This window comes from Vicugna pacos, chromosome 20 (genome assembly GCF_048564905.1).
Source record: "Vicugna pacos chromosome 20, VicPac4, whole genome shotgun sequence".
Classification (NCBI taxonomy): domain Eukaryota; kingdom Metazoa; phylum Chordata; class Mammalia; order Artiodactyla; family Camelidae; genus Vicugna; species Vicugna pacos.
The window spans coordinates 17,302,392-17,546,420 of NC_133006.1; the positions used below are offsets into that span (position 1 = coordinate 17,302,392).

General features: G+C 46.5%; 2 protein-coding genes, 1 long non-coding RNA gene and 1 pseudogene across 11 annotated transcripts; 2 read left to right on the forward strand and 2 right to left on the reverse strand.

The window, feature by feature from the left end:
• Positions 1 to 65,093: 65,093 nt before the first annotated feature.
• Positions 65,094 to 86,178, reverse strand: LOC102525019 (large ribosomal subunit protein eL42-like; annotated as a pseudogene).
• On the forward strand, positions 86,112 to 114,067 carry MOCS1 (molybdenum cofactor synthesis 1). 4 transcript variants are annotated; one of them, XM_072945077.1, is made up of 12 exons: positions 86,112 to 86,299; positions 92,576 to 92,702; positions 93,846 to 94,013; positions 106,248 to 106,412; positions 107,716 to 107,777; positions 108,058 to 108,169; positions 108,570 to 108,682; positions 109,150 to 109,260; positions 110,092 to 110,212; positions 110,633 to 110,680; positions 112,530 to 112,618; positions 113,999 to 114,067. In XM_072945077.1, the coding sequence occupies exons 1-12, from the start codon at positions 86,177 to 86,179 to the stop codon at positions 114,044 to 114,046; spliced, it is 1,287 nt and encodes a 428-aa protein (XP_072801178.1). In that variant the 5' UTR covers positions 86,112 to 86,176; the 3' UTR covers positions 114,047 to 114,067. The 4 variants fall into 4 exon arrangements, with proteins under 4 accessions (XP_072801178.1, XP_015092963.2, XP_006202095.2 ...); XM_015237477.3 differs by having other exon boundaries at positions 112,530 to 114,067; XM_006202033.3 differs by lacking the exon at positions 113,999 to 114,067 and having other exon boundaries at positions 110,633 to 110,695; positions 112,530 to 112,768.
• Positions 114,068 to 114,625: 558 nt separating this feature from the next.
• Positions 114,626 to 242,553, reverse strand: DAAM2 (dishevelled associated activator of morphogenesis 2). 6 transcript variants are annotated; one of them, XM_072945063.1, is made up of 25 exons: positions 242,443 to 242,553; positions 159,051 to 159,276; positions 153,620 to 153,709; positions 150,568 to 150,642; positions 150,059 to 150,153; positions 147,190 to 147,523; positions 145,898 to 146,008; positions 144,583 to 144,686; positions 143,456 to 143,522; positions 142,309 to 142,426; positions 140,164 to 140,302; positions 137,559 to 137,617; positions 137,181 to 137,365; positions 136,143 to 136,442; positions 131,954 to 132,061; positions 128,505 to 128,611; positions 127,258 to 127,342; positions 125,510 to 125,616; positions 125,321 to 125,409; positions 121,241 to 121,409; positions 120,948 to 121,055; positions 119,970 to 120,030; positions 119,019 to 119,150; positions 117,786 to 117,956; positions 114,626 to 117,568 (listed from the first exon to the last, which is right to left on the reverse strand). In XM_072945063.1, the coding sequence occupies exons 2-25, from the start codon at positions 159,216 to 159,218 to the stop codon at positions 117,344 to 117,346; spliced, it is 3,207 nt and encodes a 1,068-aa protein (XP_072801164.1). In that variant the 5' UTR covers positions 159,219 to 159,276; positions 242,443 to 242,553; the 3' UTR covers positions 114,626 to 117,343. The 6 variants fall into 6 exon arrangements, with proteins under 6 accessions (XP_072801164.1, XP_072801160.1, XP_072801161.1 ...); XM_072945059.1 differs by lacking the exon at positions 242,443 to 242,553 and adding an exon at positions 219,171 to 219,357; XM_072945060.1 differs by lacking the exon at positions 242,443 to 242,553 and adding an exon at positions 218,464 to 218,611.
• Positions 115,732 to 120,210, forward strand: LOC140687702 (uncharacterized). Its single transcript, XR_012062163.1, has 2 exons — positions 115,732 to 115,813; positions 119,148 to 120,210. It is a non-coding gene; the product is annotated as an uncharacterized lncRNA (long non-coding RNA).
• Positions 242,554 to 244,029: the final 1,476 nt, after the last annotated feature.

A 244,029-nucleotide genomic window follows, 5' to 3' on the forward strand; every position in this document is an offset into this window, starting at 1 on the left:
AAAATGACATAAGTAACCCACAGAACACTAAATCAATCATTTAGACTACATTCAGTTTCAAGTGTTTCTGGAGAATATAGGTCCTTGTCTCATGCAGGAAAGAATTCAAGAGCAAAACATAGTAAGGTGAAAGTGGACTTATTCAGGGAAATACACATTCCATAAAAAGAGACTGCCTGTCTCAGAAGGCAAGAGAGGCAGCCCTGAGGTGTGGAGGTGGTTGGTTTTTACGAGCTGGGTAATTTCATATGCTAACAAGTGGGGGGATTATTCCAACTGTTTTGAGGGAAGGGTGGGGATTTCCAGGAATTGGACCTGTCCACTTTTTGGCCTTTAATGGTTATCCTAGGAACTGTCATGGCACCTAGAGGTGGGTCATTTAACATGCTAATGTATTGCAGTGAGCTTATAGTGAGGCTCAAGGTCTACTGGAAGTTGAATCTTCCACCATCTTGGGCTTAGTTGGTTTCACCCAGTTTATGTCGTATCCTCAATTGCTATGTCATCCTTTTAATGGTTGTGCCCTCTGCCCCCTTCTCTCTTGTCTCACAAGTACACGTGAAATAGTTATAAAATGACCAGATACTAGGCCGAAAAGCGAGTTTCAACAAACCTCAAGACATTATCCTGTCTTGGTCTGGTTTTGCCAGAAATTGGAGCCTGGGGGAACACAGGTATAGGTGACTTGGGAGATGATCCCTCAGTCTAGGAGTCAGGAGACAAGAAAAGCAAAGGCAGCATTATTTAGCTGGTTACTACTCTGGACGCCTGGGGCCTGACCCTCCTGGGTCCTCTGAGGAACCCTGGAGAATGTGCTGCAGGTGTGACTCTGCAGGATGGAGGCAAGAGCCTGTGCCCATGACCTCTCATCCCCTATTGATTGAGAGTTGCCTCCAGAGTATAAATTCCCCCACTTCTGAGTTCCCTGCATGCAGGTTGAATGAGACCCTGGCTTTCAGAGAAAGCCCTGGAATAAAGAGGTTGGTGAGCCCTTGAGATAGGACACAACTCTTCACAGGTGCACTGAAATCCGGCATGCTAAGGGGATGGAGGTGGGCCACCAAAACTCTGCTGCCTATAGGTGACCTTCTCTGACAAATAGAATTTTGTTATCTTCTTTGACTTCAGCATAATTACCCCTATGTTTAGAACTTAGGAAATGCTGAGATTCTTGGTCTCAGAACAAATAATAATGCAAGTTACTAGAAATGAATGATGGCAAATGTAAACAAAACCTGTGGAATATGGAAATTTTTAAAGAGAAACCTAAGCCATCTTTAACATTTTCTATGTTGAACAAATATCAAACTTACTGTTCTACTTTTTTGATTCTGTATATATAAATTATATAAAATATCATATATACGATAGCAGAACCTAATGACATGAAATACGAAACAGGGACAAGACCAAACATTGATTCCCTGGAAAGGCCAAGGAGACAGACAAACCTGGTAAGAGTGTGGTGGGCTCTGGTGCCCACCCATGTCCCTTGGATCTTAACATATCAGTGGGCACAGGCTGCTATCTAACTGCCAGTGTACCATCTTTGAGGGTTCTTTCCAAGTCACAGAAGACCCCTGTGTCTTTGCATAGGACAGGTCCCAAAGTGCTAGGCAATTAACACATCCTCGGGGCAGACTTTAACCAATGACTAAGTGGAATTAGTATGTAAATACCCGGTGCTCTTGCCCCTCAGTTGGGATACCTTGAGAATTCCTTATTTTCCAATAATACCCAGTGTTTTTAAGTCTTAATAACACAACATATATTGGCTGCCTTCTCTTGTCTCACTTCTCCACTCACTGCTGGTATTTCTCAGATGTATTTGTACTCAACTTCTTGTCTTCGGGTCTGCTTTTGGAAAAACTCAAACTAAAATTGTCAAAAAGATGCTCCAAGTAAACAATATTTGGACTTAGGAAATTGAGTGTAATTGCAGGCACAGAATAAGAATGTTATGAAGCACTTTGTGTCAATAATTTTGAAAACTTGGATGACATGAACATACCTCTAGAAAAAGAGCTTACCATAATGAAATCAAGAAATGACTCCTCTAAATAGCTCTATTGTGAGAAACCAGGCCCAGACTATTTCACAACTAAGTTGTTCTCAGTTAATACCAATCCTACAAAGTCTACCAGAGAGAAGAGAAAGGGGCATTTTCTCAGCTCATTTCAAAACCCAAATAACTTTAGTTATTAAACTAAATCAAAGCAGCACAAGAAATTTCTGAAGCTGGTATTCAATCTTAAAGGACTAGCTAATCAGACCTAGCAATATGTACAGATATAAAAACACTATACCAGACTTTTTTCCAGGAATGTAAGTTTGGTTAAGTTGGCATATCAGTCAAGGTCCAATCAGGAAAAATCCCCTTTGCTTGAAATACTCAGAGTGGTTCCTAATACACCCAATTTTTGCACACATGGGTCATAGAAGACCAGAGAAGCTAAACAGGGAAGGTGAAGCAACAGATCAACAAGGGTATACATGTTAGGTTGACTATTCTAGAACTCCAAGTAAACAGAATCCTATCTGGAAGAAATCATATCAGTTTCCTGGGACAAGAGGAAGCTTTCCCAGGCAGTAGAAATATTCGATATCTTGCTTGGGGAAGTGGTTAGGTGGATAGAAACATGTCAAAACTCAAACTCAAAATATGACAATATATGCAATAAATACACTTTATTGTATATACTTAATGAAGGCTTAAAAAAGAATGACACGTCTCAAGTTGAAAAATAAAAACCTCCAACTAGTCACAGTGGACCCACTAATTCATTTCCTTGCAACCCCAATATCCCACTCTTTGGTAAACTCCCAAATTGCTCATCTATTCACTTTTTTCTTACGTGGATTCATAATATACTCAAAGTATTTCTGGTAGTCTTGCAAGCTTTTATATAAATGAGCTACTATAATCCTTCTATAATTCACTCACTGTGAGACATACATGTATGTTGCTGTAGTTTACTCATCTTTTTTTTACCAAATTATTCCAGTGAGTAGATTATGGTTGCTTCATACTTTCTCCTGTTTGTGGTCTTTGGGTTCCGATACTTTTATGGCTAGTGTTTTGAACATTCTTGGACACTTGCTGTAGAATGTTTCCTAGAGTAAATACCTGGGAGTGGGTTTGAGTGCATATATTTAACTTTGGTAAATATCTTTGAGGTTACAGCACCAATTTTTTTTTTACCAGCACAATATATACTTCCCTTCATTCCACATCCTTGATACTGGCAAAAAATGTTAAATCAGTCAAAACTACAATAGTATATAGTTCAAGCATTTTCATGATCACTTCCTTGATTATATGTAAAAATGTGTTTATCCTTTTTTTTTCTGGCAAAGTTTCATTGATTGTATCTTTTTAACCATTTCATTTCAGGTTCTGATTTCTAGAAGTTCTTTACTTATTCTGGGTACTAATTCTGTATTGGTTATATCTCAAATCTCCCCAACTGCATTTTCTTCTCACTTATGTTCTTTGGACAGAAATGAATATTCTTTTCTTAGATAATACTTAGCATATTTAAGAAACTCATTCTTAAAGTCATAAAGATATCCTATATTTTCTTAAAGCTCTGTCTCCCACTTCAGTATTAGCCTCACACCATTCACAAATCAATTACAGAAAAATTACGTATCTTTTTCTAATAGAAAACCTATTGATTAGTACATCCTTTCTCCACTGGCCAGCAATATAGCTGTCAGCGTTAGGTTGCCATGTACTCATGGGCTCATGTTTAAATTCTGTTCTATTGGTCTATCTGCCCATCCCTGCCCAATACTGTCGTTCTATACCTTCATAAAACTGACAACTTGTGTAATTAGAGTAGATGGATTTGGGAGTTGGTGCACTTCTCATATTGAGACTTTGGCCTTCCCTGACTATTGTAGCTTTGCCCAACAGGCAAATGAGATTCTAAAGCTTCTGCTTTCCAGCTTAAATTGAGGCAGTGCCACATCTCAGGAGAGAGTGGTGAAGATTAATGCCACTTATTTAAAAAGAACAAATCTAAAGGAGACAGGGATAATGGCGCCCATTACACACATTTAATTCACCAATTTGTGGCTGCACAACCCACAGTCTGGAGTAAGTTTGCTAGGCCTACTAGTGGTAGTAGGCCCCATCACAGCTGCAGTGACATCAGAAATCTTTGCTAGTACTGATTAACTTGGCCTCAGATACATAGTTTGTAGCCATTAATATGGCAAATATGTTCTTAGAATCAAAGTGGCTCACATTTACAAGGAATAGACATCATGAATTCGATTTTGCTCCAGGGCTGTGTGAACTCTTTCACATTCTGTGATAAAGTTTGAGATTAGGACCATCTAAATGTACTGAAGGGCATATCCAGTCTACTGATGATACGACTGGGTGAGCAGTGACACATCGGAGGTTTTGGAAAGGCAGGGGCTTGCAGGGGGAAAGGAGGCAAGGGATCTGAGAAAAATCGACTGACTTGCATGGGGCTGATACTTTAGGTATCAAAAATCAAGTGATCTAAACCAGAATTATTTCCTCTTCTCTCCCCACTCTTGATTTTTCACTCCAATTTCAACCTCTCCCATAGCTAATCACTCTAAAGTGTGTTAAATATCTGAAAAATCTGCATTTATCCTTGGGTGATATAAAATGTTACATGTATTTTTCATTTACATAAATGATATTGTGCTGTAGACCTTTCCTTTTCCATGTAACGCTCCAAGATTATTGGTGGTGTTTATACTACATGCAGTTCGTGGTTTCTAACTCCTCTAATTTTATTTTTCATTTCCTGTAATGAACATCTAGGTTCTCTGCCAACTTTTCTTAGCACTAAAATGAATATTCTAGAATACTTAGGAATCTGTGAGAATACTCTGGGCTATATCCAAGAATGTCACTATCAGGTTACATTTCTTCCTCTATCTGATTTCTTACAGTAGAGAGGAAAAATTGGAGCTCTATGCTAAGCTGACAATTAAACATTGAACTTTGTACCCTATTAACAGCACAAATTTTCTAAGCATCTATGAAAGGCTAATAAAAATTGATTCTACACCAGGCCAGAAAACCTTAAATTTCAAAAGGCAGAAATTACATTGTGACAAGAAAATTCTCATGCTCTTCCAACTTAAAATGGTCTGCTTCATAACTACCAGATCAAAGAATACATCAAATACCTAGAGGTAAATGCATAACCTTAAATAATTTTTAAAATCACATGTTTATTTATTGAAGTATAGTCAGTTTACAATGTTGTGTCAATTTCTGGTGTACAGCATAATGTCTTAGTCATACATATACGTACATATATTCCTTCTCATATTCTTATTCATTATAGGTTACTACAAGATATTGTGAGTAGAGTTCCCTGTGCTATACAGTAAAAACTTGTTTATCTATTTTATATATAGTAATTAGTATCTGTAAATCCCAAACTCCCAATTTATCCCTCCACTCATGCTTCCCCCGCTGGTAACCATAAGTTTGTTTTCTATGTCTGTGAGTCTGTTTCTGTCTTGTAAATAAATTCATTTGTCTTTTTTTGGATTCCACATATGAGTGATAATATGGTATTTTCTTTCTTTCTGGCTTACTTCACTTAGAATGACTGTCTCCATCTCCATCCGTGTTACTGCAGATGGCATTTTATTTCTTATAGCTGAGTAGTATTCCATTGTATAAATATACCACAACTTCTTTATCCAATTTCTGATGGATATTTAGGTTGTTTCCAAAAACACGTTCCTTTTAAAGACATTACAGAACATTCAGGTATAACTGTAGCTTTAGCCAAATTTCATAAAAAAAAATTTTCTGTTTGTGATCACTAAAGAAAAAATAACAAAAGCAGAAATTAATGTATTAAAACACAGAGCTGATACAAATGCTAGAGCTGGCCCTTTCTAGGTACTGGGATGGAAGGGGAATAGTCTTTTTTGGTTATGGAGCAGACAGGTGATGTGACGGGGTGTAAGTAAGGAGACCTGGCCATTAACTGGTCACTTAGCTTTGAACAGACTTTTTCTCTCTTCAGTTTAAGCTTACCCCCTCTAAGTTCAAAGAAGATTGGAAAGAAAGGGAGGGGAAGGTTTGACTACATAAAGCTTAAGTAAATCCTAGCAGTAATTTTGACTTGGAAGCAAATAAGCTGGTGCATCTGAGCTCAGGGATGTCAAGAGACCTGTGTAATGGATTTACCTTGGTTGATACCGGTTCCTCTCCTACTCCCCACCTTTGAGCATGGACCAGAGGAAGTTACCTTTGTACCTTTCCCCAGAGGGATGGAAGTAGGTGTCCATGGGCAGTATTGTCTTAAGCTGAAGGAAGTCATGTCACCCATGACAGCTAGAGCTCATGTCCCAGGGTCCTGCATGGAGTATTGTCTTAAGTCAAGCATCTCTTCTGACTGCCAATTTTAAGCATGACCATGCTGTCATCCATGAACTTCCCGAAACATTGAATGAGATGAGGAATAATAGATGTGGTTTCAGCATGCACTCAGTTCATCACCTTGAACTTGACATATGATTACTGCTACAAATATTTTCTTCCTTTCTAATACCTGCAGTATTTCCTAGGACAATATTACAAGGGTGAGAAGTAGCAGTGATAGTAGTAATGCCATTTTTCTAACTAAATTGGATGCTTCTAATAGCTCATTAAATGTGATGTTTGCTCTAAGCCTTTGGAGATTCCTCTGTATTAAGGAAAAGACATTTCCTTTTACCCCTAGCTTGACAAAATTCACTGATAGTTTGTAAATGCTTTCTTGAAATTTGAGATGTGTTTTTTCTCTAACATGTTAATGAGTATTGATCAAGCCTTACATTTCTGAAATGAATTCTACTTTGTCCCTATATATTTTAATACACTGCTGTATCTGATTTTTCCAATATTTTAAGGCTCCTTGCATCTGTTAATGATGTTGACATATAGCTTGCTTTTCTCATTCTGTCTATGATAACAAAATTATGCTAGCTTCATAAAATGAATTCAGCAGTCTTCAACTTTGCCATTTTCTTTTATGTGATGTATCCTCATTTTTTATCAGTCAGGGTCTGAACATGGAAAACAAAGAATTCCAAGTATTTACTACACAATAAATACTGAATTTAATCCAGGTAATGAGTTACCCTGAAGATGGAGGTGCTGGGAGCCAAGCAGGGGATGAGATCGTGAAAAAAACAAGAAATGAAGAGCTGTAGGGATGCACTACTGCCCCTGAGCTGGGGAAACAGAGCAGGGGAAACAGCCTGGGGAAACCTGGGGTGGGGCACCTGGAGAAGCAGAAACCAAGGTGGTCCTGAGTCTGAGTTGCTGCCGGAGATGAAAAAAGAATACCCTGGACTCTCTCCCCATCCTCCAACCCCACCTCAGGCCTTTTGCTAGGCCAAAAGCAGCCAGGAGCCAGCTGGAAAGGAGGAGCCTGGGAAATGCAGGCTACAAGTTCAAGGTCAGCCCGCTGCAGGACCCTGAGTAGAACAGAGAGGCAAAGACAGAACAGAACTGGGAGCAAGTATCACACACATTGGCTCCAGGGTTGTGCTGTCGAAGCACTGCTGCTGTGGGTGTTCTTGAATGTCTCCTGGAACATGGGTTTCAGAGATTCTTTATGGTGTGTATCCAGGAGTCATTGGGTGTGTGGACCTTACATTTTACTAGAGACCACTAAAGCCCTTGTGTTTCTCATTCCCAGCTACGTGTAAAGTCTCAGCACTCCGGGTCCCTGGCAACATGGTTTCAGGGATCTTCTGTTGGCTCCTCCAGACTCTCCTCCTTTCTCCAGCCCCCTCTATGCTCCCAGAGGCTGAGCTGAAAGGACTTCATTACCCAGGTTCCCAGGTCCCCAAGCCCTCTGGTCTCTGGAGCACTGGTGAAAGATCTGAAGGAAGATTGACTCCTCCTTCCCCTGGTCCCTCTGAGTGAGAATAACAGCTTCTCCCCTTGGTCACAGCATGACCCAATGTGCTCCCCCTACACACAACGTGCCAATGCCCCTGGGAAGAATCCTCTTGCAAATAAACCCTCCTTGTATTCTAAACTGACAGAGCCATTTGTCTCCTGCTGGCACTAAGACTGATACAGCCAGGTAGTCTTTACCTTAACGACTGTGCGTCTAGTGCTTCTGTATCTTACATGCCACGAGTTTTAGCATTACCATCTTCGTGTGTGCTGCTCATTTCTGGTTATGTGAACTCCATTCACAACATGCTATTGAGAAGGTTTTCTTTCTTACTCATTAATAGGTGTTCATTATATAATCAAAATACTAGTCTTTTTTAGTTTATAGGGAGCAAATATTTTCTCTCGATTGAGTCTTTCCCTCTGAGATCTCCTTAATTCTTCATGGTAAAAATTAGTCGATATTCTTGTATGCTTTTTACATACCAAAGGATTCCTTCTACCTTACCTCAAGTCATAACTTTGGAAGACAACATAGAATAAGCTGGCTTTTACATCTGCATCTTTAATGTCTGCAATTGATAAACATCTTGCATATGACAGGGTCCATACTCATTTACTCCCATATGAATAACTGCATGTCCCAGACCCCTGTATTGTCACTTCTGTCTCCTTAAGTGTATTCTGGGTTCTTTTTTTTGTTCTTAGTCTTCGTTACTACACTTTCTAAGTCTTCCATGAAACACATCTCTACTTGTTTTTCTCCAGCCATGCATTAGCTGTTCTTGTCGCTTTGCTTTTCCATATAAATTTGAACTAATTTGTCAGTTACTGTGAGAAACAAAACTTTTGGAGTTTAACTATGAATATATTTACTTTGGCATTCTGCTTAGATTCTTGGAACTTCTAGGAGCTATGGTTTTATATTTTTAAAAAGTTGTCAGCCTTTTTTCTCTACTTGTTTTTCTTTATTGAATTATAGTCAGTTTACAGTGTTGTGTCAATTTCTGGTGTACAGCATAGTGTTTGTCATACATGTACATATGTATTCCTTTTCATACCCTTTTTCATTCTAGGTTGCTACAAGGTACTGAATATAGTTCCCTGTGCTATATAGTAGAAACTTGTTCATTTATATGTAGTAGTTGATATCTGCAAGTCTCGAACTCTCTTCCCTACTTTTTTTTTAATATATAAACATTTTTATTGAGTTATAGTCATTTTACAATGTTGTGTCAAATTCCAGTGTAGAGCACAATTTTTCAGTTATACATGAACATACATACATTCATTGTCACATTCTCTTTTACTGTGAGCCACCACAAGATCCTGTATATATTTCCCTATGCTACACAGTACAATCTTGTTTATTCCACATTTGAAATCCCAGTCCCTTCCTGTTCCCAATCCCTCTGGCAACCACAACTTTGTATTCTATGTCTATGAGTCTGTTTCTGTTTTGTATTTTTGATTGTTTTTTGTTTTTTGTTTTTAGATTCCACATATAAGCAATCTCATATGGTATTTTTCTTTCTCTTTCTGGCTTACTTCACTTATAATGACATTCTCCAGTAACATCCATGTTGCTGCAAATGACGTTTTGTTGTCAGTTTTTATGGCTAAATAGTATTCCATTGTATAGATATACCATATCTTCTTTATCCTACTTGTTTTTAATACATACTTTAAAGCAGTTTTAGGTTCAGAGCAAAACTGAGGAGAAAGTGCTTCCCCTACCATTCTATCTTGAAATACTTCTGCCCTACTTTCACCCTTCTCCCTCTGGGACCTCAGTAATGTTCAACTGTGAGATACTGCTCTACAGCTCTTGGATGCTGAGTTTTTCCTTTTTGTATTTCAGTTTGAATCATTTGGATATTAAACTGTCTTCAAGTTCATGGATTCTGCAGCTGGATCTAGTCCTCCTATAAGACATTTGAAGACAAATCTTTTTCAGATCATATCTTTTGCTAGCTTCTCCACTTCTAAACTTTAAGATTCCATTTCTCTGCTGAAATTCATCTATGCAAGCATGTTGTCTACCCTTTCCACTAAATCTTTTACCATAGAATCATAGATAAAGTGACTGTCTATTATTCCAGCATCTGAGGTATCCCTGAATTGGTACTGCTGACTATTTCATCCCTTTGCAATCAGTTGCCTTTTTCCCATTTTCACCACGTTTGAATGCCAGCTCTTGTGAACAGTAGATAAACTTTTCACCTGGAAATGGGCTGTGAGGCCATTGGCTGTATATGTGGAGGGGTGGGGCAGTGAGTCAGTCTAGGCAGATGTTGAGTTGGGTTTGGGGTTTTCTTGGTGCTGTTGTAATTTTCATCGCTTCCTGTTTCTCCAGTGAAGTCTGCTTCTGCCTTGTGTTTATGGTGCCAGACATTTTCCTCAGTGTTCCTGCCCATCCTCAGCTCTCAGCTGATCCTGTGCCACAGACAGGGTCTCTCCCTGACCTGGCCCTGCCCCAGCAGTAGACTTTGTGCTAGGCTTATGATGGGGGCAGAGGTATCCTCTGTTCTCTCTGTCCAGCCTTAGCCCCAGGCTGGCTCTGTGTCCCTGGACATCTGGAATGGGGGTTTCTAAGCAACTCTGCCCCATCCCATGGCATTCACACACCCTCTGGTCTTAGCAGGAAAATACATTCTCCCCCTCCCGCAGTAGCAGCAGGAGCAGCAGCAGCCCTCTGTATCAGTGTAGGAATGGGGGCAGGCTACAGGTTGTCCACACTTCCCTCTCCCAAAAGCGGTGGCTTTTACCTCTAGCCCTGCAATGGGGAAGAGGGAATACCTGTCTGCCTACAAAGGCAGATGGGTTTTGCTTCTCTTGCTCCAAAAGCTTTGGGTCTTCACTAGGCTCGGGATTCTGGAATTAAATTGTTCTCATTTGCCTCATGGCAATGTGATCATACTGCAGGCATTAGTGGAGCGTTATATCAATGATTCTCACATCTTGGTGGGATCAGAATCACCCGGGAATCTTGGTGAAAATATGAAGTCCAGACACTTTTCCACTTCAATGAGTCTGGGCCTTTGTGGTTTACTAGCATTTCAGGGAATTATGATAATGAGAATTTGGGAACCTCTGTATTATAGCATCATAATTACTAAGACTTATCTGTGGTGAACAGGGATGACAGAGGTCGAAGGGGTTGTGCAATCTATCTAGCACATTAGAAAGGGAGGCAATAGTGATCACCAGGATTTGAGAAGTTGGTGGTTAATGGCCAGAGTAGCCCTGAAGGAAGAAAATGGAAGCTCAGTTCAGCTAACTGCAAACCATGGCTCTAGGAGATGAGAGCTCCTTCAAATGACATCGAAGTGCACATGAAGTTGAGAATCGGGCACAGTATGTGATCAGGACAATAGCAGAGGTACAGGGATGTTAAATTCTCACCCTGGCAAGCTCGTACACTAACACTGGGCCCTGATTAAAGAGGAGATACTGATACCGGGACATCTGGACAGGTGGATTTCGGATCCTTGAACCACCCAGTTCCCCAGAATCCTCTGGGCCTTTCCCTTTGCCTCCAGATAATGCAGAAGCCTCACCTGACACTTACACCAGCTGCCCCAAAGGGAAGCCACCATCCCTTACCGAGTTCTCACACCTGAGCCAGTTCTTTCCTTTGAGAAAGAACCTGTAGTACCATGGCAAGTACACAACAGTAATGATTGTCCCAAAGTTCACCCCAAAAGGAACCTATGGTCACTCATCTGAGTATACACTGGGAAAAGGAAAATACTAAACTCTTTCAGAAGTGGTTAGATAAAGGGTTGGACATATTAGTGTTGTGAAGGGTGGGAAAATGCTTATGAATTTCCAATTAGACATATTTTATGCCAACAGCCCACTACTTAATGCTACCAATAGAATGTCATCATCTTCTGCCTACCAAGGAGTAGAGATAGGAGACAGGGGCTTCAAAAGTATTGGTGAAACTCCAGTTCTTGGTGAATGGTTTGTACACACTTAATCTTTGTGTCATAAATATTTCATAAAACGATGATTAGAGCAGGTCAAAAATTGGGTAAGCAAGATTGGATGGGATATCAATTGGGTTTTTAGTCAGGAGGATTCTAAGACTCCAGTGGTTGGGGGAATATAGAGAATTGGCAAGAGGTCACAACGTTTGGAATTGTGACTTGTTGAAGTTTTAAGAAAACAGAGCTCAAAACTTCAAGGTCCTCAGAAGTGATCAGTTCAGAGGATAGTATCCTTTACTAAAATAAAGAGCGAGGTAATAGTTCCATTCTCTTGGATCATTCAGGTAGAAATGGACATTGGCAATTAGGCTGAACGGAAGCCTAGTGGAGGAGGGGGACCTGCAGATACGGAAGTACAAGGCAGTTGGTGATTGAGCCTATCCCATGTCTTTGTTTCAGATTCAGTTTTGAGGGGAGCTCAAGTGCAGACGGATGCACAGGTAGTTTATTGGGAACATAGCACAACTGAAAGGTAGTGACACTGAACAAGGGCTGATGGCCCAACGCATGTAGAAACCAATACTATAGTATCGACTTCTGAGAAAAGAAAAAGGTTATTGCAAGGTTGACTGGCAAGGAGATGGGCAGGGCTCAAATCTGTCTCCTTGATCCATAATTTGGGCCAATTTTAAGGGGTTAGGGGAATTTCATACTTGGCTTGAGCTACTTGGGCTGCTGAAAGCTGGATTTTTCTTGCTGCAGAACATCTTGCTTTGTAAAGGGCTCTGGTGGCAACATGACTATTGCTTGGGTTCCATAGAATTAAGATTCTTGGTTCCAGAATCATCCTGGGGAGATGGGTTCCTGTCTTTCATATGTGCAGTACTGTCTCTGTTGATTAACCAAACCTTGAGTTACTTACAATCTGTCTTAAGGAAGCAAAACCGGTTTAAGCTGGTCAGTGTTTTACATACTGTTTCAGTATGGGGAATTGAGAGACAATATAAGGATTTGAGCTGGTCACCACTACAGCTGTTTGCTTGCTCCATCTGTGGGATCTTCAGGAAGGGTCTCAGAAGAAATAGGGAAGCCTTACTCAGGAGGCTTCATTGCCCCTTTCAATCAAGTTCCACCAGGTGTAACTCCATGGCTTTCTGTGTTACACATGTAAGTGCTGAGCAGATTCCCACAGGCGTCTATGTAGCAGTGTCACAAGCTCCAGGACAGGATGGCGGGTGGGCGAGATGATGTTGGGTTGCTCTTGGGTGGAACTGGGTCCCAGTAGCAATGGCTTAAAGGTGAGGCAAGGTCAAAGAGTTTGTAATGCAGAAACATCTCCAAGTCCACCCCCAGGGGCATATTTAGAAGTATATACAGTTGAGCACCTGGGGAACACCAACTCTTAAAGGGACAGGTGGAACAAGGTGCCTGGAGGAAGACTTCAAGGGTTAATAATAAAGGGAAAAAGAGTTGCCACAAAATCCGAGAGGTGTTTTCAAGGAGGAGAACTTAGAAAAATGATACCAAATACAGCAAATCAAACAAAGTACATTGCAACCAATAAACTTGGCGGGAATTCATTAACTACAGTCTACTTCCTGGAATGAAAAGTCACAACATACTAACCAGTAAATGGACTGTGACCTGGGTAGTTAAGTGAGACTAGTATATATACTTATTGTCATTTAAATGCTATATTAATGCAGTGTGTATTTTTAAACATTCTCAAATGAATATCAGGAAGTAGTTGTCTTTAATACAAAACCCTTCTTCACTAGAAATGAAAACATTAATTTGTCAGTGATACGAATAAAAGTGCTCTATTTTCAAAAGTTTTTAACACTCTGTGATACAGCATTTTGAAGACCTAAGCTTAGTTTGTTTTGATTCTTCCTTTTAAGGGTTGTCACAGCGGAGGAAGATATCTTAAAGATGGGTAGCTCCAAATGAAGGAACTACACTGTTGGCTCTGGTTTAAATTGTGAAACACTATTTAGTTCCATCTACCAATTATGTGAAACTTTGTTTTTGAGATTCTTCTGTGTAACTCCCATCTTCTCTGATGTCAGTCAGTTGTTGCAAACTAATTGGAAGGTGTTGTATTTCTACACTTCTAACCAATTAGCCCAAACCTGCTGAAATTGTTTGAAAACAGAACCTTTTAATCTGTTTAAAACTCTTCCAAATTTTAGTATGCAGACACAAGAGATTTTAGACACTTTTTTCGAGAACAAGTATCTCAACACTGTAAACATGTCAAAACGTACTTTTACAATACTCTGTCCGTCTTTTTTCAAAAGCAGTTTGTCCTTTTATCATTACTACAAGTTCACTTTTACCTATAAGAGCATCCTTTTGTCAAGGTCAGATGTGGGACACAGGAAGTTTTGAGGAGACAAATGCATAACTCTAAATTTTCTTTTGCAATAGAGAGTGATGGATTTTTCATATCACAGACATTTCTTACTGCAAAGTATCATAGTCAACCATGGTTTAAAAGTCTTGTTTTCCTGAAATTAGTCCCATCAGTGACACCTTAGCACTACATACTGTTTTCACCTTCCTCCTGGCAACTCTCTGTGAATGATGCAATGGATGAATTGCACATGGCGTGTGATATCTGTAAATTTATATCAATTGTGGTTACGCCTATATTTTCCATGAAGGAGTCATTTCATGTTGAAGGTGGCTCACAAAAGTAATCTTAGGTGTGTATCATTTTTGAAATAGAATCTGACATACCACAACCTGACACATATTCAAAACATTTATACTTTCATCCAACTGTATAGCAACCTCCCACACTATATAATTTGTTCTAAACCTGTGTCTTCAAATCTTTAGTATTTTCCATGCATCTGCCAATAGTATTTGGTGATAAAGGAATACATTTGCTTTTTATTTCTGGTGTATTCTAGCAATTTCTATCATAGTTGGAACAGCCAAATGTTTCCCCAGAGGTACATGGATTTTTAACCATTCACTCCTAAACATCTATTGCTAAATTTAGTGAAATCTTGCAGAGTATTGGGATAATTGTAACTTTACAGAACACTGACAGAACTGTAGTTTTCTCGATAAGTTCTGTATGCTTCCTGTGAATTTATCAGGTTAGCGAGAGTTCAAAATAACATGTCAAGTCGCTGTATACACTTAGGAAAGGGGATTTTTCTGTTAATGATAAACGTCACATCACCCTAATTGTCTTGAAATTTCCTATTTAAAATCTCTTGGTAGGCTTACTGGACTGCTTATTGCATCTCATAACATGCTACTGAAGAAACACAGTAGGAGTGGAAATTACCAGCTTCTCCACTCTTACTCTCAGATGCTAGTATTGGTTTCTTCAATCTGTAGTTTCACTGTAGCGGTCTAAGTCACTCTCCGCCTGTGTTGTTGAGGATTAGTTTAGTTAGAACTAAATACTGTCCATCAGTCCTCTCAGGGAAGCACATTGCTGAGTAAAGGCAGAGCCCCAGTCAGCATCTCCAGGTTGGACAGCTCCCCCTCTCTCCATGTCTCATGTGTCCCAGCTGCCCCCTGACCATCTAATGCACAGATGAGCAGGGGTCAACCTGTGTGCCCAGTGTCCTTACCCAAACTCACCAACATTAGTGTGAGTCTCTGTACCCCAGGAGTCTTTACTGGGACAGACTGAAGGTACAGCCACCTCAATTTGGAGTCTGCTGGAATAATGAATAAACACGTCAAAAAGCTGATCTGTGGGGAGGTTAGTTGTACCTAGGAAACACATTTGACAGACTTTTAAAATTAGCTTAGTGCTCCTGTCTCTCTGATCTATGGGGAAGGAGCCACTGGAAGAAAAATTGAAGGTGCTGGAGGAGGGATAATCAATAGAGTACATCAGAGAGGGAGAACCTGGGATTTAGAAAACGTGAAAGAATTAAGCTATCTCAGCAGAGGCCACCTCCTGATAAATTGATAGGGTCGTGGGAAATCCTAAGTAACTTTGGGGATGAAGGTAGGGAGCTGAAGGACTACAGAAGCTGCTGGTGTCAGGGATGTGTGCTGAAAGGAAGGAACAATATAAGTTTTGTGAAAGAAACAAGTTTTCAATAGCAGCAGTATGTAAAGAGTTTCTTACTTACAGAATAGTAGTCACCTTGTCATTTTAAGAGCTAACTGGCCTATGAAAACTAAAGCCATGGTTGGAGTAGCCCAGGGGTCCTGTAGCTAAAAGATATGGCAGAGTAAGGCTCTGGACTCCAGAGTGCCCTAAGTGCCCAAATACAGGACAACAAATACAGACGTCTAGAGTTGAAGAAAAACTATCCAACATCTACTGATTGGTTACATTATACTTACATTTAACATCATCAGACATTCTTGAAATACTGCTTTTTCTAGTCACATATGGCACTTAATTCACTCGTTGTATGTAGCTTGAACATTAGCATCATCACTGGCGACATGCCGAGTCATCTAAGTTTCCCAGAGCTTGTGTGCTTGGACATATAACAGACAAGAATCTGACACAGCTCCGGGAAACTTGATCCCAAGCCCCGAGAACCATTCACATGGTGAAATACCGGTCTTTTCACGTATTCTTCAGATGATGAGGGATTTGTTTCCTCCAGTGTAACTTACTCTTCTTTTTACAGTGATCTGAAAGACTACAGTGACATCTAAAATTTGATTGTAGGGACACAGGGCATACCCCAAGGAGAGAGTAATGAGATAGTGTTGCTGTGTGTGCACGTGTGTGTATACACTGCACACTGCCTTTGCCAGTCCTATCAGAGACCTCTAGCAGTCCTGAACCAGCATTGACTGGGGACTTTTCTGATTAATGTGTCTTCTCCACAAGGCACTTTGTATTTAACTAAGACTGCTCCAAAATGTGAGTTATTATACATTCAGTTACTATAAAGCTCAAAGTCATTTTCAAGTCTCATAATTTGACTCCATCTTTTCAAGGAATGAATTTTTTTAGGCAAAATTCTGATATCCAGGTATATGTTCTTCCTCACCCCCAGTCCTGGCAGCTACTACATGTCGCATGGCTAACTTTTAGCAAATAGTCATTAGTGTAAGATGGTCCAATGATGAATGTGAGTGTTCCGTGTCCTCCCCCTCCCTCCTCTCTGCCATCCCTCAAGCCCCTGGGATCCTCATTCAGATGCGAGTAATCAGGAAGATGTGAGAATCAGGGAAGCTGTGTTTGTCATAGAGTAACTTTGCTGCCAGGAGACAAATGGTTTCAGAAGTTAAAAAGGGACAAACTACTGGGATGAGTGAGAGTGAGTCTGCTTAGAGGCTAAACAGTTGAGGGAGGTGCTGTTTCCTGTGGGGGCTGGTGAAGGGGACCAGTGGGGGAGAATGTTGAAGGTGTCTCACTGAACAAAAGACTTCAGGTCACTCTGAGATTTTACTCAGTTTTAAGGCAAAGTACACGTCCTGACTGTTTAGACCTGGTTGCTTTTGAAGAGACTCCAGGTTCCTCTAGGACCTGGGTTACCTCTGGGGCTGTGCTGTCACCACCTGACAGCGCTGTGTGCTTGACGTGAATTCCTGTAATCCTCTACAACTCTGAGGCAGGTTTGCAGATGAGAAATCTGAGGTTCTGCAGGTAACTTGCTCCTAATCCTACCTGCAAATAGCAGCTCATAAGAGGCACACCCGGGGTTGTAAAGAAGAGACTCCTCAACCCTTTATCTGAAGATTAGTCTCTGCCAGTTTAACAGGAGAAAAGCACACAAACTTAAATTTTTTCCATATGCATAGAGGTCATCATAAATGAAGACCAAAGAGGTGGATAGGAGTGGGACCTTGTATATCATCTTAAAGAATGATAAATTGTGGAGACAGGACAAAGTGATAAGGGGCTTGGGTTGAGGGCCATAAATTATGGGACAGTGATTAGGAAACACATGGGGGACAATAACGGAAAACAGAGGCTATTTTAAGAATAGCGACTTGATTTGGAAAGCCAGCAGACCGAGAAGATGGTGGACTAGTCTCAAAGAACCATTTAAGTTAGGATGCAGGCTTCTTTTATTATAAAAGGGGAGGAGGTAAAGTCAGATATTTCCTGGTTCTTGTCAGGCTCTGGAGGGGATGTGTTAATTTTTTCCTTCCTGCAGTCATTCACAGGTGGGCCCAGTCATGATGTTTCCAGTGAGCTCAACAAAGGTATTTTAGCTTAACACTCAAGTATAGGAGGCAGTGTTCGCAGAGATGGGCCATTATGTATACTTTAAGGTATAGGCAACATCCCTTTAGTGATTAAGTTGTAGCAGAAGCAATAGAATTCAAAATTTAAAGAAAAAGAAATAGATCCAATATGGAGTCAGATTTGTTCTTCCCTATTTCAGTTCCCCATTGTCAATGATTCATTCCACAATCCTGTGAGGAAAGGGGTGAAGGCCTCTTTGTCTACTTCCTGCTGAACAGAGGTGATGAAGAGGTGATTATGGAATGGAATTGATCAGCCTTGGACAGAGAATATTTCTTAGAATCTTTAGTCAATAGTACAATCTTCTTTCCTTTATCTACAACTGTTTTGAACCTGATGAAACCCCTTAGCCCTTTGTCTAAGTTGTAATTGAACTTGGGGTTTTGGTTCCAGTTCCAAATACATATCTATTAATTTTAACTTTCTGACTGTGCTATAATTACACTTGGTTCTGGTGCTATTTGGACAAAATTAAACAAATAGGTTGGCCCTTCTCTAGCTACGTTGAAGTTTTAATCTCAATGCTTTCTTAAAAGAATAACTCTAAGTCTTAGGGTTCACAAACCCATTGCTCCCCAGCCATCTCAGGAATTGGGTTTTTTTTCTGATGCCAGTGGTACTTTCATTTGAGTATGCTGAATCCACGGTTCTACCCAGCTGACTTGGCAGACGAACGCATAATAAACAATACTACGTGTGGTCCTGTCCACCGTGCAGTCAGCTGATGTACAGGCCCTGTCTACCATAAAATATTTCAAAGGCTGAATTTAAGCCTGCTCCTAGGAGCTACTCTGATCCGTAGCAGGGCAACCGGCAAGGCCTTATCCCAAGTTAAATTAGCCTGATGTATTTTAGCAATGCTCCTTTTTAATACATGATTCATTTTCTCGGATTTTCCCTGTTGATTGTGGTCTAATTTCCAATTAATTTGCAATGCTTTAGAAACTTGTTGGGTTATGCTAGAGACAAAAGCAGGCTCATTATCACTTTGAAGTGTGTTAGGCTTTCCAAATCGGGGGAGTAATTTGCTTAAGGAGAGTTTTAACCATTTCAGAGGCTTTTTCTGTCCAGGTGGGCTGTTTCCACCCATTCTGAATGTGTCCACAAATACTAGCAGGTATCTGAAATTCCCTACAGCTCGAGGCATTTGCGTAAAGTCTATTTGCCATTCCTCAGTGGGGCGGGTTGCTCTGTGTTGAGTCCGCATCTGAAGAGGTCTAACAGCAGTCTTTGGGTTGTTTTTGCCACACATGATGCAATTCTGAGCGACTGGCTGGATGGTCTTTTGGAGGTTAGGCCCCTTTATGTATTTTGAATCCATTGTAAGGTGGCATCTCTCCCATAATGGGTGTTTTTTGTAGCAAATAGTCCACGTATTGGAGTAAAAGTCCTTCATCCAACATTAAGTTGCTAAGGTCCCTAGGCAGCATTTCCCCAAACAAGGTAGGGGAATTCTTAAATCCTTAAGGCAGGACGTCCAACGATATGTGTGGACTACCTGAGTCTCTGGGTCTTGCCGTTCAAAAGCAAACAGCTGCTGTGATTCTCCTCCAAAAGGAACGCAGAGAACAACATCCTGCAGAGAACAACATCTTTCAAGCCCAAAGCTAAGAACCAGCAATATCCTCACATAATAGTTGTGAGCAGCATGGATGGGTTAGGCACCACAGAGGCAAATCTTGGACTACTTCAGTAATAGCCCTCAAGTCTAGGACAAAGCGATACTCTGCTGAGTTTGGCTGTTTGACTGGGAGAATGGCAGTGTTGTACAGGGACCTCCAGGGTTTAATCTGTCCTGTTTTCACAAACTTTTCAAGATCCTACTTTCAACTTCTTTTTTTGTTGTTGTTTTCTTTTAAGGTTTATACTTTATTTTTAAAATTTTAACCTTTTTTTGTAGTATAGTCAGTGCATGATGTTGTGTCAGTTTCTGATGTACAGAATGTTTCAGTCATACATATACTCCTTCTCATATTCTTTTTCATTATATGTTACTACAAGATATCAAATATAGTTCCCTGTGCTATACAGTAGAAACTTGTTTATCTATTTTATATATAGTGGTTAGTGTTTGCAAATCTCGAACTCCCAATTTATCCCTTCCCACCCCATTTCTCCCCTGGTAATCATTAGTTTATTCTCTATGTCTGAGTCTGTTTCTGTTTTGCAAATAAGTTCATTTGTGTCTTTTTGAGATTCTGCATATAAGTGACATCATATGGTATTTGTCTTTCTTTCTGGCTTTCTTCACTTATAATGACAATCTCCAGATCCATCCATGTTGCTGCAAATGGCATTTTATTCTTTTTTATGGCTGAGTAGTATTCCACTGTATATATACACCATAACTTCTTTATCCAGTCAGTGGACATTAGGTTGTTTCCATGTCATGACTATTGTAAATAGTGCTGCTGTGAACACTGGAGTGTATGTGTCTTTTTGAATTAGTTTTCTCCAGTTGTATGCCCAGGAATGGGAATCCTGGATCATAAAGTCTGTTTTTAGTTTTTTAAGGAAACTCTCTTTGTCCTGCATGATAACTGCACCAATTTACATTTCCACCAGCAGTGTAGGAGGGTTCCCTTTTCTCCACAGACTCTCCAGCATTTATTATCTGTAGACTTTTTAGTGATGGCCATTCTGACTGGTGTGAGGTGATACCTCTTTGTAGTTTTGATTTGGATTTCTCTAATAATTAGCAGTGTTGAGCATCTTTTCATGTGCCTGTTGGCCATCTAGATGTCTTTTTTGGATAAATGTCCATTTAGATCTTCTGCCCATTTTTGACTGGGTTGCTTGTTTTGTTTTTTGATATTAAGCTACATGAGCTATTTATATATTTTGGAAATTAGTCCCTTGCCAGTCACACCATTTGCAAATATTTTCCCATTCTGTAGTTGTCTTTTCATTTTGTTGATGGTATACTTAGCTGTGCAAAAGCTTTTAAGTTTAATTAGGTCCCATTTGTTTATTTTTGCTTTTTCTCCATTACTCTAGAAGCTGGTTTGAAAAAAATATATATTGCTATGATTTATGTCAGAGTGTTCTGACTATGTTTTCCTCAAGGAGTTTTATAGTATCTGGTCTTACATTTAGGTCTTCAATCCATTTTGAGTTTATTTTTGTATATGGTGTTAGAGAATGTTCCAATTTCATTCTTTTACATATAGATGTCCAGTTTTCCCAGCACCACCAGAATTTTCTTCTCAGTATATGGGCCTCTTGCCTCCTTGGTTAAGTTTATATCTATATATTTTATTTTTTATGATGTTGTAAATTACCTTTTTCATTCTGTTCATTATTAGTATAAAGAAATACACTGACTTTTGGTGTCTTTTGTATCCTGAAGCTTTACTAAACTCATCTGTTCTAATGTTTCTGTGTGGAATCTTTAGGGTTTTCTGCATAAAAGATCATGTTTACTAAGATACTAAATTACTAAGATAAAAGGCATTCAAATTGGAAGTAGTAAATTTATTTTTTTTCTTCTCTAATTACTCTAAGACTTCTGGCACAATGTTAAATGGAAGTGGCAAAAGAAGGCATCCTTGTTGTGGCCCTGATCTTAACTGTGAAAGACTAAAAGCTTTTCCTTAATGATGCTAGCTGAACTTTGGTTTATGCCTTTATTATATTGAGTTTCCTTTTATTTCAGGTTTGAGTGTTTTTATCATGAAAGGGTATTGAATTTTCAACTCCTTCTGCATCAGTTGAAATGTGATGTCCTTCATTCTATTAATGTAGCATATTGATTTTCATATGCTGAACCATCTTTGAACTCCAGGAATAAATCCCACTTGGTCTTGGTGTATAGTTCTTTTAATGTGCTGTTTAATTGTTGACTAGTATTTTGTTAAGAATTTTTATGTCAATATTCATCATTAATATTGGTTTGTAGTTTTTTCTTGTCTTCATATGCTTTTGGTATCAGGTAGTGCTGGCCTCATAAATAAGTATGAACATGTTTCCTCCTCTTTTTTTTTTTTAAGAAGAGTTTGTGGAGTATTGGTGTTAATACTTCAAGTGTCTGGTAGAACTCACCAGAGAAGCCATCAGATCCTGGGCTTTTCTTTGGGAGTTTTTTGATTACTGATTCAGTCTGTTTACAAGTTGTAGGTCTGTTCAGATTTTCTACATGATTTGGTTTTGGTGGTTGTGTTTCTGGGAATTTGTCTATTTCAGTTAGATTATCCAATTTTTGATGCAAAAGTGCTTGTAAGATTAAGAACAATTGTATAAGACTAAAAACAATTGTATAAGAATAAAAATTATAATGTTTCCTCTTTTATTTGATTTTAGTTATTTGAGTCTTTTTAGTCAATCTAGTTTGTCAGTCTTTTTAAAGAACCAACTCATAGTTTTTTCTTTATTCTATTTTCTATTTTGTTTATGTCTAACTTTTATTTTCTTCTTTATGCTAACTTTAAGTTTAGTTTCTACTTTTTATAGTTCTTTAAGATGAAAAAGTTAGGTTGCTTAAAAGTGTTCACAGCTATAAATTTTCCTCATAATATTCCTTTCACTGCACCTCATAACTTTTGGTATTTCTTGTTTTCACTTGTCTCAAGATATGTTCTAACTTGTGATTTCTTCTTTGAACTATTGAGATCATGTCTAATTTCCATGCATTTGTGGATTTTCAAGTCATCTTTTTCCATTTTCTAGTTTCATTCCATTCTGATTAGAAAAGATACTTTGATTTCAATCCTTTTTCTTAATCCTTGTTTTGTGGCCTTACAGTCCATCATGTTCGATGTTCCATGTGAACTTGAGGCAAATGTATGTTCTTTTGGGTGGAATATTTTGTATTTATCTATTAGGAACAATTGACTTATGCTGTTCAAGTTCTCTTTTCTTATTGGTCATCTTTCTTACTATTGAAAGTGAGATACTGAAGTCTTCTATTATTCTACAGCACTATTTCTTCCTTTAATTCTGTCAATGTTTACTTCACATTTAGGAGCTCTGATGTTTGGTGCATGTATTAATAATGTTAGTGAATTGACCCTCTTAGTAATAGTGTCCTTTACATTGTAAGTTTTTCATCTCATCTGTTTTATCTGACAATGCTATAGCCATCCCTGCTCTTCCGTTACTACTTGCATGAAATGTTTTCTCATCCCTTCAGTTTGAAACCACTCACCTTAAATAGTCTACAGATTATTTCTCCGGCAAAAAAAAAAAAAAATGAGTTTACTTGGGATCAGCAAATAATTACAATTTAGGGTTTGCAACCACGGCAAGCTATGTGCAAGTTCCACACAGCAAGGAGAGGATAACTCTTTTATAGAGGGGGGAAAGGAAGTTAGAAGGGCTATAGTAAACAGTCCATCCAGGAATTGAATTTAAAATACAGTGGCTTTTCATCAGAATTGTAATAGTCTCTCATTGGCTGAGATCTCGCCAATCCTGTTGGGCTCTACCCTCATAGAGCATGAGAGCTCCCCCTTCTGGCCTCAAAACTCTTTTAATTGAGGTTTCTGTTTATTAATTTTTACATTATATATGATTTTAGAACTAAAGTGAGTCTCAGGTTCCACATGTTCAAAACTTGAAAGTTACCACTGTTTTAAGAGAAAAGCTGAACAGACTGAGAAATCAAAAACTCTTGAATCCATAAGAGAGGGTAAGACACAGGGTGAATTGCTGCCCCCAGGATTGGAGAGACAGACAGGTAAATACATGTAGTCATAGTTTATCAGGACCAAGACTCTCAAGCAGGAACTGTGGGAACCAGTGCTGAGTGGGAAAGCCTGAACTATGACTGACAGATTGCTAGCGGCTTACTGTGGACAAATCACTAAAAACCCCATAAATTTCATATTTGTCCACATATTTACCTTTATTAGAGCACTCTATATTTTCATATGGCTTTGAATTACAGTCTAGCTTCCTTTCCTTTCAACCTGAAGGTATTCCTCTTACTGTTTCAATAAGGCATCTCTAGGGATCATGAACTCCCTCAGCTCTTGTTTATCTGAAAAGTATTTATTCCTCACTGTTGAGGACATATTTGCCAGATACAATACTCTTAACAGTTTTTCCTTTCCACTCTTTGAATATGTCATCCTATTGCTTTCTGGCCTGTAAGGTTTCTGCGGAGAAGTCTGCTGATAGTTGTTTTAGGGGCTCTTTTCATGTGATCAGTCACTTCTCTTTCAGGAGTCTTTGACTTCAGGCAGTTTGATTATAACATCTCAGTGTATGTCTGTTTATCTTACTTGGAGTTTGAGCTTCCTGTATTTGTATATCCATTTCTTTCCTCAAATTTGGGAAGTTGTAGGCCATTATTACTACAAATAAGCTCTGTACCTTTTCTCGTTTCCTTCTGGAGTTCCCATAATGCATTATATTGGCCCATCTGATACTGTTCTGCAGGACCCACAGGTTCTACTCACTTTGAGGAGCAAAAAGAACAACTGGAAGTCACTTGAGGTTACTGATTCTTCTGTCTGTTCAGTCTGGTGCTGAATCTCTAGTTACAGTCTAGCTCTGCTAAAGTGATAAGACAAAGAGGTTTCTTTCTGAGGCAAAGAGCTGCTTACAAATCCCCCCAAACCCCTCCCATCAGATATCATTCCATTTCTATGGAATTAGGGATGAAGGGTTCATCTTTAACTTCTTCATGCTGAGAAAAGACATCCACATCTTACAGTGAAAGATACGGACATGGGGTTGAAGCATCTCTTTGCTGACAGTTTTAGTTACCCACTTATATATATGGGCAGAACAAGCTACAATCATTTTGCCCACAAAGATATGGATTATTATGAGCAATAGTATTAAACCTATTTTCTCAAGGCCAGTTCTTGGAATTGTGCTGGCCATAAATTCAGTACTGCTCAAGAGGGAGCAGCTTATGTCATGGCTGCAGTCTGGTCTTGTAGTTAGCTTATGTAGTTAGCTTTTTCCCTCTGGTGGCAAAGTATCTGTAAAATGACTCAGGAGTGTACATCAAATACTGAATATAACTCTGTTGTCCTAATCTTTAACTGTTTGAACCTGTTCTTTTGTGACTTAGGAAAGCCTGGAAGACTCGAGCTTTTCTACAAACAAGGGGCAAGGGACATGGAGGGGCCTTTGTATTTGGAGGAAGGGGGACCCCACTGGGTTGTTGGGTTCCAATATTAGTTTTAAAATAGGTTTTACTATAGTAATCAAGACAGTGAGGTATTGGCACAAAAACTGACATAAAGATCAGTGGAATAGAGAGCCCAGAAATAAACCCATAAACTTCTGGTCAATTAATCTTAGACAAAGGAGGGGAAAATATACAATGAAGAAAAGGCAATCTCTTCAGCAAATGGTGTTGGGAAGGCTGGACAGCTGCATGTAAATCAATGAAGTTAGAACACTCTCTCATACCATACACAAAAATAAACTCAAAATAGCTTTAAACACAAGATACTATAAACCTCTTAGAAGAAAACATTCTCTGACATAAATCTTAGCAATGTTCTAGGGCAGTCTACCCAGGCAATAGAAATAAAAACAAAAATAAATTAAGCTTATAAGCTTCTGCAGAGCAGGAAACTATAAAAATGAAAAGACAACCTGTGGAATGGGAGAAAGTATATGCAAATGAAGCAACTGACAAGTGCTTAATTTCCAGAATATACAAACAGCTCATACAACTCAATAACAAAAATCAAACCCTAATCGAGAAATGGGCAGAAGACCTAAACATGTCTCCAGTGAAGACAAGCAAATGGCTAACAGGCACATGAAAAAAATGCTCAATATCGCTAATTATGAGAAATGCAAATCAAAACTACAATGAGGTGTCACCTCACACTAGTCAGAACGGCCATTATTAAAAAGTCCACAAACAATAAATGCTGGAGAGTGTGTGGAGAAAAGGGAACACTCTTACGCTGTTGGTGGGAATGTAGTTTGGTTAAGCAGTTACAGAAAACAGTATGGAGATTCCTTAAACTAAAAATAGACTTACCATATGATCCAGCAATCCCTCTCCTGGGCACATATCCAGAGGAAACCCTAAGTTGAAAAGATACACACTCCCCAATGTTCACAGTAGCACTATTTACAATAGCCAAGACATGGAAGCAACCTAAGTGTTCATTGACAGATGACAGGATAAGGATAAAGAAGTTGTAGTATACATATGCAATGGAATACTGCTCAGCCATAAAAAAAGAATAAAACAATGTCATTTGCAGCAACATGTATGCTTCTGGAGATTGTCATTCTAAGTGAAGAAAGCCAGAAAGAAAACTACCATATGATACTACTTATATATAGAATCTAAAATGACACAAAAGAACTTATTTACAAAATAGACTTACAGACATAGAAAACAAGTTTATGGTTACCAGGGGAAAAGGGAAGGGTGTTGGAGAGATAAATTGGGAGTTTGGGATTTGCAGATACTACTCTATATAAAATAAACAAGGTCCTACTGTGTAGCACAGGGAATTACATTCACTATCCTGTAATAGCCTGTAATGAAAAGGAATATATATGTATAACGAAATTACTATGCTGTACACCAGAAATTAACATGATTGTACTGTAAACAGACTAAAAAAAGATAGAGGAAAAGGAAAAGGTTTTTCCTAAACCTGTGTCTAAATTGGAGATCTTAGATGTTACACAAGAATGTGGAACAAGAGAACCAGCATGGAGAAGAGAATCCCGGATTATTGGTCCAGAAAGACTCTGGCAGGAAAAAGGTGGCATACTTTAGGGCTTTAACGAGAGTGGTTAATAAAGGGGACTATCTAAAGAGGTAGAGGTAGGGTTAAGGACACTAACAAAGCGTGAAGCACCAAGGGAATATAGACAGAGGATTGTTGCACCACCAGCACCTGGAGGACTATGGCAAGAAAGTTGTTACCAGAGCCTTATCTAGTGACCATGGGAGCAAGGTGGCCCAATAAGAGTTGCAGCTTTTGGTAGAGAAACTTGGCTGCCACCAAAGATGGCCTGACAGGAAGCATGGGGAGTACACAGTGCAACTTGATTCCTCTCACCCTCTGACCTCCTGTTAGGTGCCTCCCATGGGCTGAATCCTCTGGAAGTCAGAAGGAAAGTGTGGAAGGTAACAGATGTGCCCCTTCCAAGGACCACCGTGCTGCCCAGGTGCAGAGAGCCATTCACTCATGGTCCAGCCTGCCCCATAGTAGCCCCGATGCAGTGACTGAGGGGGAGGTAGGTCCACTTCATGTGCCCTGCAGGGACGACACAGCCGGCAAAACTCCAGAAGTCCCCGCCAGGCTGACCAGAGGTTCACTGGGGCTGAATTTGCAGTCTGATTTCTGTTTAGTTCAACTCCCTCACCTCCCTCACATGGGTGCTCATACCTAGTGAACATCTTGTATCCGAAACTCCGTTTCTGTGGCTTTCTAGATAAATCCATTTGCAGCAGCAAGGCAGATGGGTGCTGCCCTCCCCAAAGGCCAGCTTCCTGTGTGCAAAGCAAAACAGGATAGCACCCGAGGGGAAAACACAAAATAACCCATAAATCACCAGTAAATTGACACTTACCTCCCGTTTCTGTGTTCTTACTGCTCTATCCCCTCCCTTAAAGTGTCGAGTGAGTTTGGTGCCCTTTGAGGGAGCCTGAGTGTCTGGGACATGTGAAGGGACCCTGGAGCTGTAAAAATAAGGTGTGCTTACATCCCATCACACATTCCCCACCAGGTGTGTGAGAATCTGCCTTTGCATGGTTGACACAGTCCCCAGGGGCCTGTGTGCGGGTCAGCCCTGCGTGCAACCCTGCCCCGTGTGCTGTCAAGGAAAACTCCACTGCGGTGCCAAGTGATGCAGCTCTAAGTGAGGTGATTAAGCAGTTCAGTGACAGCATTCTCCCAGGGAGAGGAGGCAGCTTCTGAAGACATGCCTGAGTAGGATCAGGTTCCCAGAGAAGGGAGCTGGCTGACGGCTCACAGAGCTGGCACATGCCTCTTGTCCTGGGAGCAGAGCAGGCTGTACTCAGACCTGAGGGCTGAAAACAAGAAACACCAAAACTTACGAAGTGCAATGAGAGGAAAGGCTGGTGGTTTATTATATGTATGTATTACCTATTGCTGGGCAGTGAATTACTCTAAAAGTTGGTAGATCAACATTATAGCAGTTTCTGTGGATTAGGAATCCGAGGCGGCTAAGCGGGTAGTTCTGGCTCAGGGCAGCTCAGGAGGTTGCCGTCATCTGAAGGCTTGACTGGTGCTGGAGGATCTGCTCCCGAGATGGCCGGCATGCACTTCTGGCCAGGGCGGCCAACCCATCCCGGCTTTCCCAGGACTGTTCATGTGTTGCCCGTGGCTGCTGTGGCCTTCTGCAGTGGAAGAGTTGGATAGTTCGCACAGACCAGATGGCCCTCAGATCCTAAAATGTTTAGAAGTTGGTGCTTTACAGAAAACTTGCCAACCCTTGACATAGGTCTACGGTGAGAATCAACTCCAGAGGAGACAGGAAGATTTTCAAGTCCCCATATTTGCAGCAGAGAGTGTGCCTGAGTGACTAGAAGCCTCCTAGTGCCCCTCAGGACCAGGCTTAGCCCATTCCCTTGGGTGCTAGTGCCAGACTCTGAGTCTCAGGTTGTCTCCTGGCTAGGGGTCCGAAGGCCCTGCAGCCTGGATATCATAAATACATGTTACAGTGCACTTTAAACAGGTGCTGCTGAGTGTGGCATATCTGTGAGAAACCCGTTTAAGTCAGGTGGCCTTGGTGGCCCGCCCACATCCCTTGGCTTTTACCACTTCAGTGTACGCAAGCCCGACTTGCAGCTGCACCTGTGAGTCTTCACCTGAGGGCTTTCTCTGGCTGTTGAAATGTGGCGCACGGCAGCCTTGAAGGGGCAGGGAATTAACGGCTCGGGGAGCAGCCCTCAGCCAACAACTAACAGGAGACGATGTGTGAACTCCCGGCTACCGGAGGTGCACCTGCTCTCCGGAGGCCCCACAGGGGTGATGAGCTTGGGTAACATATTCATTGACTGACGTCCTTTCTTTGTCTCACTTCTCCCCTGCCTTTTATCAGTGTTTTCCTGGGCTCACCTCCCAAGTAACTTCCTCTCATCTTTCTCTTTGGGCTCCTTCTGTCAGAACCCAACCTAAGATGCTGGGCGCTTTTAACTTGAGGTGGACTGAGAAAGTCTTAGACTTGGCCTGGACAGTCGAATCCAGTGTCTGATTCTGCCACTTAGTTGTGTGACTTTGGTTTAAAAGTGGACTGATTTTGCTCAATTCTGTCTGTAAAGTAGGAATGCCACATTCTGGTATCCCAACTCACTGGCTGAGCAGACTAGTCAGAATTCCCCAAGAGTTCCGATGCGAATCCCCTGCGTCTGGACCCCTACGTGGAGTCCTCTGCCGGTGTGCCTCTTGGATTCAAGACACCAGGGGGCTCGAGAGGTTCTCTGGGTGCCCAGGCCTGGGGCAACTCCATATGCCAAATCTATCACCAGTTTTCCCTGTGTGATGATGCCAAGTCTCCTGGTGTTCTTCCTTAGAAGAAACAGGGAGGGGCATTCCAGGGTATTTTAGAACACAGTAGATACCTGTAAAAGCCAGTGGCACAGGAAATATCTGGTATACCTAGCATATAATGTACTTTGAATTATTGAGTTGTGGGGATCTTAATTTCACTGTCAGCCAATCCACAATACATACTAATTTTATTCTGATCAATGCTGATCTAATGTTGCTCCATGACTTGAAGTCTGTGGGTAGAACCACATAATGTCATCTTGGCACTAGGATTAACATCCCATCCCAGGGGCTGGGGTGAGGGCTACAAGGGAAGCAGGGTGGAGGGTAATGGTCTGTCTTAGTAGGAAATGTCACAGCTAATTAGGGAGGCTGACTAGTACCTTCAAATGTACATGGATAAAGTAATAGTCCAGAGTAGATGGGAAATAGTCCAAGAAGGATTTCTGGAGGCAAAGAATGTTAAGCAAGGCTGAGAGAGAGAGGGATGGAACTGAGGGAGAAAGATAGGCTGGTGGAAACAGGAGTCTGGCCAAAGGGCTTTTGAAGAAGCAAGAATTGTTGTGAGGAGTGACAGAGGGGGAATAATCAGCTTTGCTAAATGTATACCTCTCAGGACCTGAGAGTAAATTGTGTAGAATAACAAGGACTTTACCATTTGTCCCCAGAAATGTATATGGACCCAGGTATATGTGACCAGGGTCCCGTGGTGAGTCTTTAGCACCCATGCCCTCATGTGGCCCATTTGAGAGGAGTCCATGGTAAAGCTCTGTGGAGCTTAGCCCAGGGTGACCGAATCACCAAGCATCGGGAAGCTGGCCAAGTTACAAATTTCAGGGTAAGACTGTAAGCTTCCTCAAAGAAGGCAGGACTGTCTTATTTATCCTTATTCCCTGGTGACAAGCAAAATGCTTTGGTAAATGTGATACATGTTTGTGCTCAGAAAATGCATGTTTGAACAAGTAAAGGAGCTCCTGGGGGCTGTCTGGGCCATTGGAGGTGAACCTGGGGGGCTGGGCTCCGTGAATGTCAGGGTCCTTGGAGGAAAGAAGTAATGACAACTATGACATTTGGAGCACTAGGCAGAGTTCACGGAAGTGCTCGGCTCAGGGAACTACTTTGGAAGCTGCCAGGGGGAGGAGGGAGGCAGCCAAGTTCGGCAAAGGGGGATAGGTCTGCTCCGTCTCCCTGTTGATGCTCCTTTCTCTCCAGCCTGCCCACCCATAGGTGTCCACCTCCTTTGGTTCTCATCAGTCCATCTGCCTCATCTGTGAAAGGAGCCTTCAGCTCAGAATGGCTTTGGGTCCACAGGGTACCCTGGCTATATAGATCAGGTTACTGGCATGTCCCTGGCCCTTGTGTTCAGTCTAAGTCAGTGCTTCCCATCCTTTTACACATCAAGAAACTCACCGAAAATGATCATTGTACTGAGGTCACTGAAGGTCACTGGCCTGAGCCCCACCCAGCTGTCCCAGGGGCTGAGGGAAGCTCTACTCGGTTCCCTGGTAACCCATTCTAGGCCTCCATCAGAACCCATCCCTCTAAACAGACTTCATCTCCAGGGGCTCCCATAATGCCCCCTTTTCCATGGGAAAAACTAGAGGAAAGGCCACTACTTTCCCAGGCCCGACCTTGATGAGATAACATTAAAGCTCAGTCATTCAACAAAGGTATTAGGTGCCTTTAATAAGCGAGGTGCTGTGCAGGGTCTGGAGGTGAACCGACGAAGCAGATGGAAGACTCCTGGCCTCACAGCAGCTCAACAGGCAGTCACGATGTAATGTGAAAGATAGTGGAAAAGGAGCTTGCAGGGGGGCTGCACGGGGGTGAGGGTGGGGGTTTAGAGAGTTTGAAGAGTCAGGTGTACATGGAAAAAAACACACTCTCTGGAGTTTGTTCTAAACCAGAGGTCAACAAATTTTTCTGAAAGGGCCAGACAGTTGGTCTCATCACAAATATTCACCGTTGCTATTGTAGCTTGAATGTGGCCATAGACAATACATAAAAGAATTGCTTTCAGTGAAACTTAACAAAAACAGGGAGCAGTAGTGACTGCATTCAGACTGAGGGTCAGGGTTTAACACCGCTCTAAACAAAGGAGGAACAAATGCTCTATCAATCCCCTTTGATTTAGAAACAACTAGGAGAAGGTAGTTTGCTGGAGAACTTTCAAATTCATTTTTCCAAACTTGGATTAGATAAAGCTTCTGTGAGTCACTCATCTAAGAATGTGGTGTCAAACCCAATTCTGTGAACCTGATGCACAGTGAGGCCAAGCAAACTGAAGTGTCAGAGCTTGGAGCAGAGAAAGATTTATTGCAAAGACTACGTGAGGAGGACAGGCGGCTTGTGCTCAAAAGACCCGAACTCCTCGATGGGTTTCAGGGAAGAAGTTTTTATATGGATTTCAGGGAAGAAGTTTTTATACGCAAAAACTTGCAAGGATGGCTGTAGGGCGTGTCACCCTCCTCTGATTGGTTGGTGGGGAGGTAACAGGGTGGTGGTCCAGGAATCTCAGTCATCAGCCTTCTGGTTTCAACCAGTCTGGGGTCCAGTGCTTTTGCTCAGCCTGAAGTTACCATCCTCCACCTGGGTGAGGGCCCTAAGTCCTATAGAAGAACTCAGAGATCAGTACCAAATTGTTACGCACATCCGCCAAGGAGGAACCAGGCCCAGGCCCCATGCTGCACTATTGTTTCCTCACTCTCTTAATTAGTTACTATTTGAATCTGCTTTTTGGAATGTAGGGAAGGTCTAGGAGGCTAAAAGCTCTTTCCTACAAACAAAAAATGGGAGAAGTAGAAGGGTTTTCATGCCAGGGAAGGCCTCACAGGGTCCTGCTCGATGTCAAGTGGAGACCGTGGCAGATGGCTCTGTTTCAGCAGGAGCATCAGTACCTCTCTTCTTTGGAAAGGCAACATAAGTACCATATGGGGTGAAGGGTGAGCATCCATTGAACTTCACCTAGAAGGAGGAAGGAGGGGAGGATACTCATGGGAGATGGTAACAGATGGGGTCCAAGGGAAAATGAAGAAATTCCTGGGATGGTGCTGGCTGAGGATTTGAAGGATTTTCATTCATTTTGTTTCCAACTCTGCAGGGATGTAACCCCTCATCCTGTACCTCCCACTTTTCAGCAAAGAATGGATAATCAGTGAATTAGAGACAGCTGGTTTCCACCAAATAGTCCATGTGCTCCTCAACATTCCCAGCCTCCCCTGCAATTAGGGGTTCTTTCTGGCCAATGGGATATGAGTGGACATGACATGTGTAAACTTCTGATATGCTATATTATGCTGTAGTAGCAGACATCGCTAAAATCTCAGGGTCTCCAAACAACCAAAGCTCATTTTTCGCTCATGTAAAATCTACTCTGGGGTGGCTCTCCAGAATAGCTCTCTTCCATATGACATTGGACCTCCACATCAACACTTGCTTCCACTATTTCTGAGGTTGAAGGGGAACAGAGAGGTGGTGAATCCGCCATGGGTACTTAAATGCTTCTACCCGAAGTGACACCCATCACATTTCATTGGCTAGACCATGTCTCATGGACACACTTCAAGGGGGTGGGGAAGTAAATGTGCCCTTAAAGGATATCAGTCAGTAGTGGTAATACCTGCTACACACTGCCTGATACAGAAAATGAGTGAGACTTAAAGGAGGAGGAGAAATTGGCCAAGAAGAGAAGGGTGGGAGAAAGAGGGAAAAGTGTTCTGTTAAAATGCAAAGGTCTGCATGAATTCAAGGAATGAGACATTCTGTGTGGGTGGGGAACGCTGGATAGGGTAGGAATATTCACCATGCATCTGAACACTTGTACAAGATATTTTAAGGCAAAACTCCCTTCTGATGGAGCTTATACCCAAGGCGAGGCGTTGGAAATGAGGGGTACTTATGATCTTTGTTCCACATTTTCAGGGTCCAGCCTGTCATTGCGTCCTTGTTGGCACCTGCTACAGAAAAGATGGAGAGCCTAGCTTGAGAAAGTTCAGGACGCTCAAACCCCTGACTTTTCTGTTGGCAAGAGTGAGGAATTTCCAATATTTCTCTCCAAGATCTACTTAGATAATTTACTAGGTCCCTGAACTGACTGGACCCTGTTAAGGATTTATTTGAAACTCTCAACACCCCCTCAATGAGGAACAGCTAGGTAGTGGTCCTCAGGACCTTATCCCAGTGAGGTAGATAGTAGCCATGGCTATTTTCATTACCTGCACCAGTTTTACAATAGGAAGGAACGGACTGAGGTTTTAACAGCAGGAATCATTACTTTCCACCCACGTGTGATTTTGGTTCAGAAAAATAGAGGCCAGTGTTAAAATGATTTAAATTCTGACAACTAGAATACCACGAGCTCTCCCAGTGTTATCATCCCAGTCTCCTGATATCTGATTGTATTTAGTGGAGCCCTGAAATAATTTGTAGGTAGGGCTCCATCTGAAATGAAGGCAATCGAATATTCAAGATCTTATAAGACCATCCTCCAGACTAAAGTAGTGGTGACTCCCTTAATCAGTTTTCCTAGCTCTGAATCCCCTCCTCTACCCTGCAGGGCTGGTAGGGCAGGTGTACCATAGTACTTGTTAAAATTCGCAGGGCAAGAATAGAGTGAACGCTTAGGATTTGTCCACTGTGGTAGGTTATTAATCAGAACATTATAGATATGAAACTTTAGTTCACAGGAACAACTGTGAAGTCAGGCAGTGGGGCATGATCGAGGGTGTAAATGTGTGTATGAGGGGATGGAAGGGTGTTGGAGGTCTTTTTCCCTCTAGACTCCTAGCTCCCAGAGGGTAGAAACAGTCATTTATCTTCCTACTCCTAGTGCTTGGCATTACAAGAACTCAAGTGACTGAGTGAACTCTTACAGCATAACTGATTTCCTGTCTGTTGCTTCTGATCATAAATAGAGCTAGTCAAAAATGAATGAGCCTACTGAAAGGGCTTTTCCTGACTGAACTTCACTTTCCTTCCCCCTCCCTGCTTTGGTCCACCTTGTGCCAATGACCTGAATTCTCCAGATCTAGCCTTTCTGACCTCACTGGGGAGAGGAGTTAGAGCTGTGACTAAGTCCACCAGAACACCATAGTCTATTAAAAGCATCAGTTCATCAAAGTCCATGATGTTAATTTGCCAGGAAAGAGTCCCACTGGATTAAACTTTTAATTGGTATGAAATGCAGCTCAGAAAACAGGGGTCTGGGGGAAATTTTATTCTGCCGCCTGACAGTAATTAACCAACCTCCTCCAGAGTTACTACCCCCAGGAGTATCAGAGTTGTTAAATTACCAGGCAAGGGGAAATTCTATTATCCAGAAGCCCAACCCTTACATATTCCCAGTTCTCTCCTCCACTCCTTCCCTGTCTTTCTCTGAAGGAAGTTGTAAATGAGCTATCTCTGACCCAGAGCTTCCAAAGGCTGTCAGGGACACCCCAGCCCCGCCACTGAACTATGCCTAACAAATCGCCATCCCTTTGGGTGCTAGATCATCTCCAATTTATTTTCAGCGTCAAATATGTGGGAATTCTTTAGCCACTGACATTCTAGGATTTCAACATTTTCCTTTGCCTTCTCTACAAATCAGGATTATGGGGCAGTGGTGCAGTCATACCTTGATATCTATGGGGAGATGGGTTCCAGGACCCCCATGGATACCAACACCCCGTGGATGCCCAAGCCTGTTACATAAAATGACATGGTGTTTGCATATAACCTATGCACATCCTCTTTAAGTCATCTCTAGGTTACTCATAATACCTAATACAAAGTAAATGCTATACAAGTAGTTGTAAATACAGGGTAAAAACTATGTAAATAGATGCCAGCACACAGCAAATGCAAGTCTGCTTTTTAGAACTTCCAGGGATTTTTTTTCAAATATTTTCAGTCCAAAGTTGGTTGAATCTGTGGATGCAAACCCTACATATCTGGAGGGCCAACTGTATATTCGTAGAGTACAATAAAAATAACAGTAATATAAAGTCAACAGGGGAAGGCAAATTATAGCATTCTTCCTACAATGAAATAAAAATAAAAATGTACACATTAATATAAATATAAAAGTAAAAAAAGAATGATCTGTGGATACATGTGATCATGTGGGTGAATCTGAAAAATACTAGATTCAGTGAAAGAAGCCAGACACAAGAGAGAAATTGTTTCCATATTTATGAAGTTCAAGGACGGGCAAAAACTAATCTAATGTGAAAGAAATCAGAATACGGTTTGCCTATGAGAGGTAGGGATAGGTGTTGACTACTAAAAGGGCGCATGAGGGAACTTTCTTAGGTGATGAAAATGGTTTATATTTTGAGTAGGTGATAGTTCAGCAGGTAGTTCAGCATTTGTCAGAATTCACTTGGCTGTACACTTGAGATATCATCTGACCAATAAAATAAAATTAGGCTTGAAGGGAAGAAATACACATACCCCTTTAACAAATTCTCACGAGTAGAATTTGTTATTAGACAAGTGTATAAAAGCAGTCATTGTAGTGCTTATAATAGGAAAACGTACACAGAAATACAATTTAAATACCTGGCAGTGTGATTAAATCATGGCAGCTCCATACAATAGAATGTTCTACCACCATGAAAAAAATCATGTTGAAATGTACTTTGACATGTGAAAATACAAAATGTAATGAATTAAAAACAGTGCAATCTCACTTTTGCAAATATTAAATCTAAGAGTGGCTTTTCTGGGTCGGTTTTATTACAGGCAACATTTTTGTTTTTCTGAGTTCTGTAGAGTATGTAGCAGAAGATGTGTCTTTAATCAGTGTTCATTAGTTTAAAAATACCTAATTGTTATGCATTTTTAATTAGACTTGGAGGTCATCCACCACAGTGCCTAGTGCCTAGATGGCCAACGTTCAGAACCTGTTCTTTCTCCATTTCTTTTCCTTCCATCCAGGCTCTCAATCTTGGGTTCTTCTCTCTGGACTAAACCCAGAAGTCCTGTATTTCCTTCTCATTAACACACAGCCACCGTTTAGTCCAGAAGGGAATGCTTTTGTACTTTCTTCAGGGTGTGAACTTTGAGTCTCCTACCAGGTCTAGTCTGCTGCCACACTCCCGGACCTGTGCACTCCGTCTTCCATGAAAGTGCAGAGTTACCTGGTTGAAGTCTGTTTACCTTTTTAAGGGCCAGCCTGGTGGGGCCTTGCTCCCACTGGCAGGACCTGGCCTCAGGTTCTGTGTGAGGTGCCCACGCACTGGTCACATTCGGATTCTTCCCCGCCTCAGATTGTGGCCGCGGCTCCACACTGCACCACCCCGCTCTTCTCCTTCCAGCACTTCCTCTGGGCTCACAGCCCAGCACTTCTCTTTCCCTGTCTTCTACTCTAGGTTTTCCGATCCCGAGATTCTCAGCTCCAGGTGCCTGTGTATCTCCATACTTTCTGCAAAGGGGTTGTATACTAAGTGGAATAGTGCCCCCCTCCAAATGTCAAAGTCCCAGCCCCCAGAACCTGAGACTCTGGGGAGATTCTCCAAAAACTCTAAGCTCATTTGATTTATAACTGATAATCTGACCTTACAGGTCAGGTGAGGCTTCAATAAGAGTGAATGTGAAAGTGTTTTGTGAACTTTAAAACACTAATAAATATCAGCTAGGATTTCCCTAGCTGTATAGGATCAGCCTGGACGCAAGAGCATAGTTCCCCACAGCTCAGCCTCTGTCCCGCACCTGCACTGCCCTTTCTCTGCCCCCTTCATCTCCGTGACATGGTCTCCCCCTTCTCCAGCCCCTTTCCCACCCCCATCAGGACTGACAGCATCTCCTCCAGTCTCCCCTCCCAAGCTGGCTGTCAGCCCAGCCTGAGGGATTAGAGGCTCCAGGAAGATGCTGCCCTGTGGGAGGAAGGGGAATTGAGAGCACAGTGTCCCCAGACACAGAGGGAACTAGTGCTCAGAAGCATCTTTTCCTGTAAAATCAAATTGCATCTTCCCTGCTGCTCTGGCAAATGAAGTTTAAATATTTAACAAGAATGTCGGCACCATTTGGGTGGCTGTGGGTCCCCCACAGATGAGACCTCAGGGGGAGGAAAACTGCCTCTAGCCTGCACGTTCCATGACCTGGTCAGAGCAGGCCTGCGCCTCTTCCTTGCACACCCCACGGAACCATCTGGCCTGGGCTGGGCTGCCGCTCAGCCACCTTGCCACCCAGAGCCTGAATGGGGCTACCTGCCATCAGGTGGCTGGGAGTCAGGTGTCAAACTCCTCCCTTAAATCAGAGGTGTCATTCAGCTCAGCCCTGTGTGTAGTGGGTTCTGGAGAAAGATGCTAATACGGTTGCTCACCAGCCATGAAAAAGGGCTGCCTGTGCCCTGGGGTGGGAGTCCGCATTCCCTAAAAGGCCAAGAGGCTTTTCACTCTCTCTCTACTTTCTCTGACAGACCATGGATGATCGCAGGCCCCCAATACATGACTTTTCCAAAGAAATATATCAATAGAGTAATAAAATATTAAACTGTAAAATCTATGAAATGTATTTATAATGATAAACTGTATTTATAAACATATTTTAAAGTTATAAACGTCAGTCAAGATTCCAACCGAAACAGATGGCCCACTTGCATTAGAAGTCGCATAAAGAGGAAGGCTGATATGTAAGTGGGCTCTTTGCAGGAGGAGGACGAGGTATCAGACTCACAAAGAATAATGCGCTGCCCTATGGCAATAACAGTGGAGCTGTTGCCACCCCTCAGCCTGCTGGAATGAGGCATGGAACCCTGAAAAGGAGAGGCATATCCTACCGGCTGCCTGGGGAAATGTCCTGCGAACAAAGTTATTGAATGCCACTGCAGAGAGACTCTTTGCTTCCAAGAAACTCTGCTTAGAAAGGGAGGCAGTTACCAAAGGCAGTGCAGTATGATGACACTTTGTAGATGTTTCTAGTAAATAGCTAAGAGGGTCATCAAACCTCTCTCGTGGGAAGGGGGTTAGGAAGAAGAGGACATGACTGGCAACTTTACAGAGGACAGCTGGACTGGATTTGGAGAGATAAAGGCATTACCCAGGTCAGGTGGGGAAGGGAGTCTTAGGTGAGGGAGAAGTGGTTGGGGTTGGCTACATGGCATTTCTTGGGAATGGCTGGAGCTCTGACATGGCTGCAAAGGTTTCAGGAAATCAGAAGATGCCTCATTCAATGATACACAACCAAAACTTACCTTCCCCTCCTCCATACCCACTTCAGTGAGAAACGGGGCATTTGGTGAGGGGAGCTACTGGTAAAGCTGTTGTGTGGTTACACACCCATGCAGCTGATGGCAAACCCAAAAAGTCTGAGTTAACGGCTTCAGGTTAGTGTTTAGACCTCTGCAACCCTCCTCCCACTTCCTTCCTGGGGTCTCTCAAGCCAGGAGGATAGTCAGATATGAAAAGGCAGAAGGTTTGTGCAGGAAGAGAGTGAGCAGTCTTGAGGGTCTAAAGACAGTAGACCACATCCTCTCTGTAGTTCTTGCCTGTGCTCAGATGCATGAGTTCCCATCCCTGGTCCCTACAGGTGGGATAAAGGTCCTACATTCCCTTCCTATTGATCCCCACTCTTAGGCTGCCTCTCCCATGCCAGGGGCTTATAGCATCTAAGAATCAATCCTAGGGAAGGAAAAAATACCAATCCCTAATATATACATCTCCAAGGTACCTACTTACCTGATTCCCTCTAAATATTTTCACCTGTCTTATGAACATCTTTTAACAAGGTAGCATCTGACAAAACCACCCATGTTAAAGGGGAAGGTCACTAATCTACCAGCATCTACTCTTCCTAGTAATGCAGATAGTTCTTTAAATTATTAAGATGGAACATGGAACTGACAAGCTTTGAAAGGGTTGAGGGGAGAAGATGGAAAAATGTTTGGTTGTGGGATGCTGAATTAGGGAAGGTTTTGCAGCCTAGGGGTTCTAGATAAGTAAGAAGGATCACCCAACAGAGGCTTGAATTCATAAAGTGGTTACTTGCCTGTTTGTGTCTTGGTTTCGTTCTTATCAGGCTAGAACTGATAGGTTTCATTGGAAACCCTCCTGGGGCAGAACCTCTGATGGTGAGTCTGTACTCCATCTAGGCTGCTTGGGGAATTCAGTTAAAACTGCCTAAGAAGAGGCATGGTCTTGATAACTATGGGTTGGGCATAGAGGAAATTGACAGGAAGATGGTTCCCCGACAAGCCCTGTGTTTCTTTACCTTGAGGGTGGCCGGGAAAGTGGAAGGAAGGTACAGATGGAAGGTCAGAAGGACCGGCCCAGACCTTGAATGGGATGGCTTGACCATGGAAGTCATCCTGGCCTGGGTCACTGAACCCTGTGAGCCTTAACTTCCCCATCTGAAGTTGCATGGGGAACACCTGACGCTCTCACACAAGGTTCAGCAGGTACAGAGAAACTTTGCAACTGTGCTGAAGGATGAGCTGTCACCAGAGCTAGCAAGGTGCTGAACTAGCCAGTGTTAGCTCCTTCCCCCGAGATTAGTACTGGAAAAACCGAAGCAGGAAACACCAACAAGGGAGGAAAGTGAGAAAACCCTGCGGGGTAGAAAGTAGGTTCTTCTTGGGGGTGGGGGAGTGTGTGTACACAAAGAGGGGGAAAAGCCCTTACAGTCCTGATCTTGGCTTTTTTTTGTAACTTGGAGCAAAAAATATCCCATGCTGAAGGTCCCACCAGGGCTGCAGAAAATAGGAGACCGACTGACCTCAGGCAGTTGCTTCTGGCAAAGTTCACTGTCTTTACTCCCAGGATGGGGGAATTGTAAGATCTCCTCATTCTGCTGCTTTTGTCTGAGGAGAAAGGTAGTAAGTCAAGAAGTCAGAAAATAAGCAAATAAACCCAAAGAAATTTAAAATATGATTTAAATGATAGAAATGAATAAAATAGAAAACAAACCTTCAATAAGAGAAGCCAACAAAGACAAATTGTTGAAATTAGTAACACACTATACACCTCTGAATATGACTGATAATCAAGACTCAAATAATATAAATAAAATGGCTGCCCTGTGTTGCTCCCATAGGCTTGAGGGGCAAGGGGAGCTGGTGTGAACATGATCATATTTCCTGCTGCTCCCTGAGGAACAGTGTTAACCAGGAGCCTGTGTCTTCACCAGAGTCTGTCTCCTGCCAAAGCTAAGGCAGGCTAATTTACTAGCTTACATGGAGGGTAAAAATCTCAGACCCTTCAGTTCATGATAGTTATCTGAAAATCTCATGATAAAGTATGTAATATCCTAGAGCCACTTATGATAGAAATTCTTAAATAGGGAATCATTAAAAGCATTCATTTTAAAGATAGAAATAAAACAAGAATTTTCACTATTTAATTCAACATTGTATTGACAGTTCTAGCCAGTGCAATGATGAGAAAAATACAGGCATATGGACTGGAAAGGAGCAAATAAAACAGTCATTGATTATAGAAGGTAATTTATGTATAGATTCCTTCAAATTTATTAGAAATAATATGTATTAAGTCTGAGTATAAGAGTAGTATATATATATATATTCAAATTTGGTTGTATTTCTAGATACTAGCAGGAAATAAGTAGAAAATGTAGTTGAAGAGTAGATACTGTTTACAACACTATCAGAGAATACAGAGTATTTAATAATAAATCTAACAAAATAAGTAACACCTCTATAGGGAAAATAAACCTTAAGACATATTTTTAAAGATTTAAACAAGTGGAGAATTTAAAAATATTTCAACAAATGCAAAGTTGTAGCATGTTTATTTATTGAAAGCTTAATGATGGGGGAGGGTATAGCTCAAGTGGTAGAGCACATGCTTAGCATGCACAAGGTCCTGGGTTCAATCCCCACTACGGCCTTTGAATAAATAAATAAATAAACCTAATTACCTACCCCCTGCAAAAAAAATATATATATATATTATATATAAATTTAAAATGAAAGAAAGCTTAATGATGGAGTTTTTATAAAACTCAGTAAGATGATTTTACATTTTATATGGGATGGTAAATGGCCAAAAATACTCTCCCCAAAAGAGAGGAGAGAGTCTGTACCAGACATAATCACTATATATGATGCTATATTAATTTAAATAGGTGGTACTGACAAAATAGACAAATAGAATAGGGAACCCCAGAAACATACCACAACAACAGGATGTCATTTATGGGTGAAAAAAATGAGTTTTCAACAAATATCCCTGGAAAATTGTAACCATAGGGAGTAAAGTCAAATTGAACTTCATCTCACACAACTCTCAGACAAACACACGCACATCCAATAACTTCACGTGAATTAAAGGGTTCATTTATATTTCCTGAGGATTTTAAAGTTTTATTTTTTGAAAACAAGAGTTAGAAAATTTTTCTTAATATGGAAAAAGCATTAACCATGAAAGAAACTGAGAAACCAGACTGTTAATATGAAGAATTTCTCATCCATAAAGTGAAGACAAACTACAGAGATCTCTGCAATAAATACTTGTATGTATATGTATTTCTGCAATATATAATTATAAAAGACTAGTATGCAGAATATAAAAAGTCCTATAAGTACATAAGCAGCAGGTAGCAAAGACATAAATGGGCAGTTCACAGAAGATTAAGCATGGCCAATAAAACAAGACAGTCATCAGTGATCAAAAAAGTGCAACTCAAGATCACCATGAGATATGATTTTATACCTGTTCAACTGGAAAAAAAAATCTTGAAGTCTCACAATACTGAGTTGGAAAAGCTGTGCCTCCACCAGATTTCTTATCACACAAGTAGAAGTGTAATTTGGTACAATCACTTTGGAAGATAGCACTAATAAGTGCCACAATGTGCAAAATTCTTTGCATACATGTATGCAAATAATACATAGATACATGGGAGAGGAACTGCAGGTTGTGAAGTTTGTGGCATCATCTCCTAAAGCTGAATATTCAGACTCTTTCCTGAATATATCTAGTTCTCCCCTTTTCTGTGGAAATGAACATCCCGGCCGCTTGTGACTGGGTGGGTCCATGGGTCTAGTTTTGGCCAGTGAGTTCTAAGCGGAAGTGATATGTATCACTTCCATGCCAGAGCACAGAAACGCTGAGGCCAGATCTTTCAGGGCTCTCTTCTTTGCCTCTGGCAGGCCTCCTGTCAACATTTGAAGTGGTGACAGTTTTGTCAGCCTGGTTCCTTGAGTGAGTATGATGAACAGAGCCTTCCTTCTTGACTACAAAGGACATTTAGCATGAGTGAGAAATAGTCCTTTGTAGTTTTAAGGCTGAGATTTTAAAGGCCGTTTGTTACTGCAGCATATTATAGCTTATTCTGACTAACACAGAGACAACAGGAGACATGTAAGACTGTTCACAGCATTGTTATTCACAGTGGCCTTGGAAGCAATCCAAATGCCTGTCCCCTGAAGGAGAATGAATAAATTACAGTATATTACTGTGGGAGGTTATTCAGCAGCAAGAACAGAATGACTGCTGTGACCTATTACAATATACATGAACCTTAACTATGTAAATAAAGTGGAAAAAAATCCCAAAGATAATTTTTAAATATAGCATATATAATTACCTAAGATGACATTGTTATAAAATTAAAAACGCTAAAATGCAAACGAATATTCTTTATACCTATAAAGATAATAAAATTGTTCAAAAAGGAAAAGCATAAAAGTAATAAACACAGGATTCAGGATGGAGGTTACTGGAGGCAGGAAGAGCAGGGGCATGGGATGGATAAAACTGCATTGTTAGATGTAGGTTACTGTCAAGATCTTAATTTGGAAGGAGTGGAGGCTATAAGTATTAGTAAAAATAGCTAAGTGTCACATTATTCATGGATTCATGATGAATGCTTTATAAACCAAGATTATAGTTAATCCATAATCCAATTCTATGTACATGAGATTTTTTAAAAAGCACGATGAAGGAGCTGGTTCTGTTGTAATTATCTCCATGAAAAGAGGGCTACGTATGTGGAGGGATTCTCAGACATCCAGAGGTTGAGTTAAAATAGGCACGTGCACCATCCACCAGCATTAAGCCCTGAGAGTAGTGTGACCTAAAGCCAGGGAATCGTTCTATTTTTTATTTCTTTTTATAGGATCTCAATCAGCCTGAGAGCTCATATATCCTATTCCTTTCCCTATAAGGCTGAGTTGAATACCACAGTTACAGGCTGAGTGGGAGATAATTTCTGCATGAAACAAAACCAGTGAACAAATGTCATGGTTACTGATCTGTTGAGCATCCTCCTCCTTTGTCCTGTTCCTTTACCAGGCATTGTTCCTGAGACTGGAAATAGGACGGTACAAAAGAGAACCCTGGAAGGCAGAGAAATCATAGTTTTCTGGGAGTTGTGGGCAAGTAAACTGGTGCTGAATAAAGTCCCTAATCCAGACTGTTGATGGGAGAAAGAGATGACATCCAAGCTAAGACCTAAGGTGCAAGTCGGATCTATCCAGATAAAGGGTTGGGATGGTAGGGATTGAGGGTAGAAGATAGAGGAGGGAGAGCATATTTCGGGCAGAAAGCGGCACAGTAGTCCCCCTTTATCCACAGAAGATACCTTCCAAGACCCCCAGTGGATGCCTAAATCCACAGGTAGTACCAAACCCTATATATACTCTATGCTTCTCTCTAAACATACAGGCCTATGATAAATCGTAATTTCTAAACCAGGCATAGCAATACATTAACAATAATAATAAAATAGAACCATTAGGTACTGTAACAAAAGTTATGTGAAGGTGATACCGTGACAGTCGGTCCCATAACCCAGATGGCTAAGTGAGTAGTGGGTGGGTGATGTATACAGCATGCATATGCGGGACAAGGGGGTGATTCACATGCCAAGCAGGACAGAGCAGGATGGCGTGAGTTTTCATCACATGACTCGGAATGGCTGCAATTTAAAACCTATGGATTGTTTCTTTCATGAAGTTTTCATTTAATACATTTTTGGACCACAGTTGACAGCAGGTAACTGAAATTGTCGAAAAGCCAAAACCATGGATGTGGGGAGACGTCTGTATGTGTAAACCTTCAAGTGAAGGAGGTTTGAATGACCATAAATTTCAGTCTGGCTGGACTGAAAAGAGCCACAGGGAAGAGGGCTGGAGGAAATGTGAGGACAGATCATGCAGGATCTTGTAGGAGTTTGGACTTGGGCCTGAGGGCAATTAATCACACTAGAGTGTGCTAATCAGGGGAGCAATAGCAGATTTGCATGCTAGAAAAGTGGCTCTGTGCTGCTGTGTGCAGAACGGATTATAGGGGCGTATGGCAGGGAGATCGTTTCGAGGGTGTATCAGGCTTCCCACGGGAAACAATACGTACGGCACACTGACAGGATTTTACTGAAGAAGAGTTAATGAAGGGCTATTTATGGAGGTGTGGGCAGATTAAGACAACCCAGAAAGGGGGGAGCAGCCACCGTGAGAGCCGTTACCACATCAGTCCCGTAAGGTCAAGGGGAGGGAGTCAGAGCCATGGGAGAGGGGCCACCTACCAGAAGCTGTGGCTGTAGAAGAGTACCACCATTGCCCAGGTAACACTCAGCAGGTGGGGAGAGGGAGAGGAGGCCTCTCCCCTGTGACCTCAGCCGCTGTTTCCCACTGCCCTAACCTAACCAGAAGACAGATGGTATGGAAACCTCCTGGGTGACACAGTCTGTGGGGGTCAGCCTCCTGGGGCACAGAGAAGGAAGTGGAGGGCCAAATGAAGGCAAGTTTGCAGAGGAAGCTCTAGTGGTTGATCCCAGCATTGTGGTAGCCTAAGACAGGCATGGCCCAGGAGACAAAGAGAAATGAGATGACTTGAAAGAGATTAAGTCTATATAAAAATAGACTTGCAGTCAATAGAGGAATGGGCATAACAGCACTACAGACGTGGACTTGGAAAGAAGGGACCTCCTTTCCCCACTCCATGAGGGAGCACGAGGACAGAGGAATGTTTCCTCCCCTTAGCATCAGCTCACTGCTCTGTAGGAGCGGAATGGCTGATGCCATAGGTCAGAATCTGACATCCACAGGGCTGTTGACTAGTGGGCAGGGTCACTGCCTCAGTGCTCTTACGTGGCATGGTTTCCCTTCATTCTCCTTCACACCCAGGAACCTCCTAAGACAGGCTGGCCAACCTTATCAGTGGGTGGAATTGGTCAGCTGAGCCAGGGCCCCTGTCGTTCTCAGGTCCTATATTCCATCCAGTGATTCTGGGCGTGTGTATCTGCTTTACAGTCCTGATCTCTCCTCTAAGGGTTAAGTTCTAGACTTGCGAGTTGGAGGAGGAAGAATCTTAGGAAATTGGGGTTCCGATCCGGGCCACATTCTGCAGTCCACCACTACCAGCAACCAGGATTCTAGCTTGATCTCTGATGAGCTGTCTCTGGTGTTTACCTTCCAGCTGTCTCTGAGAATTTAGAAAAATGAGTGACACCCCCGAAGCCCCCATTACATTGTCCACACATGCTGTTGGGATACCAGTCACATGGGCTTCTGAGTGAACCTGTCTGAAGTTCACCAGCACATGTCCACTAATGTCCTGCACAGCAGGGAGGACTTTTAGACGGTAGTCAGTCAGGAAGTTGTCTTTTTGCTAAAGAGAAACACAATATAGAGACACCATCACTGGTGGATGTCACTCATTTCACAAAGTGTATATATATATATTTTAAGAGAAGTAAATTGTATTCCAAATCACAGGGATTTGCAGTAGCAAATTGTGGATAGCTAGAACTATGAAAACATAGCTGATTAAAGCTGAGCAGTACGTGTATGTATCTTGTACGTGTGGGTGTGTGTAAATAATCACTTGTATGAGCAAAGTTCACCTCATGCCTCTCTCCTGCACTATAACAGAGGATCTAACACAGATCAGTATGGGGTATAGGATCCTCAGAGGAGGGTCAGCAAATACAGCAACCAAGGTGGGAAAGGGGCAGGGACCTGGACAGGATTCATCAATTTGCTATGACAGGATCAGCAATACTGGGTTCATGCCATGCATCTGTAGCTTGAAATAATGTTTGTAAACCAAGCTTAATGTAACAGCCTACCAGCCACTTTAAATTTATTCACGCCTACTTGTTCCAAAAAAAAAAGATTGTACATAATATGAAATATTTGCAATTTGTAAAACCATTCTCTTGTCTTTATATGAAGTCTAAAGTTCAAGAGCCCCTTTGAGTGTTATAGACAATTAAAGGGGCTTAGTTCAGATATCTGAGCACCAACATGTTCTCTGTAATTGAAGATAATGCTTATTTCTATCCGAGAGCATCACATTTAAATATGCAGGAGAAGCTGAGCTATAAACATAGGGGATTAGTTACAAGAAGCAGGCAATCCCAGTCTCTTTGTCTCAGCTTCTGTTTGTGGAACTCCAATGAAGATTCGAGGGCAAGTCATGTTTATTTTGGATGTGATCCGAGGAAACAAGGGTTGGAGAGTGGGAAAGTGAGCAAAGGAAGGGGAGCAGCAGTGTGTAACTTGCCACTGCAAGCTCTGACGCTTAATCCCATTGAGGAATTCTGGGAACTGTTGCAGGAAACACACCTCAGAGTTATCCCACGCAGGAGGTGAGGAGGCTCACACCAGATCTTGTCCATCCTTAGTTGAGAGCTGTGTGTGTAGATTAAGGTATTTGAGGAGAGGAGGTCTTCAGGCAGAGAAGCAGTTGCCCGGAGATGGAAGTTGGGCCAGTGTGCGCTGTAATGAACAGGGCTGAAGGAATCTAGACAGGACACCAACAGCTTCTGCTTGATACCCAACCAGATACCTGTGGTCTCCCCACCATCATTCAGAGAGCCTGGTTGGAGTGGGTGTCCTGAATGAGAGGGGAGGGCACTAGTGATTGTATGGGACCAGACCATCAGGAAAGTGCTGTCTGTTGGGTATCCTGACATGAATGCCCCCAAGGACTGTGACATGGGGCCATGGAATTGACTGCAGAATGCTCCTAAGCACTTCCCTTATGTCCAGAATTGTGAGGACCCAGAAGAAACGGATGGGTCTGTCTTCATAAAGAGGAGACAGTTTGCAGGGCCCCAGACATTCTGGCTTACGGTGTGGTCTCCTGTGGCCGTGTCTGACAGTTCAGATCCGGCTCTCTGTTTTCACAGGGGATTTCACATCACTGGAGGGACTTTCCCACCCTCTTGACAGCATCCCTAACATCCCCCCAAGTAACTCTCAATCTACGACGATTGCAGGGAATAACCATTTGCCCCAGTATTCATCACCGTCTCCCCAATTTCCCAAAGATCGAACCCAGTTTGGAGGAGCTGTTCCTTTAGGCTGTTCTCACTTATCTAAACCACAAGCAAGTACCCAAGAATTATTATGTAAAGCAGTGCTTTTCAGTGGTGGCTCTGAGAACCACTAAACCAACCACTAGAGGAAGTTGTTTAAAAAGTGGCTTTCTGGACTCCATCCTATACCCTCTGAATCTGAGCCCGAGAGCAGGGTATCTGCACCTTTTAAGAAGCAACCTAGGTGATTCTAATACATGACCTATTCCTATGGTTCTCAAATTTTGCGAGACACATTAGAATTACCTGGGGAGTGTCTATCCACCCCGCCTCCTACTCTCCAACCACCTCCCACACCCCCAGTGCTCAGGCCACACACAAGAGCAATTCAGTCAAAATCCAGGAGTGAGGTCTGGCATCCAGATGGTTTAAAACTCCCCAGGTAATTGCAGTGTGCATCCAAGTTTGAGAGCCAGTGACCCTACCTGTAGCTAATAGAGATGATACTATTAAACAGTTGACTGAGAAACTGGAAGCCCTAATCTTTAAAGTGTTTTTAAAAATTGGCCTTAGACGTCTTCTCTAAGACTCTCAATTTAGTCCCAAAGTGGGACTAAATGTCTGTCACAGATCTGTTTGTATATCCACTACCTTCTTAGTGTTTTGTCCCTCTGCTCCCAAAAGAATAAAGTGCTGGTGGGCCCCATTTACTTGTGTCCAGGACCATGGCCCTCAACCCCAGAATGCATAAGCAAGAGGCGAAATGTTGCTTCAGAGTTCTGGTACAAGATAGGTCACCAGAAGTTTGGAAAGACCAGAAAGACCGTGGCCTTTTATTTGTTATCTGTTGCTATGTAACAATACTTGAAAATTTAGCAGAGTAAAAGAATAAACATTATCTCACATGACTTCTAAGGGCCAGGAATTCAAGAGTGGCTTAGTTTGGTAGTTTGGGCTCAGGAGGTTACAGTCAAGCTGTCGACTAGGGCATCATGCACCTGGGGCTGCAGGATCTGCTCCCAGGCTCACTCACTGGGGTGTTCCTCCCTGGCTGTTGGAACAGGGGCCACATGGGCCTCTCCACAGGGTTCCCTGAATGTTCAAAACACATGGCAACTGGCTTCTCCCATAGCAGGTGATCCAAGAGGGAGAGGGGACCCCAAATGGGAGCTGCAGTGTCTTGTCTAACCTGGTTTTTAAGTGGCATGTCATCACTTCTGCTGCATGCTCTTAATCACACAGAACAACCCGATACAAGGTGGGAGGAGACCACACAAGAACTCAGCTACGACTAGGTGAGAATCATCGCAGGCCATCTTGGAAGCTGGCTACCAGGCCTTCTTGGACCACCTACCTAGTGTTTGCAAAAAGTATCAGGAGGAGGAGGCCCAAGTGCAGCTAACAATCAACAAATAGTGCTTTTCAGTTCAGCTCCTGTTCCTTGTGCTCCTCTAAGGAACACTGTGAGCTGGAGGAGTGACTGGCATTCGAGAGCCCCATGGAAAATGCCCTCTCATACTATTAAACTCCTCCCCCTGCACTCATCACAGCAGATCAAGTGAGCACTTTCACAGAACTGGGGAACCAGTCACTGTATGAGAAGGTGTGGGCTCCGGCACATGGCTGGTTCAGGATCTTAAATGAGTTTGGATCTTTTCATGGCCTGCTTTTGAAATGTCTTTCCTAGGGTCAGGGGAGACTGACTCTGGGACATTAAATTGAGGATGAGTCTGCACATGTAATGAGTCTCTGCTGGCTAACCTCACTCCAAATGGGGAGGGCAGGGCTCCCGCGTGGGCCAGAGCAAATGCAATTCTAAACAAGCCCTTTAATCTTGGATGGGTGGAATGGCTTTTGCTATCACAACTCCTCCTCCTCCCTCCTCTCGAAAAACTCATTCTCATGTGCTTCTCAGGAAGTTTTTTTGTTTCTCCAAGGGAACTGATGCTGCAGGAAAACTGGTAGAAGAGAGGGATTTTGATGCTGCCTTTGGGGCAGTAAAATCATCGAAGACCTGGGGGATCCAAAGGCTGAAGAAAGACGACGTTAGAGAGGGCGGGACAGAGTCTGACGTATTGCATTGGGCTTTCGGAGCATAAGCTAGGGACAGGTTCTGCAGCTATTCAAGTGGGACTTCTGCAAGGCTTGGAAAGAAGCAGGTGGTAAAGCTCGTTGAGTTCACTGGGCTTCTACTATGTTAAAAAATCATTTGTATCGGGATAAACTAGACTGTGCTGTCATAACACAATCCCTACATTTTGGTGGCACAAAGATGTATTTTTCTTTCACATTTTATATTCATAACAGATTAACATGGATATTAGGTTCATCATAGTCACTCAGGGACCCAGGCTGGTGAAGCATCCAAAATTTTGTACTTGACAGGTCATACTGGCAGGAGCTCTCTAGAGAGTGGCTCACACCTGATAGGAAAAGCTCAGCCACAAACAGACACACATAATTTCCAGCCATTACTACTCATGACTCATTGGCCAAATTAGTCATAACACCTCGTCCAACCACAAGGAACCAGGAAATGAGTCCTTTTCTGTGCCTGGAAGGGGGAAGATGGGTATTTGGTGAACAGTGTGATTGATGACCGTACTGGCATCCCAGTGAAGCTGAAACCCAGATCTTTTCTCTTTTTGCTTTCTTGTCCACCCAAATTCCCCCAGGTAGCTCTTCGTCTGTGTTAGCAGCGGCAGCTAGCGACGGCCATGTGGGCCTAGGGACTGTGATAAGCACTGTGCTCTGGAGACGTCACTCTTGTTTAGGAAATGTTATTGGAGCTAAATGGCGTGGGTCTAGGATTGGTGCTGTGACATCCATATGTCCTATTACCCTTTGGAACTTTGGAAAAGTGGAACAGATAAGTGTTGAAGTTGGAATTAATTCAACAGTGCAGGTGCTGAAATAATTCCATTCAGTTGGGTGGGAGACATCCCGGACCCCTGCTGTTGGAGGAGGGCCCACTCGACCGAGGCTGCTGGGTGCCAGGTATTTGAGTGTGAAGTCAAGGTCACAGCAGGAAAGAGAAGGCAACTCCAGTGGTTCAAAGGGAAAGGACATAATTAAAGGACTGTCAGAGAAATGGACAGAACTAAGGGAATCAACAGGGTGGTTGAGTCACCCAAGGCTGGTGACAGTAGGAACCTGGCAATACCCTTGAATAAGAAAGGAGAGGAAAAAGCACTGTCTCAGCCCAGTGAGAGCTAGAACTGGGGAGAAGGGGCTTCTGGACAGGAAGTGCACAGCCACTGCTGGGAAACATGTCCCAAAGCCGGGAGGAAGGTGAAAGAAATACTCCAGCCTCTCTCTTCCCACCTGCCAGTCTCCTATCAGTGACTCTCATTGGCTAACGCTGATAAGAAGCCAGCAAGCAAGGAAGATTTAGTGATGCAGGTCCCAGGGACCAGCCTCCCAGGACAGGGAGAAGGATCTGAGAACGGTGTTGGGGGTGGAGTGGAGTAAACAGAATCAACACAGTGAGGCTGTCTCTAGCTGGGATTGGGATGAATTAGAAAATTACAGTGAGACTCTGGTCTCTAATTTCTCTGAGACTTTAATTTCCCCCAGGGAAGAGAGATTTGGTCTTCTCCATGGCAACAAAGAAAGGGAGAGTTTGTTGCTAGAACTTAAATATCTCCGAGGGAATTTAATAAAGGGTGGGGATTCATATGGTTTCAAATTGGGGCAGTTTTTATATGGTGGCCCTTGTATGTTTGCTAATTAGGTGTTTACTGCTCTAGTGAACCAGATTTTTCTATAAGGCTAGGAATTATTTGGTTGGGAAATACAACAGGGGGTTAACATTTGGTGAGTCTATGATCTTGGGCTAAACATCTTATGCTATCAATTTGAGAAGTTTCTAGAGTCAGCAGAAGAACTGTCCATTTCTCTGGTCCCAGGAGTTTATCAAAATCAGTGGTCAATGTGAGGGGGTTACCTTGGAAATTTCCCTTGATGATTGCTGGTCCCCCCACTGAAGGAGGTTGTCTCATTCCTGGTTGACCATAGATGTGAGTGAGAATCATAACCTTGAGCTTACACAGCCAGCAGAACCCAAAGGGGGTAAATGTAGAGGAAACACTTCCACCAGTCAACCCACTCCTGCCTAATCCTACTTACCACCCAGGGAGGACTTGTTACCTAGCCAGATTGTTGAGATATTGAACTGCTCTCATTAATTAGTTGGGGCAGAGCTAGGCCTCCTGGGGGGTTCCTGACTCAGGGCACTGATTCTGTCGGTTGGAGTAAGAGCCCTCTGTGAAGCTCTGTGATCTTGACTGGTGGGTGACTTCAGCAAATTCCTTCCTGCCTGCAGTTTGAAGCTCAGCTCTCTTTTCCTAAGTACATTGGTTACTGATCTATGACTTTAGCATTTACAGGGTGGGTAGCAAGTCCTGCTTAAACCTCAAACCCAAGCCTTGTGCATCATTCAGGGCTCTGTGTGGAGGGAGGGACACATGTCCTTGTCCTAGCTAGTAGTAGAAGCACTTTGAGTTTAATTCTTCCTCTACTTTTTGCAAATGTGTCCTTTGGGTACCTGGGGAGCTGAGGAGTAGACATCCATTATTTCTGGCTCAGCCACCTTCCCTCGACCCCCCCCCCCAACTATCATTTTCCTTTAGTAAAGGCATTTTCCTTTTGAAGAATTCTCTCCTACCGCAATTATGCATTTTAAGTGGGAAGTTGTCGATCATAGACCATGAATGGTCACATGACCCAAGATAGACCAGTCAGGGCACCTAGTTCCTTGACAACAATAATGCTGCCCTGCTTTGATCATGCACCCATCTTCCACAAGGGTCATTCCTTCTTCTTGTTGTTCAACTAAATCTTGGTTGAGGAAAGCCTTTTTGGTAGTGAAGTTGGCAAGAGATGAGCATAAAGTAGTCAGGATTCCTTTCCTCCACCAGCAGGAGAAAGTCAGTCTTCCATAGGAGAGAATGAATTTGATACTTAAAGCAACAGAGAAGAGCAGTGAGAATGTTCCAGAGAGATCACGTAATACCTACTTTCCATCTTCCTCAGCTGCACCTACACCCTCCCTGAAGTCAATAACATTGCCTCTCAGTCTAGGGTAGACTTAATTGGATTTCTGTCACAACCAAGAATCCTTACTGACCTAGTAGGGGATTGTTAAGGGAGGAGGTGTGGGCATTTCTGGGTCTCTGGCCATCCTACCACCTCCAATCTACATCCTTAACAGAATAAAGTAGATAAAGTAATGGCACAAAAGCAGCAGTGATCAAATCTCCTAAGTGGGTCAGGGGATGCTTCCCATAGAAGCAGTTCAGGGACTGCTAATGCACAGGTTTCAGAACAAGAAGCTCCCTAAACTCTGCGTGGAGCTAGTTAAGTAAAATAGAGATGAGTGAAAGTAAGGAAATCCTGCAGCATAGGGAGGATCTCACAAGCCATGCTATAGATTTGAACTTTTTCCCACAAGCCATGGGGAGCCTGGGGTAGCTGTCATCCAAGACCCCTGACTTCTATACTCAAATCAAAGCAATTGATCTGCTCAGATCGGCACTTCTTGTTTTGGGTGACAGAGGAGATTAGATGTTAAAAATAACTGCTACAGTTCTAGAAGCAGAACCTGAGGCCACTACATTGTCCCTAGAAGTCTGAGGCAAGAAGAATGGGACAGAGCTACTCACTGGTGTTCTTGGACCAAGTTACTCTGCCTCCTTGATCCTCCATCTTCTCATCTGTGAAAGGACACTTTCCATTGAGCCTGTTGTTCGCAAAGAAACCTTTGCAGACTCATGTGCTGACCGACACTGCCATCTAGTGGGAACATTTGGAAATCATCTTGCAGGGACACACCCTCATCCTCACCTGGTCCCTCAGCAATTATCTATTTAAATTCAGGATCTTTGCCCCTAATCTTCCCCCTTCCCTGCACATGAACATAGTTCCCTATATGGAAATAAGGCTCTACAATATTTTCAAATTATGTGACTGACAAGGACTTAATTTCTAGAATATACAAACAGCTCATACAATTTAATAACAAAAAACAAACAATCCAATCCAAAAATGAGCGGAAGACCTAAACAAGCAACTCTCCAATGAAGACATACAAATGGCCAACAGGCGCATGAAAACATGCTCAATATTGCTAATTATCAGATAAATGAAAATCAAAACTACAATGAGGTATCACCTCACACCAGTCAGAATGGCCTTCAAAAGTTCTCAAATGATAAATGCTGGAGAGGGTGTGGAGAAAAGAGAACCCTCCTGCACTGCTGGTGGAAATGAGTTTGTTGCAGCCATTATGGAAAACAGTATGGCGATTCCTCAAACTAAAAATAGACTTATGATATGATTCAGCACTCCCACTCCTGGGCATATATCCAGAGGGAACCCTAACTCAAAAAGATACATGCACTCCAAAGTTCATAGCAGCACTATTTACAACAGCTAAGACATGAAAAGAACTTAAATGTCCATTGACAGATAACTGAATAAAGAAATTGTGGTATATTTATACAATGAAATACTACTCAGCCATAAAAAAGAATAAAACAATGCCATTTGCAGCAACGTGGGTGGATCTGGAGATTGTCATTCTAAGTGAAGTAAGCCAGAAAGAGAAAGAAAAATACCATATGATATCACTTATGTGGAATCTTAAAAAATTACACAAATTTATTTCCAAAACAAAAACAGACTCACAGACATAGAAAACAAACTTATGGTTACCAGGAGGGAAAGGGGGTGGGGAGAAATAAATTGGGAGTTCAAGATTTGCAAATACTAACTACTATATATAAAATAGAATAAACCATAAATTTCTTCTGTATAGCACAGGGGACTATTCAATATCTTGTAGTAACCTATAACAAAAAAGAACATGAAAACAAATATATGTATGTACATGTATGACTGAAACACTATGCTGTACACCAGAAATTGACACAACATTGTAAACTGACTACACTTCAGTAAATTAATTGACTGATTAAATTAATTAAAATAACTAAATAAAGTTATGGAGCTCTACAGCTTTCGAGCTATGCTCCCTTACCATCCCCGACAGCCTTCATCGTTAACAGCGCCCAGAATGGCAATACTATCAGAACTTGGTGTTTCTCTGGGTCCTTCACTGGCTATTTTGAAAGACCCCCAGCCCCCTCATATTCCTTCTCGATGATGTTAGAAATTGTCGATGCCAGTTGACACTTCCAGTAAGCTTGGTAACAGCAATATCTGCCATATTTGCTTTCTTTTTTTAAAAGTTTAAAAAAAAAACCCTCTAGCTCACTGAGCTGAGTCCTTCTGCGGTTCATTCATGACTGTCGCCCCCCCTCACATGCTCCATGAGCTACCAAAGCCCATGTGAGATGTTAGGGGCCCTGGTTTCTATGCTGAAAGGGCCACCATCACCAGATAGCCCATAATGCCTGGCCTACTGGTGTCATTGTGAAGCACGTGGTCTGTGCCAAAGTTGCTATCACCAGGACAACATCCCTCCCCCGTGTCTCCTCACCACCAGCCGTTGCTGTCGATGGCACTCTTACACGCATCCTATGAAGACATCAGAAGACAAGGTTTCGGCTCTGTAGTCCAGATTTTGACAAAATATTTCTCATGGAGAAAACTACCCCTACTTCTAATTCTTCTTGCTTATTTCTGTACCCCAGTTTCTGCTTGCTTCTTTTTTCAGCACGGGGGCCAAAATAGCAATACCCTGGGGCATTAGCAGCCTTGGGCACATTTCTACCTAAGCATGTTGTGATGCTTCCATTTCCCAAAACTTGAATCTGGAACATGGCCAGGCCTGACACTGAGCAGGAGAACAGCTGGAGAGCCATGCCTTCGTGTCTGTCTGTTTCTCATCTTGGGAAGAGGGCAGGCAATGCAGGATCCTCTGATTGGGACTCCTAGCACCACCCTTGATGGGTTTCTAGAACCAGGAAATTCCTTGAACATCATCCACTTCAGCCTGGACCCCAGTCACGGGAGGCAAGAGAAGAGTTAGCAGAAGGGAGAAAGAGAGAAAGACAAAGAGGGTACAAACAAAATGCCATGAAAAAAAAGTGTCCACATTTTCAGGTCATTTATTGGCCTCTTAATATGACTCCCTGCCTCCTTTCGTGTAATATGGAATTGAAATCCTCGAAATTGACTTGGACTCTGTTCAATTCTGCCAGCAGTGAAACAGACACACAAAACAAAACCACCCTGCCCTCTAGATGAAGCATTTTGCAAAGTCACTGCTGTTGGCATAAATCCCAGGAATTATGTTTATTGTCTCCTGTCAGCTCAAGACTTCACCCTGCTTTCCTGGAGGCTGAGCTGGTTTTCTCTACCCATCACTTGGGAAAGAACGTGAAGGGTGGGGAGAGTTGAAAGGCTTTCCAGAGGTGGAACTGAACTGGCCCAAGAGGAGGCAAATGGACCAGGTACACAGGGCAGACAGCCTATCTTCTAGCTTTTCTCATGCATCACGGCCCCTGGGCTGAACCCTGCTCAGTTTGTTCAGCAGGCTCTCGCTGCATGTCCATCGTGCGCCAGAGTCTGTGTCGGGTGCAAGGAATCTACCACTTGGCAGAGAGTGTCATGTTTATGAGGAAATACCCGGAAGACTAATCTGGGTGCAATATGCAAGACTATAGGATCAACGAAGGAGGAAGCTATTCAGTAGTGAGGGCAGAAGTCGCCTGAAACAGCAGAAATTGGAAAGGCAAAATCAAAGAGATGCCCTGCAGAGGCATTTAGAACTGGTATGTGTCCGGAATCTTACAGTGTTAGAAGTTGAGGAGAATTTGGGGACCATCTAGTGGAACCGACTCCTTGTGCCAGTGAGGTAGCTGACTCTTGATTGTGACAGCAGTTTCTGGGCAAGATCAGGCAAGTTTTTCTACCTCCAACTCCAGTGGCCTGACTTGCACTGTCCCAGATTCCTATAAGATTAAGGGAGGAGCCTGTGTGGCAATGAACAGAAGGAATCATTGACTGTAAGACATGAAAAGAGCATAAGAATATGAGGTTCTTGTTGCGGCATTTGGAAGACACAGGGAACCAGAATAAAAGTGTGCACCCTGCAGAGCCTAGACATTGGGGCTCCTCATTCACTGATGGATGGAGTGTCTAGGATTTGCTAAACTCTATACTGAGCACAGAATGTTGGAAAAAAAAAAGTAGTTCCTGTTCTGAAAACTTATAATTACTCAATGCATTCCCATTTTCTCCAGACTACCCAACTCCAACACTCCTTTTGTGACTAAAGTGCCTTTCTTCCATTCCTCCCTCTGCACACAACTTACTGATCCCCAACCACCCCCACCACCTATCACCAAGTTCACCCAGCCTTCTGACCTCTCACTTTCAGATCTGCCTTGGACTCCATGGCCAGATGGGGCTGGGTGAGCTGATGGAGAGGAAGAGAGGTGGGAAATGGAGACCAGGGGCCAGCTCAGCTTGGTAGGGCCTAGGGGACCACGTGAGTTTCTACTTCAAATGTGATGGGAAGTCGTAGGAGAGGGGTATTGGGGTAGGGGAGTGACATCATCACTAGAGAAGAACAGCGTCAGGCAGGTGCTGTTACAGGAACCCTGGGGAGGAGCATGACATTGGCCAATACTCGGAGGGCGGCCATTGTTGGAAGTGCTGAGATGCGCTCAGGTGCAGGACAGAGATTGTAAGTGGAACTGACAGGCTTTGCTGATGAGTTGAATGTGATTCATAAGGGAAAGGTGATGAGACAGACTCGAGAATGACTCCAAGACGAAGAGAATTGTCACTTTATGAGATGGGAGATTGCCAGGGAAGGAGTAGGTGGGCAGAGGGTGAAGAGGGAATCAAAAGTTGTTTCTGGGGGTGGGTATAGCTCAGTGGTAAAGTGTGTGATTAGCAGCCCCAGTATCTCTGTTAAAAAAATTAATAAATAAACCTAATTGCCTCCCCCACAACACACACAAATTTTTTTTAAAAAAGGTAGGAAGAGAAATGCAGGTTCCTCCTAAAAGAACAAAAGTTGTTTCTTTCACATGTTTGAGATGCCTGTTAGATATCCAAGCAGAGATATTAAGCAGGCAGTTTGATAGATGATATAAATAGGAGGTCATCAGCTTAACAGTGATGTTTAAAGCCAAGATGCTGGGTGAGATCATCTAAGGCATGGCAGTAAATAGAGAAGGGGCCCAAGGCCAGGCCTCGAGGATACCCGGATCACTCCAAGGTCTGGAAGAGGGGAGGAACCATGCAGCCAACAAAGGAGACTGAGGCAAAGTAGCCAGAGGGATAGAAGCAAAACCCAATGAACACCACGTCCTGGAAATAAGGGAGAAGATGTCAGAAAGACCCTTTTGTTTTCTCCACACCCGCTTAGCAGCCACTAAGATCATATACCCACCCACGGGCTGGGCAACTTGCTTACCCCACACGTTTGTCTTTTTCCTCCCCAAGTGAGCTCTCCTCTTAGTCCTCCCCAGGTAGCTTTTTCCACTGGGTCCTATAACATTTCTCCCACTTTCCCCATCCTCTATGCCTTCACATCCCAAAACAGCCTCCTTCTTCATTAGGAAGGAGAACGATAACCTGCTTTCCTTCACTTCTGTCTTTTTCTGTCGGAGGAACAGAGCGGTACCTCCTAATTCTCTTCTCTGGGCCTTCCTGCACTTGCCACCTTGATTCTCAGTCTCCCAGTTACTAAAATCCGGGGCAGATCATTAGCTGCTCAACCTGCCCTCAACTGGCTGCGCAGTCCCAGCCTCAGAAACAGAGGTACTGTGGACAGTCTCCTCTGTCTCCTTCTGTCTAAATTTACCTTCTACCTGGCGGTCACAGTGTTTCCCTGTTCAAAAACCTTCAGACATTCCTTCAGGAGAAAGTCCACATTGATTACAGGGCATTCAGGTGAGGCCCCACTGCAATCTGACTCCCCTGTCCTCCATCCCAGCCTCACCTCCTGCGGTACACAAATGCCCTGTTATATAAAGTGAACATAGTCCTTATCACAACACCATGTATTTCTTAATCACAGGCCAAGTTAATCCCTATGCCTGGATTCTACAAGGGAGACTTCAAGATGCTAACTCAAACATCATCACCTTTGATGTTTTCCGGACTATCTCCTCCCACAAAAAGCTCAGGCTCACTGGGTCCTGGAAAGGGGTGGGCAGAGTGGCTTTCAAATACAGTGAATTTTCCCCATTACACAATTATATAATTTCATCTCCATAAATACAGAAAATAAAATTTATACTGAAACAAATTCCACCATAACCACGAAGGGCCTTAGGGTGTTCCCAAGCTCACAGCCTTACCTGGAGAGAATCCAAAGCCACACACACCTGGCCTGGTATTTGCTTTCCTGTGGTTCCCTCAGAACTTCTCTCCCAGGCAAATCCTGTTCTGGTTCTACAACCTTCCCTGGGCTTCTCATATTCCAAAACCAAGTACTGCAAAAAAAAAAACAAACCCAGTGCTTTGACCAAAACACATAGTTCTCAGGAGTGTGAAACCGAGGCATTCTAATGGAAGTCTCGGAAGAACAGACTGAAGAACCTGAGTGTGGGACAAGAGGAAAGGAAATTAAGAAAATAACTGCTAAGAATATATCTTTAAATTGAAAGAGCTCATCAAGTATAAAGCAGAAAAAAATTCTAAAATATACAAACCTAGGTATATACTAGTGATATTTCTGTATCTCAAGGATAATGAGAAAATTTCAAAATATTTTTTACAAATAAACAAGAATAAAAAGACATTAAACCCCATCAGCAATTCTGGGTATAAAAGGACAATGGAACAATATCCTCAAAAATCGGAGGGAAAATGGCTGGGTACAGAACTCTAGGTGCAAAAAGCCAAGTCAAACTTGAGGAGAAATAAAGATAGTGCACAAGTCCGGGTTCTGTAAGAGGCATACCAGGACAGAGTTGTGCAAGAAATGTAGTAGGGCAAACACCGAAAGAGACAAAGGAGCCTGAGAGGGTGGGTGAGCTGTCAGACTGCAATGCTAATCCAACCACAGGTAAAGGGGACCATGGTAGGAGCTGAGTCCCTCCCAGGACCAGCAAAGGAAGCTGAATAATTACGAGAAGAAAGTGCCTGTAACCTCAGTGCCTGGCCCAGTCCCCTTCAAGTGGCACAGATTAAGTACTGCACTTCCTTCTATGAAGGGTTCAGTCTGCTTGGGATTCTGCTACAAATGAAGGCTAAATAGTCATAATCTTGTTAATAAGTTGATTGGGTTTCAGTTTTCAGAATCTGTAGAAAGTACAAAAGAAGTCATTTTGGTTAAAAGAACAAAAATGGGATAAATCTTGACAAAATGAAAAGGAAAATGCAAGTCAGAAGGGGGAAAGAGAAGGGAGGTGGGAAGAAATACAAGCTCACTCATTCTCTCACCTTTCATAGGTTTGTCTAAATATGAATAGTCAAGAATATTTTATTACTTAAAATGATACAGAGACAACTACCAGAAGTAAAGTCAGAAACTCAAGTGGTTCTTTGTGGGAAATAAGACTGGGGAGAAAGATTCTAATTTGTTTTATACTACATGTCTTCCTCAACTTACGGTGGGGTTACATCCTGATAAACCAGTCGTAAATGGAAAATATCGTAAGTCGAAAATGCATGTAATACACCTAAACTACTTAACATCAGAGCTTAGCATAACCTACCTTAAGTGTGCTCAGAACACTTACATTAACCTACAGTTGGGCAAAATCATCTAACACAAAGCCTGTTTTATAATAAAGTGACACACAAGTTCTATATAAATTTCACTGAAGATAATACAGTCCAAATAAGCACATGCTAAGTGAGCAGCAGGTCACCGTAACCCCTGTTATCTTCTAATGAGTTACGTTGCTGGCATCAGAAGAAAGAAGGAAAAATTGGTCTTTACAGCCGAGCGGGCGTTCCCGCCCTGAGGAGCTCTGGTTCATGTATGATGCAGACACAGGCTGCACGTGAGGGAGGGCCCCAGACGGGCAGGGGGAATGCTGTGCTTAAATGTTCTTGTCCTGCCTCAAAACATAAACTTTATTCCATTGCTTGGTTTTGGTCTTTTACCACAGTCATATATCTTCTTTGGAGAAATGTCTAGTCAAGTATTTTGCCCAGTTTTGAATTGGGTTGTTTGTTTTTTGCTGATTCATTTTTACGATGACCACTTTAAACTCTTTGTCAGGTACTTTTAACACCTCTGTCATGTTGGTATTACATCTATCAACTCTTTTTCCATTCAGTTTGAGAACTTCTTAGTTCTTGGTATAATAAATGGTTTTTCTTAATGGAACTTGGTCATTTGGGTTATTATGTTAGAAGACTCCGCATCTTAAACCTGTTCCAGCTGGCTTGCTCTGGTAGGGGAAGGGGAGTGTCACCTTGCTACTACCAGATGGAGGTGGAAGTCCAGGTTTTCCATTTGGCCTCCAGCAGTATCTGCGAGGGAGGGCTTCTTCTTACTGCTGGGAAGGGGTGGGAGTTCTGCACCCACCACCATGTAGCCCTGATTGGAGGGTTAGAAGTTCCTCGTTGAGTACTCCCTACACGACCTCCACTGACATGGGGGTGGAAGGCGGTCTCTTTACCACTAGGCAGTGGTGAAATCCGCAACTGTCCACTACACCTTCTCTGACACTAGCATGGCCCTGGGAGGGGATTTTGATGCCTCCTTACAGCCTGGCAAGTCTCCCTACTCAGCCTCTGCTACCCGGGGGGTGGGGGGGCAGTTTTTTTCTGTGGTGTTGGCTGCTGTAGAGCAGCTACTGTCTATTTTAATTTTTGTTAGGCTGCCCCTTTCCTGGTTCTGCAGCCAGAGAAGGGATGCTATTATTGGGACTTCTTTTGTCTGCACCTGTTAGCTTTTTGGTTTCTGAAATAGTCAGCTTCAAATCTGGGATCTATGAGGCAAAAAGAAAACTCAACAAACTGACTCATTTGTGGTTTCTAGCTGTCTGCCTTCTCTAAACTTTTCAGAGTCTTCTTATGTTTGTTTTATGTTTCATGTTCAGGATTCTTGGTTGTACTTTGAGTATGGAATGGGCAAAAGTATATTTATTCCATCATCTACTCCACCAGAAGTCTAAATTACTAGTTAATTTTAAAAATTGTTACGTATGTTCAGATTTTCAATTTTTTCTTTTGGTTGATTTCTTTAAATTATGTTTTTCTAGAACATTGTCTACTTTGTTTCCACATTTATTGGCATAAAATTGTTCACAGATTCTTTCATTTTAAAGCTCACTGATACATCTACAGTTACGTTTCTTTTCATTCACCATTTATTCGGTCATTTGTTTCTCTCTCTGCTCCACCTCCCCTCCCAAAGCCCCACCCCAACCCTCCAATTTGTTTGACAAAGGTTTGTGATAGATGTCTTTTCAGAAGGTCAGATTTAGGATTGGTGATGCTCTACTATATATTTTCTGTTTCATGAGTGACTTTGCTCTTGCTGCAGTACTACTGCATAACAAACCAAGACTCAGCATTTAAACAACAGGCATTTATTTCCTCCTAAAGGATATGTGGGTCAACTACATCAGCTGGGCTAGGCTGAATCCAGGCTCTGGGCTCCAAGTTGCGGGTTGTGTTCAGCTTACCCTCCTTGGACCAGCAGCTCTCTCAGGTGTGCTCTTCTCACTGGGAATGGCAGACATACCAGAAACCAGACTAAATCACACAAACATATTTAAGTCCTCTGTGCCTATAAAATTTACTAACATTTCATGAATAAAGTAAGTTGATGGCAAGGCCCCTTCCCAATGAGGCAAGGAGGTGTGCTCCGCCTGATAGTACCCTCCCACAGTAGGTAATCCAGTTACAGGAGAGGGAAGAACTGAGACCAGTAATCCAATCTACCACAATTAATTGCTGATCTTTATCTTTTTTTTTATTATTATCCTCTACTTAATTACTTTGAACTATATTCTTATTTCTTGAGTTGGATGATTAACTCATACATTGTTAGACTTCTTTGAGCATATAAGGATGTAAATTTCTCTGAAGGCACTGCTTTAGCTATACCATGTGAGTTTTGAAATGTAGATGTTCATTATTGTTCAGTTGAAATATTTTTAATGTCCCTTACAATATTTTCTTTGACCCAAAAACTACTTAACAGTGTAGTTTTTAAATTTCCAAATATATTTTTATATTATCTTTTTGTTACTGCTTTCTAACTTAATTGTACTGTAGTCAGATAATGTAATATGTATGATATTGATTCTTTTATTGTTTGTAGAAATCTGATGTGTAAACTAATATATAGCTAACTTTCATAAACATTCCATTTATGTTTGAGTAAAATTTATATTTCTTAATTTGAGGTATAGGGTTCAATATATGCTCATTATATCACAATTGTTATATCATTAACAGCTTCTAAACATTTATTAATTTTTCATTTGCTTGCTTTGTCAAAACTAAAATATATGAAAAAAAACCCTTGTATTGATTTGACATATTTTATTATTGGTCTCTCAATTTTTGTATTGTATATTTTGAGGTTATGTTTTAGGAGTACAATGTTTAGAACATCATATCTTCCTTATGAATTGAAAATTTACCATTATGGAGTGACCCTCCTTAAAGCAAAAAGTATTTTTAGAGTCTTTGTCTCATTTTCAGTTAGCTATACCAGCTTTGTTTTGGCAGTATTTGCCTGGTGTTATGTTTTTCAGTTCTTTTGCATGTGACCTTTCTATTCTTTTATGTTTGAAGTATGTGTCTTATGAACAGCCTAGAACTAATTTTTTTAAAAGATCATCTAATTAGACAATCTGATTTTTTAAATAATTTTAGGTCCCTCATTGTAGTTATTGAATATTTGAATATTTTATTTGTTTCTAAAATCTTTCTTTGTACTCCCAAATTTTATCAACTGTGAGACACATTTCCCTCCAACATTTGAACATCTTTGAAATTAGAGTACTTCTGTAATTGATGTTGTTTGTAATTAGCAACTGTCTTCCACCTTAGTAGTGTGCAAAATTTAGCTGTATTTTACAAGGGATGTCATCTTACATTCTTATGAAATAAGACAGTTACTCTCTTTTTCTTAAGTTTCTTTCCTCTACCCCCACATCCCTTTCCTATCTTTATTGACTTGATTAAGGTTTTTAAAATTTCCTTTTTTTTTAACTTCTATTTGTTTGGAGGTTACACATTCTACATTTACCATTTTAGTGATTACTCTTAAAATGATAATGCACGTACATGAAATAAATTCTAAAACTAATCAGTGTCTTAGGCTGGATTCTTCCAAAAGCTGCCCTTAGAACAAGAGCTTGAGTACAGGCATTTGGAAAATGAGGTCAGGAAGCACAAACAAGGGAAGGGGGAAGTGAGACAGGGGAAAAGAGAAAAGCCAACGTGGGGAATGGTCATGAGCAGGTCACTGTTGTGGGTCACAGGGCCTCAGATCCTCTGAACAACCAAGTGGAACTGGTTTCAGAATTGCTCCACCAAGAGATAAGAAGGTTGGGGCATTTATCTACTGTCTCTTCCATCGGTTGAAAGTTATCCCTGGAAGTGTTAACGCTCCTGCACTCCCAGATGACGCCTGCTTAAGTCAGAGAAAGTTCTGTGGTGCAGGAGAAAGACATCAGGCGTAGAAGAGAGACATATGTGCTTGATCAACACCTGGCAGCCTGTTAAACTGTCTACCACATCTGTAAGGGAACTTAGGTGGGCAGGGAGAATATGGGTTGGGTACCATCAACAGTGTCTACTACAATCAATATTCCTCAACCCCTCCTGCTCTTCGCTAAACCCTGAACTTGTTCATTCCCATCACTTATCCTACTTTGCATGCTCATCAGTATATAGCTTATGTATATAGTTTTTGTATTCCCCCCAAATACTTATTTTTTATTATTTTAAACAAGCAATGATCACTTAGATTTACCTGTATGTTTACCAGCTTCCTTGCTTGCCATTCCTTCTTAATCCTCACTTCTTTCTTTTTGAATTAGTTTCTTTCTTCCTTTAGGGTAAGTTTTTTTTCACCATCTGAATTTTTTTGGTTCATAGGTTTTAAATTATGAGTTTGGATATTGAGATTGAAAAGTACACCACATTATGCAAATCTATTTCATTCCTGAGTTTCAGATAGCAAAAAGCAGGAGTTTTCATAGAGAAGGATCTATGCAGTTCAGCGGTTTTTCCAGTAGTTTTTTTCAACCTGTAAATGAATTTAGTCTTTGTCTTTCTGAAAATGACTTTTGTTTTCCCCATTCCTGAATGATTGCTTGACTGAGTATAAAATTGTAGATTCATTATTTCTTCTCAGTGTTTCAAAGATAGTATTTGTGTCATTGATTAAAAAATCTGCTATTTGTCTATTTATCATTCTGTTTTGGTACTATGTCATTTTTCTGTTCTTTTTTTTTTAACATAAGATTTTATTATCTTCATAACAGAGCAAAGGATGAAGCTTATGGTTGGATTTCTTGGCCCTTTCTCTTCTTAAATCCTCCCAGCTCAAACTGTTTGCATCTCTTAATAGCCAGAATTCTGTTAGATCTGCAGTCTTGGTACAATCTCTTTTGTAGTTTTAGCTTTTTCCTGGAAAATCAGCTTAGTCTGCCCACCGCAGCCACTCTGCTTCCTATCAAAATGCCACTTTCTCTGGGCATGTGGATAATCCCTGCCCTTCTTGTACTGTGCTACTTTGTGGGGTTGGTGCTTGCCACACATCTTACAGGAAGCCCTGCAGGTTTTAGGAACGTTCACCAAGTTTGTAGGAGCACAATTGGCACAAAAAGCCGTGGTGGTTTTGAGACGTTCTCTCTGTCTTTGTTGTTCTTCTGCACTTCAGTGTGTCTCAGAGTGCATCTATTTTTATTTATGCCGTTCAGGATTGTTGTAATCATAAAGCCAGTCAAAGACAATAGATAAGCATTCTGCCTGGATTCTGCCAAAACCTTGTGGTCCTGTTACCAGGAAAAGGAAAATAAGAATTACCTTGGTTCTTTGCCACCCGAAAGAAAAGATTTTTGACGAGACAGGAAAAAGCCTGATAAGTAAAATTTTATTAGTGAAATAAACAAAATAGTGGAAGATAGTACATTCCCAAGAATTGGCAGCGGGCCAATCCAAGAGAGGTAAAATGACGCCGCTCTCTCCCTCCTGTTTTTATATCCTGGTTTCGTAATTGATTGATTAACTGATTGATTCCCTAAGCTCTGGTCAATTGACAGCTCAGGTTCCCTGTGCTCTAGTTAACTGACAGCGCAGGTTCCTTGTGTTCTGGATTGTTCCCTTCCCCTTCCTGAACCCCTGCCCAGTGTTCATTTCTATCTAAACTACAACAGCCCAAAGACAGGGGAAAAAAAATAGAGTTCAGCCAGACAGTAATGAGGTGAGTGAACAAAATCAGCTGCAATCTGGTTGTAGGTTAAAGACTTCAGATGATCAGATCAGGTCATCAGAACGGAAAGAGGTTACAAAAAGCGTCATGTGATTATATAATTAGAAGAGGAGGTACCAACTCTGCCTGAAGGGTATAGACTTGGGCTCTCCCATCATTTCGAGATTACTAAAACTGGACTTAGTATGTCAATCTGTGATGTAGGAAGAACCACATTGGATGTAGGCAGCTGCAGGTCTGGCATCCCTGTACCAAATGTGTCTGTTTAGTAAGCAACTCCAGTTGCCTCAGGTGACAATTATTGTTGTCATGAATTGTTGGCTCAGGAATCTAAAATTATAGTAAAGCTTAGTGGGTTGTGTCTTTTAACCCCAGAAATGTGAAATTATGAGGTATATCAAACCCATGGCAGTAATCATTTTGTGTTACAATCAAGATAATCACTGTGTTTGGCATTTAAAATTCTTGTAAAATATACTTTAATATACCAAATTCAATTATATGACAAGTTGGCCTGTGATTCCAAATTAAATGCTTGATTCAAAATTGAATGGTATAAAAAGAAGTGACTTAGTTTATAAGCAGTGATAGAGTGGTTAAGAGAACTTACATTAAAAAGTCGCTTAATAACGTGGGAAGGGTTAGTTTATTGAGTCATAAGTTTGTTGAGTTTAGACATTCCAAGGTCTTAAAGAAAATTGAATATATTAAATGTATATTATTTGAAATATTTAAAGGTAATGAGTCCAATTCAAGTTTACTTAAGGGAATTTGATTTTGTTTAACATTAAGTAATCAGTCCAATTTATATTAAAGTTTCCCTGAAAATTATTTTGATTTAATATAAAATTTAAAGGATTTAAAATAATACAATAATATTTATAAGATGAATTTAGGGGCTTAAGAAAATTAGGCATTTAAGTCTATAATTTCAATAAATAAAATTTGAAAAATCAAACCCAAATAAGTGAATATAAACTATACAAAAGCTGCCCTTGAATATCAAAAATATCACATAGGAAGTGAATCTAAGGATTCATGTTCCTTATCAGTGTGACCTCATGCTTATTCTCTCTAGTATCACTTTCTGAAATTCCTATTGGGTATAAATTGGACCTTTTTACTCTTTCATGCCTCTCATTTTTTTTCTTTATCCAGAATGTATCACAGAGGTATAACTTTGTAAGTTATCTCTTCCAATATAGAATTTTGTTTTCATCTGGATCCAATATATGGTTTAATCTATCCATTTGGGAGTATTTCTTCAGTTCAGTGACTTTATTTCTAATTTAATGTCAGCATGTAACCTTGTTCCTCAGAGTAAAACTGCTTCGAACTATTCTCAAAGTTCTTCCAACTCCCAGTAACACACACAAGCATGCATGTGCTCTGCTGTCTTTGCTGGAGGTTGGCTGGAGGCCCGGGATTGCACTGCTTCACATTCCACAAGCCAAGATATCTGCACCAAGTCACTCCTCTGCCTCCAGACAGAGGACCTGATTGCCCAGATAGCATCAGAGGATGAACAATTCAACCCTCATGGGTTAGCTATCCATGGAGTGGGATTTGAGCAGTAGGAAATGGGAAACAGGAGGGAGCTGGGCAGATAAATTCTCCTTCCCTTTTCCCTTCCAGTTAGAGGTGGTGTTTCCAATTAGAGCTGGCCTGTGACTTACATAATTCAGAATCCCAGCAAGGGAACAGATGGCCCACTGAAATTAGGATTACTTGGGGAGGTTTTGTATATACTGGGGCTATTGATAAAGGTGTGGGTAGACTGTACTGCACAGAAATCATGAAGAATAGGAGTACAAGATTAGGATCAGTCAAGCTGTTATCATCTCTATTTCTGAACTGGTAAGGACAGGGTCAGGTAGAGCAGACTGCCTTGAGAACAGTGACCTTCACAGAGGTACAGCCAGCCAGATATGACTTTGTAGAAAAAGAGGCAGGAGGGGAGAAAGAAAAAACCCAAACTCCTGAGCTTATTCTCTTCTTACATTTTAATCTCCTGCCATGGATCATACTGGCTGAACCCATCAGAATGCCAAGGCCAAGAAAGCCACTGATGTAGCCACACAGGCCAGCCTGCTGAAACAGAGAGCAGATGGAAAAAAAGAAGGGCAGAGAGTTAATGAATTAGGATAAATAGGAGATAACAAGCATGTGCACTTTTGCCCATCCTTCTGTCTCTTTCCTTCTCTTTTGGTACATGGATGTGATGGCTGGAGCAGTCCTGGCCATTTTGCAACCTTGAGGCAACCTTGAAGATGGAAGCAACTTTCTAAGGATGGTAGAGCAGAAATATAGAAGAGGCCTTCTGACTACATAGTGAAGTAGCTCCATCAGCCCTTAAATGCTTGCCCAGACTTCTTTTATATGAGAAAAATACACATTTTAAGTCCTCTTTTTCAGATTTCTTATATTTTTAGCTGTATGAGGTCTCACTGATGTACATTCCCACTATCTGAATTTATGTCTTCATTTCCCACCCCTGTCCCCCCTCCACCAGACTATTGTCATTTCTTCCTAGTTGGCAGATTGCCTTTTGTTCTTCCCACTTCAGTCTCTGAGAAACATCATTCTGGCAATAAGGCAAACAGTTCATACATCGGGGGTCCCCAACAGTGGTTCTTTATCAGGGAAGGAACTTGGTGTCTAAGGGTCAGGGGTTAGAGGAGACTCATTTTTCACTGTATTCTGTTTTACGGTTTGGATCTTGTATTGTATATACACATTACCTAAGATAATTAAAAACAAGTTCTCTGAAAAAATTAGAAGGCTAATTAAAAATACTCCATCATGTCACCGTCCTCCACAGGATTTTCAGAAGGGCATTTGGAGTCCGGCTTCTCCACATAGACTTCTCCTGGTGGTCATATCTTACCAATGTGAAGATGAGCACCTTTCACACTGTAATACCTCTGAAGCTGACTGATTCTTGCAATTGCTCTTATCCATGTGGCAGCTGTGATGTGGTTGTCATTGCCTGCCTGCACAAGCTTAGATGTTAGCCCACATTAAAATCATCCTTGAATGGTTTGTTGACTTAAATGTAGAGGATTTGCAGTTGACCAACATGCCACAAAAAATATGAGTCCTGGGTGGTTCTCTGAAAAACCTTTATTTGGCATCGTTTAGTAAGATCAGTTAAGTGCCAGCATCAAAACATATATAGGATGAGCATCAGCAGCTTGGAAGAAAATCCCAGAGACAACATTGGAGCTCTCTTAAGAATATTACCAAAGATCCTCATTCCCCAGAGGATGATAGAGTGTGGGAAAACTGACATCAATTTTCCTTGAAAATAATTCCGAAGACTTGGATTCTGTGGGAACAACTTAGGGATTCCTTAACCAGTTTTTAAAAATTTAAGTCAGATTTGTCGAGATATAACTGACATATCATAAAATGCACCCTTTTTAGGTATACAGTTCTGTGAACTGATAAAAATTTTTAATGTCATGTATCCACCACTGAAATCAAGAGATAAATATTTTTTTAAGTTTCCTCATGCCCCTTTGTATTTGATCCCCAACGCACACTCCTAGCCTTTGGTAACCACTGGTCTGTTATCTGTGTCTTTCATTTTCTCTTTTCTATTATGGCTTCTTTCACTTGGCACCATGTTTTTGCATTGATCAGCAGTTCATTTCTTTTTATTGTTGAGTAATGTTCCATTGTGTGAACATGGCTATACCATGGTTTGTTTATCCATTCACAGTAGAAGAACATTTGGATTGTGAATAAAACTGTACATAGTTAGGAATAGGTTTTTGTATGGTTATACAGTTTTATTTCTCATGGATAAATACTTAGAAGTAGGATTGCTGGGTCATTTAGGTCTATATTTCACTTTATAACAAACTGCTGAACTGTCTTCCAGAGTGTCTGCACCATTCTACATGCCCATCATCAATGAATGAAACTTCATTTTACAATCTTACCAGAGCCTGATATGATCAGCTTTTTAAAAGTATAGTCATTCTAATAGTTTGTAGAAGTATCTCATTGTGGTTTTAACTTGCATTTTCCCAATGATGTTGGGCATCTTTTTGTGGCCTTATTTGCTATTTATGTATCTCCTTTGATGAAATGTCTGTTCAAATCATTTTTAGTTTGGTTATATTCTTACTCAGTTATGAGAGTTCTTTACATATTCTAGGTATTCTTTATCAGGTATGTTTTGCAAATATTATCACAAGTCTGTGGCCTGTCTTTTCATTTTCTTGACTGTGTCTTTCCAAGAGCAGAATTTTTAATTTTCATGAAGTCCCACTTCCATTTTGAAGTAATTTTTTTTCCTTTTATGGCTCATGCTTTTTGCATCCTAAGACATCTTTGCCAAACTCAAAATAACAAAGACTTTTTCCTATTTTCCTGTAGAAGTTTTATAGGCTTTAGGTTTTTATAATTAGCTCTATAATCATTTTAAGTTAACTTCTGTATATGGTGCAAGATATAGGTTAATGTCCAATTGTTCCAGTACCATTTGAAAAACTCTATTTAATTGCCTTTCAAGCTCTATTGAAAATCAATTGAACATATACTTGTGAGTCTACTTGTCTACTTTCTGTTCCATTCCACTGATCTATTTGTCTATCCTTTGGTCAGTTCTACACTATCTTGATGGCTGTAGCTTTATAGTAAATCTTTAAATCAAATAGTGTAAGTCCTCCAATTTTATTCTTGTTTATCAAAATTGTTTTGGTTATTCTTGTCACTTTGGTCTTCTTTATATATTTTAGAATCAGCTTTTCCATTTCAACAATAACAACAACAAAAATGCCCAGAAAACTTTGGGATTAGGAGATTGTGTTGAAGGTATAGATCAATTTGAGGAGAAATGATATCCTAATAATATTGAGTCTCAATACATGAAAAAAGTATTTCCATTTATTTAGGTCTTCTTTCCTTTCTCTAAGCAATTTTTATAGTTTTAAGCATAAATTTTGTATCTTTTATCTCTGAATATTTCATGGATTTTCTTGGTGGTATTATAAGTTGCATTTCTTTTTAAATTTCATGGTTCATTGGTAGAATATAAAAATAAAATTGATTTTTGTATATTCATCTTGTATCCTCCAAACAGAATATATACACTACTTTTATTTTAGATTCTTTGGGATTTTCTATACAGAGAATCATCTTGTCTGCAGATAGAAACAGTTTTATTTCTTCCTTTACAATTGTTACCCCTTTTCTTTTTTTCTTGCCTTATTGCACTGTCTAGATACTTCAGTGTAATGTTGAATAGGAATAGTTCTTTTTCTTCCTATGTATACACACGGTTGACATATGATAAATCTAAGTATAAAAGAACTCTTTCAATAAATACACAGTAAAAAATCAACATAGTAAGAGAGCATTTTGTCATGGTTTAATAGGCATCTTTTTTCTTTTGCAGTGGCACCTAAAATAATGGTGTATATTATCAAAGATGGTGTTAGATACAATGAAATTTTGCAATAATTGGGGGAGCCACATTGCATATTTCTAGACTATGATGTGAATAATGCCCTGGAGTTGCACAATGTGGAGACCCTGATTTAAGGTTACATGTGCCTGGGGCTTCATAGTTGATACTGTTACCACTGGTATCATTTCATTTAACTGAGCACAGGGTGTTCAGCTTAAGCCTGAGTCAGTTGTGCTACTTGAGATCTTATAAGTCTAGAGGTTGATGAGCCAGAGACATCTATTAGAGGCGGACCATGATATATTTGATCAAAAACTGAAGGATCTGATACTTTTTTAACCTTATTTGCAAGCTGACAAGTTAGCCTGATACAGTTAGATGGTTGCTCCCAGAAGACACAGAATGCCTGGGTAGAAACAAGGGACTTTATTACTCATAGCACAGCAGGCAGCATAAGCTTCACACTTGCATTGGTTCTCTTTGCCCACCAGGTGCCACAGGGCTGAGCCTAGGGGGATGCTGAGCACGTAACAGATTTGTGTCACACCCAAGAAGCCCCAAACTTAAGAAACCCCAGTTTTTAAAGAGGCTGCAAGTGAATGTATCTAACCTTTGCCCCAGAGTGAAACATTATCTTTCTTTTCCTGGACATCAAACAAATGTGCCCCACCTTCTCTGAGCTCATCTGAACATTCGGTCCTGAACCACTCCATTGTGTCTTAATCTATCAGCTCCCTTCCAAATTCCCTCCATCCCTCTTCCATCACTTCAAGCACTCTGTTACACTCAGCTCAAATCTTGCCCAGTTGTCCGCACAGGGACCTGGTAAACCTCCAACTTTGGATCAAGTCCATACTCTTACCACTAGCCTGCTGCGGACAACCATAAAACCAAGAGGCACAAAGCCACTACAGATGTCTCTGCTCCACACACGTCAGGATCCCACCTCAGCACAGCATACCTTGACAAATGTTTCAACAGTTGTTTCTCACATTTTCCTCCAAAACGAACGATGATGGACATTTGTTGATGGACTTCCCAGCATCTGTTCCCCCTTTTCCTCCCCAAAGCACCCAGATTTTCCTTTGAGGAAGTGCCCCTCCCCCATTCTCAATGATGCTGTTTTGGTGGATTTGACCCCATTCCCATTTCTAGGGGTCAATTCCAATGGGCTGCTGCTAATCAGCTCCCCTGTTTCTCTGGCCATGGTGATGGGTTCGTCACGGATGAGCCCACCACCTGATTTGGGCCCTTGAGACACCAGGAGACAATTGTAGGGGCTTCTAGGAAATCAGCATCCTCTCTCTTCCATAGGCGCCCTGGAGAGGACCACCTACCTCCGGGTGTTGCAGTGAGGATTCAATGTCTATAACTGCTGGCACGTGAAGGGCAGGGGGAATAAGAGAACCGTAGGGGCCAGATGGACTCTGGAGCCTCTGAGCCAGACTGTGCCTGCACCCAGGTCTCCCTTAGACTGTCAAGTGGCATCAGGCACTTAATCTCCTCCTTGTTTTCTTAAAGTCAGTTTGTGCCTAGCTTTCTATTATTGCACCCTAACTCATGCCCCATTCTAAAATTTTACCTCTCCTCTCCAATCCTCCCTTTCACTCCACTGCCAGCAAATGATCTCGCCTCCTGGCACAAGGAGGAAACAGGCCAACCAGCAGGAATGCCGTTAGCATGTTTCCCTGGCACCTGCAAGTGTTTCTGAATCTGAACATTTCTTCTTCTTTCCTTCTAGACTTTCCCCCTCCGCCTTCTGAGAAACTCAGCTTTTCCTGTTTCTTTGCCTCCTTTCTTTTTACTCATTCTATCCATTCACCTTTCCTTTTTTGGGTCGAGTGCTTCCCAAAGTGAGACAATCATAACCTTCTCCAAGCCCACCTCCACACATCTCTGCCTCTCTTCCTCCCTTCTCTGCCAGCTTTCTTAGGGGGAAGAATGTGCGACCACAAAGACTTCAGCTGGGGGCATGCTGAAATGAGGGTCCTTGGAACATTCCAGAGGTTCCATCCAGTAGGCAGGTTTGCCTCGGAGGAGGGCTCACCGCGGATGCCTGGGTGGGATATGTCGATCAGGGAATCCCTGGCATCTGCTGTGAGGGAAGGCAGTGGAGCTGGTGGCTCCCACAGCAAGTGTGAGGCCTGAGAACAGAAGATGGCTAAGGTGGTGCCTTGGGGAATGTGGATGCTTAAGGGGGAAGCGGCACAACAAAGGCATCTTTAAATGAGGCTGTGACAGGAAAATTAGTGGTAAGAGGAAAATAGGACAGAAGGTGGTTCCAGAAGCCAATGTTGCCAAATACAGATTCATGTGCCTAATGTACCATGAGGCCAAACAAACTGAAACGTCAGAGTTTGGAGCAGAGAAAGGTTTATTGCAGGGCCAAGAAAGGAGGATGGGGTGGCTCATGCCCAGGAAAGCCCCGAACTCCCCGAAGGGTTTCAGCAAAGCATATTTAAAGGCCAGGTAAGGGAGGGCGTGTTGCAGGTACAGGATCAGCTGTGTACAATTCTCTGATTGATGCAGAGGTAACAGGGCAGTCAACACTATCAATCCCAAGGCGCCAGGAGGTCTGGGGGCCATGTGCTCACAATCATCAAGTAGTTTATTTCTTCCCTTTGGTAGTTTTTAGCATCTGAAAAACTCAGGAAATATACATGATATACTATCATCAGGGAGGAGCTACAGCAGAGGATATGGGGGAGGGGTCTGTCCCTGGAAGGCCTTACAGGGTCCTGCTCGATTACACCAGGAGAGAGGTGTGCTCCAAGGAGGAAACCGTGGTCATGGGCTACCAAGGGGCCAAGTACAATAGGGCAGAATCATTGGACTTGGCAATATCTGGAGTTTCAAAGTGGCAGGGACAGAGCCAGCTTTCAGTGGGGTGGGAGAGGAAAGGAGAGGCAAGTAAGAGGAGCAGAGAACAACTAGAAATGATTCTTTTTTTTCCTTTCTGACTGTTTTCTTTTAGAATTCTCCCGAAACAGACCCTGAACACGTACTTGGGTGCAGCTCATCTGTTGGGGAGGTGAACCCCGAAAGCCCTGGAGTAGGGCAAGGGAGACCAGGCAGTGCAGGGATTGCTAACAGGCGAGACGGTCTTACACAACTGCAGTGCGGTCCTTCTGGGGGTCCCCCCAGGACTCATGTGAACCAGGCCTCAGAATGGTTCCCCTGCCTCCCATGCCCTTTTGTGGGGGAGGTCACACTTGCCAAGCAAGCTCCTGTGTGGCTCCAGGTGGAAAAGCGGCTGTGCTGGGGCTGAAAAGCACAGCTCGTGTGAACCCCGGGGGGCCCGAGGAGCTTGGGTCGGGGCGTCATTCCAGTGTTGGCCACCCAGACCCCCACACACCCCTTCACCAAGTTCCATGGCTAAGGTACTAGAAGGGGGCGTTCTGAAGTGTAATTAAAGGCTGGCATGAGATAGAAATTGTAGGCTACAAGGTCAGAGAGAAGTGCAGGGTCAGCAGGTTACTCCTCCAGGGAGTGGGAGAGGCCTGATGGGGTTGTAGTTCAAACCTTGTTCTCTTCTCGGAATCGGGACAGGAATTGGGAGAGGTGCAGATGTCATCATGTGCTTTGCCCTTTGACCCTTTGCTGCAGAAGCTGGGGAGGGACACACTCAACCCCTCCTTACGCCATCAGCCTGCATTTTCCCTCTACGACTGAGCTCTATAGACTAGATTAAAACAGAACCCAGGGACTTGACCTTCCCTTCCCTGCATGCGCCTGCACTGTAACTGATCACGCACCATGTGCTCGAAACTGGGGGAAGGACCTGCCCTGAAGGTGAGCCGTGAACCAAGGGCAAGCTGTGGGGCTGTGACAGCACAGTCTGGAAGTAAGCAGGGAAGTAAGAAGAACCAGCAGGCGACTGACTACTCCCCCCATCCCCGACTCTCATCCCTTCCCCAGAAAGTCCGGGGAGAAGAAGAACAAGGTGTGATGGGGAAAGAGTGAAACAGGGATAGCTGGGAAAGGCTGGCAGTGCTTAAAGCTGAGCTAACGCTCGGGGAGCCGTGAGCCCCATGAGCAGTCCCCAGGTGCGCAGTTCGGTCTCCCTTCTGTTGTGTTGTAGACACAGAGCTGTGAGGGGCGTCCTTGCCTCCTGAGGACACACCCTTGGGGGAGGGGGAAAGAGCCCAAGGATGAGAAGCCAGATGACCAAGGGGTGATCTCTTAGGAAGAGTGAGTCCTGTAGTGGCTAGAGGACATCAGCTGAATGACTGGACGCTTGCCATCTTGAGTGACATCCCCCTTGGTATCTTGGTCACCAGCCCCCTCCCATGTGGTCCTTCTCCAGTCTCAAAAAATGGCCCTGTGGGTCACCACGCTCGAGGAAGAAGCATGCATATTTGTTTCTCATTCCACATTCTGAGGCCCCAGAAGGGGAAGCAGCAGCACATTGCTGGGTTCGCTGGGGACCTGTTCCAGGAGTGGAGTGGAAGGTGAGGCCACCTAAGGTCTGTGGTTAGTGTCAGAGATAAAACGTTCTCCTTACTGTCAGACTCCCACCCAGGACTGAGATGGCCCTGCTTGCTGATCCAGCCGCCTACCATCTGCCCCCGCAACTGCTCCCTGACCCTCCAGTGGAAGCCCCTCTCCTGCTGACCTTTATGGAAGGAGTAGCCAGGTCTGTGTGCCTGGGTGGGGCCTCTGGCAGATTTTCTAGCCTCTCCAGGCTTCCAGTGTCACCTCCTTCTGCTTTCTAAACTCTGCCTGCCTATGTGAAGAAACCCAAACCACAGCTCTGAGAAATTTTCCTTGATTAACGAGCAAATTGAGACAGGGATGTGGGAATGTATGTTTGGAGAAAAGCAAGTTCATTGTCCCTTTTCCCCACCCATTGGTGCCCACCCCCTGAGAACTTGAAGAGTTTTACCCTCCCTATGAGCTCATTTGAGGCCCCTGTATTATTTTTTATATTTTCTCTGGTCTGTGCATCCCACGTGGGAAGTGCTGGTTGTTTGTTACCACTGCAGGGGTGTGATTGCAGGACTCCTCCCCTCCAGGCCGACCAGCACTGCCTGGGTGTGGGCTGCGTGTTTCAGGGATGTCATGAGGGGTCTGGTGGCTCCTGACGGGGGTGTGATGACGGCCCAAAAGACAGACAGCAGGTAGACAGATGGATGTCAGAGGTAGACTTCAGTGGCTGAAAGGCCCCGCCTAGAGGCACTTACTTACGGGATAGAGATAGAAGCCAGCAATCAGCTCCAGTCACAGAAGGTGACAATCCTGAGATGTCCAAGGTGCCAGGCATGCCTCTAAGCCAAGCCCTCTGTACTGACTCATCCAATCTTCACACACCCCAGGGGAGTTCATACTACTGTCCCCTTCTAATTATGAAGAGATGGAAGCATAGAAGGATTCCTCACTTGCTCAAAGTCACACAGCTGCCAGCTGAGTGGAACAGGGTCTGACCCCAGGCATCCTTCCTCCACAGCCCAAGCCCATAACCACTCTACAGACTGCCTTTCCACCTTGGGAGGGTGGCCATCGCCCTGGCCTACACACAAAGCCTTACCAGGAGTAAGGGGCCTCTCAGATCATCTGGAAGAGTAAATCATTCCCTTCCAAGTCCCAGCCTTACACGTACCAGGCCAGGCTAGCCCTTGCACGTGTGTAATCTGTGCCTGTGCGGGGACCTCCTCCCCCCAGGCCAAGTGTGCCTTCTCTTTCTGGGGATGATAAAGTGTAAAATGTGATTGCTGGGGACACTGTGCAGATAGGCTACCATCCTCAGGCTCCGTGGGGTAGTACAGGCTGGTCCAAGGATACTTTCCTGCAGGCAGAACACCTGGAATAGGACAAGGCTCGACTCTCCCCCAGACACCTTCTAGAGCTGAACCCACAAGCCCTTAGGCCACTGTAGGACTCACTGTGCACCAGGCTAGAGTCCTGTCTCATTCTAGAAAGGAATCGGCACAGACCTATGTGGAGTCAGTTTATTGTCACTAAGGAAGTTGATTTTGAGTTTTCTGTAAAAGTATTATTTCTTAATAAATGTTTTATAAATGTTAACGTGAGGACTGGCAGCCAGACCTCCCTGCTGCCAAGCCAGGGCTCTTCCCCGTTCAGCACCTGCCTTGTTCACAGAGGCTTGCCCCTCCCTGACTGCTGCAGGAAGGGAACATGTTACACAGTATCCTTGGCCCAGCCAATCTCGGCCGTGTCCCAAAAGAGCAGGAAGACCTGAGATATTTCCAGAAATGTCAGCCTTTGATTTTCCTTGTTTCATTTCTCTACCTTGATCATTATCCCAACTTAATTTAAACAGCAATCACATAATCCAGACAGTGGAACTTGATTGTGCTTGCAGAGGAATCAGGCTTGAGTAAGTGGACTTGATTGTTTTAGAGGAGTTAGAGGCTATTGTTCAAAGGAAGAACCAAGAGTGAGTTGCTTTTCTTTTCAATGAATAGACTGTGACATGATGAACTCCACCTCTGCAGGTATGAGTTACAGTCACGTGCAGTAGCATCTCTGCCTCCCCAGGCTGGTAAGAAGTAAAGCAGAGTCGGGGGGGTAGATGTCCAGACCTCTCTCTCTTGTCCTGCTCATCGCTCCCCTACCAATGTTTTCCTTGGATGGAAACCAGGCAGAAGCCTGAGGGCAAGAGAGTGCATGGAATCAATCTCTTAGAGTTGGGCAAAGAGAGGTGGAAAATGACCCCACGTAAGGGTGGGGTAAATGGAGAACAAACAACCCAGAATTCCACCTGTACAGATATCAAAGGGCATTCCTTTCCTGTAAGGGGACCAGGCAGTAGCTTTAAAGAAATAGTAACTGACAGGATGAATTCACACACTGTTAATTATCCATTGCTGTGTAACAAGTTACCCCCAACGTAGTGGCTTAAAGCAAACATTATCTCACACAGCCCCTGAGGATCAGGACCCTGGTGGTGGCCAGCGGGATGGTTCAGGCTCTAGTATCCCATGAGACTGCAGTCAAGATACCCACAAGAGCTGCAGTTATATGAAGCTTCAACTAGGGGTGGGGGGCCCACATCCAAGATGTCTCACTCACCTGACTGTTGGCTGGAGGCCTCAGTCCCTCACTGGCTGTGCCCAGGAGGTTTCTGTTCCTGGTCTTGGGGGCCTCTCTGAAGAGCTGCTCACAACATGGCAGCTGGCTTATTTCAGGGTGAGTGATGAGAGGACAAGGAGGAGGCCACACTGCATTTTGTGAACCACCCTCAGAGGCCTCATACCATCACATTTGCCACATTCCATTTGTTAGCGGTCCTAAATTCAGCTCACATTTAAGGGGAGGGAAACTAGGCTCCACCTTTCAAAGAGGAGTATTTAAGAATTTATGGACCAATTTTAAAGCACCACTCAGAAGGAGATTAAGAGGAGAAATCATTCAGAGGGATTTCAAAATAGGGATGAAGTGTCAGTCTACAAAAAGCCAGAAGAAGGTTCTCAATGCCCTCCCATGCTGTGAGTGTCTCAGGGCTCCCTGGTTCTGTTGGGCCACATCCTTCTTGGTAATCCCTGTGCCTTCTGCATCTTCCCAACTCATTGTTACACCTACCCACCCCACTTTCTGTTATTGCTCTTGGCTACTCATTCTTGAAAAAAAGTTCAGCTAATTTGATGGCTTATAATGGACCCAGAAATCCTTTATGGTGGTTACCTAATTCTAATAAAAGCTCTCCTGGAAGCTTAATGAACCTGAAGGAATTACTTTCTCTAATCTCTTTTATGTGGGAAAGGATAGTTTTGGTGACACTTGTAAGGCACTCCTTGCTCCCAATGTCATGAAAACAATAGAGCACTTGCTTCATCATTATATGATTTAATCCCAACAGTATTGAGGAGTAGTTTGTGATTTCTAACTGATGAGGAACTTGAACCGGTAGAAAGTGACTGAATGGGAGAGGTTAGACTTGAAGTGTGGGGCTGGTTCCTGGTGTGGGGCTCCTGCCTTGAACCTGGTCTGCTAGGGAGGACCCCTGAAACCATCATCCCACCACTACCCCGTTAACAAGACAGGTAGCCCACCAGGAGCCAAGGGAACTGACACACGTTTATTTTATGGGTTTTTTTATGGTTTAGGGAAGATGATGTGATCAGAGAGTGATTATAAAGCATCATTACGATGCCTCTGGGTCTGCAGAAGATGAGGGGTATATATTAAGGCAGACATTCTCAAACTTTTTGTCGGGAACACTTCATACTCTTAAAAGTACCAAAGACCCTATAAAATTTTTGCTTATGTGGATTATGGCTACTTAATATCTATTTATGATATCAATTTGTTTAATTTGTATTTATCATATTAGAAATTAAAACTGAGAGATATAAAAAAATATATAACTCATTTAAAAATAGCAAAGTTGATATATTAGTACTTTCATTAAAATAACTCTATTTTCCAAAATAATTAGGGAGAAAAAGTGGCATCGTGTTGCATTTTTGCAAATCTTTGCTGGGCTTAGTAGAAGGCACCTGGATTCTCATCTCTGCTCTTGCATTCAATCTGTTTTGAAATCACAGTCGGATAGGCTGTGTAAAATTCCTTCATTCAGTCATAGGAGCATGAGAGTGGAAAAGGCAGATGATATCTTAGTAGCATTAGGAAAACAGTTGCCCTTGGAAATCCACACTTTGAGAACCACTGAATTAAAGGCTTATTACAAACTCTCTTCCTCCTAATTTTGCTGATGATAGATTCTAAACAAGTGAACATTATAGTCAGCACTTCATGACTCTGGGACTAGAGTGACATGTGCAGACACATGAAGCCACCATGGCTGGTTTCAGTATGCAGTGCCAGTGGCAGGGATGAATAAAAGGGAAATGGAAAAGCCTGGATGATACCTTAGAGCACAAAGGGACGTTTGTTCCCCTGGCAAGAATGTTTACTGTTCACCAATATATGCTTTCCCCTCTGGGAGGGCTAAGCATCTCTCCCCTTTGGCCAGTGACTTGCTTGGAGCAGAGTGACGGGTGGCATTTCCAGGGAGAGGTGCTAAGAGCCAATTTTGGTCTTTTGCACACTCCTTCCCTGTGGTAACCACCAGTATTCTATGTGGATAGCAGCTGCCCCATCAGCCTGGGGCTCAGAGTGAGGATAACACTGATGAAAAACAATCCGCAGCTAACACTTGCTGGATGTGTAACACAAATGGGAAGCATCTGTGGTTTTCAGCCATTGAGATATTGAGACTGTTATAACAGCACAAACTAGCCCATCCTGACTGATACAGCCACCTCACTAGAAAGGCAAGTCAAAGATACAGAATGCACCATTTAGCGCACATTTATGCGGAGCTTGCTGTGCATTCAACACCGCACTAGGTGCTGTGATTACAGATGGCTCAGATTTGGCACCAGCCCTCAAAGGGTTTATATTGCAGAAGGCATATAAACAAACTGTCACTCTGTTGAAATTACCACTATTAACAAGGGGGAATCTAGGGCGCTGTGGGAGGGAGAAGTCCTTGAATCCTTTATCAGTCATGGAACCAGCAAGAGACAGCACACTTCGGTGAGATTTTTGAAAGGGACCATTTTTGAGGTGGGGACAGAGTTAGAGTGGCCAACAGGGATGTTGAGGTATCCATGACCACCCACAGAGTGGGGGTCCAACCCCACCCCAGCCTGAAGGGACAATGGTTAGATATCGTGTGGCTGGACTCATGGTAGAAGGGCCATATGACACCAGCAATAGTTGCTGAAAAGCAGTCATTGCCAGACCACAGCAAAATGGGCAGGGAGCAGGAGGAATAAATACTCTGACTTCTCTCTCTTCTGCTCTCTGATCTCCTGTCTGTGCCTCCTACTAGGCAGATCCACCTGAAACCAGAGACAAGGGTGCCTGGGTGATGCCACCCAAGCAGTTTGTAGACGCCAACATCCTAGTCCTCAGAGCAGGGTGGGGAGGGTCAGGGAGAGTCTGGAAAAGCAAATGGAGAACATTCAGAACAAGGTCCCAAAAAAGAGAAGTTATAGTAATTGTTGAAACAATATTTTCTTAAAGTTTTTATTTCATTGCTTAATTAAAATGCCTTAATTTGCAAAGAGCATCCATAGCTACTGATGAAATGGGGAGGGATTCGAATGAATATAGAGGGCTGGATACTTGAGGTTTCGATTATGAGAGAGAGGCAATGGGCATGTGGCCAGAAATCCCAACCTGGGTTTTTTTTAAAGACTTAATTTTTTAAGAGAAGTTTTAGGTTCACAGAAAAATTAAAACAGTACAGAGATTTCCCATGTAATCCCTGCCCCTCCCCGCAAATGCACAACCTTCTCTACTATCAATATCCCCCACCAAAGTGGTACATGTGTTACAACAAATGAACCTACACTGACGCATCATAATCACCCAAAGTCCCGTAGTTTACAGTAGTGTTCATTCTGGGTGTTGTATATGCTACGTGTTAGGACAAATGTATAATGACATGTACCATCATTATGGTATTAAAGAATAGTCAGACTGCCCTAAAAATCCTCTATGCTCCACCTATTCATTCCTCCCCACTAAGCCCTAGCAACCATTGATCTTTTTACTGTCATAATTTTGTCTTTTCCACAATGTCAGATAATTGGAATCTTGTAGTATGTGGCCTTTTCAGATTGGCTTCTTTCACTTAATAATATACATTTAAGGGTCCTCTGTCTTTTCGTGGCTCGATAGCTCATTTCTTTTTAGCACTGAGATAATATTGCATTGTCTAGATGTATCCCAGTTTATTAACCCATTTGCCTACTGAAGGACATCTTGGTTGCTTCCAAGTTTTGTCCCGGATCCTTTTGTGGGGGCTGGAGGATGGAAGACAGATGGGGAGAGAATGGGTGGGGAGGATAAGGAGAGGGGTATCTTCCAGCCAGCCAGAGACCAGACCATTAGAGGTAAATTGTAAGGTGAAAGTTGCATATTTTTCTAACCTAGCCTCAGAAGTCACCCAGCGTCACTTCTGCTGTATTCTATCCATCTGTTGGTTACAAGCCAGTTACAAACCCACTGAGATGCAAGCAGAGGAGAATTAATTCCACTTCCTGATGGGAAAAGTAAGGTTCTAGAATGACACAGAGCAATATAGCAGCCACCAGCTACACATGGCTGTTTACATTTAAATTAACTAAAATTGAATAAAATTAGAAATGCAGTTCCTCAGTCACACTAGCCACATTTCAAGTGCTCACTGGCCAAATGAAGACTTAGACTATTTCCATCATTGCAGAAGCTTCTGTTGGACAGCCCTGCTCTGGAATTACATGTGAGATAACAGATTTTGTTGTGCCTATCTTTCAAAAATACAATTTGCCACTGGGACTTAGACAAACCAAATTGTATTTGGGAAGATGGACTGAAATGGCACAGTGGCTCATGTGATGTTGTACACAAGGGTTGGCAATAATTGCTGCTGAGAATAATTCTGAAGAGGAGAGAACTTGTGTCAAGGCTCTCAAATGTCTTAAGAGAGAAGATGCATAGCTCCAGGGGCTTCCAGTAGGGCTAATGGGAGGATATCACAGAAGGGTAATTTCGAGACCAGTAATCATTTTCTTTCTTGTGTCATGGGCCTCTTTAAGCATGTGATGAAAGCTACCTCTCCCTAGAAAAAAAAATGCACATAAATAGAATCATCCTTCCAATTTCAGGGGTCTGTAGGTTCCCCGCAAATCCATCCATGGAGTCCCCAGATCAGAGCTGCACTCTAGGCTGTGAGCTCCTGAAAGTATTTCCTTATCCATGGCCATTAGCAGGTGTGCGGCACTTAATCACAATGTGTAGACAGAAAGAGCCACAATTTTGCTCAACACAAGTAAACGTTTTTTAATAGTCAAGGAGTCATTTAAGTGGAACAGGCAATGTCAGGAAATCAGAAAGTTTCCCAGCAGAAGTGTCTATGTAGATTGATAACCATCTAGATTTCAGCTTAGACTCTAAACTGAATGAGCTGTAAGGTCTTGGCCAGCCCTGGAATTCCAAGTTTCTATAAAAAGTGACACTAAGGCCCAAGCACAGGAACAATCATGTACAATTCAGATGAAGAGGGTGGAATCTAGAAAAGCTTCATGTGACTGGTGGCATTTTAGATGAGCTCAAAGAGTGGGGATATGATATGAGGGCACGAGATTGTCTCTAGGGGCTCATTTACAAGATTTAGTATCTTGCAAGTTCATTGCCTCTAGTGACTTGGCTTCTGACCAACTGATGGATACTTTTCTCCATATCCTACCATCCTTCTCTCTTCTCCTGTCTTCTGTCCCTCACCCCCAGAAGGATCCACAAGGAAACACTCACCTGGATTATCCAGGGTCTCTAAGTGCAATGGCAAGGGTCCTTAGAAGAAGGATGCAGAGGGAGATTTAACACAGATGAGAAGCAGGCCATAGGATGGAAGCAGAGTCACAGAGAAAAGACGCTATGCTGCTGGCTCTGAAGACAGAGAAAAGGACCCTGAGCCCAGTAATGCAGCTTTGGCTGCTAGAAAAGGCAAAGGAAACACTCTTCCTTAGAGCCTGCTAGGGAAGGGTGCCTGTCAACGTCTTAATTTTAGCCCCAAACAACTCACTTCAGACTCTGGCCTCTAGAACTGTAAGAGAACACAATTTGTTTTAAGTCACCAAGTTTGTGGCAGTTTGTTAACAACAGTCATAAGAACTAACAGAGCTGGGGACAGAGCTGATTAAGAATCAGTGCATAAACTCAGAATCTCTGCTTCCTCCAAATTCTTGAGATTTACTTCTGGATCAAGTTCACTGTGTCAGATGGCTTCTTCCCTGAGGTTGAGTCCTTTTCTGGAAGCTCTTCAGGACTCATATCCCCACACACAAAAAATGGGTTCATCCCCACCCCCACACCCAGTTCCCCTGACAAATCCAGGCATCAAACTTAGCAGTGGACAGAGCTTGAACTGTCCTCCATGGGTCCTCGGGCCCTTTGCAGGTAGACTTCTGTTTGGCTTGTCCTACCGTTTCAAATGTACCCAGACACACCCTCACTCCCTGCAATGTATTGTCTGAACTTTGAAACATACCAGCTGCCAAGTGTGTCTTAGGAGATAAGGATACAGTTTCTGGTCTTGAAGAATTAATAGACTAGTGTAAAGGACAAGATAGCTGATTATAACTGATTTGTACAAATACAATGGGACTGTCAAAAGAGATGGGTTGATTTTAGCTTGGTTCAGACTCAAGGTGAGTTTCCTATGACATTATTCAGTGTTTGGTTCTTGCAATTCCATAGTGATAGAGTTTTAGACACAACAGATAGGCCTATTGGAGCATAAGGGTTCTTAGTACATAGATTCATTACTGAGTGTGCATTCCAAGCAAAATCTTAGACCATAGATCTTTGTTTTTGAGAGAGAGAAAGGGACCCAACCCCCCTCCCCCAATTCCTGATATATATGGAATCTTGACTTTAGGAATCAGATTGTCCTGGGTTTAAACCCCAGTTTTGCCACCCAACAACCATGTGACTTGGGGATAATTTCCTAATCTAAGCCTCAGTTTCCTAAATTGCAAAATTGACATTCTAATAAGTGCAGGATTATTGTATGTATTAAGTGAGGCCTAGCAAGGTGTTTGTGTAGAAAGCATTCCAAAGATGATATCCATTCATTCTATGACTTCTTTAAATACATTTATCTATGACTTTATATAAATTCCTTTTTTTAAAATACAGAGGCCAGGATTGTTAATGTTCTGTAGGGGCACAATCGGAGAAGCGTTATCGCTTTTGTGTGTGTGTGTGTTTTACTCACTATATTTTTTTAAATTGAAGTACAGGTGACTTGCAATGTTGTGTTTCAGGTGTACAGCAAAGTGTTTCAGATATATATGTGTGTGTGTGTATATGTGTGTGTGTGTGTGTGTGTGTGTATATATATATATATATATATATATATATATATATATAAATCTATTCTTTTTCAGGTCTTCTCCAGTATAGGTTATTACAAGATATTGAATATAGTTCCCTGTGCTGTAAGGGAGGTCCCTGTTGGTTATCTATTTTATATATGTTACTCCCAAGCTCCAAATTTATCCCTCCCCCCTCTTTCTCCTTTGGTAAACATAAGTTTGTTTTCTGTGTCTGGCATCTATTTCTGTTTTGTAAACAAGTTCATTTACATCATTTTTTTAGACTCCACATATAAGCAGTATCGGATGGTATCTGTCTTTTGGAGAAGTGTATTTTGAAGGAAATAGCCGACTATCCTATAACCAGGGCCCAGACTACCATGAAGGAAGTGAAATAAGTCGTAAACATGCAGGGTCAGATCTTGTTTTCATATAAAATGTTGATACTTTGTTCATTATGGGCTTTTTCTTTTTCCCCTGATTTTGACTTTTACATATATTGCATTAAACTATTATTTACCTTGATAACCTACTTTTTTGGCACCACTTTAAATTTTTCGTTCACCTGCCCTACAGTACTCATGTCGTGGTATGACTGGCACAAAGCTCAGAGCTGCCGGAGAAGCCTGTAGGGAAAGACCCAGGATCTCTGACTCAGTTTGAACTTGTCTTATTCAAACCCTAGAACACTTGACCGGCTCAGGAAAGGAGCAGAGGAAATGGACTGCAACTCCCAGAAGCCCGCGCGGCACGGCGCCCTCGCCGATTGGCTGCACGAGCCTCGCCCCCGCCCCGCCCCGCCCCGCCCCGCCCGCGCTGACCCTAGGCGGCGAGTCCCGGGGCAGCGTACTCTCGAAGCCGGGTACCCAGTGGAGTCTGGCGTGGCTAGCAGGCTCCATGGCGGCGCCGCTAGTGTCCCGGATGCTGCGGCGGGTCCTCAGCTCCAGAGTCCGGAGCTGCAGCTCAGGGGCTCCAGTGACGCAGCCACGCCCCGGGGAGCCCTCCCAACCTGCCGTGGAGGTGAGCCCACCCGCAGACACACTTTCCTGGGGAGGGGGTGGCCTGGCAAACTGCACCGTATGCCCAGAAGCACCCCAGCCCATCCGCGGCAGCCGCTTCTGGGGCGGACCCCCTCACCCCCCACCCCACCCCCGGCGCTCATGTAGGGGTAGGGATAGGAGTGGAATGATGTTCTCTAGAGAGACTGCCCAGTCTCCCCCTATATCCCAAGAAGGGGTGGCGGGGTTGGGGCGTTCCTTGGGGTCTGGCTTAAAAACCTCCCTGCCCACCCAGCCATGCAACCCCCTTCCAGGTCTGAGTGACTTCCAGAGACAGGAGAGCAGGCAGGCAGGACTTGGTCCAATGAGATGTCATGAGTACCCGTCTCAGCCCTACCTCCCACCCGGCCTCTTCCTTAAGCATTTTCCTCCCTGTCCCCCAGAGGAGGTTGTATGGGATTGGGTGTTTTGTGGCGCCCCACTTCATAGTGTGACACTGACTAAAAATGTCACCTTTATGCTGCCAATAGTTGTCACTTTGTAATCACAGGGCTGTGTGACCCGTCCTTCAGTGACTCTGTTTCATCTTCGTTCCCTGGGGAGGGTTCAGCCTCGTTCTAGAGCTGGATAGAGCCCAGGACTGGGCTCCTCCAGGATAGGAATTCAACTATCTCTTTAGGGTTGGAATAGCCCCCCTCAGTCCTTGACAGCACCCCTCAGAGGGATTCACAGCATAACAGGCTTTTGCCCAGGTAATCATTTTGGGAGAAGCATCTCTTTGCATTTGGTGAAACCTCTTTTCCCACCATTCCTTTCCCACCCCCTGGCACAAGGCTTCAAGTCCTGGGATTTATCAGATCGTACACCAGCTGTTGGTTATTCAGGGGGAGGGTCTCAGCCTCACTTGCTTTCCTAGAATCTGACCCCCTCCCCACCCTACCACCCCTCCGGGATCCTCAGATAAGCAGATACTGTTGCTGGAAGGTGGAGAAGTTTGTCAGTATCTTTGAACTCTAAACTTCACGAAGCAAAGATTCCTGAGAGATCTTTAAAGAATTCACGAAAAGGGAAGTTTCTTCTCCCTCCTGCCCCTAATTGGTTTTATACCTTTCATCCTGTGCTAACGGACTTCATTTGTGGTCTCCCTTGATCCTCACAATAAACCAGGTGAAGTTAGTAGAGTGTATTTTCAGGGGAGGGTGCTCATCAAGTTAACCTCCCTGGAGTCCAGAGCTGTGAAATGAGGGAGCAGGAACTCAAACTCTAGGGCCTGAGCTCCTGCTGCTTCTCTGCAGAGAACATAAGGGGAGAGGCTGCTCCTACCCTTTCCTTTACCCTGTGAGGGGAGGCATAATTAGCGGGTAAGAATGTGGACTCAAGCAGAATGCCTGGGTTTGAGTCTCAGTCCTCCCACTTCTTAGCTGTGTGAACCTCAGCAAGTCCCTTTACCCCCTGTATATATATTTGGCTGTTTGAAACAGAACTAGTGAGGGTGCACACAACAGATCACTGGACAGGGAGCCCCAAGCTTTCACCCTCTCTCTTCCTCCAGCTTTACCTGGCTCCTGGGGCCATCACCTCCCCTCACTTCTTCTCTTCAAACCCAGCTGGGGGGGTCCAGCCCATGTGTATGCGGTGGGGTAGGGCACAGAGTGTCTTTAATAGGATCTCAGAGGTGAGACAAGTCTGGAGATGTGTGTGTTCAGCTTGCCGGTTGGCAGGAGCAGGGAGGGGGGCATCTGGAACCCCTGTCCCTGCTTCCCTTCCTGCAGCGTGCCTGTTCCCCACACCCCACACAGGGCTCTGGAGTCCTGGTTTGGAATGGGGGGTGCTTGGAGAGACAGAGGGGGAAGCCACTGCATGTTGTCTGTGTGTCAGGGTGTGGGTGTGAGATGTGGAGTGGAGGCTCGCTGTATAGAAGGGGGGCCTTGGGCTTGGTCCAAGGACAGACTGAGGTGCTTCTATAGGTGGGAAGGGGAGGCAGCAGTGTGCAGGGAGTTGGGGAGGGGAAATGTAACTCCTTGCCGGCCGGATTGGGGTAGCCAGGCCAGTCTTCTCCGGTTGGAAGCACTGCACCCTCCTTCCTCCCTCAGCCTCCGTGCAGGCTTTGGTGGGATGACAAGGGACTGGCCTCAGGTCCTGGGCCTACTCTTTGGGGCAGAGGAAAGGATGACTCTGGTGCCAGAGGCACTCAGCTGTTCAGGGGGCCAGAAGGAACAAACGTCGGAGAGAGGGGTGTGCAGGAAGGGACGGGGTAAACGGGGACGGCAGGGCCTGTCCTGGGGCAGCACACAGGAAGGAGAGGGGACCTTTCAGGGGGCTGTCTGGACTTCCAACTTGCCCAGCTTCTCAGTCTTTGTTGCAGTGAAGTGTGACTGTCCTTGCCGGAGCCACAGGTGTAAAGACCTCACACTTAGAGTGGGGGTGGAGGGAAGAGGAGGCCAAGGCCTGGGGCAGTTTGCTAGGTCCCTTCATTTAATAGGTTAATTTTGAGGCACCCCTGGTATATATCATCCCAAATAGCAGGTAAATCAGGGTCACTGATATTTGGATTTGGCCTGTGTTCTTTTTTCCTGAATAACACAGCTACTCTACTGTCTACATTCTGAAGCTCTTTTTGGGGGGTGGAGGGCTTTATCATTCAAATCAAACACCCAGGTTAAGGAGTACTTGGGGTGGCAGACACAATATAGTCAGTAGCAGCTGGTAGGCTGCCTAGTGCCTGGTTACTGGCACTGGTATCTGTGCTCCTGGGAAAGCTCAGACCCCACTTGTCTTGCTTTGGGTGATGTGACAGCAGGTCTGAAACCCCAGCCTTGGGCCCTCTGCCCGTAAATAGGTCCTTGCAAGACCAGGGAAGCTAGCAAGAGTGGGAAAACTAGTCATGGCACACACAGTGAATGCCCCTCCGTGAATATGGGATGAGTGGATATTTGTAAGTAGGAATCATAGTTTAAAAAATGGGAGGAGTCATGTATTGAACACCTACTGCGTGCCAGGAACACCTCCTGTTGAGTTTGGTAGGATAATTGTCCATACTTTATGGACGAGGAAGCTAAAGCTTAAAGAATGGTAGGCAACTAGCTCTTACACCTAGGTGGTAACAGAGCCAGGCTTGTAATTCAGGTTTACCTGCTCCAAGGCCTATGCTCAGAACCATAGCCACCGGCCCAGATCAGAATGGCACTGGATCCTGGTGCGGCTGGGCCAGCGGCTCTCAGCCAGGGCTGCAGAGTAGAACAGGGGTGCTACAGACAAACCCAGGGCCCCCTCTCAGAGCAGCTGAGTCAGGATCTTTGGGCTCCAGCCTCACTGCTACTTAGAAGCTCTTCAGGTGATTCTGATGTACAACTGAAGTTGAGGTTAAACCATTTTGATGGTAGATACCAGCTTAGAACTGAGTGGCTACCCAGTGTAACTGGGTTTTACACACACCACCTTTCTGTCTGGGTTGGGGGCCTTCCTGTTTGTTCACTGACATGGTGGTTTGACACCTGCTACAGACACTGGGCTAGTGAGGCAGGCAGGAGGGCTTCCCACACAGAAGAAACAGCCCGGTCCAGGCTGGGGCCCTGGGAACTTGAGCAGCTAAGGATGTTCTACTACTTCTGACATGTCGTGGCCCGTCCTGGCCCGTCCTGGCCCCTCCTGGCCCCTCCTGGCCAAGAGGCATTGCTGTCTAATCTGCCCAGTAATTCCCCTGGATTCCGGGCTCCTTTGACTGGTGCTCATATTTTTCCTCCAGGGTTCTTAAAGGAGAAGGAAAAAAATGGAAGAATTAAAGTAAATGAAAGTGGGACATGCAGTGTTAGAGGAGAGAGGAGGCAGAGATAAGGCTTATTAGTACCCGAGTGATGAGTCTGAAATCCTGGCAGTGTGGGGGTGGGGCAGAGAGTCTGTGTGTTTAGGAGACTGGGTCTGGTACTGGCTGTACAGTCTGAATTAATCTAGAAAAGTTACCTCCAGGTCTCCAAAGTGAAATCTGGCCCGCCCCTCCTGTGGCCAGAGCAGAGTGCCTAATTCCATTCTGGATTGCCCCATTCCACTGCTCTCTCTCCAGTTTCTGCTGAGTCATACCCCATGATCCTCTCACTTGCTCTCAATTCCTAAATTTATTTTGGCTCCTCCCTCACCCAGCCGCCTCCCCAGCCATGTTAAGATTAGGGTGAGATGGGTGTCTTGGCAAGTGAGGAGGTGGAGTCTGGGGTGACTGATGAATGAATTGTGAATAGCTGTTGATGGCCAAGTGTCTGAGCTCCTGGACCCTGGTGGCCAATGAGGGTGGGACTCTTCACTCTGGAGTGTCCCCTGTCCCACCTCCAAGGGCACAAGTGGAAAGTCAGTGGGGTGAGTAGGGAAGGAGGAACACTTGTGATTATTTCAGACTGCAGTTCAGAGAAGTGACTGCTGCTTTCTTGTCACAGGAGTGGGAACAGGGTTTCTTGGAGTGAGCAGAGTAAGGTCAGTTTTATGGACCCAGGAAAATGATGAAGCACCCCCCATGCTCTGTCTCTAATATCCCTTCTATCTCCTGAGTCAGTCAGTGGCTCTTGACTTTGGTGGTACCTTAGAATCACCTGGAGAGATGAAAAACCTAAGTTCTCAGAGATCCAAATTTGGTCTCCAAAGGGATTTTTTTTTTCTTCATCTTCCCAGATGGTTCTAATGTGTAGCTGGGGCTGAGGAGGTAAGGAAGTAAATGTTTCTTCTTCCTGGACCTCAGGAGTGCCCAAGTCCTTTGTTCTTAGTTCACAAGATCACGGTAATCCTGGCTTCCTGTCTGGCCCCTCCTTTATAGCAAGATAACCTTAGCCGCTCACTGTGTTCCTAATTTGCAGCTAGGAAAGCGGGCCTGGACGAGTTTAGGGGACTTTCCCAGTATGTTGGGGCACACCTGGCCCAGAAACCAGGGGTCTTACCCCCAAGCCAGTTCCCTGTCCATAGACGTCACAGATGACCACCACGGTCATGATTTCTTTGTTCTAAAGATTCTAGAGAAGTGACTTCTCCGTGCCCTGGGTACCATCCCACATACCTCCTTGGACACATCCTCAGGGTGCAACTTGGGAAAGAATTTAGAACTTGGAATCAGAAGACCTGACTTTGAATCCCGATTCTGCCAGAGGTGTTCCTGGACCCCATCCAAGTGTTGGTTATAATAATCCCTTACAGAGAACATTCTTTGGAAACTTGAAGATACCTTGCAAATGTTACTTTTGTGGAACAGTTGTCTCATCAGCATCTGTCATGACTGTGCTCTCAAGAGCTGTGCTCTCAAGGAGGGAGAGAGTACAGACTCGCTCAGACTTAGGAAAGAGTGAGGTTGGCTCCCTCGTTTCCCTCCCCAGGATGAGTTTGGGCCTTGCAGGGAATCTCCTGCAGTCTTCTCCCCCTTATCCCTTATACCCCAACCAGTGGGTCCTTAATCCTTTCCTCTGGCAGTGGGTAGGTGAAGGATAAGGACTGAAGTAATTTGGGCATGGGCTTAGCAGGGTGGCCATCCTGGGACATCCATTCTCCCTTCCTGGGAGCTGGGGGAACCCATTCCCTCTGCAGGTCTCCCTGGTTGGGCTGTCCTTGCCCCAAGGCTTCTGCAGGAGGGGGGCCATCCCCATGAGTATACCCTCGCTAGCTGGGTACGGCCCCCAGCTACTCCTGGTGGCTTGGTCTGTTGGGTCCTCCTGAGCAGTAGGAAGGCCCTAGGGAGCACCCCCCAGCCCCGAGGTGGGGACAGCTTGTCTGATGCCCCTCCCCCACAGTGAGTGACTTTGTTTTGGGCTCCAGGTAAGGAATGGGAGGCCTGGGTTGGAGAAGAGGCTGCTGTGTCCCTCTCAGCTCCCTGCTGCCTCCCTCCTCCTCCTCTGGACGTGCTCATCAGGCAGCACATTTGCCAGGTGCCGAGCGGCAACGTGCCATCCTGATGACCAGTCCAAGAAATGATGGAGATGCTTGTACCCGGATAGGCTTTCTTTGAGGTGGGGTGGGCAGTAGATGGTGACAGGGGAGGAGGTGGAGGCTGGATGTCCTTCCTGCTGTCTCGCTGCCCAGCTGAAATCCCTACTGAGGTCCTGCACCCAGGGCTGATTGTGGGGCCTTGCCAGGGCAGGTCCTTCCCTGCAGGCCGTTCTTCCGGTCTGTGAGTGAGGGAGAGTCCCAGACCCCCAGACCTGCAGAGCCCAAATGGATGGAAGGGTCAGAGTGTGTGCAGATGTCAGAGATGAGGGCGGGGTCAAGTCCCCGAGTGGGCTCTCCCTAGCCCAGGAGCAGAGCCCACAGTCCCCTGCCCCTGTCGTTGCAGGAGCCATCCAGGCGGAGGCAGTTCCTGAGGGAGCATGCAGCCCCCTTCTCTGCCTTCCTCACCGACAGCTTCGGCCGGCGACACAGCTACCTGCGCATCTCCCTCACCGAGAAGTGCAACCTCAGATGTGAGTCGCCCTCCTGGGCCCTCTCTGAGCTCCTGTCCCTCTGCTCATGTAGCTCCTGAAACTGCCCCACATCCAGGAATCCTTCTCAGTCCTCCCCATTCCTCTTTCTAGAAAACTCCACCAACCCCTCTTCCTTGCTTTGCCAGGTAGGGGTTCAGGGGCTAGGGGTCAAGGGTAAGTTTTATGATCCTGGAAGCTGGGTTCTACCAGGGATTAGACTGGAACAGAATTGCTGTTGGGTTTAAGATTAAGGTTGGCCCTGAGTCTCTTGCTATTCCAGGGCTCTTTTTCCCTCCCTCCCTCCCTTTCACTGTAGCTCACGATAAGAAATATATTTACTGCATGGCCCAGTAAGTACATGTGTGTAGTAAATGTTTAACCAAACATTTCTTGTGTGCAGTACTGATGTTCTGATATTCTTACCTAATCTATCCAAAAAGACCGGTTTTGGACCCTTCACTAATTTGACTAAATGGCCCTTTAACAGATCCTGGCTGCTGGAACTGATGTTAGGAGGTGGGGCCCCACTCACCTCATTTCTCCCCTTCTGCTACCTCACCCTGAACAGGGAGTGCCTCAGTTTTCCAGTCTGTAAATCAGGACGGAGGATAACCTGATAGAGAGAGACTGGATATGAGAACACTTGTGGCTACAGAGGAGAGCGGCTTTTACCAGGCCAGGGAGAACATCCCAGCCTCCTTCCCCTCACAACATTCACAGAGAGGACTGCTTGTCAGTCCAGATGAAATGAAGGTGGATGAGCAGTGGCAGAAGGAAGGGGCCCAGGGCCCTGGCCTCCCAGGCGGATCCGGGCCAGCTGCCCCTCCCTGAGGGGACCAGCATCTTGGCCTGCCCCTACATCGAGTCAGGCCATGCTGTCTGCCTAGTTTATCATCTTGAACCTATACCCCCAGCTCCTGGGCTGAGGGATATGAAAGCCAGATGGGGAAGGGACATTAAATTTTATAGAAGAGAAAGGTGAGGCCCAGAGGGAATCTGGCCAAGGGTTTGTGTCCCCTCAGACTTGGCAGGGTCTCTCCTCATGGCTGGGATGGGGTTCAGAGAAACTTGTGGCCTGGTGGGGGAGTTGGGGCCTAACACTGCAGTCATGTCCCACCTCCACGTCCCCTCCCTTCCCCTTAGGTCAATACTGCATGCCCGAGGAAGGTGTCCCACTGACCCCCAAGGCTGACCTGCTGACCACTGAGGAGATCCTGACCCTCGCACGGCTCTTTGTGAAGGAAGGCGTAGATAAGATCCGGCTCACGGGTGGAGAGCCGCTCATCCGGCCAGACGTGGTGAACATTGTGGGTGAGTTGGACTACGGTTGTCACCACTTCTCCCAGCTCCTGCCTCGTCCCACTGGACTCCAATGATAATATGAATATTGACAGCTAGCATTCCTGTAGGGCATTGTGCTCACTTAGTCCTGCTACCCTCTGAGACAGGTACCGTTATTATTCCCATTTTGTTAAGAAATGCGGCACAGAGTTCAATAACTTGCCAAAAGTCACAAAGCTAAGTGCCAGAGCCCATGGCTTGACATCAGATTTCGACTGAAGTCCTCACTGGGGCCTTGAGGTCTGTGTGGTCTGGCTCACATCAACCTCAGAGACCTCTCTCCTGCCCCTTTGCCTCTCTGTTCCCCTCCAGTCATGCTGCAGGGTCTTTGCATGTGCTGTTTTCTTTGCCCAGAGCACAGGGCCTCTTGTCTGCCTCATTCAGGGCTCTGCTCCAATGTCATCTCCTTGTGGAGGCTTCCTTGACCACTCTGTCTAAAGCACACCCTCCCCACACCCACCCTCCCAGCCACTCTCTCTCCCGGGGGTTGGCCCGCTACAGCTCACTGTCCAAAACTGGGCCACCACCTGTTTTTGTGCGTGGCCTGCAAGCTAAGAATAGTTTTTATGTTTCTAAATGGTTGGGGGGAAAATAATCAAAAGAATAACATTTGCGTCACATGAAAATTTTACAAAATTTTAAAATTCGCTGTCCATTAACAGTTTTATTGGATCATAGCCACATCCACTGATTTACATATCTCCCACGCCGCATAGCTGAGGAGTTGCCACCAAGACCGGCAAAGCCAAAAATATGTGCTCTATGGCTTTATACAGAAAAGGCGTGGCAACCCTACTCTACCACGTTATGCCATTTGGTGATTTTTTAAATTGTCTGTTAACTGGCGTGAAAGCTCTCAGGGAGCTGGACAGGTGTGGTTCACGGCTGTGTCTCGAGCACCTAGGAAAGCACCTGACACATAGCTGGTACTCACTGGTGTTTGTTGATGAACGTGGATGGCTCAACGTACGAGCTCTGAAATACGACATGCCCACGAGTGATCTCTGCTGCGCCTCGCACTAGCATTGTATTTTCGAGCGGCTTTTAAAGTCTATGCTCAGCCTTCAGACCGAGATAGTAACCTCCCTTCTAGGGTGGACCTGAGGAGAGAATGAGAAGCAAATGCCCAGCAAGTGGCAAGTGCTGTGCATGGGGTGGAGAGCCTCTTCCTGTATGCTGCCTCCGAGCCCCGAGGTCAGGCGGAGAGAGACTTTGCTCATGTAATTATGGAAGATGAAATCAGAGGAAAATAAGGTTCCATGTTCTTGATTGCTGAGCTCCCCACCCTCAGCCTTCTGCCTCAGTTGCTGGTTCGGTACACATTCCCTGGAGAACCTTCCCCTGGGCCTGGCTCTGTGCTGGTCAAAGGAGGATGAGCCGCAGGCCTGGCTGTCAAGGACCAACCCCCCACCCCAGCCCGTTGGTGGAAGCAGCCTCTGGAGCCTGCTGTCCAAAGAGGAACCCAGGTGCTGTGGGAGCCCCAAGGAGGAGCCCAGGGACCCCTGACAGCTCTCTCCTCCCTCCTTCCCCGTGGCTGGCTCCCTCGAACCCCTACCGGTCACTTGACCTGGAACCGTGCCATCGTTCCTGAGCTGGACGAGCTGGCCCAGGGGAGCTGACTCCCTGTTCCAGGAAGCTCCTCAGAGCCTGCAAGGCAGACTGGGTTCCAGGAAAGGCTGCCAGACCTAGCCTCCTCCGTCAGGCCACAATACCTGCCATCTGTCCAGGGCCTGTGGGAGAGCAGAGGGGGTGGGGATCACTGCTGGTCAGAGAGGGATGGCTGAGCACAGACGGGAGGATGCAGAGCTCTTCACAGAAGCTGCCGACCTGCGCAGTGGGAGATCTGGGAGCCAGGAGAGGTGGCAGCCTGGTTCCGGCTCTGTGCTCTTCCACTCCCTGGCCCCGTGAACTTGCACAGGTTCCTGCCCAACCTGGGGCCTCAGTTTACTCATCTGTGCACTGGTTACCTCATGGGCTTTCCTGCTGTGATGGTTCTGGCTTCTTGGTTCTGGCCAATGGCATGGGGTGGGCAAGGGTGGATCACCACACAGATGTTGGTTAGGACAAGAAACTGGCTGCAGTGACCTGCTTCAGAGGATTTACCTCCTACTCCCAGAGGACAGGGCAGGTGGGCGCTAGTGGGGAAGAAGGGCTGGAGTGAGGGGAGGGGCCAGCGGTCAGAGGCAGGACATTCACAAGCACTTGTCCCAGCCCTCCTGGCTGAGAGTTTCAAGGGACCCTGCCCAAGGGGCAAGGTGAAGGGGTTGCAGGCTTCACAGAGCCTGTTGTCCTGGTCACCGGGGGTCCCTGTCTGAGCTCAGTCAGCCCCAGGACTGGTGCTGTAGAACTGCCCTGGGAAGATGGCTCAGTTCCCTCTCTGCAGTTGTCTGTGACCCCGCCCACCAACCCCCAAACGCTCCAGCACCCCCACCCCCATCCCTGCGTGTACTGAAGTCCCTCCCTCTCTTCTGCCGAGATGAGTTTAAGGCAGCGCTGTCTGATAGAACTTTCTGGGCTGATGGAAACGTCCTCTATCTGTGTTGTCTGATAAGGTAGCCAACAGCCACAAGTAGCCTTGAGCCCTTCACGTGTGGCTAGGGTGACCAAGGAACTGAACTTGTAACTTTATTGCATTTTAATTGATTTAAATAGCCATGCACAGTTAGCCACTGCCGTTTTGGATGGTGAAGGTTTGGGATTTCCCAAAGTACAAAAAAAAAAAGGAAGCTAGGCATACCTCACTTTATTGTGCTTCGCTTTACTGCACTTCAGATACTGCGTCTCTTTTGTACAAATAGAAGGTTGGTGGCAACCCTGCATCAAACAAATCTGTGGACGCCATTTTTCCAACAGCATTTGCTCGCTTTGTGTCTCTGTGTCACATTTGGGTAGTTCTTGCAATCTTTCCAACTCTTTCATTATTATTTTTCTTATGGTGATCGGTGGTCAGTTACCTTTGATGTTACTACTGCAACTTCCTGAAGGCTTAATAATAGCAATTTTTAGCAATAAAGTGTTTTTAATTAAGTTCTATACATTTTTTAGACATAATGCTAATGCACACTGAATAGACTGCAGTATAATGAAGACATAATTTTTATAGGCACTGAGAAACCAGAAAATTCGTGTGACTCTTTATTGCGATACTTGCTTTATTAAGGTGGTCTGGAACCAAACCCACAGTATCCCCAAGGTATAGCCGTAAATACACAAGTACCACGATCGTGTTGGCAGCATTGGCAGAGGACTTGTGTTGGATTCTAACTCCAAAACTGACTTGTCACTGTTAGGCGACAGTTCAGTTCAAGAATCACTCAGTCATGTGGCCTTTTCCTTTCTTGTTGTTTTGTCTGTCCTTCCTCCCTTCCTTTCTTCCATTATGTTGAAGAAACGAAATAGGCAACATCTAGATCTCACAGCTTAAAGCCCATGAGAGGCTTAATACAATGGGGAGCCATTAGGATTGTTTTGTTGTTTTGGTTTTTTTTAAGGATTTTTCTATTTATTTATTTGTTTTATTAAAGTATAGTTGATTTACAATATTGTTAGTATCTGGTATACAGCAAAGTGATTTAGTTTTATATATACATATACGTATATATACACACATATTCTTTTTCATATTCTCTTCCATTAGCATTTATTACAGGATATTGAGTATAGTTCCCTATGCTGTACAGCAGGACCTTGTTGTTTATAGTAGTTAGTATCTGTTAACCCCAAACTCCTAATTTATCCCTCCCCTATCCCCAAAGTTTTGGGTTTTTTTTTTTCACTAAGTTTTTTAATTTAAAAAAATTATTTTATACTTTTTTTTTGAGTGGGAAGGATTAACTTATTTATTTTCAGAGGAGGTACTAGGGATTGAACCCAGGACCTTGTGTATACTAAGCATGCGCCCTACCACTTGAGCTGTATGCTCCCCACCTCAAGGTTTTTGAAATGGGTTGAGGTTTTTGTTTTAGTTTTGATGGACTCTAGTTACATAGAATTAGATTAAATCATAATCCTGGGTTCATGAAGTAATCTCATTATTGAGCCATGCATGACCTTTTTTACTTTATTTGCAGAAATTTATTTACATGATTTAATAGTGTTAAGAATTCCTAAGGAAACCCACTGCCTCATCAGTTTTTTTGGAAGAATCAGAACCCTGGCAATAACCTTTAACCACCACTGTGGACTTCCCCACAGTGTACTTAACCCCTTCCCAAGGAAACACTCCTAAATGTTGTATTTATCATTCCCTTGCTTTTTAAAATGAGATGGTGTTTTTGAACTTTGTAAGTCGTGCTGAGCAGTCTTTCGGGAATTACTCTTTCGACACAACTGAAATTCATATACGTCATCCTGATTTCAGTTCTTTCTTCTGCGACCTCCTGTTCCATTATGTGAATACATCACACTTCCTCTCATTAATGAAAACTTGGCTTGTTTCCAGTTTCTTGGTATTGTAAACAGTGCTGCTTTAAACACTTGTATTTACATTCATGTGTCGGTGTACAGTTTCTCTAGGAGTGGAAGTGCTGGTTTATGGAGCGAGTATGTGAATGTTTAACGTTGGAAAACAACTTGGCGTTATCTTTAAATGGTTGTGCTGTGCACTCTCACCAGCTGTCCGCCCAACGCTTAGTATTATCGTTCTGAATTTTTGCCTGTGGACCGGGTATAAAGTGCTGTTTTATTGTGGGCTTGATTTGTACTTCCCTGTCTAGAGTGAGGTCAGGCATCTTGTCACAGGTTTATTAGCCGTATATATTTATTTTTCCGTTTAATACCAGATCATATCATTTTCCCAATTTCCTATTTGGTTGTTTGTCCTTTCATGTTGGTTTGGTAAAAGTTCTTGATGTATGTGACAGATGCCTTCTCCCAGTTTGAAAAAGCAAGCCACACTTTGTGTAACAATTCTTTTGGTTGATAGTAGTTCTTAAATTTATCAGTCCTGTCTCTTATGGTTAGTGCTTTTTGTACTTGTTTATGAAACACCTCACCCAAGGTCAGAACAACTACTTATGTTAGTACTAAAAAATTTAAAATTGTGCTTTTTTTGCATTTAAGTCTTTAGTCAATCTGTGGATAATTTGGGGGAATCCAGTTTCATTTTTTTTTCCATGTGTTATTTTTTTCTAGTTCTTCAACAGTGCTTTAGCTATGCTAAGCTTTGTCCATGGAAATTTTAGAATCAGCCTACCAAGTTCCCTGGAAAATTCTGTTGGGATTTTTTTTCCATTTTACTGTGTTAAAATATACATAACATAAAATTTACCATCTTAACCACTTTTAAGTGCACAGCTCAGTGGTGTTAAATACATTCACATTGTTATGCAGCCATCACTACCACCATCCCTACTCTTGTCATCTAGTAAATGTGAAACTCTATACCTGTTAAGCAATGACTCCCCATTCTCCTCTTCCCCAGCTCCTGGCAACCACCTTTGTACTTTCTATCCTTATGATTTTGGCTACTCTAAGAACCTCATTTAAGTGGAATTGTGTAGTCTCTGTCTTTTTGTGACTGGCTTATTTCACTTAGCATAATGTCTTCAAGGTTCATTCATGTTGTAGCACACTGAAGAATTTCCTTTCTTTTTCATAATAATATTCCATTGTATGAATATACTACATTTTGGTAATTCATTCATCGGTCGACTTGGGTTGCTTCCATGTTTAGCTATTGTGAACAATGCTGCAAATTTTTCTCCCCATTCTGTGGGTTGCCTCTTTACTCTGTGGATAGTGTCTTGATGTACAATTTTTTGAAATATTGAACACGAGTGTACAAATATCTCTTCAGTCCCTGCTTTCAGTTCTTTAGTGGAATTGCTGGGTCATATGGTAATTCTGTTTTTAATTTTTTGAGGAACTTCAATACTGTTTTCCACAGTGGCTGTACCATTTTACATTCTTACCAGCAGTGTGCAAGGGTTCCAACTTCTCCACATCCTCACCAACAGTTATTATTTTCTGGTTTGTTTGTTTTTGTTGTTTTTTTTTTGATAGTGGCCATCCTAGTAAGTGTGAAGTGGTATCTCATTGTAGTTTGATCTGCATTTCCCTGGTGATTAATGATGCTGAGCATCTTTTCATGTGCTTATTGGCCATTCATATATCTTCTTTGGAAAAATATCTATCAAGTCCTTTGCCCATTTTTCATTTGGATTATTTTCGTTGTTCAATTTTAGGAGTTCTCTATTATTCTGGGTATTAATCCCTTAACAGATTTATTGTCTGCAAATATTTTCCCCATTCTGTGGGTTGCCTTTTTACTCTGTGGAGAGTGTCTTCATGAAAATTTTTAAAAATTGTACATTAAGTGCAGTTTATTTTTTCTTCTGTTGCCTGTGCCTTTGGTGTCATTTGATTTGGATATCTCATGAAGCTTTTGTCCTATGGTTTCTTACAAGAGTTTTATTCTTTTAGGACTTAGGAAAGGATCCAACTTCATTCTTTTGCATGTGGATATCCAGTTTTCCCAGCACCATTTGTTGAAAAGACCATCCTTTCCTCATTGAATGACATAGTCTTGGCCCCCTTGTCAAAAATTATTTGACCATGTATACAAGGATTTATTTCTGGGCTCTCTGTTCTATTCTGTTGGTCTTTGTGTCTGTCTTTATGCCAATGCCACATATGTTGGTTGCTGTAACTTTGTAGTAAGTTTTGAAATCAGAAAGTGTGAGTCCTCCAGTTTGTTGTTGTTGTTGTTGTTGTTGTTGTTGTTTCTTAAGATTGTTTTGGCTATTTAGGGTTCCTTGAGATTCCATGTGAATTTTAGGATGGGTTTTTTAAATTCTACAAAAGATATCATTGGGATTTTGTTAGGGATTACATTGAATCTGTAGATTGCCTTGGGTAATACTGACATCTTAACGATATTAAGCCTTCCAGTTCATGAACGTGGGATGTATTTCCATTTATTTCTTTTCATTTATTTCAGCAATATTTTGTAGTTTTCATTTTATAAGTCTTTCACCTCTTTGGTTAAGTTAAATTCTAAGTATTTTATTCTTCTTGTTATTCCCTTACAGATTGTTCATTGTGTCTGTATATATTGGGATTTTAATTGCATTAAATCTGGGTATCAAAACAGGGAGAATTGACGTCTTTTTTATTCACACCCCCACCTTCCCACAGCCATTTCCCTCCTTTGCCTTGTTCTTTGCTCTGGGTAGCTAGCGGCTAGACTATATCACCCAGGGTCCCTTGTCTTTTGGGTTTCTGATGGGTTTGGCCAATGAGGTCAGATTATTTTTTTGCTGTTCCCTGCTCTATTTCTATACCAGGTTTTTGGCAGTAGCTGAATTCCCTCCAGAGCTAAAATTCCTACAGGATAGACACTCCTCTATGGTGACTTAAGTGGACTCTTAATTTCCTCCCCATGTCCCTTTGGCCCTAGGCATGGATCCCCAGAGTGCTGTACTATAAGTTGCTGAGACCATTAATTCTACCCACACCTTTGTGAGTAGTCCTTTCATTAAAGTCTTTATTTTAATCATCTGGGATGAATTCTGTTTTATGCTAGGATCCTGACAGATACAGTGTCATTTCAAAATTACATTTTCTAACATTGTTGATATTATATTCTTATCACTCTCCTCTCAATGCTATAATGTATCTGTTTAGAGTCTTTGGAGTTTTCTCCACTAGCAAACACGTCGTCTGCAACTAAAGACAATTTTCTCCCTGCCTTTATCCTTTTATTTCCTTGTCCTAGTGCAATATCTAGGATCTGAAGTACAGTGTTGAATAGTGGTGATAATAGGAGAATATTCCTAATGTTTCCCCATTTATAATGATGTTTCTTACAAGTTTTTTTTCACAAATAACTTCTATCAAGTAATGAAGTTCCTTTCCCAGTTTACTAAGTTCTTTTTTTTTTTATTATTATACATTTTCTAATGTATGTTAGGATGATATATGATTTTTTTCTTTATTCTGTTACTCTGAATGACATTTATAGCTTTTCTGATATTGTACCTGGAATACACCCAACCTAGCCATAGTCTACTGTTTTTATCTACTGTTAGGTTCAGTTTGTTAATATTTTTTTGCATTTATATCCGTGAGTGAAATGAATGTGTGAGTTTTCATTTTCATGCCTGCCTTAACTGATTTGTGGTATTAAATTCCAAAGAATGAGTGAGGTCATGTATCAGTCTGATGGGGCTACTGTAACAAAATACCATAGACTGGACCAGCTTATGAATAGCAAGTGATTTCTCACAGTTTTGAAGGCTGGAAGTCCAAGATCAAGGTGCCAGCACGGTCAGGTGAGGGCTGTCTTCTGGGTCGCAGACTTCTTATTGCATCCTCACATGGCAGAAGGAGCTGGGGAGCTCTGTGGGATCTCTTTTATAAGAGCACTAACCTCTCTATCCTTATGACCTAGTCACCTCCTAAAAGCTCCACCTTCTAACATGCCATCACGTTGGACATTAGGATTCAACAAATGAATGGTGGGGGGCGGGGGTATAAACATTCAGATCATAGCAGATGGTATTCCCTCTTATTCTTTTACCTGCAATAGCTTGTCTTAATCCATGGTAATCACTTCATTTAAAGTCTGGCAGAGTCACTTGTAAAATTGTCTATGCCTCGTATTTTATTTACAGGGAAATTTTTAATTGCTGCTTTAATTTCTTTAATAGTTACTGCATTATTCAAGTTAGCAACTTCTTTTGGAGTTAGTTTTGGTAGTTTTTATTATTTTTTAGAAATTTTAAATGTATAAAATTGTTGGTAATATTTTCTCATTTTCATCAGTTTTACTTAGTTTTGTCTTTTTCATTCTTAATGTGGTTTATTTGTGCCTGTATCTTTTTTTGCTAAGTCTTGCAAGAGATTTGTCTATTGTGCTGGTCTTCAACAAAGCAACTTTTGAGTTTGTTGAACCTCTTATCGTGTATTTGTATTGTTTCATTATTTCCATTTATGTTCTGGTGTAACCTGTTGTTTTCATAACATTTAGTTTTAAGCATTTAATTTTTATTCTCATTTTTTCTTTGATCATGAGATATTTAAGAGTGTTTTTAATTTCCAAATATGAGGATTTTAATTTATATTTTTATTAAATTATAATTTAAGTGTATGAGTCAAAGAATCTTATCTGAATAAAACTTCCTTTCAAATTTATTGAGGATTGCTTTATGACCTAATATATTGTCCGTTGTTGTAAGTGTTCTTTGTGCGCCTGAGAAGAGTGTTTATTTGTTAATTATTACACGAAGAAGTCTGTATTTGTTCATTGGATCCAGCTGGTTAATTTTATTGTCCAGACCTCTGTTTATCTCAGTCTTTGCTGGCTTTCTATCTGCTTGGCTTTCCAGTAAAAAATAAGTGGGTGAATTTGTTAGTTTCTCCCAGAGGTCCTGTTGCTTTTTATTTTCTCCAGAGTTGAGATGATTTTACTAGGTTTGTATGCTTAGGACTGTTATGTCTTCTTCATAAACTGGATCTTCTATCACTATCTAGTGCATCTCTCTCCATAATGATACTTGTGGTCTTAAGGTCTATTCAGATCCTCTGCCCATTTTTTAATCAGGTTTTTTTTTTCATGTTGAGTTGTATGAGTTGTTTGTTTGTTTTGGATATTAACCCCCTACCAGAGGCGGCATTTGCAGGTATCTTCTCCCATTCGGTGGGCGACCTTTTCATTTCCTTTGCTGTGCATTTTAGTTTGATGTGGCCGTACTTGTTTATATTTGCTTTATTGGCTTTGCTTTTGGTGTCCAATCCAAAAAATCATTGCCTAGATGATGTTAAGGGACTTACTGCCTGTTTCCTCCTCCTAGGAGTTTTTTGGCTTCAGATCAAGATTTAATCCATTTTGAATTAATTTTTGTGCATGGTGTAAGCTAGTGGTCTGGTTTTCATACCTCTGCACATAGTTATGCAATTTTCCCAGCACCATTTATTGAAGAGACTGTTCTTTCCTCATTGTATATTCTTGGCTCCTTTGTCGTAACTGGCCACGTATGCATGGGTTTATTTCTGGGCTCTCGATTATGTTCCATTCATTTTGTAATACGATTCTATTCTATGTTTTTATGCCAATACCACACAGTTTTAATTACTATAACTTTGTAACATAGTTTGAAATTAGGGAGCATGATGCTTCCAACTTTGTTCTTTTTCAAGATGCCTTTGGCTAAACAGGGTCTTTTCTAGTTCCACACATATTTTAGTATTGTTTGTTCTATTTCTGTGAAAAATGCCACTGAAATTTTGATAAAGAGTCCATTGAATCTGGAGGTTGCTTTGGGTAGTATGGATATTTTAACAATATCAATTCTTCTAATCCGTGAATAGAGAATATCATTTGTGTTGTCTTCAGTTTCTTTCATCAATGTGTCATAGTTTCAGTGTATAGGTCTTTAACCTCCTTGGTTAAGTTGATTCCTAGGTATTTTATTCTTCTTGATGCAATTGTAAATGGGATTTTTTTAATTTCTTGTAATTTGTTATCAGTGTATGGAAATGAAACACATTTTTGCATATTGATTTTGTATCCTACAATTCTATTGAATTCATTGATTAATTCTAATGGCTTTTTGGTGGAGTCTTTGGAGTTTCCTGTATATAATATCATGTCATCTGCAAATAGTGACAGTTTTACCTGTTCTGATTGGATGCCTTTTATTTCTTCCTCTTTTCCATTTGCTGTGGCTTGGACCTCCAATACTATGTTGAATAACAGTGGTGAGAATGGCCATCTTTGTTCCTTATCTTAGAGGAAAATCCTTTAGCTTTTCACTGCTGTGTAAGATGTTAGCTGTCATATATGGCCTTTATCATGCTGAGGAACATTCCTTTTATACCCACTTTGAGAGTTTTTAGTTGTGAATGAGTGTTGAGTTTTGTCAAGTGCTTTTTTCTGGATCTATTGAGATCATACAATTTTTATTCTTTGATTTGTAAATGTGGTGTATCACATTGACTTTGTGGATGTGAGCCATCCTTGCATCCCTGGGATAGATCCCGTTTGATCCTGGTGTATGATCCTTCAAATGTGTTGTTGAAGTTGGTTTACTAGTAATATTTTGTTGAGGATATTTGCATCTACATTCATCTACCTCTGATTTTTTAAAGAATCATCTTCTGTTATATCTGTTGCTTCTCCTTCTTCTTTCATTCTTCTATATGTGGAATTTATCTTTTCCTTCACAACATTCTTTTAAAATGCTTGCTGATCTCTGCTCCCAAGGTTTTGGTTGGCCCAACTGTCAGTGCTCTTTTTATGCTGGTTGTGCCTGCGTTTGTGGGGAAGGGAGGTGAGGTTCTGCTGGGTCCCAGGGACCCTGTATCTCCTGAGTATCTGCAGCTGCTCTGGGCTGCCCCCACCCCTTCAGCTAGCTTAAGTGCTCTAGCCTTGGGGTGGCGTAAAAGCTGCTGCCTTCCCCCGTTCATGGGATGGGAGGGAGAACGGCTTACCAGCTCATCCGTATATAGTTCTCCAGACAGGCAACCTCCTTGACACACCCAGGGACCCCCGTGCTCCTTGTCCAGGTGACTGCTAAGCCTGGTGTGCGCTAGTCACCCTCCCAGTTGGTTCAGAACCTTCTCCTGTGTGCTCTTTGGGCTCTGGTCTCCTTGATCCATCTGACCCCATCTGCTTTCTGTCTTTCAGCATTTCTCCACCTTTCTGGGCCATTAAAGGCATTCTTTCTTGCCTTCCAATGCTGTTATGGATTCTTTTTTAATCCTTCAGTTATTTCTAGGGATTTTGGGTGAAGTGGAAGCGTCAGCTTAATGCATAATCCAAGCACTTTTTTGTTCCTGTTACACACAGTATTAGGACCTGTGAGTTGGTTATTAAGAGCCCAGTCCTAGAGTTGAGTACACATGGATTTGAATCTGAGCAGTTTTCCTTACTAATTGTATGACTTTAAGCAATTTTCTTACTCTCTCTGAGCCTGTCTCTTCTCATCTGTTGAATGGGGATAGTCACTGTGAGGCTTCAGTGAGCTCATGCAGACCCTCAGCAGAGCCTCTAGCAGCGTGAGCATTCAGTGTTTCATCTTTTGGTTATTGTTATCTTTGTTCTTATTCTTATGTTTCTTATTAAGCTAATACTGGTTAATAGAGATCTGCAGCAAGCCCCTTTCCGTACAACTTATTTAGACGCGGAGTTTCTCCTTCCAGCCCTTCTCCTGGCCTCAGCAGGAACAAGCAGCCTGATACCCCTCCCTGTTGTCTCTCCAGCCCAGCTCCGCCAGCTGGAGGGGCTGAGGACCATTGGCATCACCACCAACGGCATCAACCTGGCCCGGCTGCTGCCTCAGCTCCAGAAGGCTGGCCTCAGTGCCGTCAACATCAGCCTGGACACGCTGGTGCCAGCCAAGTTTGAGTTCATCGTCCGCAGGAAAGGTGATCAGACGGGTTTCATGGTGGAGGGTGACCCCCCCAGGGCCCACGTGGCCTGGGAGCTAAGGCTGGTGTGAGGGTCCTGGTCTCTCCCTCTTGGTGGCCAGGCTATAGATAGCTAAGCCTGGGCATTTGTTCCTCACCCCTCATCCTTCCCAAATGTCCCTCGTCTCTGTAGCCACACCCTTGAGGACATTTTGGGATAGGATGCTAATGAGCTCTGGTGACTAACGTCCCCCTACCCTGCTGCCAGTTTGCCCAGGATTGAAAGAGTTCAAGAACTCACGATGTTCCCTTTTTAAAACCAAGACAGCCCCAAGTGAACTGGGACCAGTTGGTTACCCTGTTGTGAGCTCTGAGGAAGTGTGGGGTGGAAGCAGCTGCCCTGAGGTGCCAGGGTCAGGGCCAGCACTGCCTGGTGGCATCCCCCGGCACCAAAGGTGCTCCCTGTACCCAGCCTGATGTATGCCTCTTCCTTCACCCCCTGCAGCAAGCACACCCAACTGCCTCCTCCCACCAGGCTTCATCAGGGAGGACAGGAGTGGAGAGGTAGTGTGGCCTGGGCCCCAGGTCCATGGACTCCCTATTGGGGTGGGAGGTTCACCACAGGGTCGGATGCCCTTCAATCTGGGGAGGGGCGTACATTACTGAGATCTCTAGGGGATCAGAGAGACTCCAGGGAGACCTAGTTCTCCCTCCTCTGCTCTGGAAACAGCCTACAGCTCTCAGCCCCACCTCCTCTTACCCACCACCTCCCACCCAAGTGTGTGACTTCCTGTTTATACTCATCACTCTGTATAGGGCACTGCCTCTCTCTGGACCTCAGTTTCCCCACCTAGACTATGAGAGGGTCCGCCTAGATCAAGGTCCACATGCTACAGCCCACCAGCCAAGTCCAGCCCCTGCCTGTTTTTTTTTTTTTTGTAATAGCCCTTGAGCTAAGAATGGATTTTGCAGATAACATTTGCCATGAGTTTAATGATACAGGCCGTTAACTATGAACCCCAATTAGGAAAAATACCATCCTTGCAAAAAGAATTCCACTCTTCCATTCTAGATGTAGAACTGTGTTGCAAAAATTATGCTGATTATCATATTCTGAATTGAGTAGATAAAACCTTTATGATATATAGCTATATAATATCCTCAGTTTTGCCTCTTGGCCTGCAAAGCCTAACATATTTACAGTCTGGTCCCTGAACTCGGCAGTCTCCAGGGTCCTTAGTCCTGGGGCTTCCCTGTAGAGGTGAGGGGGTGGAGGAGAGGGAAGGAGTACCTGGACTCTTACTTCTCTCCCTCCCCACAGGCTTCCACAAGGTCATGGAGGGCATCCACAAGGCCATCGAGCTGGGCTACAGCCCTGTGAAGGTAAAGACTTCCTGGACCCAAGCCAGCCCCAGCCCTGGCCAGTGCACCTGTGGGGTACCCCCACCCCTTTCTTGCCTGCTCCTTCCAGCCCTGCTCCCCTTGAGAAAGGGGGAAAACCAGTGACCCCATGGCATAGGTCTCTCTAAGGAGAACTAGGGGAAGGACACAAGGAATGGGACCCCGACTAGAGAGCCTAGGCAGGTGCCTGGCCCCCCAAGGGCCCTCCCTGGAAAAGATCACAGAAGGGATAGCCCTCGTGGTCTTCTTGTCCCCCAACCAGGTGAACTGTGTGGTGATGCGAGGCCTGAACGAGGACGAACTCCTGGACTTCGTGGCCTTGACCAAAGGACTCCCTCTGGACGTGCGCTTCATAGAGTACATGCCCTTTGATGGTCAGTGACGTGGGGCGGGGATGGGGGTGCGAAGAGGCTGGGCCAGGGCCACGCTGAGAGCATGGCAGGGATGGCTGAGGACCCGGGAAAGGGTTGAGTGGGGCAGACAGGGTCTGGCTGCCCCTGTGGGTGCTGCTGACCTCAGACCCTGCTGTGTGTGCAGGGATTTCTCCAGGGATGGTGGGGAGGGGGCTGGGCAGGCACCAGGACTAGGGCTGCGGGGATCAGAGGCTTCTCAGAGTGTGTGTGGGCATGATTTGATCCACAAATTTCAGGCAGGGCCTGGGGACCTCCAGGCCCAGAGGCGGAGAACTGATTCCTGGGCTGTGTGGGAGAGTGGACTTGAAGCCCCTTGGGCCCCTGTGACACTGCAACTCAGTAGCCCCCACCCCCAATACAGGCAACAAGTGGAACTTCAAGAAGATGGTCAGCTACAAGGAGATGCTGGATACCCTCCAGCAGCGGTGGCCGGAGCTGGAGAAGCTGCCCGAGGAGGAATCCAGCACAGCCAAGGTTGGGGGCGGGAGAGAGGCCATGCCTCCACGGTGGGATGGGAGCACTGGCATGGGAGCGCTGGCAGGGGCCACATCACATCGAGGGCGGAGGGCAGTGATGCGGGAAACACTGCAGGGCCATCATAGCAGCCTCCGTGCTTCACTGACAAAGAAGCAGGCCCGGCGTGGGGCAGGGGTTAAGTGACTTGTGGTAGAACACACTCCAGTAGATGGTGGGGGTCCTTGTCTGGCTCTTCCATGTGGCCTTCCCCGGCCGTGCTGCCCTCGGGTCCCTGTATCTTTAGTGGCCTTCGTCTTGGGCAGGCCAGGCACAGGCAGAGCCAGAGTCCTCTGTGGTCTGAAATCCTTGGAGGCTGCCTTCTGCAGGGCTCCTGGCGAGAGGGCTGAGGAGTGAGGGCTGCCAGGTCAGGGAGTGAAGGCTGGCGCTCAGCCACCCACCCCCGGCCCCTCCACACGCACCCACAGGCCTTTAAGATCCCTGGCTTCCAGGGCCAGGTCAGCTTCATCACATCCATGTCGGAGCATTTCTGTGGGACCTGCAACCGGTTGCGAATCACAGCCGACGGGAACCTCAAGGTGAGACTCCCCTTCCCCACAGGGCCCCCTCGCCATCTCGGTATTCTGAATCTCTCTCCCCACCTGCGCCGCTTGAGTGGAGGTGAGGCTAGCAGGGAGTGAGGAAGGGGGACTGACAGCACAGGGGAGTGGGGGTACCTCCCGCTTAGATTTCGTACATATCTTCTTGTCTCTGTCCTTGGGCTCGTCACACACGCTCCTGTCCCTGTGTACAGGCTGGCACTCAGTAGATACTTTTTATGGTTCTGTGGGAGGAGCTGGGTATTCTGCTTTCTGGGACCGGGCCCTCCAGGGCTCCTAGCCTCTCACAGAAGCTGGGAGCATTGAGTCACCTTTGACCTCAGGGTGCTGCCTCTGCTCTTCAGACCCCAGTCAGGGACCACAAACCGGAGCAGGGGCAGGGGCCAGCCCAGCAGGCAGGGTCCGGGGTGAGGGGCGACCAGGCCTCGCTCCCACGGACTGGGTCCCTTCTCACGGCATTGAAGAGTGCGCCATGGAATGTCTCGGGAGGGAGTGTGGATCTGGATTTTGGTGTGCTGTCCCTCTGTTGGCAAGTATTTAACTTTTTAAAGTACACCCTACACACTGAAAGGAAACCTGACCGTAAGTCAGATGCAGGCCTTGGGATGTGAGTTTGCCTCCTACCCTTCCAGCCCCTCTGGCTCCTCTGTCTAGCACCTTCAGCCCCTCAGCAGGAAGTTGCTTTGAGTTTGACCAGCCAAGGGAGGCCTGGGCCCTCCTGCCCGGCCCAGCGGGGACTCTCAGGCTGGAGGCTGAGGCTCAGGATTGAGGGAGGCACGTTGTCCTCACCCCGACGGTGACCACCTCCAGGTCTGCCTCTTTGGAAACTCGGAAGTATCCCTGCGTGATCACCTGCGGGCGGGAGCCTCTGAGGAAGAGCTGCTGAGCATCATCGGGGCTGCCGTGGGCAGGAAGAAGCGGCAGCACGCAGGTGAGGAGGAAGGAAAGCCTGGCGGGTAAGCGAGACTCTGTTGTCTGTGCTCCCTGCCACTCCTGTTGGACCTCTAGACTTGGGATACAGTGATGATTCCCTTCCTACAGGAAGAGACTGCACAGGAGGGGTCCCCAGGTTCTCTGGCTGTTTCACTGGGGGAAGAAGGGAGGAGGGGTGTCATCGCCTTTCTCATCCCACACATTGTTCTCTGCCAGGGAGGGCAGGGTCCTGACATCCAAAGACTCACGGGTGACCCCGCCGTGTCCGGTTGGGGCTCTTTGTCAGGTGCACGGAGATGAGTGCGCGTCCACGGGCTGTCATACCACTGTGTCCGTCGTTTCAGTGACCTTCTCCCCACCCTCTTCCTCCCCCTCCTCTCCTGCTCTTCCCCTCCCTCCCCGCTTCCCTCACCCCCAGGCATGTTCAACATTTCCCAGATGAAGAACCGGCCCATGATCCTCATCGGTGGGTGACCCATCAGTACGTAACCACGCACCCTTGTCATTGGGGGATCCTGCGGGTGGGGCCCCCGCTGTAAGGCACCCCCAGATCCTGCACTTCATCCTGCTGTCTCAGCATTTATCTTTTCTTACCCTTCAAGCCTTTACTGCTGCTTTTCTCCCTTCCACGGCTCTTCTTACTCAGGTGTCACAAAAATTGGGCCAGGAGTCCTCCAGGTTAATGATCACCATGTTAGTTGTTCCCTAAAAATGGAGCTTCTTGTTAAGACATAGAGATCTTGTCCTCAGCTCTTGAATCTCCCAGTTTGGATACAGTCACAGGCGCCCCTTCCCTTCTGTCCTGTGGGCCAGTCCATGCGTTTATCTGGACCATTAGGACTCACTGGTCCACCTGTTACAATGCTTCTGTGCCAGACAGAGCTTAGGCAACTACTCATCTTCTCAGGGAGGAGGCAGCCAGGACCTCAGCTGCCTCATTCCTTACCTCCCGGGAACTTACGTGCCCAGGATGTCTCGTATACATACGGCGCTTCCAAAAAAAAAACCACACCTTTTTATAGAGCCATAAGTGGTCCCCAGCACTGGGGACCTCACTGGTACAGGAGCTTTAGGGATGCTGTTGCCCCCTGGCCCTTGCCCAGGCTGGAGCCAGGGAGGCCTTGCCCCCATGACCAAAGTCATATCTGGGCCCCTGAACTGTACCCTAGGCCAGAGAAAGCAGTGAGAGCAACTAGGGGAAGGGATTCTTTCCTCCAGCGTTCGGAGCAGAGTGCGCCCAGGGCCCTGAGGCAGGCACCGGGGCACGCAGCCACCCAGAGAAGGAAGGGCAGCGCACCGCAGCGTTCCAGCAGGGTGAAAGCTATCCCCTGCACCATCATCGTTCTCCGTGGTGGGCCTCCCCCAGGCCGACGTGGGTCAGGGAGTGGGGGATACCTTGATAACCCCCCAGAAGGAGGTTGTACCTCTGACACTGACAAGGTAGGTGGCCCAGAGTGTGATGGGAAGCTGGAAGTTGGGAGACCTGTTTGCTTCATAAGGAATGATACTGCTCTCAAGGATGTAGAGTAACTAAACTCGTCTGATTTCCATAAAACCCACAGTCACCTGGAACAGGGCCTCTTAGACTTCCACGTGCGTTAGGATCACTTAGGGGTCTTGTTACTTCAGATTCAGATTCGGAGGTCTGGGCTGGGATTCTGCGTCTCTGACAGCCCTCAGGTGGTGGCAGTGCTGCTGGCCCCTGGACCACAGCTTTGTAAAAAGAAGCCTACAAGGTTCCTAAGGGACCATTCCCCCCGGGACCATTGAATCAGCCTGTTGCTTTTTGTGCACTTCTGATGAGCTTAAGGCTTGAAAGACATTGTTTAAATAGATGATTTCCCTTAGTGTCTTGTCTATAAACTATATGATTACTCCTAGCCCTTCTCAGAGAATGTGAAGCTGAGAGTAACTAATTGGTAACAGGCTGAGGCCTCACTGTAGTTTTAAGAAGATGAAGGGACAGAGAGGTCATCTGCTCCAGGCTTTGGTCTTCAGACCTTAGGTGTTTAACAGAACTTTGACAACAAGAAAGTTGTGAGCAGGGGCACCCGAGTCCCCCACACTGCCACTGCAGGACAGGCAGAAGCTGTGGGACCCTTGCCCCATGTAACTCCCGGTGAGAAAGGCTGAAACTTGTATGCTGGGGAACCCCCTTTGTGTGTTTTCTATCTTCTCTTTCCTTGCTGTGCTGTTTGCTCTTCATTCTGCTTTTCCTGGTGTGAAAGGGAGAACTCGAGGTGGGGGTGAGACAGGAGGTGGGAAAAAGACCTACCTTAGACTGAATCTTCCTTCCCCTTTCTTCTTCCTTCCAGAGTTATTTTTGACGCTCCAGGATTCCCCACCAGCCGTTCTGAGCATCTCCTTCAGGGATTCCCTCCATGTTCAGGGTCTGAGACACAGAGTGAGTCGCTCCCACCAGATGGTGACTTTGTGGGAAGGAGGCGGGGTCCCACAGACCCCTCTCCTGGCCCAGTGGTGGCTGGGAGCTGGCCTCCCTCAGAGACACTACAGTTCCCACCCAGACTCAGATGCCAACCCAAAGTGCCTTAGCCCAGAGCCCCAGGCTCCTGCCACACCCTTAGGACCTCTGCCAGCCTCAGGCCAACTAACCCATGTAGACACAGAAGGACGGGCGGCTATGGTGGATGTAGGCGGGAAGCCAGACACAGAGCGTGTGGCTGTGGCCTCAGCTGTAGTCCTCCTTGGGCCTGTGGCCTTCAGGCTCGTCCAGGAGAACCGGCTCAAGAAGGGGGATGCCCTGGTGGTAGCCCAGCTGGCTGGCGTCCAGGCGGCCAAGCTGACCAGCCAGCTGATTCCTCTGTGCCACCACGTGGCCCTGAGCCACGTCCAGGTGCGGCTGGAGCTGGACAGTGCGCGCCAGGCCGTGGTGATCGAGGCATCTTGCCGGGCTCGGGGCCCCACTGGGGTGGAGATGGAGGCCCTGACCTCAGCTGCCGTGGCTGCCCTCACCCTATACGACATGTGCAAGGCCGTCAGCAGGGACATAGTGTTGGAGGAGATCAAGCTCATTAGCAAGACTGGGGGTCAGCGGGGGGACTTCCATAGGACTTAGAGCTCCTGGCCCGGCGAAGTCAAGAGATGGGATGCAATTTCAGCCAAGGGAAAGAAATGTCAAGTTCCTTTTAACCCCGTCACTGGTTACCTTCAACCGGTAGGAACTCAAGGTCAGCCTACCCCTCTACTGCTAGCTGACCTCCACTGACCTTTTTATTCAGAGAGGAAACTAGCAGGCCCTTCTGCCTTCCTGGACCCTGAGGTCATGGGAGGGGGCCGCAGCGAGTAAGGCTGGGTGACGGGAAATCCCATTGGGGGATTAGTGGACTCTGAGACAATCACTTTCAGAAGGTCGAGCCCGTGACTTCCACTTCTTGCTTGGGTTTTCTCTTCTACTTCCCGGGAGAGAGTAAGGGCTCTCCAAGCAGAGGAAGCCGCCCTGAGGAGCGCAGCTGGCACTGAAACTGGAGCACGGCTTCTGAGCAGCAACACCCTTTCCCTGCCTCTCCACCAACCTCCTTTGAAAGAGCCGGTTCTCCCTTCTTATTGCCTGAGTCTGTGTCCCGTCAGACATCCGGGCTTTTGGTTTAACAGTCACACCATCCTGCCACCTCCTCTCTCTCCGCAACCCCAGCCGCCCCACCCCCATCTTAAGCAGAATCCATTCACGTGGGCCACAGCCCTGAGGCCTCCTGACCAAGCACACACCCCCATGCCCTGCGCACTGCCACCCTCCCACCCACCACCCTTCGTCCTGACACATCAGGGAAGGAAGAGCACTGAAGATGGCCTTCACCCCCCGCGCACAAAATAAAGCCACGATGCCAACTTTGGAGATGCAAGAATGAGGACTGTCTGTGCTGAGGGGTCCCGAGCTGCTATGATGTCAGGCCCACCCCCACCTGGGGGAAGAGGAGTAGGTGAGATGCTGGAGAGTCAAAGGGGCATATTCTGCGTGTACATACCCCCACCCTTCCCCGTGGGGGGTGTACGAGTGCAGCATCACCAGTAACAGGTAGGCACGTCCAAAGCTGCTCCTCTCACCGGCTGGTGGAGACCAGCAGCTGCAGTTAGAGGCTCCTGGCTTGCACATCCCCCAGCACTGGACTTGCTGGCTTCTCTCAGGTGGGTAGGTTTCTCGGTTCTAGCCTCAGTCCCCGACCTGCCCACCCTTCCTGTGCCCTACACCCGGGTGTGCTGGCGAAGTGTTTAACCACCACCTCTTAGAAAAGCCACTTTCCAGTCTTAAGTACTCCCACGTTGGCTGATCTCAAGCTACCTTTTGACGTGCACTGGCTTGAGGACTCTTGCGCACCAACACTCTTGGCTCTTCCTGCTTCCCGGCACAGCTCAAGTCCCCTCGTGGGAAGAAGGCGTAAGTTTCAAGGCAGGCTAGATGGGGGTGGTACGGATTTAATATTTTTTAGTATTACAATATATTCTTACGAAAAAAAGGTGCAGGCAGAAAGGGCACTGTGGATTTTGTACACGAGCTTCGTTTGTCATCTGAACAGTGGGTGAGAACAGCCGGGGCATGACGGTGGTAGACGTGAGGGGAGATGGCCATGGCTCCCCCGGGGGTGGAACTGGGATGGGGGTGGGGAGAGCCTGGACCAGACCCCTTTCCATCCACCCAGAGCATTTTTAACTCCCACCACCCTAAACACACCTTACTTCCAGCACACTGGAGGAGTGGGCGCTGCTGCTGAGAAGGGAACAGGTTGCATGAGGTTAACTGAATTTTACATTGGACAAAAAAAGCTGGAAAAACTAACCCAAAGGTAGTGGGGAAGGGCACCAGGGAACACGGGTAACAGGCGTAAACATTAAGCAGATCAAGGGCCAACTCAGCTGTTTCCAAGGCACCAGCCCTTCTTGCTGAGTCAGCCATGAGGGTCCATGGTCCAAGGCACTGTTGGAGATCTGGCTGCAGTGGCATTTGGTGTCAGAGCCACTGGCCAGAGCTAGAAAATAATAAATAGAGAAGGTAAAATCTTTAGAGGCGAAAAGCCTGAGCCCTGGAACAATACACGTGTCCTCTGTAAACAGTTAAACCAGACTGTGCTTTTCTGTATAGCCAACGTGTCTTGAGCGGCTTCCAGGTTTCTTCTTTCCTGGTGTGCATCCAGGTGGAAATGCTGGGGTTTGGACATGCCTGTTGGATAGAAATGGAGCCCTCCCCTGTTCCCTGCCCCTGCGGGTGAGGTTGCCCTCAGCCTGGCCGCTTTGGGAGAGGACCTTAGGAAGCCCTACCCACAACCTTCCCAACATCCCCACACCAGCTTCTCAGGACGAATGTACAGATGGGGAGAACAGCACTCCCTGGAGCTGCCCTTCCTGGAAGCCTTCACCTTGCCTTCACCTGGGTTCCACCTGTCCCAGCCAGGCTCGCACTTGCTCCGAGCCCTCCCCCTCGAACCAACACACATGCTGGGCTCACCCATCGTGTGTTTCTTCCCCTGCAGCTACCATGCTCCCACCCCCAGGAAGCCGGTGTAGGGAAAAGATAGGCAGCTGAAGAGTGGGCCCAGCCCAGCAGTCTGTCCACTGCCAATAACCCTGAGCTGGAGGAGGTCAGAAGGTGAGAAACAAAGGGAACAGTCGGGGGGGAGGGGGGGAGGGGGGCGGGGGAAGAGGATGGAAGGGCAGGGAGCCGGGAGACAGGGAATCAGGCAAACCTTACAGAATGCAAGGCCAACTCTACGGGGGAAGAAATATACTGAAAATATGAGCCTTGATGGAGTTGACGTCACCACCTCCTTTTGTAAGAGAACATCTGTCTAGTTACAGCCATCATCCTATACCCCCACCCACAAGGACAGCTCAAGGTGGACAGAATGGTCCCCTTGGAAGCCAAGTTGAAGAACCAAATTTGGCACCAGAGATGGGGGACTGGAACCCCTTCAGCATTCCACTCTTGGCTCCTTTGGAAAGTGTATTCCCCCCTCCCCTGCTCTGGGCCTCCTGTCTTAGTGCCTCACAGGAGACCCCCTTAGAAGTGGCATATAACTGCAGAGGGCAGGTCTGGTCCAGGGGACCCTCTCAGGAACTGACACCCCAGGGCCAGATAACCCACGGTCTGAAGTGGTCTCTGGTAGGCTGGCCAGAGCAGGAGGTCACTGTGCCCTCTGCTCTGAAGCAGATGTCAGAGGAGTGTGAGGTCTGAGTAACAGTAAGTGGTAGACCAGGTACTCCAGGCCATTCAAGTGCTGCCCTCTGGTGAGGGGCTGTTCAGAACCCCCAGCCAGCGCTTGAGGTCACTGTCTCCCTTCAAGACAACTGGTTGTACAGGGTAGGGGTGGGAGCAGCGTGTTGTTGCAGGGTCCCTATGCCCAACATACAAGGTGTGGCGATGAATGGGTTTTTTCTTGAGCCCCTTCCCTTACCAGATTCATCAAGTACCAGAGTGTGCCGTAGTCGTGGAAGCCCAAAGGTGGGTTTTCCAGGATTCTGGATTAGCAGACAGGATGGATGGAAATGGCAGTAGGGAAGGAGGGGAGAGACTTAAGACATGCAAGAGGGCCAGAGGCCTCCTAGGAAATAAGCACTCTGTCCTGATGACTTGGTCCCTGCATCAGCCTCCCTGCATTCTTTTCTCCGGGAACACATCTAGCTAGAATATATAATGCCCCTTCCATCCAATAGGAAACTTCGTCCCAGATCAATGTTCCATTATGCCTACTCTTGAGAGATGGGAGCCTGGACGCCCCCGCCTTGGCCCACCCCATCGCTCCCATGGCACGGGAAATCTGGACAAGGTCTTAGACCTCTCTCCAGTCTAGATCTGGAGCATTTCTGTGCCAGAATATGGATGGCCATGCTTTGGCTTGGGGTGCAAGACCCCTTCAGCTGGGGCTCGCCAAGGGTGTCCAAGTCAGCCTCAGAGGGCGACCCCTGGGCGCTGGGGTGCAGAAGGAATGGGAAGAAGAGATGAGGGGGAGCTCCTTCAGGTGGGGAGACACCTGGTCCTGCCACACACAGCCCCAACCCCAGGACCCAGCCCAGGGCTCTAAACCGAGCACCAAACTGTTTAAGTACCACGGCCTCCCCCGCTCAGCCCCTCCGGGCCCATCCCTGTCTCCCGGCTTCTCGCTGTGGCCAGTCCCCCAGGTCAATAATTTAGCCTGTTGATGGCCCGCTCCCGGGTGGCTTCTAGGGCCTGGCTCCCTGATCGCTTGCGGCTGCGTTTGAGCTTGCACAAGTCCTTGTCGAAAACTTCACCCGAGCGCAGGGCCGACACCAGGTCATCAAACTCGCCGCCCTCCTCCAGTGCGCTGCCCGCCGCGTGCACCTTCCGCTGCCGCTGCCACCGCTCCCGCTCCCGCTGCTCCTTCAGCTGAAGGGCGGGAGGAGGGAGCATGAGGCGGGCATCCCAGAGTAGCCACCCCCCGCTCCTCTTTCCAGACACAGGGCACATGGCTTCCAACCCGGCTGACTCCTGGGCTGGGCTTGGTTTAACAACCTGCCACACCTCACTCTCCCCTCGGGCCAGGAAGACCATTCTCTCTCCAAGATAGCAGTTCGTGCCCCAGCTCCCAGCAGCACCGTCTCACCATAGCCTCCATGCGCGCCCTCCGCTCCTCCTCCTCCCTCCTCTTCCTCATGGCTTCCAGATCCTGCCGGGCCTCCGAGAAGGCCTGCAGGAAGGTGTCAAAGATGCCGAAGAATTCATCTGGCTGCATCTTGCTGTCGTGCTCCCCAAAGTGCATCAGGGCCTTGGAGAACTGTCGGAGAGAAGGGTTGGTGGAGAGCCCCTCCCCCTTGAGCACAGCCAGAGCAGAGCTTATCCAAGGTGGGGGACCTTGGGCTTGGGGATGCAGGGCTAGAGAGAGGGACACCCCACTGTCATCGGGGTCAGGACAAGGCTGAAGGAAAGACTGGAGGCAGACACCTGGGAAGGTGGGGGATCCATTATCCCCTTACCTGCCCCTCCTTCCCCTGCCCATCCCCACCCCCACCCCCCAGTAAAGATGAGAAGGGTCTTAAGTTCCTAGAGACAGGCTGCCCAGAGCTGCCTCTGAGTGTTACAGTGTAGGCCTGGGATCAGGAGCTACAGACCTGAGAAGCACTTCCTAAGGTCAAGAACTGCCTGGTCAGAACTCAAAAGGACATCAGACCATCTAGTTATTGGGCTTGTTATTTAACCCCTTTGTGCCTCCGTTTTCTCATCTGTAAAATGGGAATGATAACCTACTTCATAGCATCGTGAGATGTAGAGTACAAGCTACGTGCCAGGCTCTTACTGAGAGGTACCATCTCTAATTCAACCCATTCAAAATCCTCTAAGGGAGCCCTCACTAAAATGTGCTCCATGGACCAGAAGCGTGGGTGTCTCCTGGGAGCTGGTTAGAGAGGCTGAATCTCAGGCCCCAGCCCTCCTGAATGAGAACCCCCTTCTTACTAAGACTCCCACAGCTGAGGTCCAGGGGCACGCCAGCATGAGCAGCAGAAGAGGCAGAGCAACTGAGACTGAAGCTGGGCTGCAGTTAGGATTCTAATACAGGTTGGGCTAAGACTGCTGGGCAACCTGGGGCAAGTTATTTAACCTCTCTGGACCTCAGTGCACACATCTGTAGAATGTAAGGTAGGTGGAGAGACAGAACATGGAAAACACTTAACCTGGTACCTGACACATGATCAATGGACCATGACCTTTGCAACAGAGTTGCCATTGCTTTGGTTGTACGAGTGAGGAACCCATTTCTCCTCAAGGCTGTGTGCCTCGGGGCCATCTGTGGTGGGATTGGTGAAGTTGGAGGGGGGTGGGGTCTTGGGGGGGCCCTCACCTTGGCCCTGGCTTCGTTGAGCTGGTCCTCCAGCTCTGAGAAGCTGAAGCTGGAGACCGTGATGAAGTCACTCATGACTGGGACAAACTTGTCGTTCGGGTCTCGCACCTGCCGCTTCTGATATTCCAGCTCCTGAGGAGGGAGAAACAGGTGCTGGTCAGACCAGAGCCAGACAAGAGTCAGGAATTCCGAGGGTCACCACCTCCCCGACCCTTCTTGCCAGCCACAGGACACTGAGCCTTCCTTTGGGAGAGGGAACACCCTGATCTCAACTTCTAGGAGTGGCAAAGATGGTGAGCGTTATCAACCAGTCTGCCGGGCTCTAGCCTTCCCTTGCCCCCACTGCCATCTTCCGTTAGATCCTTGCTACCCAAAGTGTGGTCTGTGACCGGAAGCAGCAGCATCTGGGAAGTTTTAAGAAATCCAGACGCTCAGGCCCCACCTGGAATTAGAAGCCCCATTTTAAGAAGACTCTCAGGTGATGTGTGCAGATTAAAGAGTGAGATGCAGTTCTAATTCTCCCGGTTGATGTGATGCTTCTGGTCCATGGACCACATTTTGGGTAGTGCTTTTAAAAGGCTATAAACTAGAAATCATCCTCCCACCACTGCCCCCCTGGCAACAGAAGGTTCTTTCTCATACTCAACCTTGATCCTCTTTCCCATCCATTTGAATCAAACTTAAGCATATGGACCATTTATCATTCATTCTACCCCAATACAGTGACATGTCTACAGTCTAAAATGGATGTCCCCTCTGCAAGAGTCTAAATTTAAGCCTTGAATAATCCAGTTATCCTTTCCTCAGAGCTGACTGCTAGAGGCTGTACTGACTGTGCCAGCTGTTCCGTCACCCCAGCCAGGGGCATCTGCATCTGGGGGTCCACCCTCTGACCCAGTGACAGGCAGCACCACCCCCTCTAACCCAGGCAGATACAGACGATGAACTCACCACCTCGACCGCTCTGAGGCCCCTCCTGAGGTTGCCCACTTCCTTCTCCAGCTCTGCCAGGCTGTGGGGGGACACAGAGGGAGAGGAGCTGGGGGTAGTTCAGGGCAGTGCAAACCCCAGTGGCCTTGGGTGCCAGTGGACTTGGGTTCCAGCCCTGCTTTGGCCATTAGCATGTGGCCCTGGCATGTCACTTTCCTTCTGTGATCTGGTGGTGCTTCTTTAAAATAACAGGTGAAACTTACGTTCTCTAGATCCTTCCAGATCAGAAATGTCATGCCGTATACTAGAAGGTTTCTAACCCATGGCCTCTGGCTTGTGTTATTTTTTATTACCCTCAGGTAATGCTTATATGCTCTCAACATGGTACCTTGGGTGCAGTAAGCATTTAATGTGTTAGCCATTTACGTCTGCGTCCCTGCTTCTATTGGAGATGCTTCTATCAGCCTAAGTATGTTCAGATCTGACTTCTTGTCTGTAGCAATGTCATTGGTGCTCTGCCCATATCTCCTTGGACCATCCACTGCGGGGCACAGCCCTGACTTCTAACCACTTTTTTCTGGGGGCCAGAGCCCCCTCTGTCTGTACGCATGGCCAGAGTTAAGTTCCCCGACCCTAGACTGACAGGAGATGGTGTGTGATATCCCAAGGGGCAAGGGAGGTGGACAAGTGGAGTGAGTGTCCTCCACGATTGCCCCGACACCCCTGGAGAGATTAAGCTCTGACTGCCTGCAGTGGGAATTGGCTTAACAGTGCTCCCCTTGGGCGTTCGTCCTACCCCTGGTCACCTCCCCATTCCTGCTGGAGTTTCCTGGGAGAATCTCTGAAATGAGGATTTGAGAGCAAACAGTGTCTGTTCGGTTCTCCCAGAACAAATCCTGAGCCACACTGTTCATTCCTAGTCAGCCCAGAGTAGCCCTGAAGGAGGAAATGAGAGTGTGCGTGAGCTCAGGGAGAAGGAAGCCTCAGAGGGACCCTCACTTGACTTTGGCGGCGTCTGGAAGATGCTGCAGCTCCGAGGGCATGTTCAGGATGTCAGGGAAATGCTTCTCCAGGATCATAATCAGGTAGTGGAGCAGAGAGATATTTCTGTGGGTGAAAGTCAGGTCAGGGTTAGTACAGGGCCAAGGAAACTGAGAAGGAGGGTCAGGGGGAAACTGGGGTGAGGTGTTAGGGAAAGGTGACAAATTCTGGATTGGAAATGGAGGAGCGCGGAGGAGGGGGAAGGCTAGGGCAGGGTGAGCTGGGGGCTACGGAAGCAGGCCAGGTCCCACCTGTCAATGCTAGACTTGGTGTCGGCGATCTTGTTGAGGCTGGCCACCCGGAACCCGTAGGCGCCCCCACGCTGCCCTTTGTTCATGAAGTTGCCGATGGCCAGGACGACCTCTAGCATCTGCCTTAGGCGCTTGCTGCGGATCAGCTCCCGGGAGGCCAGCAGGATGGCTGGGGGAGGTGGGACAGGTGAGAGCCCTGCAAACACTGGGCCCTTGAACCCAAGGCTGAGGCCACCACAAAGTCCAGGAAAGGGGTGGTCAAGTGTCTTCTGCTTCCGAGGGGCAGATACTCCCCCCTTCCCTGTGTCCCAGCAGAGGATCCCCCCCATACGGCCTGCCTCCAGAGGAAGCAGACAGACTCACCTAAAGCCATTTCACCAAATAGCCCTTTCTCAACATGTGCCAACTCTTCCTAAGACTGTATTTGAGAATGTATCTTTCCTTGCATAGATGCAAGAATATACAACTTTTTACTTTTTTAAACCTAGTGATTAAAAATTTAAATTTCAGCATTTTACTTATACTATGGGACTGTTTCTGCCTCTTTTGAGGTGCTGAGTTTACTGATTTTCTTGGAAAGAAAAAAATGAAGAGTTTGGGATTAACAGATACACATTACTATATATATATAAATATAGTTCCCTGGGCTATATACAGTAGGTCCCTGTTGTTTACCTATTTTAATTTCTTATAACAACATATAATGAAAAAATCTGAAAAAAAAGTATATGTATAACTGAATCACTTTGCTATACATGTGAAACTAATATTGTAAGTCAACTACAGTTTAATAAAATTTTTTTAAAATTGTTTTTCAAAAAGAATCAGGTAAAGAATAAAAAGAAAAATATAATTAGGAATGAAAATAGAAAATTGATGTAATATCATTTTACCTCTTGAATGATTGAAACATTTAAGAATAGTTTGTCCAATGAATTAGGAAAAAAATTCTGTCAATTAAAACATACCATCAATTGCAATGTTTTTATTTTTTGTTCTGTAATATGATGGTGTTCTTTACAGTTGGTTTCTTACTTAGATTTGATTAAATAGGATACTTGACAGCCTGTTGAATATCATTTAAACTTTTTTCCCAACCTTCAGGCATTTAAAAACTACCTCCCCACAACAATGCCTTAAATGATACCTTTGTTGGAAATACTAAGGCTCACAGCAGCCACAGCGTCAGCATTTCATTCTGATATGAGTGCTCTGGTCCTTCCCCACCTTTACGCATTTATGGTGGATGTGCACAATTGGGATACAAACCCTACACGGAAAAACTGGCTCTAGTTATGAACTATGACTTGATTGATTATTAAATGTGATAAGGAGACCAAACCATCGTATTATGATCTTTGGCTTATGCCTAAGTGAACATTCCTTAAGAGGCTGCTATAAAGAGAAAATGAGAACTAGTTAACTAAACGTTCACAAAAATATTCAAAAGCAATTAAAATAAGTAATTACTAAAAAATAAGCTGTAAAAAGTAAATAAGGCTTGTCAGTAGCTTTTAAAAGTGAACATATGCATATTCTAAGACCTAACGGCTGCATTACTCTTGGGTTTTTGAAGGGTTTCTAGTTTGCTTTTTTTTTTTAAATTGCAAATGGACTAGTTAAGTATGGTATATTCATATAATGGAATAAAATGCAGCACTGAAAATAAATACCCCACTGCTACCTGTAACCATGGGGTAACTTACAACCATCGTGCTGCACAAAAGACGGGCATAAAGGTATTCGTACTATATTATTCCATTTATAGAAAGTTACAGACAGACAAAAACTTTAGAGAGGAAGTAGTGGTTGAAGGGCAAAATATCTGAGAGGGGGACATGGAGAAGGGCTTCAGGGGACCGGAAACATTCCATCTCTCGAGCTGGGTGCTGGTTGTATAGGTGTGCTCGCTTCATGACAGTTCATGAAGTAGGGCCCTTAGGGTTTGTGTACTTTTCTATATGCATATTTCAATAACAAAACTTTTTAAAGTAAACTACTTACAAATGTATATTGCTTGGGATAGTTTTTCTAAGGTTGATCTGCTATTCGAAAAATTTGCAAAGGAATCCTGAAAATGCTAAAATGTTGGCAAAACAGGAAATGACAGGAGTTCAGAGGAAATCAGTGTAAATGGGAAAAACCCCATAGGCAGTGCAGACATACTAGATATATTCATCAGAATGATATCTTCATGAATATATTCAAAGGAATATGTTTACATTGGAAGCCACAGTCATCTCAATACTCAGTGAACGTATTCATAATGAGAACTGGTAAATTTGGTATATTCAACGATGAACACATTCATGAGAAGAATATATTCATAGGACAATTGGTAAATTTGTCAGATTTGATGAACTGGCTTTCGGCAGATTAACCCAGAGGCCCTGCCTGGGGACAGAGGGGTGGTGGGGGCTGGTGTCCAGAGCTCTACCACCAGCTGGGATAAGCCAAAGCTTAGCTCTTCCCGGAGCGTTTCCTGGGAGACCCAGAAGGAGGAACATGAACCCTAAATCCCACGCAATCCTCATGCCTCCACCCCTAGTCAAGCCCCCTGACCTGATTCTGTAAAATACAACTTCCTTCCAACTCCTGGAGGGAAGAGCCCTCCAGACCATTGGAGAACAGCGGCCATTGCTACAGCAGAGCGACTGTTCCTTTCCTCAGAAGGTTATGCCATCCCGAACCTGTCTCACTCTGCTGAGCTCGAGATTAAAGGGAGGCTCCTTCCTGAGCATCTACTGACCCAAGACACAAAAATCTTGAGTATGTGTCTTGGGCTGAACCCCTTTATCCATGCCTCGTGCCCCAAGGCAGTCGGCAGCAGGACAAAGAAAGTTGTGCGAAAGTAAGGATTCGCCCATCACCAGGGCAGAGGTGCCATCAGACCTGAGACCTGCAGAGTCACTGCTCAAGTCTTTCCTCCTCCCTCAGGCGCATTATCTATGATCACACACCTGCAGTTGCCTGTGTCCGTGCACGTGTATGTGTACCCAGATTACAGAGAATGTCTGCCTCTAGCTCTGTCGTGCCCTGCCCTACCCCCAGAATCCTCCCAAAGCAGCTCGTCAAACTCCAGGAAGGACCATTCTCGGGACTGGGCATCCCAGGGAGTGGGTGTCCAGCTGGCTGGCTGGGTGTCCAGCAGAGGGGGCCCATGCTCTGCTCTGCCCTTAGCCTGTCCCCCCAGCAACCTGGACACAGGCTCTCCTGTTCTACTCTTCTGATCCTGTTCTTGCCACAAATGAACCTCACAGCCTCTCCTGCTTCTCCCCCTCCTGGGTCCTCCCTCATGGCTGCCTACCCTCCTGACCACCTGCCTTTCCCCCAATTCCCTGCCTGCATCCTCTGCCATCTCCACAGGCAGGTCCAGGGACATGCCCTCTGGGAAGCACTACAGGACAAGAGTGAAGGATGGATTTTGAAGAGTAACATCTGCATTCCAGTTCTACCACCTACCAGTAGCATGGCCTCAGGCAGCTAACATATCCCCATCATCGAGATGAGAGAACGGCCCCCACAGGGTTCTGAGGACCAAATGAGACCATCCGCGTGGACTGTGTGACAGCGTGCTTGGCACATGGGTCTCATTTAATTACAAAGTTCTCATCCGAAAAAGGCCTGTGTAGGAGGGGTTCCCCAACCCAGAAAATCAGATGCCTCTGGGGATCACCTTGCCCAATTTCCTACTTTCTCAGGAGCCCACTCATAAAATAGTGTGCCCAGAGGTCTTCCGTGAGCTTAGGCCCCGTCAAGCAAGGTAAAGACCAGTGAGTTCAATACATGCCGAGAAATGTTTTGGGTGCTTACTACTATCACTATTCCAGCATCTCCGTCCCCTGCCAGACAGATGTCAACAGATCCCTGCCTTGGAGAGCCTGTACACGTGCTAATATCAACAAGGGCACACACCTACAAAAATCATCCACTTACATTCTGTCCTTGACTTTGGTCTTGGGCAGGGGGAGGTAATCAGGAATAAGGAAGAAAACTTCCTCTGCTCCCATCCACTCCCACTCCCTCCCCAAATGCCGCCCCACCCTGGGCCTCCTCCCCACGGCCCTCACTCAGCCCTACCTTCCACTTTGGGCTTAGCCTCAGCCAGCCGCTCCTGGAACTTCTTCTTGAAGAAGAGAGCCTGCAGCCGCTGCTGGTAGTGGTCGATCCTGCAGACAGGGCGAGCTGCATCGTGAGGTCGCCCCGTCCCCTGCCCCCTCCATAGCCTGCCTGCCCCTGCCCGCTCCGCGCCAGGCCTGCTGCCCTGACCTGCTCATCTCATAGAGGAAGCGGTCCGCCCGGGCCATCCGCTCGATCTCATGCTTGTGCTCCTCCAGGAGGTCAATGTCACTCTTCTCTGGGATGAACTTGAGGAGCTGCGAAGAGCAGGCAGAGGTCAGGAGACTGGGGAGAAGCTGACGTGGGGATACAGCACATGGAAGCCCACGCACTGACTAGTCTCAGGATGGGGAGGGCTCCCCTGAAAAGAGGTGCACCCTCACGTGGGTGCTTTATGCTTCATCTGCCCGAAGGGGACACAGGGCACCCAGCTCTTGACTTTTTTTTTTTTTTTTTACTTTTTAAAATTGAGATACAACTTACATACAGAGAAATGCACCATTCTTAGGTGTACAGCTCAGTAGTTTTCTTTTTTTAGGTTTTTTTTTTTTAAATGAAAGTTGATATTGAACCCAGGACCTCGTGCATGCTAGGCACTCACTCTACCACTGAGGTATACCCTCCCCCCAATAATTTTCTTTTTAAGCCAACTTTATTGAGGTATAATTTACATAAAATAAAATGCATCCATTTTAAATGTACAATTCAATGAGTTTTGACAAAACTATCCACCCACTGAACCACCATCCAGATTGAGATGCAGAAGATGCCCATCCCCCTGGAAGGGTCCCCTGTGCTACTTCAATAAGCCGAGCCACCCCTTCCCTGCATAGCCTCTCAACTGAACCCTATCACCTTACATTAAGTTTGGCCACTCTTGGACTTCGTACAGATGGACTCACGCTGTATGTCCTCTCTGGTATCTGGCTTCTTTTACTCAACATAATGTCTGAGACTCATGCAGGTTGTAGTCAGTACTGGTCGTTTGCTTTTTGTTCGCTGCTGAGCACAATTCTATCATGGAATGTCCCAGTCTGTGTGCTCACTTTCCTACTGATGGACAGTTGGGTTGTTCACTTTGGGAGTTTTATAAATAAAATTGCTGTAAGTAGTCTTGTGTACACCTTACAGTCAGCATTTGTACTTGTTTCTGTACATCCAGGAGGGGGGCTGCTGGGCAATAGGACAGGTGTGTGTCCTGCCAGAACGGTTGTACCAAGTGAGAATTCCAGCTGCTTCACATCCCTGTCCACACCTGACACTGTCAGCCTTTTAAATTTTGGCTATTTAGGTGGGTGGATGGTGCTACCTCACTGTGATTTACCATATTTCTCTGATGACTGACAGTACTGCATCAGTTGGAAATTCTCTTTCATGGAATATCGATTCAAGTCTTTCGCTTATTTTTAAATTGAGTTGTTCACCATTTTCTCACTCCTCTGTGAAGTTCTTCATTCTGAATATGAGATCTTTGGGGTCTATACATAAAGCGAAGATCTGCTAAGGTTTGGCTTTTCACTCGAGTAATAGTGCCTTTAGATGAACAGAGTTCTTAATTTTAATGTCCAGTTGATGGTGGTTTTTGTTTGGTGTTTGCTAGGTTTCTCTTGAAAGACACAACAAACTGAGGTGGGAGAGATTGGGGAAGATATGGCTAAGGATCACTGTGACGCTGGAATCACACCTCAGATCTCCCACCAGGGGGCCTCAATCCCCTGAAAAGACGCAGCAGAACTGTTGGTCCTGGGAAGTTTTCATAAACCTCTTCCTCATCTCTCCAGCTTCCAGCCTGATTTCTCCTTGACCTAGGAGTCTCAGTCTCCTTGGGGGCTGTCAGGAAGGGGTACGGCTGGCTGCCCCTAGTTTTGGCCCCTTCCCCGCCCCACTAGGGGCCTCACCTGCTCCAGCATGTCCTTAGCAAGGTCCTCCTGCTCATCCATCTTCAAGATGGCCTGCCGGATCTCCTCATTAGAAAGCTTCAACCTGTGGCAAGACCGCAGCCTGTGAGCAGCCTGGCCTGGCCCCTCTGCTCAGGACAGACCCCAGACCTGCCCCTTCAGGAGCCAGAGCCCGGGCTTCCATGCTGCCCCTCCGTGAGCGCGGGAGGACACCTGACGGCCCTCCCTCCTCAGCTCCCCTGCAGAGCCTCCTCGGGCTGGACCGACACGGCCCCCTCTGTAGCCCAGTCATGAGATGTCTTAGGCTCTAAACAGACACAGGAGTCTCTGGCCTCCTGCTTGAGTAATGGATCGCGATATTTGGGAGTAAAGAGGCCATCTTCTGAGTAGACTGTGCGGCTGAAGGGTTTCTGATCCTTCTCCTCATGCCTAAAACATCTACAGCATCTCCGCGGGAGGAAGGGACTGGGGGCAGGCCGCTAAGAGGGCAGTTTTCTGCCTCCTTCGAGACAGAGTAGCTCTCAGTCTTCCGACTGTGCCTCAGATCCTACGCAGCTGTTCCAGTACGTCTTGGCGTCCGGGCGAGGGAGAAGCAGTCCCCTACACACACACAGCCACACACCCCTCCCTCCAGATGCACACCCATTGGGAGCCCTGGGGAAGCAGAAGTCTCCCTCACTCTCAAGGGGGAGAAACTGAGGCCTGGGGCCTCGTGGAAGGAGATGGGGAAGGATGTCCCGGGGAGGCTGGGGCAGCACTAAGAATAGCAGGGGAGGCGGTGCCCTCTGACCCCAGCTCAGGCGGGAGGCCCCACACAGAAGCTATGCTGTTAGCCCAGATACTGCCCTGTTTGTTCTGCAGCCGCGGGAAATGCTTGGGGGCTGAGATCATGCAGCTCTGTGGCCTAAGCCAAGCGGGGCCCTCCGTGGGCTTAGAGCAACTCCGCTGTCAGACACTGACCATGCTGGTCAGGGGCCCCGTGACCGGGGCAGCTTCCTGTCTGCACAGCCCTGCACGGTGCTCAACATGGGCTCCTGGGAGAGGGTTCTAGATCAGTGGTTCCCCACCATTCCAGGAGGATAGCAGGGAGGCGAAGGGGAGGCCAGAGACGGCTCTCACTCCCTTCCTCTGCCGCCTCTCTTCCCGAGGCAGTCAGCCCCGTCTCAGGCCTCTTCTTCCTGGGGGAACCGCTCCTTCCCACCTGGGGCCTATCACCTGTCAAGGGGCAGAGGCCGGCGAGCACATACTTGGAGAGAAGGATGATGCAGTTCTGTGCCCTCCTGCCGTCGATGACCGACAGCTCTTTGACCTTGCGCGAGGCCAGGTAGATGTCCTCGGTGGAGCCCAACTCTTTCTGCAACCGACAAGCCAAGTAGTAAAGGGGGGGGGGGAGTGTTTTCCCCAATCCTCTTCTGCCTACCCCCCACCCCATGAGCCACCCCTGTACCAGCCAGGGAGTGCTCCTGGTGTGGGAGGAAGAGAGAAAGGGGAAGAAAATGACGGAAGAGAGGAGGGGGGTTAATGACGGACTCTAACAGGAGGCATCTGGGACTTCACCATGGGCTAGAACCGGATGGGCGCTGAGTCACTTTCGTTCTTAGAAAGTGCCCTCTCTGGGCAAACTAGAGAAGGAATTATTCGGAGAGAGGGGGAGTGACTGATTCCTATGGCTCTGGGCACTGGGATTTGATCTACCATGTCCCAGACAACCAGCCCAAACTCCTACCAGCCCACCCAGAGAACCTCCCCAAGCTTATGATGAGAATGGTTCTGAGTGCCTGTGAGGCCACGGTTCCTGGACTCCTGGGGACTTGAGGCACAGCCCAGTGTGCCCAGGGCAGGGCACCCACAAGTTCAGAGGTGGGGGAAACTGAGGCAGAATTGCATGCCAAGTTCTCTCCTCGGGGGTTCTAGCAAGCAATTCCCAAGAAATCAAAGATTCCCCTGCCTCCTCTTGGGCCCCTGGTGAGGTAGACAGGAGGCCAGTTCTGGCTTTGGTGAGGGGGGGCCCTCCAAGTACACTCTCCATCTTGGCCACCTCCTGGGGCTGCCACTCACCTCACTGTCTTTGTGAACTGTGCCCCTGGAATTGTGCAGTGCCCAGCCTGTGCAGTCTTACAGGATGGGCCTGGCAGGTAAGATAATAGATCTGGAAGCTTTCTCCCTACTCCAGTAGACATTCACCTCCATTGCGGGGTCTGCTTGCATCACCTCCTTTCCCTACATTTCTTTCTCTTTGGGAACCCTCCCTGATGCCACCCCGTAGAGACGGGCAATAAGGTAGAAGGTGGAATGAATAAGCCCTCTCCTTTGGGCCCAGTAAAGGGCTGCCGCCCAGGACAGTGGTTAAATTTGGGGTGTCTAGAGCCCCAAGAGTGACTCACCTGCTGGGAAGGATTAGTTATCAGCTCCTAGGCAGGTAGCAGCCACAGCCAATGGAGAATTAAACATGCACAACGTTAGCCAAGAGGTTTGGGGACCCAAGAACAGCAGGAAAGACATGGGGACCCCTCAGCATCTACTGTCTGCCCCACCCCAATAGGCCCCCCGTGGTTGGAGATGGAGACCCGCGAGTAGCACTGAGCAGGAACTGCTTCCAGCAGACATGCACTCAGAGAAGGCAGACCAAGCGGAGAGCAGGCAGCGTCTCCTGCATGCCCCGCACCCAGTGGGACCACCACGCTCAGTCGGACCAGGCCCTTAAGCTCCCCCCAGGCCTTGGCTGCAGTTCTTCCCACTCCTCTGCTGGGAATCTGCCCAGAAGGCACAGGGGCACTCCTGCGCCCCTGGATAACTCCACCTTTCAAAATGGGAGGAGACACAACCACAACTGAACTTGAGCTGGAAGCACCTGAAAGTTGCATTCATTGAGACAAAAGCAAGCAGGGGTCCCTGAACTTTCCTCCTTGCCCTTTGCCCCTTGTCTGTCTGTCGATCTCCAAGGGAGCTGATGGGCAGAGCCACTCCCGGTTCTCCCTTCCTGACCCGGATGGGGCTGAAGTCATTGACTCAGGACCTACACAGAGGGAAGATCACGGTTCACATGGGCGTCCCTGGCGCAGGCACCCAGGACCCCAAGACAGACGGAGGAGGTGACCGGGGCAACACAGCCTCTGGGACCTCTCCAGCCGTGCTGCTGTGAATTCAGCACCCCAGCGTCTGGGTGGCCCATGGAGGGACAATCTGGGTGAGCCCAGCTCTGAGACAGGGTGCTGGACTGGTGGGCTCAGAGAGGCGATGGGGGGACAGGACCAACTTAACTCTTCTCCATTCACCAAACTGGGAGGCCCCACTCAGCTTGTCCTAAACCCCAGCGTCCTTTCTCCACTGGTCCCCATAGCCCTACCTCAGGGCCCTGGACATTGGGTGGGACAGGCTAGAACCCTGGCCTGGAGGAAGACTCTCAAAATAGGAGAAGGCGTGTGCTTGCCCAGGCCTGATACTCCCCGGTGCCCACTCCCTCCACCTCTGGCCCCCTGATGCACACGGGCACCCCGAGCTCAGAAGAACTTGCCACTCCAGCCAGGCCTCAGCTGTGGCCTGGGCCGTGTCAGCCTGACATGGGCACGGGGCTAAAAGTGCTTCCTGGAATTAGGGGTGAAAAATCAGATACCCAGAGCACCTCGTCTGGTTTTTCTAGAATCCAAAGGCAGGGCCAGAGCCCCGCCCCGACCCCACCTGCTGGGCTAGTCCCCCAGGAGCAGTCCCCTGTGCCCTCAGTCCTGTCTGCCGGCAGGAGGGGTCGTTCACAGCGGCAGGCTTGGCAGAAAGCAGGGGGGAGGCCGGCCACGACAGGGAGCCGCTGCCCAGGGTCCGGGAGGGCACAGGCATCCGGGGAAGCCCTCAGGGCCGGAGCCCTGGGCCCAGCGGAGAAAACACAGAAGAAAATAGTACAACCAGAGAGGAACCGCCCCCCCAGGAGGCGGGGCAAAGAGAGCGCAAACGCCCTGAGGCCTCAGGGCTGGCCATGCCCAAACTGCACGTGGGAGGAAGGCCGCCAGGCCCGCAATGCAGACTCCTGGGCCCTCCCATTCACCGGAGGATGAGACAGGAGGATCGACATTTTTGGCCAGCCCAGCAGGTGCTGCCTTGGGAATGCCCTGTGTTCTGCCACCAACCCTACTCCCCTCCTGCCACGGGAAGAGCAGGCTTACTGGTCAGCCTGGGTGCTCAGCATCTGCAAAGCCAAGCCCGAAGCCCCTCCTGGCCTGCCCGGCCCCTGCCTCAACCCCAACGGGACCAGAAGCAACTCCACCTTCTGTGAAACATTAGCATCCTCCACTCGACTGACTCATGAGGGTACTGGGAGATGAGAATGTAGTGGAGGACGTGGCTGAAAAGTTATGCCTTCTAAGTATAGTTCCTAGGTCCTGGGGCCAAAGAAAGAGCAAGGTCAGCGTGGCCAAACCCAGCCACCCCACCTCAGCGCTCCAGGACCAAAGGGAGAAATGGGCAAGATACCCTTGCATCACTTGATGTGTAAATACAAACTAATACAATCGGATATCTCCCCCTGTGCACTGCACCCCAATTCTTATCTACGTCCCAGCAAGAACAGGGTGCCTGATAAAGAATAAAATCATTCAGTCCAGGTGGAAGGGAGGGAGGGAGAGAGGGGCTGAGGGTGGAGTTCAAGGGTGCATGTGAAGTCAAGACGAAGTCAGGACTCAAGACGCTGGAGGGGGTAGGGTCTTACCTGGTGCCTCTGATAAGCTGAAAACATTTTTTCAAAGTCCTCTAGGTCCAGAATCCGAAATACCTGCATGTCATCAATCTCATTCCATACGGTGCCAGGGACACGTTCCTAAGATGCAGGGAAGGGAGGAGACCCCATGGTTGACCCAACTCCTTCATTATGGAGACGTCGACGCGTCCCTACCCCACCTGTGTCCCAGCTGCGCGGACGCCAGCAGCCAGGCTCTCGGGTCTTCAGAAAGGGGTTGATTCCTCCCCGCTAACCTCCACCCGTCTCCTCAATACCCTGCCCCAGGGTAGAGGCCAGAGATAACCTCCCTCTCCTCCCCTTCGCACAGGGCCGCACGTAAGCATGTTCCAGAGACCAGCTGGAGTGGTGGGCGGGCGAGTATGCAAGGGGGCATGAAACCCCTTCCAGAAAAAACTAACCAACCCAGTGTTCTCAGAGCGCGTTCCCTGAAGGCCGGGGTTGGCTGGAATCACGGGGAGAAGGGTGCCCACACAGACTTGGGACCCTCAAATCCTCGGTGCTGACTGTATTTCCTGTATCTGGTCATTTTCACTCCCAGGGGTCTTCCTCTCATGTTCCCAGATTCCCAGAAATTGGACAAATGCCAAAGGCTGGGATATCCTGGCCCTTTTGTTGGGTGCCCAAGCCAGCAAGACTCTGCTGCAAGTGCCCTCTGGTCAGGCAGGGAAGGGCCCGCATACCTCCTGATGGGAATGGGCCCAGGGGTTACGTTCCCAGGTCTCTCAGCAGAGGCACTGCCTGCCTCTGTGCAGGACCCCTGCTCTGAAGCCCCCCACCCCCGACCAGGGATCTGGGGAAGAGCTCTTAGCCACGCCCTAGTGGTCCTGTAACACCCCAGTAACAGCTTAGAAGGCCGAGAGGAGAGTCCCCCTCCCAGGAATCCTCACCTCATCCGAGTTTTGCTGTCCTTTAAAATGGAACCTCCCACCTCCCTCTGCCTCCTCGGCCCTCCAGGTCCCCCTCCACACGGCTTGGAGAGAGAAGCATACCTTTCGCTCACTTCTGTTTTCTTAAACTCTGGAAAGGGGAGGCTAGGCCAGAGCAGGGGGGTGGGGACATTCCTGCGGCCTTCCTCAGGCCAGGGACCCTCTTGTGGAATGCCGGGCTGGGAAGCTCTGAGCAGCAAGGGATACAGGCAATTGGCCAAGCCCAACACAGACGCATTCTTTTCATGGCAGAAACAACCCCTGTGTGTGCGCACACGTGTGTGCACAGGAGCACGCGTGGGGTAAGGGAGGGGACCAGGGAGAGGAGCCCAGCTCCTGGAAGGGGTACGTGGGAGGCAGAGAGAAGATGGGAAGGGGAATTTAATTGGGGAAGGCCCAGGAGGGCCACCTTGACTCATCTGCCACCTGAATTCAGGCCTGGGGTGGGCGGCAGGGGTGGGGGAGGCCCAGAGGTGAAGCTTCCCTCTGCTCTTATTCTTGGTGGCGCTGGAAGCACAGAGCTGACGGTCAACATGGGGAAGAGCTTCCCATGAGGACGGACGGAGGAGCCAGGCTCCCCTGACTGCTTCCCAAATTCTCCCTCCCCAACGTGTGTTCGCCAGGAGGACTTGGGACTCTTCATGGGGGGGGGGCAGCTGAGGTCTGGAGCCCGAGAGCAGCACGTCATTCCTCGTCCCCATCACGTCCTAACCGTCACCAAGTCACCTGATGCGCCCGCCCCTCGTACAATTATTCTCGAATTTAATTTTTACATCACTCTGGCCAAGACTCCGCCACTCTCAGTGTGGATTCCTGGGGCTTCTGCTCCCCTAGAGACAAACTTCACAGGCCAGGGAAATCTTTCTCAAAAACATGTCATTATGTTTCCCTCCTCGAGCATTTGGGGTCAGATTGAGGTCCCCCCTGGCCCGGTCACTAAGGGGGGCTGGGGGCCAGTGGAGGGGTACACTTCTCTCCCCTCATCTCATGAAAGGAAACCAAGTCTCAGTCATGCTTCCCAGACTGAGTTGAAGTTAGGATGAAGTGAGCTAATGTACTGGGAGCACACAGGGCGGTGCCACTAATAACAACTAACCTAATATTATTGTTATTAAGGCGTTCTGTGTGTCAGTCACTGTTCCCGGTACTTTGTATGCATTAAGTCAGTCCTCACAACAATCCTTTGATGTGGCTGTGGTCATTACCCCCACTTTACAGACTGGGAAACTGAAGCCCAAAGGAGGAAATAACCTGAACTTGGCCTGGCACCTAAAACCCTGGGGCAGGGCTCACAGGCTCACAGACACGGCTCGGCGCCCGCCCCCCGCCCCCGCTGTGGACAGCGCCGGCAAGCGCCCGCGCTGCGCGTCCCGTCAAGCCCGTGCTTCCCAGACTGGGAATGAGGCTTAGCCTGGCTCTGGGTCCCTGAGGGACCGATACAGGCTTTATTATCACTGGACCCCAGAGAAAATTCTAACCACAGAGTTCTTTAGAACAAAAATATTACAAAAACAGTGGGTGCCTTGTCTGTCTCCCTTAACGGTGCGTCTTAGTGGTTGAGGTGCTTCATTAACCCTTCAAGACGTGTTGAAAACCTCAGGTTCTAAGGTGTACACTCAGGAGGCAAAAAGCATTATTTCTTTTTTAACCACAATTTGAAATTATTATTCCTGATCATCAACAACGAAAATTACACAATACACAGCCTACGGCCTTCGGTTCTGTAGAGCTGTCTGCCTGCTTGTAGGCAGCTGGCCTTTCTGGCCCAGCGACCGCAGAGAAGCACCCATGGGGCACAACTATGCAATGCAGTTGTCACAAACTAACAACGTGACTTCAAAACGCTGCTAACAGGTGGCTCTACAATCTGAATAACTCAGATTAGAGATGTGATCAGAGGCCCAGGGGATAATGAATGGGCTGTATTCATGCTGCCGCCCCACTTAGATGATACAGCCAGAGGTGGGAGGAATCAGAGATTATCTTGAAGACAAGCAAACAGGTACAGACAAAATGAATGATTCTGCAGATCACAGTTAATCAGAGCCAAACCTGATTTGGTTAGAGATTAGAACCTCTCCTTCAATCCATCCCAGGATCTCCAGGTGTTTCCTTGGACACACTTCCTAATTTGCCAGATCCAAAGCTCTTTCCGGGCAACGTTATGCCTCACCTTTCATTATTATCTGTCACAACTCCCAGCAGAAAGCTTTACACAAAGCCGACCTCGCACTGACCAGCTCGCTGGTCTCCCATTAGGAGAAGGCACCTAGCACGCAGCTGACCACCTGCTTAGCAGCCCGTGTCTCCTTCCACTTAATCTACCTGTGAGCTAACTTCAGCTCACACAGACTGGTATAGTTATGAATTCCCCAAAAGTTAGTCCACTGGTCCGTACAGCAAGGTTGGAGGGCAGCCATTAGTCCCAGCTCCAAACCGTGTGAGTGCGGGTCAGGCTAACCGAAGCCAGTTCCCTTGTATCTATTTACTTCAGTGATAAAGCCACTGGTCCTCTTAAGAGAACACAGTATAGAGTCAGAGCAGGGCTTGGCTCAGGCTGGAGCTGGCCTTCAGTTACTAGGGAGTCCAACGTGACCCAGGGCTTCTCTACTCTAGGCTCATGAGAATCCAGTGCAGGAATCAATTCCCACACGTAAGCCTGGGATCCGTGATCCTTAGTGGTTAATATTCATGAGGCCTCTCACAATGAACAGTCTAGAAAAGTAGGCAGTGTAAGTACTCTTCCCTGGGAGGATGCCAAAATGGCTAAATCTTGCTACCAGTCTTCATTGCCCTTGCCCTGTTACCCTGCCATGGCCGCCTCATTTCAGTCCTTTGTACGCATTGCCCTGATCTTTACCATCCCTAGACCCTGACCCAAGATCTTTAGTTACACATTCCTCAGACCAACTCTATCCCTAACATTCTAGCCAAGCCCTTGTCTAAAAAGCACCCCTGCTTGGCCCTGTGTTACTCCAGTGAGCCTCAGCGCACACATACATCCCATTTCTAAGTGGCTTTGCCAATGTGAGCATTTCCACATGCCAAGCCACCTCCTCCCAGTGTAGACAGCCTTCCCAACAGACAGCCTGGCATCGGCAACCCCGCTTTCTGCAGCCACTTACTCCACCAAAGAAAGCACCCAAGGTGGAGATTCGCAAACAGTGGGCTGTCAGTCTGACTGCCACTGGCTGTAGGAGGATGAATCCACTGACCTCTTCCTTGTTACTCACCTCATTCAGCTTGACCCAGTTGAAGGACTTGAGTGGGTGGGAAGGCTGGGGGACACACTTCTTCCTGAGTGGGATATCACTGCTGGGGAAGGGGTCCGCGGGGAGAGGCAGGCCCATGTTGAAGCAAGGTGGGGCGCCGGGGGGAGTGGGAGGCCCCCCGGGGGGCAGGGGGGGCGGTGGCGGTGGGGGGCAGCAGGTGAATGGTAGAGGGGGCGGGGGGGGAGGCAGGTCGTGGGTTGTCATGGAGGAAGACAAGGTAAGTGGGCCCCCAGGGGGAGGTGGGGACGATACAGGTCCTGTCTGTGGAGAGACAGAGAAATCAAAAAGACAGAGCCATCAACAGGGATCCTTTCAAGCCTCCTCCCACCTGTCTTCCCCGAGGCTTACTCTCCACCTGGACTGGACCCTAGAGCCTGTTCTCACCTCTCTCATACATTTAGCCCCGTTTTCTCTCTCTGCACCCTGAACATCCAACACCCAGACACACACACAGGTCAACCACACAGACACAGACAGTGGACAAAGTCGTAGTCATCGCACAGCAGGGCTGACACAGACAGGCCTGCACAAGGGCATCCACCCAAGACGGGGAGGGGAGTCCAATCCCACCTTAGGGGAGGGTACAGCTCAGTGGTAGGGCACATGCAGAGCATGCACGAGGTCCTGGGTTTGATCCCCAGTACCTCCACTAAAGCATAAATAATTAAAAATAAATAAACCTAATTAAATAAATAAAAATAAATAAACCTGATTACCTCCTCCCACAAAAAGAAAAAAAAAAGCCCCATCTGCTCTCTGCTTTTCACAGTATGTTTCCTGGGACAGTGTCACCCAGAGGAAGGGGCACTGTTTTTCTCTAATTAACACAAAGGTGTCACCCCTACAGCCTCAGGGGTCCCCTCCATCCTGGCCTGAGGACCCTCTCTCTCTTCTCCTCCATCCTGGGGTCCCTGGCCCCTCCTCACATCTGCTCGTCCCATCCTACCCCAAGGTCTCAGCTCAATTGTGTAAGCGGACAGGATGAGGCAGCGCACGTACTGAGATTTCAGTGAGCTGGGCCACCAGCTCGGCCACTTGTCCCCGAGCCTGGCGCAGCTCCTGGGACTCTCGGGCCAGCTTGTCCTTCATCTTATTCAGCGTCCGCATCATTTCTTCCTTCTCCAACGTCTTGGTCTCACATTCCCTCTCCTTCCTCTCCAGCCTGCTCACCAGCTCCGTGTGTTCTGGGGTGGGGGTGGGGCAGGGGGAGATGGGCAGAGGGGTGTGAAGGAGGAGGTGGGTCCGGGACTGGAGAGAGGATGTGAAGGAGGCGGTGGGGCTCAGGGCTGGAGAGAGGATGTGAAGGAGGCGGTGGGGCTCGGTGCTGGACAGGGGAAGGGTGTGGAGTGGGGAGCGGGTTCAGGCGGAGCCCCTCACCTTTCCGGAACTTCTCCGCCTGGTCTCGCCACTGTTTCACTTCGTTCTCGTTGATGAGCCTGGTGGGGAGTGGAGAGAGGGTTCGCTGACTGTGAACTCACAGCTTCCCAGAAGACACGTCATCTTCCTCTGCCTCACACTGGCACCCTGATCTCCAGTCTGTCCACCCATACCAAGGACTCCAGCTGTCTGTCCAGGTCCCATCCCTGACCAGTTCTCATTACATCTCTCTCTGTGGACTGAGAAAGCTGAAAGGACCTTTACAATCCAACCCCTTGTGATACAGTCGAAGCTCCTGAGACCTGAGGAGGAGACGACAGCTAACTCAAGGTAGGACCAGGACTAAATCTCAGGCTTCCCTGAGTTGTACAATGATTCACACCCCTTGGTAAAAACAGGCTTTTGCATCTGAGAGAGATGAAAGTATCACCCTTCCAGTGGTCCAGACTTCCAAGGACCACTGTGTGAGGGTAAGAGAAATCAGCCACCCCAGCAACCACAGCGAGTGTGTGGAGGGTGAAGAGGGGGGCGTCGAAATCAGAGGAAGTCCTCATTCTTGTCAAACTCTCATTGCATGGGGGTAAAATGAAACTTCTACCTAGGCACCAAGCATGGGAGAGGTGAAATTCCAAAGTGAGACCCCAGGAACCATTTCTTTTGTAAATCTGAAAGCATGGAGGAGGTAGATCCAGGACCCTTGGCCTCCGTAACCAGACCAAGGACATAAAGAGGGGACACAGCACAAGGGGGGAAATGACTGGTGACGAGATTTCTTTGGCGCAAGCCATCGCATCCTCCCCAGGGTGCCACCTCCTTCACCACCACCTAGTGAAGTGACTTCTTAGCACCTACTCAGAGTTTGACCCATGTTCCCTGACACTGGGAGGGAGGCATGGTGGGCTGGGGCCCATGGCATCCCAAGGATTTGTCAGTATGAGAGATGGTATAAAGGTTTCTCATGGGCCAGAGGTAAGCATCGCGGAGCAAGAATGAGGCTGAAGCTATTTTAAGTCCCATCCAAAAAGTTCACCTGGCAGAAAACTGGACACTTACACACAGTGTAAGTCTACGTGTATTGTACTGCCAGTTCTGGAGCTGATGGGAGGGATGGTACCCGGCAGGCCTTGGGGGAGGAAAGAAAAACCTGCATGGCCAGTGACCAGGGTTTTGTTGTGAGAGGCTCCCAGCAAGGAACTTCTGAAGATCTCAGGAATACCTGTCACGTCTTTACCCTTGTGCCAAGCCCAGAGGACAGGGAGCTGCTTTACTAAGTTATCTGATCAGGTGAGGCCTTTTCCTTTCTCCTTGCTGCCCCCACACTGCCTGTGGTGGGGGTAAGAAAATGGTTAGTTAGAGGGAAAGGTGGGTAAAAGGGGCTAGAAATGAAAAAGCTAACCATCTCTCACACACACACACACACACACACACACACCCCTTCCTGCTGCAACTTCCAATCTAGAATGTTGATTCACATCTGAGACGAGTCTTCTGCTGCCAGACTGGTGGCCGGGTTGTTGGCTGAAAATGAGCTGAGGACCCCCAATGCCCAAGCAGCAGCAAAGCTTCATTGCACCCGGGGAGGTGCCATCCTCTGGCAGAGGGAAAGCTTCCCCACTAAGCAGTGTAAATAATTAGGAGAAGGTAAAAACCAAGCTGCATTTTGATTACTTTGCTGGTTGTGCTTGTCCCACACACCAGTTAGGATTGTTACTCCACCAACACCCGGCTATTTGTGTGAATGAAAACAGCAGTGGGAACAGTTCAAAAATCATTTCTACTTGGCTTTGCAATGAATCACTGAGAGCCAATCTGTCTCCTTAAGGGCAACTGACTCAGACTTCTACTGAAAAAGTAGAAGTTTAAAATTAGAAATCAGTGTGTGAACATGAGGCCTGATTATTAACTGACATGACTTTAAACTCATTTCTCAGTGTCTCACTCTACCCAGGGTCAGCCAGAGATAAGCCAGGGACCTTAGGCTCTGACATCCTTGTCCAACAGCCTCATAATTAAATTGTCACGTTCTGTCTTCAGTGGTTGGCAAACTTTCCCTAAAGGGCCAGAGTCAGTATTTTAGATTTCATATACTATGTACAGTCTGTTGCATATTCCTGTCTGTTTTTAACAACTTTTAAAATGTAAAACCATTCTTACTCATGGACCACACAGAACAAGCTGGAGGACTGGGGTTTGCCCACAGGCCGTGGTTTGCTGACTCTTCCTCCATGTTCATATGTTTAATTCCCCCTCTATTCACCCCATGCAATGGATCGATGGCAGTTGAATTCATCTCCTATAAACCTATGCTATCCAATATGGTGGTCACCAGTCATATGTCACGTGGCTACTTGAGTTTAATTAAAATGAAATAAAATTTAAAATTCAGTTTCTTCACACTAGCCACATGTCAACTGCCTAGTAGCCACATTTGGACAGTGTGGACCTGGAACATTTCCATTATCTCAGAGAGTTTTGGACCACGTTGCTCTGGGCCCATTGGGAGGTGTCTGGGTTTGAGAGAGGGAGCTGGGGTTTCACTGGTGAGGCCCCCAAGTAGGAGAGAGACAGGGAAGAGGAAGACAGGTGATGGATGGCCCCTGCTCACATGTTGACAATGTTCTTGACGTTGAAGTTCTCCAGGGGAGCCAGGTCAGGATCCATGCCCCTCTCATCCTGGAGGACAATCTGCTGGAGGATGCGGTCCAGGAGCTGCCACTGCTGGAAGTAGCCGCCATTCCGCTTGTCTGCGGGAAAACAAGCATCATGTCTTTACTGAGCCCTGGAGTCCCCTGGGGCCCCACCGGACACTGGCCGCCAGGGCCCGGGCAGGTGAGGCGTGCTCGTCCCCTCCCCCTTGGCAAGCTCCCAGCCTGATAGGGGAGGCAATGCAGATGCTGATGAAGATTCACAAATCCAGTCACTTCCTGATGATCTGCAAGTGACCTTTTACGAATGTGTCAACCCTCCAGGCACACTTCTCGACTCCCTGAAATGCCTCCTGACTGCCTTTCTTCCCTGTTGGTACCCTGCGCATCCTATGCCTTGGGAATGCAAATTGCTTTTTACATTATCTTCAAAAAGCACATTTAAGAAAGTATATCTGCTCCAAAACATTACAGGCTGAATAATGAAGCCTCCAGGGAAATTTTTTAAAAAGAAAAGGTTTTAGGATTATCGCCACTATTGTTCTACAGAGAAAGATGAACAGAAACTAATTACAGGGATGCACTAGGAAGGGGCCAGAAGGCGCTGGCGAAGTGGTCATGGAATCCAGGCAGATTTCTTGGTGAAGGTGACTCTGAGCCATGAAGGCAAAGGCAGTGTGTGTCACAGCTGATCTCGCAGGGCCCTGCTCTCAGCCCCTCTAATTGTAGTCTGGCTGGAGATGCACTTTCTTCTCAGGTGACAGCCACCAGCTCCTCCTCTTCGTGGGTTCCTGACTGAAGTTTTTTTTTTTTTTCCTACTGATCACCAAGGGAGGCCAACCAGCACAATCCTGACCTTCAAAGGCAAACCACGATGCCTACAAGGTGGAAGGTCACGTCTGCAAAGCCCCATTTTGAGGCAGAACAGAAGGACACACTCACATTGCCTGTGAAGCACCAAACACGGCAACTCATCAGAGCAGAAGTCAGGCTTCCCACGTCTTCTGTGAAGGCATTCTGGACTGAGTTTTAGAGAATTGGGAGCTTCCTGGTCCAGGTCACTGTGTCTATCTTCCTTTCCATCACCCCACTGACACATGCATTGCAAAGAGGTCTAGTTTTCCATTTATATTTCATCCAGGAAAACAGGGTAAAGGCCAGGTCACTGGCTCACAGAAGTAGAACGTGTTTTTTCTAAAGTTCTGTCCCCCAAAAGACAAAATTTCTTCATATGTAAAGATTCACTGAGCCTCCAGTTCATCCGCTGTAAATTGGAGATAATAACACACACTCAAGCCATTCTGATCTTTAGAGACTCTCTCAGTAGCCCTCCCATCACACCCTGCCCAGAGCTGGCAACAACAAATTGTAGTTGTCCCCATCACCTCGATTACCAACACTAACATCACCACTGCTAAAGAGAGTCTAAGTTGACTATTACGTCCGGCCACGCTAGTTTCCAAATATTCTATTTTGTTAAGAGCTTAAACACCAAATGGTACAGTTAAAGCTCATTTCAAATTGCATGCTGGGGTGGCTATTAGTAATTATGTACATTCAGTCACCATGCACACCTGGATCTTAAGAGCTTAGCATCTGCTCCTATAGATCCTGACATTTGGTATTTATAAAGTGAGTCAGGAACAAGGGTGTTAGGGTGGGAGCCAGCAAGGGCTAGATGGAGAAGTCGATAAAAACCATTAAAAAAAAAAAAGCATGCTCATTCATTCCACATCTGTGCCAGTCCTCCAGGCACAAAACTTCTTTTTGGAACGCCCCCAGAAGATGGGTCACAACCCGGCCATGAGCTGACAGTCAGCTGTTTGATTTTGCAGGGCTCAAATTCTCGTTTGTTGGACTAGGATGCTGGCACTGCTCAGGGCCGAGTCCTCAGCCCCTCTGCTGGGGGACAGTGGAAGTCTGGACCCCAAGGAGGAAGGAAAGAGCAGAGGGGCCTGAGTCCTATGGCCTGGCCTCCTGGGAAGAGGTGCAGAGGGAGACCTGGTGAGACTCCCTAACTCATGGAGCTCCTGACGCCTTGTCTCAAGCTGTCCTGGGCCAGGGGCTCAGGCCGGCCAAGGGCAGCAGCCAGTGGGGAGACTCACAGGGCATCTGCAGGCAGTGATGCAGGACAGACAGCAGGCAGGGGTACGCCTCCGTGTGTTTCAGCTTCTTGTGGATCAGCTCAAACATCTGGGAAGCACTCTTGGTATCAATGTGGACCTGAGAGAGTACAGGGTGCAGTGAATGATGTGGATGACGGGGAAGGACAGCAGAGGACGAGAACAGAGGAGAGACCCTGCTTCCACCCACTGAGCCCCCTCCCCCAGGAGAGCCTTCCTTCCCCGCCTCTGGGCCAGGGAAAAAGATGAGCAGAGAAAAGGAGGAGAGAGATGTGCCAATTACATAAACCAGGGTTCCCCAACCTCAGCTCTGTGGGCATCTTGGACTGGAGAATTCTTTGTTGGGGGGCTGACCCGTCCATGGTAGGGTGTTCAGCAGCATCCTTGCCCTACATCTACCAGATGCCAGTGACATCCTCCTCAAACCAGCTGTGACAACTAAGAATCTCTCTCAACATTGCAAATGTCCTCAGAGGGAGTAAAATCACCCCTGGCTGAGAGTTCCTGACCCAAACTAAGGGAAGGAAGTAAGGGCCTAGGCAGGAGCCTGTGGCCGAGGTCCACAACCTGGGTGCAAATCCCAGACCCACTTGCCAGCTGTGTGATGGCAGGAAGCTGCTCGTCCTCACTAACATCAGTTTTCTTCTCTTTAAATTCGGGGCTTTTGTAAGACTACAAAGGGATGGTGCCTGATTCCTGAAGCACCACCCAGAATAGGTCTCCATTTGGACAGGGATTTTTTTAACACAGTATTTAAGCAGCAGGCTCTTGTAACTTCAAGGTCACCGAGGCCAACATGGAAATGATTTTGTTTGCTAAGCATGATCGGGTTAGTGATGGGGAGAGGTGACTCAGGAAAATTACTGGAAGACGGGGCAGGGAAAGTCAGCCCAGGAGAGGCATTTGAGAGAAATCATGTGTAAGAACTGCCTCTCTTTCCTTCAGGGGTTGCAGTCTCCTGCAGGCGAGATGCTCTAGGCATTGAGGCCGGCCAGGTAAGGCCCAGCAGAGCCACCCTATGGCCAGGGCTCCAGAAGCAAGACCTGGTCATGGGGGCACCCAGCAGGGAACCCAGCCAGCACTGGACCTACCACAGCACAGGACCTGGGACCCACTGCAGTCTCCTCACCATGTCAAACCTCCTGGCTAGCTCCAGGTCATCCTCATTCCGAACCATCTCGAAGAAGTCTAAATGCCTAGACAGGGTAGGGGACGGAGAGAGAAGACATTACCACCAGGCCACTCCTGGGTGAGGGTTCCAGCCCCTTCAAGCCCCCGACTCACTGAATCTGAAGACTATCTGGGTGAGGCCAAGGCAAAACCTGCCTGTACGTCAACACTCTCGTCCCACATAGAATCCCTCGGGGAGGCCAACCCAGGGTCCCGCCACCTAACAGGCCTTCGCAGCTCTGGCACTACTGACATCTGGGGCTGGGTTGTTTTGGTTGTGGGAGGCAGGTCTGTGAGTTGTAGGATAAGTAGCAGCATCTCTGGTCTCTGCCCCTCAGATGCCACCAGCACCCCCACTTTGAGATGTAACAACTGAAAATGTCTCCAGGCATTGCAAATGTCCCCCGGGGGTAAAATCACCTCGAGTCAGGGATCTCTGCCCTGCAGCTACCTTCCCCAGTGTTCTCACACAGTCCCACGTTCCCACACAAAGCCAGTCTCTCATATTCTACCCACCACCCCGACTCCACCCCCAAGTCCACTGCAAAGGATCCACCTCTGTCCCTTGAGACCCACGTAATAGAGCAGCCTGTATGAACGGGGCATAACTGGAGGCTCACTGGTGACGCACAGGAACTTAACTGTGCCCTGTGGTCAGCAAGGGCCCTGATGGCTTGCACTGTGGGTGGGGCATTTTTTTGCTGAGCAGGAGGGCGCTGCGGGGCCTTTAACATTCCTGGCTCTCTACAACCAATACTAATAGCGGCCCCACCCCAGGCCAGTTGGAAAACAAAGAACAGTCCCGCGTGTTTCCATGTTCCCCCCCCAGGGGGCAGTACAGCCATGGTGGAGGACTACTGGGTCCACCTGCCTATAACATCAGAGATGAGATGGCAGGTCAGCAGAGGACAGACACCGGCACAGGCAAGACGTGGGACAAGGGGGTGGGAGAGCTGCTTCTGAATTGGTGCTGGTTATAGCAGGTGGTCTCCAGTGGAAGGGCAGCCTCCACAAAGGTCCCAACCATCCCCCACTGAGGCACTGTCCCCACGGATTTTCAGTGCGGACGAGTGGCGTGGGACTTACTTGTCCAGGATGGCATTCTCGTGCTGCCGGAGTTTGTCAATCACAGGCTGTATCCCCAGCATCAGGAACTCGTACCGTAGATGTAGGCGGAAATCCAGATTATCCTGGGGGGCACCGAGGGAGGACCAGACTCATTGGCTCGTCTTGATTTCCACAAGAGTCCTCAGTGGACCCCTGACTGTCCCTCCACATCTCCTAGAGCAAACTCATCAGGAACTGCGTCAAGTCCCAGAGCTCCAAGAAAGCGTGAGAGGAGGCATCCTTTGACCTTGTTACTTACTCCCTTAGCTCTCTTGCCTCACTTCCTTTAAGTCCTTGACCAGTTTTCTCTTTGTCTTTGGCATCAAAGAGCAGTGTGGAAGGGTGGCATGGAGCACACGCTTTGGAATCAAACAGATCTTGGTTCAAATCCCTGCTGTCACTTACTAGTTTTGTGACTTTGCAGAAGACTTAGTTTCCTCATCAGTAAAACGGGCATGATATTATTTACTTCTTACTTACTTTTATTCATAAAAATTACCTGATGAGGTATGGTCAGCAACTAGTCAGAAATGATGTCAGCAGAAATAGCTAGAACTGGCCAAGGGGATGTCAGCATTGGAGGGACAAATAACTCCCCCAGTCCACCTCTCCTAACTCAGGACATCAGGACTGGGTGCAAAAAGAAAACAAAGAAAAAAAGGACGCTGGCAGAAAGAGGGAAAAGCAGAGATCATTAATTTGCCCTTTTGACCTTCAACAAGCAGAAGCTGACCAGGGCATCGGATTGCTTTAGAATTTGAGGAATTCACCTGTTCTTCAAGTTCTTCTTCAATTGTTGCTATTTTTACTGTCTGGGAATCCCATTCTGACCCCAAAGGAAGGAAAATCAGAAGTCACACCTCCTAACAGCAGGTTCTATAAGAGCATGACCAGCCAGCCCAGAAACCAGTCCAGAAGCAGGTCTTTAGGAAGCTCTAAAATGAAGGGCCAACATCTGCCCTCCTTCCATAAATGATCCCCACAGCCCTAAGCCACCATCGGCCAGCCAAGTGGGGGGTTGCCCATGACACACATAATGCATGATGCCACCTAGGCAGAAGTTCCCTAGAAACCCCTAGTGACAAGAAGGTTCATGACAAGCTATTCTTTCTTGGCCCTGAGCGAAGGAGGCAAGAGGTTATAAAGATGATCTGAAGACGATGTTGGCAGTGACAGCCACACAAACCAGATCCCTTGGCCCCTTCCCTCTGCCACTCCCCCAGACAGCACTCACACACTCTTCCCCAGGTCCAGAAAGTCAGGGCGCACTAAGGGCTTGGAGAAGATGCCTCACCTCTCCAGCACCAGCATTGAGGACGGCGTTGATGAAGGACATGATGGCCGTTTTCAGATTCACTTCATCCCGGTATCGGCCCAGACTTCGGTCCAGCTCATTCAGCAGTGTCTGGAGGGAAAGATGGGGCAGAAAAGGAAGAGGGGGCTCATGACCTTACAAGACCAGCCTCTCTGCCTTTGCTCCTGCCTTTCCAACTATACAGAAAGCCCCACCTGTTCTCTCTACCCACTCTATCCAACTCATCTCGGACCTTCCCTAAAGCTCACCCTTTTTAAGAAGCATCCTTTGTCTCTCCACACCTGTCTCAACCCTGCCTATTTCCCCTCCTCTTGGCCTTCAGGGCGTAGTTTATTTTGCTGGGCAGTGCTGAAATGCTGCTTCAGCACTTTACAGCTGTTTACAGCCCATAATTACAGTCAACCCTCCAAATCCGGGGGTTCTGCATGCACTAATTCAACCAACTGTGGACTGAAGCTATTCGGAAAAAAAAATTCCAGAAAGTTTCAAAGAAGCAAAACTTGAATTTGCTGTGCACCAGTAACAATTTACATAGCATTTACACTGTATTAGGTATGTTAAGTAACCTGGAAATGATTCAAAGTATACAGGAGGATGTGCATAGGTTATATGCAAATTGTACACCCTTATATGAAGGACTTGAGCATCTTTGGATCTGGGTATCCTCGGGGATCCTGAAACCAACCCCCAACAGATACGGAGGGAGGATGATATTCCCTGCCCAGCTCCTTGACAGAGTAGACAGTACCTTTTATCTCTTTTGCATCTTCTGCAGAGAGTTGGGGGTTATTTTATGCACAGAGTAGGTGCTTAGAAATGTTTGATGACAAAAGGAACAAACGGCCAGTACTGGTGGGAAAACCATAGCATTTGTCATGACAGTTCCCATCTGTTGAGACGAACTCTGTACCAAGACACTTTACACTTACTGTCTATCTCTTTGCTTTACTGGAGCAGGTCAGAGGGAAGAAAAGAGAATAGCATGGCCTGAGCTCCCAGGACTGGCCCCAGTGTCCCCATCATAGGCACTGGCCCAGGCATAGGGCCTAAAATCTTGATCCCAGCCATTGTGTTCAACTCAACCATCCGTGATGGAGCCCCGGTATGAGCCAGGCACTTGGCTCGGAGATGCAGAGCCACAGAAATGAAGCAGATCAATATCTAGCCTTAAAGAACCTATGGTCTAGTGAGGAGCCCACTTTCTCAGCCAAACCCCATCTCTTAAAGGCCCCCGACGTCTTTTTATATGAGCCCTCCGCCAGGCTGCTCACCTGGAAGCGCGTGCGCTCTGCTGCGTACACCTGGTAGTGTAGCATGGCCTGCAGCACCTTCTTGTGGCCGCCGGGCACCAGGCACACAGCGCCCAGAATTTCCAGCACGGCCACCTTGGTCTTGCTGTTCTCTGTGCGCAGGCTCTGTGCGATGGTGCTGATGGCCTCAGGTTGCGCCAGCACATGCGCCCGCCCCTGGGAGTTGTTCATCAGAGCCTTGATGCAGCCGATGAGGGAGGTGTGGATGCGGCTTTCGCAGGTGGCGTGGTCCATGCTCCGGAGGAAATTCAGCAGACAGGTCAAGCCCTCCAGCTCGATGAAGCGGGTCACAAACCTGTCCAGACCAGAGCCATTAACAAAACAGGTATCCTACATTTGAATGTTATTCTGCACACATTTTGCAAATAGTCACCCCCTTACCTGGGTACCACCGTGTCCCACCTACAGTAGCCACTTGGTTCATTTATAAAGTTTATCTAAAGCACTAAAATCCTCTCACCCTCATAGGAGACTCATATCTTATTTGCATTTTAAATACCACGCTTTTGCATGTCATTGACTGTCAGTTACACAGCAATGAAGGTGTATCTGTAAAAGGGTTGATCGTCATAGTTATTAGGATAATTATCACGACTGTTAAACCCAAAGGCTTCTCACCAGTGAGGATGGGAATTAAGAGAATTACAGTCAGACAACAAGGAGGACTTCCACACAGGGAGGCCATGAGAGTCAAGGGATTAAGGCTGGGGAAGGTGATCTTCAAGGGGTCCTTAAGAAAACATCTGAGTTATCTTGAATGTTAGCAGAAAACATTAAAAAACCATTAGAGTTTAGGGGGTTCTTAACCGGGAATCTGTATTCCTGTAAGGGGTCTATTACTAACATTCAGGGGTCTGTGAACTTGGATGGGAAAAGAAAATTACACTTTTATTTTTGGTAACCTCTAACTGAAATTTAGGCAATAATCTATAGTGGCATGAGAAGAATCTGGGACTTTGTCATCCAGAAAAATCACAGCTATTTTCATCTCAAATTATGGTTGTTGCAGGTATCTGAAAATATCATTTCCACTTATCAGCACTTCAAAATTACGGTGGTTGTTAGTATTTGCTATTTGAGGCATAAAGAAGTACACTGACTGCTATCTCACAAATGTTTAATATTTAGTAACTGTATTTCAACTTAATTGGTTTATTTTTTAATCTTATCTATTTCTATTTTATTATTTAAAGACATCATTCTGATAAGTGGTCAGTAGGTTTCATCTGGGTGCCAAAATCATTCATGGTGTGCACACACAAACATATCCACACACACAAAGGCTTAAAACCCTTGATTTAGCAGAACAATAATTAATATGACCTGAGGAAATATCATAAATGAAGCTGAGGGAAACACTACTTATAATTACTACATTTGATCCTACGTACATTTGTGTATATTTCTTTATGATTACACAAATATGTCTAGAAAAATAGAATATACTCTAAAATTAAGTTGTTAAAAACAAATATTATTTACTTTTTCCTACTGATACAGTTTTAGGTATGCCAAAAAATTTTCCACCATGACTGTAACTTCTGCCATCAGAATTTTATTAAGGGAAAGAAAAATAAATTGAAGTGGGAGATGAACCTGGCAACCTCCCCTCAATCCTTCTACTTCCTCATTTCCTCATCCTTCCTGTATCCCCTTCCCGTACCAGACCCCCTCCCCAACCTGAGCAACAGGCAGGATTGGGGGTAGGGGGCTCCCAATCTCCTTGAGGCTTTGTTTCCAAGCTCCGGGCAGAAAGCTCAGCCCATCTCTCCCTCTCCCTCCCTCACACACACACATACACACACCCCAGAGGCAGACAAGTGTGCTTGTAAACCTTGACAACTGGCTCTCTGGAGAAAGAAAAGAAAAAGACCTGATTGTGGTGTTTGCCAATTTCCATGTTAAAAATACTCCCAGCATAGCTGACTTCAAGCTATCAGTGTGATGTCATTGAACATGGAGCTGGAAATGCTGCACCATTTATATACTTCCACCATGCACATACAGTGGGTGTAAACTCAAGGAGCATACTTAACAGTAAAGAGTATACACAACAGTAAAATATAGTCACAGCATTGGGTAATTAAGGATTGGTAAGTTTCAAGTACTTACTACCTTTGTTTTTGATACCATTTGTTTATCATGAGTTTCTGTCATTTACATTTTCATCACATCTATGTTTAACAACCAGCTTGCAAAACAGCTGAAAATTTAACAATTGGCTCCCACAAGCCAGAACGAGCCAGTTGTGAGACACAAGAGGAACCTGTAGCTCTTGGCCCTCTTGGACCCTTACACCGTGCAGCCTGGGAAGCTGCGAGAGGCCCCTTTCAGCCTCTGAGACATCACTCTCTCTTCCTTGCCTGCATAGCTCCAAGTCTAGGTGAGGAAATCTCATCCACAGACACTACACCGCCCCCTAGTGGTTGGAGTATTTCTCACCTACACTCATCTAGGGCTGAACCCCTCATTCTCAGAGCACTTTCTTACATACCTGTCCTTAGGCCCAGCCTCCCTCCTGCTATGTTTTCCCATAAAACAAGCACTTGCCTTCGATTTCTCTTCAGATAGCCCTTCAGGACCTGAGGCTTATTCCATTTTCTTGTGTTCATCTCCCCCTCCACCAGCACACCCAACCTGGGGCTGTCTCAGCTCCTCAGAGGGAGTAGGGTGGCAGCCAGGATGTGAAGCTGAGTCAAGTCCACCCTAGAGGACGCTGGAGGGTGAACTTGGCCGAGGGTACTGGGATCGGAGCAGAGTACTGAGTGCAGATTCAGGAAGTGGGTACAGGGACAGGGGCGGAAGTGAGGAAGGGGGTGCAGTGAGTCACCTCATGGGCTGTGTGCGGAGGGCAGTCTTCAGGTCTTCCACGATTTGGTTCCTCATCTCCGTCTCTTCCTCATCAAATGCATACAGACTCTGCATCTGCGGTCAGGAGGAGGGGGCAGAGGTCACGCTGGGCTGCCAGTCTCCCGGCTCCCTGCACCCCCAGCCTGGGTGTGACCCAGGGGTCAGCCTCGTCTCAGGAACCAGTTACAAAGACAGAGTGCCAGCCTCTGAGAATACCCAGGTTCCAGTCCCAGACTTCACTGTTCTCATCTGTAAAATGGGAAGAGGGGTCAGCCCAGCCTATTTCCTAAGCCTATGTGAATCACACATGGTTAATAAATGTTAGAAAGGTTCTGGGGACTCTAAAGTCATGCAAGGGAGGGAGGGATCATGATAAAATCTGGAGAATAACTGAGCAGGGCGTGAGGTGTAGGGAAAGAAGAGAGGAACAACCCCCCTCCCCAAAAGCCTCTCCAAGCATAGCCGGGGCAGGAGGGGCACGAGGCTCACCGCAGCCATGGAGTTGATGCGGTCGATGTAATAGTCAGGCCAGCTGGTCGCCAGCTTGTTGGGGTCCTCCTGCTCCTGGAATGAGAGGAAGGGCTGTATGAATCACCTGGTAAGACAGGCCCATGGTCTGGGATCCCCAGCTCCATTCCACGTCAGCAGGTAGATCCATCTCCCAGCCCGGCCTAGACTGATGACTCTGAGGAAGTTATAAAATCTCCCCAGGCTTCCATTTCTTCCTTGGCAACATGCAAATCACAGACATCAAATCTCAGGACCCGCCAACACATGGGCCCAATCCACGCAGGTATATACACTTTCAATGAACAATATATACAACTAAAAATAAATTCTTTTTCCTTGGTTATATCCGTTCTGAGGCTATTTAATAAAATATAATTTTATGTCTGTTGAATCTAATGAAAATATGTGCTTATATTTTGTACATCTGTTTTTTCCAATTTTATTTTTCTGATAATATCATTCTCATTGCATTTGACACAAGGACTGGTCTGTGACAGTCTTGGAAATTGAAAACCTTGGTTTTTCCTTCAGATAGTTTGAGAGGCACTAATAGAAAGCAACCAGTGCCGTGCCTGGCAAAGAGGAGGTGCTCAACAGATAAGAACTTTACAGAAGAGGGAAAGAGACACTGCCAAGGCCCTGGGTTTTGGAAAGACTAAGGAGGCGTCTGTGCAGGTGGGAGGCAGAGCCCAGATGAGAGGCCTCTGGCCCGGCCCTCGAGGCAGGAATGATGGGAGTCGGATAGGCATTAATGCTGATTGAACACCCAGCCTTCTCCCCCAGCCAATGGATCTGCCTCTGGGAGTTACACATACCCTGCTCCTTCCTGTCCCTGTCTCCCTCCCATGTGGATGTTCCCCTCATCCACCTTCTGACACTTTCCTGCTTTCAAATTGGCAAGAAAATGTACCTCCTCCAGAACCTTCCTGATGGTCCGCCTGCCTGTCACCCGGCCTGGACTTTGCCCTTCCTCCCTCAGCTCTGTCCACTCTGGCTGCACAATTTTGTTTCATAACATCCAAATTTTAGATCAGTGAGAAACCTGCCTGGACTTGGTTTTTGTGACTTCATGTGGCTATCTGTGCTAAATCTCCCTGACTGAGGCCCCCATGCTCTAGCTTCTGCCTGAGAGAGGGGATCACAAAACAGAAACAAAGGGTTCATGAAACACACACTTCCCTGCCTTCACTGGCTCACCATTCAGCCATTTCGTATGCATTTAATGAGCACCTACTATGTGTGAACCACTGTACGCTGCCCTGAAAGTACTGAACAAAAAATCACTGTCTCTGCCTTTCATGAAATAATTCAGTGCCAGAGGCAGAGTGATCAGCACTCTGTGGCAGCAGGACTGTCCACAGTGGACCACAGGAACGCAGGGTGGGGGGCATCTAATGCAGAAGGCTCATGGCGGGGAAGGGGTGGGAGGGTATGAGAAGACTGGGCTGAACTATTAAAGATTACTGAAGCTGAGACAGGTGGGTGTCACAGACAGAGGAAGTACCAAGGGAAAGAGAGAGGGTGTGTAATTGTGGGGGGAGATGACAACAATTTAGTTTGGCAAGTAGAGAGGGATGGCCCCATATTTTAATAAATTTTTTGTTTTATCTGTATAAGACATCAACTTTGGGGACCTCCAGAGTAAGTCGATTTGGAAATTGGAGTATCATGAGATACAATAAATTACTCCTGAAATTAATTTTCTCCTCTCTCCCTCCCTTTCTTCCATGACTCGAGCTTTTTGAAGGCTTGCTTTCCTCACAGTGAGACTCCTGGACACAGAGCATAATATTCTTCAGGTGCTTAATAAATGTGCATTGAGTATACTAGACAATGGCTTGCAGTGTGTGCAGCCCATGCATCTCACAACAGGGTCTCAGACTGCGTTCCAGCACCGGAGCAGCCACGGGCTGTGACCATGACTGGCTGGTGATTCTAGGTGAGTCCGTTGCCTCCCTATGCTTTCCCTGCCTCCTCTGTAGATTAAAACACAAGACTGAATTGCTTCTCAGTTCCTTCCAACTCTAGAAGAGTGCATGATTCTAAACCTCCAATTTTATAAGGTCAGTTTGGCTCAGTATGGAGCCTGGAATGGAACAAATATCCTGAACAATAAGGCTTTCTGAACAAAGGAGCCAGGAATGGGCTTTAGGGAGCATGAAGGAGAAGCAGCCCCAAACTGCCCTAGACCTGCCTGTCCTCTCCCAGGAGGGAGAATGCTGAGCCTCAGGTGCAGGAAGACCCTAACTCTCCAACACCCGCACCCTGAAGTTAAGGAACAAGCTGCAAGTCCAAAAAAGGGGAGAGTGATGGAGGAGGAGGAAGGCAGGCCAAGAAAAGAAAAGCAGTGAGAGATAGATGGGCTAAAATAGAAGGGAGGCAAGGGAGATGCAGAGAGAAAGAGATGGACGGAAGAGACACAGAGATGGAGGAAGAGAGAAGAAAGCACAGCCGCTGGGAAAGCCAAGGGGAGGAGACAAAATTCAATTAAGCCCTGATTGCAGCCCGGCTCACCCTGCTAGGGAGACCACAGTCAGGAGACTGACATCTTTTAATGAAGGAGAGGAGGAGAGGGAGGAAGTGTGGGGAGACCGGAGACTAATGTGTGACCCTGACGTGCATGCTGCCTGGTGACAGGGACACAGCCTGGGACAGGGCGGGGGCTAAAGATCCATTAGAGATCACTCACTTCCCCCAGACTGAGTCCTGACCACAGAGCTGCCCCCAGGTGTGGCCCAGGGCAGCACCCCCTCCTGGGGAGGGACTCTAGGTTTGTCATCTTACAGGTCCCTGACCCAGCACCACTCCTGGAACCCAGTGAGTACCTGCTTACGGGATTTTTGAAAAACAGAACTCTATTTCCTTGAGCGTAAGCTGCATGAGTGCAGGGATTACTCCTGTCCTGATTTAGTCATTGTCATTCCTCCAGCATCTAAAACAGTGCCCGCGTATAATGAACACGTGTTAAGTGAGAGAGTGAGCATGGAGGCTGTGGGCCCCCGATGGCAGCGAAAGGGGTCAGAGAAGGCACCTTCTTCTTGCTGCAGTAGATCTGCCACTTCTTCTCAGGGGGCAGTGCAAACACAGCCTCCCGGTTTTTGTCAGTGAGATCCAGTTCATCCTGCAAAGACAACAAGAAATATGTCTGAGACCCTGAGATGGTTGACATTAGAATATTCAGCCCTACAGGAAACTGCAACTCCTTCAATTTCCCTCAAATCCCTCAGCCTGCATCCTCCAAAGAGTATCTAAGATATGATAGGGCAATTCTTTGTCTAGAAATACAGCCCCAGCCTCCCATCCCCTCGCATCCATCCACCCAAGCCCCTGCTGCCCCAACTCAGGCTGCCATCACTTCCTGTCCTCACCCCCGGCCAGTCCTACCCCGGGCACCCTGTTCCCTGCCCATCTCCTGCATTGCTTTGCTAGCTCTTAATCCTCTTGCCCCGAGTTTCTTGCCTTCTTTCCCTTGTCCTTCTTAAGCTGTCAACATCATGAATCAAAGTCCAACAAAGGAAGAAATTAGTCTCCACATCCAGTCTCTGCCCCCATCCTTCAAGTCTCCATGTCCTTGGAGACTTTCCCCCTAGAAATTCCCTGGTTCCCCCAATCTCAGCATGGGTCCCAGCTTGGAGGAGGAGAGCTAGTGAGGACAAGGATCTGGGCAACTCTCCTGGAAAGGAGGGAGGTGTTGGTCTGCTTCCCACGGAGGGATGCTTGCCAGGGGCAGCCCTCCAGCCGCACCACCACCAGGAGAAGGCTGTGCGCACACAAGGCTGGGCTCCACCGGGCTAGTCCACACTTTCCAAAGAGTAGACATGGGAAGTTTCTGATGTCATCAAACCTAGGGTGACTCTCTAGGCAGCTTGGGATGATTTTATAGGTTTGGCTGTGCTGAATGGCCCCTGAAAAGCTCTCTTATTGAAAATTCTTCTCCTGTGATTCATGATCCATGCCAGAGCTCATCAAAAAAAAAAAATAGTTAATGAGCCATGGAACATAGCATGCTTTTCAACTTAATTCTTGTAAGGTTGTTTTTCTTTTTTTTTTAAATAAAAGCAAAACATATTAAGGCATAAAAAGCATAATATTACACAATCTTTATATTTTCTAAAAAGATAATGAGATTAATATCTAAGAAAGCCTAAGGGTCTTAAATATCAACATTCTTTGCCCTTTTATTCAATGAGAACGTTTTAGACTTTTCTTCACATAGATCAGAATGGTCCAATAGAAATATAAGGTGAGCCACACATATTTTAAACATTTTCCGGTCACATTAAAAATTAAGGAGAAATAGTTGAACTTAATTTTAAGTCAACACTGTAACCCCAAATATCTAAAATATAGTCATTTAACATATAATCAATGTAAAAAATAATCAATGAGATATTTTACATTCCTTTTTTCAAACTAAGTCACCAAAATCTGGTGTGGATGTCCCCTTATAACTCGTCAAAGTGCAGACCAGCCACATCTCAAGTGTCAGCAGCCCCACATGACCGGTGGCTGTCATCTTGGACAGCACAAAGAGAATCTGAAACCATGCCCATCAGTTCACCTGCTTTGGAACCAGACTCCTGCAGCTCTAATGCTAACAAAGGGCTCTTCCCTAGACCCACTCTCTCCATAACCCAGGGATGTCCTTAGTCAAGATTCCCAGACCCTGCTTGAGGTTTCTGAAGCATTTCAGAATCAGAAATGAAAGAAGGTAGTAAGTGCACCTGACACGTCCCAGCAGAAACTGCATCTTTTCTACTTTCGTTTACATAGTTAGCTCCACCCAGCCTGCCCTCCTGGCCCATCCACCCCGTGGACCCTGATCTAATTTCCCAGGCTCACAGTTGGCTTCCTCCCACAAGCCTTCCACAGCCCTTCCCAGGTAAGAATACCTCTCCCTTCCTCAACTCCAGAGCAGTTATATTCAACCTCAAATTCTGGTTATCTGTGCACTTGTCTTTTCTTGCCGTGGCTCTGTCACTAAATCGATGGACATTTCTTGGTGATTTGGTTCAGTCCAGGTAGCCGAAGACCCTTATTGAGTCTCCCTTCCGGGTTTCCTGGACGACCACACTTGGGTAGTCCCTCTTGGGCTCCCTGGACTGTTCCTCCTTTCCCCTGCCATCAAATGTTGAAGTCCCTCAGGCCACCATCCTGGGTCCTCTTCTCTCCTCCCCCTCTGCTTTCCCAGATGAATCCTTCTCTGCCATCTTCAAGGACTCAGTGATTATCCTAACCTCTCTCAAACCTGTACCTCCAGCCCACCAGTTTCCTGGGACCCAGCTGCCTCGTGTACCTATCAACTTTGACGACCCTCAGGTACCTCACACATTTATATAGTGTCACTATGTGCCAGGCACTGTTCTAAGCACTTAAAGTGTACTCACTAAACTTGCAACAACCCATTTTACAGATGATGAAACTGATGCACAGAGGAAAACATGCAGGCTGAGTTCATCATCCCAATCCCCTAAGCCTGGGTCTCCTCTGGCATATCCTGTCCTATACACGACCCCAACCACCATCCTTCGTCTTGTCAGAAACCTGGTGTCCCTTAATCCTACTCACCCATCTATCCCATCAAGTCTTATTCTCTTCCCTCCTGAATAGCTCTTGAACCTGTCTACTCTTCCCCATCCTCACTGCTAACGTTTTGGTCCAAGTCCATTCTCCCTAGCTTGGATTGCACCAAGCACCTCCTAATGGTCCACACAGTACTCTTCTCTGACAGACTACCCAGAGTGGTCCTTTGGAAAGTAGATCGGATCATCTCAAACGCCTTCTCAACCCCTTCAGTGGCTTTCTAGGACCCTTAGGATTGAATCTAAAATCCTCAGTTATTCTCCTTGTAATGGTGCCCCCACAAAGGACCCCGCTCTTTTCTGACTTGAGACTCCCACATATGCTGCCTCTTCCGAGGGGGGCTCTATGTCATTATCTGCACCTCCATTCATTTACTCAACCATCACTTTGCTTTTAGATCTCAGTGGAACCATCACTGCTTCAGGGGAGTCATCATGACCCCCAGTATAGAATAAAGGTCCCGCTAGACACTCCCATGGGCCCCCCAAACATTCCCTTTCCACTCAGCCCACCTGTCACTACCGTTCAAGATCAGTCTTCCCTGTTAGACTTCGTGTTCCTGGGGGCAGGGACTGTGCCTGTCGGTTCATCTCTAAATCCCTGGCAGCCCCACAGGGCCCAGCATGGAGCAGTCTCTGAAAAAATGCTTTCCATTTGTTTGATCAATATCCCACGCTAGTCTCCTTGCAGACATTACTTGTCTGAGTCATCCTTGCTTTTGCCAAAGTACCTTATGTTAAAAAAAATAACAAAACAAAACCCTGCCCACTTAAAAGGCTCAATAAATACCTGTTGACTAAAAATGCCAAAGAAGGAACACCCCATAGCATCTCCTTCTTTCAAAACTCATGCACTCCATTCAAGATGTCCCCGCCCATGATAATGTAAGAAATATATTTTTGATCCTCATTCCACGTTCCTAGCATAGAGATCCTAAATCCCTTGGAATTTCACGACTGGCAGAAGTGACAGGGGTACCTTTTGTCCCTGACACAGAACTCCTAAATCTCTTGGAATTTCCTGGGTGTTGGGAGCCTTTTTTCTTCCAGTGAAGTGACTCTCAGTGGACCCAGAGAGTTTCAAGCTGGGGCTGGTGGCCAGAAGGCTCAAGATTTGATTAGAAGCCTAGACCTTTTGGCCCCACTTCCCAAACTCTGGGGAGAGAAGAGGGGCTGGAGACTGAGTTAAAAATCTGTCATGCTGAAATTTCCATAAAACCCCCTATAGGGCAAGACTCAGAGAGCTTCTGGGAGGCTGAATGTACTCAGGTGCTGGGAGCGGGGCGCCCCCCAGACTCCAAAGGGACAGACACTCTCATGCTCGGGACAGCAACCTTCCCCTCCTTCCCCTTCTGGGCCTCCCCTGTGCACACCCTCCTCTAACCATTCACTTGTACTCTTCATAATATCTTTTATAACAAATCGGTAACAGTAAATAAAGTGTTCCCTTAGTTCTGTGAGCTCTTATCAAGCCTGAAGAGGGGATGGCGGGAGCCCCCGCTTTGCAGCCACGTCAGACAGAAGCGGTGGTGCCGTGGGCCCCCTGCTGGCGCCCGGTGTCTGAGGTGGGGGCAGTCTGTGGAGCCGAGCCCTGAACCTGTGGCATCTATGCTGACTCTGGGTAGTAACTGTCAGAACCAAGTTAAATCGCAGGACACCCAGTTGGTGTCCACAGAAAAGTGGAGAACTGCTTGGTGTGGAAAACCCACCTACGTGGTGTCAGCAGTATTCTGAGTCAAAAACAGATCTTAGCAGTACTGACTGACACAGATCAGGCTCCAAATGCTGCTAGACACTAGCGAACACTCTGTTCCCGCCCACTCCGACCCCACCCAGAGGAAAGGTATACACCAGGACAACGAGTCTTCTGGACCTGATGTAATGAGGAGGCTGGAAACTTTTTCACGTAACATGCATGTCCTCATCTTACTGCGGTCCTGCTACTTAAAGAGCTAGATCACCTTCCTCAGATGCATCCATTACCGAATTCAAGCATGAAACCCCGTTTCCCAGTCACACTGCACTGTTTCTCTATGGGTCAACCATGAGAACGAGTGACCGGGAGCTCATGGTAGCTGACCTGGTGCTTCTCGTTCTGTGGCCCGGGGTTCAGGCCCAAGTCCTGGGCATGGGGCCTGCCTCCCTGGTCTGGGACCTTTCTCTGGCTTGCAGGCTTTATCTCACCATCAGATCTCCAAAGAGAGGAGCCATGCTTCTTTCCTGTTCTGTCTCTTTGCGGTCAGCACATGATGTTTCACACACAGGGGTCCCCACGGGGGCATAGCACTGCTGCTGTGGCCCAGACGGGGATCACAGAGTCAGGAAGAGTTGGCACCAGGGTGAAAAACAGAGCTTCTGTCTGTCCCAGGCCAGACATGGGATGTCTTCATCCCAGACCGGAACCAGGTTCCAGGTGTGATACAGGCATCTCTACCTCCTCACTCCTAGCCAATCACTCCTTGTTCTGAGATAACCCAGCATCTGCCCACAGAATCTGCCCCGTCTCCTCTTCCTGTGTCAGAGACCAGACTATCCCAGGGAATTCCAGTGAGCAGAGGTGGTGTCCAGGGCTCTGATGTTCTTTGAGGCTCCTCCCTACCTTATTTCACAAAAGCTTGGATCTTCTCCTCCCGTGGGTGCCTACTGCTGCCCCATGAAATCTAGAATCCAGGGGAGATGACGTAGGTCTATTCTTCTGGGGACACATTTCAGTGTCCACCCCAGTGAGTGACTCTGTTTCTCCCACACGCCTGAAGTATCCTCGGGGCCCACTTTGGTCCCAAGCAGTTTCAGTAGGTGAAGATGCCAGCCCCCGCCCTCTGGGCTCCAGCCATCTCCGATCCCACCGTCAACACCCTCCCTTCCCTGACCCTCACTCACCACCAGTTCTGCAAAGCAGACGTTGAGCTCCTCCGGGTTCGGGATAGGACTGGAGAACTCCATGTACTGCAGAGGGTGGCTGTCCCGGAGGTTGATCTCAGGGAGGTCGCTGCCCCCAAAGCAGCACAGGAAGCCCAGGCCATGGCGGCTCCTCTTGCGGGGGGCCATGGTCACCACAGGCCAGGGGGACAGTCTGCAGGCAGGTGCCCTAGGTCCTCATCATGATCTGGGTGGAACAGAGAGCACTGCGTGATCAGGCTGGCAGCCAGGTAGAAAGGGATGTGGTCACTCTGCCACCAGAACTTCTTTGCCCAACTGTCAAGAGCCCTCAGCTCAAGAGCCAAGCCCCTGCTCTTCTCCCCCAGCCTCACTCTGTTCCCTCTAGCTCCTCCTACCTGGAGGTATTTCCCCCTCTCCACGTCCTCCCACAGTTTCCTGCCACAAACACTTTCAGATTCTCCCCCTGTGCTCTGGGAGACAAGAGAAGGGCTGTACTCACAGAATTTGACTCCTGGGAGGTCAGAGCCGGCACCCATCCTACCCTCTCTGTGACAGTACAGATGCAAATCCTAGTCCCTGTCCCCTGGAAGACCTGTCCAGCAGGACCTCCTTACTTACTTGATTCATTCAGGGTCTGGGGATACCTGGTTTAAAGATGTCATCCAATGGGGAGGGAAAGGTTGAAGGAGGCTGGCGGGGAGACACCGAGCTAATTATACTGTGTGTCTCCTGCAGTGGGTGCCCCCCAGGAGTAGAGGATGGAAGGCTTGCCAGTTTCCTGTCCAGTCCACTGTACCCAGGAATGTTTGGATGCATGTGAGACTTCAACAGGCACAGGTTCACCCACCCATCGAGAAGGAGGGGCAACCTGGGAGCCACGAGAGTGAACCCTGGGTAAGGAAATGGGGCTGATCATTGGATTGGTGTTCAACCAAGACAGACAGAAATCTGGTCAAATCTGCTTTCCATACCGACCAAGAACAAAGGACACCATTATGACCAGAACTGAGAGGCACCCAAGAGCTGGGTGGTCACTGGAACAGAAAGGGTTAAGTCTCTGGCTTGCCATGGAGAGGGCCTGGTTCACTGGCACCAGTGTGAGGAGAACACTGGCCCCAGATGCTGATGCCACATAGCTTCTCGTAGATGAAGCCCAGGGTCTGCACATGGGCTTCCTGAAAGGGCCAAACGATCCTTGACCAATGGTCCCTAAACACGTTTTCAGGTCTGGGCAGGTTCAGTAGAGAGACCACTGCTGCCCACCACACTGGTGCCCAGCCACGGTCTCCTCACACTTGAATAGCTTAACTTTTTGGATATAAAATAAGATTCCCTGCTGTATACGTATTGAATATTATATCACAGGTTTGGGATCAAGATTTTTTTTAACTGCAGTGAAATATATATAACATAAAATTTACCATTTGACCATTTTTATGTGTATAGTTCAGTGGCATTAAATACATTCACATTGCTGCGCAACCATCCCCACCATCCACCTCCAGAACTTCTTCCATGTTGTAAAACAAACTCTATACTCGTTAAACGATAATTTCCCATTTCCTTCTCCCCCCAGCCCCTGGCAACCACCGTTGTCCTTTTTGTCTCTATGAACTTGACTACTCCAAGCACCTCATCTAAGTAGAATCATACTGCATTTGTCCTTTTGTGACTGGCTTATGTCATTTAGCATCATGTGCTCAAGGCTCATCCATGTCACAGAATTTCCTTTATTTTTAAGTCTGAATAACATTCCATTGCAGGTACAGACCATATTCTGCTTATACACGCGTCTGCTGACAGACACTTGGGTTGCTTCTTCCTTTTGCCTATTGTGAATAATGCTCTATGAACACGTACAAATATGTTTGTGTCCCTGCTTTCAGTGCTTTGGGACATATACGCGAAGGGGTCAAGGTATTTTCGAGTCTTGACTCTTAGCTGTTTCTCCTAGATTCGGGTCATTAACAGAATGATCAGAATGTCCCCACGGTCTTTACTTACATCATTGCTAAAAATGTTGACCACAACGAGGACATCGAAAAGCCCAGAGGACACAGCTACCTCGTCTGGGAATGCCGAAGAACTAGTTATTAACACTCTCAGGGGACAGTCCTCCAACCAGCGCTGAACCCATGAGCCTGCAGTTATCCAGCCCTCCTTTCTTAAGGCACCATAGGAGACTGTCGGCTAAGTCCTTGTGGAACTCCAGATACGCCAAATCCAAGGCATTCCCTTGAACCAAGCTCTAGAACCTTATCAAAAAAAGATAAATTGGCATAATTTGTCCCTAGTGGACCCAAGGTAACCCAACAAGAGCACTTCTTTATTTCCTAAGCCCTAACAATCTAGCTAATAAATTACTCATCTGAGCTCGCCTCTCCTATAAGGCATGATGCCTTTTAATCGTCATTCAAGAGGTTTTTACTGGCTCCACTTTATCTCTATAAACTTTGTGACAGACTTTGTAATAGACCCAGGAGCACCTCAAACAACAAACTATCCGAGGTTGCCTTGTATTGTTGGTCATCTTTTCTGGGTTTGCACACGGGCTCTCCACAGCTCCAGGGAAGGCTCCTTGAGGGCAGGGGCTGTGCCTCCGGCTTTCACACCGCCCCTCTTTATGGCTAATAAAATGCTGTATGTTTAGTTGATGCTCAATAAGTATTTCTTGGTCAGTTGGGAAACAACCTGTGCTCAGAGAAAAGGAGAAGAGGGGTCTTCATCAATCAGTCAAGAAATACCGATTGAAATCTCTGATTCCTAGCAGTTGACAAGCCATCAGGAACCCTTATAAGGAAGAAAGGGAGAGTCGAGGTTGGGGGTAGAGGAAGCAGCCCGCAGGCTCACTGCAGCAGTCCTGGTGCATGCTGGCGAAGACCTAGAACAGGCTGGTAACTGAGGAAGTCAAGAGAGAGAGGGAGGCTTGGAGGCTCTCCAGGGAACTTGATGGCCGATGGCCAGGAGTGGGTGAGACAAAGCCCTGGCCTCAGACTGTCAGGCTTAGTAAAGCACAAATTCTGCAGGCAGACAGGGGTTCACTATTCCCCGCCCATCGCCAGTTTGGGGTGATGATGCAGAGTCCAAACCAGGTCCCCTTTGTGTCCTCAGCCTCCAAAACGCAGCTGCAGCTGGCGGGCAGGACGGCTCTGTTCAGGGCAAAAAGCATGGAAAGGAAAGTCCTAGAGGTGTAGTGAGGCTGGGTGGATGGCATGCCGGGGTTCCCGGGAGGGATGGGCTGACATCAGGGAAGACTCTCTTCTGTCTTTACCTCCTGGAACTCTCACCCCGCACTCCCCTCCCCAGTCTCCCTTCTTGTCCTTCTCTGCCCTTCAGCTCCTGAGCCAGGCTTTACCAGGGCGGGTCGGGGGTAGGGGCAGGGCTGGCATACAGCTGGCACACCCTGTTGGTCTTACAGCAGTTGTTTACAGCTGTGACTGCCCTGATTGGTTGGCACCATGCCATACCTGTCCTTAAATATTTTTAAAGTCTCCCCTGAGTCCAGGGAGTGAGGTGAAGTGGCCTCTGGAGGAGGAAAGAAGTAGACACAGTCCCTCCAAACAGGAAGTGCCTTCCCCACAGAGCAGGGCCTTCACCCTGCTCCGGGGGAGCGCTGCATACTTGCCCTTTTAAGGGCGGCCTGCTTGACAGCTCCTGAGTAAGTTTATGCTCCTGAGGATGCCCTCCTCCCCAGGAACCCCTCTTTAAGTCTGTTCCTTGCGCGCCTCCTTGGGGCCCCATCTGAACATCCAAGACTAAAAGCACAGGCCCTCAGCTGGAAAGCATCTAGCCTCACAGTAGAGATCAGAGAACATAGGTCCAAGGAGAAAATGTCTTATCTGAGGTCACACGGCTCTGGGGACAGAGCTGGGACTGAACCCCAGGATTCTAGTGTTCAGGCTGTGGTCTGGTCACCACCTCACCAGAGCTCATCTTCCAACGTCAACACCCCTTTTCCCCACCTTGCCCCAGCCCCCTAGTAGCCTTCTTCCATTGGAGAAGACCAGACTTCACAGCTCAGTTTAGAACTAGGTCCAGGTTCCAAGCTCCCCTCTAGACGGGTAGAGGGTTATAGAGGTTCCAAAGGCTGTCTGCTTCTCCTCCATCAGGAGGAACTGCCTCCATCTCCCACCACCCCAATTTCTCACCCATCCATGCTTGAACCCTTCCTTCACTCCAGCAGAGTCTTTGAAGTCGAAGGGACTGGGATCTGACTCCTGGCTTTGCCTTCCCCTCTGGATGACCCTGAGCATGAGGTCTTAACCACTGAGAACCTCAGGTTCCTCACTCGTGATGCCAAGGTCATAACGGCTTATGTCATTTAGCATCTTCAGAGGGCTTCCGTGACCAGAATAAATGACATTTGGAGGCAAAATGCCGGGAGTGCCCCAGGCACTCACTAAAGAAGGCCAGCACTGCTGCTGAGACTTCACTATCATGATCACCAGCAAAGTGAGACTTGCCCTGCCCAGAGCCTGCAACCATGAGCCAGCCTGTCTCCAGGTACAGATGGGGCCAGCAACGCCTGGAGTTGTAGGAACCTGTCCAGCCAGATTTAAGAAGCCACCCATCTTTGCCATCAGTAACTGAGAAATCTGGACCAGAGGAGCTTTTCCTTAGGCTCTGAGCTACCTCTAGTTGGAAAGGTGAACCCTTGTCACTGACTGTGGGTAGGGACTGGAGAGGTGGAGGTGGCCAGAACGATTCACTTCTGCAAAATTCCTTTACAAAGAGGAACAATGGAGGTTCCCCTGTCAGAAGAGAACTGAGAAGCAATAAGGACAGAACAAAACCCAGAGGACTTGAACTTGGGCCTGAGAAATGTAACCTGACCCCTCCCCACCCCCTATCATTTTCCCCCTGGAAACTCCCCCAATACCAACAGCTCCATGCCCTCCATTTCCTGTCTCCCTGCCCCCACCCCTTCTCACTGTGGGGACAATGTCTTCCAGGACTGTCGATCCCTAAACACAGACTAACTGGCCCACGACACCAAACCATCAGGTCAGCATCAAATAGCCCTCCTGTAACTCTCTCGGGGTCTCCTCCAGTCCCCTGGCTCTGGCCAGACTTTACCTCCTCACCGTGGCATCCTTCCACATCGTGGAGAAAACAGGTCTCTCCAACTCAGGAGGCCCGGGATAGTCACGAGGCAGCTTGTGGGTCAGGGGCCACAAGGCCATCCTCTCCGGGCCTCACTTTCCCCTCTGTGCTACGTCAGGGTTCGACTGAAGACCTCCAAGGGCCCCACCATCCGTCCGCGTTGCCTGCTCCATCTCCTTCCCGTAGACTTCCCCAGGGGCTCTCGTCAGCCGCCACTGAGTACTCCTCCCACATTCCACCCAAGCCAGGAAGTACTTCCCACTCTTGAGTTCAAAACTCCCATCTGGTCTGTAATAATGAAAATCCTAACCCTTAACCCCAAACCCTGGCCCCCATCTCCTCTACACACCTGTTTTCACATGAATTAGAACTTCAAAAGCCCCATATCATTAGTGCTAACTCCTAAGCCTTAAGTAAAATTATCACCTGAGACACTGGTGTTTGCCAGACACTGGGCTATATCTACATCTTATCACCATAACAACTCTGAGATGGATGGCAACATTTTAAAAAAAACTATTTAACTTATTTAAAAATAGTTAAAAATATTTAACTTATTAAAAAAAAAAACCCTGTGGTTCAGAGAAGTTAAGTAACTTGCCTAAAGACACACAGCTAGTGATGGCCTAGCTAGGATTTAAACACATGTTTGACTCTAAAGCTATAAACCACAAAGCTATAGGGCACATGTCCAAGGCATACCTGATCTGAGACCAGCTCAGAGCTTTCTCAAGTGTTCTTTACATCCAGACTCAATAATTCGTGATGGAGCACTTCCTATGACCTGAGCCAGGTGTTCTCATAGCTCTGTGAGCTCATTTCTGCATCACGGTGACCTTGTGAGGATAATTCCCCTTGCAGATGATGAGACTGAGGCTGAAGCAGCTGTTACATGTCTTGTCAACAACACCCAGCTAAGAGACACAGCTGGAACCACAACTAAGTATCCTGACTCCACATTCAGTGCTCTCATCACAGAACCAAAGTTAACTCATCAACGCTTCCTGTAGCTCTTGAGACCAAGGCCATGACTTTGGGACGTTCAAGTTGCCTTCTCCTATCCCCTTTCTTGAGCTCCATACGCGAGGGTTACAGGGCAAGGACGTATTATGTGCTACTGCATGTCTCCCTGGCCACTTTCCAAGTGCCAGCGAGGAGCCAGGCACTGTGCTGACAACTGTGTGCTTTATTTCATTTACTGTCCCCAACCCTCCAACAGCACGACTATCCCTTCTTACCGATGATGGCTTTCAGATGCCCCAAGGTCAGGCAACTTGCCCAACAACCACATCTTCTGGGTGAAGGGACTGTGTTTTGGGGACCATGATGTCACCCTTGACCACACATGCTTTTAATTGGCTTCCAGTGTCCAGCACACTGGACACTGACCTGGGTGGTGGGGACATAGGAATAAACAAAGTATGGTCCCTTTCCTCCAGCAGGTTCCCTTCTAATGGGGGAGCCAGAGGAGTCAAGGCAGTGACAGTACAGAAAGGTGGGGTGAGAGGGACTGAGAAAGGGGACCTGGTCCAGCCTGGACGGGTGAAGAGGAAGTCAGGGAAGGCTTCCAGGAGAAGGTGACACTAAGCTAGTCTTGAAAGAGATGAGAGAATTAAGGAAGGGTGTAAGAGGTGGGGAAAGGCATTGCAGGCAAGGGGACAGAATTTGCAAAAGTACAGAAGGAAAAACAGCAGGGAATGCATGAGGCCAGGGTCCTGACCAGCGGCCTGTTAATCTGTGGCTAAACTAAGAGGCAAAAGGAATCGACAGGGTATCCAAGTATCTTGATCTGACGGCAGGGCCCAGGCCTCCTGGGGAGACGGCTTCTTTGCCCTCCTCTCCCCACCAGGTCCCCCGGGGGCCCTAATCTGGGAATGCAGCCCGGATCTCCTGCTTGAAACGTCAGGAATGTAAACAATGTCCTGTTCCCCAGGCAGGAGATTCCTCCTGCCTACATCCTGACCCTCACAGCCCCTGAGCGTCACCTGGGAAATGGCTCCAGGCCCAGCTGACCTACGACCTGACTCCCCAAGGAAGACCCTAGGCCTTTTCATCCCAGGCAACACTTCCAAACCTTCAGCCCCGCCATCTCCCCACTGCCCACCTACCCCAGGCCTGCTCCCACTTCAAGCCTCTGACCACCCCCACATGCTCCGTGGAGAGCAAATAGGCGTGGGGCCCCTCACAACGCTCTGCAGGCTGCTTTCACCCTGGAGCTGCCTGAATTGCCAATATCCAGTTCTACCCCACAAACTTGCCTGGGTTCAGTTCCATTGCCATCAACTCTGTGTGACTTCAGACAAGTTACGCAGGCTTTCTGAGCCTGAGTTTTCTCATCTGTAAAATGAGGAGATAATAAAAGTACATACTTCACAGGGCTGTCATGAGGATTAAATGAGTTAATATTTGTAAAGTACCTCACACGGTGCCCAGTAATAAAGCACTATGACTATCTATACAGATCAGCCACTGTTACAATTACGAAGAAACCTAAATATTGACTGTATGTATTACAGAAAGTTCTCTCTATGTGATTGACTCATACATATTATTACAAGGGTTGGCAAATATCACAGGGTCAAACTCAGACTGCGTTTGTAACTAACGTCTGATTAGAACACAGCTACACCCATTCACTGTCTCTGGCTGCTTCTCGCAACACAGAACCCGGCGGTCCACAAAGCCAAAAATATTTCCTGCCTGGCCATTTAGAGTTTGCTGATTGATGTTTTATTAGGTTGAATCATATATAGCTGACAGTGTTCAATTATTTTTAACCTATAAAATTGTAAATTTCCTATGGTTCGACTTAGTATAGCATACTGGCTCATCGTGTGTCCTGTCTTACCCATGAAAACAGAGTTACAAGGATCATTTTTTGAGCATCTACCATGTTCAAAGCTTATCCTGAGCTTTCACCACACTCTTGCAGGGTAAATATGATCACTGCCTGCCCCTTCTTTACCGATGGGGAGATATGAGGCTCAGAAAGATGCAAAGTGTGAGCATAGGACTTAAACCAGGTCTCCAGGCTCCGTATCAACCATCTACATCTACGCACTGGGTGTAAGAAGTTGCTGGGAGTGAGATCTGTCTCTGATTAGGACAAAACATGGACAGCACGAAGCCCTCCTCTCTCCCCACTTCTCTGCGGGTCCTTCTCCCAGGCAGCACTCGGGCTATGTGGTCATCGGAGCCCAGGGCTGACTTCCCTGTCGGCCTCAGGACAGTACTCAGAACAATCTGACTTGTATTGTGAGCCTCGGGCAGGGCTGGGGAGGGGGTGGGGAGCACTTTCAAAAATAAGCAAGCTCTCTTTCCAGGACTGAGGGAGCTATTTTTAGCAGCCGCCTAAATTATGGTTTCCCCCTCTGCTCTGGGAAAGGCAAGAAGCAAAAGTAAACTCTCTTGCAGCCCCAGAGTCCCCTCCGTGCAGGCTGCTGGGTGGGAGACTAAGAGAGCAGGGGGAGAAAGGGAAGGAGAGAAAGGAGCGTCTTGCTGGGAAAGTGAAACTGAGAAATTCCCCAAAATGACTTGGGGGTGAGCGTGGAAGTTGTGGATTTTCCAGTTGGTTTTCACATTTTGAGAAATGATGAAGAGAATATAGGTTTCTTTGTCTCACCAGAACAGAAAACAAGCAGATACTAGCTCTCCAAAGCCTCGCTCAAGCATGCGTTCACTCATTCATTCATCCACTCATGCATTCATTCATCCATTCACCCCCTGACTGTCATGTAGAATGCAATTTTCTGGGTGCTTTAGATGAACCAGACATCAAATCCTCTCCTCACTGGGTTTATAGGGTTGCTGGGAGGCACATGTATCAACCACCAGGAAGCGAGGGAGGGAGGGAGGTGCAGCTCCAGGCCCTGGGACTGCAGGGAGGAAGGGTGGCTTCTGGCTAGGGTGATCTGGGACAGTCACCAGAGGAAGTGGCACGGAAGCTGGGTCTTGGAGGAGAGGTTGCCATGTGCCAGTGGGAGGGTCCAAGAAACCCATTCACAACAGAGACATGCCAGAGTGAGCACCTGGCATCAAGGTGAGGAAGGGGCTAAGGGAAGTTGTTTATGCCCAGGCTGGGATGCAGGGCACAAGGAGGTGCAGCAGGACACAAGATGGGGACCTGCTAGCCAGGCCCTGAATGGCAGGCCGAGGAGGCGGTGGCAGCAGCCCAAGGATGGGCCGTTGGGTGGTTTATTGGCTGATTAGTTGGTGGCTTATAGTAAAGGACAGAGTTTGCGACGTCTGATCCCAGCTGGGATTTGGACGGGCAATTAGGTTGGCACTGTATGGGGTGGATTTCAGGACAGATAGAAGGGGAGAGTCTGGAAGCAGCTCTGTCTGAGCAAGAGTTAATGAGGCCTTGAACTGCTGAGAAGAGAAGGGGACAGGGACAGATGCCGGGGATGTCACAGAGGGGTGTGCGTGCCCACACGTGCGTGAGCGGATGGGGAGCTTTGGCAAGACGCGGCCTCGGCACGGAAAGCAAGGACTCAGGCAGAGCCTGAGAGGGAGCGGTGGGGGCTCTCTGGGCAACAGCTGTGAAGTCAAAGAGAAGAAGGAATTTTAACACCCAAGTCTCTGCCACCCATCAGAGCCAGAGGTCTGGGGCCCCTGGCCAAAGGGAAACCACTCTGCCCGTGACAACCCCTCCTGCTTCCGGGAAGCCCCAACCCCAGGCCACACAGACAGGGCTGTCTTTACTGAGGGGATGCAGTAAAGACAGCACCCGCCTCTTCCTGGGCACTCCTGCCAGGTCTCCCACCAGAGCGCCCCAGCACGCTGAGAACTCACACCATTCTAGGCAGCCCTGGGCTGGGAGAAGCTCCCTGCTGACCATGCCTCCTGCAGTCCCAGGACAAAGGCATTCTGTCACTCATGAAGGTGGAACCTTGAGGTCCTGTCAAGGCAAGCAGGCCCTGGGACCCCACTGGACTTGGGCACCTGGTCACACACTAAATGCTGGGCTGAGTCTTCCCCAGAAACGGTGCCCTCCTTACAGCTCTGTTAGTCCCTCTAGGTGTCCAGCAATCACACCAGAAAAGGCCCTGTGTGTGCCTCTGGGCCTGACTTGACATAAATCCTGGACTATAGCCACATTCCATCTCTCCAGGGTGGGCAGAGTGGGAGAGGACAGGGACTGGGGGAGGGGGGACAGTGGAATCCTGGAGAGCAAGTGATTGAAAAGGCTGACCCAGGGTGACCCTCACCTGCCCCTCACTCTTGTCCCTACAATTCCATCTGTTCACTCATTCATTCTAACAAATATTTGTGAAGCCACTAAGTACCTGGCTAAGAGCTGGAAAAACACAACGGTAAACACGAGTTCAGTTTGGTGGGGAAGGAAGACAATTAAGCAGATAAACGTAATAAAGTGTGGATGTGGTTATGACAGGGGAAGTTCACATATCTAGGTCTGAGGAAGGCTTGCAGAACTCGATCCCAGTGGGGGTCCTGTGCTACCCTGAGCTCTCTGCTCACACAGAGGGCTTAGAGGGGGCAGCACATAACAGAATGAGCACTGGGAAATGATCACAGGAGCTATCAAAGATTTGGGACCAGACAGACCTCCCAGGGTTACTAATACTATAAAAGATGGAAAACAGCGAAAATATTAAAACATAAGGATTGGTTAGATGATAGATAGATAAACAGACATAGTGACCTATGTATACATACACACACACACACCATGAAGAAATTATCTTTGGGTGGCTGGAGTTTAAGGTTATTTTAATTATCCTTTTCTGCATTTTTCCAAATTTTTTACAATCTGCATTTATTATTTTCAGCAGAAAAGATAATATCATTTTGAAAAGAAGATAAACCTGAGACTAAAAATGAGAAGACTCAGGACTAAGTCCCAACTCTGCCCCAGCAGGCCACCTGGGCAAGAGAGGAATGACCCTGGCTATTCCTAGGGCATTTCTTTGAGCCTTGTCTGTAAATGAGCAGGTCAAACCACACGCCCTCCAGAGTTGCCTCCACCCTAGACACCAGGCTCTGAGCCACAGAAAACACGAGGTGCTAAATGATGCTGGTGGAACGGAATCATATCCCCTGAACTCCCATTAGTTCATCCGTCATTCAAGTGTTCGTTCATTCAACCTCCATTGTTTTCAGCACTCACTCTGCCTGGCGCTGCTCATGCTGCTGGGGATTTAAGGGCAAATTACATGGACGAGGCTCCTGTCCTCTTCCGTGGCTGTTTCTTCCCTCTCTAATGCCCCATCCTGTTAATGCTTCTTGCTATGTTTTTTTCCAACACACTTCAGATGCAGGATCTCAAGCCGGGACCAGCGCTGACCTCTCCTGTTCCCCTCTCCCAGCATTCTGCAAACAGCCCTTTGAACAACATTTCTAGGAGCACCTGATTCTGCATTCCTCAGTGTAGCACAGCACCTCAGGGTTCCTCATCCAAACAGAAAGCCACCTGCTTTAATTTTTAGGTTTGGCCATTTGGTGGGGCTCCCAGATTCCATACCAGCCAAGCTTTGAAATCAGATCAACATCCTGTGAGCCAGTGAGGACACAGGAGAACTGGACTCTCCTATACTGTTGGTGGGGGTGTGGGCGGCAAAATGGTGCAGCCATTAAACAAAACAGTTTGCCCGTTTCTTAAAAAGTTAAACTTACACTTCCATGTGATCCAGTTATTCCTAGGTATTGACCCAAAACAGAAAGCATATGCCCATACCATGTCCTATTCATGAATGTTCAGAGAAGCTTTATCTGTAACAGCTCCTAACTGGAAGCACCCGCAATATCCAACAGCAGGTGAATCAATAAACTGTGTTGTGTGTCACATAACAGAATATTATTCAGCAATAAAAAGGAATGAACTATTGATACATGCCACACATGGATGGAGCTCAAAATAATTATGCTAGGTGTAAGAAGCCAGAGGATAAAAGGTACACATCGTACGATTCCATTTATCTAAGATTTGAGAAGATGCAAACTAATCTATAGTGACTTAAACCAGGTGGGTTGCCTGTGGAGTGGGTGGAGGATGGGCAGGGAAGGGGTCAATTATAAAGGGCACAGGAAACTTTTGGGGATGACGGTCAAGCAGGATCTTCATGGTGGTGATGAATTTACAGGTTTATACAGGCTAAAATGTATCAAGTGATGCACTTTAACTATGTAAAGTATATGGTATGCCAATTATACCTCAAAAAAGCTGTTAAAAACCACCCACACGGGTCTAATCATAGCCTCATGATAGCAAACCCCCAAGGGCCCTGGCCGCTGCGGCCGGCAGCCCTCTAGAATGCTGCTAGAATCAGCAGCTGCTCTACAGGTCCTAGGAAGGACCTCAGCACAGAGGTCGGGGGGAACAAGGAGTTCTCTCCAGGCCCAAGCCTCAGCTGGTCTGCTCCTGTCTTCCAGGAGGTAGGGTGCTTACTACAAAGCGCGTATGCTTTCATCCTACGCCTGTGGCAAAGTTACCTAGTACCTGTGAGCCTCACCTCCCTCCTGGGCACACAGATGGCAAAGCCCACCTCCCAGCGCTACTGTGAGCACCAAACAAAGAGCACGGATCAAGCAGCCAGCACATCACAGGCCCTCCAACTGGGTTTCCTTCCCCTGTCCCAGCTCCAGGCTCCTCACAGTGTGCCTAAGGTTCAGGGCTCAGCCTACAGAAGCACAAGAGAACCTGAGGGGCCTCCAGGAGCCGAGTGAGGAGGGACTAGGAGGCTACTGAAGCACAAATCTGGTTCCATCTGGATGTCTCTGGAGGTAGGGCTGAATTGACAGCAGCCCCAGGCTTCTGGGTGGGTAAAAATCGGGTACTTTCAGCCTGGGTTGCTGTTCTGGAATTTGTTAGAAGCAGACGAGATGGCAAAGGGAACTGAGAATGGTGGCCATGACACGGAGTTTTTAGGACCAGATATTAGGAGGGGTGGGGGAAATACTCAACCCTTACGCACGAGAAAAACAAGTACAGGAGATGCTCAGAAATGACTGAAGAAGAAAGGGAGGGAGGAAAGAAACGAATTCATGCTGGCATGTGAGAGGGTTTGATGCTATGGTGCAAAGGTATATACAGGGGGTGGTGTGTAGCATGGGTTTATAGTGTGATGTGCGTGGTGTGTGCTGATGGCTGTATGTGGTGTGGTATGGATGTGTAGGTGCTGTGTGTATGTACAGCATGTGTAGATGTGTGTTCATTCTCAGGAAACACACACACATGATTCCACTGACTTCCAAGTCTCTGCAGAGAGAGGACCCAGCGAGCTCCCAAAATATTTGAGCAGAGGAAACAGTAGTATCACTGATAACCAGCCCACGCTCAGTTGCTAAGGAGCTGCCCAGGCATGATACTCAGGAACTGCTACCACGGGGAAGGCCAGGTCTTAGCCTCAGTCTCCCGTGAACCACACTATGGCCTGAGAGCAGATCCCCGTCAAAAGATGCTCGGACCTGCCATGGACTAGAGACAGGGTATTCACACTTAGCATCTCATCTAACCTCAAGACAACCCAGCAAGGCCAGTACTTTTGACTGATGAGGACTTTGAGATTCAAAACAGGAGATGGCACACAAACTAGGGCTCTCTCCTGTAATACACCATCTATTCCAACCCAGTTTCAATTCAGTCCCAGAGCGTGTATGTATTCCTCTGGAGGGGGGTGTCCAGCAGATGTAACTGGGTTTCCCTTGGTGTTTGTTATAACGGGGTGTACACTCCCTCTGCCTCTGCTGTGTGAAATTTTGCTGTTATATTTTAGCCACTTCCCCAACAAGCCTGAGATGGGGGAAAAAACCAAATTGCTGACAATAACGTATCCCCCAAACTATTACATGCTCCACATGTTACAAGATAGGTATTCAGCACACTTTCAGAAAGAAGGATACTAACATTTCCTAAGAGCTAGGCTGGGCTCAAATTTTCACATTAATTATTTCACTTAATTATCCCAACATCTTGCAAAGATTGTATTATACAGTATGACCTGCATTTTCACATACAGGGAAATAAAAGCTTAGAAAAGGTAAGCAACTTGCCCAAGTTAGCAGAGTTCATAACACATGTGAACCTCAGTCTAATTGATTCCAAAACTCAGTAGCCTTCCCACTTAACTGAGATGGCAGCATCCTGGTAAACAGTTGGCACCACCCAGAAGCCGGGCAGCCTCCTGTGGTGCCCCATCCCATCCCCATCACCCCATCCCAACTCTCAGGGAAGAACTCAGCACTAGTACAGAGAAGCCCTGTTCCCCAGCCACAGACAGCAACCCGGCCCCATCATCTTACCGCACACACTGAGTCACAGAAAGGTCCAGGCTGTCCCATCTTCTGGGCCAGCCTCTTGGGTGTGCGAGCTGGGCACCCCCCGAAGGGCCCCCTGCTTGGTTTCAGGCTCTGCTGTCACTGTCTTGAAATCTTTAAAACTTTCTGAACAAGGAGCCTTGCATTTCCATGTTGCACTGGGCTCCGCAAATCACGCAGCTGGTCCTGCCCATCTTCTACAGCAGCCAGCACACGCCGCCTTTCCCAGGAAGAGCAGCCCAGCCAGCCACTCCCTGTGTGTTTCCAAAAATGTTACCCACAGTCCCTGAATGGACAAGTTACTTTAATCTGGGGTGGCTTCCTGCCCAAACAGCCTTGATAGGCAACTCAGTAACTGCTGGGCTGCTCTCCGCCCTGACCTCTCCTCCTCATCCCACCTTATCCCTCCACCGCAGGCTCCCTGCTCACTCCGCCCTAAACGCACCACTGCTCAAGGCATTAAAATTCCTAGAGGGCACGGACACTTCCGCTTTATCGCCAACTCCCCCTCATCCCCAGGCTCTTTCCGCACACACAGCAGGAACTTGATAGAGGGGATGGATTAAATACATTGCAGGGTGTTATTTCCTGAATTCTTGACCCTATCAGTTATAAGACCCACCATCAGTGTGATGACTTTACATTACTCAAACACAAAGGTTGTGTCCTTCTGTGATTGGATAAGTATTCAAAGCAAGAGAATGTGTTAGCTTTGAAATACAGTAAAAAAGTAAAAAAAAAAATTTTGCTTGTTCTACATTTGGGTTAGTAATATTATCCCCCACCCCAGCCCCATGCCCACTTCTGCTTCCTCCTCCTCCTCCTCCTCCTCCTCTCCATCCTGATGCACATGCTACCGTCTCCAAGCAGCCTTCCTAACCATCCTCCTCTACCTGAGGTCTCCCAGGTAAACTCAGAGACCTTGGTGTCTACTCTGTGTATAGGACACTTCAACACAAAGTGCCATGAAGTAGTATCTGATATTTGATGTCTTGTATTAATTCATATTTTTTATACCAACGAGCTTTCCCCCATCTAGATTCAGCCCTATCAGAACAGGAAATACCACCATGTATGCAGCAGGTCCTCTTCCCGAAAGAAAACCATCTAATGGCAGTGGGTAGGGGAGGGGGTATCAAGACAGGAGAGTCATTTACCCCTGAAGTAAATCTTCATGGCAAACCCAATAAACTCAAGTCCTTCAACATTTTCTTAGAGGCCAGTGGAGGTCAAAGACATCCAAACCTTGGCCAGACACGCCAAGAGGAGCCTCAAGTGGCGCTCAGTGAGAGGCAGAGGCACGTGCCTTCACACCCGCAGGGTTAAGTGAGATCTTGGCATTCCCCAAAACAAGACGCAGACGTTTTCATGTTTGTTTCTACTCCCTGCCCTTTCCAGCAAACAAAAGCTATCTTGCATGTAAAAGGCATGAGATAGCCTTCCTCTCTGTGCCTCTAGGAATGGGACGTTTCCTCTGAGGGAAAGGAGACTTCAGCTCCAGGACTTCAGGCTACAGAAGCCGGGGTTTCCTCTCAGAACCCAGATCACCCCCTTAGAGTTTCAAGCTCTGGCAACAGTCTCCGCGTGGACTCCTCCATTCGAAGTCACCTTCCTTTGACTCTGACGTCTCCGTGAGCCGTGCCTCGATTCTCTTTACCAAGCGGGCTTCATTTACCCAGCAAGGCACCTAATGTCTCTCCCCGTCGCCCCCTCCTCAGTCCCCCACCTCCCCTGCACGCTGCACTTCTGCGTATCAGTATCACGTCTTTCCATCCTGTCCCCTCCAAAGGCCCTCTTCATGGCGTTTCAGAACACCGTGAAATCCGACCAGCCTGTCCCCACACTCCTCTCTCTCTCACCTCTTTAATTTCAACCAGCTGGTTCCCCTGTTGGGCGCACCTCCTCCCATCCCCCCCATCCTCCTGGCCAGTCACCTGCAAGCCTCGCTCCCTTCCCCACAGGTGTGGGTGAGGCACCCCTCCTTAGCATCCCACGTTCCTCCCATCAGACAGAGCCGCTTTCTGAATTACAGTCACTCTCACTGAGCTATGACCTCCTTGAGGTTGGGGACAGTGTCCCACAGCCTCTCAGGAACCCTGCGCCTAGCACAGAATGGGACACACAGCAGACACGCTGGGGCTTCACCAAGGTTCCCACCTCGGGTCTCTGTCCTTCTCCCTCCCAACAAACCTTCCATCTCCTTATTTCAGACGAATTCAGCAGTGGTCACTCCAAAATCCTCCCTTCCCATCTCCAGCTCCTTATTTCCAACTACCCACATTTCTACTTAGAAGGGCTGGCACCATGCCCACCAACTTCCTCTCAAACCGCCTTCATCCCCTCCCCCTTCAGACCACCCTGCTTTTTTCTGGGAGTGACACCACAGTCCTGAGGTTCAAAACCACAGAGTCATCATTAACTCTTTCTTTGTCTTGAGAGCTGCTATATCTCAGGCTTTTACATGTATTATCTCATTTGATTCTCACATGAAACCTTCAGAAGTGGCTATTAGCATCCTAACTTTACAGACAAGGAAACAGGCTCAGAGAGGTCAAGTGACCTGTCCAAGGTCTCAAGTGCAGAACTGACTGGGCTGGGACGAGGGCAGGTTTTGACAGGCTGTGCGAAAGCCCACCAAGCATGCGCACGCACACACACGCTGTTCCCTTCTTTACGTTATAAATTATCCAGTCAGTCTCCACGCCCAGTTGAATCTACTTATACATGCTTCCTGTATGGGCCCTTTGATCACCCATGTGGATGCTCAGGCCCCATTCAGACACACAGGGCATGGCTGTGTGGTCACAGAGTCGGGGGTGGGGTCCTGGGGGGTTGGGGCATGAGTCCTGCACGTCTGGCTGGAGGCAATGACTTCACCGCAAGCTCCTTCAGTGAGCTGGTACGTGCTCTCAGCTTGGAACCATTTCTTCCAGGCATCATCCTTTCTTACCTGTTGGGTTGCCCTCCAGCCCAGGCTGCGGCTGGCCCCTTCCTTCTGGCCTCCATCTGCACCCCTCTCACTCCTCCTTTTAGCCCCAGGCCAAAAGGTTCAACAAGCTACCCTCTAGGAGCACAGCGTGGGTTTCCAGCTTCCTTCCCTCAATTTAGCTCTTTGTTTTCCCACTCTCAGCAAGAGATCTCCTAGGAAAATGCATCCTAAGAGGTTCTCCACGACACAGATCCCAGGGCCCCACTCTGAGTTTCTGGGTGAGAGGATCTCGGGTGAGGACCTAGAGCATTTTAACAAGTTCCCCAGGGGACTGGGATGCAGGTGGTTTCATTCACTCTCCGTTCTCTTCCCAGCTATCTCACCACACTTATACAAACCTGTTTTCACAATTCACCCCTTCTTTCCAGAGTTGGGATCAGATTCCCCAGGTTCTCACCCCTGACTGCACAGGAGACTCATGGAGGCATTTTGGAAAATACTGATGCCTAGATCCAACCAGAACAAATTAAAACAAAATCCCTGGGTGGGCAGCTCATCCCTGCTTTTCCCAGGATTGTCCCAGTTTTAATACAGAAAGTCCCACATTCCAGGGACTCTCTCAGTCCTGGGAAACCTGGATCAGCTGTTCATGCTACCGGGCTCTGGTATTTGTAAATCTCTCCATGTGATTCTAATTTGCAGCCAATGGAGAGAGTGTGGAGAAAAGGGAAGCCTCCTACAGTGTTGGTGGGAATGTAATTTGGTGCAGCCACTGTGGAGAACAGTATGCAGGTTCCTTAAAAAATTAAAAGAGTTATCATATGATCCAGCAATCCTACTCCTGGGCATATATCCAGAGAAAACTCCAACTGGAAAAGACACATGCACCCCAATGTTCATAGCAGCACCATAATAGCTAAGACATGGTAGCAACCTTAATGTCCACTGGCAGATGAATGGATAAAGATGTGGTATATATATATATATATATATATATATATATATATATATACACATATACACAGTGGAATATTACTCAGCCATAAAAAGAATGAAATAATGCCATTTGCGTCAACATGGATGGACCTAGAGATTATCATACTAAGTGAAGTAGGTCAGAGAAAGACAAATATATGATATCACTTGTATGTGGAATCTAAAATAAGATACAAACAAACTCATTTACAAAAAAGAAACAGACTCAGACATAGAAAACAAACTTATGGTTACCAAAGGGGAAATGCAGGTGGGAGAGAGAAATTAGTTGGGATTAGCAGATGCAAACTACTACATATAAACAAATAAACAACAAGCCCCAACTGTATAACATGGGGAACTATACTCAGTATCTTGTAATAACCTATAATGGAAAAGAATCTATATAACTGAAATCACTCTGCCATACACCAGAAACTAACACAACATTGTAAATAAACTGTACTTCAATAAAAAATAATTCGCAGCCACGCTTGCCAAACACCCGGACTCCATCTGGGTCAAGAGACGCCTCTCTCAGTCAGCCAGCTCCCCCCGGCAGTCCCTCCAGGCAGCGCTGACCTGCCTTGTGTTTTCACTCAGCTCAGGTGATCTCAAAATGGGCCCCAGAACAGCAACATCAGTGTCATCTGGGACCCTGTTTAAAAAAAAAAAAAAAAGGTAGGACCAATTCCAAATAATTTGCTGTTCTCTCAGCTACAGAGAGATCCCTTGTGAATCCCTACCCAGAGCCGTGGACATTTACTGACTTGAGTGAAGTGAGGACTAAGGAGTTAACTGGTGGTAGAGGTTTGAGGCTGGGAGGTCAGTCCTAGTGGTGATCAGAGAGGGCTGGGTTTTGATTCAGATGCAACAAACATTTACAGACCACTAACCAACTAAATGGCTTGGTTATGCCATCTCATTAAACTCAACCCTAATTCTGTCCAGTATATGGTATTGGGGTTTTGTGTAAAACTTTCCTCTTCTGGCTCAAGTTCAGGACCAGTTGAGAAACAGATACATGAAGCAAACAGAGGTCACAGTATCAGCCACATTCCTGATAAAGCTGTGGGAGGACCTGTCTCTCTCTCTGGCCAAATGGACTTCCTAATATTTCACCCGTAAGTGAGGCCAGCTGACACATCTAGTCTTTGGCATAGAAGGATGACTATGGACACTCCTGCAGGAGCAGGCTCCCGACCTCATCACCAGAGCCGGCCAGATGCACCCACCCTGCAGATAGCAGATCCTGGGGAGGGGAGGGAGTGTTTAGCAGGCCCAGCTCATAGCTTCTCCCAGAGTCATTGGTTAGAGATGCCTCGCCTCTTCCCTTGAGGGATTGATGGGGAGGGAGAGGCCAGGGTTCTCCACTCCCATGTACATTAGAGCCACTCACGCCCTAATCCCACCCCCAGAAATGCTGGCCTGGTCTGGGGAGGAAGCCGGGCAGTGATCGTTTATAAAAGCTCCCCAGGTGATGCTAAGGTGCGTTAATACTGAGTAACCACACTTGGGAGATCCTCTTCCAGAAAAGAGGGGCCAGGGACGCTCCTCTCTAAGGGCTGGGCTTGCTCCTACTTCACAACCAGGGAAACAAGCCCTTGGGAACCTTGAGCATCTTGCCCTATGCCCAGAGCTAGTCAAGAGTCCTACAGATGAGTAATGGCAAGAGAATGAATCAGTTTTCTCCAAATCTCGGGTGGACTTGGAAGTTTGCAGCCAGAATGGAGCCAGCCCAGCTAAACCTGTGGTTCTAGCACCTCCTGGAGGGCTTAGTAAATGCAGCTGACTGGGCCCCACCCCCAGAATCTCTGATTCAGCGGGAGGGCTGTGGAGCTCTGGAAAGAGAAGGGCACAGGCTTCTGAGTTGGGCAGACGTGGGTTCTTGCCACAGTTCTGCCACCAACGGTAAGCATGGCCTTGCCTGGGGTTCACCGAAGCTCTCTGGGGCTCAGTTTCCTCACTGGGCAAATAGCAACCACAGGAATGATAACCTCATGTGTTTTTCATGAGCTGAATCAGGTCGCACAATGCCCCTGGTATGGCGCATGGCATGTAGTGGGAAAGGAGATGAATTGTAGCTGTTGATCATTATTTGTAGACGTTGTTATTCAGGGATGGCTTCTTTGAAAAGACTGGGAGGAGGTTTTGGATGCAGGCAAGAAAACCAAGAGGCAGAACACCAAAGAGAGAGTGTGCCAAGTCTTAAAGGATGCAGGAGGGGAGCCAGGAACAGAGCAGACGCCAGTGCACAGAAGGGACAAGGGAACAGTGTGCAGAGGTGGGGGTCGGCTGCGGATCTGGCTGCGAGAGGCTGGGGTTCAGTCACCCAAAATAGAACTCCCTCCTCTCCAAGCTCTCCACTCCCTATCTCTCTAGGCCACACTCCACATGCCTCTGTCCAGACTCATTTGTTACAACTGCCCCTACATTGCCCCCCCCCCAACCCCTGCCCTAGGGATTCAAGGAATCTTAGCAATGTGTTCAGTTCCAAGTGCGGGAGGAAAAGAAGCAAAATTAAAAGGGGAAAACCCTCTCCCTAGGCCTGGGTCTTGGGATGACTTACCATAGCCTCCCCCGCAAGGTCTTCCTCTTCCCCAAAAGATGGCCATTCTGAGTCAGTATTTTGTTAGAAGTCTCCAGACCAACCAGGGTACCAATGGTCTCCCTGCACCCAACCACAAAGCCCCTTCTGCTGTCTGCCAACCCATGTCCTTTCCCTCTTTCATAACTAGACTCAAAGCACATCTCTCTGAAGTCTTCCCTGATGAACTTCCCTTGATTGCAAGAGTTCTTTCCCCCATGGGTGCGTCCATTCATTCCATACATGTTTACTGAGCATCTGCTCTTGTAACAGAGAAGAACAAACATGACTCCAGATTGGGTCTATTCCTTTAGCTCTAACCCTCAGGCTCTGTTGCCTGTGCTGAGTCATGTTGGCTCTGCACTTTTGTCAAAGAATGTTACCTAGATTCTGAAATACCCAGGATAGCCCATTCTCAAGGCTCTGATCTTTAAAAGTATAACACTTTTCCATTCACATAGAGATAATAAGTTGCAGAACAGAAAATAACAATTGTCTTATTGGAGGTTTATAGGAACACTGTGACCAGATCTACGGGGACAGTTAAAAGAGAAAAGGATTTCTGCACCAAGAAGTTTGCAACAACCAGCCATACTCCCTCCCCTTTTAGTATGAAAGAAGCCTGAATTCTAACTTGGGTACATGGTTCTTTAGGGTGCTGGTCTGTCGTCGTCTCGGTCTGCTGGCTTTCTGAATTAAGTTGCTAGTCGTTGCCCCAAAACCTCATCTCTCAACTTATTGACTTGTCCTGCCGCAAGCAGTCCAAGCTAGGACTCAGTCTGTAACAGTCTGTGACTAGGCACTGTGCCAGGCAGTAGGGATTCTGATACAAAAAAAAACAGTGCCTGCCCTCCTGCAGCCTGCAGAAGAGAGCACTAGAGTTGGACCTCATACAGTCAGTCGTAAGGAGAGAACAAGGTCCCCTGGCATGTTCTTCAAGTTCATGCTCATGCTCTTCAATCCTTTTTTTTTTCCTTCCAAACATGAGAAGAGACCTCCCAGCCTCTGATGAGATGCACCAAATCTTTGCCCTCTTTGTCTTGCACACACAAACCACACCAAAAAAAATACACCTGTATCAGACACAGATAACACACTTAATGGTTCCATGTTGCTTTCCTATAGACTTGAGACTCAGCGCATGTCATCTTCAGTAACTGACTCAGCCCTTCTATCTGGTATCTTAAGGACCATCTCAACCTACGCTGGTTGACCTGCTTGGATGTACCAGGCACAGGAGATAAGAGGTGAATAAGATCTTTCTGAGCACCTAGAGATGACAATGTAACTGAGTGGGACCCTATGGGGCCTTCCCAGGACCCTGTTATGTCCCCCTTCATGTCCTCCACCTGCCATTTGTCTGTAGAAAACTTTGTCTCCTAGGCTTCCCTGAATTCCAAAGAGTACACTGAGTCAGAGAAGTGAGAAAATACGGAAAGAAAGGAAAACAGTCAAGCAAGACAAAAAGTAATAGTTTAGCCATCAAAGTCAAGGAAGTTTAGTTCCTTCTCAAGGGCTCTAGGTAATATTCTGAGCCATGTCCTTTGAGCTGGTTTGCAGAGACTGAAACCCCCACCAGGTGGAAGAACTTAACTGCATGCTGCCCACAAGCAGGGAGACCCCAGACTCTTTGGAACCAGAAGGTTGATGATGTTGACTCCCCCACGATCTCACCACCAGCCAATCAGAAGAATCTGCTAGCTGATTGCGCACCCCACAACCCTTCTCCCCTTCTCCCTCACCCTATCTTTAAACACCTTCTCTTGAAAGCCTCTGAGGAATTTAGGCCTTTTAAGCACTAGTTTCCCTGGACTCCTTGCTTGGTGCCCTGCAATAAATCCTGCACTTTCCTTCACCACAACCTGGTGTCAGGAGATTGGCTTTACCACAAGCGGGCAAGCAGACCCAAGTTTGGTTTGGTAACAACAGTCTAGTGGGAGAGCCAGGCACATAATCAGATAGTCATAGTATAATATGGGAGGCACACAGGTAAGGCACTGCGATGTGAGTGGAGAGGGGCATCTGATACAGCCTGGTTGTTGACCAGGAGGACACCAGGGGAGGCTTCCTGGAGGAGGCAGTGAAGAGAAGCAGTAAATATGAAATTGTGCCTATGCAGTGGCTTGGCTCCTGCCATTTCAGTTTCTCTTAATCATGTCTCATGACTGTGCTCCCTTCCCTTCCTTCTCAGGATGCCCCAGGCAATGGGGATTTTGGGAAAATGAATCCATGTGCATGCGGTATGACTGTGGGTGGATTTTCTTCCCCCTCCTTTTACTTAAAGTTAACATGATAACACCAATAACTGATTATGTAAGAAGAGCTAAATATATAAAGCAAAAGGTTATTTCCGCTGGCTATTTTTAAGTGGTGCCCAGATACCCGCCTTGGCCTTTCAACTCCTGTGTAACTGAAGGCCAGGGCTGAATTTTCAAATGTTGCACCACGATCCTTCAGAGCTGGAAAACAGCTCCTGGCAGATAGAAAAGGGCAGGGCTGCGGCTGACTTGAGCGCTGAGTCAGGGCTGTACCAGGCTCTGCACAAAGCAGCTACAGCTGCGAGTCAAAGGCCTCTTTAACGAGGGAAGCCGAGCGGGGAGGCGGCTGTCAACCCCTTCTCGTCGTGCAGTCCTCCCCACAGGTAGCGAGGATCATCGTTCCTGTCCAGACTGCATGAGCACAGAAAGAGGAACGCTGTGAAGACGTTAGAGCTGCCACTAAGGACCTCTAAGACCTTGGGGAAATTAACTTCCTTAAGCCTCACCGTCTTCGTCTGTCAAGAGAGAATATGACTGACACCCCCATCAGGTAGGCACGAGGAGTAACCAGCAACTCAGGAATAATACCGCACGTCTGATACACAGTATTTTACAAGGAAGATATTAAAATATTTCCCAATACACTTTGCCTCTGGGAAATCCAGGTTTTTTGGGGGTTTTTTTTTGTTTGCTTGTTTGTTTTTCCCTTTCTCCTGTACCCTTCTAATATCAGTGCTAAGCCACAGCCTTATTTTCTCTGGTCAAAGAAGACAACCTCAAAACAAAAAGGTCAGTAGAGCAGGGAACGGTCGCTAAGAGGCAATGTTGTTTTCTCTGGACAGACGAGGAAACAGAAAACCTTTCCAGGACTAGGAAGCAAAGGGGGCCAGGATTCCACTCTCTTCCACACCTAGGGGAGGGACATCATTAGAAAGGACCCGATGACTTGGAGAATCCCAGAACAGGGAATCACACCTGGGGAAATGCCACGCCCCTTGGAGAAGCCCTGCCTTCAGATGGGCTCAAAGCAACACAGCCCTGCCAGGGGCAGGTTAGCAAGGACTGGGGGCTGTCCTCAGGCCCACCCATCCAAAGCCTCACATCCAGGCAACAGCCAGACACTCAGGCCCTCCAGGGGCAGCAGGTGTCCTAGGAGAACCAGGGGGCCTGAGGAAGACCAGGCTTCAGCAGAGGGTGCCAGGTCCCACGTCAAAAGCCCCGGGCACAAGACCAGACCTGGCCCCATCAGTAGATTTCAGCACAGGGGACAGAGAGGCAGAGGGAACACAGGACATGTCAGGGGACATCAGCAGGGGCCCTGTGGCCCCCAGGCCCTCCCTGACAGCCTGAAGAAAGCTGGAGTTTCCCAGCAAGCAGACCTCAAGGGGAGGGGAGGGTGATCCTGGGGAGATGCTTTACAGGGAGTCTGAATCCTGACTTCACTGGACCGTGAGCCACTGTATCACATCAGGAGAGACTAAAGGACCTTTATTTACCAAGCTAAGATTTTTATTGCAAGTTATCAATTACAGCAAGTAATTACTTTCTCCGGATCTTCTGGGCAGGGATGTAAGCAGCAGGCTGTATTTATGCAGTGGGTTCTGAGCCCCACTCCTAGTATACCTCTTCCTGATGTGAAGCTGTCACTTTCTGTTCCATCAGCATTGAGGTGACAATCTCAATTGTCCTGCATTAGGTGGAAGGTTGTTTTGGTGACCTTTGCATAATTTTGAAAATCTGCAATTCCAAATCTGGGAATCCTGTTCACCACCCACCTCCTGAGAAGGTGGTGATGTGCACGCAGTATGATTTGATTTCAAAGCTAGCGACAACTCTCTTGTCCCTCAAATACACCCACTTTTTTCCTCACTGCTTGAAATTCCACTTAAGTTGTGCTGTTTTGGCTTTAGACTTTGATTCTATGTTAAAATCCGTTATCAGTCTTTTCAAGTGCAGAGATTACATAACACATTCATATACTTTATCCACTTGGTTTTCACAATAGCCCTGTGAGGTAGGAGAGTGGCATTGTCTCCTTTTGGGAAAAGAAATACAGAGGAAAGACTGATTTGGGAGCTAGAGAGGCTGGGTTTGAGCCCCAGCTGTAACTCATTCACTGTGTGACCTTGAACAGGGATGCACCTTCTCGGAACTTCATTTTTCTCCTTACAGAGGATTACAATTTTACTTTACAGAGTGGTTGCCAGGATTAGAGAGAATATTTTCATTCATTCATTCATCTGTCCATTCACCCATTCATCATTTATTTATTCTACAAATATTTTTTCTCCAGCACATGTTGACTTGTATATGTATTCACCAGCCATTTCAGCCATTTTCAAGTCTTCAGTAAATATTAGCTGCTATCATCACCATCATCATAGCTAAATAGGTTATTCTCAGATTGACACAGAGGGAAGGAAGTTGAGGACAAGAGCAAGAAACAGTCCTAGGAGAGCTGAGGGAGCCTGGTGCGGAGAGGAGAGGAAGAAACAGAGGGGAGGGGAGAGTTGCAGCCTCTGGGACTCAGGCGTCACCTGGAGTTTTTAACCCTCTCCTATTATTCTGTGCAAGTGTCATCAAGCCCTCCCTTCTCACTCAGGTTTAATTTGTTCAGCCCTTTTCTCACCAAGGGGACTGCAGAGGAAGGGGCACCAGGGTACTTGCCCCCTTAGCACCTGCCTTGCCTGTCCAGATAGGGTCGTGAAGGGCCGCTCAGCTGCCTGCCCACTTCCTGTCCGCGTGGCCTTGGCGTTCAGCACAGTGGTTACAGCCAGAACTCAGGAGGCAGGCTGCCTGACTGCAGATCCTAGCACCACTTCTCATGGGCTGTGTTATCTCTGGCAAGTTACTTTACCTCCCTGTGTCTCCGCTTCCCCATCTGAACATGTGAATAACGGTAATTTGTTTCATAAAGTGACTGTGGGGATTAAGTTAGTGGCCACGAAAACAGTGATTAGGGTCCTGCCTGGCCCCTAGCAAGTGCTGTGTGAGTAGCAATAATTGCACACCTTCTCAATGAGGTTTTCCATGATTATTTAAAATAACCCCTCTTTCAACACCGTCTACTCCCTCCTGCCTCCTCATTTTCCACATAGACTTATCACCATGCAAGATGCTATATACTTTTCTTATTTATTACCTCTCTCTCCCTGAGACATTTCCATCCATCATTCATTGTGTATCCACAGTGACTAGAATGACTGCCTAACACATAGTGGACCCTCGTAATAAAGAATGAATACAGGCAACTTTTCTTACTGTTTAATTTTAGGCAGATTATGTACCTCCACATGCCTCAATTTACTCATTAAGCAAATGGAGTTGATGTGAGGATTAAATGAAATAACATTTGTGAAGATGTCCACTCCAGCCCTCGGTACACAGTGGAAGGATGCTGGCCAATCTGGGAGGACCAGTCAGCCTGACTCGGGCAGGGCCTGCAACAGTTAATCCCCGAATCTCTTCTCTCATCAAGTCTGGACCGCAAGGCCACTGGCAACTGTCCAGGTGGAGGATAAATGTCAGAGGTGGGTGCCTGAGGAGCTGCCCTGGTCCTGATGTGGGGTCTTGACCTGGGCAGCTGGAGTCTCTCCCTGCCCCCTCCTGCTAGGAGACACTGCCTGGGCCTGGAGCTTTTCGGGCGCAGGAGCTGAACGGTGGGAACCTCCGCCTGCCTGGGTCCCACGCCACATCCTGGCCTTGGGGGAGGTGGGCCAAGGCCCTGCTTCCCAGCCATTCCCAGGCGGCCTGCTCTCCTGCAGGCCCAGCTGGGCTGACTGAACCAGAGGGCCATGGGGGCAGGTCTGTTCCTCAGCATTGCCTTGTCCCGTAATCACGAGGAGGAAGACACAGCCCTCAGCACAAGGAGGGTCTGCATTCAGAGCCCAGCTCTGTCAGCTCTGAACCCTACCTGCTTTCCCAGCCCGAGGGAGGGAGGGTGTTCAAAGGCAGAGGAGCCTCATGCAGTCAAGTCACAGAGAGGACATGCAGAAGAGCTGACTCCAAAACAGGGTCTTCTCCTATTTCTCCTAATTCTCCAGCTTTCCAGAAACTCCCTCAAGAGCCCATCCCTCGCCAAGACTGATCCAGAAAGAGATGGAAACAGATGAATACACTGAGCATGGTTGGTGAAGATGAATAAACAAAACCGGGCATTTATCCCATGGGTTCATTCATTCCACAGTCACGGATGGAAGTCCCACTCTGGGCCAGGCACTGAATGCCGCACGGATGTGGCCGTGAATCTAACACAGATCTGGTCATTAAAAACAGTCGATCGAGGAAGGGGGAGCCACGGGAAAGCAATTTGGGGAGGGGGCAGAGCTGCACAGGGCACTGTGTGAGTAGAGGGGGAGGGTCTCTAGCACGGCCCGGGGAAGGAGGGAGAGCCAGGAATCTGGAAGGGCAATACCCACGTGCTTCTGGCAGGCACCGTCTTGAGGGAGAACACAGAAGCTAATGAATGGAGAAACAGCAGCCCCCATCAAGGGGCCAGCTCAGAACCACTTGGGGGGACCCTGGCCTCAGCTCCCATCCTCTCAGTCGTCAGAACCTTTCACCAGAAAGTAAGCCCCCTGAGGGCAAGGACATGGTCAGGCTGCACCCTCAAGCTTAGAAGAGTGACAAATGCATGGGAGGCACTCAGCCTCTGGTGCATAAATAAACCCCCTGAGGGTGAGCTCATGACTGACCCCCAGGAGCCCTTGGCATTCGTGAAAGGTGACACTGCCCAGTTTCCTCTCGATAAGCATAAAAAGCATCATGTACTATAACCCTCTAACTGGTGCCCAACAGGCATCTCCTTAGCCTCCAGCATGAGCGTCCTTCACAGGCACAAACAAGGGTTTTTTTTTTCCATCTCCCAAAGTGCCCCAACTTCCCCACAGTCACACTCCTTCCATAAGCCCCAGGGCATGGCTGTGAGCGTCATGTACCACTGTGGACTGAGGCCAGAAGGAGCAGATGGTTTGGTACCAGTGTCTTCACCTTGGCCTCTACAGAAGAACATCACAGTACTGTCACCCACACCCAGTCCTGGGCTCCCTGCAGGCCCATCTCAAAAGTCAAAAAATATCTGCCACCAACTGTCGGTTATTTGGGCAGTGACGCCAGATTTGGAGAGCTGCTACAACCACCTCCTCCCCAGGGATCTCCTCCCTCGCCTGGCCGAGCAAACACTCATCATGTCTTTGTTATTTCTCCCCAGTATCTTTCCAGGGAGCCAGATACCTAGCCAGCAGGCAGAATGGACCAAGATGGATGTCCGTGGGGGAGGAAGCCAGGTTCACTGAGCCAGGCATGCCTTATCCAATATTTACCAACACACCTATCCCTTCCAGACACACATTATATGTGAGCCTCATCCCCATTTCCCATTAGAAACAAGATTTACAAAAGCCAAATAATTTGCCCTGAACCATTTAGCAGTGGTAGAGCAGGACTGGGTCTCTCTCCTACTGCACTCTGCCCAAGAGGCGCCAGGACCACGGAGTGCAGTGCCTAGGCCGTGAGCTGCAAGAGAAGCCCACTTCCAAGGGGACGTGTGAATCCGCCATGGCCACAGGGCACGCACACCTGGGAGAGGAGGTGCAGGCCGGAACCTGCTGCACCTGGGCTCCTGCACCTCCCAGAGGCCCAGTTCCAATTCCCACCTGCCGAGCGACACCATGTCTGGGAGTGGTGCTGGTGGGGGCCCAGCATTTTCTCCTGGGTACCACGGAGAAGAGTGTGGGCGAGGGAGGGGTGGACTAGGCTGCTTCTACCCCAATACGTTTAACTACACTGCCCTCAAGGAAGGACATCCTTTAAAAATGCGCACCAGGACTCTACACTGGGGGAGCAGCATCCCTGGCCAGAGCTCCCCTGTGACAGGTGAGCCCCCTGGGTCCAGCTGAAGCCATCCCCAGGTCACTTCTCACCACTGTCCTCCACTAGCCAGGCAGTCAGAATAACCTGGTTCTGAAGGAGAAGACTGGAAAATTCCAGGCTCCTGTAGCTGCCTCTGCTATTTTCCCCCAGCGGGCCTGGCTCCATACTCCGTCCATTCAGAACACACCCTGGGAGGGAGGGGGGAGCCGATATTCACACTCTGGGCCCTACCTGGAGCTGGCTCCCCACGACCCGATTTCTGCGGCATCTTCTCTTACTGAGAAGGCGCCAGTGGTACCTCTCCGGCTCATCTTGCCTCAGGACCTGGGAGGCCTCTCCTGCATGCTGACAGGAATATTCTGCCCTGAATCTGCAGAACCATCTCTGTCAGGGATTTGGGGCTTGTTTCCTTAATTAACTGACAATGCTAACACAGGAGCCCAGGAGCCGGCAGGGCCCTGGCCTTCTGCGGCTACAGGAGAAAATTCTTGTTTCGAAATCTGGCTCTCTTGTCCCAACTCGATCCCCTCCTGGGATGTCAAAACAAACAGGGACACCCGATCATGGGGAGCAGGGACTAGGCAGGCTCAGGTTACAGGACCAGAGAGATGGATTTAGCTCCAGGATGCTTCAGTGCCTGACACGTGATGAGATCTTAGTTTCCCAAAATGGCTTGGCCAGACCCCCCCAAAGCCACCAGCTGTGTCAGGGGCTCTATGGAGGAAAGGGGGAGGTCATGAGCCTGTATGCCAACAGTATTTCCTGTACTCCTATTGCCTGGCAGGCATGGAGCCAGGGATGGGGGAGGCGGCGGAGACAGGCAAGTCCTATTGACACCTGCCCTTGAGGAGATAAAGTTAGGAACAAATTACTCAAGCGTAGTGTGTAAAGGGTCACTTCCAAGGCAAGAACAAAGTGACAGAGTCACAGAGGAGAGGAAGAACTCACTGTGTAGCACAAGGTTCAGGGATGCAGGGTCATGGCAGGACAATAAGAGGGAGCATCTGACCTGAAAAAAGAGTCAAAATCTTTTGAGCAGATAGGATGCATGTTGGGGAGGAGGAAGGCACTCCAAGTGGAGAGGACCTCTCAGGCAAAGCCTAGGAGGCAGGAAAGAGAAGAGAAAGTTGAAGGGAGGGGAGGCAGGGCCGGTGGCTGGACAATGGGGTTCATGGGGGACACAAGGACGCCGTGCAGAAGAGGCAGCCGGAGATGCACAAGGGGGTGGGCCCAGCATGTTAAGGAGTCAAGCAGGCCACGGGGAACTAGCAAATGTTTTTCTGTATAGCCTAACTCCATCTGGGGCAGGGGTTGCCAGAGCTGGCCCACTGCCTGCCAGTTTCTGTAAATACAGTTTCACTGGAAAAGAGCCATGCCCACTCATTTACGTACGTCTAGGCCCACTTTGGTACTTGAGTCAAGTGAGTGCGACAGAGACCCTGTGACCCCCAAGGCCAAACTCTGTACCGTCAGGGCTTCACAGCTTGGTGACTCCTAATGCAGAAGACGGACAGGGCCAGAGAGAGATCTGGAGAGAGGAAGCCCAGGGTGACCGCCCAGGATCCAGGGGAGGGACAGGAATCAGAGAATAAAGATACATGGGGGCATTACTCAAAAGGAGGTATGGCCACAAGTGACCTCCTGGGAAGACCCAAAACCTCCGCAGGAGGAGGAGGAGGAAGAGGAGATGGACGAGGAGATGCACGAGGAAGAAGAAGAGGTCTGGGTCTGTTGTCTCCAGCTGCCCGCACAGGTGGGTTATCTGGCCCGCACAGGGTGCTGGCTGCCCAGCCCCATCCAAGGGCCTGGGCACCAGGCCAGCATGATGTGCCCGCACGCCCTCGGGGTGGCCAGGCCTGAGTCACACGCACAGTTCCCTGTATCAGGGGTCCTGCTACGGCCTTCTCACCCAGCAGCTGTACCCTGGGAGAGGTCTGAAGCTCCGGGGTGACCAGAGAACACCCTTCTTTGAGAAGAAATCACACAGTGTTCCTGGGAGGCCCCTACTTTCCCTTCCCAGCCTCAGCACAAGTTGTCCCATCTGGAAAGGCTTAGAGAGGAAATCTATCTGCTAGAGGACAGAGATGCTGTGCCAGAAGTGGGGCTCCCGCTCCTTATTTGGGGACTTCCCTCTTTCCTGACTTGTATGTTCCTCTTTGAGTCTCTGGTCCGGGTCCCCGGAAGTTCAGAACCCCATGCTACTTTTTCCAGTTTACTCCACCTTGAGGAGAGGGAACCTGGACCCCCCTCCCCTGGGACACCCTTAGTGCACCTCTCCCTCCTTGCAGTAGAATCAGTGTAGACTTTCTGCATCTTTGGTACTTTGGGCCTTCCAAGCATACAACGCAGCACCCGGTTTAAGAAACAAAGCATTAAAAGTTAAACACTATCATTTCAGGAAACCACTTGGTGCCAACTTGCACAGAAACATAGACTCAGGGACTAAAATCTCGGGCCAGCAGTAGGTTCCATGATGGCCATTCAGATGATTCAGAGTGAATACATTTGATTTTTAGATTATTATTAAAATGAAAAAAAAATGAAACATTTCTCAAGGAAAAGAACATTTTCAAGCAGCGTTCTCAACACACTCTCCCCAAGGGTCTCTGGGCTCACCTGAAAGATTCTGAATGGGGTTGAGGGCCTGGGCTGTGGAGTTCAGTTGGCCGGCCCTTCCCCAGTCTCATGCCCCACTGTGTCTTCAGTGCCCACCAGAATGGCTGGCACATAAATAGGTCACGAATGAGTGATTGAATGAATGAAGTTCAAGTCCTGTTTTCATAATTTACCAGTTCTGTGTCCTCAGGCAAGTTCCTTCACCTCTCTGAGGCTCAGTATCTTCATCCGTAAAATCTCCAAAAGTATTCACAACTCAAAGAATTACTGCAAGAATTCAATAAGATGGTACCCATAAAGCCCTTGGCACAGTGATTGGTATATTCAAGGTACAGAATCAATGGTAATTATTGCTACTTTTCAAAGATCTAAAACATCTTTGCAGATCTTCATTCCGTCCCAATTCCATCATAGCATTTTTTTCCCTCTCAGTAAATCCCCAGACAGAGTCTGGCACAAGATGGAGCGCAGGAAAGAGCTCTTGGGGCAGAATTTAGCAGAGGGCATTCCTGATCTGGAACTCAGGGCTCGGGCAAGCACAGGGGTTGAGGCTGCTACTGTATCCTGCCTCCTCTGTGGGAAGCTACCTCTCAGGCACAGACCCCAGCCCTCCAAACTGCACCTGGGCATTCAAGGCCAGGGAGCTCACCTGTGCCCATGCCACAGGAAACAGGGCTGGGGGACGGCTTGGTCTGCAGAGGGTAGGGGTGCCAGCTCAGCCCCATCCTGCCCACTGCACGGATCTCTCCCCATGCCTTCTCATGCTGAGCTGGGGCAGCATGGGCCTCCCCCCGGGCAGCATTCCCAGGCTTCAGAACAACAGGCCCTCCATTCTTCCCTGCCTTGGCGGACCTGCCCCCTCCTGCTACAGCCCTGCCGGCTCTGCTCACAGGCAGCTGCCCCAGTCCAAGGGGCCTGCAGAAAAAGCCCCGGGGCCTGATCTGTCCCTTCACCCAAGTCCCTTCTGAGACAGAATCACAGCGTCATTCACTTCATCTGGCCTCGGGGGCATCTTCACAAAATAGCCCTCACTGACATTTTGTCTTCCTCAAGTGAGAGAAATCTGACATCGGCCCCTCCCTGAGCTTCCTGCCTTAGGCCAGGCTCCAGAAATTTCCAGATGTCAACCCTCAGCTCCCTGCCTCAAGGGTGACAACCACTGGGATGAGGGGTGGGGGTCACCCCCAAGTCCAGGGTTCCCTACCCACTGGGAATCCCAGCCCCACCTCCGGCTCCTTCCTACATCTGCCCATCAGATTCCATCCAGCAAGAATCACCAGACTCAACCCCCCAATCTGCAATCCACAGTCCAAGGAGGAGAATGTGACATGGGTTTCTTCCATTTCCCAAGTTTATCCAGCTATTTTCTAACTCTCTTTTTAGGGATCCTGAGCTCAGCCCTTAAGAATGATCCTTGTATGTCCCAGAGCCAGGGCTGGGGGGGGTGGGAGCCCAGAGCTGCAGTGGGGGGCTGTGAACAGGGAGTCCTTCCTCGGGCATGGATTCCTGGGGGATGGGCCCTGGGTTCAAAGCAGCCTCCCTCCGCTGGAGGGTCCAGCTCTCAAATCCAGCCCAGGAGGGTCCCAGCTGCAGCCCAAGGAGGCACAAGCAGGGGAGCTGGGGAGGCAGGGCCATGATGGACTAGTGTGTGGCTGCCTTTCTTAAAGGGACAGCCTGCCTGGAGAGCCCAGGGGGAAAGACTACACAGGAAGGAGCTGGCGGGGATGAGCCTACAGGGAAAAGCCTGGACAAGCACCAGGCCCCTGAATTGTTCACACGTCTAATCCTGAGGACTTAACCAGCTTGACTCTCCTCCTGCTGTGTAGGACAGTGTGACAGAAAGACTGTTCTAGGAAAGGTTCTCCACTTGCAGCTCCTCCCTTGGGGCTGGACTCACCCAGAGGGCAGTACAGTAACCACTAAGAAATGTGAATTCCTAACTGGGTGCAAGGCCCTTTCATAAGTGCTTTGCACAAAAGAACTTATTTGGTGTGTGCAATTGAGTGTGGAGATACTGTTATTTTTGTTGTTGCCATTTTACATATGAGGAAACTGAGGTCTAGAGAGAAGACATTTCCAAGGTCTTGTAGGTAATGAATGGCAATGTTAGGATATGAACATGAGTGGTTCTACTGAACTACTAAGCTTTCCTTAGATGGGTCTAGGGGGACCCCACTACATCAATCAACAAGGCAGATGGAGACCCTACCAGGGTCAGGTGGATGCCGTGAAAAAGGCAACATGCAAGGCAAGGTGTCTGCCCTCAAGTGCTCGCTGGAAGGAGTCACCCAAATTGTAACACTAAGCTTGTCTGAAGGTGGAATTTTTTTTTTATCTTTACCATTTTATTTTCCAAACTTTCCTCTTATTCCTCTTATAAAGAGAAAAAAAATACAGATTCTGCCTATCTCCTACATCAATATTTCAAACGACCAAGACTAGATAGAGCAGGAAGATACCTGATTTCTACATGCAAGTCCTAAGAGGAAGGAGAGGAGCAACATGAACAGGACAGCCAAGCAATACTGTGATTAAATCTACTTAAGCTTTGCCCTTTATAAATCCATAGTCAGGTTTTCCAAAAAAAAATTAAAGCAATAGCTTTTTCTTTCAGCCCAAATTGAAATGAAAAGTTTTTCAAACCTGGTAATTAAAAAAAAAATGCAGTTAAGACCCAACCTCCCCCTATGTTATTCCAGACCTTCCTAACATGAGCACCACTCCCCTCTGCGGCTTCCCCTCCCCTCACTTCGTACACCACCCGACTCCCACCCCCAGCAGCCAGGCCAGACTTCCAGAGGTTTCCGGAAGCCTCCCTGGCACCCTGACCATTTGTTCCCCTGGTACCTTCTTTCTAGGATCCCCTTTGCTTCTTCCTCTAAAGTCCTTGACACTGTCGCCACACCTATGGAGGCTTACGTGTGACAAGCAGAACTGAAAGCTCCCTTCTCTGAGCTCCCACAAGCTTTGCCCATCCAGAGCATGCTCTGAGAGCCAGCATTACTCTGTATTCTAACGACTTTCGTGTCTTTGTTCATGTTTCTGTCCTGAGCACCAAAATATCTATGGAGTAAGGCAGCCCATGATGATAACAATTATTCTCTGAAGAGCATGTATAGTTTTCCAGGAACTTCCTCCAACATTGTCTCATTTAAGCTATAATACAACGAGTTGGGCTGGGTACTGCAAGTGTCAAATAAGATGGAGGAAGCAAGCAGTGTGGAGGGGGCAGGGAGAAAGGGAGGGAGAGAGATAAAGACATTCCTGCTGGTTCTGTCTCTCTGGAGAACCCTGACTAATACAAATGTAATTAGTGGTCCAGAGCATTTCATTGGCAGAACCAGACCTCTTTCCCCTTGGCACAGCAATTGTCAACACTTAAGGAGGTGCCTGCACTGCCAGCCTGGGGTCCTGAGTGACTATAATGACTACAGTCTTGTGTTGGCCTTCTACAAACAGGCAGCAGGAGTAAGAAAGAAACCTCTGCTGTTTCAAGTCACTGAGATTTGGGGACTATGTGTTACCACAGCATCATCTAACTTATACTGACCAAAGCACTGGCTATTCCTCTTAGATTTGAGATGCTCGATTGTAAGGAGGAAAAACCAAAAAAGCAGTGGAACCATGAAAGAATTTTGATCACAGCCTCCCACCGAGTCCCGGATACATGGCCCTTCCTCCAGCTGCCCAGCTTCCCTCATCTATCTTGGGATCCGGGACGTCTTAACGCAGACTCCAATCACAGTCATGTAAATGCATCAAAGGTCCAATCTCACTGGTGGAAGAAACTTCCCTAGAAAATGTTCAGAGTTCTGCTAAGGCATCTGACCCTGGGCCTGGAATGGGAAACTCTCCAAAGAACAAAAGTTTCCACTACGGCAACAAGAATGTTAAACATGATAAAAAAAATTTTTTTCTCAGTAAGAAAAATGAGACCATAAGTATTTATAAGCCAAAACCCAAAGGCCATTCCTGGTTCCTTGAGGTTTCCTGCCATATGGAGGGAGTCAAGCCGATTAGAGGGGGTACTGGGAAGGGAGCAGGATGTCCTTGGCTCCAGCACAGGTGGGTTAAGTGTAGAGCCTTTGAAGAAATGCAATTACAAAGCGTTGAGGAATCAGCGGTGACCCAGAGGCTGCTGGGACTCGGCATCTCTCTTCTCAGTGGATAAATCCAGTCCCCTAACCATAAATACGCTGCAGAGATTAACACTGGGACAGACGAAGATGTAAGGGATTTAAACTATTACAGCAAGAATTTAGCTTAGACCCATGGTTCTCAACTGGGGGGACATCTGGCGATGCCTGGAGACAGTTTTGGTTGTCAGGACCAGGGAATGCACTGGCATCTAATGGGCAGAGGCCAGGGATGCTGCCAAACATCCCATAATGCCCAGAACGGCACCACCCCTCCCTGACAGAGGATTATCCAGGCTAGGACCAAGATGGAGAAACCCTGGTTGAAACTAAATCCCTAGTTGTGAGGGCGTGATGGTTTACAACAAGGAGCAGGGAAAACATGCAACATGCTCCAACAGGAAAAAAAAAAGACACAGCTGTGCAGACCTATATAAATATTCATCTATGTATAGAGAGAAATCAAAGTCAACCACTGTGCCACCAAAGCACTGAGAGGCGGCGCAGTTCACATGGGAAGGGAAATACATTTCACTGCGGCTCTCTCCTCCCTGATGAGAGAAGAAGCTGGCGTGAGAATCAGAGTAGAAGTTCCACAATTTAGAAGTTGCCCTCAGACTTGCAAGGTGAGGCAAGGAGCCAAGTTTAGGAGAATCAAGGAAGCTGAAGCACTCAGCATAGTCAAGGGAGAGTCCTTTGAGTAGCTGGTGAGCACCAAGGAGGGAGAGAGGAAGAAGGCCAAACTGGAGGACTTCTGGCCATGCAACCAACCTCTTTTAGAACAAGGTTGCCCAATATTCAATTTCAATTGTTTGTATTGCTGTCATGTAAACACCATTGGTTTCCTCAAATCTTCAAGTTTACCATGGTCACAAAGCCCTTGTGTAAATGGTATGTGTGTGTGTATAGATATAAGGACTAAATTTCATATCTGGATCAACATAGTGCAAAAGAGAGTCTATTTGCATGAAACGAGTAATAATACTGAACATTTACAGCAGGCCTACTAGGTCCCAGGCACTGTTCAAATACTTGACATGCAATCTTACCAAAATCTCTCAGCTGCCCTATGTGGAAGTATCACTGTTAACCTTATTAGGGATAAGAGGTCTGAAGCAGAGGGAATTTAAGCCACTCACCCAGGGACCACAGTGAGTAAAGGTAAAGGGAGAATTCAAACCCAAGTGGTCTAGCTCCAGAGACCAGGTCCTTCACTTCATGGCCACCCTGCTTGTGACCAGCAGTAATTCATAATCTTAACTAGCGGGTGGAAATAGGAACTCAGAGCTGGAGGCAACAGGAAAAATGAAAGCCATCACCTCTTACTTGGGAATCTCTAGACCAGTGGTTCTCAGACTTTAGTGTGACCAGGATCACCTAGTGGGCTTCATAAATCACAAACAGCATTTGATTAGCGAGTCTGGGGTGGGCTTGGGAACCCACCAAAGATCTGCATTTCTAACAAGTTCTAGGGGACACTGTTTCTGCCGGTTCAGAGCTACTCTGAGAACTACTGCTCCTTTGGAGGGATGTGGGGCTTCCTGCACTTGTCGGGGCTGGATTCAGCTAATTTACTCTGAATCGCAACAACAGGGCTCCTCAGGTGATGTCTGGCCACAATATCAATTACTGAGTAGCTGGAAATTGGAGAAGGCTAATAACAAAGAGAATGGATGGAGGGATGAATGTCAATTGGACTTCAATCTGGAAGATGTCCTGGAAGAAGAGCCTAGTGGTGAGAAATGGTGACAATGGGATTACTGATTAGATGCACACTGCAGATAGCAGGGCTGAGGCATTCAAGTTCCCTCCCTAGGGAAAATATGATGGGTCAGATTACCTGCTCTCCCTGGGACTGAAGGGAGGGTGCCCCCTGTTCTTCAGTGAGTCCATCCAAAAAGTCTAAGCAAGAAACGTTTAACCAGGAAACACCCTCTATCAAGGATGGGCAGCTGTTCAGGACAGTGGTTAAAGGAAAGATGAACAAGTTCAAATCGCAGCTCTTCTGCTGTGGAATCATCCTTGCTCGGTTCTTAACGATTTTAAGACTTAGTTTCCAAATTGGTAAGGTGGAGCAACTAACGACCTAAAACTCAGAGTTGGAAAAATCCATTGTACACGACACACTCATTACAGCGCCCACCCTATCACAAGCTTCAGCAATAACTTTAAAGCCAAATGCATGACTAGGGAATCCAAGCCTCAGTCAAAGGCAGACACTTGCTTTGTTGCTGCTCACAGTCCATGCAGGAGCCGGGAGGTTGAACTTGAGACACTCACTACCCTCCATCGTTTAAAAGCTCTTCCATCCCAGTGTTTAAGGGCCCTTCCTCCAGTTCTGAGCTTTCTCTCTACCAAACCACGCCTAAGGAACCTTTTCCACACCTAACTTAAAATTTCTCTCATTTATAAAGTTGATAACGCTAAGGGGAAGGGACAAAAACACAAAACTGTTTAACATCTGCTCATACCATATGCATTCAACCTTGCTTTGAAAATGAATGCAGAGAGAGAAGGCTGGGATGTGAGTGAGCTCACTGGACTGAGGAGGCTAGTTCTCCAAGGGTGTTTGTGGCCAGGTGGGAAGCTCGGGGGCAGGGGTGGAGGCACAGAAAGAACCAAGACCCTTTCAGTTTCGCAGCGATGGACTGGCAGGCTAATTTTACTTTCGTCTTCTGGCTTCTATGTTATTTTCTATGTTTTCTGTAATAAACCTGTACATTTTTTATAATCAAGGAGGGAAAGTAAGTGGTAGTGGGAGTGGGGGGGGGGAGGGGAGGAGGGGGAGGGGAGGAGGATGATTACCTTCATATCCTTCCAAAGCTCTTCTTGATTATAGTCTACTCCATACCCACTCTGCCTACTTTTCGTGTGCTGCCTCTTGGCTCTTATCCTCTGTGTCTAGCCTGTGAATTTGTAACCATGAGAAGTTCCTTTCTCAATGTTCCTGAGCATCTTTCCGATGCACTGACCTGAGACCCTCTGGGTAGGTGGAGCTGCCCCAAAGTAGGAGGAGATGTTTTTCTCCCATGGAAAAGTAGCCGAGCTCACTGTCTGCTGTTCTGTATCCTGGGATCCACCCACCCCTACAAAACTCACTAGAATGTTCTTTATGAGGTGAGTGGTTCATACCAAGAGGAATGACACAGGAAGAGACCTGCATGTGAGAACTATGTGTACACACAGATGTATGCACACACATGGATACATACACATACACACACACACACACACACCAATCTGCCTCTTCCTGCTGCATCCGGAGAAATGTCATCCAGTTAGTGCCCTCAGATGAACTGGGAAGGCAAATTCTCCAGTCATGGTTTGTGAGGGGGTGGGTACCCAGGGAGATGGGGTGTCAGGGAGAGCCAATCCACTTCCATCTGGCTCTGAGATCCACATGGATTTTCCTGGACTGGTCTAGCATCTCATTTCCCAATGCGAGGCATCTCGCTGTCTTGGTGACACACGCTTTCCCCAAGAATGCTTGACTTTTCAATGAGGAATTCTTGTGTATTTGGAAATTCTTGGAAACAGGACAAAGATGAATGAATTGCTGGCTTCACCCTGGGTTTGGAAACCCTCTGGAACTCACAGGAGTGGGGAGGGAGGCAGGAAGAGGGGGTGTGGGGGTGTGCACGGTACAGAGGGGGTGGCAGGGCTGAGGGTTCAAGCTCTGGACTCTCCAGAAGCTACCCACTGACCCCCAGATCAGAAGTCACCTTCCACTCTGTGACGAGAAGGCTAACACAGGTGGGGTGTGGACCGGTGGGACATGGAACAGTGCTTGTTGATGCTAGAGTTATAACACGGTGAAAGCCGGCGAGCTGGTCACTGAGCTCATCGATACAGGAGGTGGTTACAACATGTCGGGGAAGGTATGGGTCTTGGAATCAGACACACCTCATGGGGAATGCCCTCTGTGCCTCTGCCTAGCTCTGTGGTTTCAGACTAAGTGCCTAAACTCTCAGAATCTCAGTTTTCTCTTCTGTAAAATGGGATAACACCCACTGTACAGGTCTGCTAGGAGGGTGAGGGGTGTTGAAGTGTGCCAGTGCCCAGCACGCGGCAGGCCTTCAGCAGATGGTAGGCAGTGTTTGGCCAGTTTGAAGAGCAGGAGTTTATAAAGCCCTCCGTGCAGTGGGCCAGCTGCGGAGCTCTGACAGCCCTGGGGATGGCCAGGCGTGAGAAGATGGGGCTTCCTGGGGTTCTGGCAGCTAAGCTCATTAAGCACCCTCCTTCTACGCCCCTCGGGGTCTTGGGATGTTCTGGCAGGTTGGGCCATGCCCCCTTCCCCTAGTGCAGCAGCAGACCCTCTGCAGCCCCGGCTGCTTAAATCCAAATTGTGGCGTCCAGGTCACAGAAAGAAATGGTAGACAGTGTACAGGGGTCCGGGGTCCCCTGGTCTCCTCAGTTTAAAATGGCCAGGAAGCACATTGGCTTCTCCGTAAAGATCAGGCAAACACCCCAACCTTGCTGTCTAGAGAACTCCAGGAGTTCTCGATCTGTCTGGAGAAAGCAGGGGGCCTGAGCACTGGTCACCCCAACCCCAGCTCCGCACACACACCCTGCCAAGAGCTCTAGTAACCTGGGCAAACAGACCAGGCCTCCGGGGTGTTTTCCATCCAACCGAGAAGGCAAAACCCAGACATAAAAGCCTTAAGAACACAGAAAAACAAGGGGGAAAGAAAATAGTTGTCTTTCCAAGGAGCTCATGTATGCAGAGGGATCATGAGGTGACCCGAGGAGGAATCCACATTCCATGGGGTTAATATGGGGAGACCTTCTAGAAAGAGGGGTGATGGGTGGGGCTGCCACTTAGGGTGCCCCCCAGCTCTCCCCAAAAGCCCCCCCTCAGTCCCTGTGGCCTGACTGTAGGGGAACAGGCGCTTTTGCCTGAAATAGTAAATTTATATAACCTCGCCATCACAGCGATGCTCCGTGCGGCTCCAGTTACAACAACAAGGGTTTAAGAACTGGAGAGCCTGCAATGGCAAAGGCAGAGGGGGGAAAACAAAACAAAATCCACATGAGGTTTTAATTTTCTTTAGCCACGTGAGAATGGCCCTGTAGATCCAGCTATAAATACCCCACTGCCATGGCCACAAGATGGAAAATCACGCGTGCACCCCCCAAAACACACACACACACACACACACACACACACACACACGACAAGTCCTTTCAAACAGTTCATGGGCTTCAGAATGCGAATCAACATTTCTCAGAATAACTGCCTTGAGAAGATAACAGTGCTGGAGCCCTCTTGCTAAGTATCTTGCCTCCAGGCCTCCCCAAACCTATTTGACAGCACTTGGAAAGAAAGTGTCCCCCTGCTGCCACCAGGGTGACATGCAGAACTGTCCCCGCAGCCCCCAGGCCAAGTCGAAGCCCACCAGTAGCCACACACAGGACTGAGGGGAAGGGTTTTCTATAGAATTCCTCAGAAGGAAGTGGGGAGCCCCCACGTGAACCAGGACACCACAGATCCAGCTCCCTAAGCGGCAAACCCCGAGACAGAGATTCGTGTGTACGTCACGTACTGAGGCTATGCTCTCAGTAGAGACCTGGGAGGGAAGGAGGGAAAGAGGAGAGGGCAGGGGAAGATCTGGACAGAAGGTGGTTGTAGGAGAAGTCTAGCTTCAGCATGATCCTGTGGGGGGCTCCGGAGAGGGAACCGCATCGCCATATGTGCCCCACTTGGGCAAGGAAGTGGGCCCTTTGTACCTTCTCGCCAGTTAATCACTGACCACAGGATGCAGAGGAAGGTGGGGCATGCATGATGTAATTCCCAGGCACCTCTGGGGGAGGGAGTTCAACACCCCAAGGGCAGTTCACACAGGTGTGAGCCATTAGCAGGGACACCCATTGCAGCTGGGGGACCTGCACAGGGTGCCAACAGCATCTTCCTAGCGAGTCTGGGAGCCCGAGTGCCTCGTTGCCTAGAATTTGTATTTTCTATCGATTACAAAGGTTAGTCAGTTTCTTGGCTTGCTTTTTTATTTCTTTTGCATGGGATGCTTTTAGAATTGACCGGCTGAAGAGAGAAGCAAAAATTTGATCAACGTGGCCTGCTATGAGAATTGCCCATCTAATATTCATTCTCCCTTTCTTCCATACTAATAGGTCCCTGCTTTGATTCAAGGCAGCAAAATGCCCATTTGAAAATTTTTTAGCTTCCCCTAGATTCCCTTAACACAGTTTTGACCAGTTTCTGGAGAGGGCTTTCAGAAAAGCTTGTTAAAGAGAGCATAATTAGCTGGCATGCACTTTTTGTGCTTAGTCCTTCTCTTTCTTTCTGCCTGGAATGCAGATGTGAAGCTAGAAGTGATGCAGCCATCTTGTAACCATGAGGTATGAAGACAAAAACCTCATTCTAAGGAAGGCTGAAGTAGAGAGCGAGGGAGCTGTATCCCTGATGGCACTGTGGTGCCACTCTGCCAGCTTAGGACTGTGTCTGCTGTCCTGAAAATGAGAAAGATAAAGAACCCTAGTTGACAGAGCCACTCTAGTTAGGCTTCTGTACCATGTAGCTGAAAGCAAATTTTAACTGACATACACCTGAAAACACTAGTTTTGTGGGGGTGTCCCATGGGAAAAGTCCTCTTTTATGCTTTTTTTATGCTGGTGTAGTTGATTTACAATGTTAATTTCAGATGTACAGCAAAGGGATTCAGTTACACATCTACACATATATATTTTCAGATTCTTTTCCATTACAGTAGCTCATTATAAGAAAATGAATATAGTTTCCTGTGCTATACTGTAAGTCCTTGTTGCTTATTTTATATACAGTAATGTGTGCATGTTAATCCCAAACTCCTAATCTATCCCTCTCTCCTTTCACCCCTGGTAACCACAGTTTGTATTCTACATCCATGAATCTATTTCTGGGTTGAAAATAAAATTTGAAATTTTTTTAAGAGTCCACATATAAGCAACATTGTATAATATTTATCTTTCTTTGATTTACTTCACTTGATATGATAATCTCTAGGTCCATCCATGTTGCTGCAAATGGCATTATTTCATTCTTTTTTATGCCTGAGTAATATTCCTCTGTGTAACATCCCACATCAGATCTTCTCTATCCATTCATCCGTCATGGACATTTAGGTTGTTTCCATGTCTTGGCTATTGTAAACAGTGCTGCTGTGAACACTGGGGTTCATGTGTCTTTTTTAATTATATTTTCTCTGGATATATGCAGGAGTGGGATTGCTGGATCATATGGTAACTATTTTTAGTATTTTAAGGAACCTCCATACTGTCCTTCTTAGTGGATGCACCAAATTACATTCCCAAAACAGTGTAGGAAGGTTCCTTGGGAAAAGTCCTCTTTAGGTAAATAGAATACTAGTTTCAACAACAGGAAACCAGTTTTTTAAGGCAGTCCTTCTCTGAGCACCGTGGCTCCATGAGGGTGAGAAAAGAGGAGATGGAAACTGCTTAAATTTCTTTAGCCACAGAATTTTCCTCCCATCTCTTCCTGGTTCCCCAGGGCCACTGTGGGAACCTGTTGTTTTATCAAATGCAGTTTGGGAAATGCTAGACAAGATGATCCCTTCAGCCTTCTTTCCTCTTGAACATTTCATGACTTCTCACCTGGAGGGGACCAAGCAGATGGCCAGGTCCGCCAGCACCCATGTCACCCTAATGGGACAGGAGTGTAAGTCGAAGAATGGAGGCGTGTGTGGTTGGTTGGAAAAGGGCAATGAACTAGGTCAACTAGAAGACTCAAGGAGGTACCATGTCTTCTGGACTCCCAGAGTCCTCACTCCTCTTTCCAAGTGGTGACCTCCAGGGATAATAATGCTGTTGATCACAGACAACATTTATTGAGCATTTATTATGTGCCAGGCCCTGTGCTTCAGGTGGATGATCCCCTGTAACCCTGACAACTGCGTAAGGAGCAGCAGACCTTTAGTTTGCCCATTTTACAGATGAGGAAATTGAGGCCTATTGAGAGATGTCATATGTTTAGCCAAGTTCCCAAGGCTACTACTCTGGCTGCCTTCAAAACCCACCAACTTCAAAGGCTCTATCCCCTACCCTCCTTTATCAAGCACAGATTTGGTTTGTATACTGTGAGCTTTCCCTTGACAGGTTGCTTTGCAAGTGTCTCTCATCTTTGGTATGTATATCCTGATTCATATACTGGACTGGGAATTCCCAAGGGCAGGCCCTGTACCCCCATGAGTTGGACAAATTATTTTCTTTCTCTAACCATGTCTCCACAACATGGGATCACTCAGTCAAATCTGCCTCCCTGACATTTATCACAACCTTCACAGGCGAGATGTGCTCAGGTGAGCCTCAGGGTGAGAGTAATGAGTTATATGGATGAAAGAGGAGCCAGGAGGAAAACTGCAGGAAGATGAGTTCAGCTAAGGGCATCCTCAGCCTCACACACTTAACCATCAGGGTGCCCAAGACCCATGTCATGTGTGTCACTTGAACGGGGTTCAGAACAGGTTTCAAGGCCATAACCTGCCAGCTGACACCACTAAGCTTAATCATTTTAAGGTGGACACATCCATTCTCTGGGCTGCAAAGTTTATGGAGTATGATTAAGAAGCAATCCCCCAGTCTCATTCAAATCACCTTTCTTTTCAAAGCAGAGAACAAAGTACCTGACCCAGAACCATAAATGCCAATTCCTTTCCCTTCCAGATCCCCTTCCTGGCTTACCCATCTAAGCCAGGAGCCAACCAGGCCAAAACTATGGCCCCATTTGCACAAATGCTATTACAGGTCGAATCACAGGGGACTCCTCTTTATGCCTGGTCTTCCTTGTCACGTGAATGCACTTAGAAATATACAAGGTGCTGTCTATTCCCTGCCTGCCCCTCTACCTGCACTTCCTGTCCTTCTCTGCCAGGCTCCTGCCCAGGGGGCTGACCTCTGCAGAATGCACCACCCAGATTCCTGGGCTTCTGGTGCCCAGTCGGAAGCAACAGCAGGCAACTGGAGGGTGGAAGGAGAGACACCTCAGAGCGTTATCCGCCAGCCTCTCTGCTAAGCCATGGGCCTGGCAGTGGCCTCCAGTCCTTTATCTCTCTGCAAATAGTCCTCTCAGTATATTCTTAGCAGTTCAACCCTTTTGGGAGGGCCCACCGTTTCCTGCCTAGAGCCTCACTGATACAGACTCCACTGTCCATTCTCAGAGCAACTAGGTACCTAAGATTTGCTCCCCAAACTCCCAGTTTTGACTTTCTCCTCTTTAATTAAGGTGAATTATATGATGTATAACTAAGCAGAAAGCAGAGAGGAAAGCCACCCCAGCTTCAGTCCCCAGTACAGGCACCATGCAAGCCAGAGAAGGGGACTCACTCTTGCAGAACTGAGCATTGAGGCTTACAGGCTCAGTCAAGGACAGAGGCTGCACAAGAGAGGGCAGGGCACTCAAGGCTAGCACATCATGTGTCACTTGGGTTCAGCATGGACAAGATTCCAAGGAAGAGGGGACTGTGCTCAAGAGGAAGGCACATGAAAGTGAGAGATCAACTGCACTTCAACAAGCCCCCAGAGAAGAAGCCAGCAGGGTTTCATTGTCAAGTAAAAGAAAACGAAGCAATTCCCAGTGGTGGGTACTTTCCCACATCAGGGCAGGAAGTCTGCAAGAGGCACAGAGCTGTGGTGCATTGATGAAAGTCAGACGGGACGGAGAACTTCATTGAAACTCAGCAGTTATGGTGGGGAGAGGGGCGTTCTTTCCCCCTGGGGCAATGAGAAATACTTGAGACTGTTGGTCCCATGTCCTTATCAAAAGGATGTCAGGAGGATGCCTGTGGTCACTTTCCAGCACTAGCAAGGAATCCCAGGAACTCCCAAAGAAGAGATGCAACTGAGGTGGGAAGCCCCATAGAAAGACTGGCAGGACCCCCAGGAAGGGCCACTACTCTCCTGCCAGCATCATCTGGTTGCCTGGCCCAGAGACTCTATCTCACATTTTGCCTCTGAAAGGCTTACTTCCAGGAAAGTGGAACTTACCCCTAAAATTCTATTGGTTCCCTGAGCTCACTCCTGATTGGTCCATTTATGGTACTTCATTTGCATGGAGTTTACTCCTGATTGGTTATTTCTCTCCCTCCTAATTGGTCCATTTCTACAAAGCCTGTTTCTAATTAGTCAACTTGTTATACCTTATTTGCATATGATGTTGCAAAGTGTAAAATGCCAGCCTATAAAAGCCTGTGTAAACCTACAGCCAGGGTCCAGAGCTTGGAGTGTTAACTCCTTTGGGCCTCCTGGTGTAATAAGCCTGAGTTTTCCAACGCTCTGAATGCTGCTTGGTCTCTCTCCCAGATCCAGGTTGCTGTCACAACTGAGCTGTAACGCTGAGCTGTAACACATTTTTCTGCAACACAATGAGAGAAGGCTCCAGCAACTTGCTAGATGGAGATTGAACCAGAGAGTTTCTGTTTAGTTTCTATGACTATGGCCCTATTTTGCATCTCCACTGACATATCAAAATATGATCCAAACAAATCCACAAGTCAGAAAAAAAAAAGGTCAAGATTTTTTGTTCAAAAACAGTGATTACCATGTGCATACGGGGATGAAATTGCTAGGATATATGGTAAGAGCATCATTAATTTTACTGGATAATAGTACCAAATTGCTCTCCAAAGTGTCCATACCAATTTAATTCCCACCACTGGTGAATGGGAATTATCTTTTGCTCTACATATAATGGGATAAATATCATTTTGGGAGCCAATCTGATGAGTGTGAAATGGTTGTCTCCATATAACATCAATGTATGTTATTTCCCTGATTCCAACTCAGGCTAAACATTTTTTTCTCATGTTTACTGTTCTCCAGCATCATTGTAGTGTTAGAATCACATTTGCACACTTTGAAAAACCAAAAGAATTTTTGTTTTAATTTATAAAAGTTTGAATAAGTTGGGTAGCATTTCCTCTCTTCTTGACTAGGAAACTTGGAGAAGGAGGAAGAGCTGTGACTGCAGGTAGAGGAAAGACTTCTTTTTGCAAACTGGCTTTGAGATAGATTTTTTTAATGAGTCACAACATTAGAGATGAAGCCTGTGAAGCAGAAATTCCCACAATCCCTGGGCAATGTGAGAAACCTTGTCAACGCTGTCCAGGAAAAGGTCAGAGTGTTTTCATTTCACTGTAAGACACACAACTACGTGGACACTGTAGTCGTACCAAAGGAACCACAGGGACCATCTGCCCATTCTCCCGCTGCAGGAAGTACCACGCATTTACCATTCCAACAGATGAAATGGCTCCTCTCATCACAACAGAAGCTTGAAAGGAGATCCCAGAACTTCCTTACGTTCCCAAACACTCTTAAATGCAATGTAAGTTTCTTTGAGCATCTCCCACTCACGGCACTGATGACATAGAATAGTATCCTTCACCTCTAGATCCTTCCACGACAACACTGTTAGTACTTTGAGAACTCATCTCATCTTAATCTCCCCTGTTCCTGGCACAAGGATGGATGAACTGGTTTGGAAGTGCACGAGGACAGGGAACATGTGTTACTCAACTTCAAAGTTCCAGGAGGCATTCAACTTAGGTTTCTCAAGGGAAAAAATTGTTTTCATGCTAAATCTTCTTTTCTGAGCTTTAAGAACAGAGTAATCATGGATATAAACGAACTTTTTGCTCCAGGTGTAAAAGAAGTCAACCTTGCGGATGCTTCCTTTGCATGAAGGCTTCCCTGACATCCCCCTCAAGATCTCATATTTCCTCCTCCAACTATGTATTGCATCAGCACCGTATCATACCTTGTATTCCAATGGAAAACAAATCAGTTGGCCAATAATAATAATATAGATGTACAGAGTACACACTGTGTTCTAGGCAGAGCTCTAAGCATTTTACAAGCATTATTTCTGTCCTCATTTGAGGGTAGGTACCATTACTGTCACCATTTTACAGATGAGGAAACGGAGTCTCAGGGAGGATAAATACTTGCCCAAGGCTACAATTCTAGTAAAGGGTGGAGTTTGAATTTGGATCCCAGCAGTTCAATCCCAGAATCTGCTCGAGAAGCCACCCTGCTATACCAAAGACACACGTAAGTCCTTAAATACTTCTTACTGCTGTTCTGGTGAAAAGGCAGCTGTGGGCTTAATGAGAAATTAATTATCCTTTGCATCCTTATCTTTGACACCCACATCAAATCCCTGAGACCTTGAAGAATTTGCTGATTCCTTCTTTGTTTACTAGTGAAAGCTCCCAGTCACATGGGGTTGCCTCAGTTTAAGAGACTGGAGGCCCTGGAGGGGGAGTACTTTTTGCTCAAGGGGGATTCATTCCACAGGACCTACCTCAGCACCACAGTGCTTCACACTGGTGCTTCTCAAATAATTGACCCACCACAGCCATCAGCAACAACGCATGACACAGCACTTCACAGTGTTCTGAGCACTTTCCATACACCCTGCATCGTGGACTCACTTCCCTCCTACACCCCGGGGATGACTGTCGTTTCCACTTTACATGCGGTGAAAAATGAGGCTCAGAAACACGAAGTTGCTACATGGTTTATCTAAGCCAATGCAGCTCATCAGTGGACGGCTGAAATTCAAACCTAGATCCTGACATCAAATTCCATGATGCTTTTGCTACACATTAAGTGTATCCCTTGTATGCTTTGTCCTTTGCCTGTCTGCACACACCCACACACAACTAGCTTCTTTTTCTGGACCAATGGAATAGGAATCAGAACAAAAAAAGAGGCTAGAATTGAAACTAAGCTCTTGTTCTAAGAACTATGAATGAATCGATGAATGAGCACATGGATAAATGACATAGACAATCAAGAAGTGCTCCCGGAGAGCTCTGTGCCTGTCACCTGGCTAAGCACTGTAAATACCAGAGTGACCAAAGGCACAGCCCTAGACTTCTAGAAGCTTCTAGTCTGTTGGGATATGCCTCCCAATGGTAAGGGATCTGTTAAAGGAAGCTCGCTTTGTCAGAGCCCCATTGGAGCAGCAAACGTGTGCAGATGGGAAGAAGAAAGGCAGACCCTGTTTTAGCATAAACAGAGGAGACTAGTACATCACATCCGGGCAAACTCCAGATAGACAGTATTCTGAAAGAGTTAAAAAGAACTGTGCAGCCCCACTGACCAGGAGAGCAATGCCCGCTCGGACTTCTGGGGGGTGAGCAAAACTGGGACAGTCCCACTGTACGCCTGCTTCCCCAGCGTCCTATCCAGTTAGTGCCCCTTTCACTCTTGAAAGAGTCCTGGTTTAGACAATAAATTACAAGGTCAGCCCAGCCTTCCAGGAAATTTATGACTTTCTCCAACAGCCCTGGGAAGGAAAACAGTTTGACCACCCAAGGTCATTGAGTTGCCTTATTTCTGCTCCCTCTTACAGAATTCTTTCTCAGAACCACCCCACAGTTGCCACAGGTTCTAGGGGGACAGCCCTCACATCTGTGTCTGTGTTCCTCTCCTGTGTTAGTATTGCAGCTAAAACGATTCACCATCGGACCTCAAAATGCACAAGCTTTAGACACATGCACATCTGTCTTATGTCCTGACTCTGATAGCTTCCTCCTGTGTGATCTTAGGTATGTCACTCTACTGCTCTGAGCCTCAATTTCTGCACCTGTAAGAGGGGGTGAGAACACCCAGCTCATCTAATGGGATGGTTGCAAGGATTTGGTGAAGGAGTATAAGTGAGACTCCTAGTACAGTGCCAGCATAGAGGACACGCCTACCCCCAGCAGGCTTTCCATAACTTGTGAGGTTTCAGATACCAAGGGCTTGGAGGATATGAACATTTCAGGAACCTCAGGATATTACCAGGTCTCAAGCCCCTGCATTTCCAAGTTGAATCTGCTTCTTCTTTACAAAGAATGTAAAACGTTGGTACAACCACTTCAGAAAACTGGCAGTATCTCCTCGAGTTGAACATACATACACATTCCATGTGATCCAGCCATTCCACTCACAGGAACACACCAACAGGAAAGCAGTCATATCTCCACCCAAGAACAAGGGCACAAGCATTCATAGCAAGCCCCAACCCTGGAAACCACCCAAAGGCTCACCAACAGAAGAGTGGATAAATCAGGTGTGTAGAGTCACATAATGGAATATACAACGAGAATAAGCGATTGACACAACACTATGCACAGCAAAAGACGACACACACAAACAAGGTCCTCACTGTGTGATTCCATTTACGTCAAGAACAGGCAAAATGAATCTATGGTGTTAGAAGTCAGGATTACCAAAGAGGAATAACCAGAAGAGGGTGGAAGGGACTTCTCTGGGCAGGGGAGGTGGGGGCTTTGGAACGTTGTGTTTCTTGATTTCTGGATGCTGGTTACACAGGTGTGTCTGGTGTGTGAAAACCTATTGAGTCATATTTATAAATGCTGTATTTTGCTGAATCATGTCAAACTTCAATAAATAGTTAAAATGGAATAAAAACTTTAAATGGAAGACTTTTTCGTAGAGAGTTAAGCAGACTAAGTGGGCAGTATACATTTAACAAAAGGCAGTGGGATATTTTCCTTGATAAATGTGTGTTGGGTCCCAGCTCAGTGCCAAGTGCTGTGCAGGATGCTGGGCCAACAGAGCTAACGAGACTTGGTCCTTATTCTCCACCGTCATCATCTCATCTCCACCATCATCATCATCATCATCTCCATCATCAACAGCACTAACACTTCCTAGTGCTTACTATATGACAGCCATGGTTTCAAGTATTATTTTTTCTTTTTAACAAATCATGCATTAACTTTATCTTCCTAACAGCCCATTTTACAGATAAGGAAATTAAGACAGAGAGAGATGAAGTAACTCATGCAAAGCCACACAGCTGGCATGAAGTGGAGCCAGAATCTGAAGCCAGGGCCTGTGCTCTGATCCACAGCTTTATATTCAGAAATCTGGTCTGTTTATCAGCTGTCAGTCCCAGCTTCCATGGAGGCAGACACAGACATCAATAACTTCATCTGCTCAGGGCAGGAGTGATGGTAAATTACCAACTGTGAGTCTCAGAAAGGCAGAGGCAATTCCTAACTCTATCTCCAGGAGGCTGCCAGCCCAATGTCACATGATCAGGAACAGACTGATAAATATATTGATAGAGACAAAAAAAAAAGAAAAAAAAAAGAAAAGAAATGAGTTAAAATGGCTTGGTCTTTCTACTGCTCAAAGTCCACAGAAACTCTGAATTTGCTTCAAAGGAACTTCAAAGCTGCCTCTGGCACTGCGCAATACTGACATTCTCCCCACTGACCTGGAATCACTCCCTTCCCTTGCTGCCTGATCAGGGAACTTGAGGCTGGGGGCTGTGGTGTCTGGGAGGAAGTGAGGGAGGGAGTATTGACAGTGACTCCCAGGAATGTGGTCAGATGTTAGCTGCAAGGCTGGGTCCCCAAGTCTGGCACATCAAGAATCTGTCATGCAGGCAAGCTTTGCTTTGGCACTTGGGCAAGCAATCAGTGTACATAACCCGGAAGGTGGAATGTTCAATACACAGTGCCAAAGACCTCCCTTGCTTGGGACAAATCGGTAAGAAACAAACACCCCTGTGAGGACAAATCAGATCTGGCAGAGACGCAGGCAGGCATGATATGAATGCAGGCAGGGAGGTGGCTCCCGGTGGGCTAGCAGGGCCCCCAAGACCACTCCATTTAGATAGCAGAAGCACCTAAAAGATAGAGGAAATCCCAAAGGTCAGCTTGTCCAGGCCCTGCCTCCAGGCAGGACGGCAGCAAAGCCATCAGGTCATGCTTCCAGCCAGATACACCCACACCTCTCAGCCTAGCATTGGGGTCCGGATGGGGAGGGGAGCCGGGGAGAATGCAAATTTGGCAATGAAAACATTTGCTCAGCCTTCCCAGTTATGACACAGCTCTATTTGTAGAGAAATCAGTTGGGTCTCACCTAGAACACACCCAAAATAGAGCACAAGAAAAAAAACACAATTTTTCATATTCGGACATAGCCACCAACAATTATCTGGAAATGTGGATCTCCTCCAAAACAATTTCATGTAAAATAAGTAAAACTTCTGGAGCAGCTAGAGGGTTATTAGGAAGGGTTCTTGAAATCAACCACCCATGGGAGGGAGGTTCAGGCAGTAGGCAGCTCGGGGCATCACTGTACTTCTCCAAGTACAGCTGTCATGCAACCTCAGTGAAGACCTCAGCCGGCCCCACAGGGAGTCCCTGAAACTGGGATGCCCTTTGCAATGTCCCCACTTTGTGAAAGAGGGGCCCTACTGGTCACTGGATGCCGGTGACCCAGAAGGAGAGACTGCAGGTGGGGCAACTCTTTCATCTGAGGCAATGCCAAAGAGGGCTGTCCACTGCCAGCACTGCCTGTCTTTGGAAGTCAGTACTGCAGGGGGTCTGGCGATCTAAGTGTAGGGTCCATACGCCTGATCATTATGTCACACTGCCTGATCTGCTCCATCAGGACTCTTCTCCAATTCAATGCATCAGTCTTTGATGTTTCCTGCTGCTTTTCCTGCATATTCAGTGACGGATGAGACCCAAGGAAGGAAGACTGAATCTGATGAGACCCGGGCGGGGGTGGGGGCAGCCAGGGGGCCTGATGCTCAAGAGCACAAGGACCACACACAACATGTAGTCATACCCAGGATGGTCACAGGCTAGGTACATCAATCACTCAGCTTCCCTGGGTGATGGAGGCTTGGTGTGTCAGACTCAGGGACCCAAACAGGTGATCATCCAAGATGAAACCACACTGAAGAGCTAAAAAAAAGGAACTGTGCTACAAGAATGCCATGATCTTAGATATATAGAGCTGTGTGTGTCTAGGCATAAAGAAATCAGAAAAAATAGTTATATCCATCGTAGGGCCGACCTTGATAAATGGTCCAAAGGAAGAAAAGTATGCTGCAGAGTAATATACAGATTCCATTTCAGTGAAAAACACTCACACAACAAGAGCCTGCTCCACCTGTATACACACCTGTAGTATTTGCATGAACAAAGGAAAAGACAGGGAAGGATTAATTCCAGGCTATAAACATTAATTCCTGGGATGTGGAGGATGGGAGGAGATGTTACTCATTTTCCACTTGTCTTTTTGTATTTCTGCATGATATTGATTCACTTGTTTACACAAGGGAGAATTACTTTCATAATATGGAAAAATCAAATAAAGAATACATTTTAAAAAATTATCAGCGTTGCCACGTGCATAGCAGGGACCTATATAAAAATATTATTTCATGCCCTCCTTTCCCTCCCCTCTTAGGAATCAGCTCCTAATTGTCCCTCTGGGGTTGCTCAAAAGGCATAGTTAATTTAAGGCAGGGATTCTTCTGTGCCTTCTCCTCAAATCATTAGAAAATAACTTAATTTCAATATTATTTCATACACAATATATATTTGCCATCAACATAAATCTGCCACTGAAGTCTATAAAAATTATGCAACACATTCTGTAGTTGAACAACAATGCTGTGAATTATCTGCTGTTTGCTATTATCCGTGACCACGCTTCTGTGTTACCGTGCTCATGAAAGCTGACCATCCCAAGCCAATTCGCAATTATCTTGGCACACAGACATGAAAAGCCAGAGAAGCCAAAGCCCAACTCTTCACCACAGCTGCTGACGAGAGGTCAGAGAGTTGGTTTTAAGTTTCTTCCATCTTGCCCTGTCCCTGGCTACCCCTTATGAGAGGTGTTCCAGAGGGCAGAAGCCACCACTGAGCAGAGGGATGAGGCCACAAAGGATCCACACAGTCTACAAACTGGATCACTCTCCTCTATCTGGTTGGCCAAAGGGATTGGCTTCTGTAATCCCAACAGCCCCTGGGCAAGTCCTACACATCCTTCTAGAGTTAACTCAGCTACCGCTGAGTTAAATCAAGGGTCTAATTAACACTGTTTAGCTACCACCAAGGTGTGGATTCTATAATACAATTTGGCTTTTTAGGAGCTCCAAACATGGAGAAGGCAAAACAGAGACTCGGTCCTTCCTTGACTGTAATGCAATACACTCAATGTTATGTCAGAGGTACATGCTATAAGACTGTAGGGGGAAGGAGGAAGGAGTGACCAGGGGAGCCTTACAAAGGGAGTTTGAGAGAGAAGGGGCCATGGGAGCAAGCCTGGCAGGACAAGTGGACCCGGGAGATGAGGACTGGGGCAGAGCCTTTCAGGAAGAAAGAGCTACAAACAAGGGCGCAGAAGTGGACATGCTTGCAACTTGGCTCAGTACTCAGTGCAGTAAAACCTGAGTTAACCCTTGAGGAAAGATGGGGCTTGCTGGTGGACACAGCGGTCAGCCGCACGGGAGCACCCCACTCACACATCACAGTCTGACCTGTGTTGTCTTAAAAGGATGCTGTTTACCTCAGAAACCTCACATCAGTCTCTCTTCCTCCCACCAGCTTACCAACTGATTTTTTCCTACCACATCCCTTATTCTGTTCGTGATACTGGATTTAGGTTTTGGCTTTAGTTTTCCTTCAAGCTGGTTAATTGCCAGTAACTACAACCACCACCCTCAAAGCCATAGCTAAGGCTTGTTAAGTGCTTTCCCTAGGCCAGGGGCTGACAACCTTAGCAACCATCCTTTGAGGGAGGTATTACTTATTATCAATGCCATTTTTCAGATGAGAGAACTTAGGCTCAGAGAGGCGCAATAATCCGTGAGGTCTTACAACAGGTGGGTGGGGAGCCAAACGCAGGATTCAAGCGCAGCTTTGTCTGAGTCTAGAACCCATCTTCTTGACCACCATGCTGTGACGACCCTCCCTAAGCTATCCTTACTCCGCTCACTCTGAGAAACAGGGCAGGAGGCAACAGACTTCTTCCGTGAGAGGGCCAGACAGCAAATATTTTCAGTTCTGCGAACCACACAGCCTCTATTACAACACTCAACTCCACCCTTTGCTCGCACCATGTCGGCTACAGACAACACAGAAATAAATGGCACGGCTGGGTTGCAGTAAAACTGTACTTACACAACAAGGTGACAGACTGGGCTTGGCTGCTCAAGGTTTGGCTCCTAATCTATAGCAGTTTGTTCGCTCAGCCAGCGTTGACTGAGTGTCTTCCCTGTGCCTGGTGCGTTCTGGATTCTGGGTAGCGGGGAAACCACGCAAGTCTCCACCCCCTCCCCCGTGGAGCTTAAACCCTAGCAAAGATTCGGCTGTTTGTTTCACCTGTGTCTGATACCCTGCCTCCTAATCTTGCTCCTCTTCACGCTGCCCTTAGGTCCGTGGTTCTCAGTTTAAACTTTAGATCACCTGGGGGGCTTGTCGAACAATCAATCCCTGGGTGCCACTCCTCAGAGATTCTAATTTACCTGGCCTGGGGTGGGCCCAGGTTCTGATCATTTTACAAGCTTCCCAGGTGATGGGTTGCGACACAGGGCTTGGGTAGCTGTTTGTCTCCTGCCTCCTGTTTCTTCCACTTACTGTGTGAAATAGGGGGACTCTTCTAAGCCCTCAGTTTGAGTTGTCAAATGTGGATAATCCTAATCACCCAGGATTGTTATGAAGATGAAATGAGACCACATGCTTTTCAAACTGGAGGCTGTCATACAAATATTGGGTGCCACTGTCATCCTGCCATTACGATTTGGTTTTAATGGTAGGTCCTGTCTCATTGATTTCCCACCTTGATTTTGATTTTGATGCTTGGGACCAAGAGAGTTTTTGGGATTTCTCAAACCAGCTCTGTGGGTAGCGCCTAATAGCCCGTGGCCCTTCCTTTATCCCAGTAGAGAATCGCACGGGGCTGCCGTTTGTTTGGCCCGGGGAGCACTGTTCTGTGCCTGCTTTTGTATTGAAGGTCTCCATCTCATAGCTGACCTTTGAGCGCCATTGTGAAGCCTTGAATAAGCAGCTGATGGACAAATGCAAACCCAAACCCATGTACTTTCACGAGTTTAGAACTAGCAAGGGAAAGGTATCACCATTCTGCTGAATGCTGATCGGGCCCTGCCCGTGTATTATTTCATCCTCAGAACCACCCTGGGACATGAGAATAGCTCTTGTTCTCACTTGACAGACGAAGAAGACTCAAAGAGGGCGGACAGCTTGTGACCTGATGGGTCCAGAACTCCAGTCTGGGTCTTCTTGATTCTGAAGCTCTCTGCACAGCACCCTGGGGCAGCATACAAATAACTCAGCTCCTCTTCAGCCAGGATTCAATGAGCTACCAAACTGCCTAAAGTTTCTTTTTCCCAGGTTTTTTTTTTCCTTTTCTTTTCTTTTCTTTTCTTTGTTTGGAGGGGGAGACCCAGAAAGAACCCCACCACACCTGCTCTTACCCATAGTCTGAGAAGCCTCGCACGTCACTAGCACGTTGATCCACAGGGCCAAAGAAAAGGCATTTCATCCCTTACAGCATTTTGATGGTACAGTTTTCTAACCTCATAATGAAACAAACAAACAAACAAACAAAGCAAACCAACCAAAAAAACTGTGAGCGAGCTGGAGAAATAGATACTGCCAGGAGTGAGGAATTCACTGACCCCCAATCTGGGCCGTCTCAAGAGAAGCTGGCCACTGGCTGAGCCTCTTAAAAGCTGAAAAGTCATCCCAGGCCATGGTTAAAGAGAGAGCTTGAACAAAACAGAAACAAATGTGACCTTCAAAGTCTTAAATGTCAACTTGAAGGATAACTTAGAAGCTCTGAGATGGGCCAAGAGAACCTGCAGCTGCTTTCTCCACATCATAAGTTCCTTCCGTCCTTTGGACCTGCCAAGCCCCCAGACAGTGTGTCCATCAGCAAGGGGAAGCCTCCCCAGCCCATACCCACTAAGATGTTTACAGATGGCTAAAATTCCATTTTTTTACAACTTGTCAGATTCTCCCCTCTCCCTTTGACCTGAGCACACTTGAAGAGCAGTGACAGCCTCTGACCTCAGGCTTGTCCTTCAAGACTCCGCTGTTCCTTGAGCTTCCTGTCCCTCCCAACCCTCTCACCTCCCCACCCCCCACCACGCACGTACAGCCGGCTCTGCTGCCCTTCTCCCTCCTGAGAACTCAAACACAGGAGGGGTTTCCAGGCAAGATATCCAGGATGCCTGGTGTCTCCTCCCAGCTCTCAGGATAACAGACCGGCCATGCTCCTGGATAATCCTCACCGGCCACTGTTTCTAGAGGGAGGAAGTAAGGGTGACCTGAGCCCTAGAAACTCCACCCCTCAGCCTTCAAAAACAGAAAACATGTATCCAGATTTGGGGAAGGGTCCTTTCCAAAGCACATGGGTTCCTGATGGCTGAAAAACTGGAAAACAAAATTATGAGATCCCCTTTGTTAAGGGTCTACAGCATTCCTAGCTCTGTACTCTTCCCTTGGCATAAATATTATTTTCGTGACAGCCTGGTGAGGTAAATTTTAACCTCATTTGATAAAGTGAGGAAGCTGAAGCTCAGAAGAAATCAGTAATGTTTCCCAGGTTACTAACTCTCCCCTGGGCAGAGAGCTCTGCTGTCTGCTCTTTGGCTGTTGTGCCAGGCTGCATTTGAGGTCCAGAGCTGAAGGACACAGGATCCCTGAACACAGAGCCTCTGGTTGTGGAGATGCAGAGGATCATCTGCTGTCAAAGCCAAGGACACCCTCCAAGAAGTTCTTCCTGCGTTTGCCCTTTGGACCTTCAGGAGAGCTAAGGTGCACCCTCTGTAAGTATTCTGATCTCAGAGCTGACCTAAGAGCTGGCCAGAAGCTTAGGCTGACAGAAGGGGCAATGAGAAGGCTTCCACGTCAGCCCAAGTGTCAGGGGCCTGGGAATCCATCTGTCCTGGGTCCAAAGTAGGTGAAATGTCCCCCAGAGCAAACTCAGAAGGGTCAGGATTCAACTGACCCTCCAAGAGGGCGATGAAAGAGTGCTAAGCCCAATTCTCACCTTCGGCTCTCCCAGAGGAGTTCTGGGCTGGGGCAAGAGGCTACCCTAGACCCCCAGATGGGTCCACGCTGTCCCTGGGTACTCGGCCTTCTGCTTGTAAATGGTGAGAGTGAGCGGGATAGTTTAAACTGTTACTTCCATTGGCTCCACTGTAACAAAGCCAGCCTCTGCCTCACTGATGATCTTTGCACCCTCCCAACCACCTACACTTGGCCCTGCCCGATTCTTTACTTCTGGATCTAGGCTCTTCAGTAATGGGGAGAATTTAACCTGTTTTGCATCCAGAAACTCTGGGGGCAGGAAGCTGGGGAAGAAGACTGGGGAGAGGACATGTTTCCACAGAAAGCAATAGTCTTCCAACCTTCCCCTCACTCACCCAAACTAAAAACCTCTACCAGCCTTCCTATTGGTCCCGCCTCACAGCCTCCCCTCTTCCTGAACTCCTGACTCTCTTCTCAGTTCTAACACCCAGGAGAAGTTTCCCTCCTCTTTTTGTCCTGATGGGGGCACGAGTATTCCCTCAGCATCTCAGGATCCAGAGGAAAAGCCCTGGAAACTCGGCTAGAAGTCATGAGCTGGAGTGTGCAACTACCACTGAGCAAGACAATAATAGGGCAGTTGTTTATTTAAAAAGGAGAGAAATGGGGGTCAACGCAGCTCCCAGAGCAATTGAGAAATGGCCCGTTTATGCTTCCATGCCTGAGGCCACGACCACATGGTCACTAAGGCACAAATAGGCGCCGACACGTGCTTCTCACGGGTACCCAGCTACCCCCGTTTCCACGCACTTTTGTTTTCACGGGCCTTTAGCTCAATTTCCTTCTTCTTCATCACATTCAAGTCAAAGACACAGTACTGAAGTTAAAGGAGTCTATAGCTGACACTGCTGTCTGCTCGGTCTTTTATAGCTCTTCCCCAGGGGTCAATTTGTATAATTTCTAAAATCCTTCCCAAATCTTGAACTTCCTGTGGGTCTGGTTTTAGATCCAGATTTCCTCCCGGTCGCTTGATTTTATTCTCTCATTTTTTTTCTAGGACACAGGGAGAGTCCAGTAATCTTCCTCCCACCCAAACATTGTAGGTTGGTTCAGTTGCAAAACACAAACCCAGAGACCCGGCTAGGACGAAGCTGAAAGGGCTCTCTTTGTGGTCACTGGTTTGTTGAACTAAGCTATTGACATCCAGTGCGTGCATTGGGCAATCCAGGGCTGGTGGGTCCAAACAGTCCCGCACCCCCTTTCCTCCCACTCTCAGTAGAGCACAATCCCCCCTCTACATCCTAGGGAAAATCCATTCCTTCTTTCAGCCAACTTTTCAGAGAAATCCAAGAAACTGACACCAAACTCGGAAGGAACGGCAACACAAAACTTGAAACTATTTAAAGATGGGAAGTTGCTCTCTTTTCCCTTGTACATTTCCAGGAAAATCACCAGGGACTCTTTCCTGGAGAGGTGTGATTTTTTTCCTTCCCAGGAACTTTGTAAATGCACCACAGGACTGTGGAAGAGTGGCCAAGGCAGAGAGAGAAGAGTTAAATCAAGCCCAGACCTCAACAATCTGTGTTCAATTTTGATAAAAATCTCTCCCCCTCTCCCCCACCTCCCCCCTTCCTCCACCCCACAGCTCATACATGTCTCTTTATGTTACGAGCTTGCATCTTGTTTGGGGCACTGCAGCGCTCCCAGAAAACCCCGCATGGCCGCCAATGTGGGCACATGTGGCAGACACGTCCATCCCATTCTCTGGCAGGGCTGGACACCGAGCTTCAGTGTCCTGCCCACTACCTCCTCCTCCTCCCTGTCCCCTTTACAATTACCTGCCTCCAGACCAGATCCTTCCTTCCTGGTTAAGTCAAAGCCCCATTGCCTGGCGCTGTCCGAACCACAGCAGGCAGATGGGCAGCAGCCGCAGGTGCTAAGATTCCCCAGTCAGGACCCCTTTCCTGGGATGCTCCTTCCCTCTCCCAAGGTCCCACTGCCTCTGAGAGCAAGAACCTCCCTGCTCCCTCTGCCCTGCCTGCTGGCCAGAGGCCAGTTTTGCCAGTGGGAGCTGGGGGCTAGTAAAGAGTTAAATCACCCGAAGGAAGGCACAGCCTGAACCAGGAAAAGCCACCACCAAAAAGTTGTCAGTTTGGGGGGCAACCGGCTATGTTTGTCCACTTGTGACAACAAGGAATCAGATTTCAAAGCCACAAACAAACATTAAAAAAAAAAAGTTTTCCAAAGACATTTCCTGTGTCCAGATGTGCCCATCCAGACAGACACAGACACACACGCAAATCACACCCATCGGCACAGACACGCACGCAGGGCCTGCGAGCCCCACTCAAGGATCCTGCGCGGCTCCAGCAAGCACTTTGGAGAAACAAAACAGGCAGCCCGCGGAGCCGCTGCCTTTTCAATCCCGTTTCAGCGTTGGAAAGAAAGTAGAGGGAGAGAGAAGTGGGGAAGTACCCCGAAAGCCTCCTGCGGTCCTCCCGTCCCCGGATGCGAAGCAAGGACGTGAGGGGGCAGCCGCACTTACTCCGAGGACCCCATGGCGCGTCCTCCGCTCCCGCAGCCCCGCGCCCGGCTGCGCGCCCGCCGCCCGCTGCGCCCCGCTTCGCGCTGTGCTCGCTCTATTCCGACCAAACCTCGCCGCTTCCCCTGGGCCGGCCTCGCGCCCGCCCGCCCCGCTCTGACGTCAGGCGTCTTGGAGCGGGATATTTATGGCAAGGATACTCTGAATTTTCCCTAGGTAGAGTTCTGATTGCAGTTTCTTGGGATTTGTAATTTTCACACTCTCAGACAGAAAGCAGGGGAGGGAGGCAGGGAGAGCGCAGCCGGCAGGGCGAGGCAGACAATGAGGGTAGCTGTTTCCAACTCTGGCAAGGAGCCTTCTCTGGGCTCCCTCTGTTTTGGAAACATGTAATGGTCAGGGAGGCAGAAGCGGTGACCTAGGCGGTGGGTTTCTCCTGGCTCCTTCCCTGGCCCGAGCCGGCTGGGAGGTCAGGTGCTGGGGGCAGGGGAGAGCTCTCTTCACAGACCAGGTCCCTGCCCGGACACTAAAGTACCAGGAAGGTGCTAGGGCAAAAAAGGAGATAAATCAGGCTGAACAGAACAGCTACTTAGAAGCCCTGGTCCACACCCTAACAACTTTTCCATTTCTTCTCTGGGAGTGGGTGCATTTAAAACAAACAAACAAAAGTTTATTTTTATTAAATTAGGTTCCACGCTCCCTGCCTCTGTATAGCTTTTCCAACTTAGTACCAGTCAATTCATCTTACTTCATTGCTTATATACAGAGTTTGAGCCATTTACAATAGCTCTCATTCATACTTTTAAACATTGCTTTTAATTTTTTTTTTTCCTTAAATGTGATTGTGACCTACCTCCTGTTCTGGACTGGAAGTTGCCTTAGTCAAAAACAACTGTCTCCTCCACGATTGGCACCATGCTAAGGGTGAGTCTAGGTTTTCTCTGTCTCCCTGACACTCTCAAGAGTGAGCAAGCAGACAGTGCCCACACTGGGTGATGACCTACACAGAGTTTTCTGGGTGTTCAGTCCTGGATTCCTGTGGTCATCTGTTTCTCCACCTAGCTGAAGGAGTTGAGGGAAATGGGTTGGTTTAAGGACCATCCTTCCAGAGTAGAGAAAAGGAGAGCATAATGTTTTATCCTATATGGTTCCCAAGGACTGGAGAATGAACTGAAAAATGATATGCATGAGATGCAAATCGCTTGTAGAGTTGGACAACATAAGCGTGCAGGTATTCAAGTCCCGATTAAGGAGAAGGAACACAGACAACCACAAGCCATCACTAAAACAACTCCATGAGCTTTCTGTTAGCCCAGATGGGGTAAAGGTGGTGGTGGGTCTTAACCACAGTTACAGTGCAGCAGGGACTCAAGGACTTGGAATGTATTTACCCCTTTGGCAGCAGCTGGTTAGGGCTGATTGCCTGAGGAGCCAAGTCTTGGGGCTAGGCCTCTTGGTTGGAGACAGCCAAGATGTTTTGGTCCAAGCCACAGAGGGCTCAGAGCCCTGCAGTTTGGTCACTGTCAAGTTGTCCTCCTGAACATCATAACCCCTGCCACATCCCTCCAGCCCCTTCCTCACATCAAGTTTCCACTGGCAGGCTGAGCTCTGATCTGTAGTAGACACTGCACATTGGCTTCCAAAAGCTACTGATAAACCCCTTCTCCCTTGCCTTCCTCAACTAAAGAAAACTAAAATCTACAATATTCACCATTCCAGACTCCCTTGTAGCTAGAGATAGCTATGAAACCTAGTTCCGGCCAGTGAAGTTGGCATGCAGAAGGCAGGGTCATCTTCCACAAAAACTCATTAAGAAAAAGCCAGATTCACATACAGATGGCCAACAGGCACATGAAAAGATGCTCAACATTGATAATTGTTAGAGACATACAAGTCAAAAGTACAGTAAGGAATCACCTTGTACCAGTCAGAATGGCTATCATCAAAAAATTGACAAATAATAAATGCTGGAGATGGTGTGGAAAAAAGGGATCCCTCCTACACTGCTGGTGGGAATGTAATTTGGTGCAGCTGCAATGGAGGACAGTATGGAGTTTCCTTAAAAAAACTAGAGTTACCATATGATCCAGCGATCCCACTCCTAGGCATATATCTAGAGAAAACTTATTTGAAAAGATACATGCACCCCAATGTTCATAGCAGCACTATTTACAACAGTCAAGACATGAAAACAACCTAAATATCCATCAACAGATGAGTGGATAAAGAAGATGTGGTATTTATATATATAATATATATATATATATATATAAATAATGGAATATTACTCAGTCATAAAAAAGAATGAAATAATGCCATTTGTAGCAACATGGATGGACCTAGTGGTTATCATACTAAGTGAACTAAGTCAGACAGTGAGAGACAAATATCATGACATCACTTATAATGTTAAATCTAAAAAAAAAAGATACAAATGAACTTATTTTCAAAACAGAAAGACTCACACACATAGAAAACAAATTTACAGTTATCGAAAAGGAACGGTGTAGGGGAGGGATAAATTAGGAGTTTGGGATTAGCACATACTAACTACTATATATAAAATAAACAACAAAATCCTATGGTATAGCACAGGGAATTAAATTCAGTATCTTATAATAAACTATAATGGAAAAGAATCTGAAAAAGAATATGTATGAATGTGTGTATATATATAACTGAATCACTATGTATTACATCAGAAACTATCACAATATTGTAAATCACCTATACTTGTATTTAAAAAATTTAAAAATTCAAAAAAAAGAAAAAGCCAGATTCAGATGGCATGCCCCTTAAACCCTTTGACATTTCCTCTTCCTCCTTGCCCCATTTCTTCTCTCTTGGAACACACATATGATGCCTGGAGGTACAGCAGCCATATTGCAACCTAGAAAAACAAATGCCACTCAAGGATGCTGGCGCAGGAAGATCAAAGAGCTGAGGCCCTAAGTGACATCCCTAAGTGGCTGTACTTTCTTCTGACTTCTTGTCAGGTGAGAAAAATAAACTCCTGTGTGTTCAAGCTATTATAGCTGAGCCTTGTGTTTTATAGCTAAATATAATCTTACCTGATACACTCCCATCAATCTACCAAAATACAATATTGGGACAGTTCCTGAGCATTAGCTTACAAGTATGACAATTCTTTTTAACCTCATACCAACATCATTCTTTATAGTTTTCAAAGCCTAGTTACATATATCTCCTCTGAACCTCACAATTTGGGGACATATCACTATAACCTCCATTTTTTATATAAGAAAAGAAGCCAGATTCGATAAATATCCTGCCCAAGATCACACAGTCAACCAATAAGTGTCCCTTAGACCCTAAGCTAGTTCTTCTGACTCTAATTCTGTGTATTTTCTGCAACAACTTTAATAACCCAATAACAGACTCCAATGAAGAATCCCTATTCCTGCAAAGTCATCATGAATTCTATTTAATTCAACGAAGATGAAGGAGATTGAAAGTAAGTTCTGGAACTGGAAAGTGCCACAGTGCACTTGGGAGTTAAGTCCAGTCCATTGTCTCCCTGAATCCCCCTCACCTTCCAGCTAGCTGCTGACATCCTGCCCTGAATCCCTGAAGTTGTGCTTTCTCAGGTCACATGACCTTTTAGTTGACTCCAGTCTTGTCAGTCTTCGTTGTCACATCCTTCAAAATGTGTAGACCACCCCTTTCTTGAAGCACTCCCCTCTCTCAGGAATGTCTTCTCAGCACTACAACCCCCCTTGTGCAGTTTCTCTTCCTGGGCCTTCTTCCACCTGGATGTCGAAGTTCCCCAGGGATCTGTTGGTCACTTTCCTTCTCCTGTGCATCACCGACTCTCCTCTTGTGATGTCATCCTTTCTTGTGACTTCCAGGCTCCATGACTATCAGGGAAAGTTAACTATTGTCTCTACACCCTAATCTATATTCCAAATACCATTTTCCCTCAACTTTAATCCTGCTTTTCCAACTACTTATCTTTATTGCCTAACTTTGGACAAAATAAATGGTATCTACAGAAAATTGTTACTATTTAAAAAAAAAGATGCAGGAAAGTGACTAAAGCACAAGAGAGTTTTGTGACCGACTCACTTCTAGTATCAGGAGCTTTGGTGCGACCATCCCCCCTTGGAATCATACCACAGGCTGACCTACTTGACCACAGTTGTAAGGAAATGTAGTGGAATTAATGGAAGTTAGCAGGAGCAGACCAAATAGAAATGAAGAGCCAGGCTTAATGAGAAATAGGATATCCTCGTTAGCTCCTTTTAGCATTAATTCCTTTTAGAATATTCTTGTTAAGTTATTCTAGGCAAAATCAGAGGAAGAAAGGGATTAAAGATCAGGTGAGTCAGGACCGGAGACTTAGAGGTGGTGGGTGGGGAGGATGAGAAGGACAGGGACAGGGGGAGTGAGGCTGTGCACCAGAATTTTCCAGGTCTGGGAGAGGGGAGGTTCTATCCCTCCCCAGGTGAACTTACTCTGGTTCTGTTGGGAAGAGGAGCAGGTGAAGCTTGTAAAATATGTGGTTCTAAGTGCTAAGGGGCTGTTTTTGAGGCTGGGTGAGCCCTGAAGTGTCCATAAAATGGGAGGGTCCCTTCCAAGTTCGTTTGGTTCACCCTCTACCCCAACATTATCCCACACAGAGCCCTAAGATGGAGGCGGGTGGTGCTCTATTCTCAAGACCACAGGAGGGGGGGTGGTGGCTCCATCTTTCTTCACCTGTCAGCTGCACATTCCAGGAATGTTCCCTGAACACACAGTGAGGCTCTGTGCAGGACACTGCTCCTCTGGAAAATTCCACCTGCTCATTGAGGGTTCCTCAAATAGTTCATCAAGCTTGTCTTGGCTTCCAAAGCCAACCATGTACTTCCAAGGCCCAGCCAACTCATGGGAAAAGTAGAAAAAAGCTTCCCAAAGGTCCTTGCTTGCCCACTGTCCAGGGCCAGAGCTCCTGGTCTATATCGCATAGACCTCGGGAGCGCTCAGCAAAGACCTTGTGAGGGTAAGTGAGAATCCCATGAGTACGCCACCCAATCAGGGTGATGATGACCAGATCCCCCTCTTCTCCCTAATTTACTGAGAACTCAGGTGTTAAAAGTCAGAGACCCTCGTTAAATCCTCAGTCTGGCCTCTCGCTGCTGTGTGATCTCAGCACAGCAGGAAACTTTCTGAAACTTGGTGTTTGTGATGGTTAATTTCATATGTCAACTTGGCTGGGCCATGGTGCCCAGATATTTGGTCAAACATCGTTCTGGATGTTTCCATGAGGGTGTTTTTTTGGATGAGGGGGAAATTCTATAATGTGGGTGGGCCACATTCAGCCAATTAAAGGCCGTAATAGAACATTGACCTCCAGGATTCTGCCAGCAGACATCCTTCAGAGTTGAACTGCAACTCTTCCCTGGATCTGCAGCCAACCAGCCTCCCCCATCAGACTTTGGGTTCATCAAACCTGCACAATTACAGGAGCCAGTTCCTTAAAAATCTATCTGTCTATCTATCTATCCATCCACTTACCTACACACACGTGTACATGTGCATGCTCACATCCTGTTGGTTCCGTTTGTCTGGAGAACCTTGATTAATACAGTTTCTCATCAATAACATGGGATGAAGAATGTTGTATCCCAAAGGACTGTTGACAAGGTTAAATGAGGCAAAATGGATTGAAAGTTGCTACTTCCATGAGTTCTTCTGAGACTGGGGAGGAACACTCAGAATTGTGAGGTCTCTCTCATCCCACCCCTGAGGCTGTCCGAATCTGCCTGCTGACCCCCAGGCTCTGCTCAGGGAAGTGCCAAACTCTGTATCAAGGATGCTGACAATGTCTAGAGGGCAGAAGCAGCTTGTTCTAAACCCCATGTGGCACAGACACATCACATGTCAGGTATTTTGATCATGGGCCCGATCCTGCTTCTCTCACTTATATAATAAGGGATGTCATCTCCAGTGATTAGAACAGGCTTCCTGGACTTCTATTAGCTGACAGTAACTTCTAAGGATACAACTAAAGAAAGTTCAGAGGGATCACAGTTCCTTCCGGGAAAGGACCTCTCAATAGGACGTGACCTTCTTGAAAATGTTTTAGGTCCTCGCTGTGGTGTGGGGTAGTAGAAAGGTCTCAGAATGTGCATCAGAAAAGCCTGGTTTCTAACCCCAGCTCTGGCTCTTAGAGTAAGAGCATCATTTAGCTTCTCTGAAAAAACTATGGATAAATAGGAGGATCGAGCCCCCGGTGCCAGAGTGGGGACTGAATTACAGACTATACTGACACATGGCCATTATTCTTACATGCCTCTTCCTCTCTTTGCCCTTTGCCATCTCCACTCCTTCCCGCCCCCTACAGCTCCTCTGTTAGTTAATACCAAGAATACACTTAACATTAATGCACAATTCACCAGGTTCCTGGCATTTAGCTCTCCACAAACATCTTTGCCCGGAGTTAAGAAACCTCCCCTGGCTCAGATATGACCACACCAAACAGGCAGCGATTGGAGACTCGCCTCCATCAAGGCCATCGCCTTCCGAGGCGTGGGACTGCATTTTTGAGAAGCCTTCTCAGGTTGTTTGCAGCAGCTTTGAGAGTCGGCTCTGCTGCCCTGCCTACGTCAAAACCCTAAGTGTTTAACCACAAGACACACAATCCTGGGACATCGTGGCGGCAGCCCCCCACCCCCGGTGTGAGGCAGGCCACGAGTGTGTCTAATCCAGTATGTTCTCCCACTCCACTCTCGACCCTGGCAGAGCCCAGTGAGGCACCGCACCTGGCCAGATGTGGGATGGGATCTTGCGCAGTGTGCAGAGTGCTTGAGTGCGTGAGGAAGTGGGTGGAATTCCTTCCTAACCACCCCAACATGTGATCTGAGCCCAGGGTCCCAGGCCAGGGAAGGCCATGCCCACTAGCTGTCACAGCTGCTTGTGTTATTTCTAGGGCCAGAGTCCTTGTAGTCAGGGCTGCATACGCGCTCCCATGATAGTCCCATTTTCAGTGGCTCAAACCCCTTGAAAAAAATAATGCTGGGGGTTAAGTGCTCCAGCTTCAAGGTGAAACTGTATTTTGAAATGCTTGAGAGAAAGAAATCTTCCCAACTGATCTATACTGGGACTGAAGATGCGTAAACACATGCACGCATGCACACAGTCATTTTTCTCCCTTGAAAAATAATTTGAGACTGCTTACAATCTTCAGGTCCTGGTGACTTTGGGCTGGCATAGATGTGTGTATGTGTGTATGCAACTGAGCAGGGATTTTTGGAAGATTAAGGGACGTCAGGAGAAGCATGACACGTTTCATCATTCAGTGGTTTTGTCTCTTAAAGGAAAATATCTTTAAAATGGTAAAGTGATGATGTTAGGAATCTGTTCTTAATTACCACTCAGTAACTTGGCAATCTGTTTTATCCCATTCATTTCTTTTGGAAAGTTCTCAGCGACTCATCTCTTCAGCTGTGTGTACACAATCACACACACACAGAAATAAAGAAAGAGAAAACCCACCCTGGTTGCAGTTGGAAAGAGCAGGAACATTTGCACATCTCATGAATCCCCCTGCAGATATTCATAAGCGCAGGTTTTCAGACACTGGGAAGTTTCATAAACACCCAATAGGCTTGTTTGATTGAAGCGTATATGTGGTTTGAGACTCTAGGGATATTTTCTTACTTTCTTTAAAAGAAAGAAGCAGAAACAGAAGCAGCTGCAAAGAAATCCTTCTCTAACACTACTTATTCACTCATCCTGCTAAGTCTCAGGCACTGCGGTAAGCCCTGGTGATGCAAAGGTTCATTAGATGGGGTTTCTATCAATAAGAATTCAACCCAGTGGAGGGACCATGCAAGAAAGCTTGACTACATCCAGGTTAAAAAAATAAATAAAAGCACATGAAACTTTCAGAATCACTGAGGTTAGGATGAGGAAAACAGTATGTTGCCTGCCTTTGAATGTTGAAGAAAGTACCGTCCCTTTCCACTGGTACCTTCCAGGCCAGCGTTTCCAAAATGCATTCTATAGAATGCTAATATCTTTACGTGGCTTGCCAAAAAGGCAGAGGGAGTATTCCTCGTGGTCAAACAAGTTTGATAAAAACTGTAAGTCTGCCACTTCTATACACACACCTGGGAACGTCGCAGTGCACGTTAGCATACTGAAAGTTCTGAGACAGCCCCCAGTAGAAGAGATCTGCCTCACTTTGCTCAGCACTGTACTCCCCAAAGTTGTTTCCTCACAGGACCCATTTTCCACATAACATCTATGAACATCCGTAACTTTCAGAACATTGTTTAGTCTGAAGGGGACCAGAAGAAGGCTCTAAAAATAAACACAAGTGTAATGCGATGCTGAATTGGAATTTTTAATGAGGCAGCAAGATACAATCAATAAGAAATTCTACAATCATACTTCAGCATGAGAAGTAGATTTTCAAAAGGCAATATTGAGTAACTGGTTACATGTCTCCAAGAGCTCCTTCCTGTAAAAAAAATTGGAAGTGTGGAAATTGAGGAAAGAATGTAATGAAGAAGGTTTCTCTGAGATGCCTGCACTAGAATTCCTTCTCTTTACCCCTACTGAGAGAACAGTTTACGGGGGATGACTCAAGGACCTCACTAAATGCTTCCTGAAGTAGGGAATTGTGGACAGTGTCGGACTCCAGCCTGGAAATCTACAAGGCAAGAGACAGATGGTAAACTGATTTGGTGGGGGATCAAAGGAGAGTAGTTGCTTTATTGGGAAGGCTGGCACTCTCTGCACTTGCTAGGACAAGGATTGATACATGTTTCCTGACAACCATATGTGGGCCACATGGGAGAGAAAGTGAGCCAGGAGATGCTTTTTGATCTTACCAAAGAGGACTACCTGGAAGAATTGTGGGACCACAATACCAAGAGTTGGTACAAAGTGGGCCACTGGAAAACCAACTAAATGGGAGAAAATCCGCTGAAGGAAGAGAATGCACAGGCCGTAACATGAGAGTTGCAGTTAGAAGGACCCAATGGAACAGTCTGAAAAACCCACCAAGGGACTCATAGGGAAAAGAGTCTGATATATGCAAAGCCATTTTACAACCATACCAGTCAAGTAAAAACTTCCCTGTGGAAGTGGGGGTGGGGAGGGCTTTCAACTGTGGCTGAGCTAGGAGATTAGCAAACCTTATCCCCCAAAGCAATTATAAATTTGGATTAAATTGACAAAAACTATCATTTCAGCACTATGGAAATCAATCAAAGGCATATTAACAATCTGAGAAGAGTTTATACTTTACCAACTGATGGATTTGGGTTAAGAATATTGGGAATCTTTGGTGTTCTGGCTTGAGGGTTTGTGAAATCATTGACTGATCACTACACTAGGAAGATACAAGGGTTATCTTTAGGAAGCCAAGTTTCCAAATGAAAGTAAGAATATCAAAACAAAACTGAGCTGAGACATCTAGCTACATACTGCAGGTTTCACAGATTTAGCCAAGGCAAGTTACAGAACAAACAAATGAAGCAGTAACAACTTTCAGAATCCAAAGTTGCTACAAAAGATTATCTAAAATGTCCAGTTTTCAACAAAAATGTTTCACGACACACAATGAAACAGTCGAGTGTAACCGTATGTGCAGGAAAAAAAAGTCAACAGAAACTGCATGAGTGTCCTCACATGCTGGGTTAGCAAGCAAAGACTTAAAAGCAGCTACTATAAATATGTTTTAAAAACTGAAGAAAGCAATGTTTAAAGAATCAAAGAAGGGAGTGACAACAGTGAATGAACAAATAGAGATTCTCAATTAGGACACAGATATTATACTTTTAAAAAGAATCAAATTAAAATTCTGAAATTAAAAAACACACCTAAAATGAAAAATTCACTATATGGCTCAGTGGCAGACTCAAGATGGCAGAAGAAAGAATCAATGAACTAGAGGATAGATCAATAGAAATGACCAACCTGAAGAACAGAGATAAAAAATGAAGGAAAAAAATGAATAGAGACTCAGAGATCTCTGAACAACATCAACTGTGTCAATATTCAATTGAATGGGTGTCTGAGGAGAGGAGATAGAAGTGAACAGAAAAAAATTGAAGATATAGTGGCATAAAATTTCCAAAATTTGATAAAAATCTACTGATCTGCTTTATCTACTGATCCAAGAAGCTCAAAAATCTAAGTAGAATAAAAACAAAGAAAATCATACCTAGAGATATCATAGTCAAACTCTTAAAAGCCAAGGCAAAGAGAAAATCTTGAAAGAAATGAGAAAAAATACTCATTACTTATAGGGAACATATGATAATAGTTGACTTCTCGCCTGATACATTGGAATGACATAGTCAAAGTGTTGAAAGAAAAATATTCCTAGCCAGTAAGTTCTAAATCCAGCAAAACTACTCTTCAAAAATTTAGGCAAAATAACTCCCAAAGCATAGTTAAAATAAACAGAAATTAAAGTGATACTCCTTAAAAACGTATTTAACATGCAAAAAAGCAGTCAAGGAGGAACAGAAAACATATAGAAAAAAATAGAAAAATGGTAATATAAATCCAACCATAAAAATAAGTACATTAAATGTGAATTAATGAACATATAGAAACAACTATATGCTATCTGAAAGAAAAACTCCTTAGATTCAAAGACACAAACAGGTTGAATGCAAAGGTTGGAAAAACAACACATTGTGAAAACAGCAGCCACAGAAAATCTGGAATGAGTATTAATATCAGATAACATAGACTTCAAAATCAGAAATAGTAGTAGAGGCAAAGGAGACTATTTCATAATTATTAAATGGTCAAAGCATCAGGAAGATATCACAAATAACAACAGAACTTCAAAATTTATAAAGTAAGAAGTGACAGAATTGAAAGGGGAAATAGAAAAGCCAGTAATAAGAGATTTCAATATCCCACTCTCAAAAATTGATTGAACAACTAGACAGTAAATCAGCAATGATACAGAAGACTTGAACAAACTGTACCAACCAACTTGACATAACTAACATTTTGTGTGCATGTGTTTAAGTGTGTGTCTATTTTGTCTGATACTATAATTTAATTCCCTTGTGGTCAAACACTATAATTTGTATGATTTCAATCCTTTTAAATTTATTGAGGCTTGTTTTATGGCTTAGTATGTGGCCTTTCCTGGAGAATGTCTCAAGTGTGCTTGATAATCTGCAGCCACTGGGTGACCATTTTATCATTAGGAAATATCTTCCTTGAGTTTAGTACCATTTCTCATGTAGCACAACTGGTACCTTCTCCAGGTAAGATCATATACTGGGCCACAAAGCGAGTTTCAATAGAATTTAAAGGATTGAAATCATACAAAATATGGCATCTGACTGCAGATCATCTGAATTAAATTATAAAACAACACCAAAAGGAAATCTGGGAAATCCCCAAATATTTGGAAATTAAACAACATACTTTTAAATATTCATGGATTGGAAGACACAATGTTGTTAGGATGGCATTTTCCCCCAAATCGATGTATAGATTCAATATGCCCCTATCAAAATCTCAGTAGGGTGTTTCACAAAAAAAGAAATTGGCAAGGTTATCTTAAAATGCAAATACAATGCAAAGGAACTAGAAGAACCAAAACAAATCTGAAAATGAAGAACAAATTTGGAGGATTTATATTACCCGATTTCAAAACTTACTATAAATCTATAATAATCAAGACAGTGTGGTGTTGACAGAGAATGGGCACGTGGAATCTACATGTGATCTGTATTATAGACCAATGGGACAGAATTAAAAGTCCAGAAATAAAACCATTTCTGCACAAGTGATTTTCAACAACTCAGTGGGAAAGGGATAATTTTTTTCAACAAACGGTGCTAAGCAATTGGAAAATCACATGAAAAAAATTATCTTGAATCACAAATAGACTTAAATGAAAGAACTAAGAATATAAAACTTCCTAGAATACAAATAGGAGAAAACCTTTATGACCTTGGGTTTAGTAAGGAATCCTTAAATATGACAGTAAAAGCATACTCCATAACAGAAAAACATGATAGACTGGACCTTGTCAATTTTTTAAGTTTTGCATTTCAAATGACACTATGGAAATGAAAAGTGAAAAGATAAGCCATATATGGAGAAAATATATGGAAATCCTATATTTAATAAAGGATTTATATCTAAAAAAAAAAATCTCTTACAACTCAATAAGAAGATGACAAACAACCTAGTTTTAAAATGGGCAAAATATCTGAACAGACATTTTGTAAGAGGAGATACACAGATGGCTAATAAGTACATGAAGAGATACTCAATGTCATTGGTTGTTGGGGAAATGAGAATTAAAACCACAATGAGATACCTCTGTACATCTACTAGAGTGGCTACAATCAAGAAGACAGCCAACAGTGTTGATGAGGATGTGGAGAAACCAAAATTTTCATACCTTGCTGTCAGGAATGTAAAACGGTACAGCCCCTTTGGAAAACAGTCTGGATCTTTCTTAAAAATTTAAATATAAATTTACCATTAGACTCAGAAATTCCTTTTCTAGGAACAAACTCAAGAGAAATAAAAAGCTATAGCCACAAAAAGACATGTATGTTAGTGCTCATAATAGCACTGTTCATAATAACCAAAAACTGGAAATAATCCAAATGTTCATCAGCTGGTGAATGGAAAAAGAAAACATAATATATCCATGCAGTAGAATACTATTCAGCAATAAAAAGGAATAGATTTTTGATTCATGCCACAATATGGATGACCATCAGAACCTTTATGCTAAGTGAAAGAATCCAGACAAAATACAGTACATAGTGTATGATGCCGCTTATTGGAAATATCCTGAAAATGCAAATTATTTATAAAGATAGAAATCAGATTAGTGGTTGCCTTGGACTAGGGGAAGGAATGGGGGTTAACTGCAAATGAGCTCAAGAGAACTTTTTAGGGTAATGGAAATGTTCTAATGGCAGAAATTATGATGGCTGCACAACTCTATAAATCTACTAAAAATCATTTAATTATACACTTACAGTGGGTGAATTTTATGGTATATAAATTATGGTATGCAAAACTGTTCAAAAAAAAAACAGAATAACTTTCCTGCCTCTCCTCCTTCCTCTCAACTTCAGTCCTGGGGGAGGGTGGGCAGGGTAAGAATCAGGTCAAAAGAGAGGAGAATGCTAACCACATCCTTTCCCCAAAGGTAGGCAGTCAGACTGCAGCCAATTTTAGCTGGGGAGGAGGTGGGTGTAGCAAGGGTCAGGGAAGAAAGGAGTCTTACTTTAAACAAATTGAAGTGGTAATTAATATACAGGATTAAATATTTTAAACCAAGTCTATGTTTTACCTTCTAACATATTTCCATTGCCAACTAATTAACAGAAAAGCCACTTGGCCTGAGATGATACCTAGTAGCAGGGAGAAGACACCCACCACATTGCAAGAATGAAAGACCAGCGGGAGGCAAAGGTAAAGTTGATTTTATAATCACCCCCTAATGAAAACTAACTTTTTAGCCTCTGGTGACACGAGGATCAGCAACAGAGCCACAAGGGCACAAATTCACTGGTATAACAAAGCATAGATTCAGAGTGTTTGGGGAACAGCAAAATTTTGAACTCAGAAGCTGTTAGACCTGGCATTGAATCCTGGCTTGGCTATTTAATAGCTATGTGACTTTGAGAATGTCACTTAACCTCTCTGATTTCAAATTACTTATCTTCACATTGATGACAGTAATATCAATCTCAAGGGGTTACTAAAAGGACTAAGTGGTATGATGAATATGAAAGGATTTTGAGAGAGGACTTATCAGTCTATATGTATCAGTCAGGGCCTTCTCAGGGAAGATGAACCACTATGAGTGATACAGACTAGGGATTTATTACAGACCTCGCATGGGAGGTAGTGATGCATTCTCCTTAAGGCTATCACTTCTGCATCTAGTGTTGGGTCCAAAGTCAGCAAAGCTGGAAACTGTGAAGGGAAGATTGATGTGAAGTAGAGGTGGGGGCACTAAGGTTTAGCTGGAACCAGGATTCAGAGAAGGAAGGAGGATGTAAGGTGGGACCTGGTAGAGCTGGGTGCCCAGCTTGTACCCCTCACCAACAAGGTCAACCAGCAGATCCGTCACAATATGAGTTACAACAGTGCCTGCCCTATAACAACCTTCAGAGCATAATAAGATGACCATAGCTTCACTTCCGCCTTTCAAATCTTATGTAAATTTCTCTTTTGGCCTGGCTTAACCTGGAACCATGCAGAGAAGAGAATTCTGGGAAACATGGTTTCAGCTTAGCTAAATTGACATAATACACGCCACCACAGTCTACCCTATGACAACTTGGCATCCATACATATTTCTTTTCATCATATTTAACGTCCAAATAAAAGCAACTGCAAGATTATTCTTTGCCTTACATGATGTAACTATCTCATGTACCACCGAAAAACACAATGACCTTCTCTGTATAAGAGGATACAAGGTTCTTTTATCCATATTTGGGAGATATTCACGCCTCTTCCAGCTGAGTCATACTCAGCTGATGATATTTTGTAAATTAAATACTAACATAGAAAGTTAACTATTAGGAACACATCTTGTGTTAGATGGGAAAGAAATGGGAAAGAGAAAGAAATGGGAAAGGAGAAAAGTAGGTTAATATATTCATAGCAAAATAAGGGGAAAATACTCATAACTATTATAGTCCTCATTTCTGAAACTGGTTTTATGGTCATTGCCTGTGTTTATAACTATCTTCTTCTACTTTCCATTCAATATTACCTTTGCCCTCAATAAGCATTTTCAGGTGGTCAAAGTTTCTCACCTGAGGGGGTGATGCAACCTTTATTCCTAAAGGGTCTGGAGCACTAGCACTCCAGGCTATATGAGGTTGCTGTAGTTTAGCTTTGATCTTCATCACAGGACACTGGAGAACCAAGAGATGTTCCAGGAGATCTCCTACATCCCAGACATACTAGCATACACCTCTTTACCGCCACTGGACAGTAACCACCAATTTCCTCTTGCTGAGATCAGTCACCTGTGCTGGCATGGTAGTCCCTCTTCTTTGGCCATCCCTTCCTTCAGGCAAGATAATTGACTCTGTCCCCTAGAAGGCTATTCATTTGCCATGATCCTTCAGGGACACCCAGGAGTGGGGCTGTGGTTTTGTTGCCCATCTTCACGATAGTATCAGTATCTTGCTGAGAATCATACGTAAGCCAAGCTCAAATTTTCTTCTGAAGTCAACTTGTCATAGAAAGGTCCCCATGCAGCCATGGGGACAGGCTGAGAGGGAGGAAGCAAGGTGGCAGGAACAAGACCAGCTACATAATTTGTGGAGCCCAGAGCAAAAGGAAGATGAAAGGACCCTTGCTCAAAAATTATGGATTTCAAGACAGTGACAGTAGAACATTAAAGCAAATGTGGGGCCCTTCCAAACACGGGCCCTGCGAGAATTCCCAGGACCCTTGACTGGAGTATGAGCCTTGGCATCTGGACTACTTACACATGCAACTTACTTGTGCTTTAGGACCTGTTTGAGACCAAGTTCATGTATACCACTTACATTTGATGATGGAGTGGTCCATTCATGCCCAACTTTGTGGTTTAATGTGTCAGACACCTGACACCTAATTCATAATGGGCCACTCAAGTCACATGGTAACTTGGCCCATGGTCAGGGGTTTTCAACCTCTACTAGGACCCGGGAGCAAGACAGAGCTATTTCTCAAAGGAGAATAGTTATCCACATAGGATGGCATATCTGCTCAAAATTCTGATAGTCTTTGCTGCGATTCACCTACTGAGGGCTGCCAAAGGCTTCATATAAGCATCTCAGTCTGCCACAGACATTTCAAGCATCATTGGATGTGCTGGATCACACGGTCCCAGAGGCAAAGCAACTTGCACAGCAGCCTGGATCTGTCGGATCTTGTCCTCGGTCCCATTCAAAACTATGCAAGCCTGAGTTGAGAATTTGTATAAGCTCTAGCCCTTAAACGTGGGCCACAAGTGTGGCCACAAAGCAGAGCAGACCAGAAACTATGAATATATCTATGGGACTCCACCATCACCAAAGAAAAATCACTCCAGGGATGTGCTCTATTGATGTTTGGTTCCTTGAACAGAAAAGTTAACATTTTTAAGTCTAGAAAGCTGGATGGTACAGTGGTTAAGACTGGGGACTCTGGAGTCAGACTTCAGGGACACTTGAGCCCAAATATAAGCCCAATCATTTTCAAGCTGTGTGAGTATGGGCAAGTCATTTAAAACTTAACCTCTCTGAGCCTCAGAGGGGATAATAACACTTACCCATTATTTATAACTATTACGAGTTATAGTAGTTATCTAAGAGTTATATCAACATGGTAAGGTTTTTATAAGGATCAAATGAGCCACATGTGTGAAGCACAGGGTTGAGGCACAGAGTAAAGACTCAACAAATGATTAGCTTTTCTTATGATGAACAGAGGACAGAAGTCACTGGATTTGGGTAGGAAGAAATCATGGTGTGGCTCATGGGAGGGATGCCCATTGGAAGTTGGACTCTCTAGGCTTTTGACTTGCAGTATGATAGGAGAGAAGTGAACCGAGAATGGGTTCAGGTTACCGTTCTGCTACTCCACACTGGGAGACCTTGGGCAAGTCCTTCCCCCTCTCTGCAGCTCTCCTGTCTCAGGTGGAAAGCCACAGTGCTGCTCTTCATGATTTCCTGATCTCTCCCATCTCTGACAGCCTATGACTGTGCGGTGGCCCCTAACTGCCATGAGAGGTGGGCTTTTCCCTCCCTGCAGCCAGGAGATCCCACCTGGGTCCCAGCAGAGAGCTCCTTGGCCAGGTCCCTGCAGCTTTTCACCCTAAAAGCAGGTCTAGCAAAGACCAATAAGAGGTTTTGAGTATTTATTAAAGCTCTGGCAATGGCTCCCACATAGACAACTGAACTATTTTCAGCCCCAGCTCTTTTCTTTTCCTTTTGAAGAGTGGGTGGATTTTAAGACAAACAGACTAATTAGGTATATGTTAGCACTGCCACAAAAGCAAAACAGTCAGATTTCCCAACACGACACCAAGCTGGGGCTTGGCATTTGGAGGATTAGAAGGGAAGTCCGGTGGTCATTCCATTTCTTATACCCAGGGGTCTTGCCTTTCTGACCAACTGGGCTCTCACTAAGCCGAGTAAGGGGAGCTTCTGTGAGGGTCTCCATCCTGGGGGTAGAGGTGGCAGGACAGCAAGATTCCCTCCTTCCACTCTCCAGGCTCCCAAGTTAAGAGCAAAGACACCACAAACACTTAAGCAATTAGAGAATAATTTAAAACAAATGTGTACTGGAGTCCGCATGGAGCAAAGTAGGCTTGGCTTAATGTGCAGTGTGGCAAGAGGCTTCCCAGTGCTTTATCTTTCACTGGGGAAAAGAGGTTCCTTCGTGCACCAAGCACACCCAGGATTCTGGTGAAACCTGCCCTCCACCCAGCCTCCCCACAACACAAACACACAGGCCCCTTATTACTTTGCTGTTTTAAAGCAGCCTCCAGCCCAGTGGAGCTGCCCTTGAACATAAATCCCCCAGCATATCAACTAAATAAGTTTTGGCTGCATACAGCAGAAAATCCAAAATAACAGTGGTGTAAATGAAATAGAAGGATACTTCTTGTTCATGGAAGAGACACTCAGAAGTAGGGAGTCCAAGGCTGGCTGTGTGTGGTAGAGAGGGTGTGAGGATGTACCCAGGGGTAAGCAGGAATGAGGCTGCCCTGTCAGGCCCTCCAAGGACATGATTTTAACCTTGAGATTTATCAGGCCAGCAAGGAGGAGGGCATCGCAGCCCCAACCTGCCTATTGTCTGCCTATTGGGCACATGTGTATTCTCTCTCATTCATTCATTACTGAGCAGTCCCTCTGTGCCAGGTACTATGTTAGGTGCCAGGTCATAGTGTGACTAAGGCAACTATGTCCACACTCTTGTGAAACTCACAATCAAGTGGGGAAGACAGATAAGAAGATGTGAACAAATACAGTAACACCGCTAGTTAAAGGGTACAGAGGAAACAGCCAGGATACTGTAATAGAGAACAGCAGGGGAGACCGACTTAATACAGGATGGGACAGGGCACAGCTAGAACTCTGCAGAAGGGGTGGGGGAAGAGATGGCCATGGAGAAGGTCGTCAGGCCAGCCAGGATTCTCAAGAAGCAGATCGAAATGATGGCAGAACTTTTGAACAGGGCCGCTGCCAACCACGTGGGAGCTAGTCATACTCAAAGGGACCCAGATAGACTGAGGAGAGCAACCAGTGTGCTCTAACCACGTGCCAGGCCCAGGCCAGCCCTGCACAGTGTGGTTAAACCTGTGTGGTAGACGAGGTGAGGCCCATTTAATGCAACGAGACACACTCAGGGCAGGTGCAGTGAGCCGGCCCTACTTAAGTAGCAAGAAAGAAGCAAAGCTGGAATTTGAACTCAGGTCCTCAAGATCCACACCCAGGCCCTCTGTATACCTAGCTACTCAGCTCATAAGAGGAAAGTGATGTGTTTTGGCACATCCATGTGGATTAGGGAGGGCAGGATGCTGGCCCGAAAAGCCTGGTGCAGGTGCCCATGGAGAACTAACAGACCAGCCCGACAAGGGCACAAAGGCCAACTGGCCTAAAGCATCACATTACACTCCCCAGACCTAATGGCTTTACAGACTAAACAGCACAATTTACAGTCGGCTCTGGGATAATGACATCTCCCCGTCCAGTTCTGCTCCATTCTGAGGGATTCCAGCATGTTCCTCAGAGACATTATACAGAGGCCTGCACGACTGAGGTTCTCGGGGCTCAAAGACAACCATTGTGAAAGAAGCAGAGGAGGGGCTGGGGGGGAGGGGAGCTAAGTGCTATTGCAGCCTTGAGCGCGATGGAGGGGCCACCCCAGATACATCTTGCCAGACCTCATCTGGAGAGGCCATGATGACACAGAGGTCGACCAGAAAGCTGACAAATTGACTGCCTTATGTTCATTCAAGTTTTTAAGTAATCAAATTACTCAAACCCAGGTAGACAGTCTTAATTCCCAGAAAGAGCTTGCTTTATAAATCACCCACAGAAAACCGTTTCTCTCTATTTCCCCCAAGTCTCTCTTATTGGTAGAAAGCTGTTATTTTTAGATTAAAACTAAACCTTTCAAGCAAGTCAGATTATCTTTCTGTGTCATTGCTTTAAAATATAAAACCTGAACTTCATAAAGGATTTTTCCTTTTTTCTACAGAGCATCATCTTTATCCATTTCTGGGCCATGTCCTTTTATTTATAACCAGAAGGCCAAGTTTTCTGAATGCCATGACCTTATGTGTAGAGCTGTCAGTGTGAGAATTCTTATCGTTCTTACATAAGTGTGCACTCAGAGTGTGTGCGTGAGTGCAAAGTCACTGTTAGTGGGCTTACCTGTTCTCTTTATTCCTCTCATTTTCCCCTAACTTCCCTTTGAAGCTAAGAAAAAATGCATACATAGCGGATACACCTGGGCTTCCCCAGTGACTAAGGATATGGGTTTAAGCTAAGCTCCCACCATATTTATCTGCTTATGGAGTGTCATCAATTGCTTAACAGTTCGTGCTTCTGCTAAGGTTGAATATGTGATTATTATCAGCTTTACAGTGAGTCCAGATCATAATCAGTCAGAGGGCCAGGGCTCTGTCCACTTTATTATTATTTTGAAGTGTCCCTTGGTCATCTCTCCACTTTGTTCCTGAAGGAGGGAGTCCATAATTCTGCTGGTTTTGCTTTGTTTCATCAAACTTCTCTGCATTTCCACATGTCTGCAACAGCACCCAACATCAGACAGCATGGTGAATGAGTAGAAGATGAACTCAGGAGGCTGCTAGACCTGGGTTGGAGTCTGTTTGCTATCCCTTAGTAGCTCTGTGGTTATGATCCAGTCACCTAACCTCTCTGTGCTTTGATTGTCTCTTCTGCAAACAGGAGTAATACCAACATAATGTACTTGAGGCACAGTGCAGGGCACACATAACACTAGCTACTGTTGTTATAGTACTAAAAATTATAATAATTATTATTGTCAAGCTGAACAGCTGTAGAATGGGTAGTGTTGGCGTATGCACTTCAAAGAAAATGGATTCCCTCTCTTGACAAAATCACCCATAAATCATTGACATATTATTTTCTACCATTTCATCTGATCCATCTAGACAATAAATTCACACATATAGATGAAAAATCCTACAGACAGGACAATGGAAAGGAACAGTGTGTGACAGTCCTAACTGGTAGATAATCAGTATGTGCAAGACCTGTGGGGTAGACAGACCCAGGGCATTCCTTGTTGGTCTCTGCAGTAGGATTAAGGGTGTGGATCTAAATAGCAGGGTCCTCACGAATACGGGCAGGCCTCCATGCCAATCTCTTGCCTTCTGCCTCAGCCAGAGTGCTCCTTCTAGGACTGACCATTAGCATCCTAGCCCTGACTGAAGAATAGGATCTTCAAGTCAGAGTGTGAGTGGCCAGTTCCAAACCAGAGACTCGGGGTCTGGCCAGGCCAGAGAAGCCAGGTCAGAGCGACGAACCCATTGAGGGAAGCTGCGTTATAGCAGACAATGTCAATGCTTCCAGACGGTCCCCTGAAATCTCTTTTTATCATTTCTGATCGCCCCCTACGTTGTTTGGTGTGATTTCCATCACCTGCACCTGTGACTCATCTCTGGCAGCCTATCTTCTGGATACTAGAACTACTTGGCCCCTCACACAGAGAGCTTCTGACCCTCCCTTTTAACCCACAACCATGGGGTGGAAGCAGAAAAGTCCAGGTTGTTTGCCTTGGGTGGCCACCACTTGGAGGCAGGCTCTCCAGTCCAGAGGTCCCCTGCAAAATCAGACTGAACCTTTCCCCCACTAGCCTCCTGTCCCAGGTGGCTCCTTGCTCGTCTTCCTCCCCTGTCGAGACTCCCTGCTCCCTTATGTGCATCCTCAGGAGCAATTTCTTAATAAATTACTCCCATTTAAGTCATTATCTCAGGTCTGCTCCTGGGGCCTCCCACCTAAGCCATGAGTCAAGGCAACAGTCCCGAGTATGGGAAGTCGCTAAATTCTCCTCTAAAATTCCCCACCTTCCAGCCAGACACTAGATCTGCATTTCATTCTCTATTTTGTCTTTTGGGATTTGATCCCTTTCAGATGAACCAAGACTCTTGCTCGAGTTTGCAGCATTCTAATTCTTGGTTATGATTCTTTCCCATTTTCAAACCCACAGCACATAAATATGACACATGAGGACCTAGGGCTGAGAGAGCCTCCTCCCCAGGGGTCAGACGAACCTCCCAATTCCAGGCCAGTGGGTGGAGGCTTTGCAGGGTGAGACAGTGGTTTCCAGCCTCACCAACAAGTCCTCTTTCAGCACTTTTTCTGTGATGGGTAGTTCAATCTTGGCTGTCATTCTGCATCCGTACGATAGCCTGATCCAAAAATGAACAAGGTCCCTTTGGGCACTGGGGTTCCTGATTGGCCCCACAACTTGGCCCCCTCTCTCTAAACTCCTTTTAAGGAGGCTTGGTCTATAACCCAGGACTCACACGGAGACCCCGGGAATATAGAGCCCTGTTAAGTTCCCCACCAAACCCCTTGCAGATGAGACCTTTGGAGAAGACAAGTGAAAGGACCAGAAAAGTTCTTATTTCCTGTGCTCTCTCCCATCTTTGTTGACATTCAGGGTGGTAAACTGGGAACCCCAACTTGGGAAAGATAACAGAACTTATGGGCTCTGAATTTAGGGGTGAAACAGGTATTGTGCGTCTTGGAAACTTAAGCAGAAAGTGAGGCACAGGGTAGGATGCACACGGCAGAGAAGACGGAAGGTAGCACATGGCTCTGACAACCAGATCTGGTGCCCTAAATGAGTCTCAGCAAGACTTAAGGTGCCATTCGTCAATAGCCAATCCACACTCATGAGCAGGATGCAATAGAATCATGACATTCTGAGTTAGTATCATGCCAGCAATAAGCAAAAAATCCTTTTATTTAACCAACATGTACAGTCTTATTACCAAAGTAGGCTTTTTTTTTCTTCTAAGCTTCTAGGTATTTTTGCCTAAGTTTCTTTACTATAAACGTTTTTGCCACCAACATTTTTGCCACCAACGTTTTTTGCTGCATAACTAGCTGGCCATAAGGCAATTCTGCCGTAAAAGATAAAATATGAAAAATAAAAGAGAGACATTGAAAAGGGCATAATGAAACATGAGAAATGAATAAAAAATTAAGATTTTATTGTGAAATACAAGGCACTTGAATACATTTTAAATGTGTGTAGATTCACGCCAATCTAGACAAATAAAACGAGTTTATTTTTATTTTGTGGGCTGTACCTAACCACTTGTTTTCCAAGTCGTTCATAGTTTTTATACTTCTTTTCCTTGTTGATTTGTCTCCTCACTGAGCATCGCACATTTTCTTTCTTGCTAAAATTTCTTCCTTCATTAAGAGAGGTGTCAGTTAACAAAAACTAGAATGCATATTTGTAACTGAGCTTTGTACTGCATTGTGAAAACCTCCACACTGCTGTTTGTTCTTGGTTTGTTGTCACATGTCCACGGATAGACGTTCCAAAGTGCTATGGGAAATGTGGATTCAACTCTGTGACCTCGACGCCTCTTTCTTCTCCAATGTAGGGTGCTTCAAAATAAGAAATCAACTCCTGGGGCAAATCATTGTCATCTTCCATGATTTTTATATATTCTACGTCGAACCAGACTGTCAACCAGTTATTTTATCTTCCGTGGTACAGTTGCTTTACGGCCAATTACTTATGCGGTAAAAATGTTTGGAGCAAAAATGTCTGTGGCAAAGAAACTGACTGCAAAAATACCGGACAAAACCAAGAACAACTCATCACTTTTGGTAGACCCCTAGAGCCTGAAGCCCTACACAAGGAGGCACGGGGACAGACCTTTCAAAGTTGCTGCCATCATTGGCAATATCCCCAGTGGAGGGCTTAGGAGCAGGGACAATGGGTAGGGTTGGCTGCACTTATTTCTCCTGAATCTCCCCTGCCAAAATACAAGCTACTGTTAGGGTGATGGGGATACCTAAAAGGAGTCTTTGGGGACCAGGGCCAGACCACCCTATCAAGGTAGTTAAAGCCTCTCCTGGTTTCCAGTGGCTCAGAGGGGCAGAAGGGTGGGCTGCACCAGCATCAGAAATAACTCAGTCTCCCCTGTGACCCTGGGCTCACTCAGTGGGACTGAGCCATTCACCGCCCCTGCCCGACTGCATGTCTGCTTTGGCATTTTTCTCTGCAAAAAGGAGACAAACATGGGCAAACCTACCTTGTGGGCAGGCTCAGAAGCTTACTCCAAAAAATATCCCAGGGAGGCAACAGGTAGGGGTCCTTTCCTCGCATGTCCCAGCATCCATCGATGGCACATCCACAGACGTTGAATCTGCTGCATTCCAGGCGTCTGGAATCCCCAGACAGCAGACTCCAGCTGGGTAACTGGGGCAGGGATCTTCGGCTGCAGCACGAATAGCTTCATTCTATTGTGCACTACTTGTTTCTTTTTATCCTGCCCTGAACATTTTATGGGCTCCTGCATGTAAGGCCAAAGTTATTGTGCCAGCAAGTACACAATGTATCCATGGGGAAATCATTATTCTTGTGTGTTTGAAGCGCTTGTTTGAACTGTCTTTAAATTATTTCTCTGGAAATAGGTCTGGCTTGAATGTGTTTATCCCTCTGCCTTTGTTGGTGCTTGTTTGCCTTCGCTGGGCATTGGTAACAGATGAGCAGAGTCATCATAAGGTATTTAGCCGTTTGGGGCACTGTAGTTGCTTCCACATTTCTAGCCAGATAAAATCAACACAAGAACTGGGAAAGGATGTGATGGCTCAGAGCCCAGGGAGGGGAAAGTCGGGTTTGATGGGGATACAGAGCTCACCATGGAGCAGCTCAAGGAGAGATCTTCAGTTATAGAATTGAGTGTGTGTGTGTGTTTATACACAGGCACACATTCCCCCTCCCCTTTCTTTCTAATATACAGTAGATATCGCAGGAATCCTGAATCAGAAGCGAGATAATGAGTGAGAAATGATGTCCAGAGACATAAAACAAAAGCAACATGGAAGTTCTATGTTGGGCCTTGCCTCGTCTCATGTGTGATTCTAAAGAAGTCACTTTCCTTCTCTGAACAGTGGAAAACTTGGACCAGAGCTGAGAGCCCTCCCAATTTTGATTTTCCAGGAGAACAATGGTGAAGAAGATCCCGGGGAAATCCAGGCAGAGGGACTCTTCCTAACCCAGAAGGTATATTGCGAGGGGGTCATGCAGTCCAGGTGGCCTGGCATCATACTTACTAACTAGTGTGGGTTCTGGAGTCCCACAGCAGAGGTTCAAGTCCAGGCTCTGCTACTCCCTAGCTGTGCAACCTTGAGCCAGCTCTCAACTTCTCTGTGCCTTTATATCCTCATCTTTAAATTGGGGTTAATAATAATAGCTGGTAGCAGAGGGCTTGAGGGAGGAATAAATGATGTGCATGAGACATTTAGAACTGTACCTACCCACCTAGAGAGTGCTCAGTGGGTGCTTTTAATGTAAGTATATAGCTACACATGTATTTATGTGTGCACACACACACACACACACACACTATATATATATATATCTCTCCATATATTACTCCAGTAAAGTGGAAAAGTCTATCAATGAATGTGGCAGAAACTGCCAGATGCCTACCAATAGCTTTTCACCCTTGGGAAAAAATAAAGACAAAGTAAAACCCTTGCCCAAGATGCCAGGATTCAAATTCCAGCAAGCTGATTCCAGAGCTTAGATTGCAGGGTGTGAGAAGGGTTGGTGGACTACGAGGTTAGGAAGTGCAGCTGTACATCGAAGTGTGAGGACCCATGAGCTTTGTCTG

Excerpts from the sequence above, each read along its gene's own strand:
- MOCS1 (XM_015237477.3), top strand. The coding sequence starts at position 86,177 with ATGGCGGCGCCGCTAGTGTCCCGGATGCTGCGGCGGGTCCTCAGCTCC. Across the intron at positions 86,300-92,575 it reads CCTCCCAACCTGCCGTGGAG|GAGCCATCCAGGCGGAGGCA; the intron begins GTGAGCCCACCC and ends CTGTCGTTGCAG. Across the intron at positions 92,703-93,845 it reads CGAGAAGTGCAACCTCAGAT|GTCAATACTGCATGCCCGAG; the intron begins GTGAGTCGCCCT and ends CCTTCCCCTTAG.
- DAAM2 (XM_072945063.1), bottom strand. The coding sequence starts at position 159,218 with ATGGCCCCCCGCAAGAGGAGCCGCCATGGCCTGGGCTTCCTGTGCTGC. Across the intron at positions 137,366-137,558 it reads GGCGGAGAAGTTCCGGAAAG|AACACACGGAGCTGGTGAGC; the intron begins GTGAGGGGCTCC and ends CCCCCACCCCAG. Across the intron at positions 121,056-121,240 it reads ACCAAGTCTAGCATTGACAG|AAATATCTCTCTGCTCCACT; the intron begins GTGGGACCTGGC and ends TTTCACCCACAG.